The 266,004-nt window shown below is 44.3% G+C and overlaps 9 protein-coding genes across 27 annotated transcripts; 5 read left to right on the forward strand and 4 right to left on the reverse strand.

The window, feature by feature from the left end:
• Positions 1-1,754: 1,754 nt before the first annotated feature.
• ABCC2 (ATP binding cassette subfamily C member 2) lies at positions 1,755-36,739 on the forward strand. Its single transcript, XM_053389535.1, has 32 exons — positions 1,755-2,064; positions 6,428-6,601; positions 7,258-7,404; positions 8,915-9,049; positions 9,350-9,472; positions 9,801-9,856; positions 11,126-11,360; positions 11,944-12,119; positions 13,164-13,341; positions 13,864-14,118; positions 14,996-15,061; positions 15,477-15,614; positions 15,704-15,850; positions 16,405-16,489; positions 16,656-16,722; positions 17,003-17,129; positions 17,249-17,425; positions 18,248-18,415; positions 19,607-19,793; positions 20,572-20,698; positions 21,596-21,719; positions 22,312-22,531; positions 23,143-23,297; positions 27,790-27,945; positions 30,506-30,705; positions 31,490-31,616; positions 32,426-32,527; positions 32,638-32,781; positions 33,130-33,288; positions 34,449-34,615; positions 34,753-34,947; positions 36,574-36,739. Exons 1-32 carry the CDS (start codon positions 2,023-2,025, stop codon positions 36,701-36,703), a joined length of 4,689 nt encoding a protein of 1,562 aa, XP_053245510.1. The 5' UTR covers positions 1,755-2,022; the 3' UTR covers positions 36,704-36,739.
• A 1,107-nt stretch (positions 36,740-37,846) lies between these two features.
• On the reverse strand, positions 37,847-87,355 carry DNMBP (dynamin binding protein). Of its 3 annotated transcripts, XM_053389536.1 has the most exons (17): positions 87,242-87,355; positions 71,530-71,683; positions 69,185-69,307; positions 66,919-68,784; positions 48,071-48,264; positions 47,011-47,110; positions 45,341-45,488; positions 44,876-44,893; positions 43,903-44,102; positions 43,214-43,344; positions 43,025-43,129; positions 42,687-42,815; positions 41,869-42,201; positions 40,852-41,034; positions 40,488-40,686; positions 39,546-39,976; positions 37,847-38,996 (listed from the first exon to the last, which is right to left on the reverse strand). In XM_053389536.1, the coding sequence occupies exons 2-17, from the start codon at positions 71,675-71,677 to the stop codon at positions 38,811-38,813; spliced, it is 4,494 nt and encodes a 1,497-aa protein (XP_053245511.1). In that variant the 5' UTR covers positions 71,678-71,683; positions 87,242-87,355; the 3' UTR covers positions 37,847-38,810. The 3 variants fall into 3 exon arrangements, with proteins under 3 accessions (XP_053245511.1, XP_053245512.1, XP_053245513.1); XM_053389537.1 differs by lacking the exon at positions 87,242-87,355 and having other exon boundaries at positions 71,453-71,541; XM_053389538.1 differs by lacking the exons at positions 66,919-68,784; positions 69,185-69,307; positions 71,530-71,683; positions 87,242-87,355 and adding an exon at positions 62,202-63,277.
• Positions 87,356-92,173: 4,818 nt separating this feature from the next.
• CPN1 (carboxypeptidase N subunit 1) lies at positions 92,174-104,829 on the reverse strand. 3 transcript variants are annotated; one of them, XM_053389557.1, is made up of 9 exons: positions 104,368-104,829; positions 101,756-101,952; positions 99,972-100,127; positions 98,411-98,593; positions 98,071-98,182; positions 97,137-97,276; positions 96,032-96,131; positions 94,862-94,980; positions 92,174-92,427 (listed from the first exon to the last, which is right to left on the reverse strand). In XM_053389557.1, exons 1-9 carry the CDS (start codon positions 104,588-104,590, stop codon positions 92,296-92,298), a joined length of 1,362 nt encoding a protein of 453 aa, XP_053245532.1. In that variant the 5' UTR covers positions 104,591-104,829; the 3' UTR covers positions 92,174-92,295. The 3 variants fall into 3 exon arrangements, with proteins under 3 accessions (XP_053245532.1, XP_053245534.1, XP_053245533.1); XM_053389559.1 differs by lacking the exon at positions 104,368-104,829 and adding an exon at positions 103,893-103,950; XM_053389558.1 differs by lacking the exon at positions 104,368-104,829 and adding an exon at positions 103,680-103,880.
• A 2,248-nt stretch (positions 104,830-107,077) lies between these two features.
• ENTPD1 (ectonucleoside triphosphate diphosphohydrolase 1) lies at positions 107,078-142,861 on the reverse strand. Of its 3 annotated transcripts, none has more exons than XM_053389560.1 (10): positions 142,737-142,861; positions 117,356-117,480; positions 116,114-116,231; positions 115,832-115,982; positions 114,303-114,462; positions 113,264-113,500; positions 112,017-112,277; positions 110,166-110,273; positions 109,102-109,239; positions 107,078-108,249 (listed from the first exon to the last, which is right to left on the reverse strand). In XM_053389560.1, exons 1-10 carry the CDS (start codon positions 142,852-142,854, stop codon positions 108,043-108,045), a joined length of 1,623 nt encoding a protein of 540 aa, XP_053245535.1. In that variant the 5' UTR covers positions 142,855-142,861; the 3' UTR covers positions 107,078-108,042. The 3 variants fall into 3 exon arrangements, with proteins under 3 accessions (XP_053245535.1, XP_053245536.1, XP_053245537.1); XM_053389561.1 differs by lacking the exon at positions 142,737-142,861 and adding an exon at positions 118,177-118,287; XM_053389562.1 differs by lacking the exon at positions 117,356-117,480.
• Positions 142,862-159,801: 16,940 nt separating this feature from the next.
• TCTN3 (tectonic family member 3) lies at positions 159,802-176,183 on the forward strand. 6 transcript variants are annotated; one of them, XM_053389565.1, is made up of 14 exons: positions 159,802-160,037; positions 160,211-160,352; positions 161,779-161,900; positions 162,599-162,729; positions 163,605-163,713; positions 164,572-164,690; positions 165,233-165,280; positions 165,677-165,751; positions 165,860-165,985; positions 167,757-167,852; positions 168,786-168,835; positions 169,175-169,340; positions 170,392-170,517; positions 173,093-176,183. In XM_053389565.1, the coding sequence occupies exons 1-14, from the start codon at positions 159,845-159,847 to the stop codon at positions 173,318-173,320; spliced, it is 1,731 nt and encodes a 576-aa protein (XP_053245540.1). In that variant the 5' UTR covers positions 159,802-159,844; the 3' UTR covers positions 173,321-176,183. The 6 variants fall into 6 exon arrangements, with proteins under 6 accessions (XP_053245540.1, XP_053245543.1, XP_053245541.1 ...); XM_053389563.1 differs by having other exon boundaries at positions 159,803-160,037; positions 168,786-168,883; XM_053389564.1 differs by lacking the exon at positions 165,233-165,280 and adding an exon at positions 165,339-165,374 and having other exon boundaries at positions 159,803-160,037; positions 168,786-168,883.
• Positions 176,184-179,210: 3,027 nt separating this feature from the next.
• ALDH18A1 (aldehyde dehydrogenase 18 family member A1) lies at positions 179,211-205,380 on the forward strand. 5 transcript variants are annotated; one of them, XM_053389570.1, is made up of 18 exons: positions 179,211-179,329; positions 188,960-189,064; positions 191,046-191,269; positions 192,541-192,690; positions 192,777-192,881; positions 193,316-193,492; positions 193,792-193,882; positions 194,425-194,549; positions 195,004-195,148; positions 195,554-195,627; positions 196,673-196,772; positions 197,408-197,628; positions 198,851-198,988; positions 199,654-199,849; positions 200,323-200,444; positions 201,333-201,519; positions 203,100-203,195; positions 204,448-205,380. In XM_053389570.1, exons 2-18 carry the CDS (start codon positions 188,980-188,982, stop codon positions 204,627-204,629), a joined length of 2,418 nt encoding a protein of 805 aa, XP_053245545.1. In that variant the 5' UTR covers positions 179,211-179,329; positions 188,960-188,979; the 3' UTR covers positions 204,630-205,380. The 5 variants fall into 5 exon arrangements, with proteins under 5 accessions (XP_053245545.1, XP_053245547.1, XP_053245549.1 ...); XM_053389572.1 differs by having other exon boundaries at positions 193,316-193,486; XM_053389574.1 differs by having other exon boundaries at positions 193,334-193,492.
• Positions 205,381-211,162: 5,782 nt separating this feature from the next.
• On the forward strand, positions 211,163-218,877 carry DUSP28 (dual specificity phosphatase 28). Its single transcript, XM_053389576.1, has 3 exons — positions 211,163-211,594; positions 213,066-213,867; positions 218,169-218,877. Exons 1-2 carry the CDS (start codon positions 211,247-211,249, stop codon positions 213,189-213,191), a joined length of 474 nt encoding a protein of 157 aa, XP_053245551.1. The 5' UTR covers positions 211,163-211,246; the 3' UTR covers positions 213,192-213,867; positions 218,169-218,877.
• Positions 218,878-220,133: 1,256 nt separating this feature from the next.
• LOC128414381 (claudin-15-like) lies at positions 220,134-243,969 on the reverse strand. 4 transcript variants are annotated; one of them, XM_053389579.1, is made up of 6 exons: positions 243,680-243,969; positions 242,751-243,026; positions 223,604-223,768; positions 222,284-222,365; positions 221,617-221,718; positions 220,134-221,093 (listed from the first exon to the last, which is right to left on the reverse strand). In XM_053389579.1, the coding sequence occupies exons 2-6, from the start codon at positions 242,968-242,970 to the stop codon at positions 221,000-221,002; spliced, it is 663 nt and encodes a 220-aa protein (XP_053245554.1). In that variant the 5' UTR covers positions 242,971-243,026; positions 243,680-243,969; the 3' UTR covers positions 220,134-220,999. The 4 variants fall into 4 exon arrangements, with proteins under 4 accessions (XP_053245554.1, XP_053245553.1, XP_053245552.1 ...); XM_053389578.1 differs by having other exon boundaries at positions 242,751-243,085; XM_053389577.1 differs by having other exon boundaries at positions 242,751-243,088.
• A 1,670-nt stretch (positions 243,970-245,639) lies between these two features.
• On the forward strand, positions 245,640-262,090 carry PARL (presenilin associated rhomboid like). Its single transcript, XM_053389581.1, has 10 exons — positions 245,640-245,824; positions 247,176-247,356; positions 253,995-254,135; positions 255,070-255,118; positions 257,006-257,101; positions 258,121-258,270; positions 259,230-259,300; positions 260,703-260,804; positions 261,659-261,756; positions 261,954-262,090. The coding sequence occupies exons 1-10, from the start codon at positions 245,655-245,657 to the stop codon at positions 262,048-262,050; spliced, it is 1,155 nt and encodes a 384-aa protein (XP_053245556.1). The 5' UTR covers positions 245,640-245,654; the 3' UTR covers positions 262,051-262,090.
• Positions 262,091-266,004: the final 3,914 nt, after the last annotated feature.

Below are 266,004 nucleotides of genomic sequence, written 5' to 3' on the forward strand. Positions count from 1 at the left end.
CTGGGGAGTGGGTCTTAGACTAGTGGTGAGTCAACTTGAGGGATCTCATCCAAGACTTCCGGGTTGGCGCCATCGCCGAATGGCGGACTCCCTCCGAGCTCCGGAGGGAGCCTGCTCGGCAGGGGCTGGGTCCTACCGCATCGGCGACGCGGGGACCCTTAAAAACCACGGCCACGGAGGCCGTGGACATGGAGACTCGGCTGGCACTGCTAGCGCCCTCCCGACTCGTGAAGGAGCCTTTTTAAAGGCTACGGATCGGGTGCCGGGGAGAAGCGTGGTGCTTTGAGTCCTCTGCTATCCCTGCCGAGCGAAGCCGCATGCCATCCGGCGGAGAGCGCTGACTTCTTCCATTGAGAATTCGGATTTGTAACAACAACCCGTGAGTAATTTGGAAACCGGGTTTAAAAGGAGAAAAAAAGAATTTTTTTTTCGGATTTGATACGAGCGGGGGGGGGATCCAAAAAGGAAGTCAGTCCCCCTCCCTACTGTAAACCTTCCAAAACAAGGACTGGGAAACCAAGGTCCAAAAAGAATTGAATTGCTGATAAGAACTAAGAATTCCACGATGGGAAACTACAAGAACTGTGCTGGAGGAAGAATTGAGGGAGAAGGAAAACGTAAACCCCCCCCTGGGAACCGGGGTGATTGAGGAGAGAGCCTGGCGAAAAGCGAAGGAGATTTTGACAGCTGTCAAAGTAGCTGTCAAAGTCCGAAATTTAAAGAGGACTTGATTATGAGGACTTTGCTGGTTAATTTTGCTACAATTTGTTACAATTTGTCAAAACTTGGATATAAAATGGCGAAAACATGGATAACAATCGGACTTTTGGACTAGAGAAAACAAAGTTACAACAATCCCCCTAGAGGAGTTTCGGGACATTACAAAGAAGGTCGTAAGTGGAAAAATACCATTGGAATTCTACAGGACTGGTTATCTTCTGGGAAAGCTGCGAAACGGAAACAATATTGTGTCTACAGGGTGTTTAGCTAAACAATAGAATTTTCTATTGAAGAAAGGAAGGGACTGAACGTATGTTTTTGTTCCTGAATAACAATAATCCCTGCAGACCTACTAAACTTCTGAATTAGAACGTTTTGGCAGCGGAACAAGAGGAAACTGGACTACAACTTGGAAAGAACAATGGGGGGAGCTTTATTAAAGATTGGAAATTAAATGGTTTAAAAATAACTTTAAAAATAATTATAAAAAGAAAAAAGCCAGCAAGGAATCGGGGGGAAAATGTGATTTATGGACTTTTAAGAATTCCAGGCAGACAATATGGATTAGTGGTCAGGGGGAAATTAAACCGGGGACGGGGGGGGGAGAACTAGAATCCAAAGGCTTGTCAACTATTTTTTGAATTGGCTTTTTTTCATTTACTATACTTTTTATTTCTTGTTTCTTATTTCTTTATTGTGTGAGGTGTCTTTATCACTAAAAAAAAGGGGAAATTGTGGAATGGAAAGGGGGTGGGCCCTGGGGAGAGAACTCTTGTCTTTTATTAAGGGTACTGGTGAGGACTGAATAATTTTAAATTTAAATTTGAATAATGGTTTAAACAAATTAAGTTTTAATTAGAACTGAGAACTTGTGGAGCCAACAATATGATAGGGGAATATGGTAGGGGTGGGGGAAGGAGGGAGTCCCGGAAAGAGGGTGTTTGAAAAGAAGGCTTTGAATGTATTCTATTCTTTTTCTTTCTGTATCTCTGAAAATCTTAATAAATATTATTTAAAAAAAAAAAAAACAAGACAGCACACGTTGCTGCCCACCAGAATCCATGCCACCACCTCTCCTGCAGTGTCTCTGGCAATACCCAGGCAGCTCCTCTGCCTATGCCATCCAAGGTTCATGAATTTGATCCATGGGGCTGACTGCACACCAGGAGTTAACGATTAATGATCTGTTGTTGAGAGGCTGTGCCCAACGCCCCTCCGTTGAACCTGTGAGACTTTCATCCTGCTCAGCCTCTCTGGCTGATAGACTGGTCGGACAAAGGCAGGAGGAAGAAGTGCCTTGCCATGGCAGCAGCCTTGGAGCAGTACTGTGGCTCAGTTTTCTGGGTGAGTGGCGGTTTCTCCCTGAGTGGATGGTAGCTCAGCTTCTGGCAGGGATGTCCCACTGTAAATTTAAAGGCCAGAGTGCAGTGGAATGTCCTGAATTGTGGGAGGATGGCTAAACGCCTCTGTTAGGGCTGTTTACTTTGAGAGTTGGGACAGTGGTGGTGTGTTAGTTCTGTGTGCACGCTTAGTAAAAGCAACGCCTGCAGTCTGAATGTAGCGAGTCTGGGGTTTTACAATGAACAAATACATCATCTTTGTGTCGCTTACTGCTCCAGTGGGTGCACTGAGCATTGGAAGATGGGAGAGAGCTGGACAGTCCTCGTGGCTTGTGAGGAGACCTTTCCCAGGCAGAGGGCCTCCTCAGTGGTGGCACCTTCCCCTATGGAGCACTCTCCCATCAGATGTCAGAGAGATAAAGAATTATACAACTTTTAGCAGGGAGAAACAGGCATTTGGAGGCTTTTTAGCAGGTTCTCCCCATGTTACACAATTTCACTTATATATGTGAGGGCCTGGAACATAACCCCTATGCAAGTGGAGGGGTTACCTGTATAATAATACAGTGGTACCGCGGGTTAAGTACTTAATTCGTTCCGGAGTTCCATTCTTAACCTGAAACTGTTCTTAACCTGAAGCCCCACTTTAGCTAATGGGGCCTCCTGCTGCCGCTGTGCCGCCGGAGCACAATTTCTGTTCTCATCCTGAAGCAAAGTTCTTAACCTGAGGTACTATTTCTAGGTTAGCGGAGTCTGTAACCTGAAGTGTATGTAACTCCAGGTACCACTGTAGTGTCTTAGAGGGCTCCAAAGCATTAGTAGCGATGTTAACACTCCATGTATGATACAATCATGACCGTTTCACTTGTAACTCTGACTCAAATGATTCACTGTAGAGAAAATAGGAGGGTTCTTTAATCTCACACAGAAACGGAAGATGGGGGCACAGTTAGGTGATCTACATTATTGGGCATGCCACATAGTATAGCAAAATGCAACTGGGGAGATCAAGTGCTTCATTCCATATGTAAAAAAACCCCTTTCCTCTTCATGAAATCTATCACTGAATGTGGGCCTCTTCCTCCACTACTCCCTCAGCTGAAATTGAGTCTGAAAGAATCACGATCTTGTAGCCAACAGTACTGGTTGTGCTGTGTTGTGTGTGTGTGGTGCCCACAACAAATTCTAGAGTTGACAAATATGTCCATCTTAGGCAAAGGGCCCATAGGCTAAGTCTCTCCTTGATGTGTTAGCTTCCCAGAGAACATTTCACTTGGTTCAGGTCCTCTCCTGCTCCATTCTGAAGTGGTATGCTCCCAGGGCTTTTGGTACTTGATAATTATGACCATGTAGGTTAGCTGTTGACTTGAGGAGTCTCCAGTCTTTTGCGTGATCTAGATCACTCTACATCCCTGTGAAGTAAATTTAAATTGTCGCGCCACCCTGTCAGGTACTGGTTTTCTAGTGAATTGCCCAGATCTGTTTCCTTGTCATTGATGGAGAAGTCCTGGGCACCAGGAGATTTAAATTGCTAAACAAGAGCTCATGAGTGAAGCTTGACTAAGCTGGTCAGAGTGCAGCTGCCTTTGTTTGAGAGTTATTGTGTCATCTACTGCTTGTAGGGATCTCAGGGCGTTCCACCAGAAACAGAAATGGGAGCAGAAATTGCCACAATTTGTATGTTCACCCAAGATCAGGAACAGTAACCATGCAAATGAATATTACATGCATAATTTTGTTTTTGATGTTTCCCTTTCGTTAAAATGCATTGAAATCGGTTACATAATTCATTATGTTAGTTTCGGCTATAGCAGATAGCAAAACAAATTAACTTAGGTTGTAACTGAACTGTAGCAGAATGGATACAGTGATGATTGCAACAAAGGCAGGACAGGGTGGAAATCGCTGTCTCTTTACGTCCTTAGCTACTAGTAGTCCTCTTGGCAAGTAGAGTACAACACTAACTTTTCCTTTGGAGTGAAGGATGTTGGGATTTCCCCTGATTCTGTTCATGCCAAGAGTCTGTTTCATACATAACAGGCAGGACTCTCCCGGTGCCTCCAATAAAACGAGATTTTGTGTTTCTGAAATGGTGACGTCTCCAGCAATTACTTCAAACTGTCAGGGCAAACATCAAAAGCCCATTGGTACCTGCTTGAAACCTGGAAGAACCACTGCCAGTCCAAGTAGACAATACTGGACTAGATGAGTCACATGACATAACACATGACTGATAACGGCGTCAAAATATTCCACTGATGTAGTTTCATTGGCAATTGGGTGTCTGCGGCGCAGCTTAACCAGTGAGGAGTTGTGTGGATGACACAGGAAGAGGATACATATTCTGTACTCCAGATCATGGTTTTGCCCCTAGTCGCAGTGCGACTTTACACCTTCCTGACCCTTGTAGAAGGAATTTATTTCCATAGATTTCAGTGGGAGGTTTTAATTTAAAACAAAAAACAGGCACTCCCCCAACAATGACAACAACCGTCCTGCCCATATTGTCACAGCAGAGCACCCAATTACAGCGCATCATTACTTGTATATAGATCCCATGTTGACAGATAACTCAGGAGTGTACAGCATGGGGTTTGATCAGCTCCAGGGGAGCACAGTCCACTATTACTTCCAATGGTTGGCGAGAGCGCCGGAATTTGGTGTTGTACAGGGTGCCACTGAAATTTGAGACACCAAGGTCCACCACTGCCCTGTGTGTGTTTGTTCTGCTCCAAAATGGTGCTTGTGTATCACATAAAAGTCCTCTTCCTAGAGGGATGCCCTGGGGGCTGGCAGCAGTGGGGTCATTACTGGCTTTGCCTCCAGTGGGACACTGTCATATCATCTTGCATGTTGTATATCATGGGGATGTGTTGTTGTGGGGCTCTCTCCACTGTAAATTTGTTAGCTGTTTCCCCCATTTAACAATTAACTCAAAAGTTCTTTACAAATACAAACCCTAAAGAGTCATGCAAAAATAGTAAAGGTAAAGGTACCTCTGCCCGTACGGGCCAGTCTTGACAGACTCTAGGGTTGTGCGCTCATCTCACTCTATAGGCCGGGAGCCAGCGCTGTCCGAAGACACTTCCGGGTCACGTGGCCAGCGTGACAAGCTGCATCTGGCGAGCCAGCACCAGCGCAGCACACGGAACGCTGTTTACCTTCCCGCTAGAAAGCGGTACCTATTTATCTACTTGCACTTAATTGTGCTTTCGAACTGCTAGGTTGGCAGGCGCTGGGACCGAACGACGGGAGCACACCCCGCCGCTGGGATTCGAACCGTCGACCATGCGATCGGCAAGTCCTAGGTGCCGAGGTTTTACGCACAGCGCCACCCGCGTCCCATGCAAAAATACTAAATAATTATATTTGCTCCATTAAAACTGCTCAACCAAGCTGCATGCTGAAGTTTCTTTAAAGGGAACGTGGGCTGCAATCATTGCGCTGTAAGAAACAGATTTTTCTACAGCTGTTTTGATCCCACTGTAGTAAAAACGAAATCCAGTTTTGTTCTGCAGAAATAATGGTAAATGTTGAATTAAGGGGAAGAACGGATGTCCAAATCAGTTTGAGAGTTAAACACAGTATCAGCAATGTTAGCTCACACAACATGTACATCATAAACCATCACCCATATAGATATCCCACCAGGGTATCTCTAATTGATAACTGCTCTTATTAGATAGCATGTGCAACAAAGGTTCAACGCAATTACATGCTGGTAGTAAACACCAGTGCTGTGTTATGGTGAATACAAACATTGACTTTTGCCCACTTGAAAATGTCATTGGATTCTAACACAAAGCATCACTAACTGGCTTGATTGCAGGTGAGTCATAATGGGTTAGCATAAGGATGAGTAAGGGTGGTTGTCAATCAATGGAACAAGAACACCCTCAGAACAGCAGCGGAGACGAGGTGGAAATCAGTTATCCTGGGGTTGTGTTATGATGCATTGGGCAAATGCAGTAAATCTTTGGAAGATGTTATAGTATTGTAATGGGTTCATGGCAGGCGCTGTGGTGTTGGAATTGTGGCAATTGCTGTCAATGTTTACATGGTAATTGTGTAGATCCGCAGTGGAACTTGGGACAGAGGTGTAAGGCAGGAATGGGGAACCTGTGTCCCCACCACCACAGTTGCTGGATTGCAGCTCCCATCACCCTCGACCATTGGCCATGTTGGTTGGGGCAGATGAGAGTTGGACTCCATCAACATCTCGAGTACCACAGGCTCTCTATCCCTGGTGCAACGCATAGTGGTGTGGGGCATGGATACATGTGAAACTATGTCAGGTAGTACATGTGGGCTAAAGATCTTAGCAAGTGTTGGCATATGCCTTATTTTCTTGTTTTTGATGCCTCCAGAACTCCTCTTTCCTGGACCGGAATGATGCCGACCTGCCACTCTGCTTTGAACAGACTGTTCTGGTCTGGATCCCCCTGGGCTTCCTCTGGCTCTTTGGCCCAGTGCAGCTTCTCCACATCTGCACATCCAGGATGAAGAAATCATCTGTCACAAGAGTTTACCTTATTAAACAGGTGGGAGAGAAAGGTGTGCCCCGGAGTTAGTAGCAGGGTGGAAGCAAAGGGCATGCAGATCAAAGGGCAAAGCAGTTCTCTGGGAGGTGGGTGGTGGTGATGTGAGAAACCCTGAAAGGGTTTAAGTGAAGTAGGGATCTGTGCTAACCGGGAAATGTGGGTGGAAAGAGCAGGAAAGCCGGAGGGTCAGATGAACTTAAGTGTCCTCTGGCCAGAAGCATTTGAACCATGTCTTGCTTATGTAATGCCATCACGATAGTGGTGGTGTTTAGTATATACAGAATTGTTAGGAATCAAGTACTGTAGTGTATTTACTGTTAATGTGGTTTGCACTGTGATTGTTATAAAAAGGACTACTCAATCAAAACTAACAAACATATATATATATTTATATTATAAATAACACAGGGATTTTTATGTGTTTTGAACCCGCTTTGAGTGCATTCCTTGCAAGAAAGGGGCATATCGGTACACTTGATTTTTACTTGACGGAGGGTGTGATGCACAGCAGTGCTCCTGGGCCACTTGGCTCCTGTGGAATGTGGCTTTGCCCTGCATATGTAGCTTCTCCACGATGGGTTTAGAAGCTCCTTGCAACCTTATTCTCCTAGAACGTTGCAGGTAGCAATCTGACACTTCTGCTCTTCCTTTGCCAGGTGCTGGCTGCGCTGCTCTTACTGATGGCCCTTGCTGAAGTGTTTTTCACTGTTGCCGAAGACCTCGGAAACCTCCCGCACTCAACCCCTGTTAGCCGAAACCCAATTGTCCAGTACTTGAATCCAGCACTCTACTTCATTAGTTGGGTGAGAGCTCTCCTTCATCAAACCATGTCCTGTGCTGGAATTAAAGTGTCCTTTAAAAGGACAAGTTTTTTTCACCACAGAGATGCCAACTCCAGTTTCAGCCCTGCTGTTCCCATTGGGCTGTGTGCGAATACAAGTCCTGATGAGACCCAGAATAGTACTTTGAAGGGAGGGGGTTACATTAGAGAAAAAACAAGGAAGAAAAGTCAAATGCTGCCCCCCCCCAAATGCCAGCACTCTGATCTTCTCTGATCTTTAAAGCAGCTGCCTGAAACAGCTCTTTCTTTTTTTAAGGGAGATTTAGGATGATAATAAATTTATTTATTAACCCAAACCTTATACCACAACATAAAACGCAGACACTACAACATAATAAAAAGTGATCCCACACTAATTCCCCATCATCAAACTCCCATATTTCCCAAGTACACCATGAAAAGAACAAACTAACAAGGAACATTAAGCTGCATATGAGAAAACAACAACATCAATAATGGCTGCCCATTGGCCCAAGTCTGCTGGGTGGTTTAAAATACAATAAAACCAGTGGGACAATCTTAATACAAATATTCAATGAACAAAATTTGTCCATCACCCTCATATTACTCTCAAAGTGCTTCTCCACGAGGGTAGATCCCTTTCGCATTGTCCGTTAAATGGCAACCTGCTACCCCAAGGTGCATCATACACCTCAAGTCACATCTTATTTGGTATGTCCCTGAAGATGGGTACCTGTGTATTTTCTCCTGTGGGGCAAGTAGCAGATTTGAGATGAGGCAGCATTTATTAGGAATATACTACAGGGAGAAAGGGTTAAAACCAGCAACTAGAACTGTTAACCCAATCAGATTCACACCTGCCCAATACCCCTTTCACTGGTATAAAAGTGATATATATTCATATTGATTTTTAATTGTATTTTTATTGCTGCTTCTATTTCTTTTATTTTATTGTAATTTGAATTCTGTCATCAAAAGCCGTATCTTAAGAAATAAAAGAAGCAATAAAAATACAGTTGAAAATCATACAGCTTCTAGCACAGCACATCACAATTGCTACAACAGGCAGAAAAACCATTAAGTGGTTCTGCCAAGACCCTCCGCAGTTTTCAAGTGCTCTGCAGGCGTAGGTGGGGTGGGAACCACTGATTTAGTTTGTCACATTTAATTACACCCTGGCTAGCTGATCTGATCTGAGCTAGGAAGTAGAGGTAGATTTTTTTAGCATTATACAAATTTAGAATTATGAAGGGAAAGGCCATTCTCTTATTTCATCAGTCTGTTTCCAGATCTCATTCTGGAAGCTCGACTAGAAGTCACAAGCCATGTTTTGAGCTTGTCTCAAGTGAGCATGTTCAGCGAGCTAAGAAGGTGGATCTTCTCAGGTTCCTCTTCATTATCAGGTTTGATGTCCAGCCTGGTGCCATGAGTTTACATCACACCTCCCTCCATTTCCTAACCCTGAAACCAACCCAGTCTTGCAAACTCTGGGCTCTTTTTCGCTACTGCAGTTGCTCGTTCTGCTGATCCATGACAGCCGCCGCTTCACTGTCCGCAGAGACTCGGGGACTCTCTTCATCTTCCTCCTCCTTTCTGTGCTCTGTGGTGTATTTCAGCTCCAGACTCTCATCCGGCAAGCAATACAGGTCAGAAACACAAGAGGTCTATGAAAAACTAGGCAACCCAGGATGGCAAAGGTTGAAGTGGCCCCAGCAAAGCCACCTCGGGGGTCATTCAGCTCTGCAAGCCTGTCTGCTGTGGTTCACCCATCCTATTTTTCAGGACAGTCCTGAGGTAGCGGGGAGTGGGAAGAAAGGCCAACAAGCTTCAGGAAGGAGTTGTCCTGGTGCACAGACTTTAGCCCTAACTGCTTGGGAAGAAGTGGGTCCAGCTCCACAATTTGGTTACTTCCACTAGTATCTCCCATTTGCTTTCTTCTCTTGCAGGGCTCCATCACTGATGTGCCACGTTTTAGCTTCTTCCTTGTCTCCTATGGGCTTCAACTTATTTTGTTCTTCATCTCTATTGTTTCCGACGTTGCCCCTGAAATGAAGGAAGCTGCAAAGAAAGTGAGTGTCTTCAGCTGCATGCACTAGACGTAGGATAACCTTTGGGACAGGAACAGCCATTGGTATTCTGCATGGTACCCCCACTTTGTATAGGTTCTCAGAGTGGGCTTGATGGGATAGGGAATGTTTCCACATACCAGCTCACCAGGAAGCTGGGTTTCATAGGCCACACCTGGCTGCCTGATGCACTGTTTGGTGGGAGTGGTCTCAAAAGGAACATTTGCCATATGTGTCTTGAAGGCTTTGTTTCAAAAGGTGACAGCCAAGTTAGTCACACTATTGTTCCCTGAATTTTTCACCTAGACATTCTGCCTCCCGTTTTTTTCAGAACCCAGAGATTGTGGCCTCTTTCCTGAGCTTCCTCACTTTCCAGTGGTACAGCAGGTATGCAAATCTGAGTGGAAAAGATAAGTGTATTACATCTAGGATAATAAAGGTTAGGGTTAGGGTCAACTAATCTGTCCCATTAGTGCAAAGATTTCTGCTTATGAAACAGGACTTCCCCCTGCTCTCCTCCCTCTGTGCTTGTGGGAGATTTGCAGTCAAACCTAACAGTGCTAGTTAGTATATGAAGGGGTTAAGACCACAGAGTTCTAATCACTAGTGTAGGCTCCGTGAGGTCACACCCCCTCTTCTTCTGAGAGGGAGGAAGTAAAGCTTATTTCTTGTTCTTCTCTCTCTCTCTCTTTACGCTGCAAGCAATGGAGGTGGATGTGCCTCAACTCCCATCCTCAGACATGTGTCTGAGGCTCCTTTGATGTATTTCAACTAAGTATTTTACCTGCATTATTTTACTGCTGTTGCATAAAGGAAAATGCATGACTGTGACCTCAGTTAAGTATTTCTAAACTTACTTCAGCGTGTGGTCTGTTTCATTGCATGAGGGTAGTGTGGCTCAACTGCTTCATGCAGCTGAATGGAAATGAAAAAACACACACCCTTTAATGGCCAGTTCCTATGCTTCATTAATCTGCCTAACAATGGGACTTAATACTCTGCTAACTGGGGCTCTCTATGCGCTAGCCCCGTGATTTAAAAACAGACACCAGCCATTTTTTCTTTTGTGGTTATCCCACACATGTGATCTCTAAAGGATTAGATATAGTTAATTTCCTCTTACCAGTTCCCATCAGTGCATACCCTGCACCCTCTGGGGAACCCTGAGAACAGATTTAAGGGGGCACCAGAGGAGGAGAATGTTCTGTTGTGCAAGGTGAAATCTTTGCGCTGATGGAATGTCCACTTAGCACTATGTCGGATTCCCCCATATGGGTCTTTAGCTGAGCGTGGAGCAATTGGAAAGTGGGGGGAGCTGAGGATGGGAGAGCTAAGGGTAGCAAGAGCAAAATGCTCTGGATCTGAAATATTTGCATGGTGGGAAATGCCATACTGCAATGTAGTGTTTTAAACCAAGCTCCTATTTCAGTCTTTTATTTCCTCTGCTGTGTCTAACTAGAGGGTCTAGCCTTTTGGAATTCTTCCTTCTGTTCAACAAGTGCCAGCTGATGGGGAGCTGGCAGCCTCTCACTTCCCCCAAAGCCCCAGTCCTTGGATACTGGGCTCATTTCACTGTTGTGCCTGAGCATGGTCAAAGCAACAAGTTAGTGGGGTGAAGGGTTTTGAGCACCTGAGTCAATCTGCTGTACCTTTCAGGATGGTGCTCAAGGGCTATCGCAAGCCGCTAGAAATTGATGACCTCTGGGACTTGAAGGAAGAACATAAGACGGGGAAAATTTTAGGCTCACTTGAGAAGAACATGGCAGCTGGAATAAAAAATGCTTACCGGAAACTGGAGATCCGGCAACGGAAGAGGAAACTTCATTCAGCAGCTACTGACCAGCACATGAATGGCTTGAGCAAAGCCCAGAGTCAGGATGCATTGGTTTTGGTAACTACTGCTGCTGGGAGAGAGAGTGGGGCTTACATTTCAGATCCAAATGCTGGGCTGAATGGGAGGAAATCTTACACACAGGATCCCCAAGCCCACTGCAGCTTAGAGCTATTTGGGGGGCGGTGACAATATCACTGTGCTTTACAAGTGGTGGGGGGGTTTCTGCATATAACAGAAGCTCCATTTTGCACAATTTAGGAATCGGACATTTAATGTTGCGGTCCCTATCCTTTGAACCCTGCTCCCCTTGAAAATTAGACAGGTGCTGTCTCTATTGTCTTTTTGGCATCTATTGAAGACCATCTTCTTTTGAGGAGCCTTCTAAATTAATAACTTTCCCAGTCTGCATCTGTATTGGAATATGTTTTTATAGTTTATAGCTTCTTGTTTGCCACCCTAGGGCTCCTTTGGGAAGTAAAGTGGGATACAAATTTATCAAATTAATAAATCTAAATAAATAAATAAATAAATAAATAAATAAATAAATAAATACGATGGCTGGCTTTATGTGGCAGTTGCCCCACCATGAGAGTTGGGGCTGCTTGATGCCTGCCAAACCTAAACCCTGCTCTGAATTTAGGAAGAGAAAAAGGAAAAAGGCAAGAAGGAGGCAGACAAGAAAGACTCTCGTGGTGACTACGCGAAGAGCTGGCTGATGGCTTCTATATTCCGAACCTTTACTGGGAACCTTATGAAATCAGTGGCACTCAAGGTAGTGCAAGACCTCCTGGTGTTTGTGAGCCCTCAGCTACTGAAGTGAGTCCTCCTAGCTCCACTTTTTAATTCTGAGTTTTCCTGGTGCCCTGGATGGTGGGCGATGGGGTTTAAATAAGCTTCTGATGCAGGAAGATCTTGACACTGGCTGGAAATCCATATACAGTGGTACCTCAGGTTACATACGCTTCAGGTTACATACGCTTCAGGTTACATACCCAGAAATAGTGCTTCAGGTTAAGAACTTTGCTTCAGGTTGAGAACAGAAATCATGTTCCAGCGGCGTGGTGGCAGCAGGAGGCCCCATTAGCTAAAGTGGTGCTTCAGGTTAAGAACAGTTTCAGGTTAAGTACGGACCTCCAGAACGAATTAAGTACTTAACCTGAGGTACCACTGTATACGGTCTGGACCATCCACACGCTGATGAATTCCTTAAAACATTCTCACAGTTTTAAAGGCACAAACTATGTGCCTGAAGATTCCAGGCGCAACTAAAACAATTTCCTTGCACTTCTGCTGTAAGATGGTGCATTAAGATGGCTTTTATAGATGAGGAACATTCTGAGAGAAAGCCAGGGTTTGGATCTGAAAAATGATTTATACTGTGGTTCCATTTTAGCTGTCTCATATTAGTTGTCCACTGTAGGGGATAAGTAGCAGAGCTTGCTCCAGGGAAGGACACAGTTTGGTCTCTGCATTGAGGAATAGTGATGAGTTATGTTTTAGACTTAACTGAGATATATCCCTAAGGCTGCTATCACATATATACTTAGCTGGGACTGGGCATAAGTCCCACTGAGCACAATGGGACTTATTTCTGAGTGGACATGTACACTTAAATTTTCCACTGGAGACATGGAGGTGTTCAGGAGAGAGCCACAAAGGTTGCATGTGGCCTGTGGGTTGTCCACATGTGACCTTGGGTTGCATTGCATGAGCCTGGTTGAGGAGGAGCCTGTAGCCTGTGTGTGGAAGAACAAGAGACTGATGCGTAGGGCTTGTGGGAGGCGGGCGTGTTATTGGGGTGTGGTTTGTGCAAGTCTGAGTCGAATTTAGGGAGATGCTCATCATTATTTTCTTTCGCAGGCTGATGATCTCCTTTGTGTCAGACCCAAATGCCTACCTTTGGCATGGCTACCTCTATGCAGTGCTGCTGTTTCTGACCGCACTGGTGCAATCCATCTGCCTCCAGCAGTATTTCCAACTCTGCTTTGAACTCGGCATGCTCGTACGCACTGCTCTTATGGCTGCCATCTACAAGAAGGTCAGTTGGGTCCTTCACCTTTGGTGGGGGCTGCTTTCCTTAGTGCTGACCAATCAAATTTGACTGCTTTCCCCTGGATCTGGGGATGGGGGGATCCTTTGACATTCACACTTCTTCGATTTTTTGAAGTGCAGTTAACCAGCCAAGGAATGCATACAAAAATGCATGCACTGGGATAAAGTTTGCACAAAATGCATATATAATATGCATGATAATAGCACACACAGATGCATTATATTTGGGGAAACAGCTTTTCAGAGATGTGTACATTAGGCAAGTTTGCATGCAAATGGGTGTATTAGGAGAAATTCATACTAAAATGCTGATGGATTTTCATGGATTTTATTTTAAAAATTGCAAACCGATGTGGAGGACTAAAGTGAAGATTGGAAAAGTGAGAAACTGAGAGAGGAAGTCGCTGACAGATTTGCTCATCCTTAGTGCTTTGTGCCCTGGTCCCTAATGGCTATGGCATTATCTGGTACCCCAAGTTTTTACAGCCACTGTTGTATCTGCTTTCAGGCCCTTACTGTTTCCAATGCCACACGGAAGGAATCCACGGTGGGCGAGACGGTGAATCTGATGTCCGCGGATGCCCAGCGCTTCATGGACTTCACAAACATGATGCACCAGCTGTGGTCGGCTCCCCTGCAGATTGTGCTGTCTATAGTGTTTCTGTGGCTGGAGCTCGGCCCCTCTGTGCTCGCTGGGATTGCTGTCATGGTCCTGCTTATCCCCATCAATGCTGTGCTGGTCACAAAGGCCAGAGCCATCCAGGTGAGGGAAGGAGTGTCCTGGGCGGGTGGGGAACCAGCAGTGCCTTTTTGTTTGAAAGGGCTGTGAGGTCAGTTCTGCTACAGAGGACAAATTCTTAGGTCAAGCGTGTGCTCCAAATGCTAACCTTGAATTTTGAATGTAACTGCCCTGTGTCATTTTTGCACTGGGCTTCAGTGATTAGATTTCATTCTATTAAAAGCAGCCTATTAAAAATAGTCTGTACAGTTCATTTATTCAAAATCCTGAAGTCTGATTATCCCAGTTTAATGTAGATGTCTCAGAGCTTAGGACAAGACTGAGCATTGTAATCTGTAGAAAACGCAACTTGAAAAAAAGAGACAATGCATGTATTTGTGTGTGTGTGTGTGTGTGTACACACACACACACACACACACACACACACACACCTACCGTGATACCTCGGGTTAAGTACTTAATTCGTTCCGGAGGTCCGTTCTTAACCTGAAACGGTTCTTAACCTCAAGCACCACTTTAGCTAATGGGGCCTCCCGCTGCCGCTGCGCCGCCAGAGCACAATTTCTGTTCTCATCCTGAAGCAAAGTTCTTAACCCGAGGTACTATTTCTGGGTTAACGGAGTATGTAACCTGAAGCGTATGTAACCTGAAGCGTATGTAACCCGAGGTACCACTGTATATATTACTGAGCACTGTAGACCTCTGTAGAATAAGTCCCATAGGACACAGTATCAACCCCCCAGCTTCACTTTCAGAGATCTGTTGGAGAATTAAGGGCAAAACTATGGCAACGTGGTGCCTCTAACTGTCAGAGACAAAGCACAAATGACTTGTCCCTGGGCAACATATTATGTGGGGCTGGAACAATGATCAACTCCCTCTTTGCAACTTCTTTGCGCAGGTGAAGAACATGAAGCACAAGGATGAGCGCATGAAAATAATGAATGAAATTCTCAGCGGCATCAAGGTGAGTAGCAGAGACCAGATTGCTCCAACACAGTGATGAGTTGGCTGTACTGATGGAAACATCAATGGATTTTTTTTTTAGTCTGACCTTGCATTGCTTGCAGCACAATCCTAGCCACGTCTACTGATAATTAAGTCTATTTGAATTCAGTTAGGCTTACTACTCGGTAAGTGGAGTTTGAATTGCAGATAAGGCAGAGGATAACAGGGAGTGTTGCCTCTGATCTCTGCCAGATGCCTTCCCAAAGCAGGCATGCAAGGTCAGCGCCTGCTTAGCCTTTGCCTGCAATGTGTGCGTTGGGAAGGGGCTTGTGCTGGAAATGAGACATGGTAGGATGGAGCCCTGCTCCTGATTTCACTGGATGGAAAGCTCTGTTGAACTGAGCCCCCATATCTGACCAGAAGCATCCTTTCAGATCCTGAAGCTGTTTGCCTGGGAGCCGTCATTTGAGAAACGAGTCGGAGGTATCCGGGCACAGGAGCTGAAGAGGCTGCTGCGCTTTGCCTACCTGCAATCCATCTCCATCTTCCTCTTCGCCTGTGCTCCTTTCATAGTAAGACAGCACACTCACTATTTTTGTTCCTTTTGCTCAATCCTTGCAATGTAGAAGATGCCCCTCACCCCGTGACTCTCCTTCCTTAGGTCTCTGTGGTAACATTTGCTGTGTTTGTGATGGTTGATGAAAACAATGTTTTGGATGCGCAGAAAGCCTTCACTTCTATCTCTCTGTTCAACGTCCTGCGCTTCCCTCTGGGCTTCCTGCCATTGACATTGTCCTCCCTGGTACAGGTGAGTAGGCTGGTGAGGGACCTATATCCTGTAACTGAGGTGGGAGGGGGAACCTGACCCCGGTTTTGGTTATCACTCCCTGTTCGGAGAGAGAGATGGTTGGGTCCTGGGTTGTGCAAATGGCACTGGGACTCCCTTAGCTTTAGGTTGCATATCATAGACTCATTATCAGTCTGTATGGCAAATGTCTCTCTCAACAAGTCACAGAGCACCAGAAAGCACCAAGCTACTCCAGTTTTGAGAGGGTCTTTGGCAAAGCGCCCCCAGGCAGTTTTACCTGGCAAGGGAGGCAGCCATGACTGGCAACACTCTGATCATCGCTGGATGGCTGAGTCTGGGTGCTGCAGTTTTAATTTCCCGTAATGCCTCAGCATAACCCCATGTCAGAGGCATTGAGGGAAATTGAAAGAGAAGCTCCCAAACCTAATCAGTTGGTGCTGATCATAGCTCTAAAAATGTTTAAAGTGGGCACAGGCATCATAATTGGATTCTGCAGGTGTGCTGGTACCCCAATCACTGCCTGGCGTGCCTGACTTTGCCTCTACACCTTACAGGTCAATGTATCTACTGAACGGCTGGAGCGCTACCTGGGCAGTGAAGACCTGAACACTTCAGCCATATGTCATGAACCGAGCCCTGGTAATTGAAGGTTAGGGTTTGGAGGTCATAGCAGGCAGAGTTCTGAAGCGAATGTAGAAGGCTGGTAAAAACGCGTAAGAAGTCAGGTGTGACTTCTTCTGTGACGGGGCCGGAATCGTTCCTACACTGTCCTTGATGATAATGCTACCTTTTCTTTCTCCTCTAGGCTGTGCTGTGACTTTCTCTGAGGCCTCCTTTGCTTGGGAACAAAATTCAGATGCCACCATTAGAGAGTAAGTCACCATATAACAGACCAATTTTGTATGTATGTGGGGAGGAGATTTAGGGATATGTCTGTGATCCTTTGCATTAAAGTTGTAAGCGGGGGGGCGGGGCGGGTTCTTTCTTACCCACTTGCCTGTTGGATAAGGCAGGGAAAGGTAAACCAGGCCTTGAACGATAATGAGAATGTTCTGGTAGAGTTTCTCTCAATCGGGATGGTTCCTTCCTGGTCCCAAAGACCAGTCCACTTCCGTATACATGCTTCTTCCATGTGCTACTTTTCTCCTGCAGCATAAACTTGAAAATTCCAAATGGGCACCTGTTGGCCATTGTAGGACCTGTGGGATCAGGCAAATCCTCGCTGGTGTCAGCCATGTTGGGAGAGATGGAGAACATCAAAGGACATATCAATGTTCAGGTGAGAGGAGGTGGCGGCTCTGTTAAGAAGCCCCAGAGAAGCTAATCTCCAATTCACTGATTTTCCCAAGTACTATTGACTTGATAGATGTCTCCTCCTCCTTCTTCTTGCTTCCTCAGGGCTCCATAGCCTATGTGTCTCAGCAAGCATGGATCCAGAATGCCACACTGAAGGACAACATCCTTTTTGGGTCACCCTTTGATGAGGCCCGATACCAACAGGTCATAGATGCTTGTGCTCTTCTCCCAAACCTGCAGCTGCTGCCAGGAGGAGACCTTACTGAGATTGGAGAGAAGGTGCCAACCTTGGGCTTAATGGCAGAAGGGGCAGGTGGTAATCTGGGGCGATGGAGCAAGTAGAACAGGGAGGGAGATGACTCTGATATATGTAGGTACAAGGGATGCTGTCCAGCCTTGCAAAGATATCTACAAAAGTTCCTAGCCAAATAGTAATGGTTACTAGTGCTCTCAAGGCCACATGTAGCTGTGTTTTTCTTTCATGGCCCATTGAGAGCCTGGGAGAAAACAAAAACATCCAACTCTGTTCTGAATTACAAAAACTTTCCATGGAGATTCTTAAGAGGTCCAATGGATAGCTCACTTGGTTGGAGTGTGGCACTGATAACGCCACGTTTGCAGGTTTGATCCCCATATGAGACAGCTGCATATTCCTGCATTGAGTGGGACTAGGGTCCCTTCCAACTCTGAAATTCTACTTTTCTATGACCGTCATTGAGAGTTTCCCTGATTATATTTGGTTATCTTTGGACATCAGTATGAGGTGTGGGAAGAGCAAGTGTTAATGTAGGCAGCTGTGCAGGACTAAGGGAGGGCAGGAGAATTGTTATTGGGAGAGTGCATAAGAATAGGAGAAGTCCTGAAAGGGCATTTGACTGGGTGGATGATTATGGGAAAATGGTGAATTGTTGTAGAGTATTATAGTATTCACTGTCATGTGGTGTGAGTTTCAGCAGGACCATCTTCATCAGTCAAGGCTGACCAAGCCAAATGCATTGGAGGGGGCTGCTTCTGACTCAAGTAATCAGAGCTCAAGCTGTTGCCATGCACTGAACCATAGAGAAAGCTCAGAGATCCTAGCTTGGCTGCTTTCTTCTGCAGGGCATTAACCTTAGTGGAGGCCAGAAGCAGCGTGTCAGCCTGGCCAGAGCTGTATACAACAACGCAGACATTTACTTGCTGGATGACCCCCTGTCGGCTGTGGATTCCCATGTAGGACGACACATTTTTGACCAAGTGCTGGGGCCACAGGGGCTGCTGCAGCATAAGGTGAGCTCTTGCCTGCCCTGCAGACCCTGTTTTGTGAAGAGCAGATGGAGAAATGTTTTGTTTGTTAGTGCTACAAGACTGATACTCCACCTTTCTTCCAAAGCAAACAAAAAAGCAAATAAAAATCTAGCCAGTGTGGGAGACTAGCATTACTGATTCAGATAATTGAAAGCTGGCTCCAAAAGAAGTCACTGACTCCAAATGGTCTGTGACTGTTTTCTATAGATGGAAGCTTGCTCTGTCCCTGGTAAAGAGTGTAGAACTCAACCCTCTTTGGGATTGAGGTCCATATTACTTGAATCAGTAAATTTAATCAACTGCATCAGCTGGATGTGGTGTTTGCTTCTGTTTTGTGATGCTGCCTTTCAGTGTGTTCTTAGAAAACTGAGGCAGCTGGCAGAAGGCTAAGCAAACAACAATGCTAAATAAAGAGGATTAGAAATTCAACATACGGCAATATTAAGATGCATGAAAGCCAAATGTCAGGACCTAACCTAGCTCCAAGAGTGGGTCCTGTTCAGGTAGAGGTGTTCAAGGATTCGAAGGGAAACAGATGTGGCCACAGATGGAGTGGAGGTCAAGCATTGAATCGAAGGCAATAGATGTGATCGTAGGTAGTCTGGAGTTCATGCAGATGAAGATCCAAAAGCCGGAGGCATGTGTAGAGTCAGAACCTGGCAGAAAGGCAGCAACAGGGGGTTGATGGGGTCAGGAGCAGATGTGAGGTAGCAGGAAAAGGAGTTGGCGGAGATCTCATCAATAAGCTGCTCTACCTAGTGGCTTAGGTTGGCTGCAATGGTTTTGTAGGGGCTGGCATGTTCCAGTTGGCTTGGAGAGTCAGCTGAGAGTCTTCAAGCTGGAAGCTCAGCTGCTTCTCTTCAGGCTGGAGCTGCGTCCTAGAAATTGTAGCTGCTGGGAGGGGTTTCTGGTGCCTGTGTTTGAAGGAGGAGTGGCCATTTTGATGGGGAAATAGATATAGCATTTGTTTTTTCAAAGCTTGCCAGAGGAGGATTCAGGAGGGTTAGTTTAAGTCAGCGAAGTGGGCTTTTTGTAAAGGAGAGACAGGTGAGTCCACGGTGTGCCTGTAGAAGCCTTCCTGATATATTGTCATAGGTCCAGGGTACGGAGTGGCGGGGGTGCCATCTTCTTGATACTACCTCCTTAATTGTGATATGCTGGTTTATGCCACAGACCCGGATCCTGGTGACTCATAGCTTAAGCTTCCTGGCCCAAGTGGATGACATTGTGGTGCTGGTGGCTGGAGCTGTTTCCGAACAGGGTTCTTACAGCACCTTACTGGCTAATGGTAAAGCATTTGCTCAGCTGCTCAACACATATGGAAACCAACAGGAAAACAGTCCTGAAGAGGAAGCTACAGGTAAGAAAGCATTACATTATACAGCAGGGGTAGGGGAACCTTATCAGGATTGGCCTTTTAAACCAAATTTGACAGGTGAGCTGGGCTCCTCACCTGTCGCCTGACTTCACAAAAAAGCAAGGTGCTGCTGAAACAGAAGAAAACGTATTTGATTTATTAGCGTAATCAGGGAGGCGGTTTGCATTGGAACGTCTACCACAACTAAGGTTTCCCCCCTCTAACAGGGGTTTCAGTGTAAACCCTTTCCTGATTAGGAAGGGAGTTGAACTGAATCCTGACACATGGAGCAGGATTTAACTCTCCTAAATCCTGTTGCATTGGTTGCACATGCCAACTTTCCTGTGGGGAACTGGTTCTGTTGCTGTTGGCTGCATGCACTTCACCTGCAGCCGCCCATCAGAGCAATGCCAGCTAATTGACATGGTTTTGAGAAGATGGCCTTGAGGTCCAAGGTGGTACCACTGGCAGGCTAAGATTGGCCTGTGGCCCAGAGGTTCCTCATGCCTTGTATACAGAGTTGAGGGACACTGATCAAAGTGACCGTCCAGTATGCATCTTGTGCTGGAGTGAGTCACAGTAAGGTGGTGCCATAAATATGATTTGTAACGTCCATGTATCAAAACTCCATTTTGAACAGCAACGAGACAACTCTTGTGGGGCAGGTGGGGCAGGATCCACCTAAGATAATGACCTGATTTAGTGACCTTCAGACTTCATTTTTCCTGAACTTGCCTCCTTCCTGAGTTTCATCTTGACTTCGTCTTGACTTTTTTTTTAGTGGGGATGGAAGAGGACCTAGAACTGGATGGGGACACTGAACCTGGAGCTGAGGAGGTACCAACTGATGTGGTGACCATGTCCCAGAAGAGTGAGGCCAGTGTCCACCAAAAGGACTTCATCCGCAGGTTAGGCCTCCTATGAACTCACAGCCACTTTATTTGCTAATTTGCCTTCCTATTCTCCCCATCTTTCTCCCTGTCTTTCTAATATCTCCCTTTCCTTTCTTCCATTTGGAATGTATTTAAGGTTATTGAGCAAGGCCTTAGGGTTGGGGTAGGTGGGGACCAAAGGGGCCCCCTCAAAACCAGAAGTCCTAGGCAAGTGTTGATTCCTTCCTAGAGTCCCGTCTATGATCCTAGCATCTTTCCTCACATGGCTAAAAAACTCGCTCAGCACCACCACATCCAGTCACCTCATCTTTCACACACTTGCCCAATCAACATCCTCCTAGGGCTTGCAGGGCCTGGGATCAGAACAGTTATGTCTCTGTGTAGCTCAAGAATTCAGGAGGTATACTGTAACAACATCTGGGGTGGGTGGGCACAGGTTCTCTGGACTTGGCATAGCTGATACTTTGCTGAGTTTCACCCTGCAGCTGCCTTGATTCCAAAGTTCTGTGATGTTTTTCTCATTGGGCACATTCAGATTTTCAGCTTCATTCCAGAATCCTTGTTGATCTCAGCCACCTCTGATGACCTGAGAAAAACCAAATTGGGTGATACAGGGCAAAACGATGAACTGGGATGTTGGGTCATTCTAATGTGCTCTTAGATTAATAAAGGGTTGCAGCACCAGTCACCAGACAACAGGTTTCATGTGTCATGTATTTTTAGATTGTCACCCTGAGGGCAGGAATCATCTTAGAACTGATTTTTGTAAACTGTTCTGAGACCCTTTTTGGCTAAAAGGCAAGGTATAAATACTTTAGAAAAACAAAATGGCAGGCAGGGCAGCACAGTGCCCAGAGCATGCGGGGAAGGACGATAGAATCTCTGTCCCTCATCATTGTTCTCCTGTGTTAGCCTTAGTAACAGCAGTCACAAGTCACTCACGATGTCACAGCGAATGAAGTTGAAGGAGAAGAAGCCAGTGACTGAGATAAAAGGACAGAGGCTGATTGACAAGGAGGCCATGGAAACCGGCAAGGTGAGAGGGAGGGGTCAAAATGTTCTCCTGCCTCATAATTAGGACAACTGAGGGTCTCAAAGAGATGGAAGGGAGGAGGCCTGTGGAGACCCTGTCCCAGAGCTAGATGGGTAACAGAGAATGACCTCCTTGCAGGAGGTTAGTTGAAGGACTCCTCATTCCATTACCCCAAAGGAAAAGGTGTAGTAATGCTGTTTTAATTAATTAATTAATCAATCAATTAATTAATTTGTACACTACCCTTCATCTGAAGATTCCTGGGCGGTTCAAACAGAAAAATAAAAAATGAGAATACAATAATGCCCTCTATTTTGGGTTTTGTTAAATTCTTTCTTTCCTGTTAACCTGCTGCTCAATTTTAAGAGCCTTTGCAGTGTCCATTATTGCGCCCTGCCCCTCCAAGGAACAGTTCAGTCTTTCTGTCCTTATATACTGACTACTGGACTGTTCCTGCTTATTTTCTGGTTAACTGAGTCATATGCCATAGCATATGCTGGAATGTAAGAGGTTTTCAAGGGCTGCTATTTCAGAGTGCGTGCAATGATCACGCACTACTGCACACTGTGTCTGATAACAACCCTCTGCCTTGTAGGTGAAGTTCAGCATGTATCTGCAATACCTCCGTGCTGTTGGCTGGTGCCTGTCAACAATGGTCTTGCTTGCCTACATAGGGCAAGCTGTAGCCACGATTGGCTCCAACCTGTGGCTTAGTGAGTGGACAAATGATGCTGCAAAGTACGCGAACCAGACCTACCCAGCTTCTCAACGTGACCTGCGTATTGGAATCTATGGGGCATTGGGTGCTGGCCAGTGTAAGTCTCTGAAAAACAGAACCACTCGAGAAATGTAGAGTGGCCAGGAACTGCCCTGTGCCCTGTTAGTTGACAAACAAATGGGCTCCCAAACGCCAAAAACCCAGAAGTGCTCCGGTTTTTGAACGTTTTTCAGAAGCAAAACATCTGACACGGCTTGCACTTGAGTGCAGGAAGCTCTGTTCTTGAGCTGGTAGCAGTTTTCAAGGTCCAAAGACCTGCGAAATTCGGACCCACAGCTGAAAGCAATAGACTCATTACTGGGAACACATGGGCAGCTATCCAGGGTGGCATTTTGCAGAGGGCACCACTAGAGGTCTATAGAGGTGATATCATCAGGGCACAACACCAAGGCGGATGGAACTGCACCATAATTCTAGATCAGAGATGGACAACCTGTGGTCTTCCAGATGTCATGGAACAGAATGTCATGTCCCACCAGCCCTATCCAACATAACCAATGATCTAGAATGATGGAAGTTGTTGTCAGGAAAAGCACCTGGAGGGCCACAGGTTCCTATCCTTGCCCTCTAGTACCATATGGCCTAAGGCTGTTGATGCCAGTATCTCCCTATGCACCAGGTCCTTACCAATGGATGTCTTTGTTCTAGCTCTATTCCTGCTGACTTCAGCCCTTCTTGCTGCCCACGGTGCTGTCCGGGCCTCCCGGGTCCTACACGAGCGGCTGCTGTCCAACATCCTGCGTGTGCCCATGAGCTTCTTTGACACAACGCCAACAGGCCGCATCGTGAACAGGTTTGCCAAGGTATGAGCTCACGCTCCGCGAGGCTTGCAGAGACTCAAAAGTAGTTTCCGAAGTTTTTAACTGGGCCAGGAGGAATTGGCAAGTGCCTCAAGCTATAACTTGCTGAGAGTGTGTTGGGAATGGGGGCACCTATGCTGATGATGCATGAAGAGCTGCTTTGAGATTCTTGTGGGATCCTAGCAGGCTTAGCTTCCAGCCTTCCTTGCACAACTGCACATGAACTCACTGCAGATGTATAACCGTTTGGAGGTGTTGCTGGACTCTCAGCTCCCATCAGCCCCAGGCAACACAGTCAATGGTGAGGGATGATGGGAGCTGGAGTCCAGCAACATATGGAGGGCACCAGAGTGGCACCACCCTTGGTTTGGACCATACCTTCAAGGTGCAGCAGCAGAAGTAGTTTCCAGACACTTTTGCCAGTTGCCCTTGTTATAGCAGCATTGCACCCTAAGCATTGCAGTCCTGGTTTAAGCTAACCAAAAAGTTTGGGGTTGGGGGATTCAAGCTGAAATCATGTAAACATGGAGAAGTTAACAGGCAGAGAAAAGATGGGTGCCTTTCATGGTTAGGTTTCCCTGGGCTATAATTTGTGTAACTTTGGTCTGTTTCCCATCACCAGCCATGACACATGTCTGCCAGCTTTAAGTAAATTGGGTGTTTTTTTTAAAAAAAGTTTCTTTTTAATCAGTGGGACCAAGATAATGGGAAAATAATCTCTCTCCCCCCTGCTAGCCCCTGTAGATTTTTCCATTATCAATTTAGATTGTAAAGTTCTGTGCAAGAACCTTTCTGGAGACTTACGTATGTAAAGAACTATTTATACTGATATAAATAACAAAAATACTTTAAAAGCATAATATTGAATCTTTACAGATAAATTGTAAACAGATAAAAACATTAGCAGGATTATTGTAATAACCTGCAGTTTTATAAGAGTATATACTTACAGTAGATGATTAAATGAGCAAGTTAAATGAATTTGGATATTCAGAATATATTAAAAAATAAATTTAAGGAACCGCAGAAAGAGGGGAAAGAAGTCAAATTTTGAAATGTTAAATTGATTGGAGAACTAATGAAATGTATAAATTTGAAAAGTAAAACTAAAAAACTAAAAAAGGAAAAGAAAAAAAGCATAATTTCTTAGAAGAATTTAGACCCAATCCAGCTGCAATTTACATCCTCCACCACCTCCATTCCTGTGTGCCTTGCTCCACTTGGGGAGTTTCCTACCACCAGTCCTCCCTTGAGCAGAGAACTGATCAGCCCTGAGTGTCTAACGGTGCACACAGAGGTCTCCATTATCTTATACATTGAGATGTATGAAATGGGTGTAGAAAGCTCATAATGCAAAGAAAAGGTGTGGTGCGTGTCTATGGTTGTACCAATGGAACTTTCAAACAACAAAACCAGTTTGTAGGTTAGGGAGAATAATGAGAAAAATGTTTAAAGTTAAGGAGAGAGAATTCAAATGAGAAAACCTGAGTAAGTTCATAATAGTAGAAAAGGGCACTGGTTGAATGAAGTTAGAAGAACTTTGGCATTTCATGCCCCCCCCCATCTCAGAATTTGTAAAGCACTCTACATTCAGGGAACACCCAAGCAGTTTATAGAAGTGAAACATATAAAATATACCGTATTTTTCGCTCTATAGGACGCACTTTTTCCCCTCCAAAAATGAAGGGGAAATGTGTGTGCGTCCTATGGAGCGAATGCAGGCTCCCTGGCTTCAGCGATAGCAAGGCAAAGCCTCCGAAGCCTGCGCTCCGGAGGCTTTGCGTTGCTTCCGCTGAAGCCAGGAGAGTCTGCTCTTTGAGGCTGGCGGTGGGGAAAGCAACGCTTCCCCCATCGCCAGCCCCAGAGGATGGGGGGCAGCAGGAAGGCGCGCAACGCCTTCCCGCTACTCTCCAACCCGGCTTCGAGGCTGGCGGTGGGGAAAGCAGCGCTTCCCCCATCGCCAGCCCCAGAGGATGGGGGGCAGCAGGAAGGCGTGCGACGCCTTCCCGCTACTCTCCAACCCGGGTTTGAGGCTGGCGGTGGGGAAAGCAGCGCTTCCCCCATCGCCAGCCCCAGAGATTGGGGGGCAGCGGGAAGGCGTGCGACGCCTTCCCGCTACTCTCCAACCCGGGTTTGAGGCTGGCGGTGGGGAAAGCAGCGATTCCCCCATCGCCAGCCCTAGAGATTGGGGGGCAGCGGGAAGGCAGCGATGCCTTCCCGCTACTCTCCAACCCGGGTTGGAGGCTGGCGGTGGGGAAAGCAGCGCTTCCCCCATCGCCAGCCCCAGAGATTGGGGGGCAGCGGGAAGGCAGCGATGCCTTCCCGCTACTCTCCAACCCGGGTTGGAGGCTGGCGGTGGGGAAAGCAGCGCTTCCCCCATCGCCAGCCCCAGAGATTGGGGGGCAGCGGGAAGGCAGCGATGCCTTCCCGCTACTCTCCAACCCGGGTTTGAGGCTGGCGGTGGGGAAAGCAGCGCTTCCCCCATCGCCAGCCCCAGAGGATGGGGGGCAGCAGGAAGGCGTGCGACGCCTTCCCGCTACTCTCCAACCCGGGTTGGAGGCTGGCGGTGGGGAAAGCAGCGCTTCCCCCATCGCCAGCCCCAGAGATTGGGGGGCAGCGGGAAGGCGTGCGACGCCTTCCCGCTACTCTCCAACCCGGGTTTGAGGCTGGCGGTGGGGAAAGCAGCGCTTCCCCCATCGCCAGCCCCAGAGATTGGGGGGCAGCGGGAAGGCAGCGATGCCTTCCCGCTACTCTCCAACCCGGGTTGGAGGCTGGCGGTGGGGAAAGCAGCGCTTCCCCCATCGCCAGCCCCAGAGATTGGGGGGCAGCGGGAAGGCAGCGATGCCTTCCCGCTACTCTCCAACCCGGGTTGGAGGCTGGCGGTGGGGAAAGCAGCGCTTCCCCCATCGCCAGCCCCAGAGATTGGGGGGCAGCGGGAAGGCAGCGATGCCTTCCCGCTACTCTCCAACCCGGGTTTGAGGCTGGCGGTGGGGAAAGCAGCGCTTCCCCCATCGCCAGCCCCAGAGATTGGGGGGCAGCGGGAAGGCAGCGATGCCTTCCCGCTACTCTCCAACCCGGGTTGGAGGCTGGCGGTGGGGAAAGCAGCGCTTCCCCCATCGCCAGCCCCAGAGATTGGGGGGCAGCGGGAAGGCAGCGATGCCTTCCCGCTACTCTCCAACCCGGGTTTGAGGCTGGCGGTGGGGAAAGCAGCGCTTCCCCCATCGCCAGCCCCAGAGATTGGGGGGCAGCGGGAAGGCAGCGATGCCTTCCCGCTACTCTCCAACCCGGGTTTGAGGCTGGCGGTGGGGAAAGCAGCGCTTCCCCCATCGCCAGCCCCAGAGATTGGGGGGCAGCGGGAAGGCAGCGACGCCTTCCCGCTACTCTCCAACCCGGGTTGGAGGCTGGCGGTGGGGAAAGCAGCGCTTCCCCCATCGCCAGCCCCAGAGATTGGGGGGCAGCGGGAAGGCGTGCGACGCCTTCCCGCTACTCTCCAACCCTCCTGTGGGCTTTTGGGGGAGATGGGGGAATTCCCCCACCTCCCGCAAAAGCAGGCAAAAGCCAGGCGCTCTTTAAAGGGGCTCCGTGGCTTCTGCTGGCTTTTCTAGGAGGTGGGGGAATTCCCCCACCTCCTAGAAAAGCCCGCAGGAGCCGCGCACCCTTTAAAGAGCGAGCGGCTCTTGGGGGCTTTTCCCCAAGGAGGGAGAAGGGACTGACTGGCCGAGTCAGTCCCTTCTCCCTCCTGCGGGCTTTTGCGGGAGATGGGGGAATTCCCCCACCTCCCGCAAAAGCAGGCAAAAGCCGTGCGCTCTTTAAAGGGGCTGCACGGCTTTGCTGGCTTTTCTAGGAATTCCCCCACCTCCTAGAAAAGCCCGCAGGAGCCGCACAGCCTTTAAAGAGCGAGCGGTTCTTGGGGGCTTTTCCCCAAGGAGGGAGAAGCGACTGACGGGCCATTTTAGTCCCTTCTCCCTCCTGGTCGAAAAGCCCGCAGGAGTCACGCGGGGCTCCTGTGGGCTTTTGCGGGAGGTGGGGGAATTCTGCCACCTCCCGCAAAAGCAGGGAGAAGGTCTTGGAGTAGCGCACAGGCTGCGTGCAGCCTGTCCACTGCTCCCAGAGCTGGGGGGGGGGGAATCATATTTTTTCCTTGATTTCCCCCCCTGAAAACTACGTGCGTCCTATGGTCCGGTGCGTCCAATCGTGCGAAAAATACGGTAATACAGATCATAAAAGACTATTAAAACATAAAAACTGTGTGTGAGCATTGCATAAAGTGATTGTGTGAAGAAATAATAATAATAATAATAATAATAATAATAATAATAATAATGGCAGAAATAAATGTAAGTGAGAGTGATAGACCTAAAAGTGAAACCTTTGTTTCCAGCTCAGTTTTGAACCACTCTCGTTCATATCTGGCCACTCATGAATCTAGGTTGTACAGCATGATGCTACCAACTCTCATTTCTTTTGTCAACTCCCTCCTCTCTGCCCCCTGCAGGACATTTTCACTGTGGATGAGAGCATTCCCATGTCATTCCGCTCCTGGATTAACTGCTTGTTGGGGATTTTCAGCACTCTGTTTATAATCTGTCTGGCCACACCTTATTTTGCAATTGTCATGCTGCCTCTGGGTATCATATACTACTTTCTTCAGGTGAGTTGGGGCCCAGCCTCTTTGGAAGCGGACATTCCTTTTATTGCCAAGTTGCATCCATTCAGAACTGTTGCTTGAGCCCTGGGGCTTCAGCTCCAATACCTACCTGCTTTGCTGTTCATTACCACTGAAGTTAATGGACATTACTAACTTGGGTTCATTAATTTCAGTGGGTCTCCTCTGAGACAGACTTGGTCAAACCCTTAGTTCTGTGCAGAGGATCAAAATCCTCAACATTAGAGCAGAACTATATTGCTATCCAGAATGTCAGTGACTGGAAGGAGCTATGCTCTTGCCAGCTGAAAGAAGAGAAAGACCACAAGACCAAGTGCAGAATAGACCACACCTTTCAGCTTGCAGCAGTGCAAACTGTTTTCTTTAAACTGCTTCTTGTTTCATAGGAGCTGCATACCTCTTCCTTCTAAAATACCCAACTGTGGGCAGGATTCAACTAATGAGTCCCACTAGTAGAACCCTATGCAAGGACTTCCACTAGTGCAATGGGACTTTTGCCTCTCTCCTCTGCCCAAAACTGGCTTTGTTGGGATCAGGAGAACCCCCAGAATAGCACACAGAGGAGGAGAGGGGGACATTTTGTCTGGCAAGCCAAAATACTTTCACTGATGGAACAATTTCCATCAGTTGACTTCCTCCCTGTATTAATTATTTTTGAATGGTGTAAAACTGCCAATGTAATACCATCAGATAGGTTTCATTTCCCAAACAGGCTTCTTTGCATTTAATGTGCTTACAAACAGGCGCTGTAAGTCACTGCAGATGCCAGCCCTCCGAAATCCATGTTCTTAAAGCACACCAGAAACAGTGACTCCATCAAACCTTTCTAAAGCTCTCCTGGCATGGGCTTACTAGTGAACAACAGAATTATGGCTAATACCACTGGAAAACTGATGCTTGGGTATAATAAAGCAAAACTTGAGCCCCAGAATTGATTTAGCATTTCCTCTCAGAAGGCAGACTCACCAAACACCTCTGAAACTGTAGAATGGCATAGTCCTATTCTCCCATTGGCAAAATATGAACTAACAGCTGCAACATACCTGCCAACATTTATCCAATGGAAATAGGGACATCCTATTCAATAGTAATAGTAATAATAATTTTTTTAATTATTTTATATATACCCTGCCCATCTGACTAGATTGCCCATATGTTGCTTCCAACATTTTAAAAAACAGTAAAAAAAATAAACAGTAAAAAAACTTCCCTATACAGGGCTACCTTCAGATGTCTTCTAAAGGTTATATAGTTACTTTATCTCCTTGGCTCAGGGATGGGTTGCATACCATACCCTCCAACATTTCTCTGAAAATAGGGACGTCCTACGGAAAAGTGGGACATTCTGTTTTTTTTTTTATAAATTTTTTTATTGCTTTTTTCCAGAATCTAAATCCATCATCAATAACACAACAAAAGCGGTTTTACAGAAAGAAAAAGAAATTAAACAAGAAAAAATTCATTTTTCGAAGTCTTTTTTTTTTTTTTTTCATCATCCACTGGACTTCCCCATCTCCTCCATCCCTGCATTCTTTATAATAAATATAAACAGCAAATTAATACCTTGTTTCCTGTGTTTTTGTATTTTCATCTAATTATTCACTCTGAAATTAAAACTTTTCTCAATCATTAACTTTGTTTCTATCAACTCCGAATTTCAATACTGAAGCATATTTACCTCAAACCTTAGCAAATTTTTAACATTCATATATCTTATAATGTTTTTGTAAATAGTCCTTAAATTTTTTCCAATCCTCTTCCGCAGCCTCTTCTCCCAGGTCTCGGATTCTGCCAGTCATTTCGGCTAGTTGCATATAGTCCATCAGTTGTGTGTGCCATTCTTCCAGTGTGGGTAGCTCCTGTGCCTTCCAGTATTTAGCTATGAGAATTCTTGCTGCAGTCGTTGCATATAGAAAGAAGGTTCTGTCTTTCTTAGGTATCCTCTGGCCCACAATGCCCAAGAGGAAGGCCTCTGGTTTCTTCTGAAAGGTATACTTAAATACCTTTTTCAACTCGTTATAAATCATTTCCCAGAAGGCCTTCACCCTCGGGCATGTCCACCAGAGGTGGTAAAAAGTTCCTTCAGCCTCCTTACATTTCCAACATTTATTATCAGACAAATGGTATATCTTTGCAAGTTTGACTGGGGTCATGTACCACCTGTACATCATTTTCATAATATTTTCCTTTAAGGCACTACATGCCGTAAATTTCATACCGGTGGTCCATAACCTTTCCCAGTCCTCAAACATAATGTTGTATCCAATATCTTGTGCCCATTTTATCATGGCTGATTTGACTGTCTCATCTTGAGTATTCCATTTAAGCAGCAAGTTGTACATTCTTGAAAGCACTCGGGAAAAGTGGGACATTCTGGAATCAAATCAGAATGGGATGGTTTCTGTAAATACGGGACTGACCCTGGAAAATAGGGACACTTGGAGGGTCTGCTGCAAGCAATGGTTTTAGGAGTGAGGGATAATGGTAAGGCTGGGAGGTCTCTGCTTTCCTTGTGGCTATCACTAGTGCATCTCTCTCCTTCTAGCGGTTCTATGTGGCCACCTCCCGCCAGCTGCGGCGTTTGGACTCAGTCACTCGGTCTCCCATCTATTCCCACTTCAGCGAAACAGTGTCGGGCCTCTCTGTTATCCGGGCCTACGGGCACCAGGAACGCTTCCTGAAACACAACGAGGAGCTTGTGGACATCAACCAGAAGTCTGTGTACTCTTGGATCGTTTCCAACAGGTGAGGCTGTGATGTGGAAGGTTTTGGCCTATTCTCTAAATCAGGGAGTTGGGAACTTCAGGCTGTGGGGCCAAATCCAGCCCTTTGGGACTCTCTTTCTGTGCCTAAGACCTCTCCCCAGGCCACACGCCTCCCTCGCTCCATTTCAGACCCTGAATGGTTTTTGCCAGGCTGGAATGTGTCCTTGAACTCTGGCCGTGCCTTTGGTTCTCTGGATGGAGGATGGGTGTTGGGGTGTAGGAGTGTGTGTAGATACTAGCCTGCCGTACAAAGGTAAATTTTACACCCATAGTTCTGGCCACCTTTGCCTCTGCCCCTGCGCACCACTAGCACGTGGCCCTTGCAACTTTGCCCAGAGGGGAATGTAGCCCCCAAGCTGAAAAGGTGCCCCCAGTCCTCAAAAAGGGGCCACCAGTCCTCAGACAACACCAGCAGGTGTACTTTTTTAGTTTGGGTGTTACTACAAAGCCTAAAGCAAAGTAGTGTACAGTTTTCTGTTGGCCTGGTGGAGCCTCTCTACGTGTGCAGCTTACCCAGGTTACTTCAAAGTAACATGCCTTCCTTTCTTACATGACTCTAAGTGGGCTGGTACAGGCTGAGCATTTGGGAGATCAGGAAGCTGTGCTTAGGCATCACTGCCAGAAGCCAATTGTTAAAATTTGGCTCTGAAGTGAAAGCAGGAACGCCTCTTCTACTCAATGGCAGTGGCTGGATTTGCGATGCTTCAGGTTGTGGTACTGATGGAGCACTCACCTTTCCCTTCCGCATTTGTTCCTCCTTACAGGTGGCTGGCTGTGCGCCTAGAATTTGTGGGGAACCTGGTGGTTTTCTTTGCAGCGCTACTGGCAGTCTTTGCTAAGGATACTTTGGACAGTGGCATTGTGGGACTCTCTGTCTCCTCAGCTCTCAATGTAAGTGACTGAGGCCACAAGCGGCCAGAATAACGGCTATACTGGGACTTTGTAAGGCGTGTTGATACACAAGCTAGGAATCTAGTGCCTAATTTGGGGGTTTTCTTGCAATTTATTTTTTACCTGTTTTCATAAACCATCAGGTGTTGAAAATAAAGTGGATTAGAGATGGAGTCTTGTCATGAAGCCCAAGAGCTACTCACTACAAAGCTAGGTGCCAGGTTAAGTTCAAGGTGCTGGTATAGACAGATTGGGATCAGGATACCTAAAATAGAATCTCACCCTTTATGTACCCCATCAGTGATCACTGCACTTCGCAGGTGAGAGCCTCTTGCAGATGGCGTCTTATCAGGTCTATTCCACACAATATAGGAACCCAGCCTTTCTTGTTATGACAACTACGCTTTGGAATTTTCTCCTGTTAAATATTTGACAGGCACCATCTCTGTTGCCTATCTCTTTCAACTAAGTCTTTCAATAGAGACCTTTCCCAGTCTGCATCTGTATTGGAATTTGTTTTTAGATGTTTTTAATTATCACTTGTGTGTTTGCTGCCCTGGGTTCCTTCAGTAGGAAGGGCAGGATATCAATTTAATTAATAAATAGTAGTAATGATGATGGGAGTGTGAGAGAAGGCCACTCTGCCTTTAAAAAGGGATTCTCATAAGAAGACATGCTCCTGTGCCTTTCTTCCTTGTGTCTGTAGATGTGGCCAAATGGGATGCAATGGGCTCTCTTAATTATGGGGCAGAGAAGGGGAAGGGCTGGAGGACCAGGGTGGTTTTAATGATAGTTCCACTGCCATGCAGATCACCCAAACATTGAACTGGCTGGTGCGGATGACTTCGGAGCTGGAGACCAACATTGTGGCTGTGGAGAGAGTGCATGAATACACACATGTGGAAAATGAGGTATGGGGAGCTGTGGTGATGTGGGATGGGGTTTGCAAGATTGCTGTGCTGTGGGAGAAGTCCCAATGATTCAAACATATTTTGTGTGATGCCCATTCTTTCTCCTGCAGGCACCATGGGTAACAGCCCAGAGACCACCTTCTGGCTGGCCCAACAATGGAGAGATAAGATTTATAGACTATCAAGTGCGGTATCGGCCTGGGCTGGAGCTGGTTCTCGATGGGATCAAGTGTGAGATCCAGAGCAGAGAGAAGGTGAGGCACTGGGGGGAGGTAAACAGCTGGTTGAGGCTGCTGAGAAGGGAAGCAGCACACGTTGGGAGAAAAAAGGAGCCACATGTGGGGGAAAGCTCTTATTTATAACATAGCAGATACTGTCCTTTATTTGCTGAGCCTGCATCCCATGGACCTGAAAACCTCTAGGTTGCTCAGCTTCCAAGAATAATTCTCTTAGCTCAAAGTTCAGAACCAACACAGACCTGTCCAACAGGAACCGGAGCAGAGATGCAACATCTTGTCTAGTTGGATGAATGAACCAGGAAAGGATAACTGAGAAATAAAAGCGATTTGGTTTATCTAACCCTTGAGATGCTCTTGCTTCAGGTTGGTGTCGTGGGCCGAACCGGGGCTGGGAAATCCTCGCTCACCAACTGCCTCTTTCGCATCCTGGAGGCAGCTGGAGGCAAAATCCTTATTGATGGGCTTGACATAGCAACGCTTGGACTTCATGATCTGCGCCGGAACATCACCATCATCCCACAGGTGAGACACCCAGTAAACCTGGCTTGAAGGAGCTGAGGCCAGGCTTTGGATGCTTGGAGGGAGGGAGTGGAATACCGCTATCAAGTTCTGTGTGGGGTGTCCTCCCTTATTGCATTGATGCTGCTGATTCCCGTGGTGGAGGGCTTCCCATGCTGTTATTCCCCACTCTGGCTGACGGGTGGAGAAGATCACATGGACAACATCAGGTGGCCAGTTTTTGCCCACATGCTGTGCATGGTGCTTTAAAACCCTCAGTAATCTTTTACAGCCCCCTAAGCAGCAGATGGGGACGCAGGTGGCGCTGTGGGTTAAACCACAGAGCCTTGGAGTTGCTGATCAGAAGGTCGGTGGTTCAAATCCCCGTGACGGGGTGAGCTCCTGTTGCTCGGTCCCTGCTCCTGCCAACCTAGCAGTTTGAAAGCACGTCAAAGTGCAAGTAGATAAATAGGTACCACTCCAGCGGGAAGGTAAAGGGCATTTCCATGCACTGCTCTGGTTCGCCAGAAGCAGCTTAGTCATGCTGGCCACATGACCCGAAAGCTGTACGCCGGCTCCCTCGGCCAATAAAGCGAGATGAGCGCTGCAACCCCAGAGTCAGTCACGATTGGACCTAATGTTCAGGGGTCCCTTTACCTTTAAGAAGCAGGTGATAATTAGGGCTTCAAAGTGCCATGCAGTGCAAACCACTTTTTGACCCAGTCCGTCTTTACTTGCCCCTCAGCTGAGGTCATATATGACATCAGGTGCACATGGTTTGGACAAAACAGTCTAGCAGGCCTTATTAGACCTGTGTCCTCCACTCCTATATTGATGAGATGGCAAATACCACCTCCTGTTTTGTAACGCAGTGGAACAAGGGGGCATGAATAGAAGGGGGTAATTTGCAGGGCCCATCGTGAATGTTCTACACCCCCAAAGCATATATGGCTGCAGACCAAGATCATCCCTAGTGGAAGACCATCCATGCCGGCTTAAACCGTAGCTTTTGGATCCCAGAGATGGGATGGTGAAGAACCTTGCCTACTTCACCCTGTCCATACTGTAGCTCCCTGTTCAGCACTTGGGTGTGGCTGAAAGGAAGAGCACCACTTTGGTTCAGCCTAGCCATTCTGCTGCTTCCAGTCGTACCTGCCTTAAGCCTCTCGTGCCTGCACCTACAGGATCCTGTTCTTTTCTCGGGGAGCTTGCGCATGAACCTGGACCCATTTGACCAGCACTCGGATGAAGAAGTCTGGCATGCTCTGGAGCTGGCACACTTGAAGTCTTATGTACACAGCCTGCCTGAAGGACTGTCGCATCTAGTGAGCGAAGCAGGAGACAACCTGAGGTATAGGAAGGGTAATACGGGCTGCTGTGCGGTACTCGCATCCTAAGAGTTGGGAAACTGTTGGAAGAGCTGGTCCCTAGCCCCTTGCAGGCAGCTGCATCCATTTAGCTAGTGATGGGCTGATCTTGTTTCCACAGCGTGGGGCAAAGGCAACTTGTCTGTCTGGCACGGGCCCTCCTCCGGAAATCCAAAATCCTGATTCTGGATGAGGCCACGGCAGCTGTGGATATGGAGACTGACTACCTGATCCAAGAGACAATCCGGAGCGAGTTTGCAGACTGCACTGTGCTCACCATTGCCCATCGGTTGCACACCATTATGGACAGCCACAGGTACAATTTGTGGGGTTGTGGGCATGCTATGTGAAATCTGGCGTGATTTGGAGTGGCGTTCTCTCATCATACACAGCTGTAATGGTTCAGGGCTTCATGGTCTCACGAAAAAAGCAGCAAAGGTTCCCTCGGCCCACAATGGTTGAAGCGCCTACAGCACTTGTTTCCCAAACTTTTGGGTCTCTAGTTGTTTTTGGACTACAATTCCCATCATTCCTAGCTACCAGGACCAGTGGGCAGGGATGATGGGAGTTGTAGTCCGAAAACAGCTGGAGACCCAGGTTTGGGAAACACTGACCTACACCAACAGTGGAATTGCATGGAGTAAACTGTCATTCAGTAATCATCCCACTAAAACTTCCACTGGATGCTCCTAGAACTGACAACACATTTGGAAATCTAAATCCAGATAGTTTGTGGCCTGTACTAAATATCCTTACATACGTTGACACACAATCCTGAAGAAAGCTAATATTTGAAGTCCATCAGTGAAAGGCTTTCAGAATGGTTAGTGAGGATAGGAAGAATCTGCTGGATGAGGCCAAAGGCCCACCTAGTCCAGCATCCTGTTCTCACAGTGGCCGACCAGGTGCCTGTTGGCCCACAACCCATAAGCATGATCTCAGCCTGACAGCTCTCTCTCCAACCGTGGTTTCCAGCAACTTGTATTTAGAGGCCTACTGCATACAAATGGTTTTCTTTGATAGTCAAACAAGAGAAATAACTCAGCATGCAGCACAGTGAAATAAAACTTTAGAAAATAAGCCTGTTGTTTTCCTAAGCCTGCATTAAACAAATGCTTGAAAAGCACAGTAAATGCTGTGCAGGTCAATTTTTTCCTGGGAAAGCAAATCCCTTCTCAGGTTGGCTTTTAGCTGCAAGCACATAAACAACAAGAAGAACAATGGATTTCTAGAAACCTTTTAACAACATTTGGCATCCAAGACTGGGCTGTAAGTTGCTACAAAGCAGATCTGGAAGGAAAGCGATGACCTCATTAAATCTGCTTCACAGTAACCAATACTTCCAAAGGAGAATATAATAAAACAGAGAAGCCTTTGGAGCTGCAATGGCTCCATCAGCCCAACCTTTTGGGACAATGGTTGAGCCTGTGCTTCCCACTCAACTCAGCAAAACAAAAGTTCCTGTGACAGGATGATGACCTTTCAGGGTGAGCAATTGGACACAGAAATTGCTGTATAAAATATTGGATGCATTATTAGCTCAGTGACTCCCATATTTTTTAAAGTGAAGTGGTGAATCGTTAAGGGATGGAATACGTTCAACCCCACCACACAAGCCAGGTTGACCATCAGTGCCAATAATTATTTACCCAGATCAGTTGAAGGGATTCTTATCCTTCCCTCCACCCTCTGGCCACTTTCCCTTTTCCATTCCGGAAACTCCCTCTGGAGCCGCCCTGTTGCAGTTTCCACGTCTTTTCCTCAGGAATGTAGATGGCGGGTCAGTTTTAGAGTTTCTGGTGTCAACTTTTCTTTTGCTGCGGGGGCCATACAGATTGACACCACTCAGTTTCTGACTGCTAACCTGGAAGGTGCTAGGAGCTGTGTGCAACTAGATATGGGTGCTTGTGCTCAATCTCCAATGTCTCTCTCTCCACTCCAGGGTGATGGTGCTTCAGGCGGGAAGGATTGTGGAGTTTGACAGCCCTGATCATCTGCTTAAACAGCAAAGCATCTTTGCAGCAATGGCCAAGGATGCTGGAATTGTAGGAAGCCAGAACACTGCCATGTAGAGGCAAGGGCAGCAAGACCAAGGCCAGCTTCACGCATCCCTGGACTTTTACCGGGTGCCAACACTGTCTGTACCAGCAGTGATATTATGCCTGAAGCACAGATTGTATCATCATACAGTTTCTGGGCATGCTGCACTCAACCAGCTTGTATCTTCACAGACAGCTACCTGATATTTTCTTGGCCCTGAACTCAAGCACTGCCTATAAGCCAACCATGGTTCTGCAGCAGAAGGGGTGCACTTTTACTATCGCCCTCCAAGATAGAAAAGATCAATGGAAGCTCTACCACTCCTCCTTTGTTTCAAGACACAGCGCAGAAGTTCCCATACAATTCTCCGTGCTATGAAGTAGGCAAAAACAAGCCGGTGGTGTTTAGTCTCAACTGGTTCCGTTTATTGCCCCCCTGCCCCCAAAATGCATCACCTTCCAGATTCATGTTTCTTTGGGGATACCGGCAGCTTTTGTTTCCTCCTCCTTGCATGGGGTTTCACACCTTCATCTGGAGGTGGGGTGGAGAGAGGATTTAGGTGACAAATTAGAACTTCACAACACTTAGTACACGGAGAAGTGCTGGAAAGGTGCTGACTAATAACTATTTGGGAATCTTGTCCCAAACAGTCCAGTCTCTGTACCCTTCTTTTAAATTTGCTGTCACAAGGTGTTTCAAATGTGGGGTGCACTGGGGTTTTTTAAAAAAGTTTTCATATCCTGTCTACTGACCAAAGTTCCTGAGGCATCTTACGCTGTATTTAATATACAATAAAACGGACAATAATTACTGAAGCGGGGCAAACGTTTCTTGCATGTTCCTGGCCCTAAACTTCCCCAAGATGCAGCAGGCACTGGAGAAGCAAAGTATGAAAATACAAATTTGCTTTTCTTGCTGTTGGGTGTCCCCATCCTTCCCAATATTCCAGAAGGCTTTTCCTTGGCACAAAGGAAAGTTAGGCATAAGTGGCTCTTACTTTTATAGGTCAATCTCCCATTTTTGCCAGTACCGTTACCATTCATCCCTGGACCATCATAATATTTGATTGTTCCTGACAATCTTGGTGTTTGTGTGCTCGAGTTGAGGCAAGCTGCTTGCTGTCACAAGGAGAAGGGGTAACGCAAACGGGGGGACTGTGCATGAATCATTCAAGATATGTCAGAAAAAGTTTTTATTTACAAAACAGCAGCTCAGGAGGCACAATGCAGCTGTTATTCTCTGCTCTTTTAACTTGGAGCAGGAATACCCCCCCCAAAAAAAAACTCTTGACTTGGGGCAAGGTGGTCCTAGCAGTATGTACATACACACACACACACACACACACAGAGCGGCATTCAAGGTGTGCCACCAGACCCCATCTGAAGCTGCGTGAAGGAGCCCTTATGCACTTTGCAACAGCCAATGCCAAGTAACACTGAGAGAAAGGAAGCGCTCTCGTTTTCAGTAGCTAATCTCCAGCACCCTTGCATACAACATTGCAGTCTGTAGGAAAACAAAATTGCAACCTGTCTTTGTATTAGATCCACTACTGTAGTGGATCTTCAGTCTTGCAACTGTTTCATGCCATGATAGCTAAATGGAACATCTAAGTTCAGAGACAGCGCAGACTTTTGCATACCAATTGCTGGGGGACAAATGGGCAGATGAGGGGCCATTGCCTGCAGGCTCTGCTAGTGGGCTCCTAGAAGCGTGAGGATGGTTACTGGGAAGCAGGTAAGATGGATCCTTAGACTGATCTGACAGGGCACACTGAGCCCCCTGGGTTACCATTTGCCAGATGCCTCACAGTTGCATAATCGGCCGCTAGTCTGAAACTTGTTAGTCAAAGGATACTAAACACCTACTTCAAGGGGGAATAAACTCCACACGGCAATGCTTGAGGCGAGGGGCACTGCCCCTCAGGACCAGGCACAGAGAGGTTCAGTCTCATTAGGGTAAAACAGCAGAACCCCCTGGAAGCACTTCATTCAACTTCACGGGAAACCTGGTTTGGCTCCCCCAAAATGTATCCAATTGAAACCACAGGGGAAGCGGATGGAGAGCACAAGGCCTCCCTCTTCAGCCTGGCTCCAACAGCGATTAAGGCAGCAGTTCCTGGCAACTCCAGACAAGCATGCTTCACGTGTACTCAGTCTTCCGAATGTAGCTGGACGGCACGTAGCCCCGCTTCCCGTGTGCCTCTGCCAACCACCACTCCTGGTTCCCTGTGATGTCTTCGAACTGCAGAATCCTTAGTCTCTGATTGGCGGTGACGCTCAGTTCATTTGAGTTCCGTCCCGTAAAAGTGTAAACAGCATAGTAGACCTCAAAGTAGAAAGAACAGGGAGGATGTCAGTGGAAAAGTAGGAAGAAACATGCTGCACCATTCAAAGCCCCACAGAACAAGTCCCAGGCTGTCCCCCCTCCTTTTTTTTACAATGTAAGCACGTGCTTTGGGAATTTTGTTGTCAAATTGAAAATATCTTAGCCCATAGAGTATGAATATACAAAGTCCCAAGAATTAGCTGTATTGAATTAGATGGAACAGAACTCACTCTGGGCTTCCAATACAGTGGTATTTCGGGTTACATACACTTCAGGTTACAGACTCCACTAACCCAGAAATAGTACCTCGGGTTAAGAACTTTGCTTCAGGATGAGAACAGAAATCACGCGATGGCAGCGGGAGGCCCCATTAGCTAAAGTGGTGCTTCAGGTTAAGAACAGTTTCAGGTTAAGAACGGACCTCCAGAACAAATTAAATTCTTAACCTGAAGTAGCACTGTATGCTCATTTCAGAGGAAGCCTTGGTTGTGCCAGCTAGCCAGTCGAATTAGAAATGGTCCATTAACAGAGACAGAAATATGCACTCACCTGGTTCCCCTTAGACTCGCTGGTCCTTGGCCTCAAGTTGCCATTCTCCAGCGAAGGTGTCGCCCTGGCCTTGGGCCGGGCCGGAAGCCCATTGCGTGGGTCGGGGTTACTGTATCGGCGGGATGCCGGAATGGCCCGGGGTGGCTGAGCAGAGTCTACAGGACCAGTCTTAGGTTGTTCAGCAGCATCCACCTCTGAAAGGGCCTGCAGGGAGCTCATTAAATCCCCTTGGAAGCCAGAGTCCTGCGGAGGTTTCTGAGGGCTGTTCGCAGATGCGTTGCTCACTATGCTGCTTGGCGTGCTGCTGCCACGAGATGAGGAGCCGCTGTGCTCGGATTCACTCGAGGAATGGCTGCCCACAGAAACATTTGAGTGGCTGCATCGTGGGTTGTATGGCTTCAGGAAGGAGCTGTACACAAAGCCCTTGGTCACTGTAGAGGGAAGGTCGGAAATCAGAAGCGCAGACAGGGCATGGCCAGTGCGCTGGGAAACAGCTGCATCAGGTGTCTCCCAACACCAGATTTCTGTATCATTGTGGACACTGGACCAACACTGAACTGGGGAGGTGGAGAATGTGCACTGCTGCTGTGCGCGCATAAAAAGGAAAATACTTGTGGCATTTTTAAAGTCATGTGAAAGGAAAAGAATTGGGGCCTATAGGGACTCAGCAGCCTGCTTAGCAGTAAATATAGCTCCTGAGGCCACTAGGGAGAATGATAAGCAGCTGTCATTAAAAGAGGAATTTGAAGCTCTACCAGAGTAACTTTGATTGATATCTGGAAAGAACAGGTGGTTCCTTTAGAAATTAAGATAAGTGCACTTAGCGCCAGATTGGGTGGGAGTGTGGAACCCTCACAAATTAAAGAATAGATACAGAACAAGCTCCTCCGGACAGGAGATGTCTCACGGTTTGCCTGGAGCCTGAGAGAGGCCTCCACTCACCTCCATTGTCAATGAGCCAGCGGTTCTGACTGCCCATGGGGTCCTTCTTCTTAAGCACCCCCACCAGGTCACCCTCCAGCAATGAAATGTCCAACTCTTGAGCGGCGTTGACATTGCGCTCAGCCTGGAAGAGCTTGTCGGGGGGGTACCGAGACAGCAAGGCGGCGCGGAGGTCGTCCGACTGCAGCATGTAGCTGGGCTGCGAGGGAAGTGACAGCACCAAACAGTGATGGGGAAGGCGATGCAGTGACACACAGTGCTCTATGCCTGGCCCTGGTTCCTCAAGCCAAGGCCGCCCACCACAGGACAGTGCCCATGTTGAATAAGGAGTCCCCCGCCCATCGTTGCCCCCACAGTTGCTCACCATTCCCAGAAGCGGCTGCCTCCGTGCTGACTGGCGCTCCAGGCTTTTCCTCTCAAAGGGCTTTTTGGCAGCGGGGGTGCTCTCGGGGAAGAAAGTGAAGACCTGCAGCTGCTGGAGGACGCGGCTATGCTCTTCCTGGAAGATGGCAACCAGATTGCCCTCTTTGCCAACCACCCGCAGCAGCTAGGAGAGAGGAGGGTGGCAGGGCCGTCAGAACAGTGGAAACGGGTAGCCCGGCTAGGCACAAGAGACAGGCCACTATGAAGCCATGCTCCAGGAAGGGAAGACCCAGAGACAGCTCTAGAAACCCAGGACCTGGTCCCTTCTTTTCCTTACTAATAGAGCCCACTATCAAGAGTTATGTCCTGTGTCAAGATCCTCATCCCAAGGAGCCTTCCATTTCAGAGGGCCTGTAAGGGAAGGGCTATAGCTCAGGGGCAGAGTACATGCTTTGGATACAAAGGGTCACAGGTTCAATCCCTAACATCTCCAAGTAGCGCTGAGAAGGGCTCCAGCCTAAAACCCTTGAGGGCCACTGCCAGTCAACGTAGATAATACTGAGCTAGATGGACCGATGGGTCTGACTCAGTATAAAAGGCAGCTTCCTTTGCTCAACAGTGCCTTCCTGTTGCCATTTCCCCCAGTGGCATTTACAGCCTGGGGCAAAGAATAAACTCATGGGAATTCAGAGATTGTTTAAGGCACAACGGTCACTCACAACCATCGGACTAGCGGAGGGGATTTGAGGATAGAAGGTCCAAAGGCACTAGAAAGAGAAAGCAACAGCCAATATGAAATCCCAGCACAGAAGGCAACTTTTAAAGAGCACTGTGCTGACCTAGTGTGTGCCTTTTCTTCTCCCCCGCCCCCAACCTGAGAGTGCATTCATTGAAAATATAGAGGAAATGCAACGGGGCAGCAAATCAGGCAGCCCTATATGTTCTTTCCTTCTGACCCTCGCTAGTCTCCAATCAGGATGGGCAGCCTGCACGGTCCTGGCCTCTCTTGCACACTTACGGAAAGCAGAGGCTGCAGTTCCTGCAACGCCAGGTGCACAAAGTCACAGTGGGCCTCCGCGTAGCCGCGCAGGCAGCTGGTGAAGAGCTCCTTGGCGCAGCACTGGAATTTGGGCAACTCATCCAGCAGCTGCATGTTCAAGGCCTCGTAATTGTTGCGAGCCGACTGCAGTTCTTCCAAGGTCCGCTTGTCCTTCAGCCTTTCCGCCCGCTCTGTGCATGTGTGGAAGTCCAGGAGCTTGTCGAAACGTTTCTGCACGAGTTTGTGAGGCCCGGAAAACATGTTCAGCAGCTGATTCAGAGGGGAGAACACCAGCCGCTCTGTGCGCTCCTTCTGCAAGGGGCACAAGGACACCAAAATAGCATGCTCTTTCCCCCACACGTTTCTGTAGCAAATCATTATTTTGTTATAGTTTCAGTACAAGCTGTACTAGGGGAAGCAAGGATTTTTTTTCTATCTTGCTGCAGAAAATTCCTTGGGAGGAGGAAGACAATACACATTTGTTTGTAGTGTCAACAAAGGAAGAAGGGCACCTGTTCTGCCCAGTACCACTCCATATGTATTTCAGGAGAAAGCCCATTTTGCAATATCTCTTCTATCCCAGCTCCTTGCCACAAGCTCTCCTCCACCAACCAGTGGCTTCATCAGCCTGAAAGGCTTCCTCCTCCCCACCTCCCGCTATGCCTTTCCCTCATACTGAAATATTTTTCTAGCCTCTTCCAAAGTTCTTTTCCTTCTGTTTCTGCAGCCAACTGATTCTGTGCCCAGAAAGTAGGAGGAAACACCTGACCCAGGAAGGAAGCAAAGACCTCACTCACGAAATCAGAGAAGAGCTGGTCGCTGATGAGACGGTGGACCTTCTGGAACTGTTCCAACTCAGCACTGCCTTTCTCCATGCACAGGTCCCACATACTCAGTGCTGCTGTCACTTTAACACAGGCAGACTCCTGAGGGCAGAGAGACACAGACGTCAGCAGGGCTAAAGCAGTTTGCAACCCCTGCAAGTCCAGCCACAACCCGAGCCAAGATTGTGACACAGAAACTTCTGCCCAAAGCTAGCCAAGGCAGGACCCTCAAGTTTGCTAGTCACTCAACCCTCTCAGTCTCCAATTCTTCACAAGGTCCTGTCCCATCCCCTACAAATATGTTTATTCACCCGGACATGCTGAAGGTAGAGAGAAAGGTCCCGGATGAAAGATTTAATCAGCCGCTCCTGCATTCGAAAGTTCTTCTCGGTCTCTTCAAAAGCCTCATCTTTGAGCTGTAACAGGGAGGAGGAGATTTGATAGGTACCGTGGAGCTTGTGATGGATTCCCATAGACATGTAGCAAGAGTCAGCATTTACCTGCGGTGCAAAACCTGTGAGGTGCTTGAGGTGGCTGCTGACACGATTGGATTTCTTGATGATGGAATGGAAGTTGAGCTTGGAGATCTTCTCAATGAGGCTGTCGTCATCAGTCTTCCGGTACTTCAGCACTGAAAGAGAGCGGTGGAAGCAAGAGTCAGCTCCCAAGAGTCATGGAATAACAGGGTGTGGTGAGGGACAACAATGGTCACCTGGTCTAATCCCCTGAGAGTACAGAAGATCCATTAAAAACTGTGCCATCCTGGGGAATTTCTCTCTCAGCCCAGACACAATCCTCTGTCAGTTCACTTCTAGCCTACAGTACACCACCACTTCCAAACACCAGAGGTAAGTGGCTCATTTGCCTTTCGACATTTGTCTCTTTGTAAGGGAGCAATAACTGGATGATGCATCCTGCCAACTAAGCATGACTGGGTTAAACCCAAATGGACTTTTGCTATTACACCCAGCAGCCACTAGAAGGTGCTTCACCTTTCTCAATCTCCCCCCCCCCCCCACAACAGCCAGCCTGCTGTACACTCAGTCTCCATAGACGGTACCCAACTCTTCCACACAGGGATGCTTGGTTGCTTTCCATCTTCCCCATGTGGCTTACTCGTTTGTCTCAAGCGGGTGCTTGTGCTGCTCCTCCCCTTTCCCCACATTGTCTCCCCTGCCCCACAGCTCACCCAGGTCCTTTCGCCTTTTGGACTCATTGATGTTGCAGTTGATCTCCTTGACAGCAAGGACAGCCGCTGCCAGGGGAGCACGGTCAGGATGAGACTCAGGTGTGGCGCCCAGAAGCTCCATCAGCAGCAGTGGGTAGCGCATCACACGCTGAACGGGCTTGATCAGGAAGGAGCCCAGGTCAATGTAGTTGGTGCAGCCCCTGAGAAAAGGGGTGGGGGAAGTTAGCACAGAGGATCCCATATGTTGTCACCCACACTCTCACCCCACAAACACTGCACCCCAGGAAAACCAACCCCCACCTTCCAACTGCTCTTTGGCTTATGTGCATGCACATGTGAGATGCTTTGTTTAAAAATGTTTTTACTAAATCGCCTATGCCACATTGAAAAGATATTCATCTTTTGAAAGGTAGCCTACACATTTATTAAATAAATACACTGGGACACATACTGAGGCTGGACACTCCGCACCTGTCTTCCTCCCCCAAAAGACTATATATCATCAGACAACATAAAACCAGCTCATCTCATTTGTCCCAAACTCAGTCACTTCTTCATCCTCTTCTAGCTGAACTCACAATACCTGGATGGTTGACTAGTTGTTTCCTAAAAGCCAGCCAGCCTAGTAGCATTCCTGCCCCACATCTTACTCAGTTCCTTCCCCATCCTGAGCAGGCCAAGATGGTCACAGCAGTCTGAACTCCTTATAATCTCTTACAGCCCTCTCTTCCCACTCCTGTAGGAACCCCATTCCCAGACATGCTCCTTGCTCCTGCCTCAGACAGAGATGCACAAATACTCAAACCCTTGTATTTTGGTCTATGACCATAATAAAGATTTGAATGATTGACCCAAACCCTTACTCGTACTGTACATTTTTTGTGGGTAGGTATGGACAACAAAGAGAAATCAGGCACAGAACGTAACTGGGGAACAGCAAGAAACAGACTGATGGTATAAAAAGGTCACTTACCATTCAGTGTACAGACTCCTGACAGGAAAAAAATAAAAAAATAAAAAGCATTAGAATGGTTGCTGCCCTCTCCACCTTCTAAGCAAAAGCCTAAGATGCACTCAAGCTAGGAAACTCCTAGCCTGGGGGGATTGGGAATCTGAGGATGTTGCTGGACTACAACTCCCATCATCCCTGACCATGAACCATACTGGGAATTGGGAAACCGACAACATCTGGAGGGCCACAGCTTCCACACTTCTGCCCTATTTTGGTTGTCGGTCATGTCTGGAGGAAATGTTCGGTGGTTGGGCAGCACCTGAAATTCTGTTCCCAGCACAAACCAATGGAGTCCAGTGTCAAACAAGCAGGTTCTTCTGCCCTAACCAGGAGGAAAGGGGATCAGGGCCAAATTATCCCTCTGTGTCAAGAGCACAGCAGTTGGGTGGGATTGTGAGAAAAGAGCCCGGGCAGCTGCCCTCTCACCTGAGGCTCTCCAGGGACTCCAGCAGATGCTTCTGGACCCGCTCATCCTTCTCATAGGCCTCCAGAAGGGCAATGGCCTCGTCATGGTTCTGGCAGTAGACTTTGTACACATCCTCCAGCTCAGCCCGAAATGCCAGGAATGTTGGCCCTTCGGGGGAGAAAAGGCACATGTCACTCAGCAGCTCTCTTCCTGATGGAAATGGCTCTTAATGGCCAGCCAGTAACAATATTCCCTTCCCACACTGCAGCAAAACCAGAAGGGTGGGGGAGCAGACAGGGTGTCACCCAACACTTACACATGGGCGCCCAACAACACATCTCTCTGCCTTTTTACATACCCATGGCTATACTGATATTGAGAGATACTCTTATGTATAAGGCCCTCAAGGGCTTGGGATCAGGATACCCCAAAGATCTGCCTCCTCTGATATCTACCTGCCCAAACCTTAGTGGCCCTCTTTCACATGGCCCAGGCAGGTAAAGTGAGGTGAGTAGCACCTTCTTTACAATTTATTCATCACCAGATGAAGTTCTTATTCTCCCAGATTTTTAAAAACTGAGATTTTAAAATCGGAATTTTAATCCCACTTACTGCATATTTGGATTTTATGTCGCTTTCTGCTGGAATTTTTTATGCTGCAGTTGCGCCGTGATCTTTAATATGGTACTACATCATTTTATCTTTGCGAGCTGCTCAGAGAACTGTGTTATTGGGTCATCAATAAAAATAAACAAATGCAACTGCATGTGGCTCGTGAGCATGAGGGTGGGTTTTGCTTACACCCACCAGCAAATTGCTTTCCCCTCTTCCATCCCGGACACCATGAAACGAGAAACCAAGAACAGGCAGAAGGCTAAGCAACTGCCATATTTAGAGCCCCCAAAGCAGGAAGGAATGATTCCCTCATGTCCTATTGACTGGTGACCCATTAAAAAACCTTTCCTTACAGCTTGATTCACTTGCTCAAGCCATCTGGAGTTACTTTTGCTTGCAAGCAGAGAAGAAGGTGCAACACCTGCCTTGGGCTGTACTGTGCAGAGTCACTTGCTTAACCTCTGATTTTAATGTACTTTGATATGCCAGACTCCATACAGATCAGGCTGTAGGCTGGCAAAGGAACAGTGACTCTATCTCAGCCCTACTGAAGCCAGGAGAACGAAGAAGAAGAAGAAGAAGAAGAAGAAGAAGAAGAAGAAGAAGAAGAAGAAGAAGAAGAAGAAGAAGAAGAAGAAGAGTAGTAGTAGTAGTAGTAGTAGTAGTAGTAGTAGTTTGGATTTGATATCCCGCCTTTCACTCCCTTTAAGGAGTCTCAAAGCGGCTAACATTCTCCTTTCCCTTCCTCCCCCACAACCAACACTCTGTGAGGTGAGTGGGGCTGAGAGACTTCAAAGAAGTGTGACTGGCCCAAGGTCACCCAGCAGCTGCATGTGGAGGAGTGGAGACGTGAACCTGGTTCCCCAGATTACGAGACTACCATTCTTAACCACTACACCACACTGGCTCTGGTTATAAATTAAGGAAACAAAGGGAAGTCAAGCCCAGGCATTGGACTTGTTGGAATAGACCACTTGAACTGTTGCCTTGTCTATGACCACTTTAACCAGCATCCTTTGCTCCACTCTTATTCCTAGGGTCAGAGATGCCCCAAAGTTTTGGGCAAAGCACCTACCAACAGCATCTGCAGCTTTCAGGGTGCTCAGCAACTGCTTAGAGAAGGCAATGACACCGTGGATGTTTCCAAACAGCCCCTCACAGTCTACCTGTGGCACCTAGGAAGCAAGGGAGTGTGTTGAAGCAAAAGGAAATTGTTTTCACAGAGGACTCTTATTTACAGATAGGCTGCTCCCAAGGACACACCCTGCTCACACGAATGAGCTAGTCCTTGGCAGCTTTCCTTCTCTCTGAAGACACAAAACATTGTGGGAGAACACCAGAGTTCTCCAGGTCTTGATGCCCAGTGACATCCCAGTATATACACAAACTGGCATCAGCACTGCCAGCATGAGCACCCGCAGGCTTGAAAGCAGCCCTTCTAGCTCCTAAGCGTCACCTAAATGGGGAACCTGTGGCTCTCCAGAATCCAACTTCCATCAGTCCCAGCCAGAAGGGCTAATGGTCAGGGATGATGAAAACATCTGAAGAGCCACAGGTTTGATTTTGATTTAATACTTCTATTCCGCTTTTTGCAAAAACGAACACTGAGCTCAAAGTGTCCCACAAGAATCACAATAGCAAAATAAAAAACAATAAATAAAAAACAATAAACCTTACAATCACTGTACTATCAAACAAAGTAACATAAAATAAAGCAAAGTAATTCAAAATATCGGAAAATATAAAACACCATTCATCAAAATGATTAATACAATTCAATAGGGTCATAGATTCTCTATCCCAGACCTAAACAGTTGTTCTCTGCACCCACCACACCTTCCAGGGAATGTCATCCATCAGCACCTCCATTTCACACAATATTCTGTTATCTCATTTTTATCCTCCAAGGAGTTGAGGGTGCATATAGCACCCCCTTTCCCCCTCACAACAACCCTTTGAGGTAGGTCAGTCTGAGAGACAGTATGCTTAGAATTAAGGGCAGTTATCTCTGGTTAAGCCCAACCCTCCATATCCAATGGCTCCAATTAGTGCTAAGTCACACCCCATCCCTGGCAAAAAAAAAAAAAAGCCAACTGAAAGCCCACCATTGGCTGCCACAAACTGGCCACTCCCACCTGTGCCTCCTGCAGCGGCACCAGGACCATCTGCACAGACATCTCAAGGTCCCGGATGTAATCCTGCTCTGTCTGCAGCAGCTCTTCAATGACCTTTGCCCTCTTCTCCAACATCCTTTGCTCTGGGTTAGGAGTGGTGGCTGCAGTGGCCGCAGACTCCAGTGATGCCGGCTGGGAGGAGAGCAGAGTCATTTCTGAAAGAGAAGCAAATGGGATCAGTACAGAGCATCCGAGCCAACAGCTCCTTATAAAGCAGTAGTGGCAAGCTGGAAGTCCATGGGCCAAATCCAGCCTACAGATGACTTATCAGCCGGCTTCCTAGTGGATGAAAGAGGCTTTTAGTTCTGGACAGCCTCCTCACTGCTAGCTTCAGGGTAGGAGGAAAGCGCCAGAAACACACGAGCAATAAAACCCACATGTTTCCGGCAAGTCTCCCACCTTCTGAGGACAGGGTTTCCCGTCAGTGATGACTAGCTGGCTGTGGCACGTAATTGAGAGGGAAAAGGGAAATAACTTGCCCCCTTGCCTTTGTGCTAGTTACGGATTTATTGCACTTATATTCCACCTCTTTCTCCAAGGAGCTCAAGGTGGCGTAGGTGGTCCTCTCCCTCCTCATTTAATAACACAACAAGCCTGTGATGTAGGTTAGACTGAGAGGCAGCGACTGGCCCAAAGTCACCCAGTGTCCCAAGGTCCTGGTCTAACATTCTAACCACTATACCACACTGGCTACACTCTAGGTTAGACAAAGAGGTTATCAAGTTGATTGACCACAGCTGCATGGCCACACGCCCCACAAGTCAGGGACACAATATCTGTGGAAGGTACAAGTTGAATGACCACACCACGGCTGCATGGCCACACATCCCACAAGTCAGGGACACAATATCTGTGGAAGGCTCTAGCCGGGGAGGGCGGGGTATAAATTTTATTATTATTATTATTATTAAGTCCTCCAATAGAGGCATGTCATGATGGAGCCAGTCAGAAGAGAGGCTGCCTAACCAACACATTTTTAACGCATGCTTTTATGCCCTACATATTTCTCACTGGGTTAATTGTATTACTTAAGAAGATTGTGCAACAATTGTGGGCTGCTCAGCTAAGATTTTTCCCCCCCAATCCAATGCACTGCAGCCACCACAAGGCAAGTAAAACATCTGAGGGAGGGTTTGTGGTTCAGTGGCAGACCACAGACTTTGCATGCAATAGGTCCAGGTTCAATCTGTAGCATTTCCAAGAAGGGTGAGAGAGATCCCATCTGAAGCCCTACAAGGCTGTTGCCAGATTGATGGGCCAATGGACTGACATGGTGTGTGTGTGTGTGTGTATATGTGTGTACCTATATACACACATACATATATGTGTGTGTGAGAGAGAGAGCGCTTATTTTGTTCCCAACATTTGAGGTAATTTGAAAAAGGTTTTAAAAACAATACGTGCCCCATCCTCATACAACATTTCAGTCACCCCATGCTACACCAGTTGTAAACAAACTAGTATAAGAGCAATAGGCAGGAGTTTGCAATGTATGTCATACAAAAAAAGGTGTGAGAAAAAGATCAGAACTCCTCACAACCCAATCCTTTTATTCAGAAGCGAGGTACACAAAGTTCAACAGGCACTGCTTTCAAGGAAGAACACATAGGTTTGAACCCTCAGGCTCAAAAAGGAGGATTAAGGCTGCAATCTTATACCCACTTAGCTTGCAATATATATGCCTCAATGAAATCAGTAGGACTTACTTTTGAGTACACATGTATAGGATTGCACTGTAAGAGAATAAGGTTTCATTCTGAAGAATACAAAGTTCATTTTAAGCCTTTCCACTTAAGCACTGCATTGGCATAGGAAGACTGGAAAAAGAAAATATACTAAGGAGCTTATTCATTTCTTTACATCACTCTAGAATGACACAATACACCAGTTATAAATTAAATTAGTACATGGTATCTCTCAGATGCAGCTGACCTATGGAACTGTCTGCCACCAGAAGGCACAATCACCAACAGTAGCAACAGACAAAAATGAGTTTGTAAAGGATCCAAGCAAGCTAACAAAAATTTCAAAACATTGAGAGCTATAATAATTAGAGCAAATGCTCACCACATATTCACAGGCAGAGTTGTTCACCTGTCACTTTAAGCTATAGGGCAGGGGTAGGCAAACTAAGGCCCGGGGGCCGGATGTGGCCCAATTGCCTTCTCAATCCGGCCTGACGGAATCAGCGCGTTTTTACATGAGTAGAATGTGTCCTTTTATTTAAAATGCATTTCTGGGTTATTTGTAGGGCATAGCAATTCATTCACACACACCCCAAATATAGCCCGACCCCCCACAAGGTCTGAGGGATGGTGGACCGGCCCTGAAAAAGGTTGCTATAGGAGTCATGACTTATTAGGGGAAAGAATGTTCCTGATTCTTTCACATGCCTATGGACCGGAATCAGGTACTTTAAGGCTGCCGTTTTATACACGCTCACCTGTAAGTCCCAGGGAACTCCAGGGGGCTTACTTCTGAACAGACAAGCATAGCATCCTACTGTAATAGCACAAGAGGAAGACATACAAAGCTCCTTGAAGCAAGTGGATCATTATGTGCCGCTGCTGGAGGACAGGAAATGGAGCTGGATGGGTCATCCATCAGTTTGATCCAGTAAAACTAAAATTGTGTTTACTACTGCAAGACTCAACACACCACTGTCGTCTAGGAGACTTGAGAGAATGGGTAACGCGAGATCCTATCCTTTTTTTTGCAACCATCTGCTATGCTAGAAGACATCCCCAGCCCCCAAATCACTTGGCGTGCCTTGCCTGATTTTTAAACAAAGGCACCCACGTCCACTGGAAGGGGAGGGGGAGCTACTAGCCACTCTTAGAACCACGCGATGGGGAAGGGTTAGGAAAAGCGCAAGTTAAGGAGGACTTGGAGAAATCCTTTCATTCCACAACAGCAATGAAGTCCGTAGTAGCAGTAGAACAACAACAACGGGAGTTCTGTACACAAAAGCACTGCCGGGTGAACTTTCGACAGCTAGTGCCCACTTTGGCAGGGACACAAAGCGACCGGGAAGGCGATAGGCGTCGATCAGGAAACAACAGGGGGGAGTTATGCAGAGTGAAAACCGTGCAATGCGCGGCTCAAGCTCAAGCTCTTGCCGGCGGCTGCGGACTCGCGGCGAACTCGAGAGGCAGCATTCCACGCCGCGTCCGTGGGGCTAAGGCTGCGACTTCCCTCCCCGCGGCGGCAGGAGAGAGGGGAGAAGAGGGGGCGTGGCTCTGGGTAAGAGCCGTCCAGGCAGGTGCTGGAGAAAGAGGATCGGTTCCGATCCAGCACCGCGCAGGATAAGAGCAGCAGCTGGGGAGGGATCGAGAGGGGGATCCCCAACCGTAACCCATCTCCGACCCCTGCCCGCCACTCCCTCCCCAAATTCCTCACCAAGCCGAGCTCAGAAGTCATCCCCGGCCCCACCTGCTGCTGCTGCTGCTGCTGCTGCGGCTCTAGATCGCCCATCACGTACGCAACCGGTAGGGTAGGCGGACGAAGCTGACCCCGGCCAGCCCAGCCCCCGGCCCCCGGCCCTTCGGGTATTAGCATCTCAATGGTCTTAAGGGAAGGAGCGGCCACCCGGGGTCGAGCAGAGCCAAAGCCCGGCGCTGGGAATCCGGAGTGGAGGAGGACCCTCCTTCCTTTTTGCAAAGGCGCCTCCCCAGTCTGGCTACCCCGCTCCGGACTACGCTCGTAAAGTCCCCCCCCCCCCGCCGGCTGGTTCTTGGCGCAAAGTCTGCTGCGGTCAGAGCGAGCAGAAGGCCAGTCTGCTAGGCAGCTGAGCTGTTGCGCCGAGGGAAAGGAGAGGACGCGGGAGACAAGGGACCAGGTGCCAGGCAGGTCCTTGCACAGCTCAGCACCCCTGGGACCGCAAGGCAAAGCTAAAAAAGGAGAGCGGCAGGAGGAGGAGGCCGGGAAATTGGCGGCGGCAGCGGGAAAACAGCGCCGCCCATACCTGCGTCTTCGTGACCCACTGCCGTCTTTGCCCTTCCATGCAATCACGGCCAAATCTGGGGCACAACGAGGGCGTGGCTGCCTGCCCAGGAGGCGACAATAGCAGCCCTCTTCCCAGGGCGAATGGAATCGGAACTAGGAAGAGGCGCCTAAAACAGGTGCCCATCCAGTCTGGCGCAGCTCGTGGAAGTTCGGGCAGGGCAGAGCCGGCTCCTGGTTTTCTATCTCACCTGCTGTTGTCTTGACTCCGGCCAGCCCCCTGGCTCAGGTTCACAGGCTGATTCCTGGGGCCCAGCAACCCCCAGGCCTGGCATTTCCCAGGCATTTGCTCTTTTTTAAAGGGAAAACATCCAGCAGACTCTTCCTCTCCCCGCAGCATTCCTTTGTGACCCATCAGCTCCAACCGCCGCGCAGAGAGAGAGAGAGAGAGAGAGAGGCACTTGTGCAATGTTTGGTTAGGCAAACAAGCAATTCACAATACAGTAGTAAGCAGGGATGCCAACGGAAGGCGTGTATTTCCCTCTGTGGCTGCTGAAGAAAACTTTATCAAGCAGAACAAGCTTTCCCTCTTCCCTCCAATTAACTCCTTCTATGTATATATTTTGACCCCCACCACCTGCAGAACAGGCACTTCTCAACAGTGATATATCTCCCTCCCCAAATTCAAAGAGATTGTGTACTTTTGCCTGTTCTTATGAGATAAAGATGTTCCATTGCCTCTGCGTTTAAACTGGTCTTTAAAAAAACACATGCATTTATTCTCAACAGTTTGGTAAACAAATAAAGCCAACCCCAATGGGCACATAATCAGCTGGCACAATGAACAGGGTTGATGTACCCCACCCCGATCTGGGTGCCAGATCTCAGGATTCTGTAAGCGTGAGCTGAATTTTGATGAGCTGAGCCCATCTCTGTGTCTCTGCTACTGGCTGGGCTGTTGTTCTCCCTGGGCTGGAAGCTGATCAGCATGCATTTTAAGTCCCACTCCCACTGCCTGTGTGACAAACACTGTTCTTGGCAGAGGAACACACATGTATGCCCTTTCAACCATAAGCCTGCTGTGCATAGTGAGGCAGCCCAAAATGCTAATGCGTCATTCCACAATAGTATGACAAAGGGCTGGAAAAAGGCCATCCCAAAAGGGCAGAATTCGCAAGGCACTGAGGCATCACAGTGCTACAGTGTGCTTTACAGAAGCGCATTGTTCATCTATGGACTGCTCCTCACTTGCTCAGCAACTCGCTTACCTGCACCAAACCTTGCATCTCCCACCACTCCTGGGCCTGTTTCCATAGCTTCAAAATAAGGGGTCAAGATACTAAGTCTGAAGATTTGCACCCTGCCTTTCAATCAAACAGTTCACAAGGTTGCTTACAACAGGTTGCAATAATACACATGCGCTCCCAAGCTCACACAACCCAGCAGCCCTTGGGCTGATAGATGGGACCAGAGAGGGCTGCTCTTTGGTTCTGTAGTCCCAGGGGCCTTATGATATCTGGGCTCTTCGCCTGGGAGGCACTAAATTCCATCCAGAGTTGCAGCCCTCCATCATGCTTCTCTGGTACAGTTACTATCTGCATGATAAGATCAGTGCTAGCTCTCCAGCAATAGCTAAAATGTTCTCTACATCTGGGTGCTCGTAGGAGGAGTGGCACAGATAGGCAAAATAACTCTGTGCACCACAAGGTCCTCAGAAAGATTTTCAGTATCTGTGGAGAAAGAGCCACAATCCTCTCCCAGGGACATTGACATAGAATCATAGAATTGTAGAGTTGGAAGGGATCTTGAGGACCATTCTAGTCTGACAGCCTGCAATGCAGGAATATGCAGCTGTTCCACATGGGGATTGAACCTGCAATATTGGCATTATCAGCACAACACTCTAACCAACTGAGCTGTCCAGGGTTAGTGGCTGGCTCAGGGAGCCCAAACCCCAGGTATTTTGCAGCAGGCTGCATCTCTCCTGTCCTCCCCACTCTTAAAAACTTATAGAGTAGCTGGGGTGTGTAGCAGAGGACAGTAATGGTGAGACTCCAGCCACTCACTTCCTTAATTTCATGGTACATATAAATTTGTACAAATTTGTGTTACGGGCCTATGCCTTATACTATACGTGCCTAGAAATAACCTGGGTGCATGTGTGTCAATGCCACACATAGAACTGCAGGGTTTCTCCTTCCAAGCCCCAAGATATTTCACATTTTCAAGAGGGAGAGCACACCTCCAAGTTGCCTTTCATCTGGCTGACTCTGGTGCCTTTGATGGCTGTATGACAGGGTGCTTCTGAGCTATCACTATTTTTGGACAGGATTCAATCACATACTGCGCAACAAACCCCCTTCCCCCGAAAGCAGACTTGCGATAAGCAAAGTGACAGAAACATGAGCTGGAAAGCGTGGATGTTGCTTGATACAACATCATCTAACCTCCCTGTGAACAAATCAGAATGGAGAGCAGACATCGTCTAGTCTCCTTGCAAATCAGGATGCATGCTTAATAAACAGATGCAGTTTTGCTCATCATTGCACAATATATTTCCTTGATGGCACAGGTGTCTTGCCAGAAAACAAGGCAGCAGAAAACAAAGCAGATCCCTTTTACCGGAAGAACCTAGGAAAGATTTCACTGGCTAAACAAAAAGCTGATGGGGTCTCCTGGCCCAGACAAGAACATGTTGCCTTTGGGGGTGGGGAGCGCAAACAGGGCTCCTCAGAGGCCCCCTGTTGTTGCTGCCTCAGCCACTGACTGACTGCCCTGCCCACCCTCTTCTCACTCAACCCCTCCTTTTTTCAAGCATCCAATAGCAGGTGCATTGTTTGCGAAACCCAGGCCAAGAAGGTGTGGCCCCTGCTGGAATGCGCAAGGAGACTGTGTGGTGCGTAAGTACCCAGAAACAACGTGGCAGCCCAGCACAGTAACTGCTGCTGCCTCTGCAGAAAGTAATTCCCAGGGCATCTGGCCAGCGCATGGAAACCATGACCCAGAGGACAGAGGACATTCCATTGGTGTGACACACAAGCTGCCGCCATTTCCAAATGAAAGCAAGTTTCTGTTTCAGACTTCGCTGCTTTGTTGCCTTGCAGCAGCGGAGTAAAATAGAAGAGAAAGCAAAAAACAAAAACAGCCTCAGGAGATTACAGTGGGAGGCATGTAGAAGAACTAGACAATTGATAAATAGCTGAAGCTGGCACCCTGGTCTGTGACTCAAGAGCCTCCTGCCTCAGATACTGGGGTAATAAATTCATGAGAGCACATGTGGGACCTGGAACGAAAGAAGGCACTCCAAAATGCTCCAGGGTTCCAAACAGCCAGGCACACCCCTTTCCAGAATATTCTGTTCTGTCACCCACTCCCTCTTCTTCCCTGCACCAGTCAGACAGTCCTCACCATCCACATTCGGGAAGGAAGTTCACCTCCTGATGTCACTGGCCTCAAACACCCAGCCTCAGTCAGCATGGCGAACCACTGGGGATTATGGGAAGTTCAACCACACCTGGAAGGCCTCAGGTTCACTCCAAATCTCCTGGCTCCTCCTCCCAGCAGCTTCATGTAGATGTTCAAAGCCAAGAGGGACACAAAGGCTGGAATTCTTAAAATAAGTACCACTGTGCAGAGCAGCAGTCACTCAACACTATCATCTGGGACCTGCCTGATAAGTAGAAACAGAACCACAGCAAAGTATGCCTCCAGTTCCCAATCTTGTCAGACAGCCCGTGAGCCAGATAATTAAAAACAACCCCAAAGTCCAATGTAAGTGGTCTCTGAAAGCAGCTGAGAGATAGAGAGGAATCAACAGCCTTATATTCCCCCTGTCTATTTCTAAGCCTAGAAGATCCACCAAAATGACCAAGGAGATTTCAGGACCAAACGTGGACTTAGTTGTTTATTACATTTGTATCTTGCCCTTCCTCCCCAAGGAGCTCTAAGTGGCAAACATTAGTAACCTTGAAATCAGTAACTGCATTTTATTGGTTTTAAATGTTTTCAGATATTCAAAATGTTTTGGGTGTTTTTAACTGTTTTGCAATGTTTGAAATGCATTAGGGAGGGGATTCCACAAAAGGGGAACGACCACCAAAAGGCCCTGCATGGGTCAACTGGACAGTATCTAGAAGCCATCAGAGATGGGAAGCCTCTTGCTCTTCCCTGTCAATGGGCTGCATTGGGCTGAACATCTGTCAGGGGCTTTATACTGGTAGTGTGTAGGGGTACATCCAAAGGTGGGTGGGGCACCTGTTTCCTCTCTCTCTCTCTCTCTCTCTCTCTCTCTCTCTCTCTCTCTCTGCCACCCCTTTTCCCCATTACCCACTCTTCTTGCCACTTACATGAAATTAAGGGGTCACAGGTTGCCCACGCTTGCTCTAGATAACCAGTTTCATCCAAAAACTCATGGAGCTAAATGACACAACACAATCACCTTATCCAAGAATGGCAACTCTGAAACTCACTGAGTTATTCATGTCATGGAGAGTTGAATCATTAAAAAAACAAGGAAAAAGTTCCAGGTGGCATAACTGGTAGATTGCTGATATGCTTCATGGTGTATCATGACAACAAGGTTTGATATTGCCCCCTATGTTTTTCAACATCTGGGTGAATCACCCCAACTTATTCATAGGCTATGTCCACATTCTCAGCTAGCATCGACTGACATTAATCTAAACACTGAGCACTAACCAAAGCCCTGAGCACTTCCTGCACCATTATGTTTATGAGTTTGGTTGCCTTTATTACTGTGAGCAGGTCTATCACCAGACAGCTAAAACAGGGCTAGGGAACATGTGAACCTCCAGATGTTATTAGACTCTCATCAGACCCAATAGGTAGGAATAATAGTTGTTGTCGAACAACATTTGGAGGGTCACAGGTTCACTACCCCTGAACCTAATGGATAGTCAGGGACTTTCAACAACAGAATGTTCCTTGTTGACTGGAACACTCTCTCCTCAGACTTTGGAAGGGGAGACCCTTCTGAGAGTGGGAGAAGCAATGTCTGAATATGGGAAAGACAAAGTCAGTTAAAGCTGGAGTTCAGCTGGATGGAAACTACGGTGAAAGCTGCAGAGGTCCACACATTTGTTCTTAGAGCCTGATGCGGGATTAGTAGTTGGGCAGCCTGTTTTGAGGAGCCTGCTTCTCTGTTTACAAAACCTGTGCTTGTATATTAGTATATAAAGAGATCACAGACAGCATAAGCCTCCAAAGAAAACTAAACCCTGTAACCTTGCCTCTGGATTTCTGATTTGTTTCAGGAAGTGAGAGAACTTAGCATTATACTTAAGCATTATATTCATTAACCTCTTTGGGCCTTTTGTAGCCAGGCTGGACTAGTGAAGTGTTACAGAAAAATATAAACAATGCGGAGCCAGATGGACAGACAGCTAAGGAAGGATTAAACTTCAGTTGAGAAAAGATTAAAACCGCCAACTTCCACTAGCTAGTCTAGCAAGGACCGATAAGGGCTGCACCCATTTGCTCATGGGGAGAACCAATCACCATTTCTGCATTTTTCCTCCAGCAATGGATGACTAAGAAGTGCCTAAACACTTTGCAAACATCGGAAGGGCGAGAACTGTACTTCAGGCTGGTACCACGTGCTGGGTGGCAGGCAGGGAAAAGCTAAAGGGAAGGCTAGCGAGATATGCAGTGCTCCTCACAATGGGATATGCCTAGCATGAAACATAGAGGGCTGTATATAGAGCAGAGCCAGCACTGGTGCAGCAGTAGCTACATTTCCTCTCCTCCCCCAATGTGCCCCCCAAATCTTCTCCAGTGCCCCTCAACCTTCCAGAGCTGAGTTGGGGGGGGCGCTGCAGGGGAGATGAGAGATGGGGAAAGGTCAGTTCCACTAGTGCAGCCCTTGCACTCTGTGCACCCTACCATGGTTCTGATACCTCAAGCATGCAGCATATGTATGTGAGCCCTCAACAAAATGCATGACATGGCAAATCCTGGCAACGAGGCTGGCCTCTGCCTTTTTGTAGCCTGAAGCTAAGGCTGAGGTCATCATGCAGCCTGAAGCTAGTTTTCTGACTACTTTCTGATGATAACTGATCGTCAGAGCAGAGACAGAGATGGAGAAGATGGGCTGCTGACAGGCAAGACCACCAATTCCCTTTTGAAGAACTTCTTTCTGAGCAAAACAGGACGCAAGCCCTTTCCTCCTGGCTTTTCTAAAGGCATGCACAAATGTAACTTTTAAAAAACAAACAAACAAAAAACAGACTTAGCATGGATTTTTCTCCCCCTGAGCCAGGCTGGCGTCCCTCCTGCATTCATAAAGCAATTGATAGGCAGACATATCAGCAACTCAAACACTGATTCAGTCATTGGCATGGAACCAAGTGAGGGGTGCATCTATTTCTTGTCTGTGTCTGTAGCACATATTTATTCACAAATCTGTCCCATTTCCATGTCAATCTGTGATTATAATTATTATTTTTACACACAAAAATGTGCATTATTTCTGAATGCATTCCCCTCACAAAATAGGTATTTTAGTACACATGCCACCTTAAAATGCATGCTTCACTATGTATTTTATCCAGAATCAGAGGACTGCATCATGGAATTTGGAGAAATGCAATAAAACACAAGAATTGTATTATCTGCCTATGGAAGTGCAAGTCAGAATTTGTTTGTTTCAAAATGCAGAAGAAAGGACACCCTGAGACCTCCTTACTTGCATCTCTTCCTCCTGTGTTTCCAGCGAGGCTATTTGCCTTTATTTTTGCTAAAGCATCTTTTGTATATTTATGCAATTAAAACTACATTTCCCTCGTAACTCTCACCAGCCTCCCCATTTTTTAAAAGCTGAAAAGCTGCTCCAGGAAGGGAATTACGGGAAGGTGGGCTTGTGAGGTCATAAGTTCCAGCTAATTAGCAAAATGCCCACCCAGCTCTTGCAGCAACTGAGCTTAATCCTGGAGAGAAGATTGTACAAGATTGAACAAAATGTGTTGAGTAGGCTTCACACTGCCCAAATGATGTGCATTTGAGTGTACTCTTGGGGTTCTCACAACCAAGCACCATCATCTATGGCACCTAAACTATGATCCCTGCAGCCTGATTAGGTCTTTGTAACATGACCAGCTCTCCTCAATTGCTCAGATCAGCAGGGAAAGGTGCATTATACAAATGTAACTTAATCAGCAAAACAGGCTCACCATGTAAATAGCCACTTATGTCACTTATCCACTGTGTTTCTCTCAGGGAGCACACATAACATTTGGAAGCTAAATACGTACCAGGAAGCTGTAGTCAGCTATGGCTCCCCAAAGTGTATCCAACCCACAAGTTTACATACAGCATTAATCAAGCCTGTACATCAGACATTCAGCAGTCTTGTTTTCTATGTATTTGTTCAGTGGGTGGGTTGAATGGATAGGGGGGAAAGAGATATTTGACAAGTGTGGGAAACCTTTGACCCTCCAGATGTCGCTGAACTGCAGTTCTCATCATCCCTGGTCATTGGCCATGTTAGTTGGACCTGATGGGAGTTGTAGTTCAGCAACATCTGGAGAGCCAAAAGTTCCTTATGCTTGGCTTAGGGACTTAAGTTTCCCAGCATCCTTATCTGCACAGCTCTAATTAGTGTATTGCAGACTCTCTTGTAAGTGTGTCTGTTTTCTGACCTTTTGTTCACCCTTGAAGAATGTCAGGAGTCAAAGTTCATTAAGTGGTACCCAGCCCTGCCCGGACCAAAGGTGCATATGACAGGTCTACTCTACAGCGTCTGCAGCATATCAAACAAATCTCACATATTATTGCATCCACCAATCATACACAGAATCGCCACGCTGTTTACTGTGGGTTCCTTATCTGCTGAGCTCACCACCAGCCACCGGACTCCATCTGCAGCCCCCTCTTCCCTGCTACAGCCACTGGCTTTGCTCCCTAGAGATTCTCCAGGATGGCAAGGTCTGTGCTTATTCTGCAAAGTACAGAATTTGGTTTGCCACCAAATTTAACACCCTTATTACTTCCATCATCCTTTAAAGTTAGGCTTTTTGGAAAGGCATTTTCTAGACATTAAGGCTGCTAAAAATAAATTTTCATGTGCCTGAACAGAAGGAAAGAGCATCAAGTAAAACTTTAAGTAGTCAGTGACTGGGACTTCTATGTCCTTCGTATTAAGTTGTTGTTGTTGTCGTCGTCGTCTCAAAAGCTTTTTACAAAATAGTACTAACAAACACATCCCACCCACTGGAAGAGGCCACAGACATCTAAAGTCCTGCAAAGGCAAGGTTGAAGGTCCAGGTAAAAATAAACTTTTTATCCGTAGCTATTTAGCACTCCCCAGTGACTAGTAGAAGCATTATAAATGAGCCCCAATAAGCAAAGATGCTTAATATGTACACAGTTGCATGCAAAATTCAGTTTTTTAAAACTGGGATTTCAGCTGAATTTGGGATATCTTAGCTCAGATTTCTTGTTTATTAGTACAGATTATCAATTGCCTGATGACAACTAATTCTGCTTTCCCTTTTCTAGCCCAGGGTCCAGCTGATGACAAAGCAGCAGGAACACTGAGCAGCAGAAGCTCCCATTAGCAGCAGCAGCAGCAGCAGCAGCAGCAGTCAACAAGCCTGCCCCACCAGTTTTCCACTGTGCCAAGTTTTGTCTTGCTACTCTAAAGGCCAAAAGGAGTCTGCTGGGGAGGGTGAGGGATGTGCAAACCCAGAGGGAAAGAGCCTCTCTTTTGCGAAAGTTAAGCACTATGCACACTGATGGTGCTATAATAGCAACAACATTCATTTGCAACACTCCATATACACCCAACATTTCAGCATAATTGCTGAAGAACACAACTGGGTGGTTCCTGCTGCTTTTGAACACAGGAAAAAACAATAACCTTGCTTGACCTGAGGCAGCTTCCACAGAAGCTGTAAGATGCTGCTAGCTGGAGATGCAGAGTAGAACCCGACAGAAAAACACAGAAAAATGTGTCCCACTGCAATTCAGCCACCTTTCATAAGGAATACAAACTAACCACACCAAAATGGGGAAGGGCTGTAGTTCAGGAGTTGAGTATCTCTTGTGCATGGAGGAAGTCCCAGGCTCCATCCACAACATCTCCAGCTAAGGCTGGGAGAGACCCATGCCTGAAATCTTACAGAGCTGCAGCTGGTCAGTAGAGAATACTGAGCTGGATGGACCAATGGTCTGATTCAGCAGAAGGCAGCTTTCCATGTTCCAGAAATGGCTAGCCCAAATATGCAAGAGTTACTGCAAAGCCTGTAAGCCACTCCTGCTAGGGCAAGTGCAAACATGGCCACCACAGCACTGAGAAACCAAGGGACACTAAAGCAAGACCTCTTGCAGCAAGAGTGTCCCACTCGGACATATTCTGCACTTTCCTGGAATTGCGCACGAGTGTCACTCCACAAAATTCCAGGAAAGTGCACAATCCGTCCCTTGGTTTCTCAGCGCTGTATGGCCGTGTTTGCACTTGCCGTAGTAGGAGTAGCTTACAAGCTTTGCAGTAACTCTTGCACCACATAACAGCATAACAGAGATGCAAAGGCTGGTTTCAAAGAGCTGCCTAGGATCGAACCCTGTGCTTGAAACCTGAGCATCTAGGAAGCCAGGCTCACACCTTGGCAGGGAGCCCCTGGCAGGGCAACAGCGCATTGCAAACCTAACAAAACGGCACAAACATTCCTGGTATAAGGGACTTGACTGGCAAATGCCCAGCCCAAGAGGGGAAAAACAAGGCACAGCCACAAAGGAGAGCCTAAGGAGAAGGCTGTCAATTAGCACACACTGAGAAAACAACAATTAACCTTCATAATATCCCAGATGATTGACATAACAGGTGTTTTCTTTTCAAGTGCTGCTGTAGGGAAGGGCTGTAGCTCAATGACAGAACACCTGCAGAAGATCTCAGGTTCAATCCTCAACATCTCCAGGTAGGGATGGGCAAGATCCCTCCCTGCAACCCTGGAGAGCCACTGCTGGTCAGTGTGGACAATACTGCACTAGATGGACCAATGGGCTGATACCATACAAGGCAGCTGGCTGTGATCCAAAGCCCTGCTGTTCACATGGGGCTGGCTGACCGGAAAAGGTGTGGAAATCCAAGCACATGTAGCCTTATCACCACCACACCTTTCCTTGTCCAACCTACCTTGCTTTTCTTTGACGTGGTGCCTCAAGGCACTGGGAGCCGTGCGCCGGTACAAGCTGTTCCGCTGCCAGGCTTCACCCTCCCAGTCCAGGCTCCAGTCTGACCGTCCTGTGCGTGTCCTTGGACATCCACCTCTCCACACCTGCACTCCCGGTGCTCCAGACTGGCCAGCCACAGTTTCTGCTGTGCCAGAGTCCTCGTCCACCACATTACGTGGCTTGGTCATTTCAAAGGCAGGCGCCAACCCCCCACTGCTGCGCTCGCATCCTAATGGCCAGGACACTTGGTCTTTTGGACTGGCAGAGATGTTTCTACAATCCACAGTGCTGTTCTCAAATGTCCTCCCAGAATTCTGGGCGTCATGAAGGAGGTCTCCATGCAGCACATACTGCCTCTCCTCCTCCTCCTCACGACATTTCCGATGTGTTCTGCTGTGCTCCATGTACCTGTCACCTGCCTTCTTAAAGTCCGCATCCAAGCGTTGATCAGCTGTGCACCAATGATCTCCCTTCCCACAGTCATCGTCGCTGCCACTTTCTCTCCAGTGGTTTGCACCCCAAGCATCCACGTTCCTCAAGGCTTTGATGCCAGCATCCACATAAAAGCCATCTTGATACCAGCTATAGGGCTTCCTGCAGGCTGCCCTGGTGGCTTTCTCACTGTCTGTGTAGTAGCCAGCTTCCTCCAGGTGACCATTGCCTACTGCCTCGTGCTCTTCGTACAGCTTGTTCCTGGTTCTCCTCCTCCGGTCGGTATATTGTCCACCTTCCTCCCCACAGTCCCTGCAGACTCTGGCCATTTCGCGGTCTCTGTACCAGATCTCCCCCTTCCTGAAGTGACCACAGGCTCTGCCCACTGGCCTGGTGGTGCCATACAGTTCTCTGCTCCTGCGCTTGTTGTCCCAGTCACAATCACTGTTCTGGCCAGTTCCTCTGGCACCATCTCCTTTCCTGGCGGTGGAATTGTAGTCCTCATACTCCCAGCTGGGGAACCAGAGGCTCCTTGCCTCGGGGTAGGTGCACATGTTCCTCTTGGCGTGCCCCCACCCCCTTCCCCAGGGTTCAGTTTCTTGGTGACATCCACCCCACCCCCCCACCTCTCCCCACACCTCACCCTGGGACTCTGCTGACTAAACACCAGCGACAGAGAAGCAGTATAACCTTCGTACCCAATAGGCAGCAAGTCCAGACAGCCTCACCCACCTGCTGGCAAGTAATGAATAACCAGAGTCCCACAGATGAGAGCTGTGGATTGGACAAGTTCCCTGCCCAAACCGGCTTCTCTGCTTTCCAATGCTGAAGGCAGCAGCCAGTGACCTCTCTCTCCCTCCCTCCCTCTCAGGGCTCCTTAACACAGGGAAACAGAAAGCCTGTGGCTTAAGTGGCCACACCCAGGAGTGCTTCCCTGGGGCAAAGGAAAAGGGGGATATGCACGCACTGGGGAACTACAGGCTGGACCCACCTGGGCTCCCTCTGATCTGCTCGTGGGAGAAACAAAGCCACCCTTGGTTTTTAAAGGTAGTGTTCTGTGTTTTACTGCTTTGTTTTCTGTATGGTTTATTTTTATGGACACCACTTAGAAATGCTAAGGATTAAATGGTGCCTGAATACCTTAAATAAATAAAATCAATAAATATACAGCCTACTTGTATATAAATAAAATCAATATATATACAGCCACCATGGGTCGCTCAAGAATGCACAAAAACGCACACATTTAAAGCTGTTCTGATTCCACATGTATATCACAAGACTGTATTGTTTGATCCGTGAGAGCCTTGAGAAACCAATGATTTTAGAGCCCCAGGCTCTAATAGGGTTCACATTTCAGGTCAAAAGTATTTGCCCCTGGTCAAGTCACTATTTCACAGATTCAGTCCCGGTAACTTGAGAAATATATTGCAAGCATCTAGGAATTTGCATGAGAAATATTAAGCTCAAGGGACAAAAAACCTAGTCCAGCAGACTTCAACAGCTTGTGCAGGAACCTGGTAGCCTCAGCAACCAATAGTTTTCATTCCAAAAGAATGCAGAGAAAAACCTGAAACCATGTTGGCAGTTTTTGCTAATTAGAGAAAAGGAGGGAGGGAGGGAGATATCTGGGGAGGGATTTCAAGGGTCACAAAACACAATTACCAGACACTCCCCTTGGATCCCTGCCCATATTTTACCAAGACTACTATGATATCCTCAGCACATTTTTTCACATATAACTCAATCCTGTTTTTCCAGTTCTCTCTGACCCCTCCCCACTAAAAGAGAATAAAAGCAATGCCGTCAGCAGGACCAGAGTGAGGACAAGAAAATGCACAGGACTCCACTTCAGCATCCTGCTTCTTCCTAGAGAAGCATCCTTGATTTTGGTGGCCCTGTTTTGTAAACCGCCAATGGTGCTGGCATGTTTTGCCTTTCACCTCAGAACAGCTGACACAGGCTGTGTCTGTCAGCGAGGCTGTTTACTCATTCAAGTGGAGTAACGCCTGTGGAAAGGAGATACCTGCAGGACTACAGGCCCTGAGAAACCGCGGCAGAGGTGCCCTGAGGTGGGTGGCCAAGTAATGGAGGGAAGCAAATGACAAAACTGGTATTTTGGAGAATGAGTGTGTTGTAGTGGTTAGAGTGCCAGACTAGGAACTGGGGTTCTAGTCCCTACTTGACCATGAAGCTTACTGGGTGACACTGGGCCAGTCACAATCTCTCAGCCTAACCTACCTTATAGAACTGTTGCAAGAATAAAATGGAGGGGGAGGACTACGTATGCCACTTTGAGCTTCTTGGAGAAAAAGTGAGGTATAAATGTAATAATAATAAAAAAAAAACCGGAAAAACAGAGGGAACAATATAAAATAAAAACAGTCAAGAAATATATTTTATTTTATTTTATATTGTATATATATAAATTATATATACAAAATATAAAAAATATTTTTTATATATATATATATATATATATATATATATATAATCATAGAGTTGGAAGAGACCACAAGGGCCATCGAGTCCAACCCCCTGCCAAGCAGGAAACACCATCAGAGCACTCCTGACATATGGTTGTCAAGCCTCTGCTTAAAGACCTCCAAATAAGGAGACTCCACCACACTCCTTGGCAGCAAATTCCACTGTCGAACAGCTCTTACTGTCAGGAAGTTCTTCCTAATGTTTAGGTGGAATCTTCTTTCTTGTAGTTTGGAACCATTGCTCCGTGTCCGCTTCTCTGGAGCAGCAGAAAACAACCTTTCTCCCTCCTCTATGTGACATCCTTTTATATATTTGAACATGGCTATCATATCACCCCTTAACCTCCTCTTCTCCAGGCTAAACATGCCCAGCTCCCTTAGCCGTTCCTCATAAGGCATCGTTTCCAGGCCTTTGACCATTTTGGTTGCCCTCCTCTGGACACGTTCCAGTTTGTTAGTGTCCTTCCTGAACTGTGGTGCCCAGAACTGGACACAGTACTCCAGGTGAGGTCTGACCAGAGCAGAATACAGTGGCACTATTACTTCCTTTGATCTAGATGCTATACTCCTATTGATGCAGCCCAGAATTGTATTGGCCTTCTTAGCTGCCGCGTCACACTGTTGGCTCATGTCAAGTTTGTGGTCAACCAAGACTCCTAGATCCTTTTCACATGTACTGCTCTCAAGCCAGGTGTCACCCATCTTGTATTTGTGCCTCTCATTTTTTTTGCCCAAGTGCAATACTTTACATTTCTCCCTGTTAAATTCATCTTGTTTGTTTTGGCCCAGTTCTCTAATCTGTCAAGGTCGTTTTGAAGTGTGATCCTGTCCTCTGGGGTGTTAGCCACCCCTCCCAGTTTGGTGTCATCTGCAAATTTGATCAGGATGCCCTTGAGTCCATCATCCAAGTCGTTGATAAAGATGTTGAATAAGACCGGGCCCAAGACAGAACCCTGTGGCACCCCACTAGTCACTCTTCTCCAGGATGAAGAGGAACCATTGATGAGCACCCTTTGTGTATATATATATATACACATACACACACACACATATATATATAATATTTTTTATATTTTGTATGTGTATATATATATATATATATATATATATATATATATATATATATATAATGTATGTATACACACACACATATATATATACATATTCTTTTTTGTTGTCTAGCTCAAGCAAGGAGAAAGACCATTCTTACTATGCTGCCTCTGCAGGAACTGTTTGAGAAGAGGGAAGCTACACATCCTTGAGCATATGCACTGAGTTTAGGAGCAAACTGCCTGTCAAAATGCTAGTCCAGTGGCAGAAAGTTCCAAAACAATGTCTGTGCAGGTGCAGAACCCAAGTACAGGTCTGCCCAGAGACCACAAAGAACAAAGGGGAAAAACCTGGGGGACAATAATCATGCAGTTGTGGGAGGCTTAGAGGAAACACCAGCCAGGAAGCTGCGCAAGAAATCTATCCTCTCTCTCCAACAAGAAAAAAACAGCAAAATGAAAGCTCCTGACTCCACCCAGGTACCAGTAAGTCTAGTGCCACCTAGCAGCTAAACTATACAATGACACTATCCACACACAAGCAAATTTGCCCAATCCTTTATTCACTCAAAGAATTTGAGAAAGGGTTTCTTTTAAGTGCATCTTCCCCAAAGCCCAAGCAGTAATGTCCTCACACACTGGATTACTGGTAGCGAATTGCATAGCATTCTACATGTCAGAACTGATAAATAAAGAACTGATCTGTACTTACCTTTCAGCTCTTGCAGTTCCAAGTGCAGGCTGGACATTTTGCAGTCGCAAAACTCCAGGTTTTCCAAAGTCTCCGCTCGCCCAAGCCCACCCTGTGGCTGCTCCAGCATTGTGCTGAGCTCCGCACGGGTCTTGCTGTAAACATCCAGTTCTCGCTCCAGTTCCTGGATACGGTTCAGCAGGAAGTGGCACGGAGATGCACCTCTCGGCTCGTCGCTGCTGCCTTGTCTCTCTTTGCTCCCTGGCTGCAGCTTGGCAGGAGCTGGGCTCCTCCTCTGGCTGCTGGGAGGTGGAAGCGGCGCTGGCCTGGACGGCCTCATAGAGGTTGGCAGAGCCTGAGAGGGAGGTGTAGTTTTGGGGCTGTGGCCTGCAGGCGAATGAAGTGAGGCAGAGACTGGGGTGCTAGGCCGAGGAGGTGGTGGCCGCAGCACCTTCCTCCTCGGTGGAGTGTGCTGCACTGAACCGCGTACGATGTCCTTCTCAGAGCTGAAATCCAGGATGGAAAAGTGCCGGGAGGTGCTATCGTGCTGGGGGGTCCCACAGCTGCCATGGCTAATGGGGCCTGCCAGGCTCTGCTCAAACTGAGCCAGCTGCTCTGTCAGTTTGGAATCGAGGTCTCCACAGCTCTCCCCATGGAGCACCCCTTGGGGGCGCTCGGCCCGAGCACCACGACAGACAGGCCAAGTGTCCAGGCCCTCATGGGTCCCACTGAAGCTGGAAGAGCGGGATTTGGGCTTCCGCCGCTGGATGTCCACGTAAGCAGCCAAGTCCTCGCAGCGCATGTTCTTGTGGGAAGGACTGTGAGCCTCTCTGTCCCACTCCAAGGACTTGTAGGCCTCTGAGTGGCTCCATGAGGTCCTTGAGCTCTGGTTGGACTCTGCATTACTCACCTGACCACAGAGTTGGCCCTTTGGCTGAAGAGCAGGCTGAGGTATGAAGGAAACTCCATTTACGGCTTGGATAGGGTCCACCGAGGGAGAGATTGACCTATCTGAGGGAAAAGATTCCAGGCAGCCTTCATTTGGGCGGCTGAGCATTTCATTCTCTTTGAGCTCAGAGTCCAAATGGTCTTCATGTACAGCAAGGTGGCCAGGCTTCTCCTCAGTGCAGGCCGGGCTCTGTCCAGGCTCCTCCCACATGGCAGGAGGACCTGCTTTGGGGGTGCTGACCACCTCAGAGTCCATGTCCTTTGGCAGACACCCAGATTCCCATTTCTCCCTAGCTGGAGAACTGCTCTCCTCCAACCTCACAAACCTGTGAGGGAAGATCCCACGTCTCCCTCGAAGCTCCCCCTCCAGCCAACCATCTTCCAGGACTTCCAGAATCCGAATCCTGTCTCCCACCTCAAAGTCCAGCTCTGCTGACTCCAGGGCTTGGAACTGATAGAGAGCGATCCCATAAGGCCCCAGAAACTCCTCACCATCACTCCATGCCTTCTCCTCAGGCTGAGGGTATGTTCCTTTCACCCCATTAACGCTGTGGATTTCTGAGGTCCCGGGCTCCTCTGGACCAACCTTGGCTTTTAGCGGACCCAAAAGCTCTACGAACCCCTCAGGGAAGATACCTTGGCGACCCCCGAGCTCTCCTTCAAACCATCCAGGCTCAGGGATCCCCACAATGGTAATCATATCCCCTTCCCGGAAGTCTAGCTCCTCCTCCAGCTGGGCTGAGAGGCTCATCAGCGCTCGGGCCTGGCCCAGGGCATAGGGTGGCATCTCCAGGGTGGTGCCGTAAGGCGATCGAGGGCCGAAGGCTGAGAGGCAGAGTTCTCGCACGCATGATGAGGGGAAGAAGCCTCTGGCTCCCAAACAGCTTCGGCCTTGGGGCCAAGGAGAAGACGCAGAACCTTCCAGAATCACTAGGTCTCCTGCAGGGATAAAGGATATGAAGTCAGGGGATTTCTAAGGTGTCACCTACAGCACCCCCTTGCTTAGAACCCCTCAGGGTTGTAACACTAGGAGATATAAGTAACCCCAAAGCCACAAGGGCTCACAGCAATCTAGATGGCCCTTGCCAACAATGGGCATCGCAGGGATAGGAAAGGTGGGCCATGGCCACTATTCTGGGCACTTTCTTGCTATCCTAGGTGCTCAGAGCTCAACCCCAGGCATGGCAAATCCAGCAGAGCATGAAGTTGCCAGCAGTAAAAGCCCTTGGATCGTTGTAGCTGGAGTTCTGGGGAAGAAGAAACTAGGAAGGGGGCTCTTGGAGAGAAGGACCAGGCGGAACAGGCCCCTCTTTGACTACCCGAGAGATTCCACCAGTACCTCTCTGCAAGCTGAGGCTGCCAGGCTCCTGGGAAGTAAAATTGCTGGTGCAAACAAACAGCTTTTCTCCTTGTTTCAAAGCAGGAACTTCCATGGGTTCCACAAAGCTGCTGGGAAACTGTCCTAGAATGAGGGGGGGGGGGAGAGTGCACACTGTCAATAGCAGGGAAATGTTCCTGTGGACACAGATTACACAAGTGCCTCTGCACCAATACATCCCACTGTTCTCTAGGACATGCAAACATCTCTTTCCAGGGACTCAGCAAGATTGGTAAAGAAAAAGAGTTTTATATGCATTGTATATGCAATATAACACCGTGACACCAGATGGCACTGTGGAGTCTAGTCTTTCCCAACTGGATTTCCAGTATGAGTTTACAAGGTGTTTAACTGAATCATTTCTTTGACGTGTCTAGATCCAGCCCAGGGGTCTGTAATTCTCACTGAACCACCCTTCGATAGGCCAACGAAAAAGTCGCAAAATAGCACGTAAGCTTTCAAGTTCTGCAGGAATCCTCAAAAGGGGTGAAGAACTTTTCCCCTTTCCATCTAGCCAAATGAAGCTTTCCGAAGAAAACAGTAAGATTTAATTTGAACTAACCTTCCTGAATGGCCTTGTTTAATATGTTTTGTTCTTTCTTGGAAAATGTATATTTTATAAAAGACCCATCCATCATGATGTGTTTTCTTTTAACGAATCTACCCTATTCCTGTGACTGTAATTTGTTTTAACTGTTTTTAATACTGAATTTTAAGCTGTAACCCACTCTGGGACTTTTTGATGGTGATGGACTGGTATTATTATTATTATTATTATTATTATTATTATTATTATTATTTGGGAGCCTGTCTTGGTAAGCCAGGAGGCAGATCCAGAGGTCAGAATCTATTCAATACAAAGGCCACATCCTAGCACCTAGACAGAGCTGTACGATCCCAGACCTGAAGGATCCTCCTCTCTCCAATGAATAAGCCTTATTTTACTCCAGTTTAAACTTCAGCATTGAGAACGAAGTTGAAACGATCCATTTCATTTTAATGCATTGAACAGATTACTCCACAGCATGTAGTTGGAACTTGAAAGGATTTTGAGTTGAGGTGATGAAAATCCCTCTATGCTGACATGTTACCTCCAGCTAAGAAGGCCTTGCAAAACTTCCATGTTTTTTTCAAAGGAAGGAGGCAAGACAGGACTACTACTACAGATCCGGCTTTAAGCTTTGCCCTGTGGTGCACGCAGGACGAAAGTCCTGAGGGAGAAGGAAAGGAAAGCTTGAGAATGGCACCCTCTCCTGGCCATGAAGCATTCTTTCTCTTTGGTACGTCTCATTTACACTGGCAGTTGCTGGACGGCTATACAGCTTGCTTCAGGCTCAGTCTAAGGATTTACAAAAGGAGAAGTGAAATTCTCAAGCTTCGGTGACCTGCATCCTGCCGACTTGACAAGACAGCAGCCACTTTGTTCATGCCACACTAACGTGGACAAGCTTAGAGAAGTGGAAATGATCCATTAAAAGAGGGCGAGAGAGCAGGGACTGGCACTGCATCTTCTTTCCCCTGGGCTGAAGGCAAGAGACTTCTCCCCAAGTGGCCAATTGCTAATGACAAAAACTGGCACAGCCAGGGGAGATGTGCACTTCCACTGGCAGAGACACCAAATGAGCCTTTTCAAGGCACAGATCAAAAGGTGGCTCTCAAGGGAAGACCCAGCACTGCAACCAGGACACCAACTGGCTTGCTGGTTTCAGTGCTTTGCCATCTGCTATATTGTTCAGGGCCCTGTTGTCATGCTAATCCCACAATATGAGAACCCTGAGTATGTTGAGACACGCATCTTTTATTAGACTGGCTGGCTTGTTGAAGGAAACTGAGAAAAGGGAGCAAAGCAAGCTTTTGGACATAGATGATAGGTTCCAGCTGAAGGTTTTGAAGACCTTATGGCCGCATACGGAGGTCACATCTGACCACTTCATGTGGTAGCTGCTCATATAGTATCTTCCATTTGTGTGTAGTTCACCAAGTTCATAATCGAGCCCATTTCCTTCATGGCACTGCAAATGCATATCACACAGGGAGCTCTTGTTCTAGTGCGTTAGTAACTGCAAAATTGACCCTCAACTCCTTAACTGTGTTGTTTATCTCTCATCTTCTGGAGAGACTGCTGGGGCCACCAAGGAGATATCGGAGGCCTGTTTCTGGTACTTGGCTGGTATATTCAAAGCTCCCAAATAGAAGGGGGGCATTTACATAGCTTTAATCCCTACACACCCTGAGTTTTGCTTCATGCTGGCTTGCTTCTAATCCAACCATTCCTATGAGCCTAGCGCAGGCCTTTTGACTCCCACCTGTGACTCCTTCCTTCTTCCCAAGGAGCCAGAATTCGTCTATGACTGCTAACACTTCTATGACATCCCCCACAAACAGCGGCAACTCTTCGGAGACACTGGGGCAGAAGTCAAAGACAGCCCGTACCACAGATCCTGCCTCCATCATTGGGATCTGCAACAAAAGGATACAGAGTCAAGGCCTGGGAAACAGTTATGTAATGTCACAGACTGCAAGGGGAATTTTACATAGGAGCAGAGATTCAGAAGCACTAAGCAACTCCAGAAGTAGCATGGAGGTTTGCATCCGTCTGGATACAATGGGAATGGGGAATGTATGACCCTCCATATTTTGTTGGGCTACACCTCCCAATGTCCCTGACCACAGTGACCAGGGCTTCTGGGTGTTGGGAGTCTAACAACATCTGGAGGGACACATGCTTCCCATTCCTCAGATACAAGATCACATTTGTGTAGTATTGCAATCATTTGCACCCAAAACCCGTATGGCCACCCTGTACCTCAAGTTCAGCGCAAGGGAGCTCCATATGCTCTATCTTCTCAGCCAGCTCCATTCAACAGGACTGAATGGAGCCACCACTAGACTGCTATCCTTTCCTACAAATATCTGTGGCCAGTGCTTGGTAGTGACCCTCATTCTCTACAAACACTTCACAGTAAGAAGTTAGACTTTGTCTGAACGGCAGTCCATTCTGACTCCTGTTTTTTTGACCTGATTCTGTCCTACCCTTCTTTTCTGCTTACGTCAGCTGGTAGGGTATGAGACTCTTCATCACAGGGTCGTGGGTTGAGCAAAAGGTTCCTGCATTGCATTGCAGGGGGTTGGACTAGGTGAACCTTGTGGTCCCTTCTATGATTCTGTGATCTATTATCCTTTTAAACATTTCTTGTATGTTAAACTTCAGCCCCTCCCCATCCATTTTTCCCATGCTTTGCCTTCAAAGTTTAGTTCTTGATGAGTTTAGCTGTTCCTCCACCCTGTTGCAGCTTCACTTTTGACCTTGGATGGATTGGGTGGCAACCTCCATATCTTATAATTACACGCAGCTGCCAGTTGTATAGCTAGGGACTGGGAAGCAGTGGGGGTGGGGAACCATAGGTCAATGGAAGACCACTTGTTTTGTATGTAGAAGGTTTCATCCTGGCACCTCCAGAATTATTTATTTTGTGATACAGTACCTGATGGTGGGAAAGGGCCTCTGCCTGTGAGCTTGAAGAGGCCCTGCCAGTCAGAGCAGACAATACTGGACTAGATAAGACAATGAGCCTGACCTCGTATACGGGGGCTGACTACGTCCCTATGATTATCTGGTACAGGTTCTTGATACTGAATCTGACCCAGCTTCCACCAAGCCCTGGGATCCTGCAATGCCTCCTGCAAAGATTCTCCTACAGTCCAAACTGCCTCGATAATTCACAGGGAGCAGTTAACTTCCTTGGTAAAATGCCATCCAGCTCAGAGGGCTGTTCTCCATCAACTGCATTACAGAAAGGGCCATTTGTCCTTGTCAATGTATTTATATTTCACATTTCCCACAAGTAAATCTGTGCTCAAAGCAGATCACACACAAAAAACAAAGTCTAGCTGCAGTACAAAATACGACATAAGTACAAAATATGACATATAATATCCCAGCAACACAACACTAAGAAAGTAATAACCAACAATTAGCTCAGTTGCAGTTACAGAAAGGTAGCCGTGTTGGTCTGCCATAGTCAAAACAAAAAATTTTTTTTCCTTCCAGTAGCACCTTAAAGACCAACTAAGTTAGTTCTTGGTATGAGCTTTCGTGTGCATGCACACTATCTGAAGAAGTATCTGAATACACTTCTTCAGACACTATCGTATCTGAAGAAGTGTGCATGCACACGAAAGCTCATACCAAGAACTAACTTAGTTGGTCTTTAAGGTGCTACTGGAAGGAAAAAAATTTTTTTGTTTTGACAATTAGCTCAGTTGGTTAGAGTATGGTGCTGATAACACCAAGGCTGCAGGTTTGATCCCTGTAAGGGACTGCTGCATGCATATATATATATATATATATATATATATATATATATTACATTACTGGACTAGATGATCCTCAGGGTCCCTTCCAGCTCTACAATTCTATGATATACATATAATTAGGAGTTCATTTACCATATATAAACATTTAAGTAAGCATACAAATAGGTCAAGATCAAGTATCTATTTGGACTTCATTGCTGGGGAGGTGTTTCTCCCCAGCCCCAAACAATTTTGTACTTGTAAACGAAACAAACAAAACAGGCACTTTCTTTTTTTAGCAATGTGAGGGGAGAAAGAAGCACAACACTGGTGCTAGAAAGCCACTCTGAAAACATTCATAGTCTCTAGACTGTGTGTTAGATCCAGACAGCACTATCAGGACTTTATTTTTATTTCTCTCTTTTTTTAAAGGGAAGGGAGGATTGCACACAGCTAAGTCCAAAGTATCAGCTGGGACAAATATCATAAAAAGAAGAAAGATGAGTGACCCTCGTTCATAGATGGTGTGCAAACAGATCAGATACTGTGATAGGAAAGAGAGAATCAGGCAAGCGACCTCAGTCCCACCACTGAACAGGCTCCTCCTCCGAAAGATGCACTGTTTGGGCTGGCATTTTCCAAATGACCAGACCACCAGAAAGTTTGTTGTGAGAAGGCAATGGAAGTGGTGGGCAGTGAGGGGGGTAGCCATTCTGGACTATTCTCCCAATCTCCAGAATCAGGCTGTGTGAAAGGAACCAAGAGTGCAGGGTCAGGAGAAGGAGGAATTCCTGTCAGGAAGGGACGGCAAGATGGAACGGAAACTTAGCATTTCCCTGACGCACAGAAACTGGGCTCTGGGCTGCCAACGACCAGCAAGCTATGTGCAAATGGTGACAGGCACAATCTATACAAAACCCAGGAAGCAAACCCCTATATTGCCACTTCAAAAAAGGGGGGGTTCCTCCTGACCCTAGTAGGGTGACCAACTTTTTTACGGGTTCCTGCTCCTGCACCTGCAACAGCAACTCGATCACCAGATGTTAGCAGATGGTAAGGTTGATCCCAACACTATGAAAAAGCTTGTCTGCTGTTTCTGCACATCAAACTGCTGTTAAAAGCACAGGAGGGCCAGATGCCCTTTCAGGTCAGGTGGAAACCCTATGCTCAGTACCTTTAGAAAAGAGAAAATCAGCTCTATCCCAGGGCACTTAAGGGGGGCAGGGGTAAGCCCTTTATGCCAGGAATACAGATTGCCTGAGCCCCATATACTGTGAAAGCTGATATACTGGCATAGCTTTGATTCCTGCACTGGAGCAGGTTAGACTAGATAACTTTGGGGTCCTTTCCTACACTATATTTCCATGATTCTACTCCCCATTGCTACCAACATCAGAAATCAACAGACACAGAAAACATGGTTACACATTAAATGACACACTTGCCTTTTCTCAGGCAATGAAGAGTACCGTATGCTACACCCCCCACAAAAACCCAAATACCCCCTGTGATAAACATGCACCTCAGAGCAATGTCCAGGGCACTAGGTGCTTAGATTTGGGGAGGAACAATTGGGATTGTTTTTATAGAAGTGTGTGCATAAACCCATAATACAGGATGGATGAGCGAAAGAGCTAGAGGGAACAAATGTGTTTTGCTGATGGCATTCGTTGTTTTATTATCAGGCACTAGCAGCTTCACTCATGGCAACAATGTGAAGCTGGCATTTCTCAGAAATGCTGCCTTGGCAATTCCCAGTGTTTAAGCCCCAGGCAAACCCAGAAACATGCCATAGGTTACACTTCAAATGATACTCCCAGGCTGCAGTATATGTACACTGAGTTCTTCCCCGGACCTCTGTGGAGCACATCAGATCAACACTTCCCACCCCACCAACCTGTAGACTTGCTACAGGTATCTATCCTAGAGCATCAATAGCGACTGGGACCATTTTCCTGCATGTCTCCTGTGTCTCAAAACCACAGGAAAAAGGAAAAGTGCTCACTTGCAAAACGGGGTGATGAAGTTTCAGATTCTGATGCAAAATGCTGTCTATTAAAGCAAGTTAAGGAAGCAGCACAAGTTAAATGTTATACTGTACCTCTACCATTTCAGTAAAAATGAATGCTGCAAAATAGCAATGCTTATCCTTCAATAGCACTGATCTGAGCTCAAAGACAATAAAATGCTGCTGCTGCTCTGTAGAAGGAAAAGGAGCAAACTAACAAATTTATGCAAGCTGCATGTTCTTATAGCTCCCACATCCCTCCATGAAGTCTGTGTTTTCCAGTTGTCAAGAAAGAAACTGTATAGAGTAGACCAAGTTCTCAAGTATCATGCCTGTGAAGCTGTGTACACACTTCAGTTTACTCTGCTTCCAGTGGTTTGGAACATACAACATTAGGTGCAATACACACCTGTCCTGTTTCTAGCCTGACATTTCTTATGAAATACTGAGTTTTTATAAGTTTAGCCCAAGTCAGCTTTGATGTGAATTAAGAAAAAGAAGGATCTATCTGTGTTTTAAGATGGCAATGTGTACACAGCTGAAATCTCTCAAATTAATGTCCTGAAGTTCTTTGAAACAATTTAAAATACCCAACAGGGTTCCATTCAGTTTCACTAATCCTTGTTCATGAGCATCTAGAAATCACCACCACAAACACAAAACACTTCCATGAAGTAGCATGCTAAACCTTAATTATTCACTATACGGCAGGAACAAACGACATTCTTTGCCCATTTGTCTTAATGCAGGAATCTGTTACATGCCAAGAAATCTCAGCCCACTTTGCACTGAGGGATGATTAAGCACAAGCCACACCTTGTGTCTGTCTTGCCTAGAAAATTGCACAGGCCAAAAGTTGTTTTGGTTGTTGTTGTTTTTTGCAATAACATGCTACAATGTAGAGAAACCAATGTTTAAACAGTGTTCAAATGCAGAGCACAAATTAACACAACCTGTCACAAATACAGCCCAACATCACAAGGTGCAATCCAGGACAGAACAGGAGTCCCTGGCAGATTTGGACAAACATTCACCAAAGCATCTGACAGACTTTAAAACAGGATAGGATACAAGATCTGGAATTTGAGATGGTAGGAAAAGAGAAAGGAACCACCATATAGATACAGATTGAAATTGAGATATGGGATATGAGATATAGGCAGAGAAAGATAGAGTTATTTATGTTTATATATAAATGGAAGAGCTGCAGCTCAGTGGTAGAAAACATATTTAGCACGCAAAAGTCCCAAATTCAGTTCCTGACATCTTCAAGTTGAGGCTAGGAAAAATTCCTGCCTGGAACCATGGACAACTACTGTCTCTCAGTGCAGACAATACTTACCTAAATGGACCAATAGCTGGCTCTCGGCATAAGCAGCTTCCCTTTGCAAGGAGGAAAGGTCTCCTCCACTACTGTAAACTGACAGGAATCATATCCCCTTCCTCAGAACAGAATTTGTTGTGACTGTCAAGAAAGGTGGGGAAAAACAATTGGGGCTTGAGACAATGGGGATACTTTGGCATGCCTTGTGGAAAGCAATTAATAAATAAAACAAACAAATTAATGATAATAACTGGATTTGGGAGCAGTTCCAAGCCTGCCATGAAGCATAAGTTACGCTGATTCCCCTGCACTCAAGTGGTTCTGATCCATAATAGCAATAGCTACTGTCTTCCAAGTGCCACTAGACTCAGGTACACCCTCATCCATAATACACCCAGGTAAAGAAGACGCAGCTCCTGGTTTGACATTTTCACAGCAGCTGATGCAGCAGGATGAACGCTGAGGAAAGAGCCCTGGTGATGCTACTGATTAAAAAAAGTTCAGTCAGCTGGACAAGGCATATGGGTGTTAATGAGAAAAGAATGTCCTAAATGGAGGAGGAGGACTGTTGAGATAATGCCAGGACATTCCTTCAGTTACTATACGCCATGGGGAAGGAAAGTGTTAAAAGGGCAGCAAACAACAACAACAACACTCTACATTCGCTACCACACTCTCATGTGAAAGGTCTGCAAAATAATGAAGAGAAAGAGGGTCCACCACAAATGCAACACTTCCAGTGTTGCCACAAACCATCCCAAGTTCTGGCAGTGAGGGCAGGGAGAATAAGCAGGCAGAAACCTGGGATTTTTTCCCCTCTTGCAAGATTATTTTAATGCACTGTGGAAAGATCTCCTCCACTTCTGGCGGGCTGACTCAAAAGGGCTTGCTTATTCCACGACCGGGATGACAGCGGAGTGTTGTCTTCTCAGGAACATCTGCCTGCCAAGCCTTGCTCTAAACTTATGCCTGGAGGGAGGAAACAACCTTCCAGCTCCATCCGGGCTGCATCATTAGACAGCCCTGCCTTCTGTCCCAAACAGCAAACTGTTCCCAGATTCCGTGCTTTGAGCCTCCTCCCCTTGGCCAGCCATATCCGTGCCAAGTGTAACAGCCCTGCACACGCTGCAGCAGGAGGCAACGATCCAAGGGAAAGCGTTTTCACCCACCCACAGGCCTGGGGTCACGGATGAGTCACACGCCTTGCTGGCTTGCCAGCACCGCTCCCCTTTACCTCTGGGAGATCTGCAACTGAACAGAGATGATAAAGGGAAATGGATCTACAGTAGAAATCCATCTAACACAGCAGTACAGGGAGGCCTGTTAAGTCAGCTAGAAGCCTCTACTCTCCTAGCAGGCCTCCATGTGGCAAGACTCTCCTGCTTCCAGTCCCCTCAGTGTCCAACATGGTGTAGATATCTCTCTTGTTCTTTAACTGCTTCTGGAGGAGGAGGAATCCTAGCCACATGCTGCAGCATGCACAGAAAGGAAGCCAGTGCCGTATATATCGCCAGTACGGGAAAGCCAAGCCCATGGCCTGAGCAGCCAAGTTAAACAAAAGCTATATGAAAGAGCCAGCTACAACCTGGGCTGAACATGAGGCTGTTCAAACTGCATTTGGAACCACAAATTGGGGGGATTCTAGCACAAGGCATCTGGATAGCCATGGTTGGAAATATAATGCTGGATTCAGGGATATTTTTTCTAGAAAAATACATGCCAGAACTCACCAAGAACAGCTCCCTTATTCTCCTATAATGGCAATGGTGCCCACCTGAGAGGCGCCAGAACTGAGTTTTGGTGAGTTCCCACTGAAAAAACACACCCCTTGAGTTGAGGGATCATCAAGAAGTACCTGAAACTGTATTGCTGTCACCTGCTTGATGGTTTCTCCCCAAAAGAGAAGATTACAGAATAGGCTGCAGTTGGAGAGGTTATTAAAGTGATGTTATTTTTTTTTTAAAGAAGGTTTTGATCACCTCTTGTACAGGACATAGGATCTCTCTTTACCTCAGCTAACCGCCTTTGTAAACCAACCCCATCTGTCACTGAAAGACAAGGGCCTGAATCTGGAGCAACAGCGGACGCCTGCAGTTCTCCAAGTATCCTGTCAACATCCGAGAACAAAACAAGCTGAAAGTGATCCAAGCAGCAACAAGAGGTTGTCAAGGAGACCTCTGACTTGGACACTCTCACAACTGTGGCTTCCAAGCTGGACCAGAGAGGAAACAGCTTCACAAATGTGTCACAGCAGCCCATAGATTTCTCTCTTTCTGGGTGGGCCATATCTGGGGGCATCTGCTGTTCCTTCATTGGCAAAAACAGCAACAACACTCCTGGGTCAACACTCCAGGACTGATAGATAGGAAAGAATTGCTTGCCACATTAACCAACATAAAAAGGTAAAGGTACCCCTGCCCGTACGGGCCAGTCTTGACAGACTCTAGGGTTGTGCGCCCATCTCACTCTAGAGGCCGGGAGCCAGCGCTGTCCGCAGACGCTTCCGCGTCACGTAACCAGCGTGACAAGCTGCATCTGGCGAGCCAGCGCAGCACACAGAAACGCCGTTTACCTTCCCGCTAGTAAGCGGTCCCTATTTATCTACTTGCACTCGGAGGTGCTTTCGAACTGCTAGGTTGGCAGGCGCTGGGACCGAACGACGGGAGCGCACCCCGCCGCGGGGATTCGAACCGCCGACCATGCGATCGGCAAGTCCTAGGCGCTGAGGTTTTACCCACAGCGCCACCCGCGTGGGTAACCAACATAGCATGAGTCAAATGGACTGAATAAGTCCAGCTAATTTCAGCATGATGTTTTAGCCACCTGTGCTCTAACCATGACCCCAATGGCCAAAGTCTGTATAAGGCACCTCCGTATAGATTTCAGGTGCCATCCAGATGTTGCTCCCATCCTCCCTGACCATTGCCTTCATAAACTGGGACCGGTGGGAGTTATAGTCCTACAAGTTACCTATCCCAACCAATCAGCAACCTTTCAGCAAGGCCAGTGGGCTGGATCATGGTACCTTGATGCCAAATATCTTGTCTTCATTCCTGATCAGATCCTGATAATTGAGGAAGTGCAGTACAACACAGAGAATGTCTGGCAACACCAACAGAGAGCCCTTATGCCCTGCTACACATTCCTGCTGGAGAGCAGTCTCATGTTTAGAAATGCTTATTTTTAGGGCTACATTTCCCCATCCATCCTGGCTCTTACAACTGACTCTTGCTTTTATTTTGCTTTTATTTGTCCAGTCATCTTTTTTTAAACCCAGTTTATACCGCATTGCCAGGAAGGAACAATGATACACTCACCATATGGCTGAGCCCACCCCACTGACCTAGATAGGAAGGCCACAGAGACACAGGCCTGAGAAATAGCAAAGGGAGATGCCTCTTCCACAGCAGGGAGTCCTAAGCAGTGACAGAGTCTCATGCGGGATAAGGGCATTTTCCCACCCGGGGAAATAATGGCTCAATTTGCCCCTCAATACATAAATCGTAATAATAGACGTGGAGCTTTTAGGAGGGAATGCTCCTTTGCAGCTAGTAGTGCTAGGATAATCTCCCATCAGGCTCTGTGTCACAAAATTAATACCAAATGTATTGCTAAGTCGGACCTAAGATCTTGCATCACTTAAGTGCCAAAACCAGAAAATCAAGGGTTTCACAAGTACAATGAAGCCTATGTTCCCCATTCCACTGATATTCCGCTCCATACAACTGGACCTAATTTTCTCAGAGGGGCTGATGACTCAGCTGTACAGCAATGCTGCTAGAAACTGGAGGATGCCAAGGGAGATCCTCAGCTGCAGATTTGATGCAAGCAGGAAAGATGGTGCAAGTAAGTCCCTGTCATCTTTATTCATTTACAGAGAACATTCAAGAGGTACCATCCACCCTGGGCAGTATATTTAAGAAAATCAAATCACGCATCTTCAAAGCCTACCTCATGTGGCAGCTTCACTGCATCCTTCCAGCACTGATGAGGGACCATATCCCAATGAATGCCTTAAGCCTTTAAATTTGGGCTCTCTCTGAGTGTCGCTCTGAGTCTGCCACAGCTTGTTTGGCTAGTTCATGACATACATATACTTTGGCTCTGTTCCTGAAATGCACTGAGAATCTAGTCTCTTCAACTTTTGGGTACAAAGCCTGCCACTTAGTTTCTATCTGCGTGGGCACCGATGTGTCAGTGGTGAAGCTGAGTGTTCCATCACAGGTACAAACTACCATTGCAAACAATCCTGAAGCAGACCGAGAGTGAAATGCTGAACTGTACTTTGTGCCCATGACGGAGCATTCAGAAAAAGATAACCACTTCCATATAGGCAAGACTCTACGAGAAACGCCAGCTCAGCCAAAAAAGGTGGGTCACCAGCCACATGGCCCACAATCACATCAATGAATGAAACTAAGCATTATGGAGCAGTATATATTTTTACTTCTGTTGATAACTGGCTCTTGGAGGCTCTTGGAGCTTGCCTAGAGGCAGCACATGTTCCTAGATACAAATTATATCTTCCCTTCCCATCTGCAATCACCTGGATTTTAAAAGCCACACCACAAACAGGTGACATCAGCACGCACAACCACAGGAAGCTACTGATGATAAGCAGGGGAAGGATTTACCAAATTCAAGGCAGAACTAGCTTTGTCATCCATGCTCCTCATCCTACATAGTTCTAAAGCAGTCTCCTCTCCTGTGCTGTCATGAAAACCTGAGTTCACTCTGGTGAGAAAGCTCAATGGTATAGCTTTCACCCATACTAAAAACAACTGACCATAAATCTACAGATGGAGCTACCTACACCTGACTTAGGAACACAGACCTGCCTGTAGCTTTTGGGTGACAAAATTCAGTGCCAATTTGTGTGCTGGCTCTTCTCAAAGTCCTGATTGGACAATGGCTACAAAATCAAGGTCATGGTGCTATTGAAACCAACTGGACTGTGCAATCCTAGGCACGCTTACTCAGAAGTAAGTCCCACTGCACTCAGTGGATCTTACACCCCAGATCACAGCCTGCATTTCAAGAGCTTGTTTACTTGTGGCGAGAAAACATCTCTACATAGCACAGTGTACTGAAAGTCTCTTAGAAAAACAATCAGAGAGAGAGGTGGGGCATGTTATAAACTCACAGTGCAATGCAATGTGACTATTTTGAACACCTATTTAATAACATGTAAGTACCCTCAACAATACTGTCAAATCCCCTAACACTTCAAAGGGTTAACTTAAAAGAAAGGGGGAAAATGGGGATGGGGGAGAAGAGAAAAGATAAGAAAGGAACACAATAACTCAAAACCTGTTTACTTGGAAGAAAATCAGCCGCCCCAACTGGCTTCCAAGTCAGTATACTTAGGGTTTAGGAGCACAGCACGTTCATAAGCCAGCTAGTTCTGAACTGTCAGCTATGACTAGCAGTAATTCTCCAATGTATGACTCAGATATAATGGGAATCAAATCAAAAACTTTACCTATGTAGCACATGAGCAGTTCCTTTATGCCAATAAGTAGTTTTGCAGTCAAAATCTGAAAGCCACGGAGAGACACAGTAGGCAAGACTCTTGAGAGCACCGGGCCAGTACAATTCACCCAAATGACTTGTGCAAACTAGAGAAAACATTTATGGAAGTTGCGGGTGACAACACCAGGGGAAATGGAAAACACGTTGTGTGTTGAGTTCAGACATGAGAGACTTAACACAAAGACAAAAATGTGCTTTAGTGCAGTGCAACAACTTTTACAGCATGTGCCAAAAAAAGGGGAGCAGGGAGAAGAAACTTGTGAGAGACAGATCAGTGGGATCATGAAACTAGCCAGGGGGCTCAGTTCAATCTGGGTTTTCTTTTTCATGCACTGCGTTGGGGGAGCTATGGGTTGGCAATATTTTAAATAAGAAATAAATAAAGGCCCTCCCTTCTACACAAACAAAAGAAAGATGGCTGTGGCAAATAAGTAAAAGGTAAAGGTACCCTTGACCATTAGGTCCAGTCACAGATGACTCTAGGGTTGCGGCGCTCACCTCACTTTACTGGCCGAGGGAGCTGGTGAACAGCTTCCGAGTCATGTGGCCAGCATGACTAAGCTGCTTCTGGCGAACTAGAGCAGCGCACGGAAATGCCGTTTACCTTCCCGCCGAAGCTGTACCTATTTATCTACTTGCACTTTGTGCCTTCAAACTGCTAGGTTGGCAGGAGCGGGGACCAAGCAACGGGAGCTCACCCCGTCGCGGGGATTTGAACTGCCAACCTTCTGATCGGCAAGCCCTAGGCTCTGTGGTTTAACCCACAGCGCCACCCGCGTCCCACATGACTATAAGTAGACCCTTGTAAATCCTTAAAAGAGAAAAAGGCCCTAATAACGAAGGAAGTGGGGGTTCGGATAATAGCTGGGATGAAGGACACTGTGTGTCATTTGTCCAGATAAAACAAGAAACGTTGCAAGAAGGCTGGTGCCTATTTAACAACGGACAAAGTTGGGAACTGACAGTGTAATCCTATGGCTATCTACCCAGAAGTAAGTCCCACTGAAGTCAGTAGGAATTCCTCCTGGGTAAGTGCCTATAGCACTGCAGCGGAAGATGGGTTACATGATATAATGGGGGCTCTACAAACCTTTTAATGACATAAATGTTTTCATCTGCACATACCCTTAAGAATGGCACTGCTCTCCGTAAGGACATGAATAAGCAATGTTGCTTATTCGGTGCTGGAACCCTAATGCTTACTTTAGGGCATCTTGGCAAAAGTGTTGCTGCGAAGATTTAGGAAATAGCTGTACTGCTGTTCTCAGCACTGGTGTGGCCCACCCTGTAGGCTTGACAGCTGCTCTTCGCAGCAGGTCCATATGGCAGAAATGCCCCCAAGCTCTTATGAAACAGCTTGAGCCAAGTAAGGCCAGCACCAGCTAAAGCTGCACGCAAACGCAGAGGAGAGCGCTTTACGTGGGCGCCGGTGACACCGTTCTTTCCACAGTGAGAGGAAACTTGTTCTGAGGAACGCGCTCAGCAGAGCTTTGTGGTGAGGCCTACATCTCTTTGCAACCCTACTCCTTCCAGACTACTGCAGGCTCCCTAATTCCGAAACTCAGGTTTAAGAAACCCAGAATTCACTCTTCCAGCATCCTATACGCTGCTATGATCCTTTTCTAGTTAGATTAAAATATTAGGCCATTGAATAAGCAACGACTGAGCTACAGCTCCTTTCCTCAGCCTTTTGCCAAGGAAATGACAAGCACAGGGAATATGAATAGAGACTAAAAGCAGCATTGCAAGGAATGTAAAACTGAAGTCACTCAGGCTCCGTTCACAGGTTGTAGAATTCCTGCATGCAAGTCACATATAATAGCATGCGATGATTCTACACACAAGCGTAAGCCTGGCTTCAGATTTCTTGGGTGGCATGGGCAAGCTGTTCAAGGTGGGTACCCCCAGTGCCAACTGCAGTCCCCATGCCACAGTCTCTCCCTCACAAACTTGTGGATGAACCTTGGTGCTGCACCAGCTTCTCCCCCTGTGGTTGTAAGTGAGGGGGCTGACCCCAGTGCGGGGGTGCCAAGCTATTTTGCACCCTTGGTAAGGCTAACGACTTGCAGCAACACCACCACTCAAAAAAAAATGCTAACTTCAGTTTTCAAAAACAGATGTCTTGTACAAATGATAAAATTCTTCAAAATATAAAACTACAATATTATCAGAAATGTATAAGCTATAACTAAAACTAATCCGTATAAAACTGTGCTCCGCAAAGGTCAGTACTGCACCCCTTTGAGAGCTGTGCCCAAGGCAGCTGCCTAGTTTACCTAATGATAGTACCGGCCCTTGTTTATTTTCATTTTTTTTAATTACATTTATATACCGCCCTCCATCACAAGATCTCAGGACGGTTCAAAGAATAAAATGCAGAATAAAAACAAGGAAATAAGTAAAAGAAAACAGCAAAACAATAACCTCCCTTCCCACAGACACATTAAAAAAACCATAGAATATTAATCAACCAAAGGCCTGGTTGAAACCATCTAAAGATGTATAATAAAGGTGACAGGCAAGCCTCCCTGAGGAGAGCATTCCGCAAACAGGGAGCCACTGCAGAAAAGGCCCCGTTCTCGTGTTGCCACCTTCCATACCTCTTGGAAGATGAGCGCAGAGTCCAGGGTCAGTTTACATGGGGAGAGGCTCTGTAAGGAGCAGCTACGACCATCACACAACCCTATAAGTAAGTGGGGGGGAGTTAGTGACTGCAGGAGCACTCCACTGAGACGCCCATAACAGGTGGCCTGTATGTGGGCTAGCCAGGGTGCCAGCCCCAGTAGGACCTCCCAGGGCACCTGAGCACTGGCAGATGCCACAGTATGATGCCAGGGCTGCACACGCAGATTGTCATCTACACACAGCAATTCCCACACAAGTGGGATCACTTTTGCACTTGAGGACCACATAATTGGCGTGCAGGAATTTGGTAATGTGTGAAGCAGGTTCCAGGGCAGAAAGATATGTCTCTAAGTTGCACAGTCCCATGCTATTCCCAAGATGCAATTAGGTGACATTTTAAATACTGATTTTAAACTAATTAGAACATGATAGATGTTCAGTAGGATTTGCTATCCTGCGATGTGCAAACTATGAGTGCTGGAACTGTGACCTGGAAAACATGAACTCAACTCTGAACTCCACGGTGGTCTCAATGTACATCCCATTATGTTAAAAGGCAAACTGCCTGGAATATGGAGGGCTCAAGAGACCCACCTACTTGTTCCAGGGAGGTTCTTAAGAGTGAGAAGAATCCAGAGGAAGGCTGCACTGTTGTGTCGGGCAGGAGAAGAATGCTCTTATTTGCTGAAATGTTTCACTTATCCCATCCCAAAGATCCAGGGCAGATACACAAAGAAGTATGCACAATCACAACTAATAATAGACAAGAAATGGCAATATAGTGGTACCTCGGTTGAAAACCAGCTCTTTCTACAAACTATTCAGTTCACGAACTCCGCAAAACTGGAAGTAGTGTCCTGCTTTGCGAACTTTACCTCGGTCTAAGAATGGAATCTGAATGGTGGAAGGGCACCGGCGGCGGGAGGCCTCATTAGGGAAAGTGTGCCTCAGTTTAAGAACGGTTTCGGTTTAAGAACGGACTTCCAGAATGGATTAGGTTTGTAAACCGAGGTACCACTGTAGCTTTAAATCTTGCAATCTTACAATCGCAGCTCAATATACAGTGGTACCTCGGTTTACGAATAATCCGTTCCAAAAGTCTGTTCTTAAACCGAAACCATTCTTGAACCGAGGCATGCTTTCCCTAATGAGGCCTCCCACCACCAATGTCCTTCCACCATTCGGATTCTGTTCTTAGACCGAGGTAAAGTTTACAAAGCGACACTACTTCCAGTTTTGCAGACTTCATAAACTGGGCTATTCTTAAACCGAGGCACCAATGTACATATAACAAACAAAAAAACCATACACACAAACTCTTTGACCTTGTTTGGTCGAATTTAGCTGTTACCCGATAGCCTATAGCAGATCTCCAATCAGCAAGAAAGCCTTTCCTGCTTCTAATATTTGAGCATCTCTCTACATACCTGTTTCTAGAGTCTAACCATAGGATCTCTCTCTCTCTCTCTCTCTCTCTCTCTCTCTCTCTCTCTCTCTCTCTCTCTCACACACACACACACACACACACACACTCTTCCCAAAAAACCCCAAAGATTCTGATGTAACTTTTCCTTCTGTAAGAAAAGGCCGCCCCATGAGCATCAACTGTCATACTGGAATCCGCCCTACGGGGCATGTCAGTCATGGGTCGTCTGTACTTGGGTGAAGGAGGGTCGGAATGAGGAGCCAGAATCAGACCCGCTAAATAACGATGCTGTCCCCAGAATTCCTATATAGGGTGTTGTCACCTGGGGGCGGGGAGCAAACCAGTGTTCCTAAGGAGTACGGACCATCTCCAGTAGCCAAAAGCAAGATCGCCTGGGTGCGATCCAGACCAGGACCGAGGAGGACTACCAGGGGGTAAGACCCCTGGACCCAGGGGAACTGTGGGAAACCATGGTGATGTCCTGGGCGCGCGTGCTGCCTTAAGGAAGTCTCCTCCGACTCAGAAGCTCAGCCGGGCGTCCCCAAGCCAACGGGGCGGGATGGGTGGAGAGCTGGCCAGGATAGCAACCCGCGATCTCCCGCAGCGGATGGGGAGACCAGTTGCCCACGCAGCTCAAGCCGCGGAGGGAGGAGCCGGGGCCGCGTCGGAGAAGTTTCCACACGAGCCCCGGGGGCAGCGCTTTCTCGGGCGGACGGGAACGAAGTGGAAGCCCCGACGGCGCGGAGGGAAGGGGGCGCCCAGTCCGGGCCCTTCCCGCTGCCGCGATGTCTCCCTCTCGGCCCCTACCTGTTGCGCGGTGCCTCCAGCCGTCGCAGCCCCGGCAGATCGCCCTCTCGCCTCGGCCCCCAGGAGCCGCCGCGGCCCGGAGCTCAGCTCCGCCCCGGCCCCAGTCGCCGCCCTCCGCAGCCGGCTGTGCTCTGAGCGCCCCCTTCCAGCAAGCGGGTGCAGCTGGGGCCGGAATCCCGCTCTCGGACCCAGCGAGGCAGCCGTTTCCCACGGGCAGGGGGCACTGGACCAGGCAGAGGCGTGTCCATTGCTGGAGATCTGGAGGCCAGGGGCGGCGGGCTGGGGACGGCCGGGGGCGCGGGGGCACTCTGCACATGCTCCGCTCCCTGTGCCCCCCTCCGCTCCCTGCGCTGAGTTTCTTTGCCTTGCACTGAAAACTAATCCCAGGGTTTATAAATCTTGGAAGGGGTCCCTGTGTTTTCCCTCTTTATTTAGCATCCGCCTTTGCCATACTGCTGGGATGTATCTTCACCATCGTTTTCGAGTCCCAAATGAATTGGGAAGAAAATGTATAATTGCCGTTAAAACCGAGAACTCTGCACCAGGAATTCGAAACTTTGCAGTAAAGACGCTGCACGTTCTCCAAGCGCTGGAGAAATCACATCTTGCACAAGCCAGTTAAACAAGTAGACAAGTTTGCTTTATGCAGCTGTGGCTGGGATCTCAGACATGCCCCGTGGGGGTTTTGACTATTTTCTTTGAACAAGAGGCTCCCTCCCTTCCCCCGCCTATGCCATTTCTCCCCAGCTGCTTTTTAAAGCCTGCTTTCTTTCGGAAGTGGTTTGCTACGCTGCGTGGAAGGCTGCTGCTTCAGAGAGAACAACCAGAAAGGAGCCTGTGAAGAGGCAGAATGGGGAAGTGACATAGCTCAGCTGTAGCACATCTGTCTTCTATGCAGAAGTGTCCCAGCTTCAGTTCCAGGCATCTCCAGGTAGTTTGCAAAGTTCAGATGCATCACATTATTTATTTACTTCTTTCATTGAGACCAGAAATCATCTTCTGCCTTTCTCAGCAAATGCCAACTCAAGGCATTTATGCATTGCCTGGCAGGATTCCATTAAAATGGTAGTGTTCCTGAACTGCACATTTGTGCCTGGTACCATGTTCTGCACATGTGTGCGCGCACACAAAAAATGCAGAGTCTTGGCATTCAAAACTGGGTTGCCCATGGTGCCAAATTTATTACAGAACAGAACCCTGATTGTAATCTATGTAACTGTCTGAAATATGAGAAATGCAGTGGTACCTCGAGTTAAGAACTTAATTCGTTCTGGAGGTCCATTCTTAACCTGAAACCGTTCTTAACCTGAGGTACCACTTTAGCTAATGGGGCCTCCCGCTGCTGCCTCGCGATTTCTCTTCTCATCCTGAAGCAAAGTTCTTAACCCGAGGTACTATTTCTGGGTTAGCAGAGTCTGTAACCTGTAGCGTCTGTAACCTGAAGTGTCTGTAACCCAAGGTACCACTGTGTATCTGTTTTCTTTCCTTTGCTGGGCTTAAGGATCCCTATTTGACTACCCTGTGATATGGGAGGATAGTGGCCATGTTGCCATTTAAGGAGAAATTCAAAAAGAAAGAAGGGTGGAACAGCCTATAAGCAGCAGGCATGCACCCTAACGCAGCAGAATCCTATGCATGATTCAGACGTACGGTAAGTTTCACTGTGATAACACCACACCAAAGCAGGTGGGAAGGAAAACAGATGACATCAGAAGCAAAACTGGCTCAGGGACAACACTCCCTATACAGTGGTACCTCGGGTTAAGTACTTAATTCGTTCCGGAGGTCCGTTCTTAACTTGAAACTGTTTTTAACCTGAAGCACCACTTTAGCTAATGGGGCCTCCCGCTACTGCCGCGCCACTGGAGCACGATTTCTGTTCTCATCCTGAAGCAAAGTTCTTAACCCAAGGTACTATTTCTGGGTTAGCGGAGTCTGTAACCTGTAGCGTCTGTAACCTGAAGCGTATGTAACCCAAGGTACTACTGTATTGGCTCTCTAATGTCACTTCTAGATTATCTGTTCATTGAGCAACACCTTCCAGTGCCCTTTCCCATCACTTTCCTTATTGCAAACTGTCTGATTTTAGGGGGGAGTGGGTTTGCTGCACTATCCCTAAAGTATAGTTGTGATGACACCCACATCCATCACTGCCACTGCTGCTAACTCTTTTGGTTTCCCCCTTTCCCCCCACTGCCTTGGACGATGGATGCATTAGACACAATAGGCTTCAAAGGCCTGTCCAATGCAATTTATTCCATTGAATACTTATTTTTATAAGGTAATGCCCCCAGCTAAAGGTCTTTTTATCACACTTTTCATTCCCCAGTAGGTCAAGGATGGGGTACCTGTGGCCTGTCAGATGTTGCTGCACTGCAGCTCACACCATCCCTTACTATAGACTGTGCTGGCTGGGGTTGATGGGAAGCCAGCCGCCTCTGGAGGGCCAAAGGTCCCCCACCCCAGTAGTACGGTAGGTCATTGTTCCTAGTGTGAACACTCATGACTCAGCTCTTCCGGATGAGTCATATAATTGGGTTGATTATATGGGAAAGAGTAGATGACAGTAGATGGGCTCCCCCAGCCCTCTGAAACAGATTTTGGGGGTGCATGGGGGGCTATAGGAAGGAGGAGAGGGAGAAGCCCCCTTGCACAAGCAGGAACCTGCTTGCACTGTGTTGGATCTCACCCGCAGTTTATTGTGGGAACAAACTATGTTGTTTCTTTTAGTAAGGACAGATCCAGCTCATCAGGTATACAGTTATGTACAGTGTGTGCCTGTTGTAAATGTTTGTGCATGTTGTTTTTATTTCTTTGAAACCATTTGAAGGATAAGTGGGGAACAAAGCAAGGCAAAGGACCGTGACACAAGAATGCTTTGCATCAGCAATCTCTGTGTTTCCAAGCGGGTTGACCTCCAAAGCCTCTGCATTATATATTGCAATGTTTAACACTATTTGCAGAGAATGTGGGACACCTATGCAAATGAGGGACAGGCAACAATCGCACAAAGACCTCTTGGGAAACAAAGAGGACATTGCTGCTGCTAAAATAAGGAATTCGCACCGTTGACAAGTGTGGTTTTTGAAGACTTTTTCTCAAAGAAAACTGAGCTCCAAAGATGGTTGTTGGGAGGTTCTAAAAGTTGAAAGTAATTTGTAAAAAATGAGCCTCTCTTTCCTACATCTTTAATGCTAGTTTCACTGTGACTGGTTTTACATGCTGCGTTTTGTGGCTGATCAAGAAAGCCAGTGTGGTGCAGTGGATAGCCAAGGTCCCTTTATATGACTTTGGGCAAATCAGCCTCAGTTCCACATTTAGAAGACATCTGAAGGCAGCCCTGTTTAGGGAAGCTTTTAATGTTTAATAGATTATTGTATTTTAATATTCTGTTGGAAGCCGCCCAGAGTGGCTGGGGAAACCCAGCCAGATGGGTGGGGTATAAATATTGTTGTTGTTGTTGTTGTTGTTGTTGTTGTTGTTGTTGTTATATTTGCAAAATGTGACTAATAGGGGCCTGCATCTTAATACTGTTGCAAGGCTAGCAAGCATTATACAGATTACAAAGCCTGCTATGCTTACCATTATAAGGCACTTACCAGTAAAAGTGGTATATAAATTACTGCACTGTATAATGGCTTATAAATGGTCATAGCAGTTAACACTAGTGAATACTTGATGCGTGAAATTGCTGGGATTTGGGTCTCTCATCCAAATGGCTTCACACTGTCCTCATATGAGTCAATATAGTTGCACCTACAGTTCAGAATATCAGAGGGAGGGGCACAAGGTTATTATTTTTCCTTTTCCTTTTTGTTTTTAAATAGAAGGAAACGCAACATACTGGAAACATTTGAAAAGTTAATTCACATATCCAGGAACCTTAAAAGCATCCCGTAAAAGCCTTCCATACCCATGATCAAAATATTCAGTAGCCAGTAGAGGGCAACATGGACTTTCTCATTCTGATGCAATTGAGGAGCACAAGTAGTCTGAGGTTGTGCAAATGCTATACCTATAAAGCACATTTGAAGCAGATTCTTTCCTTCTAAGGATTCTGGGCACTGTAGGTTACTTCTCACAGAGTTACAATTCCCAGGAAACCTTTAAAAAACTACAGTGCACAGAACTTTATACAGTGGTACCTCTGGTTATGTACTTAATTCGTTCTGGAGGTCCGTTCTTAACCTGAAACTGTTCTTAACCTGAAGCACCACTTTAGCTAATGGGGCCTCCTGCTGCCGCTGCACCACTGCTGCATGATTTCTGTTCTCATCCTGAAGCAAAGTTCTTAACCCGAGGTACTATTTCTGGGTTAGCAGAATCTGTAACCTGAAGCGTATGTAACCCGAGGTACCACTGTACAGGACTTTCATTGCACTATGTGTTTGATTATGGCCATTGCATTTACCATTTTTACGTATCTGAAAACTGATGCTGTTTAAACTTAAAAATAATACTTGTTGGGAAAAATACATAAAATTGCCCACATTGCACTGTGTGTGTATTTTGATGTTGTCATATATATTTTAGCAAGCAGCTTGTAAAATTATGAAGGCTGGAAGAAATGAATTGAACCAGCACAGAATTAGTTCCTTTTTTTTTTGAGGGGGTGAATTTGAATGGTAACTAATTCCTTTTAGGAGGGGGTGAAATGGAATGAATTTCTTGTTAAAATGAACTTTCGAAGCACTGATCTGAACTAGTAGGTAGTCTTGAAGGAATATTTTGGTGTTATGTTTTCTGGTTCCTCCCTTCAATCGCTACTCCCCCCTGACCTTTTTCCACCATGACAAGTGTATAGGTATTTCTGTCACCTCTGCATGCACATCATAGACCAGAAGGCTCCAATGCCTGCCCACCCCTTTCTAGAAGAGGTTTTTTTTTTGTCCATAGTGCAGTTAAATACTAGTCATTTAATAAACAAGAAGGTTTAGGCTCATTTCATGTTTATGGGTATCACAAGAGATGGATCTTGGAAAGTTCATCTGTCAGCCTTGTTTACATCTCATGTTTGATATCTCCACCAGTTTTCACCCAGCCGAGGTCTGCCTTCACCGCGGCGTCTCCCATTGGGCAGCTCGTGGCACAACCTTCTTATGCAGGGCTTTACTGTTGGGGACCCTGTCAGAAGCCTTTTGTACACGAGGGCTGTCCACAGTGCTCTGTCTGAGTTGGAAATGCACCTGGAAGAGAGAAGACCACTAGAGTCCATGCTGCCATTCAATGCAAAGCCACCTCCTGTATCATGTGACTCCTGCATTGGTTACTTGATTAATTACTTGATTAATCAAGTAAGCTCAAATCCAAAACGGGTGTAAAATTAATCATCCCAAGATAAGATATGTCCGTTTAAAGAGGAGCAACGCAGCAATGTCAGAGGTACTGATACTAGGGTGGCCCTGTGTCCTATTTGCTGTCCTCTAATTGGGTTGTGCAAGTGGTGCCACGAACTGGGCTCTGAGCTGAGGGGGAGCCATCTCAAAGCCCAGTCAATGAGGCACTGGGCTTTGGGAAGGACGTGTGAGGCTCTGACAGAGTTCTGGAGTCCTTCCACCTCCTTTTCGAAGACTAATCAGCGCTTCTCCAGCTTTGGGAAGGAGATGGGAGGGCTCTAGCACCCTGCCAGAGCCTCACACCTTCTTCCCAAAGCAGGGAACTTCCTTATTTGCCTTTGGGAAGGCAGCGCAAGGGCTGGACAGGGGGCCTCCACATTTTGGCCTCACACAGGGCATCATAGTATTCAAATACACCACTACACAGTCCATGATTCAGTGATGGCTTCAAATACACTAAATGCTATGTTACAAATGCTTGAAGCACAAGAACATGGCTTGCTACAGGTGACAAGGCCTGGCCAGTAACAAAGCTCAGTGAGTTTAAGGGGAAAGTGTTTATTTTACTCTTTGATGGGACATGGAGGTCTTGGCTAGGGATCCAGAAAGTCAGCAATAGGTTTCCATCCCTCCTTCCACCAGCAGGTGGCTCAGCCAAGCTCTGATTCACAGCACTGCCTCATCGCTCCACTCCCCGCCCCCAATATGCTACACCCCCTTGCAGGGTGAGGATTTCCCTGGCAGTGGAGCCTCTCAGTAAATCATCAGAAATGCATTAAGAGCATTCCATAAAATCTGGCTGTCTCCTCTCTTGAAATGGGGTGGGGCTAAGCTGAGGAAGATCAGAAGCTCACAGAGAAGACGGGCACCTCCACAGAGTCACAGGAGGGCGGCAGGCTGTTTGAGTGGCAGAATGCAGCCTTAAGGCCCAGGAGGTTGGCGAGCTGTGGAAGGCAGCTCAGTGACTGTCCTGAAGGGGGGGGTTAGGCTGCCTTTGCTTCCCTGACATCACAATTAAATGCCCCTTGAAGTATATGGCTCATTTCACTGAGATCAGTCTGGGCTTCCTAGTCTTGAAAGCCCAGTCCTGTGCCAGCCCCAAGTCACAAGGGGATGGTAAACAGGGACAATTAACGCAGAGAAATGACCATTCTAGCACCTCAGGACAAAAAGAACGCCCAGCCCCCACACTCCAGCACTGCCAAAAATGGAAACTTGCCAAACTTCCTTCTTTTGTATGGAATATGGTTGCTGAGTTAAAACACAACTGTGTTACACAAGGTCCCAAGGACAAATAAATAGCAAAGCAAAAGGTCAGGGGTGAAGAACATATCTAGAGATTCTCCAACTTTCCATTGCAGACTGGCAGGAGGCCTTCATTCTCCCTAACTACACCCCCTGCTTCAACTACAGTTTTCCAAAGCAGCTTAATAGAATTTAGAGAGGCTATTTGCTACTTGTAGTTCTACAGAATGACAGAATTAGAGCTGAGGTTAAGAGCGCTGTGTAACTAAAAAGCATCCACAGCCTTTAATCGGGGTGGGCCAAGAAAAGATGCAATAACTATTTTATATCTTTGGACAGACATTACTTAGCACTCTACCAGTTCCAGATTTGGGGCTGGGTATTTCTAAATGGCAACAGGGTGCTCTGAGCAGTGCTGGGCTAGCAGCCAGTTTAATTTCCTAAAATGCCTGAAAGTAACACTAGGTGGGGAGAAATGTGGAAAATTTAAATGGTGGCTAATATCAGCCACCTGGATACTTGGAACTCTGGGATAGAATTAATATTTTTAAAAGGGGGGCATAGGGCAGTGTCAGTGCTGGAGAACTGGGGCCTTGGCCTGACATGGCCCCAGGTAGCACAGCTTGAGGAGTAGGAGCTGCATGGTTTTCTCAGCCAAGGCTCTAGTGGGGCACCTGGAGCACAAAGAGATGCAACCTTACATGCGTGGTCTGCTTTAAACTATCCATCCTGGATTTCTGTGCATCCAATGAGCGGGTCATAGACAGGGCTAAGTAGGGCAATAGTTAAGGGAAATGCTGGGAGGTCTTCTCCTTACCAGTCTGGAAGAGAAGGTGAACTTCTGAAGCTGGGCTGGGCTAATGCTTTCCCATACTCTCAATGTTTCCACATTTTTATTAACCATAATTTCATGACCCAACTCTCATACGGGTGCAGGGAAGGTTTCTTCTCACTATCTCCCAGGCGGCCCTACTCTAATTCACACCCGAAGACCCAGCTTAGAAGAACCTGGCACCTTTAACCTTTCCCCAACACTCACCACCGTGGGTGCAGCTGGGCCCACCGTCACCGTCACCGTCTGTGGCTGGTATCCATCCGCTGATGCAGTGACTGTGTAAGTACCAGGCAGCAGCAGCCGGAAATAGTCACCATGTTCTCCTACCAGAGAGAAAGAGGGGCTGAGAAGATATAGAGAGCAGAGCCAGAGGACACCACTTGGGCTTGACTTGCCTGGCCTCAACCCAATTAGGGAGTCTTAGGGGGGGGGGACCCTGGCCAGAATCAGGGTTCAGTTGGTCCTGATTGTTCCTCTAACAAAGTGCTGAATTATGTATCTGCCCGGTGACACTCACTATGAACACAGCTCAAACTTGCAATGTACTCTGTGCCAGGCCAGAGAACAAGTTTGTCTGTTTGTTTGTTTGCTTGCTTGCTTGCTTGCTTGCTTGCTTGTTTGTTTGTTTGTTTGTTTGTTTGTTTGTTTCACAATATTTCCACTTACGGAAATCACTGATACTTCCCTGCAGAAAGTGCAGGGAAGGGCAGGGGTTAGCACCCCAAAATTTCTCTGGGGGGATTCTTATTGAGCTCAATGGCCCACTGCTACAGGAGTAGATTTACTGCATCGGTGTGTGTGTGTTGGACTAGATGAACTCTTTGACTACTAAGATATTGAAACTGGCTGCCTAAGAGACCATAAAGCTATAGGCATAACCAGTGCTTTTTTCTGGGGGTACACAGGGGTATGCACACCCCTAAACATTTCGTGAATCTTTGTACTTTTGCCCATTTATTGTATTTATTTTTCCCAATTTGAACTATAAAATGGTGATTTTCTTGAGTCAAAATGAGAGTACCCCTAAACATATTTTTTTTAGAAAAAAAGCACTGGACATAACTCATGGCCTTTTCTGTTTTGTTTTTGCTTGTTTTTATATGAGAAGCTTATACCCTTTATAGCCCCTGCGTGGAATAGAATATCTTCACAACAGACTCTCAGAACCCCTTTTAGTCTTCCAGAATGACTCACTGCGAATGTTGTTAACGTAATGCAGAAAGCAGAAGAGAGTCATTTTCAAAGCAAAAGTATAGCTGGCTGTTATATGAAGGTTTTTCTTTCAGATTATAAATGTGGGACATACAAATACAGCAATGCCATTTAATTACCACCTATGATAATAGTCTGGCCTGTGTCAAGCTGGGTACCGACCTGAAGTGACATCATGGGCAATTCCTTTGACTGAGATGACAGCACCTGCGAGCCTGTTGTTGTTGTCATCGGACACCAGACCTTTGATGCCCTGGTGAACCTACAAAACACAAATACCAAACAAATAAGTTGATACCCTTAGAACTGGGGAAAGGGAGTCCACACTGCCTAGATCCAGAATGCAGTGGTTCGGCTTGCCTAGCTCTATGAACCTCCCCTCCCTGAGACCTCCAGGTATAGGGAGGTATATAAATTCAATGAAGAAGAAGAAGAAGAAGAGGAGGAGGAGGAGGAGGAGGAGGAGGAAGACCTCCTGAGAACAGAGCTTGACCCACACCCCACAAGTGATGCATTCTAGCTCAGTGATAAAGCACATGTTCCAAATGCAAAAGACCCCAAGAGATCCTTGGTATCTCCAGATAAGGTTGCCAAAAGCCCTGCCTGTAACTTTCAGTACAGTGGTACCTCGGGTTAAGAACTTAATTCGTTCTGGAGGTCTGTTCTTAACCTGAAACTGTTCTTAACCTGAGGTACCACTTTAGCTAATGGGGCCTCCCGCTGCCGCCCCGCGATTTCTGTTCTCATCCTGAAGCAAAGTTCTTAACCCAAGGTACTATTTCTGGGTTAGTGGCATCTGTAACCTGAAGCGTCTGTAACCTGAGGTACCACTGTACTCAATTGGATGGACAAGTGCTTTGACTTGGTTGTGGTCTGGTATAAGCAGTGCTTTTTTCTGGGGGGATGCAGGGTACGCATACCCCTAAACATTTTGTGCATCTAAGTTTGGTCTCATTGAGGGGCAGTATTTCAGGATGAGTAAGGAAAATTAAAGTACCCCTAAACATTTTCTTTAAAGAAAAAAAAGCACTGGACATAAGGCAGCTGCCATGGAGCACTGGAGGTGAGTCTGGGGAACTAAGGCAGGTAGTGCTGACGAGAAATTTAGCTAATGGGCAAAATAAAAACTGACAAATTGCCAAATCAGCGTCCGCACCTGAGGATTGGAAAGTAGTCAATGTAACACCATATTTTAAAAATGGATCCAGGGGGAAATGAGACAACTTTAGAGGGATTGGGCAGGATGACACCCTGGCAGCTTTATTACCTCCTCTATGTAGGTGATAAGTGCTTCAGCATTTTTCCGCCACTCAAACACCAGACTGCTCTCTGGTGGAAATTTTTCGCAACTCAGTTCAAGGGTAATCTCAAAGCAATTGGTGTGCAGATAATTGAAATCTTGCATCCCTGCAAGGCAAAGAGATGAGGATATTGATTTGTTCCACAATGGGGCTGAATGCAGTCCTCCAGTCCTCTCAGTCTGACCCTTGGGACTCTCCCCAAGCCACACCCCTTCCTGGCTCTGCTTTTGCCTGGTTGGAGAACATGCCCTTGTCTTCTGATGATGCCTCTTGCTTACCTGGGTGGAAGATGGAGAGGGGAGTGCGAGTTTGTGCGGAAACCAGCCTGCTGTACAAAGGTAACATTTATATCCAGTGCTTTCGCACCCACTACCGACATGCATAAGAAGAAGCAAGTTTCCCCTCCCCTGTTTGATAAAATCACCTCAGCCCCTTGCTGGATTGTGGGGGCCAGGTAAAGAGACGTGCGTAAGTTCTGGTGTGTACAAATGTCTGAGCTTTGCAGGGCTGGAATGTTTTCCACGTTACAAAGGTAAATTTCACATCCTTTTCTGTGCTCACTTTGACTCTGGCCCTGTGCGCCACTGAAATGTGGCCTTCAGAAAGGTGCCCATGAAGGAATGTGCCCCTTAGAGTGAAAAAGGTTCCCCACCCCCACATTTCAGGAACAGATGGAAAAACAAACATATTACAAAACAGGCTTCTTTAGGCACAGGCACCATTGGCTCTTCATCTCCTCTTCCAATGTAGAGAATTTCCTGGTGGGGTCACATGTATTGTTTCTTCCCTCCAGAATTTCCTAGCTGAGTCTCTCCCTTTCCTCTTCTCCCAATCTCTCCATCCCCCATTCCTCCTACATGGGCTATTTTGAATGCCCCTGCCTTTCCCCCTTGGCCTTACCCTTGCTGAGCGAATACCAGGAGGCTCCATTGGTGATGCCATCAGGAAAGATATCTCCACAATTTGTGCCTTGGTGCATCGTTCCATGGGCATATGAATAGCTTTTGGCCAGCTGTAAAGAAAGTGCCAAGCTAGTCATAGATTCCTACCCACTCAGTTTCATACGCATTGCAGGGCACAGGCAGAATCCAGATTCAAATTCATTAATTTGTGAACAGACTTTGCAACATCAGTTCCCTGTGCTTCCCATCAAGAAGACCTACACTCCAGCACTGTTCAGAGCTAACAAAATCCAGCACCCAGGGAAAGTGCCGCGGCTATTATGTCTGCTACCACTCACCTTCTGGAAGATGCTGTCATCAGGAGTGGGGCTGTTCTGTGCTTGCCAGACGCTCCGGCTTCTCTGCTCTTGGGATTTATCATATGGGTAGTTGGCAACGACGGCACCACCATGGAGATTGGCCGAGAGAATGAAATTGTAGCTTTTCATCCACTGAATCACAGCAAATGTCTCTGGTTCCACCTGCGAAGGGGGAGAAGCAGGGAAGTCCAGGCAAGAACCACATCCTTATTTCCAGCATTCCCAGTTTGGTACAAACATGGGGCAGAGTCCTGCTAGGACCATACCCCTTCAAAATGTACAGGTAGACTTCCATGACTGAGTGCTCTGCCATGTCAAGTCACCTGGTGTTGGAAAGCTATCGTATCAAGGAGAAAGGTTCTTGCATGGCCTTCCCCTTAATGTGTTCATGGCCAGGTTTTTGAGGGTGGCCCACATAAAACACCTTCAGTGGTCTTCCCCTCCAGCCCCCCCCATGTTTACTATATGGTGATAGCAGATGTATTGCATCCTGTGGAAATTAAAATGGAGGCAGGAGTGAGTCCTCCCTAGTAGGCCACAGGCATGTGCCAGGCTGGAATGTGCCACTTTTATATGGGCTGAGGAGAGGTTTTTATGAAGAGAATCACATAAAAAATATGTGATTACCCTATCTGCATTGTGAAGTGGTACAGTCCAGGAAGTACATGCTTTTCCTGAATGGGTAGGTTGGCTCCTAGTTAAAGACCAAGAGAATGGCATGTTGAGAAACTGTGTACGTGTTGCTACTCACACAGAGGCAATTAAGGTTTGGCAGACAGCCAGAAGGTCATGTGAAGGAGTAAGTCTGCCTGGTGATAACAGAGACATGGAGATAGCTCCCTGATTGGTCAAGCTCTCTCAAGGGAGTTATAATTTATGGCCTACTAACTGGAATGTGTTAGTTCAGTATTTCAATGGTTCAGTGTGTCAGTGAGCGTAGGAGTTGTGAGTCGTGTCAGAGAGAGCTAGCTAAAGATCCGTGTTCTGTTCCTGTAAATAGTCCACTGTGTATAATGAACACCTAACTTCATAGTTCCTGGTTCCTGCTTCGTCTATCCTGTCTGCATCCAAGTTGCCAGTTGCTTCCGTGGATTCTGCATTTACTCTGCTAGGTCTGGCTAAGGTCCTGCAACTAGTCAGAAAGTTGCAAAATACCAATAGGTTTTGCCAATATGGCAAGGGGAATAAATTTTTCTTCTGCATCACTGCAAGAAATCAACCTTGTGGACTTCACAGCCCTCACTGGTCGGATTGGTGGGTGGGATGAAACCCAAGCACCTCATATGTCCAGCTGCAGCCATGGGTCGGTGGCACTGAAACAGAACATCCAGTGTGCTGGATATTGGGAGTAAACTGGGAGGTGGATATTGGATGTAGCAACACTGGAACTAATGTGGGAGTTGAGGCAAAAGAAGAAGAGAAGGATCTTAGAGAGGGGAACTTGAACTGCCACAGCCCTGGAGGGGTGTCCTAAAGCAAGTGTTGTTTTTGTGACACCCAGGCAGACTAGGCATTGAGTGAGTCTACAGTAATGTGTTACCTGACTCCTCCAGTTGTCTGGCAAGGGTATATGGTGGTTGGGTCCACCCTGTTTCTCATTGTAGTACATGACAGTATTGAGGTCAGGAAAGTTTCGGTTAAGGTCGACTCCATTGGCATTGTTTCTCCCAACGAGGTATCCTAAGGGACTTTGGCTCTAGAGAAGAATGAATGGTAAACATGTGAGTCCTAGGCATGGCTATGTGCACACCAAACCCCACCTTGCCACTTTTGTTGGTGTATGTGTCAATGAGAATTTCAGGAAACACAAGGATATGCAAAAATCTCTGGGCTTCTGAGTGTTAATCCCAGCTGGCAGGCATCTTCTGACCCTGTTTAACATTATCAGCAGCCACCATCATTTAAATTAGATTAGAGTTTGATTTATTTGCTGCTTTCCAACAGACTGTTGCACTCAAAATAGCTCAGAATCCACAGAATCCCCTGCCTCCCCTCCCAGCAGCAAATCCTCATATTTTTATGGTCAGAAATTCTTGCATCTATTTGTCCCCTAGACAACGGAACGGGGAAGCCCAATAAAGGAAAAAGTAATGAGAAGAGCAGCATGACCAATCTGGGTCTCCAGTGAGATTAAATACTTTACTAGGCAGTGCTCCAGGCCCTGTTCAGTACAGTTTCTGTTCTGGCATTTAAAGGCTAGGAATTACTGACAGTACCAGAGATGAAACCAATGCATTCAAATCAAGGAGCTCTGGGAATATATATTGACACCGCATGAGTTTCATCAGAAATCCAGTGAGAGTGGAAATAAATCAACACAATAGCTAGACCAATAGCTCTGGGGCTTGGCCCATGGGGCTCTGCTGTTAGTACCACTCCTGACAGATGAAACAAGTCCAGCATCATTAAATGGGCTTTCTAAGCATCTCGGCCTGCTTTGGTTGCCCATCACCAGAATGCAGTGGAAGGGCACAGAACTTGTCTAGAAGCCATGACTAAATCAAATCCCTAAGAAAAAATCCCCAGTGCTACTAGCTTGACTATTACTGTGCTATGAAGGTTCAATGTGTAGGCTGACCATTTAGGCAAAAGCATTGCTAGGTACTTAAAAAAAATCTTAGGACACAGACTCATGACACTAATTTGCCTCTGGGCAAATTAAGAGGGAGGGTGACTGGGGTCTCACCAGCATTGTGTTCTACAAAGTGCCCAGTAAAGCAGAGGTGGCTGACCTGTGGCCCTCCAGGTGTTGTTGGACTCCAGTTCCCATCTGCCCCAGTCAGTCTTTCCAATGGTCATGGATGATGGGAGTTGTAGTCCAACAACATCTGGAGGGTGATAGCTTAGCTACCCCTGCTGTCAATAAAGTAAATACCCACATACACAGAAGTTTTTAGAAGGAGGAAAAGATCCAGCAAAAGACCAGGAGCTCAGGACCCTAAAAAACCCCATACACTTATTCATTAAAAATGGACATTAAAAAGAGGGATTAAAATGTACATATACTAATTCATATCTATAGATGCAACTTTAGAAATAATTACAGCAATTTAAACATGAGCTGGATCCAGACTAAGTTAGTTGAACTTAGTTCCCATTGAAATAAATGCAACTTAAATCATGATTATCTTAACCCATTGATTTCATTTGGATCCAAGTTCAATGACGGCTATGAGCTGCTAATGGAGTCTGATAGACTTGTCCTCCGTGACCCCACCTCCTGCATGTTTTCCCCTGTGCTAGTCCTCCCTTTGCCTCCCTCAGACAACCTTCTTCCATCATCACCATGGCTACTGAGATAAGGAAGGGATGCTTGCCTGGTACCTGGGCAGCTGCCACCTCATATCCATCTGGGTTCATGGTGGGCAAGAGGTGAATGCGCGTCTCATGGATGAGCTGCGTGACGCGCTGGTTGCCATGCCGATACTGTTCACACAGGAACTCTGCGAGCTGGAGCAGCAGTTCCCGGCCCAGCACTTCATTCCCGTGCATGTTTGCCACATACTTGAACTCTGGCTCCACTGGGAAAGTGAGAGATTTGCTGATATTAGAACAGTGGCTGGAATAATACCCAGGGTTGGCTGGTGCTCTGAAGCATAGACACTGGGAAGAAGGCTAGGGCGCATGTTCCCCATTCATGTCCCACAGGGATTAAACTCTAGCTGTGCCCTTTTGTGCTGCTGTGAAGAGTCTCTCTGTGGGGGTTATCCACCATCTACTGAGGCTTCCCCAACCAGTTCCAGCCAGCACAGCTGATGAGCGTTGGGGTCCAAAACATCTGGAGGGCACCTGGTTGGGAAAGGCTGATCTACTGTATCACAGAGTCATAGACAACTGCTGATGCCTTAGGCCACTTCGTGCCATTGGTCCACCTAGCTTGATGCTGTCTACATGGACTGGCAGTGGCACTGACCGGGGAGATTCCCAACCCCACCTTGATATTCTGGCATGCAAAGCCATTGATAATGACAAAGCTCTGTCACTGAGCTGTGGCTCTTCTCCACCTTGCTGAACCCCGCAAAGAATTGTAGAATCAGGGTGGCGCAACCTCTGGGAATCCGTGCCCCAAGAGAGTTGCAAGAAGCAATGGCCTGTATGGGAGTGGTGTAAATTTTGGGGTGGGAGAGAAGCATTTTCTTTGATTCAGGACTGATGAGAGGGTCCATTCAAATCAGAAAGGTCAGGTTCTCTCTATGCCCTTATTTTGTACAGCCAGCTCTCCCCTTCCCAGTTCCTTCATCTCCTCTCACTGCTATGTCACATTCCATACTTCAAAAGCCTCGAGGGGTTTTAGACTGAACTGCAAAATCAAATCAATCCTTCATCTTGGCCTAGCCTCAAATTCTTTTCTCTAAAACCACTCCCCCCATAAAGCGGCCCCTTTAACTCCATATGCAAGACAAGCAGCCTTCAGAGTACAGGAGGGCGAGGGTTTCCTCAGGCTGCAAAAGGACCCTACCTGCTGCTCAACCCCACAGTCAGAGATGGCACTATGGGGCGAAGAAGACAGTTAAATTGCACATTGGAGAAATGGAAGGGCAGCGTGCTTGCAACAACTTTCCCAGTCCCAAAGGAAACAAAACAAGGTCAAAGGGAATCCTAACGTATCCAGACACCTCTTGTGCAATCTGGCATCTGCAAACAGCCCTTTCCCTTTCTTATCCACTCTTCCTCAGCTCCTTGTCCCTCTCCTGTGTTCCTATCCTCTACCTAAATAGATGGCCTGCAGGCATTCTTATGGTACCTCCTGCTGGGTGTTTATTATGGGGTTGGTGCTATAATGATCCCATTGCCCATTTGCAATATCTCAATAACCTGCTTGCAAATTAAGCACCCATCTAGAAGCACCCCTAGCCAACACTGTATACTGCTGAGCTTGGAGAGAGAAAACACAGCCTCACATTCAGCCTGAAGCTCACTGGCTTTTAGCAGAATTTGCCTTGCAGGGCTGTTGTGTAGACAAAATGCTGGGCTGAATGGTGAGTGGAGGGGGAATACAGGCTGACCATTTGATACTAATGACCTTCCCACAATAAACACTTGCCTGGAAGCACCCAAAAAAAGTCTTGATCAGTTAGAATCAGTTCATGTCAGTTGAAATGCCTGAGTAAATAAAACTGCTTTTGCCCGACACTGAAATGTTAGCAATATTATAGCAGATGAAACTCTTTGGGGAGGTTATTCAACAACCAGGGCATCATTGTCAGATAAAAGTCCCCCCCCCCCCCCCCGTTGATGATCATCTCACCTCTGATGGAAGAGGTACTTGGAGAAGAACCTGAGAACTCTTGCCTCTGTCTGACTCTGGTGCCTGTCATCACCTGGCTACTGGCCTCAGCATCTACCTAATTCAGTGCACACCCCATCCCTCGCTTCTTCCAGAGGCATTAGGCTCCACCAAAGCCACATCTGCTATAGCAGTATGAAAAGCTAGGCAGCCCCAAATGGAGGTTTCCCTCACCAGCCAAGGTTAACCATAAACTTCAAACCAGTTCCCTCAGCTCTTATTCCTAGAATCAGAGTTGCGCAGCAAGTAGTGATCTGGACTTGAACCCTAGGGAGCTGGATTTAAATTTTACCTCAGCCACATGCCTCGGAGTGCTCTTTGGACACCTCTCCCTCCCTCGATTCCTCAAGTGTAAAATGAACAAACTAGGGCAAGCCACAAACGAAAAGAAATACAAGCCAGGTCGCCATGGCGAGTCTCTGTCAGCTGACACACGGCTGCATCCTGCACAGCTCCTCCTCCCCACAGTCTCTGCTTGCCCTAGCTAGGAGTGCCGTGGGGCTGGGCTTTGCTGGCCACAGGGGTTCCTGGTTAGAAGCCAGAGCAGCACTGAATTTCACTGCTCCGGAACTTGGCATGGGGTTGGAAGCACACAAAGAAGCAACTGCTCAGCCACAGGAAAGGGTTACAACCCCAGGAAAACACTTACTGGGCTCATGGATGCCGGGATAGTCGCTGAACTCCAGCACATAGAGGTGGCGGCCCTGGACACTGCGCCCAATGCTGTACAGCCTGGTAATGTATGGGCAGGCACCCTTCACGTCATACAGGGCTTGCACCAGCTCCTCATAGCGGTGATGGAAGAAGTTCACTGAGGCTGCCACCCTCGCCAGGAGCAGGACCTTTCCAAGGATCCAGAGCCACTGAGACATCCTCCTGTGGGTGGGCGGCAGGCAGCTCTTTGCGCCGAGGAGATGTGAGCACAGCCCAGGCTCCCTGCCTACCAGGAGCTAAAGTGCAAACTCAAACCAGCTCTCTCCAGTTTCACAGCCAAGTGCCAGCCCACTGCACCTGCCGTGGTCATGGTGGGAGGGCTATCTCAGTGAATGCCCCTCACAGCTCAGGAAGAATTTACAACTCGGAGCTCTTGTGTGCTCTCTGTCTGTCTGTCTGTCTGTCTCTCTCCCCCCACCCAAAGAGTTCCTGGAGCCAGAATCCTTCCAAGCTTCTGTACATTTGGAAAGTTGTGCTGATTCCTGTTCATTTATTAACTCGAGGGTAAACAGGGGCCTAAAGCTGCCTGGCTCTCATTGCAGGCCAGGAGGAACCTGATCAAACTCTTACAAACAAGGGGCGCATTCAGGAGCTGAGGCATCTTCTGCTGAGGGCTCCAGTTGTGCCAGGACTTGGCCATTTTTCAGCTCCAGACCTGAGACTTGGGACTATAAAGAAAAGCGCCTCTGAGCATGGAGTGCCTCCCCGTCTCCACTGAGGAACTGCACCCTGTCACACCACTTTTTCAGGATTAAGGCACAGCCGGCATGGGCCCTAGCATCTTTGTTTTTAGAAATTAAGCCCTAGTATGGCAGACGGTTTGAAATGCCACAGCCCCATGGACTAATGATGCCAAAACAAGAAGCAGCAAACTAACAGCGTTCCAAATAAAGTGCCTTGCAGAGTGAATGTGGCCAAGGACAGAGGGCAGCACATTCTGTACCTGTGCCTCTGTCTCCCTTGAAGTAAAGGATTTACTCCTTAGCCTTTTCTTCTGTCCTGCAAGACAATGGGTACAGATTTTTCCTCCAGGTTTGCTCCTGAAGCCTTTCTCATGGATTAGTATAGCCACAAGGGAGCAAAGGATCAGAGTTTTCCTTCTCCTAGATGGGCTGCCTCAATTCCATCTACTGCATGTGCAGTAACCAGCTTCTCAGACATTGGACCCACTATTGGTTTCATCCACTAAATCTTCCAGGGCCTGTCTTCACATGCAGGGGAACTTCCTAACTCACCAAGGGTTTGAGACCCATTGCTTACCCTCACCTAGTTTAGCCAGCCAGTTTAAAACAACTTTATTATGCCTTTTCAACAATGTTGTTCATCATTATTAATTTGGTTCCCTTAGCTATCTCAGCTGGAATGAAGATCACTTTGGTTCCCTTCTCCTATCATTCTCCAGATATGGACGGGGGATGGGGTGGGGGGATGAGTGGAAAGGCTGTCTTCCCAGGTCATGGATAAATGGACGAGATTGTTTTCTGGGAGTAATCAATAGTTCTCTTTCACATTTGAGTAAAGCTCAGTCAGTCTGCCAGTCAATACCTTATCTGCTGAAACCAAAGGTCAACAGCAAAAAGGAAAACTTGACACAGAAAAATAGAATTCAGGTGAAATTCAGCACAAGGAATATGATGCATAATAGAAATTTACTATATTTAAAAAACAACAATTTAGCATTGTTACATAGTACAGCAACAGATAACATACTTGTCTCTGATTTACTCAGTGTCAGGGACCTTAAGTTCTCTTCAGGTAATAAAGCAGAGGACTGAAACCCAGAAGGGGACTGGCACATAGCACATGCCCCAGAAGTGCTGCTGCTTGATGAGCCTGCAGGGCCAGCCACACCCACCCACCCACTGGACAGAGATTGTAGCACTGCAATCCTCAGACCTTGCATTTATTTGGTAATCAGATGGGATAAAACGAAGCATTGATCAAATGTACTGCTACCTCTCCGGAAGTCTCCTTGTTCATCTACAGTCACTTGTTGCCTTTCTACTGAGCTTCTAAATCATCAAGGGGGAAAATGGCCTGCTTTTTTAAGGCTGCATCCAAATGGCTAATCAGGGCTCACCAACCTGCTTGTCCTGTCCTTAGAAAGTATGGGTCAAATGGCTTTCCGCTTGGCCCATGTTTTGTAGGCACATGTCCCAGAGGTTTTCTGTTTGCCTCACTGCTTTCCCTGGGAAAACCCACTCCTTAACGCTGAATCAGAGCAAACATTTATCTGCAGAAAACCCAATTGGCATTTGTAACGATTTAGTGGTAAAGATCAGGTTTTCCTGGGGGAATGTAGTAGGAGAAGTAGAAGTCTGGACAAGCCCTCAGCCTGCAATTGTGGGAATCAATCTTACCACCTTTTTGTGCATTAGCACTGGGATGCTGAATTCCCAGTCCTTTGCACCAATTCATGACATTACTGGCCAACAGAAAAGGAATAAGATAACCGCCACACCCCTTTTCCTCTCCTTGCTGAGAAACTATAAATACAATAAGCCTTGCCACCTATGGCAGGTATGGTCAAGTCCTGCTCCGACTGTGAGGTCATTCCTTTTTCTCTGAAGGTCACTTGGTTTCTCTTCTAATAGCACCATCCCATCCCACCTCCTTTGGAAAATTACAAGAAAATTACACTGGCATTAATCAAAACATCTTTAATATTTAATACAAATACAGAGCTGTACACATGTGCGCAAAGTGAATAGTTGGTTTCATTTGGACCAGGATGCCAAGGCTGGGATTTAACTGTTCCCAGAGACCTATACTGTTGACATAGGAGGACACTTTAGGAGGAGTGTGCTACGTCAGGCCTCAGTGTTCAGAATCCACACAGTCCGTAGGGAGCGGCCGCCTGCGGATCACCTTGACTAATCCATTCAATTAGCAGGCAAGTCAACCAGTCAGCACAAGGCCTATTGCCCAGGTAGCAGCCATGGCACTTTGGGGAAGAGTTCCTCTCTCACAGACTAATTTCTGTGAAATACACATTTTTGCTCAGAGGCCTTCTCTGGATAGGGTGCATTCCGCTGCTTTCTCCTGGCTGGTGATTAGTCGTGTGGACAGCCTGTTTTGTCAAAAGTCTCGAAGAGGGGATCTTCCCCAGGAAATGACATGGCAAGTGCTAGCTGATTCGCCATGAACGTGACAGGTGCCACCGGGAGGTGTTTTTTTTAATGAATGGCTGTTGACATTTCCAATGGAGCAAAAGAGGATGTGGAACCCTGAGAGCTGCTGGTCCTTCCAGGCTAGAATCTGTCCCTGCGTTGTCCAGCCGGCCATTTTTTGATTTGGTGCCCCCCCTCCCCCACATGTTTCATTCCTAGGGCTGAGGCAATGCTCAGAGGGGTGGACCTGAGAGAAGCAGGTGTTCTTCATAGGGCATGTGAGCCCCACACCAATCAGCTCCCCTCCCCCCACCAAGGATCAGGGTGGGAGGCAGGATGGGGGAAGATGACAGAAGGAAAGCACGCTGCTCTCTTGGCATCTGTCGGTGGCTAGAGAGAGTGGCGTAGAAAGCCCTTGTACAAAATCAGCCATTTCAGCAGAACACTGGGCTCTAGTGGTCTTTGCTGTGTTTTTGCTGTGGGCTAGGCCAACCCCAGTTCTAAATTACTTCCTTTTTCAGGCACTTTGGTTTGCGATAGCTCACGTAGCCTATGACGAGCAGGCACACCACCAGAATGGAGCAGATGGTCATGAGGGTAATATAGCTAGACTGAGACAGCGGTTGTGTATAGGGCTGCTCCGCAGGGATCATGTTGGTGAGGTTCAGCATGTAGCCCAAAGTCCACCCGGCGTCACTGCTGCCAATCTGAAATAGATACGAAAAGAAGAGGGAAGGGTCACTAGCAGCAGGAGAGATGTAAAGCACAGAGGAACTGCTAAGGGAAGTGAGGAATGGGGCAGTGACACATTTATTACGATTACCGTATTTTCGCTCTATAAGACGCACCAGACCACAAGATGCACCTAGTTTTTGGAGGAGGAAAACAAGAAAAAAAAATATTCTGAATTTCAGAAGCCAGAACAGCAAGAGGGATCGCTGCACAGTGAAAGCAGCAATCCCTCTTGCTGCTCTGGCTTCTGGGATAGCTGTGCAGCCTGCATTCGCTCCATAAGATGCACACACATTTCCCCTTACTTTTTAGGAGGGAAAAAGTGAGTCTTATAGAGCAAAAAATATGGTAATTAAATTTGTATACCACCCTTCATCCGAAGATCCCAGGGCGCTTCACAACAGAAGAATACAAAATACATAAAACCCCCCAAAAATAAACCAATAACACATCCCCCCACAAACACATTTAGAAAGCAAGAGAATGCTAATCAGCCAAACCCCTAGTGAAGAGAAATGTTTTCGCCTATATATTGGAGGTGCCAGGCGAACTTCCCAGGGGAAAGCATTGCACAAATGGCAGGCCACCACAGAAAAGGCCTGCTCTTGTGCTGCCACCCGCCGGGCCTCTTGCAGAGGAGGCGCATGAGGAAGGGTCTCAGATGATGTTCGATGAGTCTGGGTTGGTTCATTTGGGGAGAGGCGGTCCTTGAGGTATTGTGGGCCTGTATGCGGCTCCCTCTTCACCAGTGAGGAAAGAATGCTTCCCAGCCCTCCCACTCACTACCCCCGCCATTCCCCAGCTCCTGTCTCTGCATGCCAAGATACCTTCCCCAGGAAGTGGATGCCCTGCCATTTCTCCTTGGTGAAGTTGTATCTCTGGCTGAGCAGCGAGAAAATGTAAGTCGCTGAGAAGCAGTATTCGCTCAGGTACTTCTCCTTTACTGCAGGAAATTCAGCCTTCACCTGGACAGAGAGAAAGGAAGACAGTTTATTTCCAGGCATCTTCCTTTTCCTGGAAGCAAAGTGCTCCATCTTTCAGATTTATGCACCCATCCCTGGAACAACCATGACTGAGCTGTGTGTTTCTACATGAAGTTCCCTTTCATGTGTCAACAGAAAGATAGATAAAAAGATAGATGTGATTTTGCTTTAATCTTTGTACAGTGGTACCTCGGGTTACATACGCTTCAGGTTACATTCACTTCAGGTACAGACTCTGCTAACCCAGAAATAGTGCTTCAGGTTAAGAACTTTGCTTCAGGATAAGAACAGAAATTGGGCTCCAGCAGCGTTAGCTAAAATGGTGCTTCAGGTTAAGAACAGTTTCAGGTTAAGAATGGACCTCCGGAACAAATTAGGTACGTAACCAGAGATACCACTGTATTCTGCTTTTCCAGCAACAAATATTGAGCTTAAAGGGGTTCACAATAATAGCATCAAAAATTAACAAACATTGCAATCACTTTCTTGGTATGTGTATATTCTTTGGTGATCACTGGTAGCCAAGTAAGATTGTCTTCCATGAACACGTATATATACTGGCAAATACAGCTCTTAAATCCAGCAGATCTTGTGTTAGGACAAGTGAGGCTGTGGGGCTTCTCTTCTACAGCCAATTTGATTTTGGATTTGGTGCATCAAGCATCACTAATGCCAGTAGCAGCTGGTGTGCTGAGGAAGAGCTGTCCTCCCAACTCCCCTAGTGCTGCAAATTGCCTAAGCAGGGCTGGGGCAGTGGCAAGGGCAGATCTGCCCAGGAAGGCTACAGCAATGCTGGTGTTGGGTGCGTGGCTCCACACCACCAAACCAACCATGACTGATGCCAGATGGAAGCCACACCTCCTCAGAGTCAAGACTCATATTCCTCCCGGTTTGGGGAAATGACATACCTGATTCCAGGGTTTGGAGCAGAAGTTCTTTACTTCTTCTATTACTTGGTCCATAGGCTTTTTCGTTGCATTTAGAAAGTTCATTACGAAGTAGAAAGCAGAAAACGCCTGAAGAACAAAAGACATGAACTTGTTTGCAAAAAATGCAAATGAAATGGAGCCCAGGGCTCTGCCTCCATCAGTCCTCACTAGTCTGGGGAGAGAGATTTGCAGGTACAGTGGTACCTCAGGTTACAAACACCTCAGGTTACAAACACCTCAGGTTACAGACTCCGCTAACCTGGAAGTAGTACCTCGGGTTAAGAACTTTACCTCAGGATGAGAACAGAAATTGTGCGGCGGCAGCAGCAGGAGGCCTCATTAGCTAAAGTGGTACCTCAGGTTAAGAATGGTTTCAGGTTAAGAACGGACCTCTGGAATGAATTAAGTTCATAACCCGAGGTACCACTGTAGTTGGCTATGGGTTGTAGACAATGAACTCCCACTTCATCTAATCCGGGGCAAAAGTTAGAAGGCTACAACTCCCATATAGACAGAACACCACATGGCTAGCAAACAAAGTCAATCGGGCTGCCTCCTGTGCATCTCTCTCACCAAAAATGAAGACATCTTTATTTTGAAATACTTTTTATGCCTAACATCTAGGCTTATTGCTGTCATTTTATCTTCTACCCTGGATGATTTTAGGTTGTGGTGGTGCGTTAAACACTCTTTGTTGTTTGCTTGTACATGTACTTTTATGATTATGCGTATGGTTTCATGATTATGCTGTGTACATTACTCTGGATATGTTTAGCAGAAGAGATAGGTAATCTCTAGCTCACTAACTAATCAGCTATTATTATCAACAGTTCTTTGCTGTCTCCAACATAAATGACCCAGTATTTTCTGAGGGTAGGCAGGAAGCCGCCTTATATTATTGACTCATCTGGCTCAATATTGTCTACTCTGGCAGTGGCTCTGCCTTTTACATCATAGGGTGCAGGCTCCTTTTACCTGGAGATGCCAGGGATTGAACCTGGAACCTTCTGCATGCAAAGCTCTACCACTAAGCTCTACCACTTCCCGCTGTGAGTTCCCATCCCATCCAATAGCAGTAGACCCCATGGACACTCCCCATGCTTCATGCCCAGCAAGCCTTCTCTCCTTCTGCTCAGGTAGGTGTTCTATGCCAAGAAGTCACGGGCCAGCAAACGTTTTCAGCAGGGGGCCGGTCCACTGTCCCTCAGACCTTGTGGGGGGCTGGACTATATTGGGGGGGGGATGAATGAATTCCTATGCCCCACAAATAACCCAGAGATGCATTCTAAATAAAAGCACACATTCTGCTCATGGAAAAACACCAGGCAGGCCCCACAAATAACCCAGAGGTGCATTTTAAATAAAAGGACACAGTCTACTCATGTAAAACCACGCTGATTCCCAGACCGTCCGCAGGCCGGATTTAGAAGGCGATTGGGCCGGATCCGGCCCCCGGGCCTTAGTTTGCCCACCCATGTGCTAAGTCAATCTGTTGCTTTAACTGGGTGCTAATGAAATCTTAAGAAACCTTCATGTTCTTGTATGGTAAGTGTAGCTCAGCTGGACTTTGCCACCTAGTGGCAGACAGAGGAAGATAACAAATTGGTGCACCTAGCAGAAAAACCAAGCAAAATGTCAGGGGAAGAGGGAAAGAATCCGTCTTTCCTTTGTCTCCATGTAATTCCTGCTCACATCATGGCTACCAGGCTACTGTTTAAATACAAGCCTACACTAACGGGACAGGCAAATTGCACTCCAAAAGTCCTTCCTCCAGGGTAATGCCACCAGTTTCTGCCTGGTGGAGAGAGGCAGGTGCTTATATGTACTCACCCCAAAATCCCCAGATACTGGAGGCAAGAAAACACCATTAAATGAGCAGCTGGAGTAAGGACAGTGGACAGTATTGAAGATTTTCTCAATGCTTGTCAGGCACTTTTCATAATCTCCACCGCCCTCAATTTGGAGCTGTGAGGAGCAGGGTAGGGTGATGTTTGGAGCTGTACAGGGGCTTTTGCACAGGTTAGAAATATTAAGAGTCCTCTCATATCCTTGGTGGAAACATGGGTCTCTGATTCTGCTACTCGATGAGTCCTGCAGTGAAAAGAAGAAAAAGGGTGGATGGGTAGTTACACACACCGGCAACTAGTTATGACACAAGACAATGAAAAACCTGGATCTAGGCAGGAATGGGCTCACAGCAAGTAATATCCATATTGTTACTGTATCTGCTTTTGCTTTTTTACTTTATTACCAAGTTAACAAAACAAAAACACCAATGGATGGCCAGAAAGAAATATGTCAGGAAAAATATTGAAAAACATGCATGTAGGTCTTGGTCCATTGGGAACCAGGAGCTAGTTTCAGCCAGCAGGGATCCTAATTTGACCTCCAAGGCTATTTCCCCCAAACCACACTCATCTGCACCACATTTGTGATGTCTGGCATGGGCAGGTAAACTTGTGGCTGCAAAGGAGCAATCAGGAGCTTACATGGCATTCCTGATTATCCCTTGGAAACTGAGGCTCTCTAACAGCACTGAGTGGAGCTGACTGCATACCCCTTTAAAGTTGGCAGATGCTGTTTGGATTCCACCTAGAGGTGGACATGTGTCCTTTGTAGAGAAGCTCTGCAGGCAGTTTTTCTGGCCTGCAGAGGAAGAATGTCCATTTGCAGGTAAACAGGCAAAGTGGGACCGAGCGTCTGCAGCAATCAGCTGATTGGTGCTGAGAACAAGGCCCTTTAAACTTGTCGCCTGAATTCAGAAAGATGCCAAAGTGGCCCAAGGAGTATGGGGGAGGTAGGATCTGGCCCAGCAGCTGGACAAGGTTCCCCACTCCAATGTAGGTTGTTAAGTGAAGAAGTCATAGGTGCAGTGGGACAGGGCTGCTTTGGTAGACAGTACGAGTCAGTCTGCTGTTCCTCTTAATGTTCCTGTATAGCTTTGACCTTGCTGCCACCCTGCTCCACCTGCTCCTGGTTTAGTACAAGTGCAACCAGAATAATCTTCAGATTGATGAAAGCTGGACACAACAGACTTGTAAGCTGGGCATGCAGCTTAAGAATCACCCCAAACTTACCAGAACGTCTTGGAGCAGCTTGAGCCGGAGTGCTTGGTCCTTCCCGTAACACAGAAAGCTGTGCGTATACACAGTGTACTGTTTGCCGTAGAGAGAGAAGTTTGCTGTATCTGCTGGTGACTCCAGTGTCTCCTGGTCTGGAACAAAGGTGATCTGTGTGGAAGCTCCACCAAGGTCCAGCGCCCCTATGGTTCCAGTTCTGAAGAAGATGCGGGGCAGGAATTTTGGCCAGATAGACTGCAAAAAGAGCACACCAGCTGGGAGGAAGCTGCATGAGCTTGTCAAGGGACAGAAGACCCAAGCTTGTGGGAAATGTGGCACAGGATGTGACCCAGGAAAATGGAAGCATGGAGTCAGGGGAATCAGAGGGTTAGAGGTGTGCTAGCACAGGCAAGAGGTGGGTTAGTAAGGAGTAGACATGTTGGGAGAAACCAAGGATCATTCAAGTATGAGATACAGTATGGGAAGGCCAACAATAGTTTGTTTAAATTGTGGGGGGGGGGCAGGTTGGAGACTTCTTAACTCAGCATTCTAGCAAAATGTATTTCAGCAAAGAGTCTTGTGGCACCTTAAAGATTGAAGCCCATTTATTCAGGCCTCTCGTCAACAAAAGCATGTGCCACAGTCAATCTGTGCATCTTTAAAAAGCAGCACAATATGCTTTGTCGTTTTTGCAGCAATGCATTATATTCCATACTTAACAATTGTTTTGGAGGTTTAGATGGCACTAGAGTGTTTTGTTTTGTTTTGTTTTGTTTTGAAGAGCCATGATCCTTGAGGGGCAATCTTTTGAGGGATATGTGCTGCTTGGGGGGCAGGTGCCAGAGTCAAAATGGATGGGCTATCCCTTTCCTTCTCTCTCTGCCACTTCCATCCTCCCCCCTCCTCTGCCACCGCCATGAAATGAGCTTGTGGGGTGCATGCAGCCCTTGGCCCCAAGTTTTGCCATCCCTGCTTTAAGGAGTCATCACTATTAAAATGGAAGTAAGCATGGCCAAGCTTCAGGGAGCAGTGTTTCCTTTCTGGCATGGCATGTTACCTCTTTGAAGTTGCCCAGCAGGTAATTAATGGTGATCCAGCCATAGGCACCTTCTTCCTCACCAGTGAGGATCCTGGCACCCTGGAAACGGAAGGGGTATGAGCGCAGGGTCTCCTCCACTGCAGAGAGGACCTTTTTAGCCGTGTTCTCATTCTCCAGTCTGCATGTAGAAAAGAGGGATAGGAGTTACGTTGTGCTGTCTTATTATATTGTATTTTTATCATTCACCACTGCTCTGGAAGCTGTTTGGACAAAGAGCAGCTCATCAATTTTAAAAAAATTAATCTGCCAGCGTTCCCTGCTACTTGAGGCCAGATGTCTGATAGTTCCATTTCCTTCTTTGGCTTTTTAAAAGTGCATGTTGGGAAGTGGCCAAGAAATGATATAAGATGTGCATGTTTGTGACAATGGATAAAGCAGATGCTTGGATATGACATGCAAATTATGAAGAATGACCTGAGAGGTTTGCAAGGTGCAGGTCTTACTTATATCTGGCTTATCTAACATTGCTCTAGGGCTGGCACCTTCAGCCCTTTTCTGGCTCCTTCCATACTACTTCCATGTGATTTTACAAACAGGAGCAGGGGGAAAAACTGTATCACAGAATCATAGACTTGTAGAGTTGGAAGGCACCCAAAAGTCATCCAGTCGAAGCCCCTGTAATCACATCTAATCATAATCAGAACCAGCCTTCGTTCTATTGCACACATAGCTTCCTGACCAAGAGCACCTGATATACCAGGAGGCTTTGCAAAAGTCGCCTTCATAATCTTCGCAACTATTGCAGCGTTAGGACTGTGGATTGGGCACAGAATAGCTGTGTGAGTGAATGATGGCCATTATGGAGATCCTGATTTATCCAAAGCTTATGGCAACACCTCTGGGTATCACAATGTACAACAGTAAGTGAAGGAAATGGAGAGATGGTTGATGGTCTCCTTCCTGCGCTTGCTTTTGTAAGCTGGGGATCCAAGCACACAGAGCAAATTAGGCACTTTGCATCAGTATGTCCAGGCAGAGATACATGTTCCGGTTTGAACTGTCACCTACAATGGTACCTCTGGTTACAAACTTAATTCGTTCCGGAGGTCCATTCTTAACCTAAAACCGTTCTTAACCTGAAGTACCATTTTAGCTAATGGGGCCTCCCACTGTCGCCACGCCACCGCCACACAATTTCTGTTCTCATCCTGAGGTAAAGTTCTTAACCCAAGGTACTACTTCCAGGTTAGCGGAGTCTGTAACCCGAAGTGTTTGTAACTCAAGGTGTTTGTAACCCGAGGTACCACTATATATGGACCAAACAACAAGGGACTGAATGCAGCAATGACATGTTTGTGAAATGCAGACACTGTGCGGTGCCGGTATGTAACTAAATCTTCCCAGGGGTGAGAGGAAGAAAAGACAAACTGGGCCAAGTTTAAGTATCCCTGTCAGCTCCAAAGAAACCTTTGAAAACTGTCATTTGCGATCTCACCCCTAGCGAACATGATATTTCAAAGAGCGCAGATTGTATCCTCCTTTGGTACCTCAGCAGCCGCATGCCAGCTGTTGCCCCCAAGTAAACTGGCGTCTCTGGGTGTTTCTCTTTTGGTACTATTTCCTTTGCCTTATCCATGCAGTGCCTTAGGGGGACACCAACTTCTCCCACACGGTCAGCATAGCCTGAGATTCCTGGACCTGGGAGAGAAAACGCAGAACTTTTGTCAGCTAGTTTTAGTCTGGTGTTTTCCTGAGTGTGCTATGTTCTACCCTCTTCACTCTACTATCATTTCAACATCCTATTAGCCCCAACTTTCCCACTTTCTTACCATCCACTTCACAGACATGCACCTGCTGCACAACTCCTGTGTCATTCTCCTTCTCTGCCGGCCATTCATATACATACAAGTTGGTGTGAGAAGAACCAGCATCCAGCACAATCCCATACTGCAGAAGAAACAAAACCACAATTTTTGCTCCGTAAAACTCAGCATATTGGGAAGATGTGATGGAGACGCATTTCTGTTTAAGCACTTAATTATAATTTGTTTCTCCTAGCTACCATAAAAGCCAGGTGTGTGTGTTTTAAGCAAACATACCCCTCTTTTTGCAATCAATGTTGTATTTGCAAATAAATTAGATTCAAGTCATTGCATCCTTCAGATGTGCAAATATGGCCTTTACTCAAAACTGGGACCTTTTATAAAATCTTGAGTGATCTGCCCACATGATTGTGGTTTCAGACATAAGTCCATCTGCGCTGAATGTAAGATGCTCAGGCCTAAAAGGAGAAGCCACGCTAGGTTTTTAAAGACGCATCTGTCTCTGGACCGAATTTTACCCTCAGCAGGCTTTGCAGGAATTACTAACATTACCACTAATGGTTTTTTGTATCGTGACCAATAGGAAGGTATTTGACTTGACATGGGAACAGGGCAGGATAAATTCTGCAGCAGAGATGTTTGGTAGACAAGATGAATCAACCAGACCATAAAAGCACAGCAGGGAGGGAGCACAAAGAGTCATGGTATCTTGTAGCTCAAGAACTCAAGCCAGTGCTTCCTAAACCTTTGAAACCTGGAGCAAAAGTGTTTCGTTTTTGCTTAAATTTGAAGGCACTCTTTACTCTTCTATTCTGAAAAATACATATATCTTTTCGCAGATCACCCATAAGAAGAAAGGACCAGGCATCCTTCTTGCAAATGCAGGTTATATTATTCAAAGTTGCTTCCAGGTAACCCACCCTCCTCTTTGCCTAGGAAATCAGGACACTTGTGAAGGAGCATACTTTGTGGGCAATGATGAACCTTCTGGGATTGCCCTGTAGCTGCAGAATGGATAGCATAAGAGAACCCTAGTGCATCCTTGCTCCCTCCCTCAAAATGTTGCCACTACCTGTAAATTGGCAGAGAAAGGGAGAGATTATTTCTGTTCCGACATGCACGGGGAGCGGTAGATGCATCCAACATGCTCCGTTTTTCACATTAGCCCTTCCCATGCTGCACTAGTGCAGGGAATCACTGGCCTAAACCGTTCACAGTGCTTCCGCAGGAGGCTCTCCTGTGACTTACCTTTCTGTTCTTGGTGGCAGAACTGTTCTGCGTGACAGCCAGAGTGATTAAAGCAATTATAGCCACTATTAAAAGAAATCCCATGGCAGCATATTTTGGATGGAAACGCTTGCACAGCTTGGCACCTGCAATCGCAGCAAAGTGAAGACGGCATTACAAACCACACAGCATAAGAACTTGGATATGGATCAGGACAGTCAAAGGCCCATCAGGTTCAGCAACCTGCTTTCCTACAGTGGCACCAGATGCCTGCAGGAAGCCAGCAAGCAAGTGGCGAATGAGCACCGCAGTCCATTCCCATTCATGGTCCCCACTGCAACTGGGGATCTATGAATCTAATCCTCTTTTACAGCACGTCTAATTTAGTGGCCATCACCACATCTTGCGAGAGAGGATTCTGAAGCCTAACTAGGGGATATATGAAGAAGCATTTTCTTTTGTCTTTCCTGAATCCCCCACCATTCCGCTACACTGGGTGACCTTGGGTTTCAGTATTATTGAGAGCTGGAGAAAAACTTATCTCTACCCACTTTTCCCACACCCCTTTTATGCACCTCTTTTGGTGGTCCTCCTTGCTCACCATTTTCTTCTAAACTGAAGAACCCCGCACATTGTAATATTTATTTATAAGGAAATTGTTCCATCCCCTTGATAATTTTAGCCACAATTTCCTGCACTTTTCCCACCCTTTCGCCAGCTATACCACAAGGCTGATTGTCACTGCCTGATCTGATGCAGCTACAGAAAAGGAAGCAATCGCACTCCTCTTTGAAGCTGGAACACAGCGCGGCAAAGCTTGCCAGGAATCAGCTGCCACTCACCCCACTGCTAGTCCAGATGCTAGATCTCTGCCCAGCTGCACAAGCCTCCCCGGCTCTGCTTTTATTTTTGGTCTCTGTGTTTCTGCAGAAGCTATTCCTGGAGTTCTAAAATTCCACAACAAATCAGTTCTGGGCTCTCCAGTCTGATTACACTGCTGCCAACAATTTGAAATGGATGCAAATTCTGCCAGAATGTCTTTCAGGGACTGAAGCACATTCAGTGAATGCAGCACTGTCAAGTCATGGGTTTTTGAAAATCCATAATAAGTTAAAGGGTTATGCTTTATTAACTTAACACTTTATTTGTTAATAAGTAGACTTATTAGAATCTTCTTTAAGCACAAGCCTAAAGATAGGAAGAATGATTCTCCTTTCCTCCTTCTCATGCCAGCAAGTCTGAAGTCAGTGCAGTTGTCCTACTGTACACAATGGCAGAGTTAGAGCTTTAATGCAATAGAACAGGAGTAGACAATGTGGCACCCTCCACGTTTTGGACTACAACTCCCATAATCCTCAGCCAGCATGTCCAATGTATGCTGTAGTCCATAACACCTGAAGGGCACAATATGGCTACCCCTGCAGTAGAACAACTGTTGTGTGGTATATCTAATAAGTATAATTTATTTTAACCCAGTTGCAAAATACTGGCTGTTAGAGCATGCTGTTGCAACCTTAGATACCAAGCATATTGTTTTGCTAGCTGACAAAGAGGAAATAAAAGTTGAAAATAGAAACCATCAACAAAAGAAGAAGGTGGTGTTAGTTGGCTTTAAAAAGCTTTGGTTATGAGTTTGCTGTCTGATTACAGTGGGCTTATCCACACTTCCTCTTCTCCTGCTGCTTCCCCTGGGAAAACTACTCTTTAGTGCTCATTTGGAGCAAATCTATTGAACATGGAGGCAAAGAGAAAGGAAGAGTGGTGAGATGCCTTCCTGAAGACGAATAACCATGGAAGGATCTCCCACCTCATAGGAGTGCCTCCTGCTTGCTTATACCATGCATGCATTTTTGTAAATGAAGCAAGTACTGTATGCCACCATTTCCCCCAGTGCTCTTTCATTCAAAGGAAACTCATAGTGCAAATCTACATCTGTCTACACAGTTCCATTGAGTTCAGTGGAGCTGACTGCAGATGTATATAACAGCCTTCTGCAACCAACTGGCCTCCAGATACTTGGGACCATAGCTGTCAACTTTCCCCCTTTTTTAAGGGAAATTCCCTTATTCCGAATAGGATTCCTCGCAAGAAAAGCAAAAAGTTGACAGCTATGCTTGGGACTGGAGGGCATCTGGAGGGCAGCAGGTTGAAGAAGGCTGTGATATAGGATTGCAAGCTAATCCTGGTTAGTGCTGCACCTAGAATGCCTCGCTACACAAAGCAATGGTGAGAGCACAATATATAGGCTTCAAGATTATCATACAGAAGCAGAAGTCCTTTGAGAAAAAAGATCAAAAATAGCATGCATATGTTACCAGGCTGAGAGAGGGAATACTGAAATAAGTTCTCATTTGTTATCCTAAAGGTATCAGAGCCACCTCTGTTGGTTTGGAATACCTGGGTTTTATATTAGCCACAACTTAGACCCAGCAATATTACAAAGTCAAGATTCAGCATGTGTTAAGTAATAAAAGAAGAGAGAGCCTCTGGGTAAGGTTGAAGGGCCTCTTTCCTGCGCTGAAAGAGAGTTGGACTTGAGGACCTCTGAGGTGCCTTTATAACCATTAACTAACCCCCCACACGTCCGACACAAAGGGCAGGACTTCCAGGTCAGCTCAAGCTAAGCATCTCTCATTTTGGAAATCAAGGTTCACCCTGCAGCATTTTGCCAAGCAGGCAGCATTTGAGGCCCCTGGCTGAGGTGATTTGTAGCAACAAATAAGGCAACTAAATTTAAACCCTTTGAAGGAGAGTACAATGCTTCCCAGTGTCTTCCTTCCCACCCACCCCTTTGACACACACCCCCCACTGAGAACAGGGGTGGAATCTATTCTTGTCCTTGGAGCTGCGTGGTGCTGGCCGGGGATGGCAATTAGCATGGTAACGATGCCTCGAAAGGCTGGGAAACAGGATGATTAAATCAGAGGACTCCAGAGCAAAGGGAAATCCCAGGGTGGCAGAAAGCCACCTCCTTGGCTGTCCAACAGAATAGGAGGAAACTGGGCATTGGGCCTGTGGGGTAGAGGAGAAGGAGGAAGTGGCTTAAGTGCCGCAGTTGCACATCAACACTCCCTGTCTGGCTGCGTCCAGCTGGCTGGAAGCAGAGATTCACCAAATTAACTGAGCAGAGAGTCAGGGCCCTTCCAAATGTGTGTGGGGTTTGTGTGTGTCTGTGTGTATTCTGAAACACGTCACTGGTGCAATTATAGTGCATTAGTGGAGGGTTTATACTGGCCCATCCACACACCGTTCTGCTATGTTAGTTTTTCTGCTATGCTTCCCCAGTATTACAATATTATTGCTGTCTGGAGGGGCTTGCTCTATAACATGACAAAAGTGGGATAATAAATCCCTGGAACATTTGTAGTTTAAAAATTACAGGAACATACAGGACACACAACATTAGAAATAAAGTGGTAGGTCCACCGCGAAAGTAATTTGGTGAGCAGCCTTCCGCTTTTGTTCAAATTAAGTTAGTGCTTACGTTTGCTCTGATGATTCAAAGATAAGCACCTGGATGAATATGAAAATATAACAGAAGCACAACAATCCCTTTTACGATCAGATCACAACACACTCTCAAGGGTTATTAAATATATATATATATTCAGTTTCATTTAACAAACAGTAACATTAACAGAACCGAAGGCAGACTTACAGCTCATTTTGTTCCTTTTACAAACAGTATCAGCAGAGAGATCTCATTACAATCGCACCAAATAAGAACGTGCAGATATCTCACAAAGAAACGCAGCAAGCAGGGAACCTCTAGCTATCATTCCATAAAAGGAAACAAGGTCTCCTGCCTACATGCTTTCCATCTGCATAGAAAATTAAGCTATACCAATCTGTAAAGAAGTCACAGGGTTTTAAGTGTTCTCGAATCAGTATTATTTCACCAGTAGCTTTTCAGCTGAAAAACTGTATTGAAGCCATTGTTCCTGAGATAAAGCATTTGCATGCATGTTTTCTTATTTACATTCTCTTCTGAACCCCACTTTGTGATATGCAAGTACTTGGAGCTATGCTCTCAATGCAGAGCTTAAGAACACTGCGTAAGATGTTCCTTGTAGGATCAGACCCACCTAGTCCAGCGCTCCGTTCTCACAATGGTCAGCCAGGTGCCTATGGGAAGCTGGCAAGCAGGACCTGAGTGCTCTCCTAACTTGTGATTACCAGCAACTGATGTTCAAAGGCATAGTGCCCCTGACAGTAGAGCTTATGTGTTCTTATATCTGTTGGACGCCACCCAGAGTGGCTGGGGAAACCCAGTCAGGTGGGCAGGGTACAATTATGGTGCTGGAGGAGACTCTTGAGAGTCCCATGGACTGCAAGAAGATCAAACCTATCCATTCTGAAGGAAATCAGCCCTGAGTACTCACTGGAGGGACAGATCGTGAAGCTGAGGCTCCAATACTTTGGCCACCTCATGAGAAGAGAAGACTCCCTGGAAAAGACCCTGATGTTGGGAAAGATGGAGGGCACAAGGAGAAGGGGACGACAGAGGACGAGATGGTTGGACACTGTTCTCGAAGCTACCAACATGAGTTTCACCAAACTGCGGGAGGCAGTGGAAGACAGGAGTGCCTGGCGTGCTCTGGTCCATGGGGTCACGAAGAGTCGGACACGACTAAACGACTAAACAGCAACAAATAATTATTCATGCATCACCTTCTCTGTTTCTGATGCTAAGGCACAAGCTTGTGCTCAGGGCTCCACGGAAACCATTGACCTTCATTTTCCTCTTCCCTTCAGGTGGGAAACAGATTGTAGCCTGAAATTCTCAGGAGTAATGTGAATAAAACATCAGCTTCTTCTCCTGACAGAAAACCTTGAGGAATTGAAGGGTTTTGAACATTTGGAGACCAAGTGCAGGTGACAAAAAGCTGAGGTTGGTTTAAACAGAACACCCTTGCTCGTCCTTCTTGCCTCGTGCATTCCATACATTTACAGCACACAGCTTCCTGCAAAGGCTCCTTGGGCGCTGTAATTTACTAAAGTTCCCAGGGTGCTTTGAGGGAAGTTTTGAGCTTGAAATGTATGGTGCGTAAGCAGAATATGACAGGCAGGCTGCAATTCCAAGCTGTGAGGCTGCACCCCTTTCTATAGTGAAGGAACAGCTAAGATACGACCCCATACACAGACATACCGCATCCCAGTCCCCTTTCCCACAGAGGATCACACCGCCCGGAAGTGAGCACACAGGGGCTTTGTGCTCAGCGTGGAATCCCAGTTTTTCTGTTTGTGTTGGCAGCAAATCGAGGGTTTATTTCTGGCAAAATGTCATTGGGGAAGGTTACAGACAGGAATTCCCTGTGACCCAGCCAGCTCGGCCTGACAATCCCCCCATTCACCACATCAGCACCAGGCACATTCCTTCCATCTGGAGACGGTCCCACAGACTCTGTCCTTACTCCAACAGTGCAGACAGCAGCTCCCAGCTGCATCCCCCCAAGTCCTGCAGACACAAAGCTGGAGCAATGGCAGCAGGCAGCAACCCTGGCAGCAGCGATAACATCAGGGCAGGACTTTGGGGCAGAGGCCCCGGACCCCACACAGCAGAATCAGCAAAAGGGCCCCCAGATGCAACAGGCTTCCCACATTTTGAGGAAAGGATAGTAATACCCAAATGCCATCTTAAGAACCCCCTCCTAGAAAGATCATTTATTTACATAACTTCACCACTGTCAGGAATCTCCCAATTTTCATAACATGGGCTTAATCAATGACATTCTCCATCCCCCTGGTTCCGTTGTGAGTGGCCCATTCAGGAAAATGAAATGGTTAGCCTCAGTGCTTCTTAGATGGTGTTGACAGCCAGATGCATTTGACATGTCTTGCGGCTGGCATCTCACATGGGAAAAGATAACGGAGCACAACTGACTTTGACAATGGAGGTGGCAGAACCCTTGTCAACTTTGAAGCCTGCAGAATCCCACCGATACTTCTACTGTTTTGATATAGAAACCTTTTAGCAATGGAATTCACTGATGCAAGATGTGGTGATAGCATCTTTTTAAAAAAGGATTAGACAAATTTACAGAGCATAAAGTAAATAGCGCTTTGCAGAGAGCCAATAGCAACTGGGGAAGGGCAATTTTCAGCAAAAACCAACACAGGACACTGATCCCTGCCCCAGTTTGCCCCTCACCCTTGGTTGCTTTTGCTTCAAAGTAAAAGAGACCAGCATAAGCACACTTAAAAGAAGCAGCAGCATGAATAGCTTAACATGTCCTTTGGCTTGAATCGCACTCAAGGGCAACCACAGACAAAACATATTCACAGTGATCTACTTGGGCTATGTATGGCATAGATTTTTGCATACTGTTTATTTTCTATTGTTATAACAATTTCCCGTATTTTCCCGTGAATAAGACGAGGTTTATTTATTATAAAGAACTGTTAAAATTGGGGGTCGTCCTATACACGGATAAGTGCATAGGGGGACGTGTTATTGGTGTTAGCTGTGAGCAGCAGATTTTAAGCGGCATTTGGGTGGGTGATTGTTTGCTGCAGCAATGCCTGCTGCTGCAGCAAGTGTGCATGCGATTGGCGGTTATTGACGGCTAACGGGCAGATCGGTGGCTTCGTCGAGTTGTGAGAATGGCAGGGGTGGTCAGGCGGGTGAGCGATTGTCGGCACCCTCCCCCCCAAAAAAGCTTAAGAACTCTGGCCAATCTTCCCCCATTTCCTTAATTTAGAATCCCAAAAAATAGGGGACGTCTTATACACGGGGGCATGTTATACACGGGGAAAAATGGTAATTTCTGACTTATTTATACCGTGTTTTTTTCCTGTGTGTAGATCCACTCTTGCAGAGGCCAAGGGGATCACCAGTACAAAGCCTTGAGAGGATGTGAGCAACTTTGTCTGTAGTGCAATTTAGGCTTGATGTGGGCTACTGTGTGTTTGTATGGTTCTTAACAGCAAAAAGCTGAGCAGGCCTTTTTGACAATCTGAAATAGTTGTGCTGGGTAGCATTGTACAGATGCAAAGCTGGTGGAAAAGCTAAGATTTAATTGCTGCCTATGCTATCATGGAACAGGCTTTCAAATGGACTCTCAAGTAGTGTTTGGTCAGTTTTGTTTTGGGTGTTTTGCCATCAGCCCTGTAGTCATTGTTACAACAGTTTCATTTCTATCAGATTCCTGGAGAACCAGGGAGCTGCCCTGAACCAATAGGAGAGAGCTTTCAGGGGCAACCATGTCAACCACCTGAGTCATTTGGGTATTCCAAGAGGAGAGTTGCCAACTTCTCCAAAATGCCACCAGAGCGGTCTGGAAACCTATTGGATCTAGCAGTGTCTAAGGGCAAAGCCGCCTATGCAGTTCTACACACTCTTGCAGAGGCCACACAATCCAACAATCATTTATCTCACTCTCAAGTTAATTCATTTTCCATGTTCTTATGTTTTGAAGCAAGGGTTCAGAGCCAGCAGTTCTGCATTGTTACTTGTCTCTCTTGGGCATGGAAAGCCTGAGCAAATAGTCCTAGGTAAGAACCTGGAAGAGGAAAAGGAATTATGTGTACATAAAATAATGTTTCCATAAATGGAAGTTCTTCCCCTTCTTCCCATCTTAATGTTAGGATCCCCCAAGAATCTCTTCTTGGTGTAAGAAGAATCTTACTGGAACAGACCAAAGACCCAAGTAGTCCAGCAAATGTCATTTATGATTTCTCTCAGTTTTTCATTTTTCCAGTCTTAAGTTCAGTTTTCCACATTTCCACATCCGTTCGCAATTTTCTAAAAAGTCATGACAATTCATCAGCTTTTTTGATGTGTGAATTTCTCGTGTACACATTTTATGTGCAATTTTGTCGAATATACACATAATATCCTTCCTCTCTGGTCCCTTGGCAAAAGCTCTAGTACACACCATGGTTTCCACTTGCCTAGAGTACTGCTACCTGCTCTTCTCTGGTTCCTAACTCCACTTTTCTCCTTTTTAAAAACAAGTTGCATAACAAATGGTGAAAAACTCTGGATAGCCTCTGTGATAATGTGTTTGAAGTGAATAGCACAACTCCTATGAATACACTGCACTGCACTGCAATAAAATGGTCACTTGGCAGCCATGGTAAGTTATGGCTATTGAGACACAATGCCTTTCAATGCACTTGTCAATTTCACCTTTTTTTTTCCTGCACAGGTGTGCCAATGGAAAAAAATAAATGCAAAAGGCTACTTATTTTTTAAAGAAGAAGTCCAAGGAGTGTTTTTGCCTACTATCACAAACCTTCCTAATGTGGCTCAAGAAACAGCAAGCAAAAACCTGATTTGTCCTACCATGACAAATTATTCAGATGATCAATTTTCTATGTGCGTGGTATAGTCCAGGCAATCTCTCAGGCAGCCTGTCCATCAAAAAACAGATTTCCAGTTTAAGAATTTGAGCTTTAATGGCTTGTAACGGGAAGAACCCAGCCCAGCAGCCCCAAGTCAAGCTCCAAACCCTCAGGCTGAAATGAAACCAGCCGCACCCCAGTCTGCCTTTCTTCTCCGTGGACTTTGCTCTTTATAGCCTAGATTGATCTCCAAGAGGTCAGCTTCCATAGTGGGACTTCCTAGAAACTTAGGAGGTCAGTGGATGTTGTTCAGCATGAATATCCTGCTCTGTGCTCCATATTGCTCATATTTCCATTCCAAACAATCATGAACAAAAAGTTCTGAAGTATTTTTAAACAAGAAGTGGTAGGGGGTGGGGAACCAAGGACAAGAGCCTATTGTAGGGCACCAGATGAAAGTCCTTATACAAGTGTGGAAGGAAGCCCCACATCACAGCAGCTCAAGTGTGCGGGGGGGGGAGAAGATCTTGAGGAAAGGTTGCCAAATGAAATGGATTTTCCTTTTTTGTGAATGAGCTCTTACACAGAGACCCATTTGTTGTCCACAAGTAGCAGGTGCAGTGATGGTGTTTTGAAAAGAGACCAGAAGTCCTAGAGCTTGGAGAAGTCATGTTGACAAATGGTTTGTTTGTCAGATGTATACCCCACCTTTCTTTCAAAGAGCTTTGGACAAGATGGGATTTCTTCCTAGTCTACATCCAGTTATGTAAGATTATTGAGAGACACAGACAGCATACACCCAACATTTTGCTCTTGAATCAATGGAGAATGAGTTCTTGGTTTTGCTACATAATCCACACACAATCTAAATCTACTGCCTATTTATTTCTCCCTAAAAAGTTCTTCTTGGGAAACTAGTCTCATTCTGAAAATAAAAGCTCACTACCGATTCTGTATTTACCATTGTTAATATTTCAGCTCGAGAATATACAAGCTTTCCTGGCCATGACACCATTTGTTCTGATTAATTTCATTTCAAACAGTGCCTCTTTTTTGGAAACTCACATTGTGGCAAGGCCATAAATCTGTGTCTCCTGCAATCTTGGTTACATAGTAGGATACTTTCACAGACACACCCCCTCTCACTATTTTATTGCAAGTCCATATTCTGTGAAAGTTTCCACACCTCAGTGAAATAAGACACAGAATTATAATAGTTTTTTCAGTGGGCTGTTCCTTCTTCTTTGAGACAAACAAACTGCCCCACAAATTAAGGAATGAGGCGTTTCAAAGATCTGCTGCCGCCAGTAACTCCCTGCTCTGATTACGATAGGAAGGTCACACAAAGGGAGTAAGGGAGGTTTGGGAAGGTTGCTGTTGGTTGTTTTTTTAAAAAACAACTTATTATGTGACTTCACTACACTACACTGATAAGGTAAGATTCCAGTCTCAGCCAGGATTTCAGGCTAATTCATGTGGGCAGACTTCCAGTTTTGAGAAGGAGGGAACAAAGGCAGTGCCGGCGCTCATCACATTTCTAGAACTGGCTTTCCAACCCCAAAATAATAATGGCCAGTGCAGTATTTCAGTTCCAATAAGAAACAGAGCTAAGTGCTTTAAGACAGTGGTAGGCAGAAAGTAGATGAAGATCTATGGCAGTTCAATAGGGCAAATGGAGCAGTGAAACCCCATCCTGCCACCAGCCAGTCCCCACCTGCCTGCCCTCTTATAAACTCCCCAGGAAGCGACACGGCCTCTTGGCTTCCTACTCCTCATTCTCACTGTTGTAGAACTCATCTACAGCAAAACTAGAATCAGTGGGCTCTGACTGTCCTTGGCTGCGATTGCACTTGCCATTGGCTCTGACTCTACCTACTGTTGACTTCCTGCCTTCTGCCCTACCAGTCTCAATAGGCACTAGCCACCACTGGTCCTACTGATCTTTAATTCTTTCTGTATGTCATTAGCACTTGGTTCCATTTGGTAAATCGTGGGGTTCAAGTAAAAAGCAAACTGGATCTGAGAAGCCAGAAATCTGCCCAGCTTTGCTTTAAGGCAGACTTCCCCCACCCTGGTGTGCCATTTGGGTGTTCTGAACTACAACTCCCTGTCATCCTTGACCACTGGGCAAGGCCAGCTGGTGCTGATGGGAATTGCAGTTCAAAACATCTGGTATGCACCGGGTTGGGGAAGGTTTAAGCTAAGGCTAGCCAATGTGGTGGCCTCCAGATTTTGGGCTACAACGCTCACCAGATTCAGCCATCATAGTCCATGATCTAGGGTGATGGGAACAGCAACATTTGGAGGGCACCTCAGTGGTTACCCTTGGTTTAAGCCAAGTAAATATGCAACAGACTTCGTCGCTAATAAGAGTATTCTTGTTGCTGCTGATCACTATGTGTTATGGGGCTTACTCCCAGCAAAGTGTACATAGGATTACCGTATTTTTTGCACCATAACACTCACTTTTTTCCTCCTAGAAAGTAAGGGGAAATGTCTGTGTGTGTTATGGAGGAAATGCCTACGGGTGGCATGCCTACGGATTTTCCTCCTCTAAAAACTACGTGCGTGTTATGGTCGGGTGCGTGTTATAGAGCAAAAAATACGGTATATCCCTAAAGCAGGGGTGGGGAAACTGTGATCCCCCCATATGGAGGGGACTCCAAGGCCCATCGGCACCAGCCTACATGGTCAATGATCAGGAGTGATGGGGACTGTAGTTGAACAACATCTGGGGGACACCAGGTTCCACATCCCTGTGCTAATAACTCTCCCACCCACACGGATGTCATTCTGATTCCCCTCTCCACAGATGTCGCACATGTGGTATCTGTGGAAACATACCAAAAGTTACCATAGGAATGAGAGTCCCAAGGAACAAGAGTCCCGACTTAACACTTTCCACATGGGGTGGGGAACATTTGTTCAAAATATTATGCTGGAAACTATTGTTAGTTGATCTTTCTGTCCTTCAGAAACTCTTCTGGACATTTCCCCCCTAAATCCATCCATTTCCCTCGGCAGTAAATTCCATCGTTGTTCACAACAAGGTGGTGGGGGTAGGAAGGCGCACAGTTGTATTTTTTGGAAACATGATGCTTTGTTTTGTTTTGCCCAGTTCTTACTCATTTCTTATCTTCCAAGTGAAGGGGGCCTTGTCAATAGGACAAGGTCGAGAAAATGGAAAGTTGCCAGGGTAGCACTACAAAGGAGGGAAGTTGGAAATCTTAAGCCAGGATTCCAAAAGGCACACAGGAGTCAAAGTTCTGCACACATGACAGAGTTTCTGAGGACCAAACTACACATGGCTTTAAAAGCTTTACAGCAGAGGCAGTCAACGTGGTGCCCTCCAGATGTTGCTGGACTACAACGCCCATCACCCCTGACAATTGGCCATGCTGATTGGAGGGGGCTAAACCAGTTCGGGGCACATGGAGAAGACGACAAACTTCTCTCCCCTTACACTGATGGTGGTGGTGGGACTCTCTCAGACCAAGGCTTGGACTCCCTTCTGGGCAACATGATGAGGGCTTCGTGCCAGTGGTGTTTAGTTTAGAGCAGGGTTTCTCAAATGTGGGTCTCCAGCTGTTTTGGGACTACAACTTCCATCATCCCTATCTAGCAGGATCCGAGGTCAGGGATGATGATGGAAGTCCAAACACAGCTGGAGACACAAGTTTGGGAAACCCTGCTCTAAACAAAAAAAGCCCCAAAGGCTGCAACGTTACTCCTTCCCATTGTTTTTTTTTTTTTATTAAATATTTATTAGCATTTTCAAATAATACACAACAAACAAAAACAAAAAATAAACGAAACAAAAAACACAAAAATACATAACATTCAAAACTAAACAAAAAAAAATAGAAAAAACACATAAAGTTTCTAATACTTATTATTCTTAACCTTATTTCTCAGACTTCCTCACACCTCCCCTTCTTGTATTCCAATTTAAATTGTCAGTTCAGCAAGTCCTTAACTTATTTCTTTACCTTAGCTTAAACATTTGTTCCAACATACTATTGCTTTACTTTACTTCTTTTTTCCATTTCTTCAATTTATTTTTAACAGCCTTATTTTCAATTAATTTAAAAAGAAAAGAAACCAATTTTACCTTATTAAAATTACACATCAATACTTATACCTCATTGATTATTCTTAAACCTTTTTCCTAAAGTCGACCAAAATTTCCCTTCCACGATTTACCCAATTTCCTTACCACTAACAAAAAATATAAAAAGCAAATTATCCTTATGTACCCTTTGGATTCCCAACCTCCACCCACCCTTTTCCCGGTTCCAGTCCCCAACCAATATCCATCAGTCTTTATATTATTATTATTATTATTTTAGCCTGGAGATCTCACATCCGAGGCCCTTATATCTCTCTCAGTTCCTTTCTGCCGGTCTCTTTGATAGTCCTTGATGTTAAACCCCAAGTCTCGGAGGGGCTCCGGCCCAACAGAATCCATGTCGCTTCCAGCCAGTCCTCCATACTTAAAGGCAAAGCCTATGGGGTGCTCCAACTCTTGTTTCAAATTTCTTTCAAATCCAGATGTCCCCAAAGCTCCAGCTTTCACCAACAAATTTGTAATCCTCAGGTCTTCAGATCTCCTCCAAAAGGGATCTCTCCATTTTCCAGACTCCCATTCAGACCAGGCTTTCCACATCCACTTTTTATTATCCTTTTTTATCATCATGTCAGGCCTCATATTGTAACTCTCCTTTGACTCCTGCAAATCTCCTGCTCCTCCTTCATTTTCTTCAAAAACAACATATTGCTCCATCGTATCTACACTTTCAGTTTCATTTATTTGTTCAGTTGAATGGGCTTCCTGTTTCAAGTCCTTATCAGGCTCAAAACTGTTGTTTACTGTCCAGTGTAGTAGTGATACCTTTGTAGACAAAGCATTGTACTCATCTTGCAAGTTTCCCAAGAGAACGAGTGCTCTGTCCAATTCTGCTTGGATTTTACATACTCCAGCCATTTTTATGATGTAATGTCCCTATTACCCCTCTAGGGGGATTTTAGTTCCTTGTTGTTCCTTTCAGCTCAAAACCAAAAGTCCAGTTATTTTGTATCAGCCCTCCTTATTTTCAACAAGTTGTACCAAGTAAACCAGCAAAAACAGCAGAAACAATGTTCTCTTTTTCCAGCTGACAGCTAGCTGACTAGCAGCTCACTTGACAGCTGTCAAAATCTTCAATGCAACAGGCTTTCTCATAGGACGTTCCCGGGTCTCGGGGGGGGTGAAATTTCAGCTCCCAAAATTCTTTTTATCCTCCAGTAAATCTTCTTATAGTATCAAAACCGTGAAGTCAGGATCTTTCATTAAAAAACAAAAAACAGATTCTCTCGACCTTAGCTGCCCAGTCCTTTGCTTTAGATTGTTTACAAAGAGGGGGGGTGAACTTCCTTTTTAGCCCCTTCCCGCTCGTTCCAAATCCAAAATTAAAAATTTTTAAAGTTCCAATCTCCGTATTACTCACGGGTTTATATTTTAGAGTCCAATCGGTCTTGGAAGAAGTTGGCGCTCTCTGTCAATGGCTTGCGGCTTCACTCCGTAGGCGAGGGAGTACTCTCAGCACCACGCCTCACCCTGCCTCCGTTCCGAAGCCTTTAAAAAGGCTCCGTCGCGGATTGGGGGGGCGCAAATGGTGCCCGCCGAGTCTCTGTGTTCACAGGCATCCGCGCCTGTGATTTTAAGGGTCCCCGCTTCGCCGCAGCGGCCAGACCCAGACGCTACGGAGCCAATTCCCTCCGGAGCTCGGAGGGAATCCGCCATTAAACAATGGCGCCAACCCGGAAGTCGTTACTCCTTCCCATTGAAGAAGAGAAGAGTTTGGATTTGATATCCCACTTTATCACAACCTGAAGGAGTCTCAAAGCGGCTAACATTCTCCTTTCCCTTCCTCTCCCACAACAAACACTCTGTGAGGTGAGTGGGGCTGAGGGACTTCAGAGAAGTGTGACTAGCCCAAGGTCACTCAGCAGCTGCATGTGGAGGAGCGGAGATGCGAACCCGGTTCACCAGATTACAAGTCTACCGCTCTTAACCACTACACTACACTGGCTCCTTCATCCTTCTTGAGGTGAGGAAACCAGAACTGTATACAGCATTCCAAGTTGGATTGCACCTGTATCAAAGTGTGTGGAACTAAGTAAGAGGGTTAGGGCAGCAGTCAGGGAGAGAAACGTAGTGACACAGAGGGAAGGCACAGGAGCAGCTACCAGAAAGTGTTTCAGCCCAGAAAGTATAGAAAGAGAGGAGGGGGGTCAGAGACAGTTTAGGAGTTAAAGAAAAGAAAGCTTGTTTAAATAAAGTTCCTTGTTTTTAAATACTGCTGCCTGATCCTTAATGATAATCAACACCACTTAAAACAGCACCTTCCTGATGCTGAAGTTCAGAGGAAAGCGTGCTCTCATTCCTACATGAGAAAGCACCAGATGCACCTCTTCTATGCATCATAAGGTAGCATCAGAGGTTACAGAAGGGAGGCAAATGGGGCAGCAACATCAGAGTCAGTAGCGTGCTCCCTCTGGTACAGCAAGATAACAGAGATGACACGTGCAAAAAGTTGTTTCTGCATTTATCTAGGACAGCCGATTCACCTTTTACTGGGCCTCATGCAGGCCACCTAACAAACTGATCTTTGATCAAAGGATGGCAAACGTTAAAAAAATGAAAAGCAAACACTGCTTCTTCTGTGAAGAAAGCAGAAAGGGGTTTTTTCCCCCATTGACCTTTCTCCAAGAAGCACCTCTAGTTCTTCTTAAAAGCTCAGGAATGTGATTGCCCAAAACAGAAATTCTGTACACACATTTGGACCAAGCATACTTACCTTATTAGGGGCATCAAAGAGATTAAGATGCTGCTGCCTACATAGCAGCTTTATGTAACTGTGTTCATGTCTGGTGAGGAAATGGGACTTAGTATAATCAGCTACAGCTGTTGGGACAGGAGTAGAAAGGGCTGGAAATAATCAGCGTGTCTGCACTGCATGGGTGATCTGAGTTCATTGCCTCCACTCACTCACTCATTCATTCATACATCCTCTTCCAATTGTCTCCTTAGAGGATGATTTCCAGCAATAACTGCTGTAACTTATAGGAAGGCAGGAGATTAAATCAGTTAATTTGCTTAATTTGTCATTCTCGGGGTCAGCTCAAGTTTGGAGGGATGGGGGCCAACACAATTTATTTGAAAAGTGCCGGGTACTAGTATAATCTGTTTCAGAGAAAACGACAGTGTTAGTAGCATCACATTGGGAAAATGGCAGAACTTCAGCATTAAAACTATTTTCTTTACATCATTTTACACAGAGTTATATTTTGCAGGAGGTAATGTGGACTAATTTGTTTGGGGGATTTTCTTTTGATTCTGTGGTGGTAGTCTTTTCTGCTACCACTATAGACTCAAAGGAAAATCCTTTGTTGGCATCCTTCTGTCTCAGGAGACAATGGAGGACTGCCCCTTGGTGCGTATATGTTTGTGAGGTCAAGCTGTTGGATGTCAAGACCGATACGGGAGAGACATGTTTTGTTGCAGCTGGGGCAGATGAAGGAGTCCAGTTGGGCTGTTGCAGATGCACTGTACTAGAGTGCCAAGACTTGAATACAACCAAGAACAAAGGACTAAACTGACTTAAATCCAAATCACCTTATTGGTTTGTGGTATATAAGCAGTTTTAAATACTGACCAAAGTGTTCCTAACATATGACACCAGATGCTAAACTTCCATAGTTTTTGTTTGCTGTGCATTTTTCATATTTGGTTCTAAATGTCCCAAATAACAATACTCACGCTGTGTCCCTTTTTTCAAATTAAGAGCTACCCATCAAACTGTCAGCAAGCTTGTCTCACTCTGCAGGCAGTTTCCAAAGCTTAAATGGGGCAATCTCTGTGGCACCACTGAGCACCAGCTTCCATTTCTGCAACGCCAAGTGTGCATACTAGAATATATGCAGTATACAGCTCTGCAATGGTGCCTTATTTCACTTATTAATTTATTAATTTGTATCCTACTCTTCCCACACTTAGGGAGGCTGAGAACAATGCGGTGTGACTGCAATACAGTATAAGATATTTTAAATGATAAGACAACAGAATAAAAACTTGGTGTGAATGGATGTGTTGTAAAAATGAAGGGGCAGTCTCTGCAGGATTTTTATGATAATCCTGCTGGAAGGGGGCAGAGGAGGAACAAGTTATTGGTTGGGAATAGGGGCTTCCTGCACCACTTGTAAGTCTGTAGCTATAGGAATGGGTCTACGTAGATAGCTTCTATGTCCAAGGTAGCACTGATTCTAATAACTTATGGTATTTTCCTGTAGGGGTGCCAAGCATACAGATGTTTTAAGCTATGAGCGCAAACTTCAGTGCTCCTAAAATCTCCAAGTACTCCTTCACAATTCAAATTACAGCACCGCTTAGAGGTGGAGTTTCAGAATTTAACAAACTTCAAAACACCATTGCAAAATACCCCTAGTTTCAGCTCAGCCACTGGAGAGGAACAGCAGTAGTTTCCTGGAGACTGAAAGGTGGTCATTAGACACCGTAAAAAGAACAAAGCTTGTCCGGATTATTGCAACAATAGCAGACATTTATGCAGGCAGTTCATTTAAGCTGGCAGTTATGCAGACATTTAAGCTGGCAGTTCTTGCAGCATTAAGCTAAAGGTTACTTTAAATATAAACAAAAACAAGGAGTTAACACTGCAAGCATTTTAATCGTTTCATGTACGATGAGGCCCACTCCGTAGCAGTACAAAATCATTTGTAATAATAATAAAAATAATAACAACGTGTGGTGGACAGTTAAAAAGGGCCAAGATATTTCTCTGTTCAGCCCCCAGGCGGTTTTTGAATGTTAGTTCTCAGAAAAGTCATGGTATTGTTTTCATTTAAAAGGTTCCTTTTAGGACAAGAACAAAGAGCTCAGAGATGGATTACTCCCATAAGAAGCATTATTTAGTATATTTACCCACAGAGGATAGACTGTTCCGGTCTATGATAGTGTTTGAAAGCAATTCTATTTGCAATATCATTGACTTGTTTGATTTTGCTCACAATTATTCTCAGAGCATATGGTTCATTGTGTTAAGCACACCACATGCTAATGTTGGCAGGTACAACTCCCAGGCTCTCAGAATTGTTAGTTGTGAGGAACCTGCTTCTGATAATCACCTTGGTGAGGCTGGCAGCTAATCTGAAGCCCATAAAGATGGGAGGGGGTGATAAACCGAAGAAGAAGGAGGAGGAGGAGGAGTAGAAAAGCAAAGACTTGTTCCCAATTGTTCCAACACTTCAGGTCCTTCCAGAGGAAGTATTTTTAAGGAAAGGGGGTTCAGTTAAACTGCACAGGCTAGCTCCACCACACACCAGCCGTGACCCTCAAAGGACACAAGTTGAACAAGTATGAGCATAGGTCCTATGTGTGTGCCAACCAGTGGCGTAGCGTGGGTTGTCAGCACCCGGGGCAAGGCAAGTAATTTGCGCCCCCTAACCCGTGGATTTGCCCTAACCCCAGATGTTGCGCCCGGTGCGGCCGGCCCCCCCTGCACCCCCCACGCTACGCCACTGGTGCCAACAGAGGCTTGTCAGTGTGCAAGAAGCGCCCTTTCTCATCCTCACCAAACGCACAGCTGGGGGGCATGACCCTGCTCCCCCTCTGAGGCCACACCCACAACAGGCAATATAAACTCTATGATAGCACTTTAACAGCCATGGCTTCTCTGCAGAGGATCCTGGGAACTGCAGTTTGTTAGCTGCAGTTTATGGAGCTACAATTCTCAAGAGTGGTTTAACAATCACTCCTTCTTCCCAGGGAACTCTAGGAAATGCCGCTTTGTGGCAGGGATGGAGTCTCTTAGCAACTCACATCCAGTTTCCAGGGTTTGTTGGTGAAAGCCAAAGTGTGGTAAAATAGAGCTTTAAATGTATGGTGTGGATGTGGCCTCCATGTAAGTGGGACGTTCATTTGAACACCCCTTGGGCAAAAACAGCAATGGTGCTCTAAACCACTGTGCCGCAGAGGAACAGCTGGCTTCAGGTTGGGCATTGATGCTGCTGTCTGTGTTGCAGGCCTTGCTGCTGCCCCTCAAGGAGAGCTGCTGGACTGCCTGCAGAGCCACACCATACATTTAAGGCACATGACTTCCCCCAAAGAATCCTGGGAACTTTGGTTTGTTAAGGATGCTGGGTATTGTAGCTCAGTGAGGGTAAACTACAGTTCCCAGGTTTCTTTGGGAGGAAGTGAAGTACATTAAATGTCTGGTGTGTACAGTATATGCAACCGCAGGAACTTACAATGACCAGCAGTGGTCAGCAGATGCAACAGATAGTTCCTGTGCCTAGATTCTCAGTAAGGGGTGAATAAGTACTGCTTTCTATTTTGTGTGTGTCACCAACTCAGGTCCCCTGTCTCTGGCGCCACAAAGTCCTCCTTCGGTATTAGATAATATAGTCACCCTGGGCTGTCTTTAGCATATGCACCACTGGGGTGTGAAGATCTGCCCAGCACCCCCAAATTTAGTTTAGCCACCACCAAATTAACTTTTATTGAGCTTTTTTGGGGAGGGGGGAAGCAAAAGTTGTTGACCTTTTTTTAGGGGGGCGAACTATATTTGACGCTACGGAGTAACAGAGCGACAAAGGAGGGGGCGGGGCTCTTTCACTCCATTGCTTTTCACTGCCACCGATTGAGGGGGACCGGTATACAGTAGGTATACATTTGGCACCCCACAGAATTCGGTTCCTGGGTGCCCTGCACCCCTTGCACCCCCAGGTAAAGACGGCCCTGTAGTCACCCATGGCATGTATGGAGCTGAGGCTCCTGTTGAGTATTTGCATCTTGAGTCCTCCTGAGACTCCTGAGAAGACATGGGTTAGCAATATGCCTTTCCTTACTTTGTTGTTAGCCCTGGCTGTTTACACAGAGTTTTGTGCAGCGTGCCATTTCATCACAGGCCCCATCATCAAAATCCCCACATGTGTGTTCTAAATTCTTTAGACATGAGGACAGGGTGATATAACCCTATGTCATGCAAGATGCGTATGCTCCTTGGATGAGGTTTACAGACCGGCGGTGGTGTGCTGTAACGGACTGTAGAGAGTGAATCAGAATCCTATCCTCCAGGGAATGGAGGAAGAGGAGGCACACCTTCAAAGATCTGAGCATCAACAAAGATCTCTTTCTCTGCAGTTTCTCGCACTGCCTCTGGACATATGCTTTCCAAACAGCTCACTTTCAGATAGTTCAGGTTACAGGGTCGCTTTGCACCCAGCCATTTCTAAGCATTGGTCACATGTTGCTGGCAGATTCTCTGAAAATGCTAAAGACCAACCAATATCATGTTTTATAAACAGCTTTGTATTCAAATCTTGCCTGGCAGTCAAAGGAGTTCAGGATTTCCATGCAGGTGGGAGAGAGAAATCCCACAGGAGGGAAACAGTGTGCCATCCTTCCTTCTCCAGCCTGCTTGGTTTCTGTTCTACCTACAGAGAAAGGAACATGCCATGGACTAGCAGAGGGTGGGGCAGAATGATCCTGAACTATTCAGAAGCCTACAGTCTCTGACACTGGAGGAAGAACATAGTCATCAGGTTTTGCTGTTGATTGCCTTATTCCCCATGAATTTGTCTAATCCTCTTTTAATGCTAAGCAAGTTGGTGGCCATTCCTGCCTCTTGAGGGAGTGAACACCATAGTTACGCAATGCGTTATGTGATGTGAAAATGCACGCTGCTGGCCTCATAGTGGGCCACTATAAAACTTTGCAAGCTAATAACTTTTGTGGGTTTATTTACCATACTGTTTTGTACTGTAATAGGACACAATGTCGGCTCTTTTAAGAACCCGGCCAACATTTCCATTACATTTCAATGTTGTTATGAAATGTTCCTGAAGTATGCTAAGAAGCATGGCAAAGTTCTTGTCAGCTCCTTCCTCATAAAAGACAAATGAATGCTAAATTTTTCCAGCTGCACTTCACATTGCAGAAATTGAAAATAATGTGAATTATATATATTTTTTTGCATACTGCTGAAGGGGTTTTGGAAAATGGTGGTGCGTTCCTTCCACTCATGATATTTTGTGGGCTTATCATTCTGAAAAGCTGGGGGGAGGGATATACAGGGTTTTTAAAAAGCGTTTGAATTTAGCTCAGTGTCTCCTCTCCTTCTCATTTCTCTCTGCCTTCTGCTTGAAAACGAGACATTTGACACCCTGTCATTTGGATAATGATCATGAATAACAGCCTCTGTTGTTTATTCCAACATGGGAAAGAATTTTTTTTATATAAGAGAAGCATCATCACGACTTTATCAGCCTCTTCCAACCTCCAATCTGTTTGGGTTCTTGCAAAGGACTTGATGAGAACAAGATAACAATTTTGTGGGTTGTCTAACCTGGGAAGCAGACTATGCAGTAAACACTTGCATGATGACTATGTAACATCTAGTCAGACACAAGCAATTAGGGAATTGGTTTGCCAAACACTTAGCATATTTGAGTTCTGCTGTTCAGTGCTATGGGGAGTTTCTTGCTCTCTAGAAATGCATCTTTCATATCCATGTGGAGAAAGAAGGCAGTTTTGACTTCACCACATACTACGAGACACTCTCTGCTTGGTGTCTGGAGTAAGCACCGTCCACAAAGATGCATCTTGTGGAGACCACCCAGGAACACACAATTTGCATCTCCTACTGGCACAGTATGACTCTGGCAGGCACAGTTATGTTGAAGAGAAGACACCACTCCAACAGGATCTAGCCCTCTTTGCTTTCCTCCTGGAAGCAACAACCAGTTGAGGCAGATACTTCTCCTGCCCTTCTCTGATGCTCTGCAGTGGTGACCAAGAATAGTTGCATGCAATTCAACAACTTGATGGTGAGTTTCCTTTTCCCCATCTCCAGACCCGGCAGGGTTCAAACTCAAGTGGGACCTGAATGCAGGGTCTGAAAGCTCAGTAACAAGGCTTTTTATTAATATAGTAGTACTGGAAATTTTATCTGACAAGACTTTTACCTGTCTGTTCATCATCATCATTAAGAGCTGACCGAAGGAAAGAGATAGGGGATTTACAAGCCAGACTTTCAGGAAGTCTCTAGAAACCAGCATGGTAAAACAGATAATGTGACAAAACCTGACAGATCTCTGTTGTAGACAAGAGGTTCTAAGGTTTGCTTGTTCTGTGTTCTAAGCAACCAAGGAGGTGAAGCCTCCCTTAAACTCACCATCATTTCACCTAACTGCACCGAAATCTTCAGGCAGAGGCTAGCCAAGTATTTGTTGGTGATGCTCTAGAGCTGTACTTTCTGCATCCACCAAGTTGAACCAGGTAGCCGACAAGATCCCCTCCAGCTCTGTGATTCTGTGCTCAGACTTATCTTCCTTTAGGTCCTGGGTCTTTCCCTCACTGATTTGTCAGGAGCCCGATTGGGCATCTTTCACTGGACAGTTGGTATTGCATGAACTTTATGGTGAAGAAACGTCACAGTCACAGCATACATTGAAAGCACATTTATTCAACTTTAAGGGTCATGGCTGTCCCCAAATAATCCTAGGAACTCTTGCTTACTCCTCACAGAGCTACAATTCCCAGCACCCTGGGCAGAGGAGGAATGGTGGAGACAACCTCCCCCATCCTGACCCTTTCAGGGAGGTCACAGCTCAGAGGCAGATGAGGAGAAAAGTTGGGAAATCATGGGAGAGCCAGAGCAACACCTGGCTGACACGTTGTCATTAGAAAGCATTCCAGACCCTCCATCTTCCAGAACCTGGCAAGCCTTAAAAGTAGGAGAGCGAAGAGCTCAAAGACAGAGGGCACTTAGCAGCAAACGTAGAGGAGGTGATGATGATGATGATGATGATGAATGAGGAAGCGGGAGAGACGGGGGGTGGAGATTCACTCGGGACAACACCATGAGGCTGGGTTCTATAGCCTCTCTATGTAAAAAGACTGAAATAAAAAAGGATTGTAAGAAACTTTTCCTTGTCTTTATACTTTCCTGGGCAATCAGCCGGGAGCCACTGACAGCATCTTGACACACCCTTAACAAACTACAGTTTCTGGGATTCTTTGGAGGAATCACTGTGCTTTAAATCTCAGATTTGAACGATACATTAAAGGGAACCATGGTTTGTGCTAAGTACATCAGCACTACTTTCCTACATGCATTTCCCAGCTGCTCAGTCTCTAGATGCAGTGGCCTCTGGAGGAGGAATAATGGGCATAACAGGAGGGTTGCTGTCAAGGGTTGGCATTGCCAGGCATCTGCAAAGGGGCCCACACCCCATCAGGGGCCCAGTTGATCCAGGAACAGGCAGATAAAGCTGACGTGATTTCATCAACAGAACCTCACACCCATCTCAAACTTCTTTGTCAGTCATACAGCAGTTATCCTCTGGTTACCGCATCACAAAGAGGTAATCACTCAAAGGGCGATTTCATAGAAGTTAAGACTCTTCCCCAGAACCAACAGGAAGAGGTTAGCAAACTATGTTCCTCAAATACATGAGCACTCTTTTTCTGAATACATACTTCAAACCAACTTCTGACTATTACGAGTACCTGTTGAGCAACATATTGGGAAGAGGAGATTGACTTTCTCCTTTTCTTATCTAAGGTGATTGCTGGGGAGAGAAAGGAGTGGGAGGGAGAAGCAGCGGCAGCGTCACTCCAGGCAAATTGGATTTCCTTTCTGCCGCACTAATGGCGGAGAGGGTTTAAAGAGGGCAACCCCATCAGCATGAAGTAAAGCTTCCCCTCGTGGCTCCTCCGTTTCCTGTCCCAAGGGGAAGTGGAAGGCCACGAGCCAGGAGACCACAAAAAAGGAGAAGAGGCTTTCTTGCGTCTGCTGCAGGCAAGCCGAATGGCACAACTTTCTGGGCAACAAAGAAAAACATATCATGTGTGGGAAAGGTAAATGACAATTTTGTAACAGCCCAACTTGAGTTGCCAGCAGAAGAAACCCCCAATACAGTCATGACTCAAGAATCAGCCTTCTGTCAGGGAAAAGAGATTACTGCTATCAACGATGCAACTTATAGACAACTCTCACATTCCATTTGCTTTGGTAAATGATGCTACCCTCTATTTAAGGCATAGGCAAACTCGGCCCTCCAGATGTTTTGGGACTACAGCTCCCATCACCCCTGACCACTGGTCCTGTTAGCTAGGGATGATGGGAGTTGTAGTCCCAAAACATCTGGAGGGCCGAGTTTGCCGATGCCTGCTCTATATTCCTATGAAGAGTGTCATTGTGTACATTTGTTACTACCGGCAGACCAATTTCTGCTTTCACAGCTTTCCAGCTCCTCCACAACTCACACCTGTCCCTTGATGCAGCCACTGCTTTCCACCAGCACTTTTTGCAAAACAAACAAAAGCCACTTTGCTCTGACAGCAGTGAAGCCAGAAAAGCCTGAGCTGCTTTGCATTCACTTCTCAAGTGACTGCAGCAGCAGGGGTTGTGGATTGCATCTCCCATCAGCCTCAGCCAGCCTGGCCAATGGTCAGGAATGATGGGAGATGTGGTGAACACCTGGAGGGCACCACGTTGGTGACCCCTGCTGCGCACGTGCACATAGGTAGAAAACTGCTGTACACTAGATCAGAATTTGGTGATCTAGCCCAGTAGTGACAACAGGTCTCCAGGGTCCCAGGCAAAGAAGCTTTCCCCATGACAAAGGGTCTGGAAACCAAGCCGTATGAGAAATAGTTGAGGTCGTTGGCAATGTTTAGCCTGGAGAAGAGAAGAAAGAGAGATGATATGATAGCCATCTTCAGATACCTGAATGGTGGAGCAAGCTTGTTTTCAGGAGGATAGGACCTGAACCAATGGATTCAATTTATGAGAAAGGAGATTCCAACTCAATATTAGGGATAACTTTCTGGTTGTAAAAGCTGTTTGATAGTGGAACAGGCCAACCTGGAAGATTGTGGACACTTCACTGGAGCTTTTTAAACAGAGTTTGGACGGCCATCTGTCAAAGATTCCTTAGCCATTGCAAGGGGTTGGACTAGATTATCGTTGGGGGATCCCTTCCAACTTTACAATTCTATGACCCTGCCCTATGCTCCCTGACTCTATAACCAGAAAAGGCAAACCTTTTCCCATGCAAAGCATATGTTTCACCACTAAGCTACAATCCTTCCCTCTTGGTTGCAGCAATGACACCGAGAGTGGCAACCCTAGACACATAAAAGCACATCGGAGACTCTCTCCCAGAATCTGTGTCACACATTATTTTGATTAATGCAATGTGGAGTGCCAAAGATAACACAAAGTAGCCGGTGTGCTGAAGAAGGAACAGTTGAATTGCTTGAGTAAAAACACCCCAAGGCACCGCTGTGTCCTCCCCACACCCTCTTACCAGGTTATGGTCATACATACAAGTAGAATCTACTCCATCTCCTTCATTCTCATCAGCGATAACAACAACCCTGCGTGGGAGACCCTGCTCCATGTCATCACCTTACATGTCCCATTTACCAGAGTTCATTTCATTGGTTCCTGACCTCCCGAGACAAGGTCGCCCTCTCTCTGCTACAAAAACAACCACACACACACACACTTTCATCTTTCGCTTCACACAGAGCTCAGACTAGGAGCAGAAAAAACACCCATGCCACTTTTACAGACTAGAAGGAATGCAAAAAAACCTGCATGTTTCAGGGACTGAACTAAATCTCCTTAACGGTGAACTCATCACCTCGGGAAGCAACACACACACACACACGAGAAGAGACAGGGTTCCCCAGGGAGATTGTGCAGCCTGCGCCCCCTCCCTGCTTGCTGGGAGACACATTTGGAAGGAAGACGCTTCCACGAGCTCCCTCCTGAATGGCAAATCCGAATGACTATACCCTCCGCATGAATATTCATGAATTCCTCAAACTTTTTTGTCTGAGAGTGTCGAGGCTGACATCACAGCCCGGCAGAGCTGCCAGCAAAAAATCCTTCTCTCTCCCCCCCCCCCCCGCCGCCTTTCAGTTTCTTCCTTTGGGGGAGAGTAGGGGGTGGGGGAGGGAAAGGAGGGGGGATGCCTGGCTTCGTTCTTCTTCTTCTTTTCTTCCCCCTGTTCCAATTCAGAGCGACTTATTTTGGTTCCTTACCCTTTGGCTCGTCCATCACTGCCTCCTCCTGTGCCCACTTCCCGCTCTCCCCTCTCTCTCTCTCTCTCTCTCTCCAGCCTCCTTTGCTCAGCTTCGGTTGGCTCTGCGAGGGGCACATTCGGCGGGGCTATTTAACGGTCCAGCACTGTGGGTGGGAGGGGTTAGCTTAACTCCGCATGACTCAGAAGGAACCTAGAAGCAGGTCAGTGTTGTGCTGTTAAGGCACACACACACACACACACACACACACACACACACACACACACACACGATATCTCAGGGTTGCAGCCTGCTCTTGTCCCCCAGGGCCTCAAGTGCCACACACCCCTTATTTGTTGGCAGCTGAGGTGCCTTTTATCCAAATACTAGCACGCTTTGCCTCCCCAACTTGGAGAGCTGCAACCAGAGGCAGATAGATGCATATCTATCTCCCTGTGGCCGGTCCTTTGCCGGGAGAACAGTGACTTTGCTGTGTACAAAACAATGGCTTTCCTGCCTCTGAAGTTGCCTAGCACTCAAGAGATGGTACAGGAGTGGGAGACATGTTCATGGCCAGGCCTCCTGGCCTCCCCCAATTCTGCTAGCTTCCAGGCTATGGGTGTAGCCAAGGGGGGTGCAGGAGGGCAAGGGGGGAGCTCCCCCCCCCCAGATCAAGTAAATCAATAACAAATACTTAACTAACTGAGGTTCTGCTCCCCCCCCCCAATATGAAGCCTGCCCACCCCCCCTAACATAAATCCTGGCTACGCCCATGTTCCAGGCTTATAAATATTGCTGTCGATTTATTACCATTATTTATCCCCCACCTTTAAGGATACAACACCCCCACCCCCCGGTGACTTAATAAGTAACAAATAGCAAGGTAACAAATAACAAGTTACGTAACGAAATTGCTTAACAAGTAACATTTGCAAATAACAAAGCTCACGAACAATATTAACGTATAAATGTAGTCTATGCTCAGTGATATTGGCCTTCCACCCAGAACACCACCTCCATCCTGGTTTATATCAAATGGAGGGTTATTCACCATAATTCTTTTTAAAAAATAAAACAACAACAAAACCCTTATTTTCATTTGATAAAAATTGCCTATAGTGCAGGAAGGCACTATAGAAATGAAATATAGGATCAGATGCAGAGCGGGGTTGTGGGTAACTACAAAGAGTCTCATGGCATATTCATCAAAAACATTCGTTTATCTCCTGAGTTGCAGGTATCCCTATGCATTGGGTGTGTGCATAGACAGTGAGATCAGAAGGAAAAGAAATGCCAAAAGGTACAGCTTTGTTGCCCAATGAACATTTTAAGTTCAGCTATAGTGTGTCCTGGGAGGGGAGGTTCAAATATACACCCACTAATTTTTGCATACCCTATATATCGGTAGCATGAAATTTCCAATGTCAGAGTTTTTAAAAATGTGTTTGCTTCAGTGTGGGTGTCCTAAAACTGTGTTTTGAGTCAAGTTTGCACAGTGTTGTACTGTACATATCATTATGATTTGATGTGGTTCCATCCCCACCAGCTTTCCACCCACCCACCCCACCTCCTATTGGTGAAGTTTTCGTCCCTCCAACTCTGCCCCACTAGAAACCATCTTTCTGTGGCTGCCATCTGCAGCCATGGGATTTACTCCCAGGTAAGAGAAGAAAAGTCTAAGTGAACACACAACAGAAGTAAAGTTTAAACTTATCCTTAGCATTTATAGCCCCTCTTTTGACCTACAGACAACTCACCTACTACCACCTTTTAAAAAGCCAGCAATCTATTTTTTCCCTCCGGTGAGCAGTGGCTGTTGCAACTGATGTGATCTTGTGCAGAATGGGGTGTTGTTATTGGCAAGAGAGGCATGGAGGGAGGGAGCTGTTTGGAAGCCCCACAGAATCCAATAGGACATACTTCTGAGCAAACATGCTTTAAAAGGCAGTCTTAGTTCTGAATCAACAGAATTAGGACAAGATGGCAGGTAGTGGCGGTGGATGGGAAGTGGGGTGCTCCCACCTGATATTTGGAATGTTTCACTACCCCAGTAAACATTTTCACCATATAATTCCTCCTGGAATTCACCACACATTGTAAAATAAGTGAAGCTGGCTTGAGGAGAAAACTGCATCAAAGTGCAGTATTTTATATGCTGGTCTACAACCGTAATAAAGATTTGTTGTTGTCATTGCAGTAATTTAGGAAAATAAACTATGAGATGCTTAGAGATTGAGGGTAATATCTAGTGTACAAAGTGTACATGCATTTAGCATTCCATGAATGAGCCTCATGCTCCTGATCTGCCCTCCTCCTCTGGTGTGACTATAAGGAGATTCAGGAGTTTTGCTACTATTTTCAGCTAGCTATGGTTTGTCATAGGCAAACCCAGATAAATTGTAGTTAGTTTTAACTATGGTTTAAATAAACAATCCAACATCAATGGCTTCCCTAAACCATTGTTAAGATTAACTATAGTTATGAACCTTGCACATAACAAACCACATCTACAGTTAGTTGAAAATGGGAGGAAAAACTTACGATTTTTCCTTATGCCCGCCCCGGAAGAGAGGAGAACACACAAGCCTAAGGCTCATGTACATAATGCTAAGCTAAAATATGTGTGATTCAGGCAGTCGTTTTTCTGACTGTTTGCCTCAGTTTCACTTCTTTAAAATCTTACATAGTCCTGAATGGCTGGATATCACCATCTTTAGTTTAAATTCTCTTCTTACAAAGAACAATACAGGAGTCACATGCCCTGTCCTATTCAATTGACATTCTAGCCTCAGGAAACAGTGGTTTATTCTGCTGTAGGTTCAGAGCACACAAAAGTGTGTGTATGGGGGGGAATATGCTATTTCCCACATGAGAGGGTAGAGTTGTGATGAGTCAGCTCCACTTCAGGTCGCATGGGTGACATTCATTTGTGGACATGTGGTAAGCAGAAAATGAACACTACTCAGCTTGCTAAGCCTTTTCCACAGGTTATGCAGTCAATTGTTTATTTGCTCACAGGATTTTTAAACCACAAGCCGTCTGCTTCTGCTTGCAAGAAGCTGGCTAATTAGGGCTTTTCTGCATGGTTAGGTCTTTATCCATTAAAACTGTGGCTGCTTTTATTTGTACTGCACAATTCATACACCTGATTTTGGGTACTGCTAGGCTTACTCAGGGACGCGGGTGGCGCTGTGGGTAAAACCTCAGCGCCTAGGACTTGCCGATCACATGGTCGGCAGTTCGAATCCCCGCGGCGGGGTGCGCTCCCGTTGCTCGGTCCCAGCGCCTGCCAACCTAGCAGTTCGAAAGCACCCCCGGGTGCAAGTAGATAAATAGGGACCACTTACCAGCGGGAAGGTAAACGGCGTTCCGTGTGCTGCGCTGGCTCGCCAGATGCAGCTTGTCACGCTGGCCCCGTGACCCGGAAGTGTCTGCGGACAGCGCTGGCTCCCGGCCTATAGAGTGAGATGAGCGCACAACCCTAGAGTCTGTCAAGACTGGCCCTGATGGGCAGGGGTACCTTTACCTTTACCTTTAGGCTTACTCAGGAGTCTTTGCTGAAGTACATTGTAAAAAGCATTTTTGGCAATCCCAAGTACACTATGCTTTTCCATGTGAGCTACAGAAGCAGCTCTTTTGTGCTAATTCTCCACATTATTATTATTATTATTTAGAAAAGAGAAGTGTCATTTTCCATCCCAGTACAAGGAGATACTCATTTGAGAGCTGAAGCACAAGTGGCTACACATCTTTGGGCTGGCAAGCAACTGCCAGGAGTTCTGATCCCTACAGTTGCGTGGCATCACGAGGAAACAATGCTGTCCTGTAGTTCCTCAAAAACTATTTTAGTTAGATGAGGAAAATGAGGAAGTATAATTAAAGTATATTTTCCTAACATTGGGAAAGCTCCTCAAAGTCGCATTCCTGTTTTAAATTTTGTTCTCTTACAAATTTTGTTCTCTTAGGCTGGAGTCTAAGGAATGGGGAGGAGCAGGGACATGGTACCAGGAGACAAATGCAAAATTTGTGGGCCAGGTCATTCCCAGTTCTAATAAAAAGGCAGTCATGCAGTATGAGGCCAAACTAAAATGTAAATGTAAAGGTACCCCTGACCATTAGGTCCAGTCGCGAACGACTCTGCGGTTGCAGCGCTCATCTCGCTCTATAGGCCGAGGGAGCTGGCGTTTGTCTGCAGACAGCTTCTGGGTCATGTGGCCAGCATGACTAAGCCACTTCTAGCAAACCAGAGCAGTGCGCGGAAACACAGTTTAACTTCCTGCCAGAGCTTGATGTGCTTTCGAACGGCTAGGTGAGCAGGAGCTGGAACCAAACAACGGGAGCTCACCCCATCTCAGGGATTCGAACAGCTGACCTTCTGATCGGCAAGCCCTAGGCTCTGTGATTTAGACCACAGCACCACCCGCCAAACTACAGATGGTCAAATTCTCTTCTGGTTTTATTTCTGGATTTTCTCTATTAGTTTTTATCCTATCCAGAATCCTAGATATTTTAGTCTGGTTATAATTTAAATGTTTGGTCCTTTGCTGGATTTTTGCTACAAATCCACACATTACATCTTGGGTAATAAAGACATATCCTTGTATACTCTAGTCTTTACTTCAGGATCCAGGATCCCTTACCATATAAATGGGAATTCCATCTTTCTCACAGTTAAATGAAACCTTTTCTCTTTAGGCAGTGACATATTTTACAGAAACTACAGGCAATACAGTTTTTCAAAAACTTGCCCCACAACTTGTAGTCTCTTGAGACTAATCCAATCAAGATTGGCTAGATAGGTAGCAGACAGCAATTCTATGCAGTTACCTAAGTGTAAGTCTCATTGAACTTAATGGGATTTACTACTGAGTAGGTATGTAAATGATTGCAGCCTTCACTAAGCACAAAATATTTTCCCCTTACCACAAACCCTGCATGCTGAATCATCACATTTGGGTTTTTCCTGCTAGTATCCCCCAGACGAGTGGCAACATCAACTCATGTTTTTTTAAACAGTTCTCTGGTTTCTAATGGACTTTACTGCACTATCGCTCTTGTTACAGCTGACTGTACAAGGACGGTTTAAAGTTGAACTTGCACAGGGACTTGCCACATGCCCTCTTGAAGCATTGGCATGCCTTTCCCAACTTCCTTATGCTAAAAAGCATGCCTTAAATAAAAGAAACACAGAGCAGCACTACTTTCTAGGGAGAAATGTTTTTCTCTAAACAGTGCCACAGGCAATGTATTAGAACATAAAGGGACTTTTCATGGCGTCTCAATTTCTAATGTATTTTAAAAGCCCCAGATACACCAGTGATCTGTGCCAGTGAGACTTGAGCTTGCCGTTGTAAATATGAGCCTGTATACAACTCAGGTAGTGTGGAATCCATTAGGGTCGCCTCTAGACCGCCAATATTTTGCAGGGATGATTTAATAGCATACTGGATATTTAGATTTACACAATTAAAGTGGAGTAAAGTGCTCCAGCACAACAAATTCACTTAAAAAACCAAAACCAAAACTGAACTTTGCGGTTCAGAAAGTGCCCGGGAAATGCACTCAAAAAGTGTGGGATAAACAGCTGCTTAACAGGAAGATGCATAGCCACTGTGCAAGCAAGTTAGGATGAATGCTCAATAAACATATTGTCTGGAGTAGACCTATGAAGCCCTGATCTCTAGACCCACCATTCTAATGTGGCTTCTTCTCTCTGGGGTCATTTTACAAGAGGAGAAGGGTTTTGTTTTGTTTTGTTTTGTTTTGTTTTGTTTTCGGTCTGAACATTAGAGGAGGAAAGAGATTACCCTCCTAGAACATTAAAATACATGAAAACCTCAACACTGGGCCTATAGATACTTAGGTGAATGTGCTATGGCCAGCTTGCTTCTTCAAAAAATGTTTTTGACTTGTTTAGGGGTGTTTGTCAAAGGCAGAAAACATTAAACATTTCTGCAAAACTTTGAAAAACTGATCACCGTCCACTTTGAATTCTAATAACTACACAGACAACTGTAGAGGGTGTTTTAGAATAATAAAGAAAGAAGAGGAAATTGGGTGTGGGGTCAATATATGCTCAGTGTCTGGGCAAATAATTAGATCTGGAAGCAAGAAGTGAAAGTCTGACAAATTGCCTGCCAGGCTTCTTTTGCTGGGGCAGCATAAAGTTATCACAAAGCTTCCTGTTTCCAGCTAGTGACAATCTTACAATTGCCGAAGGCTAAAGTCAACAAAGCTCCACCATCGTAATTGGCACCAAGACAGAAGTTGCTGTGTTGGCGCCTAAAGTGTGGGCTTGTCCACATTTCTGCCTACCCCATGCTTTCTAGGCATGGGTCTGAGCGGTTCTGTATTTGCCCCACAGCTTTCCCCTGGAAAACACACTCTTCACCACTGCACAGGAACAAATGGCAATCTGCAGAAAACCTGATTCCTATTTGTTCCAAATCAGAGGTAAAGAGCAGGTTTTACCAGGGGAAAGTGGCAGGGCAAAAAGAAGGGGTGGGGGACAAGCCCTTAGTGTTTAACAAAATATTGCTGGTCAGGAAGGATGCAATGCAGGGGATCACAAAAATCACGAAGATCTGGGAGCCTTCGTAATGTTCTCCATTTAAATTAGGGTTTCCCAAACTTGGGTCTCCAACTGTTGTTAGACTACAACTCCCATCATCTGTAGCTAGCATAACCAGTGGTCAGGGATGATGGGAATTGTAGTCCAAAAACAGCTGGTGACCCAAGTTTGGGAAACCCTGGTTTAAATTGATGAGCACATTAGAGGAGTTTAATAAGCTATTTCTTATTAAATATACAATAGGTCCTCTCTCTCTTTTAGTTACTTTCTCCCTCTGCTGCTATCTGTGCCTCCAGCTTGGGCCTAATCTTCTAAACTACATAATGGAAGAGGTGCCCTTATACTCACATTTATCCTTCTAGCCTTGGGTTAATTGAGAAGCCTTTGATAAGTCACTACCTCTCATCTTTAGTTTCACCAGGGTTAGAATTAGCAACTCATGTATGCACTAGTCCGTGTGGTAAGCCACTGGGGCCTCAGGATGGACAGTAAAGGGTCCCTAACCACCTGATCTGTAAGGGCAATTAACTCCCCCAGGTAAGGCTGGAACTTCTTCTGGACAACAAGTATCTACTGTGCTCCTGGACCTCAGATTCTTGGTTCCCATATATGGCACAAGTGGCTGCTGATGCAGTGGTGCAGTCAAGACAGGGTTTGGAACAGAAGCCCAGCAGAATGAGCCAGAGTAAGGCCCCCCAATGCAGCAAAGTTGGCTTACCGGATTTTGAGATTGGCCATCAGCAACTTTCAGTAATCCTGGAAGGGGTAAGATGCAAAAGGTGAAAAATCAGAGATTTCTGATCTGCTCCTGAAAGACAGAACCATTAGAAGGGAATTTCAATTTGCGTATCTAAGGGATGCTTGGACAGATGGATCTCTACGAAACTGGGTTTTTGAAGATATGTGGCATTTTATTCTCAGGTCCTTCTCTGCACATACTTGCCACTGCAAAAGCATGTGAGATAGCTCTTTCCATCGTGTCTCTTGACCATTAGCCAGTACCAAGACAACAATGTTCCAAATATTTATGTCTTATCTTCTTGTAGACAGAACATAGCAACAAATAATGAGGGATATCTTCCAAAACTGCCTCACCATGATCCTAACATCCTCCATGCAGAATTGTAGAGGGCTTCTGCTGGAAACAAAATGTCAGGGCTTCATCTCTTTTTGTTTGTCTATGGAAGTATTTTCTTCTTTACATATACACAAACATTACATAAACACATTCCACAAATGCTCACTGTTTCTGTATGTTAAAGTGCTTGGAAACATTGGGGGGGGGGGGAGAAGAGCAAAAAAGGAAGCAGGTAAGTGAGAAGGGAAATATATAGTGCAAAGCCAAGACTCATCATATCTAAAATATATTTTGTTCCTCTTAGTCAGCTATACAGCATTGTGTCAAGCCATTGCTACCCCACACTTCCCAATACATTTGCCTGTCATTTTCTTTATTGCAAAAACTCTGATTTTGGGGGAAGTGAGTTTGTTGCACAAGACCTCCAAGTCAACTCTAATGGCAAAACCTGAATTGGCTGGTATCAAGATTGAATCAAAGCTTAAAATAGCATCAGTCTGGAAGCAGCCTTTGTGTATTCAGTGGTCTGTGCTTGCTTGAGCTTGAGTATGGACTAATCTGAGCTCCTGTGTTCTGATTCGATACATGATGTCCAATCACAGAACATTTCAGGATTTGGGCCGCTGCCATTGGCCTTTGAACTCTGAGTCGTGATTCGCAGCTTGGAAGTTTAGACAGCCAGTCATGTTGGGAGTGGGAATGGCCCAGGTTTTCAGGAATGTATATAAGCAGCTGCTTTGCCCCTGTTTCCCAGTTATGTAGTTCAATAAAGGTTCCTGCTGTTATCGCTGTGTCTTGCCTTGTGGAACCCACCTACACTTCACTGGCGATGAGGATGGGATGCTAGGCTAGGTATGCTAGGCTAGCTTCCACAAGCTGAAATCACTGCTGGGGAACTGGCGCCTCAGCTGAGCTGAAATCATTGACTGCAGCCACAAGGCAGGTCACACAGAGCAGACATCATGGCCACCCATGGCCACATCACTTCACTTTGCTTGTCTGTTTTCTTACATTTCTATCCTTTTTTCTTCTATCATGGAGTGTTAAGTCCTTCAGACAAGATAAGTTAATCCTCTAATAATCTATTTATGTCAGAAAACCCAAATTTGTATCAGAGTGTGAAGGGAAAGGTTTTCCTGCTATCCTCGACTGAGTCATACTGCGAACAATTATAATCAGGAAAGGATCAAATACAAACTATCTGCCTAGGCTGAACCAAAATGTTATTGGCTGACTTAATGATAAGAAATTCTTGTTATTTTACAGCAAAGTGCTTGGAACCTTGTCCTTGCCAGCTACCCATAAGAAGAGGCCCATTGTAAACATTTCCAGAATTGCCCACCTATGTATTTGTGAAGTATGGGGAAATTTCAGTTGCAGGGTCTGGGATATTATGAATGAATTGTGATCACCTTTAATATATTAAGTGTCTTTTTAAACTGGTATGTGCATTCTGTGTGTTGCACAGAAAGACCTAGAAATCCTTGTTGAATTTTGTGGTCACAAAAGATTTTGGGATGAAGGCAGATAGATCCTTAAGAATATAAAGTAGACAAGGGAGAATATTCATTTTAACAACATTGGCTTTCTTTCATGAATGACTTCATAGTTTTCCACCATGCCATGTCTAGAGTGGTTTGTTGTGTGGTTCGACATTGTTTGAACTTAACTGTGTTTATTATTTTCTATACTGCCCTTCATCTGAGGACCACAGGGTGGTTTACAATATAAAAATACAAAAATATGGAACATAGTAACAAACAGAAACAACCCCTCCCCCCGGCCATAGATTGTTTAATTAGCCAAAGGCCTGTGAGAAGTGTTTTTGCATGACATCTAAAAATATGTAAGCCTCCCTTTGAATACCATTCCACAAGCAGGGAGTTACTGCAGAAAAAGGCTTGCACTTGTATTGCCACCCTCCAGAACTCTCATGTAGTAACTCTCATGTAGCTGGTAGTAAGCTAGTAGTAAGCAAAAGTCAACCTTGTCTGTGGTCGTCTTGTTCTTGTAGAGAGATAGTTAGAAAGAAAAAGGCCAGAGTTGAGATTTAAGGTGTGTGTGAAGGAGAAGTTGGAGTCAGGCAGAAACCAGAGACAGAGACATTAATTATTTCTTTCTGAATCCAAGGTTGCAGCTATGGAAGAAGTTGTGAGCCCTTCAATCATAGGCTCAGATTGTATATATGTGTAAATAAACCATAAATACTAAAGACACCACAGTCTCCACTGTCCCTCATTCTGAGGAAATCAAACCCTTTGTGAGAGCCTAGAACACCTGGAATTTTGCAACACTCAGAGATTGAGGTGGCATGCAACACTATAAGGTAGCTTTCTGAGAGTGAAATGAGATGTTCCGAGGTTAATTAAAAAGGAACATGGAAAAGAGGACAGTCTTAACCATGTTTCACACTGCATGTGGATCTAGAAAGTACTTTAAATTGTGGAGGGACATTCTGAAGTTTGATCAAGACAATTATTTTGGAAAGTCAAAGTGGTGAAGGACAGTGAATAAGATTTCTGACTTGTGTGTATATATATGGTGTGTATATATATGGTTTCTGCATGTTAACTGCATGTCAATGCTTTCCTAATCAGATGCTAGAAAGGTCTGTTAAGAATTTTTGTAATTATGGGTGCATATTTTGCAATAGTTGCCTTAGCAAACATTAACACGGAAAGCTCCATGCACAAATTCAGTTTTAAAATTATACTTTGGCTGCTGCAGGATCAGACTGTATACAGACTCTGTACTCTGCATACAGAACACATTTTTACAAATGAGAGTAGCCCTACTCTTCAGTTCATGATGTTTGCACATTTTCTGAAATCCACCCACTCATTTCGCAGAAGTAGAACAGCCTGTACACTTGTATAGGTCTGGTTTTGGTGACCCCTAGTGGTGCTCATGCGGGAAGACAAAGCCATACAAGCTATGTCAAATGAAATGATCTATCTAATCTATCTATCTATCTATCTATCTATCTATCTATCTATCTATCATCTATCTACCTATCATCTATCTTATATATAAAACTTAGTACATTAGTGATTGCATTCTGCATTCAGAATGGGGTCACACAAATACCATTTTCTGGATTTGTATTGTGTGTTCCTGGTCAGTGATAGCTGCTGCACAACAACATGATGCTATAGTCTCCCTCCCCCAGTTAAAAGGAATTTCTAATGTATCCGTTCAGGATTTGTAGCAAAAAGCATGGGGTGGAACAAATCACACGGGCTATAAATTGAACGTTCAAGGTGATGCCCAAGGCTTATAACGAGAGCTTTGGATAACTGAGCACGTTCAGAAGCTTAACACTCCAGATCCCTCTTTTCCAGATCAGGAGAGAGAGATTCTCCCTATCTGAAGTTGACTCAGGCATACTAATCATGCCCCAGATCAGCATCGCCCCGCTTGCTATTAATCCCCCCACCCCCCGCTCTGAACCTGGTCCCGTCTTCAAACCAGAATAGTCTCAGGTCCTCCTTCCCCATTCTAACCAGTTTCTCTGCTGCTCCCTGCTGGTGAATTACAAAAGCATACAAACTCATACACACTATCGGGGTGCCAACTTGTATAAAATATTGGGGGAGCCCAGGTAAGTCTCACCCAGTATAATCAATCACTTGACGCAGTACACGCACACTATTTGAATGGCAATGCCCATCAACTGGGGGGAGGCTGCCCCTCAAATATTTTATTGTGGGGCCAAAGGGACCTCGGGCCCCCAGGAGTTGGCTCCTATGCACACTATACATTTAACCCCAAAGTAGTTAACCCATCACAATACACTCCACCATCAACAAAGTACAGTTCCCAAGATTCTTCGCTGGCGGGATGGGGGGGGTCGTGCTTTAAATGTAACCCCCAGCCAGATCCATCTCAGAGTTGCAGCGGGAAACGGCTGGCTAATACAGTATTCTTCCCAGACCAACAAATTTAACCGCTGACCCGCATTACCCCCTACAAAGATGCATCCCTCGGCTATGCCTTCCTATTCCCTCAAGCCCCAACGTAAGGAAGAGTAGAGTAGGTCTTCTTCGTCTCCGCAAAAGCACTTAACTATCCATATACAAAAGAAAGTTATTATCCGGCTACAAAATGCCCGAATTTGCATTGGAACTCTAGGGGCGCAACTGCGCTCAGAACTGAATTTTACTATAAATGTAATTGGGGCAGCAGCAGGTGTCCCCCACCTCGTACGCCTAAGGTGGTAACAGAGACCTCACACTTTTTCTACCTCGGGTCTTATCGTGTGTGGAAAATGCTTTTTTTTTTTTTTAGTTTGCAAACATCGTCCAAGCTGAAGTGTTTTTTTACAGGGGATTTTTGGTGGGAAATGCAAACCAACATCCGCACCACCTCTGCAATCTTAACAGTGGACTGCAACACCACAACCCCTCCCCAAACCAGCGACGTAAGCTGTGTTGATATTGTCAGTGCTAGTAAGAGAAAATAAAAAATTCGCTACTGTTGGTTTGTTTTTGGCCAAATAAAAAGTAATAAGAGTTTCAGAATAATATAGCAACAGCATACCAAATTACAATCTTGGAACATTCATGGACTTAACTCTCCGAAGTTGGAACTTTCATGGACTTAACTCCCCGGAGAAGAGGAGGAAAGTTTTTCATTTATTGAAAAAGGAACAACTGGACTTAATTTGTTTACAGGAAACACATGTGATAAGGCTACACAGGAAAGTATTGATTAATAAAAGATTGGGTCAAGAGTTTATTTCATCGGATAAGGTTAAAAAGAGAGGAGTTGTAAGTTATGCCAAAGAGAGCCTGTCACCGAAATTTGTTTTTAAAGATGATCAAGGAAGATTTGTGGCAATCGAAATTCAATCACAAGGAGAAAAAATTTTAATAGTAGGAGTTTATGCACCAAATGAGGGGAAATCTGATTTTTTAAAGAAATTGCACGAGACATTGTTAGACTATATGGATCACAACATCATTATGATGGGAGATATGAACGGAGTGGTATCTACAAATATGGACAAGTCGCAGAGACAGACTGTAACTAAAGATGGCAGACTACCAAAAACCTTTTTTGAACTGACTGACAATATGGACTTGATTGACATTTGGAGAATTAAGAATCCCCTAGGAAGAGAGGGAACATTCTTCTCTGAAGCCAAAATGACATGGACAAGAATTGACCAAATATGGATAACTAGAGGACTGGCACCTAAGACTCGAAAAGTGGAAATTTGCCCAAAAACTTGCTCCGACCATAATGCTGTGAAAATGGAGATGAAACTAACACCAATCGGTTCCTTCAGATGGAGGATGAACGACACCTTATTTAGAGATCAAGAGGTTATCAAGAAGGCCCAAAAAAACCTTGAGAGACTATTTTGAGATAAATTTGAATACTACTACTGAAAAAAGAATAATCTGGGATGCAAGTAAAGCAGTTATGAGGGGGTTTCTGATCCAACAGAATACAATAAAGAAGAGAGCCCAAAATGGAAAAAAAGATAAAATTTTAGAAAAAATAAAGGAGGGTGAGAAGAAACTAAGAGCGAAACCAAAGTCACAAGAGATTCTGAGAGACATAAAGTTATTATGGGGCCAAATGGCGTCCGGCACTCTTCTTAGCTGCGTCACTCTGCTGTCCGTGCCGGTAATAATCTCTTCCAGCCTCTTTGGCCCTCTTAGCAGAGTTTACACAGCGGGGAAAGCTGTTGCTTGCGTGGGTAATAACTCAGACTGCAACGCAGGCTTTTCTCTTATCTCCAACAGCCTTTAATGAGTAGAATAACATCGTAAATTCAGCCCGGCGAAACGGCAGGCATCCTCTCCGCTTCTCGGCAAAACCGAAAGAGAAAAGACACACAGAGAAACACTCCCCTCTGTGAACATAGCCACGCCTCAGAATGTGAGACGTCACTCAGAACTGTTTAACCCTGTAAGTTCTGATTCTCCTCACAGTTATATCAGTGCAATATATGAAGATGATGAACCAGGAAATTGAATGGAAAATTAAACAAATGAGACAAAAGACATTTGAATCGGCTAATAAATGTGGAAAATTATTAGCTTGGCAAATGAAAAAAAGACAAAAGCTCAATACTATCACTAATTTGGAAGTGGAAGGAAAGAACATTCAGAATCCAGTGGAAATTAGAAAATGCTTCCAGAGGTATTTTAAAGAGTTATATACACAAGGGCCACAGAAAGAGTTTGATATAGACCAATTTTTAAAAACAAATGGATTACAAAAAATCTCTCAAGAAAATAAGATAATGCTGAACTACAAAATTACAGAACAGGAGGTAGAAGGTGCCATTCAGAATATGCAGTTGGGTAAATCTCCAGGGCCGGATGGCTTAACCTCAAAATACTATAGATCGTTGAAAGATTGGTTAATTCAGCCACTAAAGGAGGTTTGTAATGAAATTTTGGAGGGGGGAAAAGCGCCAGAGTCGTGGAAGGAAGCCTACATTACACTTATACCGAAAACGGAGTCTGAAAAGACACAACTTAAGAACTACCACCCCATATCCCTGCTCAATTTGGATTACAAAATTTTTGCTGATATTTTGGCTAATAGATTAAAAAAAGTATTAGTGGAAGAGATACATAAGGACCAAGCCGGCTTTCTCCCAGGTAGACACTTGTCTGACAACACGAGGAACATAATTAACATATTGGAGAAGTTGCAAGTGAACATTAATACTAAAGCAGTTTTAATTTTTATAGATGCGGAGAAAGCCTTTGACAATATTTCTTGGAATTTTATGAAGAAAAATCTTCGGGGGATGGGGGTGGGTCAAGGGTTTGAAAATGGTATAAGTGCAATTTATTCAGAACAAAAGGCTAAGCTAATAGTCAATAATGTGATGACAGAGGAATTTAAGATAGAGAAAGGGACACGACAAGGCTGCCCAATTTCCCCATAGCTTTTTATTTCGGTCCTGGAGGTTTTGTTAAATATGATTAGAAGGGACCATCTGATTAAAGGTATTCAGGTCGGAGCCAAACAATACAAATTGAAGGCTTTTGCAGATGACCTAGTTTTGACGTTACAGGAGCCAGAATCTAGTACGAAAAGAGTATTAGAACTGATTCAAGAATTTGGTCATGTGGCAGGATTTAAACTGAACAAGTCAAAAACTAAAGTTCTTGAGAAAAACTTAACACCGATTGAGAAAGAGAGGTTTCAGAAGGAGACTGGTTTAACATTAGCTAAGAAAGTAAAATATTTGGGGGTTAATATGACTGCTAAGAACTTAAACTTATTTAAAGGTAACTATGAGAAATGCTGGACAGAAGTGAAAAAAGATTTAGAAATATGGTCAAATTTGAAGCTTTCCTTGTTGGGTCGAATTGCAGCTATAAAGATGAATGTATTGCCAAAAATGTTATTTTTATTTCAATCATTGCAAATTTTGGACAAGATGGACTGTTTCAAGAAGTGGCAGAGAGATATTTCTAGATTTGTCTGGCAGGGCAAGAAGCCCAGAATAAAATTCAAAATATTAACTGATGCAAAGGAAAGAGGCGGATTTGCCCTGCCAGACCTTAAACTTTACTATGAATCAGCAGCATTCTGCTGGTTGAAAGACTGGTTGCTTCTTGAGAACACGGACATTTTGGACCTAGAAGGTTTTAACAATGTTTTTGGATGGCATGCATATTTGTGGTACGACAAGGTCAAAGCACATAAAGAGTGTTAAAACCATATTGTCAGGAAAGCATTGTTCAATGTCTGGATAAGATACAAAGACTTACTGGAAAATAAAACCCCAAGGTGGTTGTCACCAATGGAAGCGAAGGCTCAGAAAAAGCTCAATATGGAGGCCAAATGGCCGAAATATTGGGAAATACTGGAAGAAGAAGGAGATAAATTGAAATTGCAGAGTTTTGAGAAATTAAAAGATAAAGTGCAAGATTGGCTTCATTATTATCAAATAAGAGAGGCCTATAATTTGGACAAAAAAATTTGCTTCCAGGTGGAAAAATCAAAATTGGAAACAGAATTGTTAGATCCCAAAACTAAGATACTTTCAAGAATGTATAACTTGCTGTTGAAATGGAATACGCAGGATGAAACGGTTAAATCTGCAATGATTAAATGGGCACAAGATATTGGTCATAACATTATGTTTGCGGACTGGGAACAGTTGTGGACCACCGGTATGAAATTTACGGCATGTAATGCCTTAAGAGAGAATATTATGAAAATGATATACAGGTGGTACATGACACCAGTCAAGCTTGCAAAAATATATCATTTGCCCGATAACAAATGTTGGAAATGTAAAGAAAATGAAGGTACATTCTTTCACCTTTGGTGGACGTGCCCAAAGATTAAGGCTTTCTGGGAGATGATCTATAATGAAATGAAAAAGGTATTTAAATATACCTTCCTGAAGAAACCAGAGGCCTTTCTCCTGGGCATAGTCGGCCAATTGGTGCCAAAGAAGGATAGAACTTTCTTCATGTATGCTACAACAGCAGCAAGAATACTCATTGCAAAGTATTGGAAGACACAAGATTTACCCACCCTGGAAGAGTGGCAGATGAAGGTGATGGACTATATGGAATTAGCGGAAATGACTGGCAGAATCCAAGACCTGGGAGAAGAGTTGGTGGAAGAAGATTGGAAGAAATTTAAAGACTATCTTCAGAAACACTGTAAAATTAATGAATGTTAAAAATGATGTTGGATTGAAAATAAGAGGCACTAGCAACAAAGTTAATGAGAATATGCAAAAATGAGTTGATAATGGATGAAAATATAGAGCTATAATATGTTAAGATATAGAGTTAAGATAAATGAAAGAGGGTAAGGATTTGCTGATTTGATTATTTAAATGGGAATACAAAAAGGGGAGGTGTGAGGAAGTCAAGGAAACAAGCTAATGAGTTTAAAGTTACAAAAAATGGGTTTGTTTTTAACTCTTTTGTATCTATTTGTTTTTTGTACTTTGTATTTTTATTTTTATTTTTTTATTTTTTATGTATTTTTGTATGTTTTTTCTTCTTTTTTGTGTATTTTGTAAATTTATGTTTTTGTAAAATCTCAATAAATATTTTATACAATCTTGATTCACTAAATATCAGGCGCTATTTAAATATCCTAATCACTACCAAAGAGTGAGAAGCTGGAGGGATCCCTCCCTGTTAATATATTCCAATAAGGGAAACAAATCGGCTATTTTTTAATATTTGCAAAAAAAACTTTTAAAAAAACATATATTCATAGGTTACACCTGAGCTAGAGAATTAATTGCTGTCTGGCGCTAATTTCGTTTGTTGCTGCTTTTTGTTTGCTGTTTCCCAATCACAGCTACAGTAAAATTCAGCAAAGAATTATCTACAAACTGCGCTTTCACTCCTCTCACTTCCTACTTCTATAGTTTTACGGATACACAGAAGCGGCTGAGGCTGACGTACTTCTTTTGCGCCTATACGTCATGAACGTGCGACTGCCGTTTCTTAGCAACGGGGCGATGCGTCCGCTATGGCCGCCACACAGCCGATGCTCTCGTTGCTGCTCCTGTTGTCGGTCGTGGCGTCGGGGAAGGCGAAGCCCCAGGATGCAAACAGCACTCTGGAAGCAGAGGAAGCGCCCACGAATGAGACGAGCCCCAGTGAGGCGCCCATCAGTGAGGCGGCCGAAGTCGAGAGGAAAGAAAGACTCGAACCCAGAGCTGGTGAGGGAGGGAGAGGCTGAGGGTGGTCCGGGGCATCGGGTGCCCTAAAGGCAATATGTGAATAACCCTCCGCCCCGCCCACCCCGTTTAGGCGATGCTTCACCGAGACCGTTTCTCAGTTCACAGCCTCTCCTTGCCGCCTTCAGTTCTAACTCTTTCTCTGTCCCCCACAGGCGCTTCTTCGTCCATCTGCCCCTGTGATCTGCACCCAGGCTTCTGCGACCTCAACTGCTGCTGTGATTCAAGCTGTGGCTCAGATTGTAGCACGGGGGGCCCTGAATGTCCCTTCTCTTTTTGTCTTCCAGGCAGCACCAGGTGAAACGCATGGGCACAATTTTCTCTCCACAGTGTGTTAAGACATAGGGGTGGGCTGGGATCTGAGTGAGTCTGCTAGCTTCATTCAGCCAGGGTGCTTGGTGGTGGCAGTGGTCAGATCCATGAGTACCGTTTGGGTGGATAGGAGATTTGCACACCTATGCTGGAGAATTCCAACAGGAGCAAGAAACACATTAGTGAAAGAGTAAGAATGTAAGTTTTAGTATGTTCTGCCCTGAAGGTCTCTAAGTGTTGTCTAAGAAAAAGGCATGAGTATGTCCAACTTGTTTGTAGACAACTTGCAAGCAGAGTTACAGGGAAAGGTTAAGTGAGAGTACCCCTTTATCTTGTGTCCTATAAAGATTTGGGTAGGGAAAAGGCATCTTTTTTTGAGCTACTAATATTGCTGCCTTTGCTTTTCTTTTACAAATGTTGTGGGCAGGCTTGTAGTTTAGAAGTAAAGCACATGTGTTGCATGTTTCAAATTGAAGCCATGGTATCTCTGGGTAACAAAATCTCAGGTAGCTGGGCTAGGAAAGACCTCTGCATGAGTGTTGAAGTTCCATCACCATTCAAGATAGATATTATTTGTCAATGATGGTAGCACCCAGCTCACTTGGTCAACAGAGTACAGGATTGCTTATAGTTGCCTATAAGCAGGGATACTGCCAGCCAGATTCCAAGTCTCATGCCTGACAGCTTCAACCAGTCACCCTGCTTGACCTCCCAAGCAGTGGCAGAGCTTCATGCTCCGGCACCAGGGGGCAGAGAGCAGGCAGGGGCAGGGCTGGCATGTGTCCCAGGGGTGTGGCACGCCTCCTGTAGGGGCGTGGTGCGCATCCTGGGGGCATGACACCCAGTGCGGGTGGGTCGGCAGTCGCGATGGCACCCCACTGGGATCGCTCTGCCAGGGGCGGTGCACTCCCCCTGCACTCCTCTTCCTCCGCCAGTGCTCCCAAGCACTTCAAACCAGTAGCATAGATCAAATGATCAGGGGGGGGGAGGCAAACTGTGAGTGTGTCCAGAAACTAGTATTGCTTAAAAACCTAATTAGGCAGTTCATTTTAAAGGAATTATTTTTAAGAGGGGGGGAGCAAGTATACACAATCACAACAAAAATAAAATACTAAAGCAAAATAATGGTCTAACTAATCCTATACTAGGCAAACTTAACATAGTAAAATTTACCCTTATGGTGACTTCTGATGTTGTTAGCCTCTCAAGTTGGTTACATGATGGATGACAAACTAATGCAGGGACCATATCAATATGCACAGGGTCTTATATTCGGGTGGTTTTGAGTGACAGATTGCTAGGTCACCCAATCACAGAATAGGCAAGTGCTTCAGGAAATATATTATTGAGTTGTGTTTGCTTAAATAACACTCCTGTGGTGTGGTTTTGTGTGCTTTTGTTTTCTTATTAGGGCTGTGAGTCAGGTGTGCTTGGAAAAATCCACAATTTTCCAAAATAACACCCCTTACCGTACTGATGTCCTTCCTGGTCCTGGTGGATGTGTATTGCTGTTCTGTGTGGAGCTAAATGATCGTAAGTATAGATCAGTATCTAGGTTGCTATTCTGTTTGGTCAAGGTTCTTCTCTGAAGCTGATTTTAAAAATAGAAGTGCAGATTGTACAAACTAATTTGCATTTATACAGGGCAGATAATGAACTGTTCATTTATATATATTTTCCTTTTAGAGCAAGGAAAGAGGTTTGCTTCATAAAAGCTGGTGACATCCTGTTGCCAACTCTACCCACTTTGTTTCTGAACTGTCTACAATTCCCTTACTAATATCAAAGTTGCGATTTTGTACGCTCTTTGATGTTCCACGGAGTGTGACACAAGGTGCTGTCTTCATTTATCTACTTCCCAAGAGCCTTTTGCATTATTTTTTTTCATTATTCTGAGGAGCAGAGCTCCCCAGTGTTTGTGCATTGTACATCCAGTGCAATGTGTAAAAGGGAGCATCTTGTAGTAGCAGAGCAAGAAAATATTGTACTAGGATAATAAAACCTCTAATCCTGACATTTGTTGAGATTGCAGTCATTCAGTATTTTTGTGCCCTCTAACAGAGAGTGGAGAAAAAAAACTTTTAACAAGCATAAAGTCCTATAGCTTGCCTTATAAAATTTTTCCCTCTAAAAGGAGTTCAGATTTGCAAAGAGGAATGAGAATTAATTTTAACACTGTGATGTTTCAGTTGCATGTATCCCTTCTGCCCCCCCCCCAATTCTACATATAGCAAAGCTGAACTATTTACAGCAGCCACAGGTGGTTACAAAAGTCAACTTTCCAGCACTTTCAGCGCAATATGGAGGGTCTTCTTTCAACTTGCCTGATCAAGTTCTGTCATCACCATCTGCCTTTTACCGGGTGAGTTAGCCTCTAGTTATCAAGGATTTTCTCTTGAGGTTTTCGTGGTGAGAAGGCTTCTTCTAGAAAATCTAGGCAGAATATCTAGACAGAAGAGGTCAGGGTTAAGTTTTCCTTTTCAATCTCCATACTTCCTCTATGGATGCAGCCTTCCTAGAAACTTACAAGAAGGTTCCAGGCTCAATTCTCAGCATATCCGGTTAGGGCTGGGAGAGGCTCCTTCCTGAAACTGTCTACATAGACAATACTGAACTAGCTGGACCAGATGTCTCATTCAGTATAAGGCAGCTTCCTGTGTTCCTAAGTTTACAGTGGTACCTTGGGTTATGAACTTAATTTGTTCCAGAGGTCAGTTCTTAACCCGAAACTGTTCTTAACCTGAGGTACCACTTCAGCTAATGGGGCTTTCCACTGTTGCCATGCTGCCACCGCACAATTTCTGTTCTCATCCTGGGGCAAATTTCGCAACCTGGAGCAACTGCTTCCGAGTTAGCGGAGTTTGTAACCCGAAGCGTTTATAACCCAAGGTACCACTGTATTTAAATACTCTTCCTTATGCAGTAGAATAGATGATTATGGACCTCTCTTGTGTGTGCTTTGCTCTGAGTGATTCCTTTTCAGCTCTGGGTGGTATTATTTCAGGTAGTTTTAAATGTTTCATTTTGTTATTATATGTGTTGTAAGCGGCACAGAGTGACTGGGACAACCCAGCCAGATGGGTGGGGTATAAATAATAAAATACTTCTTTGTCAACTAAGCTTTACTTAGTTATGTTGATTAATGCCCGTAGGTCTACTCTAAGTTAGGTTCATTCATTTCAGTGGGTCTACTCTGAATGAAACTTAGTTGAACAGCACCCCCTGTTTTCATTTCAGGTGGGAGATCCTATACAGACTTACTTTGCTGCATCATCTGTATTAAGTATACTCAAACAACCAGTGGGCATTGGAACCAGCCAACTTTGCATTGATGAGAATCCTGCTGGTGAGCATGGGAACTTCAGCAAAGTCCTGACATCTGTTAGTTGAGCTCCACAAACTTTGTTGGAGTTTAGTGCTGAGTAATTGTTTTTAGCAGCTAATGAGTTTTTTGGCTTCCTGCTGTACAATGGCAAATATAAAGGAGTTCCTTTATATTTTTTGCTGCCAGACAAGTGGGGTGGTGGTGGTAGAGAGGGAGTTAACAATAGAGTGCACAGTGCATAACAACATTTTTGTTTCAACCTGTGATATGATCTGCTTTCCAATATAATATGCAACTTAATATTATTTTGAAAGAGCCTTTCAGTATTGCCAGCAGCATTTAAAATACTTATCTCTCCTGTGGTAAAGAAGCAGGTAGTACAGTCTAAGATGGGCAAGATGGGTTCCAGAGGCAGTGACTAAAGGGCCAAAGTCTGGCAGCATAATCCCAGGCAGTGGGCCAAACCAGGATACAGCAAAAGTGTAGCTAGTTGAGGTCTTCTTTGCTGAGGCAAGTTGCTCTGGCCTGAGTTGCTGATGAACAGGTTAGGCTAGGGCTTTATAGGTCTCAGTGGACAGGAATTTGTGCTTGTGATCCACTGACTGAGTACTTAACTAGGCTTGGCCCTGCAACCCAGGCAATGCCTTGGAAGTACAGTGCTCAGTCTGTCAGACTTGCAGTTAATACAGTGTGTTGGTGGCACAGCCAGGTAATAAGATGTTGAAGCCTGGCTGTTGGGAGTTCTGAATTTAAGACATACACACACCATGGCATGTTACAGGTTGGATTGCCCAGTTGACTGCATTTGTGGATTCCTGTGCATTAGGATGACATTTACTGCGTGTCCCTACCTGCTTATGTGACTTGTTAATTACTTAGGTTTCTTGGAGAGCAAAAACACAAGCTGCATTCGGATCCTTCCTGACTTAACAAGCAGCTGCACCACTGACCCTGCACTGGATGCAGCTTCATACTACCGTGGCTTCAGTGTGCTGAAGGTAACTCTTTTTATTTTGCTATTTTGGTATAGTATTGGTTATCTTTCCTAATTCAAGTATGTTTCCACATTTCCTAAGCACATTTGAGTCTTCTGCTTCCTTGCCAAATGAAGAATAGGTTTTAAAATATTTCTTTTTATTGTTGAATACCTTGAAATATTGGGGAAACAATTGATATTTCTGTTGGCCTACTACAGGCATAAAGAGTATTTGGGGCCTACAAATTAAGAGATTTTTCCTAAATAATGTCTAGCAAAAATAAGAACCCCCACCTTAAAAAAAAGCAACTGGAAACAAAAGCAAAACAATGGGATTTAGAAGAAAGAGGTTATTGATCCAACACATTTTTAACTCTACTTCAGGGAAATTCAGATGTGGTACCTTTTTTATTTCTTATGGTAAAAAATAGATGAGGTAGCACATCTGAATTTTGAATTACTGTTCTCTGAATTTCCCTGAAGAAGAACCAGCAGAGTTCAAAATTTCTTGGATCAATAAACCTTTTTCTTGCCTATTCCTAAATAATGCCTCATCCCCAGTAGATAAAAGAACACTGCAAAGAAGACAAGACTGTAAGATTGGGATCAAAGGTTTGTAAATCATTATCTTGTGCAGACACTAAAGTATAGCTGGCTTTTCATTTTTCAGGTCCCAGTCAACATGACTATTTTCCAACCCATACAGGTGAGATTTTAGTTTGTTTTTGCCTAGTGATAATTTTGAAACATAGTCTAGAAAATGGACTGGGAATTGTGGATCTAGCTATACACAAAGAAATGAGTGTTGTAAAGATGTTAGTTTATTTGTATATGGTCTCAAGGGAATGCTTAAGTTTCCCGCTGCAAGTAGCAGAATAGTTGTGAGGATTATTTTTTGTGAAGTGGGTTGGAAGTTTCGAATGCCCCTAGTCTAAGATGACTGTGGATAGATTATGTGGGTGAAGATAAATATGATATGAGAACTGAAAATATCTTTCGTGTCTCCAGGTCAACATCACCCCTGTTTCAGAGCCTGCATCTCCTTCACTAAGTGGTAGCACGTGCCACAATGTTGTTTCTGAGGTATCATTAGTTCTTCAAGTGCTGTCCTTATTAGTAGAGGTGTGGGGAGGTGACCGGAGGCCTAAATTCATACCTTGTCTCTCTCTGACATGTATGTCATACTTTTAGGTGAGCTATGAGGTGGAGTTCAATGGGATTCATGGAATTCAGAAAGTATCCGTTCAGTTCAAAGTTGCCAGTATATCTGGGAATCCAAGAGCCACACTGCAGCAGCGCTTTTCTCTTCATTTTGGGGTCAGTGTTTGTTCTTATATGCATTCTTGGACTGTGGGGGAAAGGGTTGGGCTGGGGCCATTGTGTGCAGCTGGATCCTTTGCTGTGTTATGAGCTCAATGAGAATGGAACCCAGAATCAGTATTCTACTGACATGGGCCTCAATGGTGGTGCTGTTGTGGAAGTGAGATGGCTACTCTGAAACACAAAACGGGCTTGCAAGTGTGGCTCCATATTTATTTCTTGGCCGTATGCGATCAAAGAAAGGATTGATTTTGTGTTGCAAAACAATTGTGATGGCATAGAAGTCTAGGTTCTTCTCAAGGCTGTCAAAGTCTCAGGCTGCTGCACTGAAGAAGCATTTTCTAGGTCTGACAGCAAGTTGGAGAAGTCTCCATCCTGTTTATCAAAGTGATGCAAATTAATTTTGGAGCTAGGGAAAGGAAGCTATCAGTGCTTTGAAATGGCATGCCAAACATTTCTAAATGGAGATAGGCCTTGCATGCATTGAAAGGGGAAGGGTACAATGTTTTGGAAACTTCTTTTGTCTAGTTGGTTAACACCAGCAGTTCTAAGAAGATTCTGAGTTTTTAGTATTCAAACTGCACAGAATCTGTGCACTTCGTCTAGTACACTTTTAGCTTTGCCTGTAATCTTAGATTCTGATCAGCTCTTACACAAGCTGTGATGATGGAGTGGTAAACAGACTAGAAAGTATTTAAATTGGTTTTTTTCTCCTTCCATCTGCTAAATTTGTCTCTCACTTTGTGTACCTGTGAAGCAATCACATAAACAATAGAGTAAAGCAGATGAATAGGCAACCAATTGCTTACAATGGTATTAGTCTCATGAACTCACTTCCTGTAATACCAGTTATTTGTGTATACTGGTAAAAAAAAATTGCTATGTCTGCCTGGTGACTTTATTTTGGAGAGTAGAGTGCCGTGGTAGATATGCCCATAGTCTGAGTCCATGTGACTGATAAGAGTCATGAAGACAGTGCAGAGGAGATAAGAGTATGAATTTCTGGGCAAACTATACTCTTCTCTTTCCCTCTGCATCAAACACAAACTAATCATCCTCATTCTTTGCCTTTCCTTGCCACTTTTGCTCTTCTGCCTATGTCAGTAATTCTCCAATTGCTTAGAGAATGAAAGATCTTCCACAGATGCTGACTTCGCATACTTATTCCTTGTCTAAAAGACATGTAGCCTTTCTATAAATCACACACACATATAAAAGGAAATAATGCTACAAGTTGCTCATCTATTAACTTTGACGTAATCATGACTAAAGCAGAACATGATGGCAACATAATTTCTTCTCTTGCTTTTCACTAGGGAAGAGACTTCTTGCAAATCTCTGCAAAACTGCTTCCACTGTTGTCCTGCAAATTGCTGCTTACATTTCTTGTTGCCTTATAACATCACATGGGAGCAGCTGCATCATGCAAGGATTCCTGCCTGGTGTATTAGCCAGTGTTCTTTTTTTATTTCCATTTCATTCACATGTCTGACAGTGCCCCAAGATTATCTATAATCCATCACTGCGGTGTTGGATCAGTGGATTCATGTATGGTACTTCAATGCACTATTATAGGATTTTAGTATGTGTAACGACAAAACAAGGCCCCCTTCGTCTGGCATGAGTGGGCTCAGCTCCCACTTCTTTGGCATGTCAATCCTAACCATTAGGCCAGGTTTGAATTTTGTCCCTTACTAATTATTGTATTTCAGAGTATGTAGAGATGATGGTATAATAAGGTTGATGTAATTTATTTTGTCTTTTGCAGAGCAGGAGCGCTTCTCTCACCAAACAGAGAAGTGGGAACCCTGGATATATTATAGGAGCACCGCTGATAGTTCTGTATAATGGCACCCAGCAGCATGTATCCTTTCTGGCACTGTGTTTGATCTAGTATCAGGAGTGTAGCCTTAGGTCTTAGATGATTGTAGAACTGTATAGAGGATTTTGACCTCACCCACCGTTCTTCATATCACTGCATATATTAATACGTATGTGAATGCCCTGTGAGAACCAAGGCCCAGAATTAATGCTCTTGGTATTAGTAACCACCTCGCACTTTTAACTACAAATGAGAGCATCCTGCAGAGCTATCTGCAATGTATTACTTGATCCGCTGGCCTCAGATTTTCTTAAAAAGCTGTAGGCTGATGTGATAATGTGTATATGCAATTATATACTTCTTTGTTTATTCCTGCACCTGGCTTTTCAATTGTTTTCAGGTCTATGCAATATCCTTTTGTTTCTAAGTTTTTGGATCCAATAGAAAGAACATGTGGATGAGCCCAGCTGTTCAGTTAAGATGTTGCCATGAGCCAATTATGGGTTATAAACAGCCTGTGAATGGTTCTTGGAGATGAGGTGGTATTTTATATGTCCCACTATAATACCCAAGACGGAACAACTGGGAATGCATTCTCTTTGCTGTTCATGTGCTGCACTTAATCAGCCCCACAACTGGGGAAAAAATATTTTTTTTGGAGAATTGGCAAAAGTGTTGAGGTGTTCATGTTTGGCTGCCTTTTCATCATTTAGGCTAAAATAGTAATCATTTAGCATTTTATTAAATTAAAACCATTTGTCTTAAAATATTTCAGATTATTTATCAGTAGTTGATAATCTCCAAACCTGAGAATGAGTTAAAATGTAAACAAATGATTGTGTACATATGTACACACCATACTGGAGTTGTGTACATATGTACACACTTGGAGTTGCTTTCTGTCCACAAGACCGAAGACAGTTTCTCTGGTTTCCATTGTATTCTAGTTTAGTTTCCTGACACCTCTCTCCTCAGATAACCATTTTACGGAATCAAGTTGATGGTCAGTGCTCAGCAACTGAAAGGTATAAAGTACAGTTTAGAGAGAATGTGAGGACAAGTTGCCAGTTCAGGTAATATTCCTCATATTCTCTTGAATGTTTACACTCTTTGTACAGACTTGTATAGACAGCCAAATTTTGTAAATCAGAGCTGACTGTTCACTGCTTAGCACATAAACTAAGAAACTTGGCAAGGGATAATTTTAACTTCTCACCAAATGTACCTCCATTGAAGAACTGATTTAGACATGTTCTAGTTCAGTAATTCCTGAGAAGTAATGTAAAGGTAATGTGTTTCTGAATAGTAGTTAAGTTTCACTGACATGAGACCAATGGATGCTCCCTGTTTTGTCTGATTTCCAGTGTACCCTTCAAGCTAGAGGAAGCAAACTGTAGCCATTTCCAAGAAACACTATACCAAGCCTTTGAGGGAGCATACAACTTAGGCGGTTTGGCCATAACTGGCAATGCTGACCCAAGCCGTCCAGGAGAGTGGACCAACATCTTCACCCAGGGGTGCAAAATACAGGTAATATGCAGAGAGACAGAGTAGCTAGCTTTGTATCTGACATCCTATTGTAAGCTTTGCCACAGCACCTGAAGGATGAAAGGGCAACCATCTACCCTATAGAAGAAACTTCCCTCTAACCGTGTCAAGCTGGAGCACATTGTGTTTTGCCAAGACCAGTGGCACATTCACAGGTCCCTACTGTATTCACATAGAACTTCCTTCAACTGGGCCATAAGTCTTTTGTCTCCTTTTGTTCCTCCCAATGAAAGGAGAGGTAGCTGTAGAAACATCATATTCTGCATCCCCATGCAATTCTGACTACCTCTGAGATGTCACTCTCTTCATAAGAACACAAAAGAGCCTGTTAGATCAGGACAATGACCCATCTAGTCCAGCATCCTGTTCTTACAGTGGCCAATCAGATAATAATAATAAAATTTTTATTTATATCCCGCCCTCCCCATCCAAAGCCGGGCTCAGAGCAGGTAACAACAATAAAAGTAGCACAGCATTCTAAAATCAATTCATTCTAAAATCAATTCAAAATCAAATTAATGGCAACCATTGGGCTAGAGTTCTGTGAGGATTGCCAAAGGAGGGGGTCAGACTGTGCCTTAGCCAAAGGCCTGGTGGAACAACTCTGTCTTGCAGGCCCTGCGGAAAGATGTCAAGTCCTGCAGGGCCCTAGTCTCTTGTGACAGAGCGTTCCACCAGATTGGGGCCGCAGCCGAAAAAGCCCTGGCTCTGGTTGAGGCCAGCCTAAGCTCCCTGTGGCCCAGGACCTCCAAGATGTTTTTGTTTGAAGACCGTAAGGTCCTCCCTGGGACATGCAAGCAGGATTCCAGCACAAGGGCACTCTCTTCTCCTGTGGTTTCCAGCAACTGGTGTTCAGAAGCATACTGCCTCCAACTGTGGAGGCAGAGTAGAGCCATCATGTTTTGCTCCGTATTTGAGCACAAATTTAGCAGTAATTCTGAGCCTTCCCCTTTGCACTGCTGATTACTCAGCAGGAATACAGCTCTTTGGGAGTACGCTTATTGAATTTAGAATTTCCCCCTTTTCTTTCTAGGATGGGCATTGTATGGTTCCCACTTCCCTGAAGATCCAAGTGATATGGGCCCACATAGGCCTCCTGTCTAATCCGCAAGCTCAAATATTGGGAGCACGATACCATTATCTCTGCAAATCTCTGAAGGTCTGTCACAAATAATGTCTTAGGGCTGTTTTCTGTTTCTTTGGACCATTTCAAATGTAATGCAAAGTATATGAGCTATAGTGAGTTCGCACATTTGACCTTTTTTGTGCATCAGAGAAGATTGAAAGCTACATTCGGTTTTAAACTAACCAGAGCTCACTGTTGCATCTTAACTCAGTGAATTCTGGTTTGTTTAAACTCTGAGTAGTTCAACAAGCTAGGATCAAACAGTGGTTTATTATCCTGATTTGTTCACTACCTAGTGTTTGAACCCACCAGAGTTGCCCTATTTCAGGAACTTGCTTAGTTAAAAACTAGAAGCAGATGCTTCCTATAATCTTCTCTGACACATGCCAGAGGAGAAAGGGGAGCCCAAGACTTAATGTTGTTTGTACACATAAGGCTAAACCAGGGGCCAGATCTTTCTCTCCCTCCCCACTCCGCAGCCCAACTTTGACAATTGGGCAGGACCACCTAAAGCAAGAGGGTGACCAAGCAGGATTGAATACCCCATGCATCAACTTCTGCGTTGGGTAGTTCAGTCCTGCTTTCTGCAGGGATCAGCTGTACTAGTAGCTCATAGAATTGTAGAGTTGGAAAGGACTACAAGGATCATCTAGTCCAGGGGTAGTCAGCCTTTTTATACCTACTGCCCACTAATGCATCTTTCTTGGTGGTAAAATTTCCTTACCACCCACCAGTGCTCAATGGAGGGAGGATTCAGCTTGTGCCCTAGAACCCCCTACTGTAAGGTTACCAGACGTCCCCATTTCCTGGGGACAGTCCCTGGATTTACAAATCAGTCCCCTGACAAAATCCATCTACTGAGTAGGAAGTTGAAATGTGTCCCCGGAGTCATTGAAAAAAATCTGGTAACCTTACACTACCACCCACCTACCTAGAATCCTGAAACTCCCACTAGTGGGCAGTAGGGACCAGGTTGACAACCCCTGATCTAGTCCAACTCTCTGCAGTGCAGGAATCTTGCCCAACATGGGGCTCAAACTCACGGCCCTGAGATTAAGAGTCTCATGCTCTACTGACTGAAATGTTTGGGGGGAAGTGACCTGGTGGGCTGAATGAGGAGGCCTGGTGGGTCACATTCGGCCTGCAGACTGGAGGTCACCCACCCCTCGCTGAACCATAGTTTGGCAAGAAATCTGAACGAGCCCAATGAATTACAGTGGTACCTTGGTTCACAGACTTAATCCGTTCAGGAAGTCCATTCCAAAACCAAAGCATTCAAAACCAAGGCACGCTTTCCCATTGAAAGTAATGCAAAACAGATTAATCTATTCCAGACTTTTAAAAACAACCCCTAAAGCAGCAATTTAACATTAATTTTACTATCTAACAAGACCATTGATCCATAAAACGAAAGCAATAATCAACATACTGTACTATGAAATAAAAAGGACAGTATTGTAGATGATAAAATTTTTTTTTTAAAAAAAATTGTTACCTGCACTGATGATAGTCATTGTTTGGATGAAGGATTTTTATCCATTTCTGCAGTCACACAATCAGTCAATCAGTAGCTGAACTGTGTTCCACACAGCCACAAAAACAAATTAACTGAAAAAGCCTCAAAAACAAAAATGCAAAATAAATAGTAAAAACAAGAGTGCCAAACTTAATCTGTTCCGGAAGTCTGTTTGCCTTCCGAAATGTTTGAAAACCAAGGCGCAGCTTCTGATTGGTGCAGGCACCCTGGAATCAATCGCCGACAGCCGCATTGGATGTTTGGCTTCCGAAAAACATTCAAAAACCAGAACACTTACTTCCGGGTTTTTGAAGTTTGGGAACCAAGGCGTTTGAAAAGCAAGGTACCACTGTATTTCACTATTACTTATTAACTGTTTTCCAAGCTAAAGTAAAAATGATTGTAACAAATAAGAACTCATACTACTTAACCAGAATTTTAGGAAATATTAGGAGATCAGTGAAGAAGCCTGCTCCTGTCCACTGGAGTGTGAGGGAAGACTATAGGAGTTGTATAGGATTAATCTGCTACATTGACAGAGAGAGCTGCAACTCAAGAGACTAGTTCTCTGTGTAGTGCAATACCACCTATTGCCACTGTAGAGCTCATAAGGGATGCCAGGTGTAGCCTCCAGCTCCTGTCCACAGCCAGAAGGAGGAGGCTAAACAGGTGATAGAATAATTTTAATAGCTGTGTGTCAGGAGGTCCACTGGGTTGGGGGATGGTCTCTAGGCTCCGTGTTCTTCACTTCTATGCCTGTTCGTGCATCACAAAGAACAGGTTTGCAGCTGTCAGTGGTAAGGTGAAAGGGGAGCTGGTAGTGGGAAATAATAGCTATAGAAATGGATATCACTTTTCTTTTCAGTTCCATTTGCTGTAGAGTAGTCCCAGTCTCCTATTTTGAGAGACAGCAAGGACAAACATGTCATGTCGCAAGCCCAAGACAAATGTCTCAGGCTTCCCTTTCATGTTCAGGGAACAGCTCTGAATTACGATGGACTAGTGTAAGAGGCCTGTGGAACAATTTGCTGTGAGGTAGGAACCAAGCAAGGCTCTGTACATTCTAAAATGATAGTTTTGTTTTTCTTCCAGTCCATTGGCAACATGGTGAACATGTTGCCTTTGACAACCACAGTTGCCTTCACGGATGCTACTAAATGGCCAGAGCCACCCCGCGGTCAGCCCAGAGCCTATTGGAAGCTTCCATTTGATTTCTTCTTCCCTTTTAAAGTGGCATTGAGTGGAGCTGGGAGCAGCTCAGGCAGCCTACCTGGTACTCTGCTGGTGACATTAACATTTTGTAAATTACTTGTCTCATGAACGTCTTTTTTTATAAGAAGAACAAGATCTTCAAGAGCCATATTGGCATTGCTGTATTACATAGCATTGCTTGCTATGAAGTGACTGAATCAGAATGGCTGCCCTCTTGGGGGAAAGTGTGTTTAAGAAATAGTCTCCTCCTAGTGGAGGGTATAGAGTGGAAACTCTGCGTCACATGACTGCGATGTTTGTAGTCAAGTCTAGGAACCTCTGTACATCACTATCTGGACTTGTGGTGACCTGTTGAAAACTCACCAGCCCATGATGAGCTGATCAAATGCACATACCACACATGAATTTGGTATTCAGCTCATGAGGGTAAGTGCTAACAGTTGTGCCATACGTGACTTGCCATGCCTCTTTATGGATGTCTTTCTTTACTCCACAAGACCTCTGGCCATCAATCTAGTGAAGAAAGAGTTGGGACCCAAAGTGACATGGGCACTCTTCCTCCTCATTCTGAAGCTTTTGAGCCTCTTCTATGCAGCCCCTTACGTTCCCCAAAACCCTTGCCAGTGTGGAAGTGATTGAGGACGATCTCAGGCTGCTTTAGATCTCAGTCAAGGAAAAAGCTCTCAGTCACAAACTCTGACGTATTATTTCTTGAAGAAAACACTAGAAGTAGAAAGTTCTATAGCTTTCAGTCTGCTTTCCCTTGTCTGTTGTTAGGGGGGAACTTGGGACACTTGATAACGCACAACTTTGTAAATGAAACTATTTTATCTTTATGGATTGTCATTAAAAACTAGTATCATTCCTCTTTTCATGATAAAACAATCACGCCTTTCATGACTCACCTCGATAATACCTGTCTCTTACCTTTATACTAACTATGACTGGCTTTCCTAGAGGAGTCAAATTGGGACACGATTACTGAAAAAGAAATCTCTCCACAATCGCAGAGGATACAAAGCTGCACTGATGCTAAATGTCCTTTTATGTTATAGAACTTATGCACACTTGTTTATTAACTATGGGAGCTTGGGAAGTGGGCTTTAATTTTAGGAGTGTTGCAACTTATGTCCTACTGAAGAGTTCTTCCCTAATATATTACACTTTAACCAACAGCCTTAATAAACAAAGCCAGTGTATAAAAAAATTAAGTATTTTGTGGGGGCATCTTGTTATAATTACTCTGCCTGTCTGCATCTGATGTGGGACAAGTATAATTTCTGTTCTGCTTTATTGCTTCACAGCATATGGGGCTGTTTAACAGATTTCAGTAATGATACCTTTCATGTCCAAGTAATTGGTGTAGGCCTGTTCTAACATAGTTGCTTTTTAGCATTTCCCTGCAATACAATAGAATTATAGCTTCTTCCAGCATCTGGAAAAATGTATAATACCTATTTGTTATCAAATAACAATAATATTGTTTCTTTTCTTTTTTAAAACACCCTGTGAGTGCAATTTTTATACATTTCTGCTCAGAAGTAAGTCCCATGAAGTTCAATGGTTCTTACTCTCAGGGTCAATAGTTGTAAAATTAAAGCCTAAATAAAGGATGCCTATGAGAGGTAGAGGGACCCATTGTCATGGGATAATGTATTGCCTTTACAGTATACATCTCAAGTCTTCTAATTTCAGGTAGCCGTCTACTTTTGTATCCCTAATGAGACAGTAAAAGCTTAGTGAGAGGCATTGCTAATGGGAAATGGAGCAAAATGACATACTATATCTTTATAATATGTCTCATACCAAAGAATCCAACTATCTCAACTTTTGTTGCTCAAAATATGTCCACTATGATCAGTTGAAGAGCGACCTTCAAGCCTATGGTTTCAGAGTTGCCTTGAATCTTGAGGTAGGCAGAAAGTGACCCTACCCTGTCAACTCAAAAATAAGGACACTTTAGGAAAAATTAGCCTCAAAGTCCAAGTAGGAGGACTAGTAATTTACAGCTTTCCAGTTGGAGTGTGATATGAAATCACATGTGATAATGCCTTGGCCCAGTTCCTTGCTTGTCCGTCCTCATGTCACCTGGGGTTCTGGCAAAAAATGAGCACTGTGAAAATGTGTTTCTTGGGCTGCTTGTGTGGGTAGCAAGAAATTATAGGTTTTGTCTCCTGAGACTGAGATACAGCAATCTTCAATTATCTAAAGGGCTATAACATGGAAGATGGAGCAAACTTGTTTTCTCCTGCTCTGGAGTCTAGGACCCGAACCAATAAATTCAAATTACAGGAAAGGTTCTGACTAAACATCAGGAAGAACTTTCTGATAGTAAGACTTATTCGACAGTGGAACAGACTTCCACGAGAGATGGTGGACTCTGCTTCCTTGGGGTTTTTAAAGCAGAAGTTAGAGAGCTGTCTGTCATGTATGCTTTAGTTGGGATGCTGCATTGAGGAGATTGGGGTCCCTTCCAACTCTATAGTTCTTTTTCCACTGAAATGTCACTGAACATTCCACAAATAAGGGTGCAGACTGCACCTCAGATCAAATTCCACCCCTACTTTTGGATTTCTTCATCTGAAAAGTAGTAAGTAGTAGTACCTTGTAAAGGTGTTAAGGGTTTTATCTGCAAAGTCCTACTAAGTGTATCTCAGCTGCTTTTTCTCATGTGTGATCGTCCCTCAGCATACTTTGGTTCAGAGAATGGCTGAAGAGTATATGATGCTAAGTGGGGCTCACTTGGAGGCAAGGTTCTCTGAAGGACTTGTGTAAGCTGCTCTGAGCTTCCCAAAAGAAAGATGAAGATACTGTAAATAAAAATTTCAGCATTGGAGGATAATAAGGAATGAAGAATTATTTCCTTCAAAGATTTAACAAACTTTGTTCTAACAAAGTGGGAACATGAGATTGACAATTTTTAAATCAGATGAAATTTATGCTGGAGGAGTATTTTTAAAAAGTTTTAAAAGGAAAAATCTAATATTGACAGTATTTTAAGTTTTTTAAAAACTATTACATTTCCTGGTGGATAAAAAGTATAGGACAAACTCAATTTTTATTATGAACCTTTAGATATCTGCAGAAATTGACTTTTCTCCATCTGTACCTGTACCAACCATAGCAAACTGGCTGGTAACTGTCTTAGGTACTGCGTACATGGGGAAGGTGGATAACTGTTAGCTACAGAGATCCAGTGTTGCAGAAATAGAAACGTGTGTGTGTGTGATTGGAACCGGATTCTGGATTTAGGCTGACTTGACCAGTTGGTGCTGATGTGAATGACTTGTTTGTTTCTTACTTTGTGTTTCTTTTGTAAACATTGTATTTAATTTAAATAAAAAAGAACACTATACCCGTTCCACTGCAGCCACCTTATGTGTGATTCCACTTATTTTTCTTTTAAAAGCAGGCTAATTTCAATTCTGTGGGCAGTCTACTTCATAAATAACTTCAGTGCAGGTGGGGTTTCTGTGGGTGAGATGTTCTTTGTAGGAGCAGATTCCTCCCCCGTGTTTTTCTCCCTTATCAAAAGGTAGTTTCTAGTAGGAGGGTGTCAGTGTCCCCCTATTTAGCATAAAGTCACACCATTGTGCAGACCCATATTCGCACAGTGAGAGGTAGATGCTTAAAGAACGTTCACACTCCTACGGAAGTCTCATAAAGTCTTGGCAAACCATAAGAACCCATTCTGTCTCCTTAATTCACTTTCAGCAGTCATTGGCACATATATTCCTAGAAGTGGCCTTTAAGGAACATTTAGGCCACGTGCTATACTTTCTTGACCATGTTTAGTCAGAAGTGAGAGAATGCCTACAAGTGACTGTGCTTAGGATAGCAGCCCTGGCTATATGCTGTTCCATGCATCTTAGTTTTATGGTTTGTGTTTTAGAGGCTTGGCTGCGCAGTACCCATATCTGAGTGCTGATTGTAAGGAGCACATGATTCCTGTGTGAGTCCCAGCTGTATAGTGCATTTTGCCCGTCTGGGCTTTGGCTTCACAGAGCATGCAATAACAAAGTCCAGCTTTGTTGACTTTAGGTGTTTAAGCATGAGGCCAACTCTTAGGAACAAGCTGTTTCCTGACCTGCCCCTCAGTGTCTCCAGAAAGAAGCCTGGACTCTTTTGTTTTGACTTGTTTCTTTTTATTTATTTTTTTAAAACCCTGTTCTGATAGAACAATATATGACAATGTTACAATACGATAATATCTGCTTAAAGTCAAGTGTATAGGTCCAAATTGTCACTCTGTCTTCTCACTTGGGGGGAGTATGGCAGCTGAACTGAGTCGGATACCAGTGCATACCATATACTTCCAAACGCTTGAAAGGGACTGTCCCTTCATTTGTTTTGAAGCAGAAAGTTCCAGTTTGGGAGAGAGACAGATATTGCATTTGTCCTTGTGAGAGTAAATTCTGCTGCAAGTTCCTTGTGTGCTGAGCAAAGAGGGACAGGACAAAGTTCTTAATCTCTGCTTTGCCCCATTTCTCCCAGCAAGACACTTCCAGTGGAAAGGTTGAAAAGCAAAGGAAGTGGCCTCTTGACTTTCAGGACTTTTTTGTGCAAGTTGTAAATTAGTAACTCCTTTTCTTTCCTATCTCAAGGTGGGTTACAACATGTCTTAACATTGTAAACTTACATTTTTATCCCGCTTTTAAAAAGTGAACAAATGTTACAAATTATAACCTATTTGAGGTAGGGCAGTCTGCACAATGTCACCCAATAAGATCTATAATGGAGCAAGGATACGCACTTGGATTTTACAGACTAAAATTATATTTTGTCTGCTATTCTGTGTTGTACTAAGGGGAGCCATAGCAACAAGCCAAAAATCTACTTTCTGAATGAATGCCCAAAACAAAATGCATACATTTCTAACATAAACATGGGATGGAGAATGATAACTAAAACTCTGAAAAATCAATATGAAGCAACATATAAAGTGGCAGGGGGAGGCTGAGAGCATCTTTTCTCTCTTAACTGACCACATTCCAAAATAGGTTTCAGATATATAAGGCCCATATGCTCCCTAAGTAATGCTGCTCTTAAGTTTGTAATTCTAAAACTGGAATCTATTGTCATTTAAAGTAAGCCACTATAAATCACTCTGCCAACTTTTAGCATTCTGATGCACATGGATTGTCAACTGCACAGTTCCGTTGCTGTCTTGAAATTTTGTGCCCACATGCCAGCCTTTAGTTTGCCCCGAGGCCCAGACGGTTTACAAGGTTTATATTTTCTTTAAGAGCAGAAACAGCAGTGCAATCTAGTTGGGCAATTCCTGCCCACGATGGACCCATGGAGTAGCCTATGAAAACCACTTTTCCTTTGCCTCAGTTATGTATGTCCACCACCTGTAAAATGGGTATAAAGCTACAATCCCTACAATCCTGTTAGGGAAGCAGATCTGACTGAATTGTGGGATTACTTGAGCAAACATGCTTAAGTCTGCACAGTAATAAGGATATGCCTCACAGAGCTGTCAAAGACAACCCAGGCAAGGGTGGTAAGCCGGGACAATGTACATTTAAACAGAAGCAACTCCTTTGGGCCCTTCCAGGCCTTTAGCAATTAGGGCAAGGTTGCTAAATTATTTCATTTGTTGCTGGCATATTTTCCTGCCAGAGGGAGGGAGCTGCTGATGCCATTCTCTGCCTCAGGTTCCCAAACAGCCTGGCAGGCCTTGGTCAGTGATGCAGCTTGACAGGCAGGCTCCGCTCTTCCCCAGGCAGAAAACTGCCTTGGTGGGGGTGGGCGGTCCTAGACCCTGCCATCACCCGGCGCATCCTTTCAAGAACAATTCCTCTTCCGCAAGAGAAGGCCAGCTCCTCTTCGCAGGAGGAACTCTCCCAACGCCTCATATTTTATTTTATTTTTGCACGGCCAAATAAATAAATAAATCTGAAGATCTTTGCAATCAGATGGGGGGTCGGGCGGAAGGAGCCCACCCACGTTAAGGGGAGGCAGGTGCCACGAGGCAAGCAGTGGGGATGGGTGGGGAAGGAGGGGGCGGAGTCCCTGGCCGGAAGTGCCTTTGCTGACATCGCTCCTGCCGGCCGGATCGGTGTTGGGGGGAGTCCGGGGTGCGCTCCGCTCCGCTCCTCGTCCGGAGAGTTTGTAAGTGATGCCGGAGGAGGGGGGCGCAGCCTGGGGGGAGCGGGCCGGCGATCCCTTCTCTCTCTCCCCATTGCGAGAGCTCGTAGGGGGCGGAACTGGGGATGGGGACCCTGCTCCCAAAGGAGGGATTCAGGATCGCCCCGGTCTCCCCATCCTCCACTGAGAGCGAGTCGGGCTCTGATCATGTACCCGGCTGAGATCTGACGCACCCGGTTGCCATCCATCCTGGAGGGAGGGCAGGGTCTCCATTCCCACTCCCACATTTTTAACCCCCTGGGCGATCCAAGTGGGAAAGAGATATATTTGTGCCCCGTCCCCCCACGCTTCCATTGGCAGGTTAGGGGCGGGGGTGCTGAACCCTTGCTGGTGGTTGTGGGCATGAAAGCAGGGCATTTAAATAAAGGAAATTGTCTTTGTATATGACGTAAGAGGGCTGAATATACAGCAGAGCCTTTCTAAGAGTCCGGCCATCGGCTGCTGCTGTCTTGGGTCATTTGTTGAGAGTGATGACATATACGGTGCCTCTTGCATCATGCCCAGCATCCTTGGTGCTGCGCCCACCTTGTGTGAAGTGTCACGCACAGACCTAAAATCATTTGTTGGCATATATCTAGGCTGAAGCTGATTGATCTTACGATCAAGGCCACCAAGCGTCTAGCAGTGCCGTCTGACTTGCAGTGTTTTGAGAAAAGTGTGTGCAGAATAATGCTTTTTAGGATTAAAAGAAAGAAAAGGCAGGCGCAACACAGCTTCTGCGAGAGCAGTTTACATCCCATCGCAACCCCTGCTTTTATGTCTCTTTCCTGCATGATAAAGGCTATTTTGCGTTTTAGGAAAGTTGAGATAAGTTCCTTGTGAGAGGGCAGACTTCAAAATTACTATAAAGTGAAGGGCAAAGTCTCATTCTGGATGCAAAATGTTTATCAATCAGGCTTGCCATAAATACTTGTGTTAACCCTGATGCCCTCTTCTTGTGTTTATAAATGCGGGTGCAGTTGTTACACCTGCATCCTACCTTTGGATGAGGCTGAGTTCTCACCTTATAGAGGGGTATTTTAAAGGGTAAGATTTCTCCCACTTTTCTTTGGAGTTGTGATGTTGCTTGAACTTCTTTCTTTCTTTTGTTCCTTTTCATTTTTTTAAACAACCAAGCTGTCAGTCAGCCAATCTCTGGGCAAGATTGCTTTTAAAATTATGTATTCTTTCTCTGTTCTTTTCACTTTGATGAGTTGCACAAACCCTGCTCTGCTGCTGGTTACTAAAACCTTTCTAAAGCACAGATCTGTCTCTGTAACCCTTTCCTCTGTGCTACTCTCAACTCCTCTGTCTCTATCTTTATAGATCATGTTGCCTTTTGGATTAGAGGGGCAAGAGGTCACTATTTAACAATGGGTAGGAGAAAAAAATGTGGTTTTTTTCCCCTCTGGGTTTTTCCCCCCTCCTGGGTGCTGGAGAGGAAAAGCTATGTGTTTGCAGATTGCATGAATCAAGGCATTGAATTTGGGACATCAGCTGGAATTGATTCTGCCTAGAAGTTGGGAGTTCAGGGGGGACACTCTTAAGGAGGTAATGCAAGCTTAAAGTCTCACTGACAAAACTTGCTATATGTAGAAAGACTCTTGTAAACACCACCTTGTATGGAAAGGAATATAGGCCTTTTATGAAAACAAAACCTCAAATCCATTCCTGAGGTCCTCTTTTCCAACTTGGGCCACTTTTATTATAGGATATAGGAAAAAAGGCTCAGTGGAAACTGTAAAAGTGAGTAGAGACAGATGTGGAGATCATTTCTAGAGGTGCAGTTGCATAGTCTGTTATAGCAAAAGTGAGTTTTGTGGTACCTTGAATAGGAACAGATCTGTGAGTCTTGTAAGTAAGCCTACAAAAATGACTAGTTTGCAAGAATAAGTAGCCTGCATTTCCATGCTGGCTGCGCTCCCTCCTCTTAGGCTAGTAAGAAAAGGTTTTTTTGCTGCATTAGCAACACCAAAGTGACCTTAATGGGGCACAAGCCCGGGCAGTGTGGCTGGAGGTCCTGGGTGTTCAGACAAGATCCCCCTCTCAACTGGCTGCTGCCAAAAGGGGTGGATCACTCTATACCTCCTCTGCTAGCCCACTTGCTAGACTTTCCTTCCTCTGTGGCTAGCAGAGGAGAAATGGAGCAATTCCCCCCCCCCCACACACACACGCCAGGCTGCTTATGCACTTGTACCAGGCAAGCTGTTAAATGCAATGCTGTATGTACTGTAATACAAGCTTTCATGCACAATTAAGAAGCATGAAGTTGCTGGGAATTGCAGATGGGGAGAGTGCAGTTGTGCTCAGGTTCTGCTTTTGGGCTTCCCGGAGGTGTCTGGTTGGCCACTGAAAGAACTGCATGTCTGCTGGAACTAGATGGGGCTTTGGCATGATCCAGCAAAGCTCTTAAGTTCTTATGTTCAGTTGGCAAGCTCCTCAGTTTAAGATTATGGTTGCTTGGAAACTTCTAGAAATAGGGGTTCTTCAGCATGAAAAGCAGGGTTAGATCCTAGGAAACCAGTTTAAATTAAACTAATAATATCTGGCTAGCTTAAACAGGAAAAATAAATAAAATATGCGCGTCCAATTTTGGTCAGGATCTTAGCGTTTCATTTTGTTTAGTGTGCTAAATACACAGAAGCAAAACAGTAAAAAACCCAGTAAAATTAAGTGTGTGAACTTTTGGAAGAGGGGGATTTACCGGTAACTGTTTCAAAACCTCTTTGTTTCTCCTTCTAAATGCAATGATTAATAATAGTGGTGCAACAGAAGGAACTTTTTTCTTTTCCAGGTCTTTCTAGCATCTTCTAAACAGCCAATTTTTCCAACGGCAGAGATTAAATCTTATTTTGGTGCCTTTGTTAGCTCTAGCCTTTGAACCGGAATTTTCCCCTTGTTTAGAACTGCTTGATTGGATCTCTATATAATTAGTGGGGTGAGGGGGGAGCAGTAGTTTTCCTCTGAAATGTTGAGCTTGGTTGGGCCACTGCAGATTGCCAGACTAGACAAGCTGGATTTGCAGTAACTTGTTATGCTCTAAACAAGTTTTCCCAAGGGAAGCTTTCAGGATTTAAGAGTGAAATTACGGTAAGTCTAACCAGAACTGAATGGGTAAGTCTTGACATGATATTTCTCCCCTTCTTATTTATATTAAGCACTTTTAGCTAATGGATGCATATACCTGAATACCTCCATGTGCTTTTTTCACACAGTATAGCTTGAAAATAAAGTAGTAAACTGAGGTGGATACAATTCTGTATTTTGTAAGTATTTCAGCAGAAAACCTACGGCTGGAGTTAACAAGCATTCTAATGTATATTCTTTTTAGCCTATGAACATTCACTTGTTATGTGTTGTTGGTTTGGTTTAATAAACAATATGTTCTGAAAGCTATAGTTCATCCACCATGAAATTACTGTTTTTTTGAAGGCAGCGAGTTGTAGCTTTGAGGACTGGAACTCGGAGGGTGGAGATTGCCATTAGTAAAAATGGAAGCAAGAGCTTCTCCTTGTGGCCATGCCAGAGGAGGAGAGGAGTGTGTGGAAGCAGACAAGTCTGAAGCTTGCTCCTGTAAAGATAGTTTATTGTTACAACTATATTGCCCTGCATAAAGTAGCAAGTGTTGTAGGACTTTGGGACTGAAGCAAGACACAAGTGCGTTTCCAGTCATGAACTTTCTATTCTTGGGTTGTGCTTTGTGACTTCACACAAAGTTTCTTCTAAAGCTTGCAGACATAGCTGCACTTGGAGTTGCTGGTGTTGGCATCCGTCTGCCTCTAGAGACAATGGAGTGTGCCTCTGGGGGTGAAGTCAGACTGCTGGAGAATCACAGTGCCTGTTGTGGCTGCAGAGACCAGTAACTTGTAACGGCTGCCTCCTACATTGTTTTTGCTGTGTTGGCAGCACTGAAGTGACCTCTCTGGGGTGCAAGCGGGTACACAGAGACATGTGGCATTACTTGAGGGATCAAAGGTAACCATGGAAAGGTTAGCGAAGGTTAGCGAAACTATTAGCAAAGGTATTACCTTCTAAGAGCAAGGTTTGTCCAGAATATTATACTCAGAGACAACTTTATGCCATTGAAATTTGTCCTTAGCTTGCCATACCATTAGATTGCGAGTTGCCATCTTCTGCCCTTGTAGCACCAGGAGAGTTTTTTAATTTTACCCCTCCCTGGAATAACTTCCATCTTGCAGGAAGGTATATTGGTGATCTAAAGCTACTTCTGGCTTTGGCTCCACCCATGTTTGGAATTGGCCATACCTGCTTTTGGCTTTAGCCAAACATTTGCCCCTGGGGGATTGTGGCCTTTGACTTAAAAGATTCCCCACCCCTAACTTAAGGCTCACTTCTGCTGAGTGGTTGGAAATAAAAACAGGGACGTACTATATCGAAACAAGGTTTACTGGTTCATGCTAATAGAGAATGCAGTGCAGAATCCTGTCTCCAACTAATGCCAGTGGTATATGCATAATATTTTACTGAGCTTTCTAAGGTCGCATGATTTGCTTCAGATCCTGAATGAAATGTAATTCTCTGATACCTAGTTCTTTCTTTTTTTTAAAGGCAACCTTGTTATTGCTACACCCTGTGATGGTGAAGCCTCCTATTTGTGCAAAGTGTGGAAAAGTTTTTTTCTTTTCTTCAAACTTCTGCATATTAATAGCTGGCAGAGAAAGTGCATATGCTGACAAAGAGTAGGAGAATTAAAGGATGGACTGGACGGAAAAAGGATGAACAAAAATCTTCCCCCATATTCCTCCAACAGAGTCCAGCTGTTAGGTTAAACCTACACAAGTTGCTTAGGGGGGGGAAGTCATCACATGGCAACCTTTTCTGGTCATGCTCCTCTTGCGAAGTTTCCTTGGGAATTCACCTCTAAGGAATCAGATTTACATGTAGCTATGTACTGAGGAGTAATCAGAAAACGGCCTTCAGTCCATAGTTAAATATTGAACTGACCCCTTGTAGGTAATTTCCTAAGGAGGCTTTAATATGGGGACAGGGGGGAATTGTCAGTACAAGATAACTTGTGACCAAAAGAAGAAGAAAAAGCTATTTCATAGGTGGCACTGTGGGTTAAACCACAGAGCCTAGGACTTGCCGATCATAAGGTCGGCGGTTCGAATACCCGCAACGGGGTGAGCTCCCGTTGCTCGGTCCCTGCTCCTGCCAACCTAGCAGTTTGAAAGCATGTCAAAGTGCAAGTAGATAAATAGGTACCGCTCCGGCGGGAAGGTAAACGGCGTTTCCGTGTGCTCCTCTGGTTCACCAGAAGCGGCTTAGTCATGCTGGCCACATGACCCGGAAGCTGTATGCCGGCTCCCTTGGCCAATAAAGCGAGATGAGCGCCGCAACCCCAGAGTCGGCCACGACTGGACCTAATGGTCAGGGGTCACTTTACCTTTACCTGTACCCCAGACGAGCCTTCCTCAGCCTGGTGCCCTCCAGATGTGTTGAACTACAATTCCCATGAACCCCAGCCAGCATGGCCATTCTAACTAGGCCTGATGGAAGTTCTCCAAAATATCTGGAGAGCACCAGACTGGGGAAGGCTGCCCCTAGATCCCCATCCAAGCATGCACAGTCCCCATTTGCCAGCCCCTCTTCTTCATACTCCCTCTGCAGTCCGACATGCAGGTTCTGTTCCTGCACAGAGCACTCCTTAGAACTCTAGCTAAGGAACTGGTACTTTTGCCCCTTCCCTTCTTCCTCACTTGGGCCTTACTGGAGGGCCAGTGCTATCCCATAATTCAGTCCTTTCTTATCCTTTTATTCCTGCTTGCTAACTACATGGACTGAACTGCTGTCACATGCATTAGCTGGCTGATTCTGGTAAATCTGACAACAAAATCAGCAATTTGTACATTGCAGAACACACACTTCCTTTACAGAGATTATATCCACATGGAAAAAGTGGTGTGTTGAGGGGTCATCAATGAGCTCCTGACCTCAGCCTTGTTTCTATGCATGCTGCATTCCCCTAGCAACCATTTGCTGCTTTTTTGGCTGGCTGCCCTCTTCTTCTTCCTGGTTCTGCTCAGCGACCGCAGTCCTGGACAGAAAGTTTCAGCAGTCATGTGAAACCATATGTCTCAAAGCAGAGTATTTTGAAACTCTTAGGTTCTGAGTGGTTTTCTTTACGGTACATGAACATAACTGGGAAGAGACAAGGATTAGAATCTGTAACCCATAGAAGAGTCCAGAGATGCAGTTCATTCTCCCACATCTCTGTGAATTGCTGAGATCTGACATGCTTTTGCCCATGATGACAACAAGTTGAGTTTCTTTTGCTAGGTAGAGCCAGATTGTTATGCTTCTCGCTACTTCAGTGGCCAGCAGAAGCACACAGGCCGTATCCCATCTCTTGGGCAGGAGCAATACAGAAGTTGTCCTTTAAATTTGATGGTGCTGCTATGTGGTGGAAAAGCGAGGCATGTGGTTGCACTGGAACTCTTGGAGAAAGGACACATGGGCGGCACTATAATCGATGAGCAAGAAAATGGTGTGTCGAAATGGAAATTAAAGCTGAAGCGTACGCCAGGCACCATCTCTTCCCCTGAGCTCTAGGGGATGAAAGAGATGGAATATGAAGGGGAATGATGGCGGAGATAGGGCAGGGCATCCCTATAAACCTTAAGGTGTATGTCAACCCCACTTTTGCATGGCTGTATTAGATGGTGAGTTTTACGTCTGAGGTCAAGGCTGACATAAAGATAATATGCTTCTTAAGGCTGTCGAGCTATATAGACATACTTAGCAGTAACTTCCATTGGACACAACGGGGCTTAGCTTTTGAGTAGGTGTGCATAAGGTGTTGCTTTAACAAGATACGGGACAGCCCTCAATCTGGGTTGCTGGAGTCCCTATGGCAGCACTTTCCTAGAGCTGGTTCCCTCACCTTCCTGGATAATTACCAGCGCAAGGAATATCTCCATCCAGGTCACCCTTCCTTGCATGTGGTATGACCAAATCTGCTTTGGGACACTTATCGTAAGATATTGGGTATGAAATTTTTGCTGCATGTTTTTCCCCCCTTTAAAATGCATGGAAGCAGGGTCTGGTTTCCATATTTGCAAAGAGGTAGTTCACATTTGAAACATGCATGCAATTTTCACATCTTTAGCAGAGTTGAAAGTGCTTAGAGAGAAGACACCTGTGAATCTGTGTGTGTGTGTGTGTTTTGAAGAGGCAGAGAGAGCCTGATTACTGGCTGTCAGATCTGGTCTGCACTGGAGATCTAGAACACTTGTTGACATTTCAGCCTTCAACTTGGATTTTGTGCTGCAACGTGGAACTTTTTCATCAGCCGCTGAGCTGTAGGGTGTGAGGAGGTGATGCCTTGACTGCTGGGAGTCAGGTTGCATCAGCTCCTTCCAGGGCTCTCCCGTCTTTCTGTTGGAGCTGATGTGGCTCATCCAGGCAGCAGCTCAGGGATTGGCGGCTGCCAGGGAGTCGTAATTGGCTTCAGCTGCATTTTCAGGAATTAACTCTCTTGACTCTGGACACTTCTGCAGTTCCTTCTATCTGAGGTTTCCCTCCCCCCCCCGCCCACATCTCTGCCTCCAGCTTTTCTTCTTGAAGAGCAGGAACAGGCCCTTACTTGACATTGGGACTTTTCTGCACCTGGAATCGATGCTTTCAGAAAGACAGTACTTGGATCCAGGCTGCATATGTCTCCTTTCTCTAATCCAGTGCTAGGGAGCTGAAGGCAAAAACGGAGGCTTGTAGCATCACTGAGTCATCGTGTGATGCTATCCCTTGTCTTAGCGCTTCTATCAGAGTGCTTTTCTGCAAGGGCTTCCAGACTCTCTTGATCTGAAATGCTTGGGTGAGAAACATGGAAATCCTCTTTTTGCTATTGCTCTTGTCAAAATGAGAATGGGATGGGGTCTTTGGAATTGCTGTTTTCATCTTCCCTTCTTCCAGTGCAAATGGAGCAGCAACAGTTTCAGGAAGGATTGGATTCCTGCCTGAAGCAGGTTTGAAATTGAACCCACAGTACCAGGTGTCTATCTCTGGCAGATTGTGTAGTCCCTGTTAGACAGGCAGGTTCTCTGGCTGAATGCTGGAAGGCCTTGGTAGTGGTGCTGGGAGGGGAGCCAAAGTTTTCTCACTTTTCCTGGTGTGTATGTACCGTATGTATGCATGCATGCAATTTTGGGGGGGGGGGACTGTAATACTGTACTGTAATACTTTCTTACCAAATTCGAACTTACTTAACTATTTCAAGAACATGAAATATATAGTGTGTAACTGAACACCTGAAATTGTACAGTTGGTGCTACATTTGCGAGTTTTAAAGGTCTTGGTTTTATTCAAACAATAGTTACAAATGTATCCAGTGTTGGAGCTGCAAGTTGTTCCACGCTAACCTAGGTATATCTTAGTTTTTGCCAGAAATTAAAAGTAAATTGAACATGTGAAACTATCTGCTTTATAATAAAGATTTATTATCTGGTCTTAGCCTTGGTATTATACTGCAGAAGCGGGAACAAATAATATTTTTAAGAGAAAGGGCTTAGAAAATACCTAAAATAAAGACCAGCAATAAATTTGGATAGTCATATATCATAAGGTTGCTATCTTGTGTACATTTAATTAGGAGCCGGCTACATATACATGTGCACTCAGAAGCAAGCTTCACAGTAATTGTAAAGAAAATTGGCTATCCTGTACCCATATTTCTGTTGTTGTTTTTTGTTTAACCTCCATTCTTAAACTGATTGCATTTCAAGTTTATTTCTCTAACGAGCATCTGCCTAATCCATAGCTTCTTTTGCACTGAGTTTCATGGCCTTCAGAAAATGGAAGAACAAAAAAAAAAAATTCCTTCCAGTAGCACCTTAAAGACCAACTAAGTTAGTTCTTGGTATGAGCTTTCGTGTGCATGCACACTTCTTCAGATACACGAAAGCTCATACCAAAAACTAACTTAGTTGGTCTTTAAGGTGCTACTGGAAGGAAAAAATTTTTTTTGTTTTGACTATGGCAGACCAACACGGCTACCTATCTGTAACCAGAAAATGGAAGGTGTGCAAGAGCGAAAAGAAGCAAATTCTTGCTGCCCTCTCATGTTAGTCCGGTGGTCCTTGGTTGTATTTGTGTACCTTTAAACTTGATTTAGGAGGAATTTGAGTCAAGTGAAGAATCAGGGGCTGGATTGTACATTGTTGTTTCTCAAAGGAGCAATATGTTTAGCAGACTCATAGTCTGAACCCGATACATGGAGAAGATGCTTTGTATTCTGCCACTTGGAAAATGCACTCCCAGTGTAAAGATCTGAAGAATGTTGCTTGTTTAATACTGCAAGTAACAATACTACCATTGAATCTTAACTCTATGAGTTTTTGTAATAGCATAACTGACTGCAACATTATTTTTAAAAAGCATTCCACATCATTCTGTAAAAGAAAAACAATGCATAATAGATTTTTCACCTTTCTCCCAAATCTTCCACTGAAACACTGGAGGGAAATCCTGGGTGGCAGTGATGAGCCACTTCTCACATATTAAACTTTGCTGCAGGGCTGTCTTGCAACTTGCCATGGGGAGACTGCCTGGGACACAGGAATAATGGAGAATCATGTAGGCTTCCTTGTTCTCTTGCAGGCCCTGTTGATTCCATCAAGATGCTGTGCCGAGCTGCTCTTCTGCCTTCCTTGCGTTCTTCAGGACAATTCTGGCGGCAGACTGACGTGGCGGGCTCTCACCCTTGTATGTATCAGAGGGGGGCAACTGTGGGCTGATATACAATGAACTGAAAAAAATGTTATAATGACATTAGTTAAAGAAACCAGAAGCTTTTTTGATAGGAATTTTAGGACAGCTGCCGAAAGAAAATGAACATTGTTTATATACGCTACAGCAGCACAGAGCCTAGGGCTTACCGATCAGAAGGTCGGCAGTTCGAATCCCTGCGATGGGGTGAGCTCCGGTCCCTGCTCCGGCCAACCTAGCAGTTCGAAAGCACGTCAAAGTGCAAGTAGATAAATAGGTACCGTTCCGGCGGGAAGGTAAACGGCGTTTCCGTGCACTGCTCTGGTTCACCAGAAGCGGCTTAGCCATGCTGGCCACATGACCTGTACGCCAACTCCCTCGGCCAATAAAGCGAGATGAGCGCCGCAACCCCAGAGTCGTCCACGCCTGGACCTAATGGTCAGGGGTCCCTTTACCTTTACCTTTACAACAGCAGCAAGAATTCTGAGAGCACAGAACTGGAAGACTGGAGAAATACCATAAAAGGAACAATTGCAAGAAAAGTTGATGAACTATGCAGAGCTGGCAAAGTTAACAGACAAATTGCGTGAAAAGGACAATAGTGACTTTGAAAAAGAATGGGAACCTTTTACATTATATTTGCAGAAACAAAAATAACCCCATAGACTCATTGGCACATTTTAAATAAACATTTACAATTTTATTTACAATAAAACAAGAAATTTAACAGTGTGACAATATAAAGTATATATAAACAGCAGAATGCAACGTGAGACGTAATAAACCAGGGATGGAAGTTGAGGGAGGTCAACAGGGAAGGGGGAAACTGAAATGTGAATGTTATGTAATGATTATAGATATTGTTATGAGAAAAGAAAATCAATAAAAATTAATTAGAAAAAAGGAGGAGGCAACTGTGGGTAGAGGCCTTTCTGTTAATACTGCAGAATTGGGAATTTCTCAGCAATTAAAATTCCAGACCTAGGTGTCCTGATTCTTACTACTGTACTGCTAAAATGTGAGCAGCATGGCTTTGGCAATGTATTGTGTTACTCTGCCCCCTACTGGCTGGTTGAAGCATTGCTGCAGAAATATAGTTTCTTCAAGCCTTTAGCTGTCTTGGCTGACGTTCAGCCTAAAGGAAAAGGACATGGCTTCCATAAAGTTAGTAGTTCCATTTCCTTATTTGTCTGTCAGTATCATGTTGCATAAACACAAATGGGGAGCTAAATGAAGAATGTATGTAAGGGGGAAACGAGGGCCTTACCTCTAGGTGGTGATGTAGACCATGCTTGTTAGCTGGCAATTATAAACAACAGGGAGTGTGAAGGTTTTGTTTTAATAAACTGGTAAAAAAACAAAAAACTAAACAAGCATACCACTGCTAAAAATATATGTAGCTAGTTTTGATTCTATAAATGTTAAATTGTGTTTTAATGGTGTTTTTTCCTATGTTTTTAGTGTATCCAAGTGTATCATTGTATCTAAGCTGCCTTGAGTTCTGTCAGGGCAAAAAGGCAGGATAATAATAATAATAATAATAATAAGGCATGCAAGATGCAAGCTTTAGGTTATGCGGAGTAGAGGAAATTATATTTGCCTTTAACACTGACTGATGCCACAGTTGGCAGAGATATGACAAGGTGACCCACTCCCTTTGATTTTTGTTGGGTCTCCTGTGGGTCGTGGTATTTAAAGTATCAACATAACTGCCAGGAGACCAAGAGACAAGAGTATGACTTCAGAATATTCTGGTCAGTTGGTCAAGTGGTACTTGGAATACTTATTTTGCTCTGCAAAGGTGTTCCTTGGGCTAATGTTTTTTCCTCACTCATTTAAAAGCTGGACACTAGGTAGAGGCAGGTGATATGTTCAGACTCCCCCACTCTCTCCAGACCTGGGACCTGGAAAAGGGGGGGGTGGGATTTTGGTTCAATTTACTTGCCTCTAATGCCTTTGCTGTGTGTTTTAACCATAGGTCTACTGGCTCCTAACCTGGTGTTGAGGAATGAGTCTGCTCGGGGCTGGAGTAACATCCCGTTCATCACGGTGCCCCTCAGCCGAACCCATGGCAAGTCCTTTGCTCACCGCAGCGAGCTGAAGCATGCCAAGAGGATTGTGGTGAAGCTGGGGAGCGCTGTTGTGACTCGAGGAGACGAATGTGGCTTAGCCTTGGGGCGACTGGCATCCATTGTTGAGCAGGTAAGCAGGCCGGGAGGCACTGTGGGCATTTGGCTGCTTGTTCTCCTTACCAAACCCTGCCAGGCACCTCAGTGGTTAAAGTTGTCTCCACTTTATGTTGGAATACCCAGGCACTGGTAGGCCATTAGCTTTTAGTTAATCCTGGTTGTTGCTAGAAATGTGCAGCCCACACTGTGTTTCAAAGATTGCCGTTTCCTGCTCTTTTGCTTCCTGTTTTTATTGTTTTAATTTGGATATTTGCTTGCGTTGTACGCTACCCTTAGATCAGCTGAAGAAGGCTGGATTATTAGAGCAGTGGTAAACCCCCCCACACACACTAAGGGGGTCCGTGGCACATACCCAACAACTGACCAGAACACCCTGCTTTTCGGCACCATGCCCTCACATGGTCACATGACTCACGCAGGTCACATGACTCACACAGGAGTGCGGCCCAGAAGACATATTTTGGCCCTGGGGCATGTTGGAGGGTATGGTGGCACCATTCACATAATAAAAACAAGCACCCAGAGTTGCTGGAGAAACCTAGCCAGATGGGTGGGGTATAAATAATAAAATTATTATTATTATTTCCAAAAGTAGGGATGTCCAAGGCTTGCCTTTTGAAAAACAGGGGATCTGCATTACTTAGCTAATTGGGAACCACTGGATTAGAGGAATATTTGAATACACAGATAACAGTTGAAGGCAGGGCTTAAATGTAATGACCAGTAGAGTGCAGAGGGGCAGAAATATGGTTTGATATTAAAACACATGATTAATATTAAAATATTAACATTAAAAGGCAATGCTTTTGAGACTCCCACCAAGACTAACGGTATCTCAGGATCTGCCTATGTTATCTTGCAATGATGGCAACCCCCAAAGTGTGGAAGTAACATAAGGAGAATAAATAATCCTCATTTTAAAGATGTAACAGAGTACTAATGCATCTCCCAAAACATCTCCCTCCGAGGTGTTGCTGCAGTCATGTTGAGGCAGGAGTGCCATATTCATGAAACTGATAATAAACCTAGGGTGTTATAGGGAGAAGGCGTGGTTATATTTATTTCCCCAACATATTCCAAAGAGTATGGATTGTTTCTGAGTTGGCCTTTTCCCTCCCAGTTACCCTGTGTGCTAGGCAACATTATATAAACCCAAGAAAGCTTACATTCTTACTGCTTTGGAGAAATGTTTCCCTACAGAATGATCGCAACAGCGTCTAAAAATTGGAAGCAAGGTAAGATGGCTTTAAATTTGACTAAGAGTTGTTTCTCTCGGGCCTGCAGGTCTCCATGTTGCAAAACCAGGGCCGGGAGATGATGATCGTCACCAGCGGGGCTGTGGCCTTTGGGAAGCAGCGGCTGCGTCACGAGATCTTGCTCTCTCAGAGTGTGAGGCAGGCTCTCCACTCAGGGCAGAACCAGCTCAAGGACATGGTAAGCAAGTGGGAGAGCGACCTGGGTTTTTCGGTGGTGGTGCAGAAACCACTGTTCCTGGCTGACTTCTTCTCTAATCTTTGCAGGCGATTCCCGTGCTGGAGGCTCGAGCCTGTGCAGCTGCCGGTCAGAGCGGGCTGATGGCTCTCTATGAGGCCATGTTCACACAGTACAGCATCTGTGCAGCCCAGGTAGGGAACTTTGTACACACTCCTCCTCAGAGTGTATCAGCTGCCTTGGGCACCATGCAAGTTCTCTCTTGACTCCTGGAAGAAGACTCTCTTTCATGCTATTTGCCAGGAAGCCTATTCCAACGCTAGCGGCCCCCAGTTCAGTACATGCCAACACCATACCCCTCCATCCCTTCCTTTGCTTTGCCCAACTTAATACTCCCCCTTTCCTCCCCCCAATAAGGCCATGATAATTGCATTTCAGACTTCACAACAGGCTAGCCGACCTTTTACATCTGAAGTGGTTTGTACATCGACCCCTCGCTTTGTTTGCTTTGACTTAACAGAACTTCCATTTCCTTTGTTGTAAGAATTTAGCTAGTTCGTTTGTAACTTGCACGCTTGGCGGCCCTCTTCATGCCGAAACTGATAGTGGATAATTTTTGTCAGAGCAGTTCTTTTCTTCCTTCCAGATTCTAGTCACCAACTTGGATTTCCACGACGAGCAGAAGCGTCGGAATTTAAACGGGACACTGCACGAACTGTTGCGGATGAACATTGTCCCCATAATCAACACCAACGATGCTGTGGTTCCTCCCCCAGAGCCAAACAGTGATCTTCAGGGGGTAAACGTGGGTAGCGCATTGCAGTGGGTGGTGGTTGCTCGCTCGCTCGTGGACCCGCTAACACGCTGACTCCGGGCTGTAGTGCACGCTAACGTCATAACGCTCTGGATTCTCCAAGGTGACTTGCTGCTTGTAGATGTAGTAGATCTGGCTATTTGGTGTTGCTTGCGAGGCTAGCTGTTGACTCGAGGCTGGTAGTACGACTCCTAACCATCTCCTGTTGCTTTGCTTTTCTATGAATTGCTTGGGCATTGGGTTAGCTCTCGCCTGGCTAGTATTGCTGACTTTTACAATGTGTGTTCCAGGTAATTAGTGTGAAGGACAACGACAGCTTAGCAGCCCGTCTGGCTGTGGAAATGAAGACCGACCTGCTGATTGTTCTTTCAGATGTTGAGGGTACGAGAGTTGTTCTGTTTCTGGCTAAATGGCCAATGCAGCTTTGTGATCCTTTTCAGCGCTGCGGTTCAGGAAGAGGAAATTTAGGGAATTGACTGTGAGGCTCATTGTAGTCAGCCAGAACACTGCAATATTCACAGTGCACGCTTTTAAAGGAGAAGGGATTAGTCATTGCTTTATTCATGCTGGTTAGAAACAGAGGAGCAGAGTATACATTATGTGTCGGGACTGCTGACAATTTCTTAGAGCTTAGAAATGGATTCACCTCTTCCCAGATCACTTGACCTGAGGTATCATATTCTGCCTTTTGCTTCTAAATTCTGACTCTGGCTATCCCTTAGTGTGATAGCTTACGGTCCAACTGGATGACTCGATACTAGCAATGTAGTCCCTATGGTTCAGAGGATCCAGTTACCTCAGTCTTTTTTCTTTTCTTGTCTGAATGGTAGAGGTCAAAGATTTATTTTACAAATTTATGTGCATTGTTTTTCAACCATAATGATATTAAAGGTATGTAGCTCATTTCCACTGTTCCATTTCAGGACTCTTTGATAGCCCCCCAGGCTCAGATGACGCAAAGCTCATCGACATATTTTATCCTGGAGATCAGCAGTCTGTGACTTTTGGAACCAAATCTCGGGTGGGAATGGGAGGCATGGAAGCCAAGGTTGGTCAAGCTCCTCACCAGTCCGCTGTCTTTGTGTCCATTTACTGGGGAAAATAGGAGGGCACTTTGCAATATTTTAAGACCCTGCTTAGCCTTTATAACATCTTAATTTTCTTGAATTATTTTATAAAAACACTTTTCTGTTGCATCCTATGCCATGCCTGTGAGATAAACTACGAGCTGCTTATGGCAGTAAGAAGAAACTTGTGGCCCTCCAGACTACAACTCCCATCATCCCTGACCATTAGTGATGCTGTTGGGGGTTAGAGTCCAACAACATCTGGAAGATCACAGATTCCCCATTCCTGGCTAATGGGGAAAGTTACCTCTGTTTTTTATGTCTTGAAAAAGTGTTGATCCTCAAAAGAGTTTTTACACTCCTACCAGAAATTACAGCAAACAACAATGCTCTTTTGTTTGAAAACATGCATTTAAAAATATTCTTCATTTGCAGGTGAAAGCTGCCCTCTGGGCTCTCCAGGGAGGTACCTCGGTAGTGATTGCCAATGGAACTCATCCCAAGATCTCTGGCCATGTCATCACAGACATTGTGGAAGGGAAGAAAGTGGGCACGTTTTTTTCAGAGGTGAAGCCTGCAGGTAGGTTAGCATGGTCAGGTCCATAATTTGTGGGGAACAAAGAATGACACTCATGGTGCAGAATTTTGGGGAGGCTGGAGGCAGCTGGTTACTTCAGCTGTAGAATAAAAACCACAAAAGAACTGTGAGGATGAAACTATTTATGCTTTTATTGTATGAGACAGAAGGGTATTTAAGGCCACTTTAGGGGTTGTCCTGCTAAACATTTAGGGTGTAAATGTTGCTTCTCCAATGTGCACCCTTTTCTCTGGACTTGTGGGGTGGTGTGTTCAGCCATGTTTTGATTCAAGAGTGGGAGAAGCAAAAATAAACTCTTCTAAATATTCTGTATTGAGTATGTGGTGGCCAGAATTAGCGTGATGAGAGTTAGTATGTAACCACCCTTTGCTTTTTTATTTTTTAAAGGCCCAACTGTGGAACAGCAGGCTGAAATGGCTCGAACAGGAGGCAGGAGTTTGGCAGCACTTCAGCCTGAACAGGTAACCAGCCCAGTCAGTCACATAATGTATATTACAGCCTTGAGAGCACATACAGGGCATTTGTAGTAAATGCAAAAAAAGGCAATAGCCCCCGACTGAGATGAACAGCTTGCACAAATGTTGAAGGTTCAAGTTTTCCCATATAATAGGTAGAAAGGATACTTTGGAAATCTGCACTAGTTGTTTTCAAAATCAAGCTTTATTTACTATTATTAAGACTGATCGAGTACATTGAGTTTCACTTCTGCAAGCATGCAATTTGACACAGTCATGAAACATCTGTGTCAAAGAGTACATATACTATATAACAGGCCTGCTATTTTTTAAGACCTGCTGAGCTAAATTCATCCCTCTGGCCGTCAGGAGCTCAATAAAATTCCTGCTTTTTTGCCTGCCTTGGACTTCAAAACTGTGATTGTCAAGCTCCTAGTGGGTCATGATAATGTGGCTCTTGGAATCTTGTTTGGCTTAGAATCATAGAATTGGAAGGGACCACAAGAGTAGTACAGGCTGAGAGTTGTGCATGCCTTATTCATGAAGCATGTTCCGTGGGATCTTCATAGCCTAGATTAATCTTCCCCCAAGTTGCAGATATTTTGGACTCCCAACTCCATCAGTCCCAGTTAGCATGGCCCAATGGTCAGGGATTATGGGAGTTATAGTCCAAAACATCAGGAAGGCTGATCTACGTCATAGCTCACGCAGCAGGATCTAGGCTTTGAAACCTGAAGTCCACTTGGAGCATGTGGCACCTTCTACCATGGTTAGGATGTGGGGAGAAGGGAGGGGAGGTTAGTTTTTGTAGAGCAGGTGCTCCAGGGGGAATAAATTGAGTTGCAAACTGAACTGGCAAGGATACCTATCCAGCAGCTTGACTGAAGAATAGATGAGCAGTCTTGGAGATAAACTAAAGAGCCTCGCAACTCAGTGAGAGATTGGGCTGTGGGTTTGAAGGAGCTAACAACATCTCCTATGTCAATATGGTGACCAGAGAGCTGGTCACAATCAAATGCCTGATGGTGGTTCCCTGTCTATTTTACTACAGAGAGCAGAGATCATCTATCATCTTGCTGACCTTCTGACAGACCAGCGAGAAGAGATTCTTCAGGCCAACAAAAAAGATTTGGAAGAAGCTGAGCATAAAGGTAAGGCAGGTGGAGTCCGTGTTGGGTATGTGGTGAGAACAATTTCTCATCAGGCCAAGCGGGTGATGCTGGAGATGTCTGAGGCTGCCATTTATTACTTCAACAGACTACAAAGATAAGATGAAGAAATCTTAGAAAGCCTTTGGCCAAATGTTCCTTTAACATTGAGACTTTGTTTTTGTTTCACCTGAGCACCTTTGTTGTTCATGCTACCCAAAGGGTTACTTCAGCTTCAAAACAGAAAGGAAATCTTTCTAGCCAAAATCTTTAGACAGCCTAGTTTCACAGTTGTCTAAAGGAACCAGGTGAAGGTCTTGCAACAAAGTCACAAAGGCTTTTCCTATTCCATAAAAGCCTATGACTTCTCCATGGATGCAAACCCAGGGATCTTTTTTTCTACATAAAGCCATTCATGTGTTTCATTAGACCAGCCGAAACACAGATTGCAGGAAAGGATAATGTGGTAAGTTCTTTGATTGTACTGAACATTGTCACCTTTGTATTGATTTTTTTCAAATTAAGTTTTTATTTCCATCTGCTGACTCAGTGTTCAGATTGAAGTCTTCATTTCTGTTGCTTCATTCTAATCATTCATTAAATGAAGTCTGACTTGTTGGCTTCTGCTTCCATTTCAGGAAGACTGGCCCTTCCTTTGTTGAAGAGACTCAGCCTGTCAACCTCCAAGCTGAATAGTCTGGCCATTGGGCTGCGACAGATTGCAGCATCGTCACAAGATAGTGTTGGCCGTGTCCTTCGAAGAACACGTGTAGCGAAGGATTTGGAGCTGGAGCAAGTGACTGTGCCTATTGGGGTCTTATTAGTGATTTTTGAATCCCGGCCCGATTGTCTCCCCCAGGTGTGTGAAGAAGTCACCTGAGAAAGAAAACAAATATAACTTGCTATGAGCTGTGAAGGTCTCCGATTGTGGATTTCCCCACCTTGCTCCCCCGGGGAGGGAAATAATTAGTACTGAAAGTGTTGCCAATTGAGGTTTGTGTGTTGTGGTTAGGATGTGAATGTGTTGTAGCCGGCTGGATAGTTTGTCCTTTATTTTGTATAGTGTCCTCCATTGGGTCCTTTTAAAAAGTTGCGCAGCCTGAGTAGCCTCTGGAGCTATGCATCTTTCCTTGAAGTTTGATCAGGAGTTCCAAAGGGACATAGTCATAGCAACTCCTCTGCTTCCCAGCCAGATATATTGCATACCCACCATTAATTACGACCTTCCAAAAACAAAGCTTTAGCAGAAAAACACGCAGCATTGCAACCTTGGAAGCATTACTATTGAAATACAGCAAAGTGACAGATCTGAGCTTGATGGGACCATAACCCATTCAGTGTTTTATATTGTCAAAATGTGAGGGAATGGTGGTGAGGAGAGGAAGAAAGGGACGAGGGGAATGAAGATTCAAAATACGAGGTATAAGTAAGAGTAGCCACTGCATTGTCCTCTGGGTGTTGTTGGACTGCAACTCCCATCATCCCTGAGCATTGGCTATGCTGACTGGGCCTGATGGTTATTGTAGTTGAGCAGTGTAGGACACAACATTGGCTGCCTATGAAATATGGCACTGTACATTTATTATTATAACGCGGGTGGCGCTGTGGGTAAAACCTCAGTGCCTAGGACTTGCTGATCATAAGGTCGGCGGTTTGAATCCCCACGGCGGGGTGCGCTCCCGTTGCTCGGTCCCAGCTCCTGCCCACCTAGCAGTTCAAAAGCACCCCTAAGTGCAAGTAGATAAATAGGTACCGCTTTATAGCAGGAAGGTAAACGGCGTTTCCGTGTGCGGCACTGGTGCTGGCTCGCCAGAGCAGCTTCGTCACGCTGGCCACGTGACCCAGAAGTGTCTGTGGACGGCGCCGGCTCCCGGCCTCTTGAGCGAGATGAGCGCACAACCCTAGAGTCGGTCACGACTGGCCCGTATGGGCAGGGGTATCTTTACCTTTTTACATTTATTATTGTTAAATCAGAAATGGTTCACAGCACTCTCACAATACATTATAATTGTTAGGTGCTGCTATGGCTATAAATGTGTTCTTTCATGCTTGTCTTCCTCGCACTCCCTTCTTTCTGGCAGGTATCTGCTCTGGCCATTGCCAGTGGAAATGGCTTACTGCTGAAAGGAGGGAAAGAGGCATCGCACAGCAACCAAATCCTTCACCATCTGACTCAAGAAGCCCTTTCCATCCATGGGGTGAAGGACGCGGTGCAGCTGGTAAGTGCCTATGAGCAGAAAGCGGGGAGGGGGCAGCACCGTGGTGACAAAACACAGGATGGGAGGGCAGCGTCAAAGGGGGGTCAGAACCTGATATATTACTGAATGAAAAAAATTAAAGTTCCACATATTCTGATTTAAAAAGAAATAACGGTTAATGGTGCCTGAAAGAGAACCTTGGCAGAAAGAATTTCATTAAAGTATCCCCCCCCCCTTTTATGAAAAGAGGAAGATGCATTTTTAATTGAAATGTGTTAGGCTGCTTAAATCTTGCTTCAGGTTGGTTGGTGATTCTTTGTGTTGAGTACCTAAAACAAATATTTTATTTTTTGAGTTCACACATGGCAGGCAGTTCTTTGGGACTGGGCAGGGATCCTGGAAATGTCTGTAATTTGGAATTGTGATCCATTCAGAGCTATTTCCAGGCGATCGCCCCATGAATGTTACTGTGCTGCTTTGGGACTTGTTACCTTCTGTCCAGGTGCTTTGACAAGCTACTTATTTTCTGTTGTGTACACACACACACACACACACACACACACAATCAATTGTGCCCAAATAGCTGGGCAGTTTCCCTACTGTTGGGTATGTATTCTCTGTTTTGTCCCATACTGTGTTTATTCTTCCATGGGCAACCTCTATAACTCCTGGCGTGGTCTTTACAGGTGAATACCAGGGAGGAGGTGGAAGACCTTTGCCGTTTAGACAAGCTGATAGATTTGATCATCCCCCGTGGCTCGTCTCAGTTGGTTCGGGATATCCAGAAATCTGCTAGAGGAATCCCAGTGATGGGCCACAGTGAAGGAATTTGTCACGTGTATGTGGACTTGGAGGCCAGTGTGGAGAAGGTCACCAGAATAGGTGAGATGAGAGGACAGAGATTTTTCTTCTTCTTAAAAGGGTTTGGGCTAAGTAATCGGTATGAGAGGGCAGAGATAATCAACATGCTCCTCCTTAACCTATTTATTTCAGATGCTCTACAGCAGGGGGAGGGACGGAAGTCAGATTGGGATCTACTGGTAGATCAGAGAATAATTTTCAGTAGGGTAATGGCAGTTTCTGACTCCTAATTCTTTTAGCATAAGTAGCAAGAAAAGAGTTTTGCTTCCTAAACTAGGCTGTTAGAATCCCTGATCTTTAGTAACTTGGATGTATATTTGTACCTTTGTCCACAGGCAATCCCAGTTCATGGGGTGCAATAGATGACTAGCTCCCCTCCCTAAGCAATTGGCTATGGTTGGTGGATTCTAGTAAAAAACAAAACCCCAGTATAGATCCTGCATGCCCAATATCTGTGCAGCACCTTTGTAACCAACAGTTTGTCCTTCATCCAGTGAGAGACTCGAAGTGTGAATATCCTGCAGCCTGCAATGCGCTCGAGACTCTCTTAATACACCGGGACTTGCTGAGAACTCCCATCTTTGACCAGATCATTGACATGTTGCGAGTGGAACAGGTAAGTAAAGACGGCTGGAACAGGCTGAACGTGAGAGAGTGGCTGCCACGAGTTTCTGCTCAGTGAGATGCCAGCTAAGAATGGATGCTGCAGATGTAAACCTTGAGGAGTGTTGGTCTGCTCCAGTTGCAGCATGATACAGATTTATTTATGTAGCAGCCTTGTTTTTATAGTAGTGTGTGGCTTGTCCTGAGCATACATTGCACTTTGAGCCACGTTTCTAATTATGCATCTTGGTGCCAAGGTCCTGGAAGGCATCTGCGCTGCACCTCTGCCTAGGCTGAAAAGCCATAGAAGACAAGCATATATGGAAAGCAGGTTCCTGTTGAAGTTATCTTAGTCCAAGCTTCTTGGAGATTGGAATCTTCTGCTTGCTGTTCTTCTGTAGTAGGGATGGGCAGAACTTAAAAGATAGTGAGAGGTCAGTTGCTGCGTTGGGCATTCTTGAAGGAGGACTTGGGGTTGGCTTGTGAACGTGCTTTCTCCACTAACTTGAAGCCTGAGAGCTTTGAACAACAGGATTGAATGAGATTCAGCCACCAAGCCCATAAAACAGGATGGGACTGGCAGTAGGCTACTGTGACGAAAGTGCTAGAGAATGGAAGATAATTTCCTTCAAAAGTACAAAGGAAGGGACATAGGAAACTCCCTTACGCCGATTGTCTAGCTCTGTATTGACTGTACTCTGAATATCAACAGCTCTCTGGAGTTTCAGACAAGAGGCCTTTTTCCTGGAGATCCCAGGGCTTGGGCCGGGGATCCTTCATGTGGGCAACAGTGTGCGAGCTTATCACTGAGCAATGGCCCGTCTGCGCATTGTTTGGCTTCCCTCTTTGCATAGAAGCTTGGAGGAGGAATGTGAGTGAAAACGTTTTGTTCTTCCATCAGGTGAAGGTTCACGCTGGCCCCAAGTTTGCCTCCTACCTGACATTCAGCCCCTCGGAGGTGAAATCACTCCGCACGGAATATGGGGACCTGGAGTGCTGCATTGAAGTGGTGGACAGCGCACAGGATGCTATTGAACACATCCACAAATATGGGAGCTCCCACACAGATGTAATCATCACAGAGAATGGTTGGTGGCCAGTCTAATGTCTTGTGTGCATTTACATTCCTTTCTTTCTGCATTTCTGCATTTGGGGGCTCCAGGATTGCCTCAGTTGGAACTCTGAGGGGCTTTTTTCTGAAGTTACCTTTCTAGGGCCTGGCACCCTCCACAATGTGTGTCTCTTCCTTTGCTGCTCTAGGAACAAACATCTGGTGATCTGGACCACATTGGAGGAGTCCAAGCCACATCTCCTTCCCCTGCCTGTATTGCCCTTCCCAGGCACTGCTGCAGGTGTGGGGAGGAGCTGTGGCCTGGGTTTCTGTTGTGTGTCTGGAGTTACCAGAACAGTGCAAGAGGAGCACACACTAAGAACATAAGGAGTCACACTGTATCAGTCCAAAGGCCCATCTAGTCCAGCATCCTGTTCTCACAGTAGCCAACCATATGCCTGTAGAAAGCCTGCAAGCAGGACATCAGTGTAATAGCACTTGTGATACCCACCATCTGGTATACAGAGGCATACTGCCTCCAGTAGTGGATATTTTGGGACTGGGGGGAGGGCTGAGTCACAAATCCCACTGGCTATGTCCAAATTGCTGTTCGGGTTCCATCAACATTCAAGAAACTGCAACAACTTCCATGTTCTAAAAGCAGTGCTTTTTTCTGGGGGGACGCATGCCCCTAAACATTTTGTGAATCTTTGTACTTTTGTCCATATACTGTATTTATTTTTCCCGATTTGAACTATAAAAGGGTGGTTTTCTTGAGTCAAAATGAGAGTACCCCTAAACATTTTTTAAGAAAAAAAGCACTCTCTAAAAGTAACATTGCAAATTTTGCTGGTATCTTGTTCCCTCATTTCTAAAACTGCTTGTTCTTGTTGAGTGTTCAGCTCCCTGCTGTTAACATTTACTTTTCTACGGAGAAGAAGAACAATATAAATGAATGGCAAGCTCATTTTCTGAGTGCCCGTCTTTTTCTCTCTTTTTTTTTTTTGTTAGAGCGTTTAATTTTCCAATAAAAAACAACCAATTAACATATCAAATCATAATCCAATAATAAAAAACTAAGATAAAAAAAATCAAATTGTCTTCCAAATTGTAATTTTGATTTTACGACTTCCCACAGTCTGAACCGCAAAGCATATCCAAATCTCAGTCCTGCCTCTCATCTGAGTGCCCGTCTTAAGTAGTCAAAACAGGACCAACCAGGAGGAAGGGAGCAAAAGCTCCAATGAGGACTGAACATGAGAAAAGCAGTGGGAAAATGGGATGGAATATCCTGCAACAAGCCATGACTGGCTGGCTGGAACCTTGAGCAGGAGCATTCCGCACAGCAGCTTCGTTTGTTGCAAGTGTCCCTTGCAAAGACACATAATATAAAATTTATTCATACTCAAGCTTCTATCCTGACCACCTTTGCAACACAGACTGGTTAACAACAAAGCATCAACAAGCATTTTAAATATAATAAAAGGCAGCAGTGGTATAAAAAAAAAAATTCTAAAAGGCCTTGACTAAACAAGTGACCATTCTGTTTCAGCCCACATTTGGCACAGTTCTATTGTAAAGCAGTTGTGTTTAAAAAAATCCTTTTGTCACCCCCAGAGAAAACAGCAGAGTTCTTCCTCCAGCACCTGGACAGTGCCTGTGTGTTCTGGAACGCCAGCACCCGCTTCTCGGATGGCTATCGCTTTGGGCTAGGTAAGGGAGCACGATGGGTGCCCTGTGCCGCTGGTGGCCAAGTTACACATTTTGCGTGAGGTTGAGAGTGTTCAAGGAGGACACATGGTCACCTTTAAAGTTAAGAATATTTAAGGAGATTTACTTGGAACTTCTTTTTAAAGCTTTGGAGTATTTTAGAATTAGAGAGATCCAGGCCATCTCAAAGGGAGAGTTGCTGGTAGAGGCTACCATAAACAAGAGCATTTATGACAATGTAGAGAATGGCCTTCTCCAACCTTGGATCTCCAGATGTTGTTGGACTACAGTCTCCATCATTCCCAGCCAGCATGACCCTTGGTCAGGCATGATGGGAGTTGTAGTCCAACAACATCTGGGAACCCAGAATTGGGGAAGACTGGCCTAATTCAAAGGACGTTTCTGAGCACAATTCAGAGTGTTGATGCTGACCTTTAAAGCCCTAAACGATCTCAGCCCAGTTTACCTTAAGGAGCTTCTCCACCCCCATTGTTCAGCCCAGACACTGAGGTCCAGCTCCGAGGGCCTTCTGGCAGTTTCCTCACTGCAAGAAGTGAACTTACAGGGAACCAGGTAAAGGGCCTTCTCAGTGGTGGCACCTGCCCTGTGGAACTCCCTGCCAACAGATGCCAAGGAGATAAATAACGATCTGACTTTTAGAACACATCTGAAGGCAGCCCTGTATCAGAAAATTTATAATGCTTGATGTTTAGATATTATGTTGGAAACTACCTAAAGTGGCTGGCGCAACCCAGTCAGATGGACATGTTATAATTTTATTATTATTATTATTATTAGAGATGTACTGTAGGAGAGATTCAGCTGAGGCAGTCAGTGACGAACGAGTGACTGCCGCTTGGAGTAATCTATGGCAACATATATATTTGCATATGGGTAAAGCGCAGGTCTGTGAGCAAACTCTGCATTAAGTCCCGCACAATGTGGCAATTCTGCGAGAAAAAACCCTTAAGATAAATTACTTGGTGGGCACTGAGGAATTAGCTGCTTTCCTTCAAGCATTCATTGTGGGGCTGCACCAGAAGATGAAACCGCAAATCCTTAGTTGTCTAAACCTCATGAAGGTGAAGGAGCAAATTGGCAGCTCCAGAGCTCAAATGCAGTGCAAGAAGGATGAAAGTTGGGGGGGATCTTGAAATATGGGTGAACGAGGTGTGGTCAACTTGACTTGTGCCATTAGGCTGGAGAATTTCCTTCCTGCCCTCTTCAACCCAGTTGTTCTATTCTCTGCACACAGGGGCTGAGGTTGGCATCAGTACATCACGCATCCATGCCCGTGGGCCAGTTGGAATTGAGGGGCTGTTGACCACAAAGTGGCTGCTAAGAGGGGAGAATCACATTGTTTCCGATTTCTCTGAGCAAGGAAGTATGAAGTACCTTCATGAAAATCTCCCCATCCCACAAAGGAACAGCAACTGAGCACCCAGGTGGGGCAAGTGCATCTTTATGGAGACTGTTACGGTTTCAGAACAGAGTCTTGGAAAGGAGAGGAACCTCCACCTTCTGGAATGCGGAGTGTTTTTGCACGCTGAGCTTCTGGATATTCCCAAGTGGTGACTTGCGGGCCTTGTTTTGCGCCCGAGTTGTTTCTCCTCACATTGCAATGTGTAGATGTTGGGTGTCAGCGTTGAAAGCACCTCCTTTGCGTTTGCAGCACAGAAAAGAGGACTCTGGTACTCCATTGCAAATGATGGGGATCTTTAGGGTTGATATTGGACCTATTTATTGATCTGAATTCTTCTTTTTGGCCACTCACAAGAGAGAGAGAGATTCCACACACCCCATGCTTTTCTTGCTTCGAGAATGCAAGAAATGCTTGATCATTCTGCCTTCCTTTGGAGATTTGAAATCTGAAAGAGGTTGCTATGACAGTTCTTTACAGTTCATGTCTTATTTAAAATGTTCAATCACCTTTAATAAATATTTCAGGTGCATAATGAATTTTTAAAAAAAATCTAAGCAATGCTTTCCATGCTAATTTCCTTTGATAGTTGACTGATGGAGTGGGGAGAATCACAGTGGTAGAACTGTAACTGTTTTTCACAACCCTTTTATGAATATTTGTACCAAATATTTTTGTTCATTTTATATAAGCTTTTATTTCCCCTGAGAAATTGAACGTATTTTTCAAACTTTATGTTTTTTCAAATAAAACTCCCTTGCAATATGACTGGATTCTACTGCTTTGTTAAAAATGATGGTATGAGTTGTGTCCTATTACAAATGTATTTAATGCTGACGGGGCCTGCATGGTGTAGCTGCATTTGCCTTGCCTTTGTCTACTGATGATGTTACTTACAGAGTTCTCTTATAAAGGGTGGGGTGCTTTATGCTCCTTTTCAACCCTTCAAGCTAACAGCAACCATGGGAATTAAGTAACAGTTACAGTGATACCTCAGAACTCGAACGTAATCCATTCCGGAAGACTGTTCAGCTTCCAAAACGTTTGAGTTCCAATTGGCCAACAGCTAGGTTTTTGTACACTGGAATCAGCGCCGGACGTTTGTATTCTGAGGAACGTTTGAAAGCCAGAGCACTTACCTCCAAGTTTCGGGTGTTCGGGAGCCAAAACGTTTGAGAACGGAGTCATTCAAGTTCCAAGATACCACTGTATTCCCATTTTACAGATGGAGTATACAGGCTTAGATGCTGGCACTAAGGGTTGTTACCAATGCTATTGATTTGCTTGCACAATGGAGATCCTCTGGAGCAGATTTTGGTGGCGGGAGAGAAAGGGGAACTCCCATTGGACAAGTGGAGTGCTGCTTGCAGGGTGAGGGATACATTTCCCATGTTGTTAATGAGTTCCTGCATGGACTGTGCAGCCAGGTTTTCTAGATTCAGCACCTGCACTTGATCCACTAAACAAAACTGATTTGTTGCCCTTCCCCCTGTCTCTTTTTTAACTGAGCAGGAAAAAGCCCATCTGCCCACATTAAAAGATACAATAACCATCAATACATCCATCTTACATGAATTGATATATTCCCTCCAAATGTTGAGATGGACATCCAGTAAGGTATTTAGGCCACTATATATATATCCAGTAAGGTATTTAGGCCCACAATATATGGTGAGATGCGGTGGCGCTGTGGTCTAAGCCACAGAGCCTAGGGCTTGCCGATCAGAAGGTTGGCGGTTTGAATCCCCACAATGGGGTGAGCTCCCGTTGCTCAGTCCCTGCTCCTGCCAACCTAGCAGTTCAAAAGCATGTCAAAGTGCAAGTAGATAAATAGGTACCGCTCTGGCGGGAAGGTAAACAGTGTTTCTGTGCACTGCTCTGGTTTGCCAGAAGCGGCTTAGTCATGCTGGCCACATGACCCAGAAGCTGTCTGCGGACAAATGCCGGCTCCCTCAGCCTATAGAGTGAGATGAGCACCGCAACTCCAGAGTCGTCTGCGACTGGACTTAACGGTCATGGGTCACTTTTCATAATAGATGGTGGCTGTTTATCCTTCCAGGCCCTAAGCAGTAGTTTCTTAGCAACCATAAAGGCTCATCAAATCCACTTTTGTTATCCTGCCATTCATCCCAATACTACAGACATTTATTTTACAAGTATATGGATGCCTCCAAATATCAAGGATTTTGCCAATACAAAATTGCTATGGACAACAGATTTAGACCAAAAGGAATATATCACTGGACAAGTCTCAATAGCACAGATTCCATAAATTCTGTGACATATGGTGCCTGCAGTTTACTTTTCACACCAGCTGATGATTTGTTCTTCCACTGGCATTTCCTTCAAGCTAGTGCTGAAATTGGTGAGAGGTCTCCACCCCTTTCCCAGATCAGAAAGAGGGTGGAAAGCAATGCAGGAATCTCAGCTAAAGCATCCATGAAGGATGACCATCCAGTCTCTGCTTCAAGACCTCCAGTGAAGGAGAGCCAATACACAATCTCTCTGCTCTGATTGCCTTGGGCAAGAAAGGGTCTCCCATTGCCAACCATGAAGTGTGGTTCCCTTGTCCTCTCCCACGCATACCCCAGATCCCTCTCAGGATGTTGTGAGTTTGTACTCAATGCTTCCTGACATATGTACAGTACAGTGGTACCTCGGGTTACAGACGCTTCAGGTTACAGATGCTTCAGGTTACAGATTCCACTAACCCGGAAATAGTACCTCGGGTTAAGAACTTTGCTTCAGGATGAGAACAGAAATCGTGCTCCGGCGGCGCAGTGGCAGCAGGAGGCCCCATTAGCTAAAGTGGTGCTTCAGGTTAAGAACAGTTTCAGGTTAAGAACGGACCTCCAGAACGAATTAAGTTCTTAACCCGAGGTACCACTGTAGAAGGAATGGCCGCATGTCCCACTAGCCTTTCATTCCAGCATCTCCTAAACCTCCTTTCACAGCACAATATGGGGAGACAGTCGCTGGTTCTTGTTCTCTGTAACTACTTGATATTCAGTCACTGTATATTTTAATAAAATAAGCATCAAAAAATAAAAAAGAAGAAAGAAAGAGGGTGGCAACACTTTTTAGTGTATGGCCACAGCATAAGTGCAACAAGACTTGCTGAGTGGCAGTTCATATACTCAGCCAACCTGCTGATCCCCTTTCTGTGGCAGTGGAATGTTATAGTGGACATACTCCCTTACCCTTCATAGAGTGCTAGGCTCCAGAAATAAAAAAGACAAGAGTAAACATCTGACTCATCGGTGAGTACATGTTATAACTTTGACCCCTTTCATTGTTATTTTTAGACGAGTTTGTTTTGGGGATGCTAGCAGCTCTCATTAAATGTTCCAGCACATAGCTTATGCTAGCCTCTTAAAATCAGAGAAGCTGGACTGCTTCCTGTTGTTGCTGGCTGAGGTTGAGTTGAACTGGATTTCACAGCTTTTAAAACTTAAGGGAGCTTCTTTTTATTGTTGCTGCCATTGAACAACTGGGAGTCAGAATCCTTGCTGGTCTACTGCAAATTGCTCAAATCAATGCATATGTACTGATTTGCCAACTGCCCATCCCTGGACTAAAGCCAACTTCATTCATGAAAGCTTATGCCATAAATCTTTTTTTCTGATGCCACAAAGCACCTTTCTGTTTTTTGTTGCAACAGACTAACATGGCTACCCTTCTGGAACAAGCTATCTATATTCACAATGTCTTAATAGCTTTCTCACTTTCCCAAAGAAGAAACATTGCAAACAATTAGTCACTTCACTAATTGCAGGATTCTGTGGGAGTGTTATTTCCTGATGCTGGCATTCGCTAATAACGCCTGTCGACCCACCAGACTGGCATATGTTCTTATTCAATTCTATTATTTCCTTGATGACTATGTGTAGAAATTACTGCAGTAAAGGTCCCTCCACACACTTCCTTGTGCAAACAGGATGATCCTGCTAAAATCCTTTAATTTTTCTTTTTTTTTCTTTTTCTTTTTTTTATTAAATATTTATTAGCATTTTCAAATAACCCACAACAAACAAAGACAAAAAATAAACAAAACAAAAATCACAAAAATACATAACATTCAAAACTAAACAAAAAAAATGAAAAAATAGAAAAAAAAACACATAAAGTTTCTAATACTTATTATTCTTAACCTTATTTCTCAGACTTCCTCACACCTCCCCTTCTTGTATTCCAATTTAAATTGTCAGTTCAGCAAGTCCTTAACTTATTTCTTTACCTTAGCTTAAACATTTATTCTAACATACTATTGCTTTACTTTACTTCTTTTTTCCCATTTCTTCAATTTATTTTTAACAGCCTTATTTTCAATTAATTTAAAAAAAAAAAAGAAATCAGTTTTACCTTATTAAAATTACACATCAATACTTATACCTCATTAATTATTCTTAAACCTTTTTCCTAAAGTCGACCAAAATTTCCCTTCCACGATTTACCCAATTTCCTTACCACTAACAAAAAATATTAAAAAAGCAAATTATCCTTATGTACCCTTTGGATTCCCAACCTCCACCCACCCTTTTCCCGGTTCCAGTTCCCAACCAATACCATCAGTCTTTATATTATTTATTTAGCCTGGAGATCTCAGATCCGAGGCCCTTATATCTCTCTCAGTTCCTTTCTGCCGGTCTCTTTGATAGTCCTTGATGTTAAACCCCAAGCCTCGGAGGGGCTCCGGCCCAACAGGATCCATGTTGCTTCCAGCCAGTCCTCCATACTTAAAAGCAAAGCCTATGGGGTACTCCAACTCTTGTTTCAAATTTCTTTCAGATCCAGATGTCCCCAAAGCTCCAGCTTTCACCAACAAATTTGTAATCCTCAGGTCTTCAGATCTCCTCCAAAAGGGATCTCTCCATTTTCCAGACTCCCATTCAGACCAGGCTTTCCACATCCAATTTTTATTGTCCTTTTTTATCATCATGTCAGGCCTCATATTGTAACTCTCCTTTGACTCCTGCAAATCTCCTGCTCCTCCTTCATTTTCTTCAAAAACAACATATTGCTCCATCATTTCTACACTTTCAGTTTCATTTATTTGTTCAGTTAAATGGGCTTCCTGTTTCAAGTCCTTATCAGGCTCGAAACTGTTGTTTACTGTCCAGTGTAGTAGCGATACCTTTGTAGACAAAGCATTGTACTCATCTTGCAAGTTTCCCAAGAGAACGAGTGCTCTGTCCAATTCTGCTTGGATTTTACATACTCCAGCCATTTTTGTGATGTAATGTCCCTATTACCCCTCTAGGGGGGTTTTAGTTCCTTGATGTTCCTTTTAGCTCAAAACCAAAAGTCCAGTTATTTTGTATCAGCCCTCCTTATTTTCAACAAGTTATACCAAATAAACCAGCAAAAACAGCAGAAACAATGTTCTCTTTTTCCAGCTGACAACTAGCTGACTAGCAGCTCACTTGACAGCTGTCAAAATCTTCAATGCAACAGGCTTTCTCATAGGACGTTCCCGGGTCTCGGGGGGGGGTGAAATTTCAGCTCCCAAAATTCTTTTTATCCTCCAGTAAGTCTTCTTAAAGTGTCAAAACCGTGAAGTCAGGATCTTTCATTAAAAAACAAAAAACAGATTCTCTCGACCTTAGCTGCCCAGTCCTTTGCTTTAAATTGTTTACAAAGAGGGGGGGGTGAACTTCCTTTTTAGCCCCTTCCCGCTCGTTCCAAATCCAAAATTAAGAATTTTTAAAGTTCCAATCTCCGTAATACTCACGGGTTTATATTTTAGAGTCCAATCGGTCTTGGAAGAAGTTGGCGCTCTCTGTCAATGGCTTGCGGCTTCACTCCGTAGGCGAGGGAGTACTCTCAGCACCACACCTCACCCTGCCTCCGTTCCGAAGCCTTTAAAAGGGCTCCGTCGCGGATTGGGGGGGCGCAAATGGTGCCCGCCGAGTCTCTATGTTCACAGGCATCCGCGCCTGTGATTTTAAGGGTCCCCGCTTCGCCGCAGCGGCCAGACCCAGACGCTACGGAGCCGATTCCCTCCGGAGCTCGGAGGGAATCCGCCATTAAACAATGGCGCCAACCCGGAAGTCCTAAAATCCTTTAATTTTTCTTACCAAATATATTATGGGGATTTTCCCCTTCTGCTCAACTTTTATTGCACTATAGCCCTCCAGACAGCAGTAATTAGGAAAGCATTACAGAACAGCTAACAAAGCAGAACAAATCCATCACTAATGCACTATTACTGTGTCAAGAACCTGTTGCAGAATAAAGCTGCAATAAAACACCAGTCTGGAGGGGCCCTGAGTCCAACCAACAAGTCTGATTATGTGTGTGTGTGATTTTAAAGAAATTCTAGAGAGTCTTGAATAACTGCTCTATTGTTCCAAAGTGACTGTCCAAAGCTCAATATTGCTAAGTGCTGCCATTAAAAAAAAACAAAAAACAGAAGGCATTAGGACAGTCTGAAATGTAATCCTTTCAGCTACAAGCAGAATAAATATAGCACAGCCTGCAGATGGCTGCAGAACAAGACATCCAGAGCGATCTGACAATCTGTGTGCTTTCGGGAGGTGAGTCTTAAGCACCGCTCTGCCTCTCCCCGGCATTTTCCTGAACCAGGGAAAGGTTCAGCTGCACCTCTTCCTGCAGCCCCGCCATTCCCCTTCAAATGTTGACCCTCTGCAAGGTCACCGATTCTCTGTTCATTAGCAATTCCAGGTCAGCCTGCGATGAGAATCTCCTCGTTCAAGAGAGGATTACGTTCTGTGTCAATGTCTCCAGGCAGCAGCCCTTCCCGAGCTTTCAGCAAGTCCAGACGCTGAGGGTCCCCGTCTTCGATGATCCCTCGGAGGACCTGTATCGATACTTTGAGCGCTGCAGCGATGCCATAGAGGGCACAGTCCAGAGTGGTGGGAAGTGCTTAGTGTACTGTAAAAACGGCCGCAGCAGATCTGCTGCCATCTGCACTGCCTACTTGATGAAGCACCAAAATCTCAGCCTGAAGGATGCCTTTGAGGTATTGTGAGCATGCAGGAAAAATAACTATCTTGTTCTATAGCTCGGTTGTTGATGCTGAAATGCAGAAGCATTTGTATTCCAACTGGGCAAGAGCACCTTACTTTCCAATTTGAAATGCTATGCATAACAAAAGTCATTGCAATAGTTCTGCTCCAGTTTTCTCTCTCCAAGGAAAGTGTCATAAGGATAAGAAAGACGATTAATTTTCAAGGCAGCTTAATTTCCTTCTCAGTTGGGCAAATAAAGCCAACTCTGACTGGAGATTGTTGGGGGTGTTTTGGCCCAATGAAATTCCAATGGCAAGTAAATTCTGAATTGTCAGATTCAGGAGTTTAAACTCCTGTAAAATAAAATCTGGCAACATTATGCAGGAGGTTTTGCAGCTTCCTCCCTATGCACTTTAAAATAATAATAATAATAATAATAATAATAATAATAATAATAATACTCAAGCATTTCAGAAATATTGTATGTTGTTTATGTTTTTATTCACAATCGGTTCTCATACGAATGCCATCACTCATGCCATTTCCTTAAAAATCAATAATCTTAGACTGAAGGCAAGTTAGTCAAATTTATGCAACAAAGAATGTAATAGTTGCTTGTGCCATGGAAATGTTTCACACTATTACCTCTGCCAGACACAATAGCTGAGTTGTACAGATCAAGTGTACACTCTTTCACATCAATAGTTGCAGTGACAGCTTGTACCTCAGTGTAACAGGAGTGAACAAGCCGAGTGAGACAAAATGTGTGTACACCATTGGAAGTTAATGCCACTCACATGTTGCTTTCAACTCTCTTAAAAACTATTGCCTGTTTCTAGCATTAGTACAGACCTCTGTTGTATTGCTAGAAAACTAGTTTTGGGGAGCAAAGGGGTGGCAAGGACTGCAAACAGCAACAATTTGGTTCTTTTTGCCAGGACCTTAATATACTATGGCTGCATATGCACCATACATTTAAAGCACAGGACTTCCCCCAACTCTAGGAACTGTAGTTCACTCACCACAAAATTATAATTTGCAGCAGCCCTTCCAAACTACAGTGCCCAGAATTCTTAGAGGGAAGAAATGTGCTTTATATTGTGTATATGGTGTGTAGCAAATGGTGATGAATTTTCATGAGGACTTTTTCTTTAAAAAGTAATAATAATAATAATCCAAACTGATATAGAAATGTGGAAAACTGAACTTAAGATTGGAACAATGCAAAACTGGTAGAAATCTAAATTGATAAATTTGCCCATTCCTATAGACTGCTACGATGAGATGTATTGTATGTCTGTTAAATTTGCAGTCATTATTTATGAATTTGCATCTGTGCATATAAATTAGCACATAAATTTATGTCACTCTGTACCTTCTTTTCAGTGATACTGTTCCACTTTTAGGGCAACTGTAAATGGCCAGCCTGTGGGAAAGTCACTTCCTTTGTGTGTAATACATTTCTTTTTTTCCTCCCTGTAGATTGTGAAGATGGCCAGGCCGGTAGCAGAGCCCAATGTTGGCTTTTGGTCCCAGTTACAAAAATATGAAGGGCATTTACAAATGCAGCATCAGATGGATCCTTCTCGAAAAATAACTTCGCAATAAACACTTTTGTTTTGATCCAGACTGTGGTGTGGGGGGAACTCCTTGAAGGAGGTGTGTGTGTCCTAAGAGCTTGGAAAGATTGTAGATGCCTCCAGACTGTCAGTATTGTTGGTGGCAAGGAAAAAATATAGGTATATAGAAGGGAGAATTCTCGAGATGCCAAGATCCAGTTTTGTGGCAAGTACTCTTTGGTGAGAGAACCCCAGCAGAGATTTAAAATCACAAAATATACAGCAAGGTAAAGCATGGAAATGTAGGCCTTTAAAATATGTCTTTCTGAGTTCCAAAATTTCCCTTCCCTTAGCATAGAAAAATACCACGTTTGGTAAGTTAAAAATGATTTACTTACAAACTATCCAATGGTCAGGTTCCTGCATTTCAGAAAAAGTTGCACAGGCAATAAAACTTGGCTTAGTTAAAGGGGTAAAGTTCCTAAATTATTGGTATAGGAACTCAAGAGTAGAGTGGCCATGTGGTCTGAGCTGCAGAAACCAACTTATACCTCCTCACACATTGAGCTTCTCAGGAAGACTGGTTGAACAATAGGCTTGATTACCTAGTCCCTCTCAAGCTGAGGGGAAGTGACCTCCTAAGCCTGGCAGGGCAGCTTACTCTATGGTATAAACCCCTTAGAGTTAAGCATGGTTATATGAGGCTGGTTATCCCACAAGTATTTGTTGGCTATTTGCAGTTTAGTAGCGCAGAGAGCTTGCTGGGGAGACCATGCATTAAAAAGAAAGGACTCAAAAATAACTTAAACAAGGTTTTAATAAGAGAAACAAAAACTCCTTTTACACTAAATACATTAACAACCAAACCAGACCCAACCACCAACCCATCCCCCAGGGTAATGGGAGAGCTAGGTGCTGCTCCTTATATACTACACCCAAAAGCTGACACACCTTAATCAAATACAACTCAGCAGCACCTGCTGTGCTTCACAGCTGCAAAGCTGGGTCTCGTTATCTTGCTCTGGCCCTTGCTCTGGCCCCTTAAAGACATACACATCGGGTGCAACAATGATGAACCTTTACATTTAAAGAAACCATTCAACATTTCCCCTGCGGTTCATCATTGTGGAACAAAAACATAAAGCATACTTTGTACATGTTTTTCATGTGTAACCTTTGGAAGTGCTTTTGTAAAAATGTCTGCAATTTGATTGTCACCTGGAACATATTCAAATACAATCATTTCGTCAGCAATTAGTTTCTTTACAAACTGTAAACGTAACCTTAAGACTCTAGTGCGCTGCGTATTGGTCTCTGAACACAGGATAGCAAGTCCGCTCTGAGAATCAAGGTAAACTTTTACTGGTAGTGTTACTTGCATCTGTAGGTCTGCGAATACTTGCAGATACCATTCTACATCACGAGTGGCCTGAACGCATGCACATAATTCACTCTCTGTTGTGGAGAGACAAATAATGGTTTGTGTCTGGGACTTCCATTCAAATGGACAACCGTTATAACAAAACACCATACCAGACACACCCCTGCAATTATTTTGTTCCACTGCATGAGATGCATCACAGAAAATTTCAAAACCTTTGTCAATACATGTTGTAAACTGCAACCTATAATGTTTGGTGTGTTTAAGGTACATTACCACTCTCTTAAGAGCAGAGAAACATTGCATAGTGGGCTTTTCCACATTGTGATGCATCTTTTAACAAAAGCTTAACTGTTTCATATTTTACACTTGGTGAATAACACAAATCATAATCTTCGCCTGGAATTTGTTGAAAACCCCTAGCAACTAGTCTTGCTTTGTACCTTACAACTTCATTTTTGTCATTCATTTTAACTCTATAAACCCATTTTGAATCAATAAGTCTCATATCTGGGGTTTGTGGTACAAGAGACCAAGTGTTATGCTCTTTTAAAGAAGCTATCTCAGAGTTCATAGCTTTATACCAATTTGCAGCTTGTTGCTTAGGTAATTTCTGAACATCATTGTAGCTTTTTGGCTCAAAAACTGCCTTATTGGCATACACAGTATTAAAATGTTCATCTGCAAAACGTTGTGGCTTCTGTCTCTTTCTATCTGAACGTCTCAGTCCGGAAGGAGAGTCAGACTCCTCAGACTTAATGGGACTAAGTGAACCACTAGTTTCAGGTTGTAAATCATTGTCAGATTGAAGAGATGCCTGTAGGCTAAGCTCACGGTCAGAAAACTCAAGAGAATCTAACCTCCCCTCAGGTGCCTGTGACTTTAAATCAAACAAATCAGATTCAACAGACTTTTTGTCTTTTTCCATTAATTCAGAAGCACCATTTCCTGCTGCTGCTGCTTCTTCCTCTTCTTCCTCAGTATTATCTATACCATCAGTATCTTGGAAGACAGCAACTCCATTCCAATTTACAGTTTGTATCATGCTTCTGGTAATATGAAATTTGCCAGTTGCTGGTATGTAAATTCTGTACGCCCCCTGCTGGTAGCCCATTAATTTTCCCTGGACACTACGTTCACCCAATTTCTGCTTAGCGGGATAATGCATAATTACATCTGAACCCCAAATGCGTAGGTATTTCAGATTAGGGCGTTTTTTAAACAGCTTCTCATAGGGGGTGACATCTAAACCAGAATGATAACTGCGATTTCTTACATAACAAAATGCATTAAGCGCTTCAGCCCAAAAGTCTTTGGGCAGATTAGCATCGTGCAGATACGTTTTAACCCCTGCCTGTAGGTCACGCTGCACAACTTCAACAAGCCCATTTTGCCAGGGACTTCGGGGGCAAGATAACTCATGAGTAGTCCCCTGCGCTTCCAGGAATTTCTCAAAATCCTCAGAAACAAATTCCCCGCCCCGGTCAGAAAATAGGTTCTTAATTGGTTTGTTAAAGTGCGTTTTTACCCAGTTGCAAAAAACTTTGTACTTCTCAAATGCTTGGGACTTCTCAGCTATTGCATAAGTCCAACAATATCTACTATACTGGTCTATCAGAGTAAGCCAGTACTTAGAACCTCCTAATGATGGTGGGAGTGGCCCAACTAAATCACAATGTACACGCTCAAATGGCTCAGTTACTTTCCTATCTGAGCACCTACCCTTGCGTGCAACCTTAATCTTATTCTTGCAACAGGATAGACATTGCATAAAGAATTTACATGGTTTTAAGTTGAGGCCATTAACAATATTCTTTGTCTTAATTACATCAGCAAAATTCAGGTGTCCTAGAATTCTGTGCGCCTCATGGACACACCCGGAATGTGGCCTTACATTCCTCAACCCCTGGCTTGACTGTGCTGCTCTGCAATTTATAGGCGATTGGGAGTAGGTGCGAAAATACAGTCTATATAAACCATCAGATTCCCGGCCATATAATAGACGTTTGTTCCCATCGAAAAACTCACACATTGACTTTAAGAAACGCACAGTTATGCCTTGACGAGCAAAGCACCTTACTGATAATAAATTGTCCACTGACGGGCAGTAAATGCAGTTCGCTATCGTAATGTTTAAAGAGTCAAGTTTAACAGTACCCCTGCCAAGCGACTGCAAGACTTGTGAATTGGCTAAATGTACATTACCAATTTCCTCTTCGAAAGAAATAAACAAGCTTCGATCGTTGCAAATATGCTGAGATGCTCCTGAGTCCACAACAAAAGACTTCCACTTGGCACGTTTAAGTCTTTTACGATCTGTTGTCCTAGCATGGAAAACTCGCGGCTCGTTTCTGTCTCTACTATACGATGTCGGCTGCTGGGCTGACGACCGTGACTGACGAACAGAAACAGGCTTGGGAGTACTTTGCTTTCTTTTGGATCTGCAGTCCTTTGCAAAATGTCCTTGCTTATTGCAGAACCAACAACGCTTTGCAGCTTTAAATGCAGTTGTATCACCACAGGTTTGCATATGGCGTTCCTCATTCTTTCTGGAAATAGGAGTGCTTATGGCACAAGCCTCCCTTCTGTCCAACTCGCCCATTAATCTTGCCGTTACCCCTTCCACAGTTAATTGTGCTGGTGGAACAGCAGATATCTGGCTAGCTATACCATCAAAGTCCTCATTAAGGGAACATAGAATGATAAAAACATACTGAATATCAGGTATCTCCATGTCCCTTCGAATTAATTCGCAGCGTATTGCCTCCAGACGTCTCAAGTGTGCTGCCAAATCACCACCAGGCTGCAACTTCGTCTGGTACAACTGCTTGAAAAACGTCAATGCAGATGCTGACTCTTTTCTAACATGCACTGCTGCAAGACTGTCCCACATTTCTTTGGCAGTTTTCTTATTTCTTATATAGACTACTTGCTGGTCGCTGACTGCCAAATTAATTATCGCCCTGGCTTTTGCATCTCCTTTCGACCAAGCATTAGTCACAGGGTCAGGAGGGTCATCAGTTACATAGGTCCATACTTCTCTAGAGGTCAAAAGCGCCTCCACCCGAAAAGACCCTAAACTATAGTTCTCATCTGTTAGCTGTGGGAAGACCAGAGCCTTCTCAGCTTCAGGAACCCGGTCAACCATTCTGGAACTCTTCCAGACCCACAGAACTACGCTAACAGGAGAAGGAGTTTTCAAACCTTTCTCAGAGTCCAAAAATATGCAGTCATCCACTCAGCAGCTGGGCCCATAACCAAAGATGTTGGCTATTTGCAGTTTAGTAGCGCAGAGAGCTTGCTGGGGAGACCATGCATTAAAAAGAAAGGACTCAAAAATAACTTAAACAAGGTTTTAATAAGAAAAACAAAAACTCCTTTTACACTAAATACATTAACAACCAAACCAGACCCAACCACCAACCCATCCCCCAGGGTAATGGGAGAGCTAGGTGCTGCTCCTTATATACTACACCCAAAAGCTGACACACCTTAATCAAATACAACTCAGCAGCACCTGCTGTGCTTCACAGCTGCAAAGCTGGATCTCGTTATCTTGCTCTGGCCCTTGCTCTGGCCCCTTAAAGACATACACATCGGGTGCAACAATGATGAACCTTTACATTTAAAGAAACCATTCAACAGTATTTTGTGGGAGAGATTCAAGTGTGTGCAGGAGCTTATGTTTGCACAATCGTAGTGGATTAAAGCTATCGGTTGTCCTACACAACATACCCACTTTTTAAAAAATGAACTTTTTGCTTTTTGGAAAATGAAGGAGAAAGCCTTTGAAAAGTGTGTGATTAACAAATGGTTGATGGTGAAACATGTAATCACCTCATAAGCAAATCAGGATGATTGATCATTGACATATGGCAAACACCTGGCAAACAAATCAGAACAAATGATCAATAAAGACTGAGCATAGTCTAGCCTCTGTTTAACAGCAAATCAGAATGGATGCTCAAAAGTCAAGTCCTCCAGACTCGCTCTGTGACTGATAACCATCAGCATGCTTCTCATCTGCCTAGTTCCTGAGGAGCCATTTTTGTGGACTGCCCAGAAGTCACACAGACATCCCCCAAAACATTATTCTTTGGAACCTTAGTAGTCTCTGAAGCCACAAAATAAACGTTGACAATTGAGGTCAAAATGTGGTTATGTGCCCCTCCAGATTGGAGGGCTTTTGTGTGTGATTCTTGGGTGTTGTTGGTATCCATCTTTGAGAAATGATGCACAATGTTGGCACTCTATTGCATTACTCAAGACTGAAAATTTTTTAAAATGTGTTTTAATGCAACACTGCTTCATTTGTGTTTTATTTCACCAATAGATATGTGTTTTGAGCATGGCATGACTGACAATCACCTGTATTTAAATAAAAGTTTCTACTCTCATGTGAAACATACATTATAACAGCTGGCTCCAAAGTTCATAATAAGGAAAGACAGAGCAACAAATAATGGCCTTGGGCAAGATGAAAACTGTCTTTGCGAATATGTAAAATATATCAATCTACTCTTATCTGCATTTTATGCCTGCATTTATGATTGCCTGTAGCTATTTATGTGTCTACATTAAAATCATATCAGTATTTTCTTTTTTGATTAACAGTACTCTGCTAGTGAATTGGCATATTTTTCTGAAAGTGATTATGATTGATGACTGATTATACAATACGAATGAAGTATTTAGGGTGTGGAAGTAGTAATCTTAGTTTCTTAGTGATGGCTGAATTTTTACATGCAAGGCAGCTTAATCATAGAATTGTAGAGTTGGAAGGGATCCTAAGGATCATCTAGTCCAACCCCTACAATGCAGAAATATGCAGCTGTACCATACCAGCAACCTTGGTGTTATCAGCACCATGCTCTAACCATGCTGCTTAATAAGAGGGAGGGTTCTGTTTTGAGAAGAGAAAGGGTGAGTTCTTAACTTTCCCACCTGCTGGCTGTTTTTCAACTCCCAAACCTACTCCCATCTGCTTCAGTACACACACAAACAGCTCCCCTACCATTCTTCTTCGGAAAAAAAAGGCCAGGGCTTCTTTTAAGTGTAACATGTTATTTATTCCTACCCTAAGCCAGGAACTGCATACCTTTTGGTGTCAGTGGGCACACTGGGTTTTATAAGAAATTGTAATGGGTGCCAGTGACTGGTGGGTGGGCAGTGGTGGTGGTAAGGCATAACACACAATAGCTGCCACATCTAAACAGGCAGCAGAAGATATAGGCCCCTAAAATGGTCCCCATCCATGGAAAAGTGGATGGCCCTACATCAGCCTCTGCTACACTCACAGAGCAGCTTTTTGTATCTCTCCTGTTCAGAACAGAAGGGAGGGTGTGTAATCCTGGCCTACAATGGAATGTGGGCATATTTAAGGAGTGTTTGTTCAGCGTAGGGGAGACTGAGCCTGTGCAAACAGAAACTGAGGAAGAAGAGCAAACAAGTCTCTCATTTATTGAGGATATTTACTCGAGACCTACTTACTCGAGATCGTTTGGTGGGGTGGTCACACAAGCAGCACACTGGCTATCTCTGCCTAAGTTCATGGAAATGTGGGCCCTGGTGTCTAACGGTGGGTAAAATAACACACAAGAGAAGCAAAAGTTTGTTATAAAGAAGCAAAAACTCTAGGTTTATTGAATATACACAAATAGTAAAGATGTTAGCACTCGGTAGAACATACATTCATAAGCAGCAGGTCAAAACATGTAACAAAGGTTCTGCACAAAAATTCTCTTTAACAGTAGCTCTGGCCAATGAGAGCTCTGCGATGCAATGCCTAAGTGATGTGAATGAGAATGTTTCCCCTTCGAATCTTGCCTCCATCACAACCTTGGTAGGAGGCCTTAAGCAAATTTCCCTCTCTCTTCCTCAGCCCCTTCCTCCATCTGCAGTGTGGGGATTATCCAGATCAACCATGCAGAACTGTTGTAATGGTTACAGAGATAATATGTGTGTGAAGCACTCTGGACACTCTAAAGCACTATGCAAATACTGTGGTACCAATATTATTAAGGTCCATGATAACTTGTCAGAATCAGTTCATGCCTCATATAGTGTTTGCATATTGTGTGGTTAAATACTGAATCCTTCAGAGAGAGATAAGACGTTTTATTCCTGAAATGATCCTAAGTTTACAGTGTTCCCTAGTACAATGAGACAACATTATGACAAACTAAATAAATGTAGATAAACTAGATAAAACTAGATAAAAAACACCTCCTGGGTGTTATTTTTTTGTTTTTGTTTTTGTTTTGGGGTTGGGGTTGGGAATATGCTAACATGTTACATATTATTTTTCTTTACTAGGCTAGTCCTCATAGACCCAAATGACACTGTAGCTTAAACTATTACCAGAAGGAAATTCTACATATATGTAAAATGTCCGTTGAAAGTGGAATATGGAAATGGGAATGGAGGGCTTAGATGTTATACAGTAATGAGTTAGAACATATGAAACATTTTAAAATCTAAACGTAGTCTTTGGCAGATGTGACTGTCTCGGACTGTTTGATGTAAATACGTGCATCGTTGCCTTGCCGGGTAGCAGCATACTTGTAGTCTCTGTAATTAAAAAGAGGTGTCAATGTGCTGCTGCTCTCTCATTCTTTCATTCTCTCTATTTTTGAGAAATTTAACTGAGTCGGGCATGTCAAAGTGCAAGTAGATAAACAGGTACCACTCCGGCGGGAAGGTAAACGCCATTTCCGTGCGCTGCTCTGGTTCGCCAGAAGCGGCTTAGTCATGCTGGCCACATGACCCGGAAGCTGTGCGCCAGCTCCCTCGGCCAATAAAGCGAGATGAGCGCCGCAACCCCAGAGTTGGGCAAGACTGGACCTAATGGTCAGGGGTCCGTTTACCTTTACTAGAGGTTACAATCCAATCCTATTCATGTTTGCTCAGATGAAAGTCCCATCATTTTCAGTATTATTTCAGGCATTTCATTGCATATGTTATATATTTTCAAAATGCTTAGAAAGCAATATAAACGCTTGGGGTTTGTTACCAGACAAAACAGACAGCTCAGTGAAATCTTTAACAATCTCATTGATACTTTTTACTCTTGTAATAGCAATTGGTCAACTACCTGTGTTTTTCTTTGCATGCTGAACATGTCAGGAAGATCCCACCGAGTATAGAAAGGAGGGAACCAGCCCAGCCTAAGTACAGTGCATATCCCAGCTCATATCTGGAAAAAAATGATTTCGTAGAAGCATCATTACAATCAAATCAGATACATTTTGCCATATTTTTCTAATGTAGTGGCTGCCAGTGGGAAAAACATCGAGTATAGGAGGAGAAAGCTAGGAGATATGACCAGCCGCTCTCCAGGTTATTTCTGCAGAAGGCAGGAAAATGGGTTTTGTCTCAAATAGATGATCTGCAAACACTGAGGCGGGTCAAAGCAGGGCTTTCACCTACAGTAATCCTTTAAACACCCCCCCCCGCAACCTATCTTCTTTTATGGTTGTCAGAGACATTAATTCCTCTGTCCTTTGGTCACATTTCAGCATGACCAACAGACTGAAATCAGGAACTAGGCCAACAGGAAGCAGCAGAATGTTACTGAAGCATGCATTCAAAGTATTCTTATGAATCTCATCATTTTTTTGTTAAGAAACGTACAATGCAAAGAAGATTAAAGCCAAATGTTAGTTTCATGTGAGTTTTAACAATGCCTAAAGCCATTTACATATTTCAGTTACTGAAGTGAGTTTTTTTAAAAACAACAACATGCAAGTCTGTAAACTTACTTGGTTCCACCATAAAATGAATCAAAAAACTGAGCTGTGATCCTTTCTGCATACCAAGAAATAGCAACCATTGATGAGAGACCTAGGAAAACAATACAGATCCATTTTAATGGAACGAACTAACGAATTCCACAGCCTTGCCTTACAGAAATAACATGTACGTAAATATAATAAAGTCATCAGCTGATTAATGAAATCCTACTCAGCCTCATGAGTTTCAGCTGAATACTCAATTCAGCTGAGTTGGTTAATTTGCTCAGGGCTGCTGGATGGATGTGTTTCTGCATCATTACATTGTGTTGAATAAGATGGCAATTGAGTGCCTCCCCTTTCCTATTATTCCACTGCTTCTCAAGAAATTTTCTCTGGGCCACATATAAAAATTTGCATGCACCACATAGATTTTTTTTAATCAAAAAGAAATACATTGGAAAACAAAAAGAAACAACAACTAGCAGTGCTTGATTTATAACACAAAACACAACTACTTTATAATATGATCACGGGGCATCCAGAAAGCATAAAATGATGCAGCTGCATAAGAACATTAATCATTCCCAAAATAGAATTATAAACACATCTTCTCCAGCACTATGTTCTAACGGTGATTCACTAGCAGGGTTGTCCTCAAGATCTCTCATTTTGAAAAGATATTCATATTATTCAAATAAAAAAACATTATTTTGATACTACACTATACTGAAATGTTTAAATGTTTCTTTGATTGCCCTTGAATACGGCCTAGGACCCTCGTACCTACGGAACCGCCTCTCCTGGTATGCCCCACAGAGAAACTTACGGTCTTCAAATAAAAACATCTTGAAGGTCCCAGGCCACAGAGAAGTTAGGCTGGCCTCAACTAGAGCCAGGGCTTTTTCGGCTGTGGCTCCGACCTGGTGGAACACTCTGTCACAAGAGACTAGGGCCCTGCGGGACTTGACATCTTTCCGCAGGGCCTGCAAGACAGAGCTGTTCCGCCAGGCCTTTAGCCAGGGCACAGCCTGACTCCCTCCCTCGGCAATCTTCGCGGAGCTCTGGCCCAATGGTGGCCAGTGGCTTGAATTTAATTAATTTTATAATGAATGATTTTAGAGTGTTGTTTGTGTTGTATTTTTGTATTGTTTTATTGTTGTTAGCCGCCCTGAGCCCGGCTTCGGCTGGGGAGGGCGGGATATAAATAAAATTTATTATTATTATTATTATTATTATTATTGAATCCTCCAGCCACACCAGCATGGTGCACAACATCCTTTGAGAGACACTGTGTTATTCCATTAGCTTTATTTATTTATTTTGGTGCACGGTCTACTGATATCTCACCTGCTAAAATGAAGACCATTCCCCCCAGCATGGCAATTTTTGATTTTGCATTTTCACTATTGGATCCAAGCTGAGTGCACTTCAAACCAAGCAATGTCAGCAGAGTCCCACACATACCCAAGATGAGAGAAGTGATCATCAGGGCCCGACATGCTTGAATATAAGCTGCAGATGAAAGAAAATTTTGTCAAGAAAGGTATCAGTTTCGGCAAAAGACATGTCAAACAGCAATACATGCCCACTGATCCAAATGTGTGGCTATAGAGGCAGATGTGAGATTAACCAGCCCAAACTATGATTCCACCCTAGAGGAAATCTCTCAAGCCCTTAGACTGTCAGAAACATCTTACATTACCCACATGTATGTGAATCTGTCTTTTGGTCTGACTTCTCCTCTGAGAGTTGCCCAAATTCCCCTTCCTCATCTCATACCTGTTTGCATGCTTAGCAACCAACATAAAAAAGGAAAGGAGCAAAGATTGATGCTGGACAGATCTGGAAGTAAATGGTCAAGACAGAATGCAAGCATACAGAGATGAGCAACAACCAGCATAATTATTCTATATGCAAACATCTCCACCATCTGGTGGTCATTTTGCCAGTTTAATGTTTGAAGCTATTCTCTCCATCCCATATTGGGTTTGCAAAGCCATTTCTATTTCTATTTCGACTCTGTGTAGCTCAGCAGCATTGACACCCCAATTACTAACTATTCATTCATTCATTCATTCATTCATTCAAATTTATATACCACTTGATTGTAAAAAACCTCAAAGCAGGTTACTAAACAAATACAACACTAAAATTATTAGTAAAAACAATTAAAACATTCAGACTGGGGGCTGGTGGAGAAAAAACAAAAGCATATTTATGATGTAGTGAGAAATTCCCTAGAATACTATCCACTGGTAAGTATTGATTCATAAAGTAACTTATTAATCCACTGTACCAATGAATAGGAGTTGCAGCACATGATTAATGAATCAAGTGACAAGAACAGGTGACAAATAAATGTAAGCCACATGTTTTCTGTAGCTATTATGCAACTGAATTCTATCATCTAGCATTATCATACTCTTTAATGAGCGTCTGGTGGTTCTATAATGTAAACTTATCTATGTAGTTTGCAGGTTTCAAACAACAAAGTATATACCTAATCTGCCATGGCACTGCAGGTGAGAGTTTCCTGGGGACACTATCAGGAGGTCCATTCCACACAATGTAGGAATTGGGTCTTTACTGTTGTGGCCCCTATCCTGTGGAATCCCCTCCCCTCCCCTCAAATGTTAGATAGGCATCATCTTTTGGTGCCTACTGAAGGCTTTCCTCTTTCAACAAGTCTTTCAGCAAGTTGAGGCCTCTGCATCTGTAGCAGAATTGCTTTAAAGATGTTTTAAGGATGTTTTTGTTGTTTTGTCACTTGTTGTTTGCAACCCTGGGCTGCTTTACGAGGAAGAGTGGGATATAAATTTAACAGCAATAATAACAGGATAAATAGTCCATTTATGTATGGTATGAATCAGCCAAAGTTAGGAATTTTACATAAGAAGTTGTATTTTCTCTTCATTTTAGTGTGGGAAATGGTCATACTCAATGTCTAGGATTCTGAGATAGTTAGGGATCCTTTTCCCTCTCAAGATCAAGGTATACATTTTGTGAAATATGCTGACTGCTTAAATTTAACTTTGCTGTTGGAAAACAACATCCATATACTCTGTCACTTTTGTTTCAAGTAACTAACCATGGTATGTAACCTGAAGCATATGTAACCTGAGGTACTACTGTACACCCTAATGCTACTGGTCTTTGTAGACATTTGTAGACATTGAACCAGAATTTATATACCACTTGATTCTAATACAGTAGTACCTCGGGTTACATACGCTTCAGGTTACAGACTCCGCTAACTCAGAAATAGTACCTCGGTTTAAGAACTTTGCTTCAGGATGAGAACAGAAATCGTGCTCCGGAGGCGCAGCAGCAGCAGGAGGCCCCATTAGCTAAAGTGGTGCTTCAGGTTAAGAACAGTTTCAGGTTAAGAACGGACCTCCAGAACGAATTAAGTACTTAACCTGAGGTACCGCTGTAGTGTCCTCTTTGGACCTCCATTTTTCTGGTGAGGCAGTACCTCTTTTTTGGTCATTCCTAAGCAGCCACCTTACCTCCTGACGGTGCTGTGGGTAAAAGCCTCAGCGCCTAGGGCTTGCTGATCGAAAGGTCGGCGGTTCGAATCCCCGCGGCGGGGGTGCGCTCCCGTTGTTCGGTCCCAGCGCCTGCCAACCTAGCAGTTCGAAAGCACCCTGGGGTGCAAGTAGATAAATAGGGACCGCTTACTAGCGGGAAGGTAAACGGCGTTTCCGTGTGTGGCTCTGGCTCACCAGAGCAGCGATGTCACGCTGGCCACGTGACCCGGAAGTGTCTCCGGACAGCGCTGGCCCCCGGCCTCTTGAGTGAGATGGGCGCACAACCCTAGAGTCTGTCAAGACTGGCCCGTACGGGCAGGGGTACCTTTACCTTTACCTTTAAGCAGCCACCTTACCTCCTGCCTTGCTTTTGGCAGCAAATCCAGAGGCAGTCCAAGGTATAATTGCAACCACAAAGTTTATTATGAAACAGGAGCAAAGCATAACGCTCGATGATCAGATATTTTCTTTTTAAGAATACATTTCTAGTTCTGGCAGATACTTTCACTGGTTTAATAAGGACAGAGACTGTGGACTTGCTTGTTTTGGAATCCTTTTAGTTAAAAGGCTATTTTTAAGTCTCAATCTAGCTCTTCCCCTCCAGACTCAATTCACAAAGCACTTGTGTGCAGTCAGAGCACAAAGAAGGAAGGGAGCAGTATTGTCCCTCTAATGGTCAGCAAAATAAAGGCATTTTTTTTAAAAAAAGAAAGAAACCTGGAACCTCCTTTAGAAAGCAGGGAAGTTTTGAGCAAAATATATATTTAATGGCACACCATCAAAGCAAAGCTACTTTCTTCTAAAAATTAGAACCCAGACGCAGAGAGTAGAAGCAGAAAGAAACAAGGTCAAGGACCATTCAGTTCAATCTTCCAACTAATTGCATAATAATTGCCGCAAGAAGCATGACTAGGCTGCCCCTGTGCATACATGGATCTATGTGAGTACTTTGTATAAAAGGTAAGGTAAAGGGACACAGGTGGTTCTGTAGTCTAAATTGCTGAGCCTCTTGGGCTTGCTGATTGGAAAGTCAGCAGTTCGAATACATGTGACAGGGTGACCTCCTGTTGCTTTGTCCCAGCTTTTGCCAACCTAGCAGTTCAAAAGCATACCAGTGTGAGTAGAAAAATAGGTACTGCTGTGGCAGGAAAGTAAATGGTGTTTCCGTGTGCTATGGCTTCTGTCATGGTGTACCAGAAGCGGTTTAGTCATGCTGGCCACATGACCTGGAAATCTGCCTGCGGAAAAATGCTGGCTCCCTTGGCCTGAAAGCGGAGATAAGCGTCGCAACCCATAGTCAAATTCGACTGGACTTAACAGTCCAGGGATCCTTTATCTTTTTAACCTTTACTTAAAAATACAAAGGGGAGAGGGACCCCTCACTAATGGCATGCATCCCATGACTTGAGGCACATTATTTTGCTGAGCAACCAAACCAGCCCACTTTCTCACTGCAGCTTCTGTGCCATAATCCATATGGTCCCAGAGGGGACTGCAGTGGGGAGCAGGGATTGGTAAAAAAAACCAGGCACCCTGAGCATGCACAGTGCAAAGCCACCACTGGATACAACCAAACAAAACTTCACAGTTTCAATGGCTGGTTGCCTGGACATCATACTTATTTCCCACAAGCATCAAGGAAGTGGCTATTTAAATGCCCAAATTCAGTTAGACCTGCAGGGGGCTACCATAGGGACCAGTGTGCCCATGAGTACCCTCTATGGCAGGGCTGTCAACCTGGTCCCTACCGCCCACCAGTGGGTGTTTCAGGATTCTAGGTGGGCGGTAGGGGGTTCTAGGGCACAAGCTTAATCCTCCTTCCATCGAGCACCGGTGGGCGGTAAGGAAATTTTACCATCAAGAAAGATGCATTAGTGGGCTGTAAGTATAAAAAGGCTGACTACCCCTGCTCTATGGTATGCATGAAATATTCCCTTAAAAATCCACAATGCACAAGGAACTGTTTGCTCTTCCTGCTCAGTTCCTGTTTGCAGTGGCTCACCCTCCCCTACACTGAACACATCCCCATAAACATGTTCACATTTCATTGGATGCCTGGATCAGATATCCTCTCTCCTTTCTGTTCTGAAGAGAGAAGAGATGCAAAGAGCTTCTCTCTGAGAGCAAGCATGGCAATGGCTGATATAGGTGCCTGTCTTTCCATTAATGCAGGGGAAATGCCAACATCATTTTGTAGCCCTGCCTCTTTTCACTCTGAGACATAATGGTCATTTTATCTTACGCCACTCCCCACAGCAACCATTTTGTGAGTGGCACCAACAGCCCTTTCTCAACAATCCAAATGTGTCAACTGACTCAATATGTTTAGTGACCCCACACATGGCAGGAGGGGGAGGAATCCAACATGCTACATCCTGGTCACGCTGCTGAAACCACTAGTTGACATGCTTGCGTGGTTGGGTTAGCTCTGGGTGGGCTTGCTTGCCCAACTCCTTATGTAACGTAGGATGCCACATGACCTGTTGCTATGTTGGTGCAAAGCAAATTGTCTCCCATACTATCACAACTATATATATCAGTAAGAACAGGCTGCTACTATGCTCAGTACAGAGATTTGATTGCCCCTCTTATCAGATAGCTGAGTAATATAATAAGCAAGGCAGCAAATGTGTCAGCAGCTACTTGCGTGTAAAGAGTCAACTATGTAATCTCCAAAGCTAGGTAGCTCTCCATTCCTTAATGAAGTGCAAACACTATAAGTTTCTAAAAATATATAAGTAGATACACAAAGAAGGTCCACAGGTCAGCGACAAAGCACCTACTTTTCACAGAGATGGTAACATCCAATTTCTGGCAATTTCTGGTAGGGTTGGGAGAGAACTCAGTCTGAAACCCTGAAGAGCATCCATAGAAATGTGTGCCAGTCTAAACTTTTCCTATGATTTATTGCTGTAGATTAGAGGTTCCCAAACCTATTTGGCCTACCACCCCCTTTAAAAAATGATAATTACTCAGCACCCCCTGGGAATCTACTTTCTTTAAGCAAATAAACAGAAAGGTGCAGTGACAATTTTGCATTCTTTTATATATCTACATTTATGCCTACAACTTCTTGAAAAATAAGTTAACAAGCAGCTGAATCCCATGCATGTTCACTTGAAGTAACAGTCCACTACGCTCCAACGGCATCCCACAGCCCACCTTCCATTGGCTGAATGGGCAGGCAAGCTGTGATCCACTTCCTGGGCCAAGCCGAGGAAAACCCTTCGCCTCCAGCACAACCACCGGATCCAGGGGAGGCATTGTCACTATCCCACAATGCCACTCAACCTGGCGGTAAGCGCCATTACACAGCAGGTGAAGCATGTATGAACGGTTTTTCAAAATTTTCTTCTCTTCTTTATGCTTCCACCCCCCCCCCTATTTTTATCTCATGCTCCTCAATTGACCCAGGGCTACTACCACATCCCTGGATTGTTCCAGCACCCCAAAGCATTTCCCAAACACTGCTGTAGATCATAGCATCAGTGAAGTTGGCATAAATTGAAATTATGACCTGTTTTAACCCTGGAACTTCTTATCTTATCTGAACCCTGAAAGGCATGAATAAATATCCTGACCTCTTAATATATAAAGATCAAAAAAATAATCCTGTGTTACCAGCAAAGTTTAATTATCACCTCCTACAGGAAAGAATGGTGTTTTGTACAGACAATGGAATCTTCTTCCAAAAGTTAAGTCACAATTCAGCAAACATATAATATAACCAACTAGTTAGTCATTTCTCACTAAGGTCATGTCATCTCAACCACAAACTGGGCAAATGGATAGGAACTTGTACGAAATCAGCAATAAAGCAAAGGAATAAAGATTTATCCCTTCTCCAGAAGGTAACACTGGCTCAGATATGCCGACCCATCCTTTTAGTGTCACATGAATTTCAGCCCTGACATCTTTTCCAGTCTTTGGTTTCATGCATTTGTCTATTTTATATGCATTACTTGAGACATCCAAGCCAAGAGTTGCTTAACACCCCTATTAATGTGGATTTGTTGAAATATTTATAGTACCTACAAAGTTATTCAGTTTTGTTTATGAGAATATAAGAACCCAGACCATCTGGCTGCTTGATAATGCTTCATGAGCTATAAAAAAAAATCCTAAAAACAAAGGTTACACAAGCAGTGTTAGATATAATGAACTATAAATATTTTTAATCGTTTTATTTACAATAAAGTCTATTTTGGCAAGTATCTTTTTTTAAAAAAGAAATATTTATTAAGGTTTTACAAAAAACATAGGTTTACAGAATAGAGAAAAATTAAAACAAAGATTAGGAAAAAAAGATACAAAATACAAAAAACAAATAGCTAAAAAGAAAAAAATTAACAAAAATAAATAAATCCATTTTTCAGTATCTTTAGACTCATTTACTTATTTCCTTGACCTCCTCACACCTCCCCTTTTTGTATTCCCATTTACAAAAACGTTTCAGCAAATCCTTACCCTCTTTCATTTATCTTCACTCTATATCTTAGGCTATTATAACTATATATTTACATCCATTATCAATCCGTATTTACATATTCTTATTAATCTTGTTACCAATACCGCTTATTTTCAATCCGACATCATTTTAACATTCATTAATTTTACAGTATTTTTGCAAGTAGTCTTTAAATTTCTTCCAATCTTCTTCCACCAACTCTTCTCCCTGGTCTCGGATTCTGCCAGTCATTTCTGCCAATTCCATATAGTCTATCACCTTCATCTGCCACTCTTCCAGTGTGGGTAAATCTTGTGTCTTCCAATACTTTGCAATCAGTATTCTTGCTGCTGTTGTTGCATACATAAAAAAAGTTCTATCCTTCTTTGGCACCAGTTGGCCGCCTATGCCCAAGAGGAAGGCCTCTGGTTTCTTCAGGAAGGTATATTTAAATACCTTTTTCATTTCATTATAGATCATCTCCCAGAAAGCCTTAATCTTTGGGCACGTCCACCAAAGGTGGAAGAAAGTACCTTCAGTTTCTTTACATTTCCAACATTTGTTATCGGGCAAATGATATATTTTTGCAAGCTTGACTGGTGTCATGTACCACCTGTATATCATTTTCATAATATTCTCTCTTAAGGCATTAAATGCCGTAAATTTCATACCTGTGGTCCACAACTGTTCCCAGTCAGCAAACATAATGTTATGTCCAACATCTTGTGCCCATTTAATCATAGCAGATTTGACTGTTTCATCCTGCGTATTCCATTTCAACAGCAAGTTATACATTCTTGAAAGTATCTTAGTTTTGGGATCTAACAGTTCTGTTTCCAGCTTTGATTTTTCCACCTGGAAGCCAATTTTTTTATCCAAATTATATACCTCTCTTATTTGATAATAATGAAGCCAATCTCGCACTTTGTCTTTTAATTTCTCAAAACTCTGCAATTTCAGTTTGTCTCCTTCTTGCTCCAAAATTTCCCAATATTTTGGCCACTTGGCCTCCATATTGAGCTTTTTCTGAGCCTTAGCCTCCATCGGTGACAGCCACCTTGGGGTTTTATTTTCAAGTAAGTCTTTATATCTTATCCAGACATTAAACAATGCTTTCCTGACAATATGGTTTTTAAATGCTTTATGTGCTTTAACCTTGTCATACCACAAATATGCATGCCACCCAAAAACATTATTAAAACCTTCTAAATCCAAAATGTCTGTGTTCTCAAGAAGCAGCCATTCTTTCAACCAGCAGAATGCTGCTGATTCATAATAAAGCTTAAGGTCTGGCAGGGCAAATCCACCTCTTTCCTTTGCATCAGTTAGTATTTTAAATTTTATTCTGGGCTTCTTGCCCTGCCAGACAAATCTAGAAATGTCTCTCTGCCACTTCTTGAAACAGTCCATTTTGTCCAGAATTTGTAATGATTGAAACAAAAACAACATTCTTGGCAATACATTCATCTTTATCGCAGCAATTCGACCCAACAAGGAAAGCTTCAAATTTGACCATATTTCTAAGTCCTTCTTCACTTCTGACCAACATTTTTCATAGTTGTCTTTAAATAAATTCCCATTTTTAGCTGTCATGTTAATCCCCAGGTATTTCACTTTCTTGACCACTGTTAAACCTGTCTCATTCTGAAACCTCTCTTTCTCAATCGGTGTTAAATTTTTCTCAAGGACTTTAGTTTTTAACTTATTCAACTTAAATCCAGCCACTTGACCAAATTCTTGAATCAGTTCTAATACTCTTTTAGTACTAGATTCTGGCTCCTGTAAAGTCAATACTAAGTCATCTGCAAAAGCTTTCAATTTATATTGTTTAGCTCCGACCTTTATACCTTTGATCAGATGGTCCCTTCTAATCATATTTAACAAAACCTCCAAACGAAATAAAGAGCAATGGGGAAATTGGGCAGCCTTGTCGTGTCCCTTTCTCTATCTTAAATTCCTCTGTCACCACATTGTTAACTATTAATTTCGCCTTTTGTTCTGAATAAATTGCACTTATACCATTTTCAAACCCTTGACCAACCCCCATCCCCTGAAGATTTTTCTTCATAAAACTCCAAGAAATATTATCAAAGGCTTTCTCTGCATCCACAAAAATTAAAACTGCTTTAGTGTTGATGTTCACTTGCAACTTCTCCAAAATATTAATTATATTCCTCGTATTGTCAGACAAGTGTCTGCCTGGGAGAAAGCCAGCTTGGTCCTTATGTATCTCTTCCACTAGTACTTTTTTTAATCTTTTGGCCAAAATGTCAGCAAATATTTTGTAATCCACATTAAGCAGGGATATGGGTCGGTAATTCTTGAGTTGTGTCTTTTCAGACTCAGTTTTCGGTATAAGTGTGATATATGCTTCTTTCCACGACTCTGGCGCTTTTTCCCCCTCCAAAATTTCATTGCAAACCTCCTTTAGTGGTTGAATTATCCCGTCCTTCAAAGTTCTATAATATTTTGAGGTTAAACCATCCGGCCCTGGAGATTTGCCCAACTGCATATTCTGAATGGCACCTTCTACCTCCTGTTCTGTAATTTTGTAGTTCAGCATTATCTTATTTTCTTGAGAGATTTTTTGTAATCCATTTGATTTCAAAAATTGGTCTATGTCAAACTCTTTCTGAGGCCCTTGTGTATATAACTGTTTAAAGTACCTCTGGAAACATTTTCTAATTTCCACTGGATTCTGAATGTTCTTTCCTTCCACTTCCAAATTAGTGATAGTGTTAAGCTTTTGTCTTTTTTTCATCTGCCAAGCTAACAATTTCCCACATTTATTAGCCGATTCGAAAGTCCTTTGTCTCATTTGTTTAATTTTCCATTCAGTTTCCTGATTCATCATCTTCATATATTGCACTTGATATAACTTTATTTCTCTCAGAATCTCTTGTGAATTTGGTTTCACTCTCAGTTTCTTCTCGCCCTCTTTTATTTTTTCCAAAATCTTTTATTTTTTCTCATTTTGAGCTCTCTTCTTTATTGAATTCTGTTGAATCAGAAACCCCCTCATAACTGCTTTACTTGCGTCCCAGATTACTCTTTTTTCAACGGTAGTGTTCAAGTTTATCTCAAAATAGTCTCTCAAGGTTTTTTGGGCCTTCTTAATAACCTCTTGATCTCTAAACAAGGTGTCATTCATCCTCCATCTGAAGGAACCGGTTGGTGTTAATTTCATCTCCATTTTCACGGCATTATGGTTGGAGCACGTTTTTGGGCAGATCTCTACTTTCCGGGTCTTAGGTGCCAGTCCTCTAGTTATCCAAATTTGATCAATTCTTGTCCACGTCATTTTGGCTTCAGAAAAGAAGGTTCCCTCTCTACCCAAGGGATTCTTAGTTCTCCAGATATCAATCAAATCCATATTGTCAGTCAATTCAAAAAAGGTTTTTGGTAGTCTGCCATCCTTAGTAACTACCTGTCTCTGCGACTTGTCCATGTTTGTGGATACCACTCCATTCATATCTCCCATCAAGATAATGTTGTAGTCCATGTAATCTAGCAAAGTCTCATGCAACTTCTTAAAAAATTCAGATTTCCCCTCATTCGGTGCATATACTCCTACTATCAAAAAATTTTCTCCTTGTGTTTGAATTTCAATTGCTACCAATCTTCCTTGATCATCTTTAAAGACAAATTTCGGTGTTAGGTTCTCTTTTGCATAAATAACTACTCCTCGCTTTTTAACCTTGTCTGATGAAATAAACTCTTGGCCCAGTCTTTTATTAATCAATATTTTCCTGTGAAGCCTTATCACATGTGTTTCCTGTAAACAAATCAAGTCCAATTGTTCCTTTTTCAATAGATGAAACACTTTCTTCCTTTTCTCCGGGGAGTTAAGTCCATGAATATTCCAACTTAATAGTTGCGGAGACATGGTGTATTTAGCTTGCTGTTCCTCCAACTGCTCCCAATAAATCCTCTTGTTCTGATGGTGGTATCACTTTCTCTAACTTGTCCAATCCCGCAGGTAGTGATACTTTGTCTAGTATTCCTGGTCTTAGGGCTCTTGGCTCTTCTTTAACTCCTTTTTGCAAATCTTCTCTGTGATCTCTCAGAAATTTATCTTTGTCCTCCACTGATCTTATTTTGAACTTTTTACCTTTAAAGGTAAAAGATAGGCCTTGGGGAAATTCCCACCTGAAGATGGTTCTGTTTCCTTTCAGCAGGGCCACCAAATCTCCGTAGTTAGACCTAAGGTCCAAAAGATATTTCGGAATATCCTTAAATATCTCCACTCTTGATTCGTTTATTTCCAAGGTATTCTGGTAGTGCAGACTCAGTATTTTATCTCTCTCCTCTTTTGATCGAAGGGTAATCAAACAGTCTCTCACTCTGTTCTTTCTCCCTCCTCTTCCAAGTCTAAAGGCACTTACTATCTTAAAGTCTTGTTTGTCATCCAGTTTCCAAAAGTCTGCAAATTCCTGTGTTAAAAAGTCACTTAGACTGTCTTTCTCAAGTTCAGGTCCCTAATCCTCAAATTGGTCTGCTTCTCCTTCAATTCGATCATAGACAAAAGTGACTGGTGGGCCCCAAGCTGTGACTGGTGGTCCCCAAGCTGTTTACATATCGGTGCTATCTTTTCCTCTACAGCCACTGCTTTTTCTTTTGCTTCCTGAGCTGTCTTTTGATTTGATGTAGATTCTTGCAGCAGTTTTTCAATAGATTCTGTATTTGAATTCACCTTCTGCCCCAAATTGTTGATACTTGTGGTGTTTTGGTCAATTTTATTTGTTGCTTCAGTAACTTGTTTGCTTAATTTATCCAAGGTTTCGTAAATCTTACTTAGAATTGAAGTAAATCCTTCTTCTGATATCATCCCTTTTGCCCCAGCTTGTACAGGGTCTTCCCCTTGTGCTACAGGAGGGCCGGATGCAGATGCTCTTCGCTGTTGCACTGCTGCACTGGTCTGCTGTAGTCTGACCTTGCCCGATCTTGTTGTCTTTTCCTCCATAACACTTTGTCCGAGAGTCAAGGTCAATCCCACGATCAGGCTTGTTTTGCAGTGGAGATTTCCCTGGCTAGTTGGAGATGGAAAATTCCCCAACCAGTTGTAACAATTTCAGTGAGCCTCTAGGGGGACACAGTAACAGTCCATAATAAAGCAATAAAGTATCTTCCCAACTCTCAAAAGTCCCCCTTCAGCAAATAAATAACAGTTTCAAGTCCAAAGTATCTCACTTGCAGAGTTAGCTGTCAAAAAGTTACATTGTCCATAAGTAGTGCGACTCTCAATACAACAGTTTTGTTTAGTCTTGGCAATCCGTTTCCCAGGATTGAGTGGTGGTCTTATATCCCTTTTTTCCTTCTTTTCTTTCTCCTTTTTTATTTTTTACATGCAGAAAATACTTTCCCTTCTTCCCTCCCCTCTCCTTCGATTCAGGGAGGGAATTCTTTGGATTTGACGTTTGGATTTAAGTCTTTTTAACGCTTTTATACAGCCTTTGCTTTGATCTATATACAAAACGGAAGGTGGACTTCCTGTTTGCACCTTCCCGCTTCAGTACCAAATTAAGCCTTCTTTTTCTTATGCCTTCAATCTTAAAGCTTCACCTACTCACGGGTTGTTGTTTAATAGCCGAATTGTCACAGCAAAAGAGGTCAGCGCTCTCCGGCAACAGCTGCGCGGCTTCACTCCACGGAAGTAGCGATCGACTCTCAGCACCGCGCCAACCCCCATTTCGCTCCGGAGCCCCTCGGAGGGTTCCCTTGCAAGTTGGGGGGGCGCTATAGGTGCCCGCCGAGTCCCACGGTCACAGGCTTCCCCCGCCTGTGATTTTCAAAAGGGTTCCCGCTTCGCCGTAGCGGCAAGACCCGATTTCCGCAGAGCTATTCCCTCCGAATTAGAGAGAATCTGCCATTGCCGATGGCGCCGCCTCTGGAAGTCTATTTTGGCAAGTATCAGTGAGATGGCTGAGCTCGCATTTCACCAACCAAGTAGGTCAATGCAAGGTTTGATGGTTGCCTCACGTAGTCTCAGATCACTATTGAAACATAGAGTAAATATATTGTTTCTTACTTTGACGCAGCAAACCTCAAATCACTATTAATAATTAGCTCATCTGTGACAGATCTGGCAATGGACAGCTTGCCACAAGGTGCTGTTGGTGCCTGCCCATCAGGAGTGAAGTACAGTAGTCTTTCAGACAACTTCCTGTATGAGCACCATGTAGCCAGCTGTCACCAGATCTACTGGCAGTTGCCAAAAAGCGATTCCCGAGTGTTAAAATGTTAACACTCAAGCCTTTCTGACATTCAGCTGCAATACAGCAACACGGCACCAAAATAAGAGAGTTATAAGATATATTCATTATACCAGGGAAAGATTTCAAGCAATCAATTATTTTGGATTTACTGATACAGCCTGTCTATCATTTGCACAGGATTTGTGACCTACTTGCAAGTCGTGGCGCACAGGTTGAGAAACACTGGACAAGAAGGTCAGAAACTGTAAAATGAGGGCAGTCATAACTCTGGCATGGTCTGCTCAAACAATCTATAAAACACTGTTATGAGTTTGACTGTCTTTATTACTGTGACTGGGTCCCCATCACTATGGTTTTGCCTGACAAATCAAAATATGGCTTGGACCTAACAAAAGGACAGTGGTGTTCCTTGATGACTGGGGATACTATTGCCCTGGAATGTCTCTCCCACCCTTCAGCTAGTGGGAAGAACAGAGAAATAGACTGGAACAAGTAAGCATTTGCAAAGAAGGGCACTTTCAGACGGTACACAGAACAAATGTGTGCAGGTGGGAAATTGGTTACAAGTTCCACTCTCAACCACATCACATACATGTTTATGTTTATGAGGTTATACTGTCTCTAAGGGGCTATAGAAAGTGAGAGATTTTAGCCAGAGGTAGCTGAACTAGAAGTAGCCCAGAAGGCTGTGAAGATCCATGCTGTTCATTTGGGGAATCTGATGCAGGCTCAGCAGTTGTTCTACTTCCTGTAAGAAGCTACCATATTTTTCTGTGTATAAGACCCCCCCCCCATGTATAAGACACCCCCTATTTTTGGAGACTCCAGATTAAGAAAACACCCCTCAGCACTACCTGTGTATAAGATGAGCCCCAATTTTAAACCTAATTTTTTGGTAAAAAAACCCTACTCTTACACATGGAAAAATACGGTATTTGTTTCTAATATGTTTTGCTTATACATTGTAAATCTCCAGTCCTCTCTTATCCAAAGGGAATTAATCCTTGTAGCATTGCCTCTGCAGAATACTCATGGAAGCCAGAAGTACATTATTTGAAAATGCAGAAAAGCAAGCCTATATATTTTCAGGTCAATGCAGATTTTGTTGAGTGTATGCAAAGCAAAATGCAAATTTTCAAATGTAATGTTACAAAATAAATTTTAATAAAGTCTGATCCCAACCCAACACATCAGTGGTGACGAACAAATCCCCCTAAATAACAGGCACACCACTGTGTACAGATATTTTTTTAATAGCTTATTTAAAGCTCAGTTGCTTCTCTACAATACATTGCCCCATTGCCAATGTCAATAATACCTTCTCTATAGATAAATAACCGGCCATCACAAACCTTTAGCTGTTTTTAATAACAGCCAAAAAATGTTATTTTGTTTAAAGCTCTGTGAAGACTATGTGTTACCTTCAGTAAGGGAATGCACTGACACACACTTTACTTTCAATGTGTTCTGATTCATCACCTTTCAGAGCAGGTGGAGAGAGAATCTTGTCCTCCACATATCGACACGCCAAGAAACTTCAAAAATCCTTCACTTTTGGAGCTCAAACAAGCAGTCTGTTATAATCTGACAAGCTCTTTGAGGGAAATGCCTCATTGATGTTATTTTCAGTCAAAATTCACTATTTATACTTTCCATGCACCCACCCAATGAATTATTTCAACTGATAAAGACGTGGACATGTACATCAAATAAAGACATACCAGGAAGTGCCAAAAGTGTATCAAACGCTCTGCAGTTGGAGATTCCAATACTATCTTCCGCACAGCTGTGCCACAGGTTTTCATACAGGCTTGAGCTTGTAATCACACTCCCATGTACGGTGGAGACTTTCCAGTAACTGTTTTTTAAAGTTGCTCCAATCACTACCCAGCCACCCAAGGTGAGTACAAAACCAGTGAGTTCCAAAACAGCAGACATAGTTGAAACTTCTAACAGATATATTATCTATTTTGTATTAAGATGAAATATAAGAAGTATCTCCCCATTAAAGGCCACTTGCTGTCTTAGCTAGTTTCCTCCAAAATGAAGCTACCTTTGATCTTTGTTCCGTCAACTAAATGATAAGATTTGTAGCACATTGCTTTTAATAATTGGAGGCGTGGTTTAAGGAAAAAGTGCTAATTGCATTGGATTTGCAAAAGGACAAATGCTATTGATCAGTTTTTCTGATAAAATTTACGGCATGGGTATTTTTTCACATCTGCATAGCTATCTAATGCTTCAGGTAACTGAAACAATCGCCTCAGAGTGCCTTCTCCTGCTTCATGGAGCCCACTTGGCTCCCTGGTATACTCCAGAGTTCACAGCAATGAAACAAGCTAAGAGACATTTTGAACATGAGTGGAGAGAAACTCACGTCAAATGCCATCAAACACTGCTGAGGGTTCATCATCAAGCCTACTCAGTGGCAGTGAAGACAGCAAAGAAGGTATACTTGGTAGCCTCCGTTGCAATCCTCATTATGCCGTTCAGTACTGTGGGTGCTTTTACAGTCTAGCCCAAAAGAGGTAGCAGAACCGATAGTAGCTTGCTGTGACTTGTTTGCAAAGCATTTTATAGCTAAAATAGCTTGCATTCACTGGGACCTTGACTGCTGTTTCTACAGATGGCTCTCAAAGGGTGTCCAGAGCACTGCCTAGTCCTGTTGGATGAGTTTCAGTTAGTAAGGCTCAAGGATGCGGTCACAGTCCTTGGCTCAGTCACAGTGACTGCTTGCATTCTAGATCCTTGGCCTTCTTGGCTGATAAAAACTAGACAGTTGGTTGGACCAGGAAGGTTATCAATGCCTCCTTATAAGAGAGGGTGGTCCCTGCTTGCTTGAAGAAGGCAGTGGTAAGAGCACTCCTTAAGAAACTCTCCCTGGATCTGGAAAATCTAAACAATTACTGGCCAGTTGCCAATCTCCCCTTTTTGGGAAAGGTTCTTGAGTGAGAGGTCATGGACCAGATCCAGGCACTCTTGGAAGACATTGATTTTCTAGATCCATTTCAATTGGGGCTTAGGTTCAGTTTTGGCACAGAAACTGCTTAGGTTGCCCTTTATGATACCCATGTCAGCAGAGGCTGATTTAGAGGAGTGTGACCAGTTCACTCGCACTGGGTAAGGTGCTTAGGGGGCACCGCAACAATTCTTTAGAATGGAACACGAGAGGCGGGGGAGATTTTTTCCTTGGATAGGGTGCTGCTGAAATTTCAGACCCCAAGATTTTCTACTCTGAGTGGTTTACAAAGCCATTAAAAATACTAAGTATAAATCCAATTTTGCACAACAAAACTAATTTTAAAATCAACCAAATTAATCTCAAACCAGCATATAAAGGGAATAGGAATACAGAAGGGTCTTTACCCGGTACCTAAACACCATAATGTAGGCACTTTGAGCTAGTATGTGTAGGAAAAGGCAGTACTTCAAGTAGTCTGGCCCACAAGCCATTTAGGGCACTAAAGATTCAAAGGAGCACTTTGAAATGAACCTGGAAGCAGACTGAGAGTCAGTTCACAGGTGTATGTCAGCACACTGGTGTGATGTGATTATATTTACCACTCCCCATCAATACCTCCAGCTACCTTATTTTGGAACAAATGATGTTTCCAGACCATTTTCAAAGGGAGTGCCACATATAATGCAATGAAATAATCCAACAGGGAGGTTATCAAATCATTTACAACTGTAGTAAGGTGATCTGTCCCCAAATGGGTCATAGCTGGTTAGGTTAGCTTAAGCTAATCAAAGCTGGTCTAAGTCACCAAGGCCAGCTGAGTCTCAATAAGCAATGCTAGACCTCCCTCCCTACCACAAACTATAAGCCAGCTTCTTTTAGCAAGACTGCAACTCCATCTAAAGCACCACCAGGAACTGGTGAATTCAAAACACTCTGTCTCCGATTCTTCCCATCATCAGGTCTAGCTCCACCACTACCAGTACAGAGACCCCAAAAGTTCACCCGTGAACAAGCATGTTCCTCAACAGAAAAGGTTGCCCACAATGTGCTATAGGAATGGCTTTGTTGTTGTTTAGTCATTTAGTTGTGTCTGACTCTTTGTTACCCCATGGACCAGAGGACACCAGGCACTCATGTCTTCCACTGCCTCCCGCAGTTTGGTCAAGTTGTAAGGACTGGCTTACTAGCACAGTAATCTAAGGTTACTTACCAATCTGTAGTGCAAATAAATAGTTTTTCTCAATACAGAATTGTGCATGCTCATCCTCAATAAGCTTTTAATCTAGATTGATTTTTGATCCCACTGTTCACAAGCATGGGTGTAGTTACCTGGTGCACATTTGAAAACCTTTCCCTTGTTTAGGTTATCATAGAACTGTACAGTTGGAATGGATCCCGAGGATCAACTGGTCCAACCCCTGCAATGTAGGAATCAAATGGGGATGTATCCACACACACACACACCCTTGCCTATGCCCCAGATGAAGGTGGAAATGGTAACTGCTATCTTGTTATATGCCCACCCACATCACTGGGCAGGTGTAGATATACAGTACCCCCGTTTCTGGGACTGCCTCTATCCGTTTTCAAATGAGCACAATAGGGGATAATGCAGAATCAATATGCATTGAGATTTTCTTTTTAGAATAAAAGTGGCCCATAAAGAAGCACTTTCCAGGAACATTTAATAGATACTAAGTCTAGATTGTGTTTGGACTATGTAGAAAAACAAGATCTGAGTGAGCATTGTCTCCAATACTTGTTTGCAGAATGTTTAATTTGCAAGTCTTAATGATTTACTGATAAGGAAATTGATTCCTTGTTAATGCATCTTCGTCAGGGCAAAATAAAAGCCTGACACCACATGATTTATATGTTTATTTAACACAGCACAAGGATCAGAGCAGGAGACAAAGTCTCAAAGATTAAGGCATACCGGTAATTAGAAAGTACTTAAGATACAAATAATGACCTACTCAAATGGTTAATTTATTTATTTTTAATGATCCCTGGATAAACTAAGAGTTAAGATGATATTTAAGTATATGGTGTCAAGTTCCACGGGAAAATAGTGAAAATGAATGTGTCTAGATAAACTATCAGCAACTACACTAATGGTAGCTTTCTTGTGTAAACACTCAGCTATTTATACAACATCCAGAAAAATCAACTACCAACGTGCTACACATTTATCAGATTTTGTAGAATTAAACAGCAATTAAATACCTCTCAATGAAGTTTAATACAGCAGAAGTGATAGTAACATGTAAGCACTGCATGATGCAAGGGTGGCTAACCTGTGGCCCTCCAGATGTAATTCGACTTCAACTCCCACAAGCACCAGCCAGCATGGCCAAATAGTAGGTTATGATGTGAGTCAAATAACGTCTGGAGAGCCACCCACCTGTCAAAATGGCCTGTGGAGTAAGGGCTCAGGATCCAGCCCACCAGCCAAAGTCTGTTCCCCACCTGATTTACATGCTTGTGCAACACTAGACAAAAGGTACATCTTCACTCATGTCTGAGATTTAACTTCCAGAACAGAGCTTCCAAAATGTTTCCCACCATGGACCACTTGAAAATTGCTAAACATCTTCACAGACCTGCCTGCTGCAACAATTACAGTGTGATGTGTTAGATGTTGTATTATTTTTAATTGTATGTTATTACCTCTTTCATTTTTTATTCCTTATATCTTTTTGTATTACAAATTGAATTCTAGAAAAAAATCAATTATGAATATTTAATACGATGGATGTGCTACCGCCCATCTTTAGCCACAGATCTTCATACACATACCATGGACGACATGAAAGAAGCTTGTGGACTACTGGTGGCCCACAGACCATAGTTTGGCAACCTCTGTTCTAGAGACATTAGGGAGGGAGCTGAACCTGGATTATGACTGCTGTAGTATCTCACACCCAATATGTTAACAAAATGTTGCCCAACAGGCAAAAACAGAGATCAAATAGTGGCAGTGATTACCTGTGACATATACTTTGTAAATGTGCATTTTTAAATATTGAAAGGGAGCAGCCACTGACTATGTACATCAGAGCTCCTTCCTTTGCATTGACACTCCTTGAGTGGGACAAATGCATGTAAACTGTACTATCTGTATACAGTACTTCTAAAAATACAAATGTTTTCAGTGACAGATTTACATTATTGTTGACACAACATTTGATCACAGAATATATATGAAAGTTTGTTTCTACAGGCTTGCATTAAAGTTCTTTCCTATGTATCTATAAACACAATGTCAGATGTTCGCATAAGTAGCGCACAAATTCAGACTAAGAATCCAGCATTTTATGTATGAAAAGTGTTAACTTACTTTCCAAACTGAGCAAGGAAAAGAATTTCTTGCACTGAACTGAGCCCAGAGAAGTAGCTACACAGTTCTTCCAGAGACCTTCATAAATCCAGCTTGCAGTAATAAGCCCTGTAGCTGGACTAGAAATTTTCCAGCAGTTGGACACAGTGGCAACCAGTAAAAGGATGAGACCCAGAAAAGCCAGAAGCAGTGCAGAGATTTGAAAAGCTGACGACGCCATCCTTCAATGACAAGTGAATTTTCAAAGATTCACTCTCAAATTGTGATGCCAAAATCCTATTTTAAAAGTTGATAAGAGACCATGTAACAGCACACTTGTTATATGAGGAATATTTCTGCTGAGAAGAAAACAAAACTGTTAGCTTCTGTTCTAACACAGAATATTCTTTGCATGCTATTATCCGATATACAGCATGGATTCATTTTTAATGCATTTATAGTGGATTTACAGTACTGTTTGCAGAACAGCAGTCAATATTTTGAGATACGGCATATAAAGCAGTATTTCTGATATAAGAATAAAATGCAGAATAATAATAATAAATAATAAATTTGTATTTATATCCCACCCAGTGGCGTAGTGTGGGGGGTGCAGGGGGGCCGGCCGCACCGGGCGCAACCCGGGCGGGTTAGGGTGCGCAAATCCACGGGTTAGGGGGCGCAAATTACTTGCCTTGCCCCGGGTGCTGACAACCCACGCTACGCCACTGATCCCACCCTCCCCAGCCGAAGCCGGGCTCAGGGCGGTTAACAACAATAAAATAAGACAACATTTTAAAATCATTTCATTAAAAAATTACTTCAAAAGTAATTTGAAGAAAAGATGGGAGCTTCAAATACATAACTGAATTAACACATTTAAATAATTTTACTGGATTTACTGGTGTATAATGTAGATTCAATGTCCTGTATAATATATATGTACTTACTTTTAGGTATCTGTGTTCTGTATTTTCCCCTTTGAAGTTTTTCCAGAGACACGACAGCAGCTTGTGAGGACCAGTTTTGCCAAACAAAGAGTGAATGTTTTGTAACACTTTAGGACCTTTCCCCCCTGTTCTAAAAATCAATGCCTCCAGCCAGTTCATTGACTTCACCATTGCGCAAGACGTATAGCTGATCCAATGAACTATGTTATTCAAAATGGATCCTGTTCCAGCTGGGGCGAATTGAGGTTTTATTTCACCCAGGTCAAAGACCCCGTTTGCCCCCCCATGTGTATTTGTGCGCGCGCACACACACATAGGCTGGAAACCTCAATGACATCCATCTGGAGGCCACACAGGGCAACCCCCCCCCCGCTAGCTTCCCTGTAGCTAAAGGGTTCTTACAGAACCTGAATAAAATCACCTATTAGTATTCCTCTAGTGTCTGACCCCATATTAACTTTCAACGTTCCTTATGTTTAAAGAGAGAAGCCATGTGGTGTTCACTAAACATTGAGGACTACAACTCCATTTTCTCTATCTATTGGCTATGCTGGCTGGGGCTGATGGGAGAGGTAGTCTCAGACATTTGGATTGTGCCATGTTGGCAGTCCCTGTTCTAATGTTTTCCAAAACAAACTCATGATTTTATCTCAGGGAAATGATGCTGTGAAAAATGAGATTATTCTGCAAAAACAACAACAACCAAGCATCAAGTATTTTCAAAATAATCCTCCATAATCTGACTCAACAAGTTTGTAAAACAGGCCAGTGTTAGCTCCATTTTGGGAGTAGCTAAAACAGAAGGCCAAATTAGGCATTAGCTTGACAAACATATTGTTCCAGCTCCATTTTTGCTAAGATTATGGGGAATGTAAAGTAGGAAGGAATCATGGGAGGAAGATGTGCCTTTATTTGTTCAGTGATTCTGGGTCCACTGCAAACGTCCTGAGGCATGGACTCACTTAAGTGTCTAGATATGGGTAGGATGCTACAAGTGCAGTACTTTTGGGTTCCAAGTCATTCACTTGGAAGCATTAGTCCTTCTGACACTTCCCTAAAGCCAAGGTTCATTCTCTCTCTTCCTGTATGAATACTATGTTTATTTTCATTCTCAATGACAGGTATCAAAAAAGAGGTCACTGTTGCCACAGAAATGCTACTAAACTACCTGCTAAAGATCAGATTGTACTCCCAACTTTTTTTAATGCCAAGGCTCCTGTGCTTTTAACCATTATGCAACAGCACAGATCTAGCAGCATGGAGATGTGAAATGCCAAGAGACATTCAGCAGGCACTTTCTGTCTCAACTTTTAAACGCCTGTTGAAAGCTTTTTATTTTATCAAGCTTATGTAGGCAATTAAGGGTGTGGTTTTTCCATAATACTTAGCCAATTCCTGACTTTGACTTTTAAATATGCTTTTGTTGTAAGGTTTTAGGTAAATGAATAGCGGTTTTAAAATATTGGAAAATCCTGGAAAATGGAAAAACTCGTGTTCCATTTTCGCCAGTTAAAAGCTACTTGACACAGGCCCTGCAAAGGAAAGAAAAAAAATGGTAAACATCCCCAACTGAAGAGCAGTAGGCTAACGGCGATCATTGATTTCCGTCAGCATCTTTTCCTACTTCTGCCATTTACCGCTGCTGCCTACACAATCCATGCCTGCGCTTCCCTTTTCCTATGAGAATATATGAGTGGAAGCTACTGCCTCGAGGAAGAAAAGGCCCTCTGTCAAGGAAGAGGCCCAGCCTCGGTGCCCAGTCCAGCCTGAGCGCCTTTGATAAAATGGGGACTGAATCCGGTCAGCACCAATTGCTTCAAATTGGCCACTTATGTTTTTAAGCTCTCTCAATAGGACGCCGCAATAATTTTTTGCCGGAAGAAAGACCGCCCCAACTGAACGACACTGTAGGCCGCGCCGCCCTTTCCCTGGAGAGGTAGGCAAGGTAACGGTATTTTTGCTTCGGCGCTTGGCTATGACGTCATCCGGCGCCGCCAGCCAGCCCCCCCTTCAAGATGGCGGAAGGAAGCGCTCGCCGACCCGGAAGCGTTATTTTCGGAGGGTGAGGAAAATGGCGTGGAGTTGCTGTGCCCGAGTCTGGGTTAGACAGGAGTTATGGGGTAGTAGTGGAATCCGGACACACAGGTAAGGAATGAAGCGGAGCTGCTACCCATAGGAGGAGGGCGGTGGGGTTCAGAGGAAGGGGCTGGAGGCGGGTGAGGTGGTGTGCTGCTGCGGGTATCGAGGAGTTCGCTGCGAGGGTGTGCCTGGGAGAGCGGTGGGGTTGTCAACTTTGCCGCTCGGCTTTTCCAGGAGTCTGTTATTTTAAAAAAGCAATACGGCACCCAGAACGATGGGTAGGATCCAGTTCCTGTGTCTCTCTTTCCACCCACCCTGATCGAGGGCGAGGAAGAGGGAAAGCCTGTAGTAAAGGAGTGGCTGTGGATGAGGGAAGTACGATGTCCAGCAGTTACACAGCCTCTCCTTATTCCGACGGATTGGAGAAAGAGAGTTGGGTGTGTCAATGGCACAACGGTGCATTGGTAGACAGATGGACTGAAGTGGCTTCACAGAGTCTAGTACAAAATGAAAATATAAGATTTCCTTGGTAGCACCTTGATAATAATTACTTATTTGTTAAACTTACATCCCTTCTACCAAATGATGCTTAAGGTGCCTAACAGCAATGATACAAATATAACAACAACAATAATATCCAAAGTGAGAACCATAAACAAAATCATTTATTGTTCTGATATCCAGTCCCATCTGACAAATCATGATTCTGAAACTACAATTTGAAGCTTTTTGACAAGTTTCAATTGATATTCCTACTGAAATTACAAAACATGGCTTAAGTGTTTCTTTTTTCTCACAAGCTGCTGTTTGGGATAACATCTAGGGATGATTAGGTAAAGGAGAATAAGACAGAAACTGTACTTTGCCTATATAGGCAGAACACAAAGTATTGTTTGGGTTCCTAAACTACTGTTAGTACAGTGGTACCTTGGGTTACATACGCTTCAGGTTACATACGCTTCAGGTTACAGACTCCGCTAACCCAGAAATAGTACCTCGGGTTAAGAGCTTTGCTTCAGGATGAGAACAGAAATTGTGCTCTGGCGGCGTGGCAGCAGCAGGAGGCCCCATTAGCTTAAGTGGTTCTTCAGGTTAAGAACAGTTTCAGGTTAAGAACGGACCTCCGGAACGAATTAAATACTTAACCCGAGGTACCACTGTACAACATCATAGTTTAGTGTTATATCTGAAGTGGCCTAAAACAACCATGTAAGCTGCAAAACAAGTTGACATACAAACTATGAAAGGTATATTCTGGATAGGGAAATCACAAAAAGATCATAATACTTTGGAGTGGTGAGAAGGTGCTTTTGGTTTCTCTTAATCTGGTATTTCTGAATAAGAAACTGGTATTTCTTAACATCTTGGAAACATTTAGAATGAGTCCACTTTGTGTTCCATATGTATTTACTTTTAGAAATACCCTATATACACAACAAAGAAATGGATTCAGAAGACCAGCACAGAAGAGTGATCCGCAAACACCAAACCCAAAAACTGGTATTAAGCCACAGAAAAGTAGTTTGTCTCCTCCAGCCTATCAAGAATCTTCCCGTTCAGTGAAAATCCTTGTGAAGCCATTCTTCTTTACAATTGGGGTAATAATTGTTTGATATTGCAGATAATGTGTCGCAGTCCGTATGTAATTAACAAAAACTGGTTTGTTTAGTGGTAAGCTACAGAATTTTCATATAGAACAGGGATTATATAGAGGTGGGATTTTGGCAGGCAGACCCATTGCAGCACTGTGACAGCTGAAGATATGTTTATCAAATTTTTCTAATCTGTAGAACAATTAAAGTATTGGGATCCATGTCCATATAATGCCTGAGTAAGAAGAACAGGGCTGCCCACATTCCCATCCCTACCCACTGTTTCTATTCTGAACACCGTAGGTCTGAATGGGGCTTCTACCCATGTTCACTTAAATGTGAGTGGAAACATCTGTGTAGTTCAAAATCCTGCTTTATCAAGATTCCCATCATGTTCTATTCACTTTAAAGCAAACACAGGTAGATAGACCTCAAATGTTTTCTGGTCAATCTGAGAAACTAGGTGCGCCTTATGGGACAGTGCGTCCTATAGGGCAAAAAATACGGTATGTAGGGAATAGAGATCAAATATTGGTATTGTATATATATTTTTTTATAAATTTTTTATTGGTTTTTCAACATATAATATAAAACAATACAAAAGACAAACACAAACAAACAAACATATAAACATGTATAATTTCATAAATTTTTTCATGTACCCAATTTCAGCGACTTCCCCATGCCCCCCTTTTCTGCATCCCTGTTTTGAACTTTTTTTTTTCCAGCAACCCCTGGTCCAGATTACTTATTAATTCCTTTCTTTAACCTCTTTCTTTCCTCTTATCCAATCATTTATCGCTGCAAATCTGTTATGCTTTACCCATGACATTTTAACACTCAATAATTTTACAAGAATTTTTAAGATAAAGTTTAAATTTCTTCCAATCTTCTTCCGCCGTCTCTTTCCCTTGGTCACGGATTCTGCTCGTCATCTCTGCTAGTCCCATATACTCGATCACCTTCGTCTGCCACTCTTCCAGTGTGGGTAGTTCTTGTGTCTTCCAATACTTTGCTAGTAGAACTCTTGCTTTGACACCAATTGGCCTACCATGCCCAGGAGAAAAGCCTCTGTTTTTTTGTGAAAGGTACACTTAAGCACCTTCTTAATTTCATTATATATCATTTCCCAGAAGGCCTTAATCCTTGGGCACGTCCACCAAAGGTGATAGAAAGTACCTTCAGTTTCATTACATTTCCAACATTTATTATTGGGCAAATGATAAATTTTTGCAAGCTTGACTGGGGTCATGTACCACCTATAAATCATTTTCATAATATTCTCTCTTAAGGCATTACATGCCGTAAATTTTATACCGGTGGTCCATAACTGTTCCCAGTCAGCAAACATAATGTCATGACCAATGTCCTGTGCCCATTTAATCATAGCTGATTTAACCATTTCATCCTGTGTATTCCATTTCAGCAGCAAGTTGTACATTCTAGACAAGTTCTTCGTATTGGGTTCTAACAATTCTGTTTCTAACTTTGACTTCTCCACCTGGAAGCCGATTTTCCTGTCCTGTTTGAAGACTTCATTTATCTGGTAATAATGTAGCCAATCTCTTACTTTAAACTTCAGTTTCTCATAACTCTGTAATTTCACATTTCCACCTTCTTGTTCTACAATTTCCCAATATTTTGGCCATTTAGATTCCATATTAAGTTTTTTAACTTCCTTAGCCTCCATTGGTGACAGCCACCTAGGGGTTTTATTTTCCAACAAATCTTTATAACGAATCCAAACATTATATAATGCTTTCCTAACAATATGGTTTTTGAAGCTTTTATGGATTTTTACCTTGTCATACCATATATATGCATGCCAACCAAATCTATTATTGAACCCTTCTAGGTCCAAAATGTCTGTGTTCTCAAGAAGTAGCCAGTCTTTCAACCAGCAAAAAGCTGCTGCTTCATAGTAAAGTTTTAAGTCCGGCAGGGCAAACCCCCCTCTTTCTTTTGCGTCAGTTAATATCTTAAATTTTATTCTGGGCTTTTTGCCCTGCCAGACAAATTTCGATATATCTTTCTGCCACTTCTTGAAACAGTCCATTCTGTCCACAATCTGCAATGTTTGAAACAAAAACAGCATTCTTGGCAAGACATTCATCTTAATAACAGCAATTCGGCCTAACAAGAAAAGTCTCAAATTTGACCATATTTCCAAATCTTTCTTAATTTCTGTCCAGCATTTCTCATAATTGTCTTTAAATAAGTTCACATTCTTAGTTGTTAAATTAACCCCTAGATATTTCACCTTATTTGCTACCATTAATCCAGTTTCACTCTGAAACTTCTCTCTTTCCTCCACTGTTAAATTCTTTCCCAATACCTTTGTTTTTTGTTTATTTAACTTAAAACCTGCCACTCGACCAAAGACTTGTATTATCTCCAAAACTTTTTTTGTACTAGTGTCTGGCTCTTGCAAAGTTAAAACTAGATCATCTGCAAACGCTTTCAACTTGTATTGTTTAGCTCCGACCTGAATCCCTTTTACCAGCTGGTCACCTCTAATCATATTTAGTAAAACCTCCAGAACAGTTATAAAAAGTAGTGGGGATATTGGGCACCCCTGTCGTGTCCCTTTTTCAATAGCAATTTCTTCAGTAACCACATTATTTACAATTAGTTTTGCTTTTTGTTCAGAATAAATTGCACCTATACCATTCTCAAAACCTTGGCCCACCCCCATTCCTTTGAGATTCTTTTTCATAAAACTCCAAGAGATATTGTCAAAGGCTTTCTCAGCGTCCACAAATATTAATACTGCCTTAGTGTTAATGTTATTCTCAAGTAATTCCATAATGTCTATTATATTTCTCACATTGTCAGATAAATGTCTTCCTGGGAGAAAGCCAGCCTGGTCTTTATGAATCTCACCCACCAAAACCCTCTTCAATCTTTTTGCCAAAATGTCTGCAAAAATTTTGTAATCCACATTAAGTAATGATATAGGGCGGTAGTTCTTAATCTGGTTCTTTTCAGTCTCCAATTTTGGTATAAGTGTAATATATGCTTCTTTCCACGATTCAGGTGCCTTCTTCCCCTCTAAAATTTCATTACAGACTTCCTTAAACGGTTGAATCAGCCAATCTTTCAAAGCTTTATAATATCTGGAAGTCAGACCGTCTGTTCCTGGAGATTTTCCCAATTTCATGTTTTGAATGGCTCCCTCTATTTCCTGCTCAGTTATTTTCTGGTTTAAACTCACTTTACTTTGTTCAGATATTTTTTGTAATCCATATTTTTTAAGAAATTCTTCTATCTCTTTTTCATCCACCAGCCCTTGTGCATAAAGTCTTCTGAAATAACTCTGAAAGCAGTTTCTAATCTCATTTGGCCTAAAAATGTTCTTTCCTTCAACCTCTAAGCTTGTAACCACATTCAGTTTTTGTCTTTTCTTCAATTGCCATGCCAGAAGTTTCCCACATTTATCTGCCGATTCAAATGTCTTTTGTCTCATTTGCTTTATTTTCCATTCTATCTCCTGATTCATCAGTTCCATGTACTGTCTCTGGTAGAACTTTATTTCTCTTAAGATTTCGTGAGACTTTGGCTTTGATCTCAATTTTTTTTCACCTTCTTTTATTTTTTCCAAAATCTTATCTTTCTTTTCGTTCTGTCTCTTCTTTTTTAAAGTGTTCTGCTGTATCAAAAATCCTCGCATAACGGCTTTACTTGCGTCCCATATTGTTCTTTTCTCCACCTCTGTTTTCAGGTTTATCTCAAAGTAGTCCTTAATAGTTTTCTGGGCCTTTCTGTACACCTCTTCATCTCTAAATAGAGAGTCATTCATCCTCCATCTGAAGGAACCAGCTGTTGTTGTGTTCATTTCCATCTTTACGGCGTTATGGTCGGAGCAAGTCTTTGGGCAGATTTCCACTTTCTTTATCTTAGGTGCCATTCCACTAGTTACCCAAATTTGGTCGATTCTGGTCCAGGTCATTTTTGCTTCAGAGAAAAAAGTTCCCTCTCTCTCCAGAGGGTTTCTTGTTCTCCAGATGTCAATCAAGTCGATATTATCTGTCATTTCAAAAAAAGTCTGGGGTAGTCTCCCATCCTTAGAAACCACCTGTCTTAGTGCTTTGTCCATATTTGTAGAGACCACTCCATTCATATCTCCCATCATGATTATATTGTAATCCAAATAGTCCATTAATGTCTCATGTAGTTTCTTAAAGAACTCTGACTTCCCTTCATTCGGAGCGTAGATCCCAATTATCAATAATTTTTCTCCTTGGACTTGTATTTCTATTGCCAAATATCTTCCTTGTTCGTCTTTAAACATCAACTTAGGGGCCAATTTTTCCTTAGCATAAATCACCACTCCTCTTTTTTTCACCTTATCTGATGAAATAAATTCCTGTCCCAGTCTTTTATTAACAAGTAATTTTCTATGTGTTCTAGTCACGTGGGTTTCTTGCAAACAAATCAAATCCAATTGTTCTTTTTTTAAAATATGAAAAACCTCACGTCTTTTTCTGGGAAGGTTCAAGCCATTACAGTTCCAGCTTAAAATTTGTAGAGCCATATTGTTGTTTACTTTGTTGCTCCTCCAACTGCCCCCAGCAGTTGTTCTTCCTTTGTTGGGGTCTGAAGTCCAAATGTCAAGTTCGATATATCCGCTAAGTCCTTAGCCTCAGTAGTCAGGTCCACCACTCCCTTCACCAGGTCTTCTTGATTTTTTTCCAGAAACTGTTCTTTATCTTGCACTGTTTTTATTTTAATTTTTTTTCCTTTGTAGTTAAAAGACAGGCCTTGTGGGTACTCCCATCTGTATATTATGTTATTCTTCATCAACAAGGTGGTCAGATCCTTGTAGTAGGTTCTCACTTCCAAGATATATTTAGGAATATCCTTATAAATCTGAACAAAGGAGTCTTCAATCTCCAGAGATCTTTGATATTGTAGATTCAATATTCTATCTCTCTCCTCCTTAGATCTCAAGGTTATCAGGCAGTCCCTTGGCTTCTTTTTATTCTGTCTTCTTCCCAGTCTGAAGGCCGTAACTATCTTGAATTCCTCCTCTTTCGAATTCACTTGCCAGAAATCCGAAAATTCTTTTGTGAGGAACTCTGCCAAATTGTCCTGCTCACTTTCTGGAACGGCTCTCAATCTCAAGTTCCTCTCCTTTCTCTGAAGATCTATTAAGGACAGGGCCGCCTCATGTTCCTCTAGCTTTTTACAAACAGGTTCTAATTTAACTTGCGTAGATTCAGCTATAATTTTTGCCTCTTCAGCAGTCTTACGAATTACAACATTTTCTTCAATTTATTTATTTATAGTCTCTGTATTAGATGCAACACTTTTAGTGTTCAAATCAAGCTTCTCTGATAGCTCTGTTAATTGTTTAGAATTTTCTGTACCTTGTTTGGTCAAAGCCTCTAATGATTCATTAATTTTTAATAGTGCTTGTGTCACTGTATCCATCCCTCTTTCCTGCCCTTCTACACCTGCAAGGGCTAAGCCTGATATGGAACCTCTTCTCCTTTGTGCAATTTTTGTTTTTGCTCTTGTTTTTATCTCATCCTCTTGGCCTCTCATGTCCCAAGGTCGTTCCCACAGGAATTGTTTCCAGATGGAAAACTCCACTAACTTGTTCTTTACACTGTTAAATTTTCCCTCAACCCTCTAGAGGGAGCAATTCACAGTTCAAGGTACAGGGAAACAAAGAAAAAGAAAACAAAAATGGCCACAACTTTTCAAGTAATTTTCCAGTCAGAGAACTGTCATTTTGTATCCTCAGCCACCAACAGTAGCAAATAAAGACTCAACTTTATATCCAACTTGCAATACACCAACTTTGTATCCAGTCTCAAGTGACAGCTTCCAGTCCCGGTGACTTAGTCCTTTTTAAAGCAGTCCTTTCCCAAGGGTTTAAAACAGCGGAATAATTTTCCCTTTCACCTCTTTCCAGCAGGTAATGCTAGTTCAAGTTCATCCCCCCCCCCGCTCCTGCTGCTAAGGGGGAAGGTTCAGGTTCAATGTCTAGGTTGAATAAAAATAGAGCTGTCTTCCGTCAAATTGCAGCTTGTATATCATTGCTTTAACTGTCATGCAGTCCGGGAAAGGCAGACTTCCTTATTTTAACTCTTTCCTGTTTTCAGCCAAATTTTCAAATCTTTTTCCTTTAAATCCCGGAGATTTCCCAATCTTACTCACGGGTAGTTGTAAATCCAAATGCCAGGAAGGAATCGGCGCTCTCCGTTATGGCGACGCGGCTTCACTCCGCGAGCTGGGTAGCGACTCTCAGCACCGCGCTCTCACCCGATGCCGCTCCGGAGCCTTTAAAAAGGCTCCTTCGCAGTAAGGGGGGGCGCTTCAGGTGCCCACCGAGTCTCCTTGTTCACAGGCTTCCGCGCCTGTGATTTTAGGGGTCCCCGCTTCGCCATAGCGGTCGGACCCGAACTCACGGAGTAGTCTCCCTGAGCGGAGCTCAGCAGGAGACCGCCATTAAACGCTGGCGCCGACCGGAAGTCCAAATATTGGTATTGTAGACCACCATGACTGTAGAGGTCATGGTTAACCCATACATGTTAACCCATACAATGAGTTAACAGTCTTCTGGTGCTAATTTGAATGCTTATGGTAACAAATGATCTGAATTATGTGTTACCTGAAACCTTAATTAAATATATTAGTTTTCAGGCTGTGCTTTTGGATCAGCTGCTATTTGGCAATATGAACATCTCAAATCCAAGGTTCAGAACTATTTTGAAGATAGTCGAGCAGACTGGATGGATAAGGTGCGACCACAAAAAGGGATGGACTTCAGAAGGCAGGTATTTTGGGCACTAATTATAATTTTACTATTGAAACTATTGTACATGATGACTGAAATTTTTTCTATTGTGCCTCACCTTGCAAAGCCTTATGGATATTATCGTACTTTTCTTGACAAATCTCAAGGAAAAACCCATGAGGAGAATATATATATATATATATATATATATATATATATATATACACACACACACACACACACACACACACACACATATATAATATGTTCAATAGTAAGAGAAAAATTATGAATGTTAAAGTTGTGTGACTCAGCCATCATTAATAAGATAACATCTTTGGGTTAAAGAAAGATGGTAAGAAATAACATTTTTAATTAAAGATGGAGTCAATTCATTAGCACTTTTTTCATTTATTTGGAAGATTCTTTCACATACTCGAATCATAACCAGTTGAATATAGCTGATCACAATGTTTATCATATGCAATCCAGAGGTAAATTGATATAAAAGTATGTATATTTCATTAGGAAAATGCATCACTTAGAAAGCAGACATAAAAAGGAACAAACCCTTATTTACTACATGGATATAGTATTTAGATTTGTTACAGATAAGAGTCATCTCTGTACCCACTTTTCTTTATGGCCCTGCCCATCGTTGGCATGCAGCTCCCAAAAGGTTACCCACAAGGGAATGTTGCCCTTAGGTTAAAAATGGTTCCCAGCCTTCATTTACACTAGCTAGAGAGGAGTGCGTTTATCTTTTGAAAATAGGTGTTTGTTACCTATGTATAATTACAGTTTTCTAAGAAAAGTTTTGGGATAGAATATTCTTTTGTTTTGTAAACTTGATTTCTTCAGTGCTTTTGTGTATTGAAAATACTAAATTGCATATTAATGAGTTTAATATCCATTGTCTTGAGATACTGTATATATTGGATCAGGCCAGATTAAGACTGCTCATTTTCTTTCAGATTAACCAGTGGTGGAATAGTCTGAGCAACGGGCAACGTACTGTGTCAGGTTTGTGTTAGCTTACAAGTATTAGACATTCTCAGGAAGAGAAATATGGCAAACAGGTACAGTATGTCACTAGATAGCTTTAATAACATGCTTACAAGTTGTTAAACCTAAGGCAGTCTTTTCCACCTATGTGTTTAGTTTGCTCCACTACATTATATATTTTGGCCTAACATTATGTAATATTGCTCCCTAACTTAGAGGGATGCAGTGCAATTTTATGCTCAGATTCTTCCTCCTAGAGCAAGGATGGAGAACCTGTGGCCTTCCAGATGTTGTTGGACTCCCAACAGTCCCAGCCTGCATGGCCACAAATGATGAAGGCCAGACATTTCTCACCCCTGTTCTAGAAGGTTGAAGACCTTTCTGTAAGACTTTCTCCATGATTATGACTCTGTCACACAAGATTGTTTCCTGCATAGGAGCTGGTTCTGTTACTGGAAAGTTGTAACAGAATATCAAAAATAGTTTGCTTACTACTTAGTAAATGTTTTAATATAATTATGATACAGTGGAACCTTGAGCTTCTCGGAAGCCAAACGTTTCAGAACTCGAACACCGAAAACCCGGAAGTAATTGCTTCCATTTTCAAATGTCAAACGGCTTCTGGGGTGTTTCCCCCCCTTTTCTCCATTGACTTTGCTAACCGCCCTTTGCGCCTCGGTCATCAAACGCTTTGGAAATCAAACAGTCTTCCGGAATGGATTACGTTTGACAACCGAGGTTCCAGTGTAATGTGTTATTGAGGACTGAGAAACTGATATTTCATGAAAAATATAGGGTTTACCAAATCAAGATATGGTTTCCAAATATAAGTGTGTGGTGGTGATGGAACACATTTCATTTCCACTCTCTATTCTTCATCAGTAAGAAAAAAAATTAAGGGTGGATTACAGTTCATTAGTGTTTTGTAGGCAGCTTTTGAAAAGTCTCATATGAAAGCAAAAATACAAGTAGCCTTTAAAGAACATTGGAGCACAATTATTTGTGACCTGAATGAATACTGGGTTGCATCGAAGGCATGGGGGGAAAGGAACTGCTTGATGGGCCAAGTCCTTACCTGCAGGTCAACTCTGACAGTGCATTGCTTCAGTCACAGCTTCAGTCACCTGATGTCATGTTGACCCCAGGTAACCCCTTTTCCTTTGCCCTCATGGTTTGGTTTCAGAACACATGGGCAACGGCACAGCTTTTGCAAGTGTCAGTAATCAGCTCATTGTGGATGCTTACAAAGCCCAGTGCAGTTTGATTTCAAATAATCACCATCATCATTGGTGCTTGAATAGTAGTGGTAGTAGTTGTAGTTTATTTGTACCCTGCCCATCTGACTGGGATGCCCCAGCCACTCGGGGCAGTTTCCAACAAATATAAAAACATAATAAAACATCAAACATTAAATACTGCTCTAGACAGGGCTACCTTCAGATATCTTCCGGGCTTTGTGAATTGTGTTGGATGGACAGTGCAATTTTGGCTTTGTTTTGTTCCTGAAAATATTCTTTTCAGAAATATATATTTCTAGACTTCCCTTCATCCATTTGGACATGTATGTGGGCATGAATAAAGCTATTCATACAATACAATAGAACCATGAAACTGCAGCATTACTAACAAGCTAGCAAAGTCAGAGGCAGCAGTAACAACTTTATAAAGCAGAGTAAACATAAACACGTGCAGTGTCTGAGAAAATAAATATATTTCACCTGGCCCTTGAAGGGTTATAATGTTGGTGGCAGACATCTCTTTCTGGGGCGGAGAGAAAATCCACTTGAAAATAACTGTTTGGGGTGCTTGGGTTTACAATAACTTATTTGTGGGTTGTATACATTATATATTAGAATGCTTTCACTGCTTGTTTTGTCACTTACACTTTTCTTGTTAAATCCATAGGCATTATAGCTGCAAACGTCTTTGTATTCTGTTTATGGAGGATACCCTCTTTGCAACGAGTAATGCTTACATATTTCACATCTAATCCAACTTCTCGTAAGTGTGCATTAAAATACATGCAAAATTGTACAAGATTGTGTTTTGTTTTATTTTAGGGCTGTGGATTGACACCTGATTTAAGGAAATAACAAACAATTTGGTTTCCACAGTACAAATAGTTTGGGATGGACAAACTAATAAAACAATTTACCTGCATAAATATTTTTAGCGTCATGTAAATATCTTACAGAAGTAGAATATCTTCTTACTTTGTGATACACTCAGTTCTAAACTAGACAGGGAAAGAAGATGATAGTCAAATATGCTGAAAGAGAATACCAAAGCCTTGAAAAATATGCCAGGCAGATACACCAGCTGTAGAAAACACAAAAACCCTTCAGAGTAGTTTACTATAAGCTAATTTGTGACAATATATACTAGTTGCAGAAAGATGGGATAAAATTCAGATTCTCAATTAAAATTTTGGTGTTTTCTTTCCTTCATAATTTGTAAAACCTTGCCTAACAGTGCATTAGAAATGAGGGGAATCTTAGTTGATTGTTTCCTCTATATTCACTTGTCCTATCTGTGATCAGTTCAATGTTATGTATGGTGTAATGTTTCATTGTTTTTTGCTGTTGAGGAGTCCCATCTCCTAAGAAGTGGATGATTAAGATTTATTTAGCTACTGTTCATTTTCATCCTTCTCAACTAAATCACTAAACTGTCAGGAAAAAAGTGTTCCATGCTGCCACAAGTTAAATATTTTTATGCGCATGCCAAAATCTACAGTGGAGGGAAAGCTGTAAATGTCAGTGTACAAGTGTGACCTAAGAGGCACACTGCAGGCAAAAATGTTAAGGTAATCTTTTTAAAATTATGATTAAAGAGTGGTGGGCTCTTCTGAGAAGTAAAACCATGTGCAAAAACATAATGCTTAATGATTTTGAAAACCCAATGATGACTGTGTTTTTTCTTGCTAGAAGTTCCATTCTACTAGTTCAACTTGTAAACTGTGAATGGAGAGATGAAATGCTAAAGTAGTCTTAACAGCTGTTTTCTTCCTTTTGCCCTAGGAGTTGTGTGCTCTCCCATGTTGCTATCTGCATTTAGTCATTTCTCATTTCTACACATGGCAGCCAACATGTATGTTCTGTGGAGCTTCTCAACCAGTATAGTCTCTCTTCTGGGACGTGAGCAATTCATGGCAGCGTACCTTTCTGCAGGTAAGAAGCCTTCCTTGGTTATCTCTTTATGGCAGGCACCCCCAAACTCGGCCCTCCAGATGTTTTGGGACTACAACTCCCATCATCCCTAGCTAAGAGAACCAGTGGTCAAGGATGATGGGAATTGTAGTCCCAAAACATCTAGAGGGCTGAGTTTGGGGGTGCCTGATTTATGGGCTCCTAAGATGATTTAAAACTTGTCTTTGACTTGCACTGAAGTTGCTTTTATTATGTGTTATGAACATTCTTTGGTCATTGGAGAGAAACTGGCATTCACTAATACAATCCTCTTCAAACATGTCTGGATGAAGACTAGTTTAGAAAATTCTAAAGTAATTAAATGATGAGCTTTCCAAGCAGTATTCTGTGAGCCAGTATGAGTACTGTCCTAGGCCCAGGGTCAAGGGGCCAGCTACAAGGATTGGGTTTTTTGGTCCATTAACCACCTTAATCTAAGGTGGGCCACCTTTGAGGCATCACCACCATTTTAATTTAGAGGTCCTTTTAATAGTTGTTTGGGGGTGAATTTTTCACAGAATTAGCTTTCCTAAATTAGGTAGGAGAAATTACACTTGCTAAAATGTTATAATTCATAGAAATATAGAAGAAGTGCTATTGCATATTAAAATAAATAAAAATAAATAAAAGGTAAATGACTTCTTTCTTGGCTTAGGCATAGATCATGCTTCAGAGCCCCAGAGGAAAAAACTAAGGAGAAGTGAACCGCTTCTGAAGCTATTTGTCTCAATGCCATAAATCAGTCCAATTTTGGAGACTCTATTCTGGATGAACCTGTGTCTGCCTTAAGAATTGCATGTTCCTCTGTAGGGCAGTCCATTGTGCTGTGAAAGCCATAGGTTTAATGAAACAAATGAAACTAGGACAGTAAAATAAGAATATTTAAATGTTTCATGTCCCTCACTGAATCCGTGCTTCTGACAACATTATTATTTTTCTAGGAGTTTTTTCCACATTTGTGAGTTATTTTTGCAAAACGGTCACAGGAAGATTTGGATCATCGCTTGGAGCAGTAAGTCCTGCTGAGTACAAACGAATCTGTCTGTTGTGAAAGACTGGTTTTTGGAGCAGATTGTTTTCTGTTTTCAGAAGTCAAGTTATTTTTGGGGAAAAGCTACAGTGGAGAGTAGGTTAGAAATCTAATGAAATATTTGGGGAGGTGGGGTCGGTCTATAAGCTTCACCCCAGCAAAAGTTACTTAGTTAACTGTTTCCCCCCACTGTTTAGATCCGTGGTTCCCAACGTGGGGCACACGCCCCACAAGGGGACAATTTGATTTTTAAGGGGGGCAATTTGATAATAAGACCAAGTTAATGGCTTTCTCCATTTGAATAGGAGTTCACTTTTTGAATAATAAGAATTATATGTCAAGGGGGATTGGGGGCATCAGGATTTTAGAGATGTTTAGGTGGGGCATGGCCAAAAAAAGGTTGGGAACCACTGGGTTAGATCGTTTGTATAATTCAAAAGAAAAGAGATGCCTCAGTATCAGATAAGCTATAAGTAAAATAAGTGATGGTGCCAACTCAAATTTTTATGGTGCTCATTTTGTACATTTTCATTTTTGCAGCAATAAAAACTATTTCCAGCTTGACTTCCGTGTAAACACTTAATTGGAAACCAGTCCCATGGATTTCAATTAGATTCCTAACTAGCTTTTTAGGATTATAGTTTTACTGTTATATTTCTGTAGCCTTACTCTGAATTAAGTCCCAATATCAATAGGACTTAATTCACAGCAAAAAAACTAATTTCCACTGCAGTTTTTATCCCCAAGTACATTTTTACTTGGGGAGTAAGTTTCATAGAACTCTTCTGAGTAAAACAATGAATGAACTTGTCAATATCAGGAATAAGTTTGGTATGTTATATCAGATTGTATTGTTTTCACGTTGATACTTTCTATCTTGAATATCAGAAAGATTTATTCACAGACAGGAAATAGTCTATGCTTTCTTAAGGGGAAGGGATTTGCCACAGGCCCTTTCATTGAAAGAATTCTTTTAAAATAGCTGTAGTGTTTGGGTGACATTCAACTAAGTTATATGCAGGGCAGACACATTAAGCCTATCAATATCAATTTGTCTATTCTGAATAGAACTTTGTTGGATATCATCCTTTGTTTTTAGTATTTCTCTTAACTTTTAGGGTCTTTGCAGCTGGCATAGCTGAGAACCTGCTGCCTCCATTTCCACATCTTATTGGTAACAGTTAATGGCCATTGTGAACCTAACTGTTTTTGGCAAAAAAAATTAAGAGTAACTCACTTCTGTTGAACATTTGGTCAAGATAAGCAGTAATCTTTTCTGACTTCAACAGAAATTCAATTCTAAATTGAATTTTATTTTTTTTTGCTTTTGTATTTTGCATTTTTATTGCCAATTAGCCAATTTTAATTTTTGCTTGTATTCTAGTCGGGTGCTATAATGATGGTCCTTGCAGCAGTATGTACGAAGATGCCAGAAGCCAGGCTAGCCATAATATTCCTTCCAATGTTCACATTTACAGCTGGAAATGTAAGTGACTTGAAAGAACTAAGCAACTTCTCTCCTCCGTTGCTACCTGTTTTTGTCTCATGGGCTTAAAGACACAACAGAAAAGGAAAAAGGGGTGAGAAAGGAAAATGAAAACAATAGAACTCAGGCACCTATTGCTAAACATTACATAGTGATTCTTATAATGACCATCTAGAAAGGAAGCAGTTCAGGGAGGGGAGGAACTGGGGTTGCTGTATTTCAAAAAGTGAAAATCATGATTTTCGCGAAACAGAACAACTCTGCACCCAGTCTTCCTCTTCTGCAACCAGATAGAAGGCTGTTGTCAGGTGATGGGTAAGGAGGGTCCCCATAGGAGCTGGTCTCTCAGCAGAGCTGGTGGAGTGGGTCTTCTAATTTACCAATACAGAACTGAGGCTTGAAAGAGAGTTACCGTATTGGCCTGAATGCGCATCCACAAATAAGCTGCACCTTTAAAATTCAAGGCTTATTTGCGGGTGCGGCCTGCCTCCCAGCACTCCATCCCCAAACCGGCGCCAGGGGAGGCTGCTCGCTGCTTCCTTGGGGGAGAGGGGAGCCACGCGGTAAGGTCGCGAATATAAGCCACACTTTTTTTCCAAGTTAAAGTGGGGCTTATATTCAGGCCAATATGGTACATTCTCAAAGTTGCTCAATATATCCATGGTAGAGATGCGGCTTTAACTCAAATCCAGCTACAACCCTCACCCTTGTTCTCATTGACTAGGCATGACTAAATGGGATTTATGAATGTGGACTAGATTCATTTTATCATTGTTGGAGCTGCTGAAACATGAAGGCAATGTTGCTGTTGTGTGTGTTTTTTGCCAATGCTGTACTTGTTTACTGATTTCTAGGCTTTAAAAGCCATTATTGCACTGGACACGGCCGGACTTATTTTGGGTTGGAAGTTTTTTGACCATGCTGCACACGTTGGAGGGGCTCTCTTTGGCATGTAAGTTTTTGTACTGTGCTAGCACTATGAGAGTGATGCTTCAGTGTGTTGTAGTTTGTTTGTCTTTTATTTATCTAAAATAGCCCTGTAAAATTTCTACTGAGAAGGGTTTTTGGCCCAAATGGCTTCATGACATATACCTATAATGTGTTCTGTGAAAGAATTTCAGTTGAAGTTATGTGTTTGTTGCTTTTTAGGTGGTATGTAACGTACGGGCATAATCTAATATGGAAGAATAGAGAACCGGTGGTGAAGGCATGGCACACAATAAGGACTTGGAGACCAAATAAATGAGGTGGGGCTCGCAACTGGCGCTTTTTAGAAGAAACCTGTACAGAAGACTGGAAAGTGGATTGGTTGTTACATTACTTACACAGTAATGGGATCTTCAGTTCTAAATGTGGTAACCCACGCTCAAAAATAAATGCATTTATTGATAAACACATAACCAGATAGAAAACAATAAAGATTTGTATCTCATTGCTTTATTAAGGGAGTCTGTATTATTTCCTCTGGCTATTTTGGGGCAAAAATAACATTTGATCAGTTGCCTGATAGCTTCTCATTTAGAAAAAAAATAATATTAAGATGCCAACAGTTCTAGTAAGATCCTGATACTACAGAGCTCTGGTTAAGAAACTGCTTTATCATTCTCCTTGTCTTAATCTGTAATGATGTTTGATATTATTAGGCATATATATATTTTCATGCACATACAGAGCTGTGCTCTACAACTAAGCTATGGCCTCTTTCAAATATATGGAGTGGAGAGGAGTAGTACAAATGCATTTGCTGCAGGACGTCTGGCCTTTGAATGGAAGGGCACGCACAGTGGACTGCTCCAGGCGAGTCCCTTACTAAAAAAAAAGAAGCCCCACAATATGGGGGCTGGCACCATTTGCTAGTAGCATTCATTAAGACTACACAGATGACTTAGCTAGACCAGAATAGAAATCAACCTCTTTTTCTCTCCCCTTCCCCTTCCCTTCCCTAAAATTGCTGCCTGACATCTCACTTCAGGCTCCCTCTTGGGCACTGCAGAATGTTAAGAAGCACATTCTTAACAAAGGAAAGGCAGCCTGTTCCAGACCCTCCAAGTGTCCTAATTTTTCAGGGACGTCCCTGATTTAGAGAAGCCATCCCAATTTCTGATTTGATCCCGGAATGTCCCACTTTTCCATAGGATGCCCCTATTTCCATTGGAAAAATGTTGGAGGGTATGGAGTTATCCAACCCCCAAGCTGTCTGAAGGCAATCCCACATAGGGAAGTTTTTATTAATGTTTTATTATGCTTTTATATATGCTGGAAGCTGCCTAGAGTGGCTGGGGCAACCCAGTAAGATGTGTGGGGTATAAATAGTAAAATTATCATTATGGAATGGGACGTACCTATTATCATCGGAGAAATGTTGGAGGGTATGCTGCCCTTAGGTTCTTTTTAGGAAGGTTTTCTCTAAGGGAGGAAAGGACTAAAAAATGCTCAGAGGCATTCAGCCCTATATGTCAGGATTTTGGAAACAAAAGTTGGCAACCCTACTTGTTACAAGAGCCTGAGAAACAAAACTATCACAGATCCTATACCTTTTGTGACAAAGGGGTTGGGCCTCCTTGTGATTTAACATAGTGCAATGAAAAGCTTTTGGGGAGAAGGAGAATCTTAGGATATGTTACTTTTTGAAATAGCAGTCTCTGCTAATGATTCTATTAGGCTTTAAATACTTGATGATTGGCCATCTTCTGACAATAGCTAGCTAGCTAGCTAGCCAAATGCCAACCCTTCCACCCTCTGGTCAGATCATTAAACTAACTCCTGCAAGCATAGTGAGGGAAAGCTGTCATGTTAAATATCATAGATCATTTTTTATGGTGGTGAAGGATATCCCAAAGGTGACCTGTAACACATATTTATAACACTATTTTTAGAATTTTTCAAGTGCATTACATTTTATTTATATATTTATGCTCTGCTCTTCAGTAGATATCCTCAGAGCATTTTTCAATACATAAAAAATGGCAGATCCTATAGAGTGGGGAATTCAGATTTACTGACCTATTAAAATTCTAGAGATAGTACAGCAGTAAGTTTAAACACCTTTTCCCCATAACTTTCCCCCATAACTTTGAAAAAATGAGGATTTTGTATATGATTAATTTTATTGTGTTAGCAATAACCTAAATATTTAGCAATTACCTAAATTTCTTTCTTTCTAAAGTTAGGCTATGTAAAAGTTTTGCTGCTGCCAATAAACACAATTTCCTTCTGAACCCTACTGTTTGAAATAAAGCAACAGAATGCCTTCTGCTCCCAATGGTTGATCTATAGCTTTTTTTAAATGTCAAACCAGTTTTAAATAAGTATGAATGGACAAAAAGCTGCTAAGTTGTCATCAATTTTGATTTTAATTAATTTTTATAATGTTTTTATAATGTTGCACTATTTTAGTGTTGTTAGCCGCCCTGAGCCCGGCTTCAGCTGGGGAGGGTGGGATATAAATAAAATTTATTATTATTATTATTATTATTAAGGCTGTGCTTAGTGAGGATTAGCATAGGATTGGATCCAGTTGCCTGTCTGTAAATGAAGTTGCCCCTTCTACTTGTACAAAGGGCTGAGATCCAGAGACTTTTGCTGTGGGGAAGGGTGATTTTCACCAATTTTCCTTGCAGTCTCAAGCACCACCTCCCAAGGAAGGAAAATCAGGAATGAGTCTGCTCATGGGAATTCTGGATTCAACCATTGACATGGTCCACTCAAGCTATTAAAGACATCATTACTCCCTTGAAGATGTCCTCATTGTTTGAGCGTAAAGGATTTAAGAAGATGTGTTTATTGAAAGAGCGATTTTGATTGTAAACTGCCTTGAATACTTGTTAGAAGGGCAGGGGATAATTATAGATGATAGCAACAACATGAAGTTAAAACAGTGTTGAGCATGCACCTGTGTCTATAATTCTTTCCCCATATTGGTAGTCTGATCCCAGTTTTATTTGTGATCCTACTGTGGTATAAAATGAAACCAGTGCAACATATTGAAAAGGAGTCCTGCATTCTAAATGGGTTGCATTCAAAAGTGCTTTTTTGACAGAGAAAGGGGATTTTTGTTGTTCTGACATGAGGCAAGATCCAGCTCAATAACTGAAATCCAAAGGCGTGCTTGTATTTGCACAAGGCATTCCACTAGTTTTTGCACAATAGTGCACAAAACAGCACTATGCCAGAACTTCTTTTGCTCACGCATCTCTGGTTCCAACCCAGCATTATTATTCTCTTTATCTTGATGTATGATGTTTTTATTTAACAGTATCGCATAGCACATTGACCAGGGATATCCACTTTTAAAACAGGCGTCTTTTAATTAATCCTGTATTCTGTGCATTTTTCATTACTTGACTGGAACTAATCTTATAAGAATCAATATCTTGCAGCTGGGAGCATTTTTACAATGGTGAATTTTAATTATGCAACTGATAGTGTCAGTTATATTGCAGCCTTTAGCTGTCTGTAAAGATGCTGACAGCTTTATCCCTTGCATGTTTATATGGAAGTAAGTCCCACTGTGTTTGAGTGGAGCTGGCTCTCAGGAAAGTAGATAATTTCAGCCTGTTTTCCAAAGAACAACTTCCACCTTGATTAGTTGCTTTGCTGTGCACTGGAGACGATATTATCTCCTTCACACATGCAAAAAAAAAAAGTTTGCTTCTAGCATATACTAAGCCATGTGAACTGTTGTTCCATGCAGAACATCAGCATCAGCCACCTTTACTTTTTGTGTGTATTTGGCATGCATTCTTATTGGACAGAAGGTGCGTTCTTCCTTGCTTCTAAAAAACAACACTTGTGTACTAAATACACCACTAGAGGAGCAAGCTAAGGAGAGCCTGGAGGAAAAGGAATGCTCATCTTAGTGCTTGAGCAGTGCATATTCCTTCAATTTGTGCATATGGCCCCAAGTTCCCTTGTGAACACCTGGAAAATATCCTAAAGACCTTGCCTCTTGCTTCTTTCTCCTTTTGCTTTGATTCATGATGGGTCACCCTAGCGACTAATCCAACTGCCCCCCCATCCGCGCCTGATCTAATCACCCCGCCACCAACTGCCAATCACGGATTGCAGTGGACATGCACTTCCAGCATAATCGAAGCTTTATTAGCATCTCTTTAAAGGCGCGTCGATCTGCATACCGATGGAGCCGGGCTGCCTTCGATTCAAGAGGCAAGCGGTGCAGGGCATTTCCTAGATAGAGCGC

This window comes from Podarcis raffonei, chromosome 5, assembly GCF_027172205.1.
Source record: "Podarcis raffonei isolate rPodRaf1 chromosome 5, rPodRaf1.pri, whole genome shotgun sequence".
Classification (NCBI taxonomy): Eukaryota; Metazoa; Chordata; class Lepidosauria; order Squamata; family Lacertidae; genus Podarcis; species Podarcis raffonei.

Excerpts from the sequence above, each read along its gene's own strand:
- ALDH18A1 (XM_053389570.1), top strand. The coding sequence starts at position 188,980 with ATGCTGTGCCGAGCTGCTCTTCTGCCTTCCTTGCGTTCTTCAGGACAA. Across the intron at positions 192,882-193,315 it reads ACAGCATCTGTGCAGCCCAG|TTCTTTTCTTCCTTCCAGAT; the intron begins GTAGGGAACTTT and ends TTGTCAGAGCAG. Across the intron at positions 195,149-195,553 it reads TTCAGAGGTGAAGCCTGCAG|GCCCAACTGTGGAACAGCAG; the intron begins GTAGGTTAGCAT and ends TATTTTTTAAAG.
- DUSP28 (XM_053389576.1), top strand. The coding sequence starts at position 211,247 with ATGTTGACCCTCTGCAAGGTCACCGATTCTCTGTTCATTAGCAATTCC. Across the intron at positions 211,595-213,065 it reads GCCTGAAGGATGCCTTTGAG|ATTGTGAAGATGGCCAGGCC; the intron begins GTATTGTGAGCA and ends TCCTCCCTGTAG.
- LOC128414381 (XM_053389579.1), bottom strand. The coding sequence starts at position 242,970 with ATGGCGTCGTCAGCTTTTCAAATCTCTGCACTGCTTCTGGCTTTTCTG. Across the intron at positions 221,719-222,283 it reads TCATTTTATGGTGGAACCAA|ATATGAGCTGGGATATGCAC; the intron begins GTAAGTTTACAG and ends ATTTTTTTCCAG. Across the intron at positions 221,094-221,616 it reads GCATGCAAAGAAAAACACAG|AGACTACAAGTATGCTGCTA; the intron begins GTAGTTGACCAA and ends TTTTAATTACAG.
- ENTPD1 (XM_053389560.1), bottom strand. The coding sequence starts at position 142,854 with ATGTGCCCCTCGCAGAGCCAACCGAAGCTGAGCAAAGGAGGCTGGAGA. Across the intron at positions 115,983-116,113 it reads GCATGTCTGTGAAGTGGATG|GTCCAGGAATCTCAGGCTAT; the intron begins GTAAGAAAGTGG and ends TTTCTCTCCCAG. Across the intron at positions 114,463-115,831 it reads GCTGGCATGCGGCTGCTGAG|ACTGGAGAATGAGAACACGG; the intron begins GTACCAAAGGAG and ends TTCTACATGCAG.
- DNMBP (XM_053389536.1), bottom strand. The coding sequence starts at position 71,677 with ATGATGGAGGCAGGATCTGTGGTACGGGCTGTCTTTGACTTCTGCCCC. Across the intron at positions 42,202-42,686 it reads ACCAGCTCTTCTCTGATTTC|AAGGAGCGCACAGAGCGGCT; the intron begins GTGAGTGAGGTC and ends TGCCCCTTGCAG. Across the intron at positions 40,687-40,851 it reads GGCAGCCGCTTCTGGGAATG|CCCAGCTACATGCTGCAGTC; the intron begins GTGAGCAACTGT and ends CTTCCCTCGCAG.
- CPN1 (XM_053389557.1), bottom strand. The coding sequence starts at position 104,590 with ATGTCTCAGTGGCTCTGGATCCTTGGAAAGGTCCTGCTCCTGGCGAGG. Across the intron at positions 100,128-101,755 it reads ATGAGGTGGCAGCTGCCCAG|AGCCAAAGTCCCTTAGGATA; the intron begins GTACCAGGCAAG and ends ATTCTTCTCTAG. Across the intron at positions 97,277-98,070 it reads CTGGTATTCGCTCAGCAAGG|GGATGCAAGATTTCAATTAT; the intron begins GTAAGGCCAAGG and ends TTTGCCTTGCAG.
- PARL (XM_053389581.1), top strand. The coding sequence starts at position 245,655 with ATGACGTCATCCGGCGCCGCCAGCCAGCCCCCCCTTCAAGATGGCGGA. Across the intron at positions 257,102-258,120 it reads CACATCTAATCCAACTTCTC|GAGTTGTGTGCTCTCCCATG; the intron begins GTAAGTGTGCAT and ends CTTTTGCCCTAG. Across the intron at positions 260,805-261,658 it reads TCACATTTACAGCTGGAAAT|GCTTTAAAAGCCATTATTGC; the intron begins GTAAGTGACTTG and ends ACTGATTTCTAG.
- TCTN3 (XM_053389563.1), top strand. The coding sequence starts at position 159,845 with ATGGCCGCCACACAGCCGATGCTCTCGTTGCTGCTCCTGTTGTCGGTC. Across the intron at positions 160,353-161,778 it reads TGTCTTCCAGGCAGCACCAG|GGCTGTGAGTCAGGTGTGCT; the intron begins GTGAAACGCATG and ends TTTTCTTATTAG. Across the intron at positions 164,691-165,232 it reads GTGGCTTCAGTGTGCTGAAG|ATAAAAGAACACTGCAAAGA; the intron begins GTAACTCTTTTT and ends CATCCCCAGTAG.
- ABCC2 (XM_053389535.1), top strand. The coding sequence starts at position 2,023 with ATGGCAGCAGCCTTGGAGCAGTACTGTGGCTCAGTTTTCTGG. Across the intron at positions 9,473-9,800 it reads TGAAGGAAGCTGCAAAGAAA|AACCCAGAGATTGTGGCCTC; the intron begins GTGAGTGTCTTC and ends CGTTTTTTTCAG. Across the intron at positions 34,616-34,752 it reads GAAGCAGGAGACAACCTGAG|CGTGGGGCAAAGGCAACTTG; the intron begins GTATAGGAAGGG and ends TTGTTTCCACAG.